Source organism: Megalobrama amblycephala, linkage group LG9, assembly GCF_018812025.1.
Source record: "Megalobrama amblycephala isolate DHTTF-2021 linkage group LG9, ASM1881202v1, whole genome shotgun sequence".
Classification (NCBI taxonomy): domain Eukaryota; kingdom Metazoa; phylum Chordata; class Actinopteri; order Cypriniformes; family Xenocyprididae; genus Megalobrama; species Megalobrama amblycephala.
In genome coordinates, this window is record NC_063052.1 from 5,408,780 (window position 1) to 5,697,137 (window position 288,358).

The following is a 288,358-nucleotide window of genomic DNA, read 5'->3' on the forward strand; positions in this document are numbered from 1 at the left end:
AAGAAAGGCACTGGGGTGGGGGACTGAGAACCAGCCCTTGCCACCCCGAGAAACCAATCGTCCAACCGCGAGGGCTCGGGACACGGTGGAGGATTCCACACGAGCCCGACCCTGTTGGCGGCCCGGGAAAGCATAGCCATCATTTCCGGGTCTGAATCGGGCACAGATGTCACTCCCGAAGGAGGCAGCTGCGCCGAATCGTCATCCCCGAAAGTATCAGGCTCACCCTCCGATGCAGCGATCGACATCTGGTCGTCATGGGGAGCTCCGAAGGATACGGATGGTACACACCTCTGGGGTGGTCCACCGCGTTCCCCCGGCAGCTCTACTGGCTGCGGAGTGCACGAGGGATGAGGGTTCCTAGGGGGTTGGTTCCCCGAAGGAAGCGCGCTCACCGTGACCCTCAAGTCACCAGTCCCAGCGCCCGAAGCAACCCTCTGAGGAGGATTGGAACGAGGCGCCGGGACCGGGACTCCACCCCTTTGCAGGAAGTGGAGTCTCGACCGCAACTCCGCGACGGTCATCATCCCACAATGGGTGCATGACTCGTCCACAAACGCCGCCTCAGCGTGCCTTAAGCCCAAGCACGTGATACAGCGCTGGTGACCATCCCGAGGCGCCAGGTAACGACCGCATCCAGAAACACACAAGTAGAACGACATCTTTAAAAAGACGCGAACTACTCGTGTAAGCTCTTTCAGGAACTGCTCTTTCAAGTGCCGAAGCACGCAGGGGAAAGCCGCTGCAGCACAGACAGGGAAATGTGCAGCCTGTCGTGTGCACTCTCCTTGGAGATGCCGCTCTTACCAGCCGTGAAAACAGCTTTTCAGCGCTCTTTAAAGCGCACCGTACCAGCCGTAAGAACGGCTTTCACAGCTGACACACAGCTTTTTTGCTCAGTGGCAAAAAAAAGAAAATAAACAAAAGGAGAGAATCGGCCCCGCTGCTGTGCTGTTCCACCTGCACCAGACGAGAGAGCAGTAGAGAGAGCTGGCTCGTTCCTTTCACACTCGCTCGTAGATACTACCATGTGTAGTTCGGCTCCGAAGCGAAAAGCTGAAGATGCAACGCACCTGCTGCTCATTATATACCCGCGCTGCGAGGCGAGCAGCTGATGCATATGATTGCATGCCAATGTGCATTGGCTCGTTTAGTTACACTCGAAGTAGATTGGCCTCTCTAGCGAGATTCCTATTCGTCGGTCATCCGACGTACGTCGAAGTGACCGACTGAATGGGAACTGTGTCTACCGAATTTCATATCTGTACATGAAACATAGCACAAAGGGCGCTTAATTGAAATTTTATAGGTGGCGCTATCGAGCCATTTTGCCACACCTAATTATGAAACCCATATCAGATTGACTGAGCAATTAAAATACGGCAGAGACCTGCACAGGTCTTGTTTGATAAACCCGTACACACCCGTCTCTTCTGAAACTAAGCAGTGTTTACCTGGCCGCTGTCCTCTTTGTAGCACAACTTTTATTCAAATTGTAAATAGCCTTTATTAAATACATAAAGCGAGCAAAGCGTGCTCCCTAATAATCACTTTAGCTTTCAATCAGATGCAGTGCGATTGGCTACAATGCTCAACGCTGTAAAAACTGCTGTAATTAGAAGCCTTTAACGGTCTTTCCATTTGAAAGCAGCTGTCAAATGCACCAAATTGAGTTGGAATAGTCTTGGCTATGCAGTCTACCTGTGCCTACCGCGCATCCGACCCGCACCACACCCAACACGTTCAAATTTTGCTTCCAGGGACTTGTTTGTAGGTATTGGGCTGTTAGATGTGTCTACCGAATTTCATACCTGTACGTGAAATGTAGAGCGAAAGGTGCTTAATTGAAATTTTGTAGGTGGTGCCATTGAACCATTTTGCCACAACTAATTCTGAAACCCATATCAGACGTAAATTTTCACCACTTCTGACACGTTTTTGAGCATGTTTAGGCCCGCAAAAATGCAATTTATTTCGGCTAAGAAGAAGAATTGACCGTGCAATTACAATACCCAGACCCTAATAACGACTTTATTCATCAAATTGGTCTGTCCTCTGTCATACTGCTACGCTATTTTTGTTGCAGAGCTTCAGTGGTTACTGCAGTAAAATGCAGTATCACACGATGTTGCAACCCTTTTATTGCATTTCCTGTTTTTCAAAATGAGTTGAAGTTTCACGTTGTTTCCTCTGTTTGTTTACTTTGACTAAATCTTGCTAAAAATAATTAAACTTGTCCAATAAGTTATTGCTGATAAACAATTGGATATGTTGCTCTCCACGGAAACCTGGCAGTTACCAAATGACTACCTTCATCTAAACCTTCTTACTCCCTCTGGATATAAATATATGTCTAAGCCACGTCTCTATGGTAGAGGTGGTGGCCTTGTCAGAATGGTGTAAAAGTTGTCATGACTGAATTTCATAATGTGAAATCTTTTGCTTTCAAAGTGCTTTCTTATACCACTGTCTGTCTCTAATGTCTCTGGCTCTGGCTCACAAACTGATATCTATATGATCATAAACAAACTGATAACATTTAGATTTGATTTTGCTTTTCCGGAACCTGCTGTCAAATCTACTCTTAATTATCGTAATGTTAAAACTGTTGATGCTTTATGTTTCTCAAACTTCATTAATGCATCTTTTCTGTCTACTTTGATTTTTCTTGTCCTTCTGCTGTTCTCTCTACTTACAACTCTATCTCTGAAACCTAAAACCAACAACAAGTCCATTTAAACAAATAATAGTTTGTTGAACAAACTTAATCACTTGGTTCTTGTGTCAGAAAAATAATTTGTTGAGTCAACTTAAAGGGTTAGTTCACCCAAAAATGAAAATCCTGTCATTAATTACTCACCCTATTGTCGTTCTACACCCGTTAGACCTTCATTCATCTTTGGAATACAAATTACAATATTTTTGATAAAATCCAATGGCTCAGTGAGGCCTGCATTGACAGCAAGATAATTTACACTTTCAATGCCCAGAAAGGTACTAAAGACCTAAAACCATTCATGTGACTACAGTGGTTCAACCTTAATGTAACGAAGCAACAAGAATACTTTTTGTGTGCCAAAAAAAACAAAATAATGACTTTATTCAACAATATCTAGTGATGGGCGATTTCAAAACACTGCTTCATGAAGCTTCGACGCTTTACAAATCTTTTGTTTTGAATCAGTGGTTTGGAGCGTGTATCAAACTGCCAAAGTCATGCGATTTCAGTAAAACAGGCTTCATTACGTCATGTGTGTTTCAAAACATTTCGAAATTTCAATGATTCACCACTTGGTGGCATTTGATACACGCTCCAAACAACAGGTTCGAAACAAAAGATTCGTAAAACTTCGAAACTTCACGAAGCAGTGTTTTGAAATCGCCCATCACTAGATATTGTTGAATAAAGTCGTTTTTTTGGGGGGGCTTTGTTGGCACACAAAAAGTATATTCGTCGCTTCATAACATTAAGGTTGAACCACTGTAGTTGATATATATTTTTTCCAACAAAAAATAATTCATTTGGACTGATTTATTGTATTCTTGTTGTATGAAGTTAAATTCATCAAGTTGCTGTAGTTACCAGTGAGGTGAAGAATGAAGCTTATACTTAGGTTGTGGGTAGCTGTTGTGAACATGAGATTTCCATGATTGTCTGATGGGGGGCGGAGCCATAGACCATATGCACTGATGACTTAATCTGCGTATGAAGAAGAGCAGCACTGTAATCAAGTCAAGAAGTCTGAACACATTAGCCCTTTTGATCTATAATCTCAAGTGGTTTCCTGTTTGCACGCAGTATAAAATTCTCCTGTTAACTTTTAAATGCCTTCATGATCTTGCTTCCCATTATCTGTCTGAACTGTTGCACTATTATACACCCCCTCACTCTTTCTTGACATCTGACTTAAGTATGCTTACTGTATCATGCTTTCATCTCTCATCAATGGGTGGTAGATCATTCAGTGATATGGCACCAAAATCTTTTTTTCAAAATACTTTACCTCCATTTAGTGTTTTATTGTTTCATTTTTGTGTGTATATGTATGTACATATTGTATGCATGCTTCATTATCTCCCTGAACAGCAACACCCAGTTTGGGAAAGGAGCTTTATAAATAAAACATATTATTATTAAAGTGCAGGTCCAGTAAAAAGATGATGTTAAATGTGTTGGCACTGAAACAGATAACCACAAAGGAACTCAACCCTGTGCACATAAACTAAGTACTGAGTGCTTTAATATAGAATTAATGTACCTGAAACATAAAATAACTTTATTACAGCAATTTTAAAATAAAGAAAATGCATTTACACACCCTCAAACATAATAAACATATTCTTTTTCTCACATACATTAATAGAAACAAAGGACAAGCGACTCAAAACATGTTTATTTCATGGAAACTAGTAGGGGTCATGTTATTTCAGTGTATCTCTTAAGCAGTCCAAACCACTTTTTTCAAAAATGACAAGTGCTACATACAAACATGTACATCAAGCAGTCAGTTGTTATGAAATGCATAAATGCCAAATCATGTTAGCAGCCACTTCTATTACAGAGGCAAAAGATCATCTTTAAGCATATAATCTTTTAAGCTTTTTTACAAACATAATTAAAATGTTTACAAATGTAAATTTCTATATAGTCCATTTTGTTAAAAATGTTATCAAACTTCTCTCAATCTAAACGTAATATCTAGTTTTAATGAGCAAACATCTACACTTCTATATGAAATGCCTTTAAATACTGAACAATAAGAAATCTGAGGGAATTATCATCTCCTGATATCCTCCATTATGTAAGCAGCCAGATGCTCTCAGGTCCCAGTGATTGTTGTTCTACGTAATTAGTGCTTTACCAACTTGCATTTGGAGGCAATTTCTCATGGAGATTGACAGCTTATAAACTCTGACAATGAGAAACTTTGCTATCAAAGAGCAAACAAAATAAATAGATTGAAGCATTTTACTTTCACCAACTTTTGTGCTATCTACAATAACATTCCCTCAGTGGTCACATGATGCATGAAATACAGTAGCTGAAAGCTATCTGAAATATGCACCCCCACTCCCCCTCAGAAGACAGCATCATGTATTGCCATCTGTGAGCATGAACCAACTCTGTGGAACTGGAATGAGTGTGTTTGGGTTAAGATTGATCTCGTCGTTGGAACTGTAATGAATATCAGGTTCAAAGCGATAAAAATAATAACCCAAAATACCATCAAATACATAGGTAGTGCTTGAAAACAAGAGAACTTTGTCAAAAGGTAACTTGTACCTCCACACTAATGAACTACTGTGTTTGGCAAAGTGAACCAGAATGAGAACTACGCAGACTTCTCAATGTTCATATTGCTTGGATAAAATGAAAAATAAAGTGCATTTTTCGTGAATTGCGAACACCCTGACATCTGGTGGTTAACTGGCAGAAGTGCAGTAATCCCTCGACCAGATTTGCCAAAACAATGACACATGGAATGAATGGAGAGGTGAGGGACAGGGTGATGTATTAGACTATCAGGATCAGCTCTAGCCTGCCCAAGGAGTATTCAGACTATATTCATGCAGAGCCGTAGTGTTTCCTCCGCAATCCACATACTGGTACATCTCCTGAGACACCTGCTCAGCATGGCCAAAATACACTGTAGTGACGGTTATCCTGCAAAGCAACATGCAAAGTTAATAACAAATAAAGCAAGCAAATTTACCTGACGGCACTACAATTACCTCAAACCTGCTTTACCTGTGTGGCTGCTGAACATGTAACAATGTGTTCTAAGTGCTGCACCACAGCTCCAAAGTTTGTTTTTTTAATTTAAAATAAGTGTTTGACATGCTGTATACTGTACTAATTTACTTACTGCGACACGATGACTTTCTGTGTGGAGTTTGCATGTTCTCCCCGTGTCTGCGTGGGTTTCGTGGGTAGTGAGTGATTTGTAAACTTATTTAAACTTATAATCAAGAGATACATACTGCTATGTATCTTAATCTTAATTTCTCATTTGTCTGTATTACTAATGTCAAATAAAATTTTGACAAAAAAGTATTTCGAAAAAATGCTCAATTTTGCTGCAGCCTTGGATCCGGAAGTATTTTTTTCCAATTAATTTTTCCCACAGGCATTTTTAAAATGTTTTCATTAAAGTGTTATAAGCTTTGAAGCAAACCAACCTGCTACGATGTGAATCACAACATTACAAACTTTGATTTGAATCAAAAACATATTTATAAATCAAACAAAAAGAAAAAGGTACAAGTCTATGTACTGTATGTAATGTAGTTTTCATCAGGAATTCTGCTGTTAAATTCTATTATTTAAAAAATAAGTTGCAGAAATAATGCAGATCGGTGGCATCAACTAAACCATGTACCGCCAAACTCACAGTAGGTCTGTCTTTTAAAGTTTATAAATTATCATTAAAAATCTATCAAAACAATATATGTGTTTTGCACAATACTTACTGCATCATAACCACAATGTTGTGCACCTTGATGCTCTGCAGAGTACAGTAGTCACTGTAAAACAGATGGAAAAGGTCTGTTAGGAAAAATATAAACTCAGCAAAAAAAGTACTAAACTTAGTACAAAAAATATACTTACTACATATAGCTCATTTCATCTGCTATGGTGGTGGGCACCATGTAGTCAATCTGACAAGAAAAAAAAAAGTATAATAAAAATATGATCAAAGTTTATATATGCTGAAGCACACCAACTTTAACAGCTATTTAAAGTAAAGCTCTACCTGCTTCATATCCAGGGGGCCAATAGTGGTTATGTTGCTAACGCGAGTCTTTCCAATCACAGTCTTGGAAAACTGCACCTGGGCTGTGATGTTGGCCACGTCCACCGAGTAATAGTTGTTGTTAGTAATATTCAATGAGTTCTTTAAATGGAAATAAAGACAATTAAATGGGATGAACAGGCATCTAAAAAAAATCTGTCTTCAAACCTGCATCAACCTGCTAAGCATCTGTCTGTTGAAAAAAAATGATAAGGTTTGGATTGAAGCATATTGGGATTGATTGGATTGATCCCATATTTATATAAAGGATTAGTTCACTTTAAAATGAAAATTACCCCAAGCTTTACTCACCCTCAAGTCATCCTAGGTGTATATGACTTTCTTCTTTCTGATGAACACAATCAGAGTTATATTAATAAATATCCTGACGCGTCCGAGCTTTATAATGGCAGTGAACAGGACCAATGAGTATGAAGCTGAAGAAAGTGCATTCATCCATCATAAACGTACTCCACACAGCTCCGAGGGTTTAATAAAGGACTTCTGAAGCGAAGCAATGAATTTGTGTAAGAAAAATATCCATATTTAACACATTATAAAGTAAAATATCTAGCTTCTGCCAGACCGCCTTCCGTATTCAACTTACAAAAATAGTACGGTTTTTCGTGAGTTGAATACGGAAGGCGTAGGATGTAGCGTAAGCATTTTGAACTGCGAGAGGCATTACTCTTTCTTCCTAGGCTGAATACGGAAGGCGCTCTGGTGGAAGCTAGATATTTTACTTTATAACTTGTTAAATATGGATATTTTTCTTACAAAAAAGCTCCGTTTCAGAAGGACTTTCTTGAGCTTTATACTCGTTGCCCCCGTTCACTGCCATTATAAAGCTTAAATGCGTCAGGATATTTATTAATATAACTCCGATTGTGTTCATCAGAAAGAAGTCATATACACCTAGGATGGCTTGGGGGGGGGGTTTCATTTTAAAGAGAACTAATCCTTTAAATTTATTCCTGAAGCAGATACACCATTGAACACTTTTAAACTCACTTGTGTAGAGTGATAACTGTTCTGGAGGAACTTACTGTGACATTGAGATAGACAATGCGTTTGCTCTGGTCATAGGACACGTAGACAGACTTCACTCCCACATAGTTCACATCAATGGAACGTGGGAAAAGGAAGAAAACAGCCAGGCTGGAGAGCAGCAGGCACACAGTGACTGAAGCAGTCACATACAGCTTGCTGAAAGACACACAACAGATTTAGAGCTAAATCAGTAAAACTAACACAACATAAATATCTTCATAAATACAACATAATCAAGATTTTTTAACCCTTGTGCGGTCTTCGTTTGGGAAGTACACTCAGGGTCTTCGGGGTCTCCACAGACCCCAGGCAACAAAATGCAATTTTGTAACAAAATGCTTGTTTTTTTTAAACAAATGTAATTTTACTCTGTTTATTAATGTTTTTACTCCATGTTTGTGCAGTTTTTGGAGTATTTATCTTATTTTTTAAATTTATATAAATAAATTAAAAAATATTTTTTTTAAATAGATTTTTATACAAAAACAGCTTTTTATGTAAAATTCACTTTATAAAAGACCCACATTTCTAAATTTCATTCATGGGGATAACATGGATAATTTGACATGGTTTAGTGTATGATTTTTGCCCATCTTTTGGAAAATGCAGTTATAAAAGTAAAAAAAAACTATCATTTTTACCAGTAAATGCTGCAGAGCTCTACTATTTGCTATGTGCTATTTGACTGACTGAAAGACATCTTTTCACAAGTATTTTTCAGTTGGATTCATATCTAAATATTCTGAAATCACAATTATAACAATAAAGGCTACTTTTTGTCAAAGTTTAGTATTTTTTGTAATGAAAAAAATCAATTTTTCAATATTGTTACATTATGATGAGACCCCGCTTAGAAATTGGACAAAATTCATCCTCAAAATCAACATTTTTGAAAAACTTTTTTTTTTTCCCAGTACAAAAAAATGCTAAACTTTGACAAAAAGTAATTTTTATTGTCTTTTATTGTCATAATTGTGATTTCATAATATTTAGATATAAATCCAACTGAAAAATGCTTGTGAAAAGATGTCTTTCAGTCAGTCAAATAACACATAGCAAATAGTGGAGCTCTGCAGCCATCTGGTAAAAGTGATATTTTTTTACTTTTAAAACTGCATTTTCCAAAAAATTACACTAAACCATGTCACATTATCCATGTTATCCCCATGAATGAAAGTTAGAAATGTGGGTCTTTTATAAGTGAATTTTACATAATAAGCTGTTTTTGTATAAAAAAAAAAAATTTATTTATTTATTTTTATAAATTTAAAAGATATGACAAATCCTCCAAAAACTGCACAAATATGAGGTAAAAACATTAATAAACAGAGGAAAATTACATTTGTTTTTTAAAAAACAATTATTTTGTTACAAAATTACATTTTGTTGCCTGGGGTCTGTGGAGACCCCGAAGACCCTGAAGAAGACTGAACTGAACATGTAATATATTACTTATACAGATTTATTTAGGGATACAAACAGTAATAAAACAAGAGGAATATATTTCTATTTTAATTCACTTTTATGCGTTAGACCGATTTTACAATTTCAAAAAGCAACGAACGAAAATTAAATCTAAATCTTTACTGCTTTGTCAGTTTGGTTGTATTTTTAAGACATTTTTATTGTTAATTAAGCCCTATATTACATGAAGACATTTTAGGGATCCGCAGACACCCTGATTTCTAAAAATCTCTTACGTTCTCCTTGGTCTCAGCCTCTGGTCACTGTATGGGATCAGGGCCACCAGCTGATTTTCTTGGCCTGCATAAACATGTCACAGTGTGTCACATAATGTACATTTTTAGTGAGAGATGGCATTTCAGATAGGGTTCCTTTAAAAACATTTCAATCAACATGAACTTTCTAGATGAAGTGTTCTAAAGTTAGTTTACCTCGCGGGATCCTTCCAGTGCCTTGGCATGTGGGGCAGGTGACGCTGTCTCGGCCAGTGAACTCCACGTAAGGGAACTGAGACACGTCTCCCCCGCTCTTACTGTCCTCCGTCTGCATGGCACTGTACCCGGGGGACGTGGTTAGGCTGTCCTGACAGTCATCATGAGAGGTATGCTTAGGCAGGTGGGAAAGAGCCTTCCCCATTTTGTACACCTGTGATAAAAGCAAAGATTTCACTTTTGCTTCAGTTTTCTGTTATTATATACCAATGTTTCTATTTATTTTACTTCCTGAACTTTTTTGGACACATCTACATTGTCAATTGTAAATTTAAAAAAAACACCAATTTTCACGGAAAAGCGCCTATAATAACGTTGTAATAAATGGCTATAACTTGCTTAGAGATTGTTACATGTAGACAAAATCTGGAAGTCTAAAACATCCAAGTATAACTTTCTAAAAGGAAAAAAATCGAAACTTTCAGAGTTTCTGTCTGAGTTCACAGTTAAAAAAACACATTTTGCTGCCGTTTTTTTAAATTCTGGAAAATGCATCTACCCTCAGTCTCAGACAAAAATGTGAAATTGGAAATTTAAATGAGCTAGATTGAAACTTCAAGCTCTCTTGTATAAAATGATATGGCACTTGATACTGACCTCTAGAATGGGTTAGAAAAATTAAGAAAAGTACAAACAAGTCAGGTGCCCCAAAAATATTCTAGGTCTTTATGGGTTAAGGGTTAATATGGGTGAAAAAAACACAAATTATACTATAAAACTAAGGTTAAAAACAAAACTGAACATCACTAGCATGTCTAGAAAAGAATTGCATATCAAAGACCACCAAAACCATTTGGAACAGAATATTTATGGAAAATCAAAAAGAATATAAACTTTTAACTGAGAATGTAACATAACAGAATTATGATTAGAGAATCTTTACTAATAGAATCTTTAATAAAGGATTGAATAGAATAGAACAGAATCTCTTTGAGAATCAAATACACAGAAACTTTAAGAGAGAACTGAACAGAATATAAATAAATTGAACAGAATCTTTAATAGAGAATCAAATAGAATAGAATCTTTAGTAGACAATCAAATATAAATCAAATATCTTGAATAGAGAATCAGAATTAAATATCTAATAGATAAACGAATGTAAGAGAATCTTTATTGGAAATTCAAATACAAAAAACTTTTAACGGAGAACTGAACAGAATAAAACAACCTTCAATAAAAAAAAAAATCAAACACAAAAAAAATCTTAAAGAATCAGAATAGAATCTTTAACAATCACATAAATAGAATATAATCTTTAATTGAGAACCTAAGAAAACAAAATATATAATAGTGAATCAAATAGAATGGAATCAAATACAATAGAATCTTGAATAGAAAAAGAGAACGGAATCGCTTTGAGAATAAAATACAACGGAACTTTTAACGGAGAATCAGTTAGAACCTTCAACAAGTAATTTAACATAATAACATATTAAATAGAGAATTAGAATATAATCTTTAATAGAGAAGTCAATCGAACAGAATCTTTAAGTGAGAACAGAACAGATCAAAATATAGAGAATCAAATAGGACAGAACCTTAACTATTAAGTTACACCAAACAAAGCCTTTAGCGGAGAATTGGATAGAATAACAAACAAGATAAAATCGAAGACAGAGAGATAAAATCAGATATGAACCCTAGTAGCAATATTTCACATCGGTCTACGGATTACTGTATCTTATATAACACTGACTGAGACAGTCATGCCGACAAGAAAGAGTATACGATGCCAAGTCCCTGACCAGACATCCATATCCAGCATTTTATTCGCCGAAACAACAACCGATTAGAGATTGATGACAGCTGATGAAAGTCATGCGTCGTGTTTATGTTTAAGAAAAAAATATGAAACAAGGCCATAGGCCCTGACACATCGGCTCGTACATGAGCATCGCTACTAAACTGGTTGGCTAAAAACAAAGCTAAGTTAAAAACGTAGCGGGATAGCTTGCTCTGAACCCGTTGATAAATGCAGCGCCTAAGTTTAAAATAGACTTGTCTCATTTCAAATTTGTATATTTATGTAAAAGATGTTGTTCTTACCTAAATGAATCGGTTTAGGTGAGCGCTTCAGTAGACATGCAGTTGTCGTTTATCTTTTGTACTGACATGCGCAGTGCGTCGTTTCTCAGAATAGGCACAAAATACTTCAGCTCATTAATATTAATTAACCTTCATGGAGCATCCAATTACGCAGTACATTAATTCGTCATCAGCTAATCGGACTGAAGGGCGGAGATACCAGAGCCATAGAGAGACCGAAGAACGTAATTAATATTAATGAGCAAATCCTTCACCTTGGCCAAAGAGTATAGAAGCCAATACAAGTTCTGTGAAATTAAGTAAAATTAACATGTAGGCTAATGCACAACACGTATATGACTGGTCATTGATCGATGATGCTTGAAATAAAATAAAAAAAAAATAAATAAAAAAATTAATGTTAGTTTAAAACTAATGGCTTTGCAAACTAACGAACCCACAACAACATATGTAAAATACAACTTTACAATAAGGTTCATTAGTTAAACATTAGTTAGTGTATTAACTAACATGAACTAACCATGAGCAATACATTTGTTACTGTATTTACTAATCTTTGTTAACGTTAGTTAATGAAAATACAGTTGTTCATTGTTTGTTCATGTTAGTTCACAGTGCATTAGCTAATGTTAACAAGATTTTAATAATCTGTATTAGTAAATGTTGAAATTAACATTAACAAAGATTAATAAATGCTGTAGAAGTGCAATTCATTATTAGTTAATGTTAACTAATGTAGTTAACTAATGGACCTTATTGTAAAGTCTTACCAATACATTGATATGATATAAAGACCTATTATAGATCCTATTATAGACCTATTATATATCCTCATTTTTCATATATATATATATATATATATATATATATATATATATATATATATATATATATAAATATGTAACAATAATCCATCTCTCTCCACCACAGGATCCTTGGCCTGAATAACTTTGAAGACCCCTCATGAGAAACAGACATCCTTTAAAAAATGGCATCGTACTGAAAATCGAAAATGACGAAGTTAAAAGTGAGCTGTGATTAATTGCATTATATATTTATATTTATTTATTTATTTAAGGAAAGATTGATCAAATTAGATTTTATTGGATTATGTTCTGGTCCTAGTTATTGGTTTTGTATTATTCACACTAGTGCCTATGCAGACACCTAGTGACCTGGCTGAAGCTGTTCAGTTTAGTTCTTAAAGGGATAGTTCACCCAAAAATTAAAATTATCCATGATTTACTCACCCTCAACCCATCCTAGGAGTATATGACTTTCTTCATTCACACGAACACAATCAGAGATATATTTAAAAATATCTTTAGTCCTCCAAGGTTTATAATGATTGTGAATGGGGGGCCACATTTTGAAGCCCAGCCCTATTTGTTTGAACCGCGAGAGGCGTCTAAGCTTACAATACTGCAGTCAGAGGATTACTTATTTGGCGCAAGTTGACTTGTGCATTCTGCGCACGGTCGTCCTCCGGAAGCAAGTTATTTGAATTTATAAAGTTTTAAATATGGATATTTTTCTTACATAAATGCATCACTTCGCTTCAGAAGGCCTTTATTAACCTACTGGAGTCATGTGGATTACTTTTTTTTTATGGATGGATGCATTATTTTTGACGTCAAAACGTGGACCCCATTCACAACCTTTATAAACCTTGGAAAATTAAGTACACTGCCCTCCAAAAGTTTGGAAACGCCTTTGAAAAGTGAGGTTTTGGACAATATTGGCATGAATCCTTTTTAATTCGTGATAATTTTGCACTGATAAGGGACAACACAAACTACGAAAACATATTTTATTATATAAACAGTTTATATAGGCTATAGAAAAAAACTTACTTTTTCGATTCATCAAAATATCCACCATTAGCAGCTATCTGACCTAAACTGGGTTCTAATTGGTTCATTGTATTCTAAACTTAATTGGCAATCAATTGTTGAAGCTATTAAGGTGTGCTGACCCAAAAATCTTTTACAAACCTGGGCCAAGTTTAAACCAGTAACCAGGCATCACAGCTGCGGGGCATGTCTGACTTTGACATGTATATATTGCCATTATTATGTAATCAAAATGAAAATTATTATTGCTGGTCTTCAATGATAATGTAAAGTTACTGTAATGTATTTGGACCAAAAAAATGATAAGGATTTATGCTGATATCATCCAAAACCACCACTTTGCCAGGGGTGTTTCCAAACTTTTGGAGGGCAGTGTAGCTATATTTTTAAATATGTCTCCGATTGTGTTCGTCTAAAGGAAGATAGTCATATACACCCAGGATGGCTGAGTAAATCATGGGATAATTTTCATTTTTGGGTGAACTATCCCTTTAAGTGATGTGAACTAGAACTAGATCAGCTCTGGAACTACTGAACATGAACACTCCCTGGATGGACAATGCTACTTTTCCTCCTTTGCTGGCTTCTGTCCAGTATAAAGGAGTGTATTTTAGGACAGAAAACAAATATTTCCTCTTGAGGATGAGCAAATACATCTTGCAAGGTCAAATGAATAGACTAGCGCGCAATATTGACAGTGTATACAGGAGGAGGGGAGAACCCCCGTCCGTCCAGCAGTGATTTCTCATCCTCCCCGCTTACGTGCTTTGACTCCGCCTCTCCACTGTCCCTGCCTCGCGCTCACAGTCTCACTGCCCCTCTCCAGAGCAGCGGACGGAGCCCACCACCATTCGTCGCTGCTGCTGCTGCTGCTGTTGTTTTCCTGTGCTGATCTACTGATATAATGGCTTCCGATGGTATGGATGAACGATCCCCATTGTTGTCAGCACCGAACTCGGGGAATGTCACGCCCACCGCACCCCCGTACCTGCAGGACTCGAACCCGAGAGGTAAATGTGGGTTGTGATTTACGTAGGAGTGCTGAATCATTTAGGGCGGATAGTAGTGAGCACTGATATGTAGCAGACTGCAGCCCATTTAATGTGATACATTGTCAGTAGACGACAAGGAATAACAGCTCAGAGGATCGTGCCTGAAGAACGGGCCTCAATCTTTCAGATATTGCCATCGCAGCCTCATGTGATGGGTACATAATGTTGTATTCCTGGAAAGGGGCACATTTTGTCGAATTTAAAGCTAGTTAGTAAACAAACTGCTTTATAGGTCATTAATCTATACACATTTGTCGGTCGACTGATACCGGTTCAGCCGGCTGCACATTTGTATGGATATTTCGAGGTCGCTGCATTTAAGATGAGGCAATTGACATTTAGCTTGCAAGAGATGTTTTGCTTCATTCATAGACCTCTATCAGTACCATTTCTCATTGTCTTATAGGCCCAGACCAAATTATATGTGGTCTATAAACATATAAAACATTATAAGTGATAAAAATACTTATTTACTCTCTATCCATAAGACGCAATGCTAAAAGTAAACAAAAAATGGACGAGGAAAGATGCCATTTCACGATTTGGTTTGCAGATAGACTGTAAAGAGTGCTGTTTTTGTTTTTGAACTGATGTTTTTATACAGCCTACATATTTATACTGGTAACACTTTCTTGTACAATGTCCTTGTTACACGTTACATGTACTTACTATGAAAATAACAGTAAATAATTGCAGGCAATCCTAAACCTAACCCTAAACATACACCTTTAAAAATAAAGGTTCCTAAAGGAAGTTTTTGCAATGATGACATTGAAGAACTAGTTTGGTTCCCCAAATAATCTTTTATTAAAAGAACCACTTTTTCTTAGTGTGAAGAATATAATCTAAATTTTTTTTTTTTTTTTTTTCCACTATCAAGAACCTTTTGTGAAATGGAAAGTTTGAAATGGATGTTCTTCATGGAAACATAGATGCCAATAAAGCCCCTATTTTAAGTGTTAATTAATATTACTCAGTACTTATTTGTGTAATTACACTGTAACAAAGCCACCTTAAAAAATGTAACCGTAATGCTTTGGTGTATAGACATGCAGGCATGTCCGCCCAAGTGTAGGGTTTCCAATAAGTGATATTCCTATAGACTTTTACCCTTGCTTCCTCTAATGATGAATAATTAGTTGTGTATATGATTGTGAGGCTGTAATGAGAAATCAAATCAAAGTTAAACAGACAGGTCCACCTTTTGCAAGTCTGAATAATCTTTTAGGAAGCCAAGCACATGTGATGGTATATTTTACATACTATAAACATTTCTTTAAATATTTAATAGTAAAACAAGTTTTGTGTGGTGGGCTGAAAAAATGAGGGCCCTGTGAACAGAAGTTCTCTCCGGTTTCTAAACAACTGATAAATAAGACCCCAAAGACACATTCATGAGGAAATATGGGTGTCAGATTTCCAAATGGACCCCTTAAAAAGGATTTTACATGATTATATGATTTTTTTAATAACTGACAACTTGAAGATACTAACTAATGAACTAGCTGATATAATGCTGACATATAGGCCTAGCCTATGTGTTATAATCAAATACAAATTACTTGTTGGCATGGTTATTGGCCCATTACTCATGATCTCAAAATGAACAAACGCCTCATTACTAAACAGTCAAATCTGTCAACTTTGATCTTTTGTAAATCTACCCATACTGCACTTCCTGATTAGCAGAACAAGATTTACATTTTTACTGTAATGATCCTCTTACACTTCGTCTCATTATTCATAATGCCTTTATTACCGTACCATGATCAGGTGATGTGGAGGGCATAAACTATGCGTGCTAATGTACTCCAGCATTATTATCTGCCCTAGTATTTCAGACCCCTGGATTACAGTTTCTTTCACTGCTTTTGACCACAGCATTCACTCACGGAGTCCATGAGAGGGATTAACTTGGCCTGTTGAGGGAGGGACTGCTGAGTCTGTGCACAACATTGCTTAGTGTGCTGAGATTGTTGTTTATTCTGCAGTTGCATTCGGAAGCCAAGCCAAAGATACATTTATTGGAAACAAACACCTGTATGCATCAAACACTATAAGTATAGAACTGTGTTAGTTACAGTCTGCAAGCTCTAAAGGGTTAGTTCACGCAAAATTTAAAATTCTGCCATTAATTACTCATGTCGTTCCACACCCGTAAGACCTTTGTTCATCTTCAGAAGACAAATTAAAATATTTTAGATAAAATCCGATGGCTCAGTGAGGCCTGCATTTCTAGCAAGACAATTAACACTTTTACATGCCCAGAAAGCTACTAAAGATGTATTTAAAACAGTTCATGTGACTACAGTGGTTCAACAAGTGTATCAAACTGCCAAAGTCATGTGATTTCAGTAAACCAGGCTTCGTCATGTCATAAGTGTTTCGAAATTTCAATGGTTCACCACTGGGGGGTGTGACTTTGGCAGTTCGATACACGCTCCGAACCACTGATTCGAAACAAAAGATTCATAAAGCTTCGAAGCTTCATGAAGCAGTGTTTTGAAATCGCCCATCACTAGATATTGTTGGATAAAGTCGCTATTTTGTGTTTTTGGCACACAAAAAAAGTATTCTCGTTGCTTCATAACAATAAGTTTGAACCACTGTAGTCACATGAACTGTTTTAAATACATCTTTAGTAGCTTTCTGGGCATGTAAAAGTGTTAATTGTCTTGCTAGAAATGCAGGCCTCACTGAGCCATCGGATTTTATCTAAAATATTTTAATTTGTCTTCTGAAGATGAACAAAGGTCTTACGGGTGTGGAACGACATGAGAGTGAGTAATTAATGACAGAATTTTCATTTTTGGGTGAACTAACCCTTTAATAATGATCTATGTTCTTAGAAATCTGAGTAAGGGTAGAACAAAGGATAAGAAAGAGCGCTGACCTTGTCTGAATGACTTTCACTGAATGAGTTTTGTTTTAGTGATATGTGATCAGTCCTCTGAGGCGAAAACCAGACCAATTATTGCTATCTGCTCTAGTAGTGATGTCATGTCATTTCTGCTAGGACCTCGCAAGATAAGCAAAAATTAGCTAAGTGAAACTCTTGAAGGTCTAGGGATGGGCAGGAAGAGAGTTTTCTGAGTCTAATTTGAGATGGATCTACCTCTAAACGTCAGATTCTTTCTGTGATTGGTTACGTTACCTGTCAATCAGATAGTGTGCCTTTGTAAGTGGGTGATTGATCAAATTTTATTGTCAGTTATCATTTTGGCTTTCATCATTTATCAGGATAAAATAATTCCGCATTCCTTTTCACAATGATGCTCTCATTTTGTTATAAATCCAGTGCACCCCTTTCCTTTACAACAGTGTACTTGTTCCGCCCTAAAAGCACAAGCTTACTCCCTGCCCTGCCAAGTTCAACAAATGTGCATAATGTTTCCAGAGCCAGTCATGTTAAACAACTGTGATCTCCAAATACATTATCCGTTGCTAACGTTGGCAAGGAAGACCATTATGATTAAATTGGTTGGCATTGGATTTACAAAATGATATCTTTAGTAAAAATTTGATTCTATCTCTAACTCAAGCTATTTAATAACATGTGGAAAGAAACTTTGAAGTCTCTTGGGATTTGTGAAGATCTCAGCTCGTAGCATTAATGTTGACGACTGGAAAATAAGATCACACACCCCTTTTTATTTGAATATATATATTAGTTATTATATATATATATATATATATATATATATATATATATATATATATATATATATATATATATATATATATATGATAGTGTTATAATGAACATATTGCACATTTGTATTTTAATTTTTAATTCTTTTTAAAATTTTATCTATGGTATGTACAATGCCAGCCACAATTTTAATTGCTGTAGAAATTGTTAAAATACCAATAAAAAAGGTGGGGGGAAAAACAAAACAAATTTGTGATCTTAATATTGACCAAAATAATCATGATTACAATTTTTTGCCATAATCGAGCAATGCTACTTGGCCTAATTGATTAGTAAGGACAGCTAGTTTTTCTGAATGTTTTTCTTTTTAATTTTGTAATACCTTTATCAGTGATGCTTTAAAGAAGATGAATTAACGATGCAGCTCTGTGGACAGAATTGGAGTGTACTGTTCTTAAAGTCACAATGACATCAAACTTGACCATTATTGTTTTTTTAATAGAATATTGCAGTATTTAATATAAATGAGTTATCTGTGCACATCATTATATATATTTTTTAAATATGCCCTCGTAATCTTTAATCAAAATAACTTCCCCTTCCCACTCCCTCTTGCAGCGACATCTCTTCTCTGATGATGTGTTAACTGGCGTGAGGGCGGGACAACCTGTCACTCACATGACATCACAGCAATAGCAAACCACAATGATCCAATCGATTCCTGATGGACAAAATCAAGCCCCGCCCTGCATTTTTTCTTTTTTGAGAAGCCGTTTCACTTGGATATACAGCACAATATAGAAGAAAAGACTAAACTTAAGTTCCTTTTCATGCTGACTTGAAGCATACTAAATGTTCTACTGATATTTTTTAATGTATCAGTCTTTATTGGATATTTAATTGTTCATGTTCATTTTCTTCTGTTTTTATATTTTGTTTTTAGAATTTACCATTATTTAACATTCACTTAAAGTTATTTTTAAAATCACTAATAATTTAATAACACTGTTAAATGTAATCTTTAGCAAATCCCAAAATAAATATCCATTTTTCATAACTGTACATTGTAATGTTGTGATGACTAAATTCACTTTTAAATTCACATTTAAAATTATTTTTAATTGAATCAAACAATAGTACCATACAGAATATCGGCTATTTATCAGTATTGGGCAGAATTGTAATATCAGTGCATCCCTAAAATAATGTCGTTTTGCACATTATTAATACAGCCACATGTTTAGATGATTAGAGTAAAAACTAGAACAAGTTTACTTGCTTATGGATTTTCTCTTTCAGTTAACATATTCACTATTGTCAATGCATGCTAATCTCCCCTGCACATGGGACGCTCAACGTCTCTCTGATTTTTTAACATGATAGGAGACAGAGAGGGAGCTGCAACAACAGCTGGCCGCAGGCTGCAGGGTTGGGAAAAGGCCTCTCAGTTTACAAACAGTACAGGCTGGTGTCAGAAAAATGAGACCTGTGCTTCTGCCTGCCCCTGGAGAGATGGTATATGCTATATTAGTGCGAGGATATGTGCTAAAGGATATGTGCTAAAAGTCACCATGAAATTAAAATTGACAATTCTTGTTTTTAAAGCTGCTGTCCGCGATTTTTGTCCCTCTTGCGAGTAATAAACAGAACTGCACGCATCTTGCGGAGGAACATTTTTAGCCGGAGCTACTTTTCTCCGTGTATGTCTATGGCGAGTCACGCAGTTACTGTGATACTCTGCGGCGGGTCCTACCAGTCCGGTCTGAAATAGTCAGAATATAAACACTTATTATAAGTGTACCATAATGATTCAGGATAAGACAAAAACACGGTTTGGAAAATTGATTCATGTTGTATATTCTCATTATATAATTTTTGTAAATTTTTAACACAAAAAAATTTGCAGACTGCAGCTTTAATGAAATATTGCAGTATTTATTATAAATGCACAGCATTTTTTTCTAATTCATGTGCCCTCGTAAACTTTAACTCTTTCCCTGCCATTGATGAGTTTTTCCGGCAATCTGTGTTTTCACTGTTATACGATACAGGCGCTTTTACAGATATTTTGAAATAGTACAGCATTCAGATCTAAAAACAAGCGAAGAAGAAGATTTGCGTAAACCACAAGGAGTGGATAGAAGTTGTTTATGCATAAGTAAGCTAACTTGATCACCAAACATTCAACAGCATATAAATCAAAACTGCCTAACATTACGGAGAACTTAATATTATTACGGAGAACCAAATGTTATGAACCCATGAAGAGGTATACTTTTTGTTCAAATAGTTTTTTTGATGAACTTGCATTCAAGTGTTGATAAAATAAGAATGAATGAAGCTAGATTTTTTATTATTATTATTTAAAGGTGCCCTAGAACTTTTTTTAAAAGATGTAATATAAGTCTAAGGTGTCCCCTGAATGTGTCTGTGAAGTTTCAGCTCAAAATACCCCATAGATTTTTTTAATTCATTTTTTTAACTGCCTATTTTGGGGCATAATTAGAAATGAGCTGATTCAGGGTGTGTGGCCCTTTAATTGCTTGCCTTAAACAACATAAAAAAAGTTCAAACAGCTAATATAACCCTCAAAATGGATCTTTACAAAGTGTTCGTCATGCAGCATGTCTAATCGCGTAAGTACAGTGTTTATTTTGATTGAGTTTGAGGCTGTGCTCCGTGGCTAACGGCTAATGCTACACTGTTGGAGAGATTTATAAAGAATGAAGTTGTGTTTATGCATTATACAGACTGCAAGTGTTTAAAAATGAAAATAGCGACGGCTCTTGTCTCCGTGAATACAGTAAGAAACGATGGTAACTTTAACCACATTTAACAGTACATTAGCAACATGCTAACGAAACAATTAGAAAGACAATTTACAAATATCACTAAAAATATCATGTTATCATGGATCATGTCAGTTATTATTGCTCCATCTGCCATTTTTCGCTATTGTCCTTGCTTGCTTACCTAGTCTGATGATTCAGCTGTGCACATCCAGACGTTAATACTGGCTGCCCTTGTGTAATGCCTCTATCATGGGTTGGCATATGCAAATATTGGGGGCGTACATATTAATGATCCCGACTGTTACGTAACAGTCGGTGTTATGCTGAGATTTGCCTGTTCTTCGGAGGTCTTTTAAACAAATGAGATTTATATAAGGAGGAAACAATGGAGTTTGAGACTCACTGTATGTCTTTTCCATGTACTGAACTCTTGTTATTTAACTATGCCGAGGTAAATTCAATTTTTGAATCTAGGGCACCTTTAAAAGCAGAGGTTCCAACGCTATCTCACGACCAGTTAGTGCGTATTTTACGAGGTGGCTAATTCGTACGAAGTCACTGGTACAAACTCATACGATTTGTCTAAACCCCAGTGACGGGTAGGTTTAGGGGCGGGGTTAGGGGTAGGTAATTCGTACGAATTCATACGAATTGGGCAACTCCTAAAATGCGTACGATTTAGCAAAAAACGTACAAATTCGTACAAGTGAGGTCATGAAAGTTTTGCCAGGCCTAAAAATGCAAACTTAGTAATAATATTACCAATTTTAGTGTATTTTTGATCGAACAAATCTTAGCAACAATTTACAAAATTGCAATTTAAAACAGAATAAATAACTTTTAGATTTTTCTACTCAATTAATGATATTTGGAATAATATCATATAATAATAATAATACAACCTGAACTGATTAGGACAAATTTTTAACTTTTTACATATGATAAGATCACACTTCTTGGACACACTATGTGTTTTTGGTATCCTGTAGCAGCACGTAAAGAGATTGATGATCCCGACAGCTGAATGAGGTCATTGGGGCAGAGCTGCTGTCAGTTGTTTTTGCTGTGGTGTCACATGTTCAATATGGCTGCAGTATGACTGTGTTTTTGCCGGTGTGATCTCAGAATGAAAAGTGACAGACAGCAGGACGAACATGTCTTAATTTCACCCAGAATAAGCAGCAGGGAATGTCATGGCTGAACCCTGGATTTCGGTAATACTAAATACAAGGGTAGACTGAGTGCAGGGTTTGGCTGATCGCCCAGATATTTTACAGTGGATGTGAGAGAGTAATTGAAAGTGTGAGTAGGATGCACTTACTGCTGAACACAATGAATCTGCATTTCTGCGTCCTTTAGATGGGATTTCAAATGAGGCACATTTATAATAGAAATTTTACAGATTATATCTCAGCGCCGACCAGAAAGACAAGAATGCCTTGATTCATTTTTACGGTTCTGTTACTCAGCAAAATAATTATCACTGCTTATTACACTGGAATACTTGATTCTGATTGGTCAGTCATGGCATTTCACAGTCAAATGTTGTATAATGTAATTTCATGCCCATTTATTTACACATTTGGTAAATAGCCAAATAATAATGAGGAATAATACATGGAATAATGGATCTGAGGTCATTATGGCAAAATAAACCTCTTAAGGGTGATGCAACACCTGATCACCCTGTCTGGGTTTATTTTGCAATAATGACTGGCTACATTACCAAACCAATAGTACAGCATTTAGTCTTTGCAGTATCTTGCACTACTCAAGTTAAAAACTGTCACAAGTTGGTAGGGTCAGTTATGCAGACTAACTAATATTAAGTGACTAAGTGAACCAACAGATTTAACATACAGTACCATCAACTTAGTAGTCATGCAACACTGAGCGACTAGTTTTAAAGACTGCGTGCTGGTTTCTCTTCCTCTGCAGCCGAATTACCTCCACCCTACACAGCCATTGCCAGTCCAGATGCAGGGGGAGTGCCTGTCATTAATTGTCGAGTGTGCCAGTCTCTTATCACTCTGGATGGCAAACTCCATCAGCATGTGGTGAAGTGCACCGTCTGCAATGAAGCTACGGTAAGAGAACGCCAAATGCAGCTTGAGCTTAGTCATGCACAGCTTTAGTCCTTTATACTTTTTTGTTTTTAGCTGTACTAGGGGTGGGAAGTGTGATTAAAAGCCTGTATCTCAACTTAATGAGTACTTTTATGGTAACATTTTATGGTATTATAGTATATACTGGAAATTCAATAAAGAAAAATGCTGTGTATATTAAAGAACCAGGTGGTAGTGCCTATTTCTGAATAATCCAGTAAATTAAATATTTTACTAATGGAATGTATGTCAGGGTTCTGCTTTGGTTTTGTTTAGTTTTAGTGTGTTTTGGTTTCGTTTGGTTCCTGCTCAATATTTTCCGTAGTTTCTAATTAATCCAGCACCTGTTTCTGTTTTAGTTCATTAGCTTTCCCTGGTATTTAAGCCCTTAGTTTCCCTCCATTCTTTGTTCAGTCTTGTGTATGTTAATGTATATTTGCTGTATCTTTCTCCTAGCATATCTCTTTGTTTAATAAATAGCATTTTGATTCATCTTTGATTTGTGCGTGTATATACAGTACACATTACAATGTACACTGCTTTTCAAAAGTTTGGGGTCAGTACGTTTTTTCAAAGAAATTAATACTTTTATTTTTCAAGAATGCACAATTTTTGTCAAATATATAAAAAATAAAATCACCACAAAATATTAAGCAGCATTGATAATAATAAATGATTTTTGAGTTGCAAATCAGCATATTAGAATGATTTCTGAAGGATCATGTGACACTGAAGACTAAAGTAATGATGATGAAAATTCAGCTGTGCCATCATAGGAATAAATTACACTTTAAAATATATTAAAATAGAGAACAGTTATTTTGAATTGTAATAATATTTCACAATATTACTGTTTTACTGTATTTTTTGGTGATCAAAAGAGTAAATTTTTACAGACTCCAAACTTTTGAATGGTAGTGTTGATAGATGTAAAATGACAAATGAATGTTAATATCACATTATAATACACTTAATTTAAAAACAAAAGACTCAAAACAGACATTCTAAAATGGATTGTCTTAGCACAAGCTGACTTAGTAGCTGATTTATGCACATGTGACCACACATCAGTTAATTATGGCATAATTTGACAGATACAAACTAAACTCTGCTTCCTGTTATACCTATCAACCATAATAAGTTCTTTCTCATCTTTTTGACATGTCTCTCAGGCAGACCTGATGTCTGGGCTGCTTTCATATCCACATCAAAAAAGTTACAGTTTTGGCAGTATTTTTGCCACTGTTTGTGTTGATAAAATAAGTTTTGAGTCTGGGCATGAATCCAGACTAGACACAAGCTTTAGTGGAGGTGAAGTTTATCAGTGAATAATGATTTCATTTCAGCATGTTCCTTACGCAAAGTAGTTATCACTATCCTTTTGACTGCTTATCCAGCCAAAGTCAATATCAGATACACAATATAGTCCTCACTCACAGAGCTTAAGGTGATTGTATTTGGATGAAAGATCCACGTTCATAGCCATAAGTGTTGTGTGCTCAAGAGGGCTGAATTGCAGTGTAATTGAATTGTCTGCATGAGAAACACTTTGCTGTGGATTCTTAATCTGAACTGCAGAGTCACATGATTAACATGTTTTAAGGCCTGTTCTTAAAGTGTCATCCGCCACTTTAAGGGGTGGTTTTGTTATCTTGGAGGGGGAGGGGGGGGAGCTATGCCCATATTCATTATATAACTGTCACTTGAAAATGTGGACCTAATTATACATGTTGCATTACATTAAACCTTTAGCTTGTTTGGTTCAGAATCCGATGTTTCATAAATTCCTATGCAGACCTGACCTTACTAAGAGGTATCAGTAAAAGGTTGCTCTGTCTAGATACATTAGGGCATCCTTTGGCTAGTCCCTATAATAATAGAATTATTCAATATATAAAGACTTGTTGGTTTCTTGCAAAACATGCTTAAACAAGAGGGTATGTAAGGTGAAATACAGGTTTTAGCAAGGCTAAGATTTATTATAGTAAAGCATTATATTAGAATTATATTACATTTGATTGTTATCTTGCATATTGCGTGATCCCTTTTGAAACATGATGTATCTGTTTTTTAACAGCCTATAAAAAATCCACCAACAGGAAAGAAGTATGTTAGATGTCCTTGCAACTGCCTGCTAATCTGTAAAGACACGTCTAGGAGGATAGGATGCCCTCGGCCCAACTGGTAAGTGTTAAAGACACACTTCAGAGGGTTGTTTAGTAGGTATGTGTTATGGGATCTGCAACAGTATATTACCGCAGACATGTATTACCATAAACGCTCAAACAAGTAGTGCTTGTTTTGAGTTTGAATGTCTAGGGGATTTTACTTGGTAATGTCAAAACATTTCTCATGCTTTTGCAAATCGGTCTGAACATTTATAGAATTATTGTAGTGAAAGCCAGACATACTAAATAATAGTCAGATTTTTATTTTTTTTTTAAAAGAAACTGTTTAACCTTTAGACAATATATAAAATATATGTTTTTTACTGAAGTATCATATTTTTCTAGTAGAAATTTTTTTCTAGAGTTTTTTTTATTTCTCTAGTGAACTAACATGCTGTGGACACTAAATGACTTGCCTGAGGTAAATGTAATGCTATGTGTGATATTATTCTCAAGCTGTTTGGTCCCACTTTATATTAAGTGGCCTTAACTACTATGTACTTAGATCAAAAAATAAGTACAATGTACTTATTGGGTTCATATTGAATTGCAAAACACTTTTGCTGATATTGAGGTGGATACGGGTAAGGTTAGGGAAAGCTTTGGTGGTATGGGTAGGTTTAAGGGTAGGGGTAAGGGTTAAGGGATGGGTCAACAGTGTAATTATGAATGTAATTACAGAAATTAATTACAGATGTAATTACATGCAGGTGTTTTTAAAATATAAGTACAATGTAAAAACATTGTATGTACACAATAAGTGCATTGTATCAAATGATTAATTAAAATGTAAGTACATAGTAGTTAAGGCCACTTAATATAAAGTGGGTCCAGCTGTTTTATTCATGTACTTCCGCAGTTGGAACACTGGTTTCTAATTATATCTATCCATAGATCGTCTTCTTCTGCTCTTTTTCCTGTTGTGGCGGTTAGCAAACAGCATTGCATTACCGCGCACTCCCGTTTGGGATTAGAGTGTGGATCGCCTGTGACCGTCTATATTTGTCGTCTATCTGCATGCACCGAACCGTAACGATCATACCGTGACGGTTCGGCACGAATACGTGTACGAATACATTACACCTCTACTAAAAAGCTTTTTACTTGCTAAAAAAGTATAAACTATCGATCAGACAACAGAAAGCATGTACAACAGGTTTTTCAGGTTTGATCATGTTGATCGTTTTGAGGCCTTAAAATGTGCAAATCATATATGATACAGTAGGCTTTATTGGGTTAATATTAACAAACACTTTGTTACAAATATGTAGAAAGTGAAAAACTGACATTGTCTCTGTGGGCCCCCAGCAGACGGATCATCAACCTGAGCCCTGTGATGGTGATCCCAGAGGAGCAGCCCGCCCAGCCAGCTCTACCAGTCCAGCCTGAGGGCATGCGTGTGGTCTGCGGCCACTGTGGCAACACATTCCTTGTACGGTCTCACATCTTTATGTTAATATTTAATTTCTGACCTACAATAATGTTGCTTGAAAGCAGAGATCTGTTAATGCATTTATTCTACTATTCAAAAGTTCGGGGGTCAGTAAGACTTTTCTTATGTTCACCAAGGCTGCATTTACACAGTTCAAAATCCATGATAAAACATTGACATTAACTGTCTTCTATTTTAATATATTTTAAAATGTATTTTATTCCTGTTATGGCAAAGCTTTTCAGCAACCATTACTCTAGTCTTCAGTGTCACATGATCCTTCAGAAATCATTCTAATATGCTGATTTGCTTAATATATTTTGCTTAATATTTTTAAGGAAACCATGGTCATTTTTTTTTTCAGGAGTCTTTGATGAATAAAAAGATTTTTTAATGTCATTTTCAATTTATTGCATCCTTGCTGAATACAAGTATTAATTTCTTTCAAAAAAATCGTACTGACCCCAAACGTTTGAATGGTAGTGTATATGTAGAGTTTTTTAGTGCACATGTTCTTAGTGTCCTGTGATGCCCCTGCTGTATAGGGCAGCGATGATGAGTGGTCCCAGTCTGCCTCAGGCCTGGCTATTCGCGGCCCCTCTGATCTTTTCAAGGTCCTAATACACTGCCACCTTTTTAGTCGGTGGAACCGACAAAATGACAAACTAATTAAAAATAATAATAATAATAATAATAATAATAATAATGATAATAATTCACATGGTTCCAGGGCTCCAGACTGAAATTAAAATGCTTGCAAATGTGACTAAAAATTTAACTGTAATTTATAATATTTTTTTTTTTATGCAACAATAAATAAAAAAAATAGGAAACTTCATCCTTATGCAGTTTTTTCAGCTATTATCACGTTAGAGTCAACCCAGCAAAAAGCACAGCGCAAGACATGATGTTTATGTACAAATTAATCATTCATATGACCTTTGCTATTTAAAGGTGCCATAGAATGGAAAATTGAATTTACCTTGGCATAGTTGAATAACAAGAGTTCAGTACATGGAAATGACATACAGAGTCTCAAACACCATTGTTTCCTCCTTCTTATGTAAATCTCATTTGTTTAAAAGACCTCCGAAGAACAGGCGAATCTCAACATAACACCGACTGTTACGTAACAGTCGGGATCATTAATATGTACGCCTCCAATATTTGCATATGCCAGCCCATGTTCAAGGCATTACACAAGGGCAGCCAGTATTAACGTCTGGATCTGTGCACAGCTGAATCATCAGACTAGGTAAGCAAGCAAGGACAATAGCGAAAAATGGCAGATGGAGCGATAATAACTGACATGATCCATGATATCATGATATTTTTAGTGATATTTGTAAATTGTCTTTCTAAATGTTTCGTTAGCATGTTGTTAACGTACTGTTAAATGTGGTTAAAGTTACCATCGGTTATTACTGTATTCACGGAGACAAGAGATCCATCGCTATTTTCATTTTTAAACACTTGTAGTCTGTATAATTCATAAACACAACTTCATTCTTTATAAATCTCTCTTATAGTGTGTAATGTTAGCTTTAGCCAGGAAGCACTATCAAACTCATTCAGAATCAAATGTAAACATCCAAATAAATACTATACTCACATGATCCGATGTATGCATGCAGCATGCATGATGAACGTTTTGTAAAGATCCATTTGAGGGTTATATTAGCTGTGTGAACTTTGTTTATGCTGTTTAAGCCAGTCGCGAGCTCGGGGAGCAGGGAGCGCGAGGAATTAAAGGGGCCGCAGCCTGAATCGGTGCATTTATAATTATGCCCCAAAATAGGCAGTTAAAAAAATTAATTAAAAAAAAATCTATGGGGTATTTTGAGCTGAAACTTCCCAGACACATTCAGGGGACACCTTAGACTTATATTACATCTTGTGAAAAAACGTTCTAGGGCACCTTTAAACTAATTCACAATCGTATCAGATTGGAATATATTATACTAAATACAACACCTCATTTATCTAACACAAAGGGATAGTTCACCCAAAAATGAAAATTCTGTCATCATTTACTCACCCTCAAGTTATTCCAAACCTGTTTAAATTTCTTTCTTTCCACACAAAATAATATATTTTGAAGAATGTCGATAACCAAACATTTGATGGGCCCCATTAACTTCCATAGTATTTTTTTTCCATACTATGGAAGTCAGTGGTGCCCATGAACTGTTTGGTTACCCATATACTTCAAAATATCTTCTTTTGTGTTCAGCAGAAGAAAGAAATTTAAACAGGTTTGGAACAACTTGAGGGTGAGTAAATGATGACAGAATTTTCATTTTTTCACTTTCAAATGAAAATTAGCCCAAGCTTTACTCACCCTCAAGCCATCCTAGGTGTATATGACTTTCTTCTCAACGTATTCAACGTACGAAGAAAGTGTAAAACTATTGCAGTTCAAAAATCTTACGCCTTCCCTATTCAACTTACGGAAAAGGTGTAACTGACTCAACGCAAGTTTTCACTTTCTTCATAACTTGAATATGGAAGGTGGTCTGGCGGAAGCTAGATATTTTACTTCATAACTCGTTAAATATGGATATTGTTTTTACACAAATGCATTGCTTCATAAGGCCTTTATTAACCCTCCGGAGCCATGTGGAGTACATGTTTATGTGGATGGATGTACTTTCTTCAGCTCATACTCATTGATCCCGTTCACTGCCATTATAAAGCTCGGATGCATCAGGATATTTATTAATATCGCTCCGATTATGTTCATCAGAAAGGAGAAAGTCATATACACCTAGGATGGCTTGAGGGTGAGAAAAGCTTTGGCTAATTTTCATTTGAAAGTGAACTAATCCTTTAAATAGTCATAGTCTATACTGAATCTTCCTTTCATCCACTGACTGTTAAAAACTAAAGTAAGAATCTATGTACTCAATGAACTTAACTTCTTAACTTCTGATTAAATTAAATTCTGTAATTTGTCAACTAAAAAAAAGTCATTAGGTGCTAAATGTTTCATTTTAGTCATTTTTTGTCTGGAGCTTTGTGACTCAAATGAACATAACTCCTTTTGGCCTATAGAGGCAAGATGCAGGAACTGTTATAATCTTAAAGAATTCTTGCTTTTTTCAGGATTCAACTGCGTTTTGCCTTTGTACAGGGTTAAATCCACTAATTATCCTAATTAATTCCAGTATACATGTAAATTTATTCATTGAAATCACATCTAAAAGATTTTCTAGTAATTTGAATCATTTGTCAATAGCCATTTGAACTAATATTTGAATATCATGCACTGACCCCTTGAATCAAGTTTGGTGTCGATTATAAAATGAATTGATTTGTGCTGCTTTGCCATGCTGTGTTTGCTTACTCCAGAAATAACTTTCTTCTTATCTTCTCGTTTTTGCAGTGGATGGAGCTCCGATTCAATACGCTGGCCAAGTGCCCACATTGCAAAAAAATGTGAGTTGCCATCATTTGTCATATTCTTTGTACGTCAAAAATGCAATGTCTGTGGCAAAACTCCACCGACGATGTGCCGTTCTCAGGAGAAATGTCATAAATCTCAATATGCCATGTGTGTTACTAGCCGGAGGTCAGGATTGAGTTTGTACTGGGCAGTTTGTAGAAACTGAAAGTAAATAAACCCTGGTGAGTTCCAGTTAGAGAGGGAGGCGATGTGATGCCAGTCTGCCAGTCACTTGAGAGAGCGAACACATCATGCTGACATACTGAAACATGAGCCCTGCACGCTAGTGACGCTGCAAGGGAGAGTTATGACAACAGATGTCGCGGCACACGTGAATGGAGCCGTGTCCACAGTCTCCCAAAGCAAATCGTAGATTTCCACTTGAATGCAGAGCATTTGAAGAGCCAGAGAAGGAGATACAAGCAGCAGAAGGAGAGAAATTAAGTACCTTAAGCTATCTGGTTCGTTGTGATTCCAGAAGAATGTTTGAAAATCCCATCACATGAGAGGCATGTGAAGGGTCATGGTAAGACTTAATGGGAGTCAAACAGGAAAAAGAGCAGACCATGTGACTCAGTGACGCAGTTCTTTTTTGACTACAAGCGTTTGTTGGGCTGCTTAACCAAGTGAGATCTTACATCTGAAAGGCCGTGCATGCTGAAGACCAACTAATTTGTTATAGCCTAATTTATCAGTTTTTCTCAAATTATATTTATGGTTTGGTTCAACCCTCAATTTATTATTAATTCAAATATTTATTTTCCCAAAGACAAAACATTTATACAAAGTAAGAAGATTATTTATTATATAATAAGACCATATCATATTTACATATTCTTTCTTTAGATATAAGCCAAAATGTTACTCAATGTAGGTCAGTATATAATTTTTTGGTGACACTTTAGCTTAGTTCCAATTCTCACTATTAAAGGGTTAGTTCACCAAAAAATGAAAATTCTGTCATTTATTACTTACCCTCATGCCGTTCCACACCTGTAAGACCTTTGTTCATCTTCTGAACACAAATTAAGATATTTTAGTTGAAATCCGATGGCTCTGTGAGGCCTCCATAGGGAGCAATGACATTTCCTCTCTCAAGATCCATAAAGGTACTAAAAACATATTTAAATCGGTTCATGTGAGTACAGTGGTTCAATATTAATATTATAAAGCGACCAAAAAAACAAAATAACAACTTATTTAGTGATGGCTGATTTCAAAACACTGCTTCATGAAGCATCAGAGCATAAATGAATCAGTGTATTGAATAATGATTCAGATCGCATGGCTGAAATCACGTGACTTTGGCGCTCCGAACAGCAGATTCGACACGCTGATTCATTTATGCTCCGATGCTTCCTGAAGCAGTGTTTTGAAATCGGCCATCACTAAATAAGTCGTTATTTTGTTTTTTTGGTCGCTTTATAATATTAATATTGAACCACTGTACTCACATGAACTGATTTAAATATGTTTTTAGTACCTTTATGGATCTTGAGAGAGGAAATGTCATTGCTCCCTATGGAGGCCTCACGGAGCTATCGGATTTCAACTAAAATATCTTAATTTGTGTTCAGAAGATGAACAAAGGTCTTACGGGTGTGGAACGGCATGAGGGTGAGTAATAAATGACAGAATTTTCATTTTTGGGTGAACTAACCCTTTAACTAGTTGCTTATTAGCATGCATATTACTAGGATATTGGCTGTGTTCTGCATGACCATATCCCTTAATCCTTCCCCAACTACCTTACTAACTATTAATAAGCAGTAATTAGGAGTTTGAGGCAAAAGTCGTAGTTAATAGTTAATAGTCAATAGTCAGAATTGCACCTTAATTTCGCAAAAACTAAATTAGCTATAATATGAAAGTAGAATTTTCACTTAAGATAAAACTAAAGCATTTTGTTATTCAGTGTTAGTTTAGTTTGCTTTCTATAAATAAAGACAACTTAACCTTAAAGGGTTAGTTCACCCAAAAATGAAAATACTGTCATTAAGTACTCACCCTCATCAGTGTTGCCAAGTCTGCGGTTTTCCCGCGGAATTGGGCTACTTTTACACTGTTGCCGTGGGTTGAAGCGACTCCAAATAACATGATATTTAGCCCCTGAAATGTGAATTTTACAAGGGGTCTTACGGGTTCATCCAAACCCGTAAGACCTTCGTTCTTCTTCTGAACACAAATTAGTCACTTATGGACTTATGGACTAGTGTTGTGAAAAGTACCGACTTCGGTACCTATCGGTACTGAAATTTTAAAAATGTGACGCTTTGAGCGCTGTTGAGCGGATTCGTAAACATCTCTGATTGGCCATTGTGTTGACGCGCTCATCGGATATGCCTGTGATTGGCTACAATGATCAACGCGTGGGAGCATTTGAAAGCACACGGAAGTGTTTGAATTTGAAAGCATTTTGAAAGTGGGAGCGCGAGCGATTGAAAGCAGGTGTCTAACAGTGGACCGATCCGCGATAGACGCCTGCTTTCAAACGCTCCCGTGTGTATCTGTGTAAGCGCTTTAGTAAAGAGATTAATTGATGACTATTTACGTTTTTACAGCGTTGATCATTGAAGCCTATCACAGACATATCCGATGAGCCGTGAAAACAACGGCCAATCAGAGATGTTTACGAATCCACTCAACAGCGCTCAAAGCGTCACATTTTTTAAATTTCAGTACCGACTAGGTACCAAAGTCGGTACTTTTGACAACACTATTATGGACTATTTTAACGATGTCTTTAGTACCTTTCTGGGCCTTGAAAGTGGTGGTTAAATTGCTTTCAATGGAGTCAGACAGCTCTTGGATTTCATCAAAAATATCTTAATTTGTGTTCCGAAGATGTGTCATAGACTTTAAATAAATGGTTTCACTTTTTCAGTGTAATTTTCAGACTAGTTTGGATGTTGGCTTTCCTGTGTAGTACCCATTGAATACCTCCTTCCATCCGTCTGTTTTCCAAACTGCTTTTCAGGGTCGCAGGCATTTAATAATTCCTGTGTACAGAGCCTGATACAGTCCAATAAAACAGCCGCTTTAGGTTTGTGGTCTGTTTAAAGCAGCACTGGTACTAAGCATTTGTGCTATCTTTGTCTTTAGATCTTCTGTAGGCAGTGCTCTACCCAGAAGGCGCTGCTGTGCCTACATTACAGTAGGAATGATCTGCATTTTCATTGGTATCGGTTTAACGGTGAGTATTGTTCATTTTGTTTTTGTTGCTTTAATTTCTGATGCATTCTCTACCGTTCAAAGGTTTGGGGTCAGTATTTTTTTTTAAAGAAATGTATACCTTTATTCAGCAAAGATGCATTAAATTGATCAAAAGTGACAGTAAAGATTTTTATGTAACAAAATATTTCTATTTCGAACAAATGCTGTTCATTAAAGGACCCTGAAAAATTGTATCATAGTGTCCACAAAAATATTAAGCACATGTTTTCAGCATTGATAACAGGAACAAATGTCATTGTAAAATATAATAAAATAGAAAACAGTTATTTTAAATTTTAATAATGTTTCATAATATTACTGTTTTTACTGTATTTTTGATCAAATAAATGCAGCTTCTTTCAAAAACAATAAAAAATCTTAGATAGATAGATAGATAGATAGATAGATAGATAGATAGATAGATAGATAGATAGATAGATCTTTTTCTCTCTTTTTTATTTCAACTTATCTCTTCCATCCATATTTTAATGATGCAAAAATGATAAAAAAAGAAAAGTATTATGAAGAAACAACAAATGAAAACATATAATAAAACACATTTTGATGCAAAAATATGCAATATATTTGTTTTATAAAGTCAAAGAATATAAATATTTTATTCATATTAGCACACTGCATAATAATAAACTGCACCTGTCATGTGATTTTGTTCCCAAAAAATGTGTTTTGGTGGTTTAATGTGAGGAGTTCTCCACTGTAGTTTCATCACATGACAGTATAATAATAAATACAAAATAATAAACATAATAAAACCTTCCTGGATACACTTACTTCCACTCAGTCCATTTTCCCCGTACGTTTTCTTTAGTAACAGTTTTATTTAAATCACACTTGTAAATGACATCATGGTCAGATGATCATTCTCAGAGTTTGATTTAAACCACATATTATATTGCAGTTCCTAAAAGAAGTTACCAGCCACTCGAATTAGCACTTGGCAAGCGTCCATTTTGGACTCTGGATATGAACCATTAAACTATGTTTGTTTGCTCATCACAAATTCCTGGTGTTTTTCCTCTCAGGTGGGCACTCAGGACTTTGCCAGGCGTTACCACGCTACTTACGTGTCCTGGGCCTTCGCATATCTCCTGGGTCTCATCTGTCTGGTACGAGCCTGCTATTGGGGAATGATTAAAGTCAGCTATCCAGAGAACACCTTTGCATAGACAAGACAAAGCGTCCATCCTTCAAGTCCTTTAGTGTTTGTTTTTCTCTTGATCTGAACAGGTTAACCGTTGGATGCTTAGTCCTGTTACAAGAGTTTAAGAATCCAGGGGATTTAGGTACCTTCAAATGTTTTCAGATTGAGTTATTGATTAGCTCTTATATTTCTCTTACTGATTTGAACCCGCAATATGATTACTTGAGGAATTAAAGTGAAATCAGTGATTCTTAAACTAGAAAAATAATATGAATAATCCATTTGTGGTACGCCTCTTGGATTTGTCACGGTGAGTGGATATCGAACATATTTTACGTACTGCATTTTGTTACCAACTTGACCAAAAGAGATGATCTTTTATGAACAATTTGCCCATTGCACTACAATTTTATGCAATTCTTCTGTTGGTTTGCTGCTAGTTACCACACCTGTTGTGAGCTGAGAGATGTTATGTTTAGAAAGCCTGCCGGCACCCACAGTGGCACTATCCGTTATTTGAAATGTTCAGATATATTTAACTGTTCTTAAAATCCTGTGCCAACATTTTTTGTTGTTTAGTATCTGTTAGGGGATCTCCCTCTGATGAAATTTTGCAGTATTTCCAAACCCATTTTGGCCGCTCAAACTCACTGTGAGCAATAGTCATGCATTTTTTGTGGCTTTAAAAGAAAAACAGCATGTACACAGTTACTGGACCTCTAAAACGAATATTCCGGGTTCGATACAAGTTAAGCTTATTCAACAACACTTGTGGCATAAGACTGATTGATTAGCAGGGTTGAGGAAAGTTCATTTTAAAAGTAATGCATTACAATATTGCGTTACTCCCTAAAAAAGTAACTAATTGTGTTAATTGCTTTTTATGGAAAGTAATTGTGTTGCATTACTTTCCCATTACTTTTTCTCATCTGGGCTGAGCTGTTTGTTTGTTTGTTTGTTTGTTTGTTTGTTTGTTTGTTTGTTTGTTTCTCTCAACATGTGGACAGGAGAGCTGTCAGTCAATAAATGGGAGAACAAAGGAATTTGCGTTATTTATTTGAAAAAGTAACTCAGATATTTTGTTGTAAATTTCAAAGTAATGCGTTACTTCATTAGTAATCTGGTAAAAAAAAGTAATCTGATTACGTAACTCGTGTTACTTATGTTACTAAGCCATAATTATGAGGTCAAAAGTCAAAATTATGACATACCAAGTCATTATGAGATAAAAAAAAAATTGAATTGACATACCAAGTCATAATCATGAGATATAAAGTTAAAATTATGACATACTAAGCCATAATTATGAGATCAAAAGTCAAAATTATGATATACCCAGTCACTGAGATAAAAAAAAAGTCAAAATTGACATACTAAGTCATAATTATGAGATCAAAAGTCAAAATTGACATACTAAGTCATAATTATGAGATCAAAAGTCAAAATTATGATATACCCAGTCATTGAGATAAAAAAGTCAAAATTGACATACTAAGTCATAATTATGAGATAAGTTAAAAAATGTCATTCTAAGCCATAATTATGAAACAAAATGTCAAAATTATGACATAATGTCATAATGACTGTCATTATAAGAAAAAAAGTTGAAACTGACACTTTTTATGTCATAATTTTGACTTGGTATGTGATCATTTCGACTTGGGGTATCAAAATTTTACTTTTTATGCCAAAATTATAACTTTCAAGTTCAAAAGAATAACATTCATTTAAAAGTTTTTTTTTTTTTTTTTTTTGTAATAATGTAAAAGACTTCACTGTCACTATTGGTCAATTTAATACATCCTTGCCAAATAACAATATTTAAAAAATCGAAATGACCCCAAACTTACTGTACTACTCTTTCTGTGTTCAATTTTACAACTTCATTGCCATGACAATGTAACACCTAAAACTCTTTAATATGCTTTAAAAATGCTTTAAAAAGCTCAAATAATACACAATTTTTAACTTAAGAATTAATGAATTAATTGGCCCCATTGACTTCCATTATAAGTGCCTCACTATAACCTTGATTTTTGCTGTTTTTCTTTTTAAGAAATCAAGGGAAGAGTCAAAAATCTATATTTTTGTGGTAATCAACATTACGCCACAAATGCTGTGGATTGACCTTAACTTGTATTGAACCCAAAATATTCCTTTAATTTCACTCATTGATCGGTAATAATGACACTTGGTGAATGGGAAATGACGTGCATGATTTAATTTGATTCTTTTGTACTCGGAAGCAGTGTTTTATTAGTCTGTTACTGACGGGCACAGTGGAAGTGTTACGCCACGTGTCTAGTGCTCTTTCCTGTGTGTAGAATGTAAACGCCCCACTGCTACCCGCCTAATTCCACAACTCACTACATCCTTGCTAGTATTGCTGTAGCTTACATTTACAGTAGTTCTGTATTTTGTCAAGACAAATGGAGATAACTATACTATCTAAACTTGTTCTGAATGTGACAAGCCAGTGAAGTCCTTGTACATAGGAAACTGAGCACATAAAGTCTGTAGATCAAGTTGGAATATGGCTTGGGTCTTTTTAAAACAATAATTTCTCAATAAAACAGAAAAATATTCCAGTGTGATGCTTTGTACCAGCTTGATTTAAATTGTAATTTTATTTTTGGTGTATAATCTCAAATATGATATTTTTTCATTTCACAATAGTCTTCTGATTTCTATGGAAGCCACAAGAAAAAAAATTATGCTTTGGTAAATCATAATTATGATTAATTTATGACACGTCATTATGAGATTTAAAAAAGTTGAAATTGATATATGAAGTCATAATTATGAAAAAAGTTAAAAAGTTACAATTATGACATTCTAAGCTAATTAGTAGATAAAAATGTAAATTATGACATACTAAGCCATAATTATGAGATAAAAATGCAAAATTATGACATACTAACTCATAATCATGAGATATAAAATCAAAATTATGATATACCAAGTCATTATTAGATTAAAAAAAGTCTCATAATGAGACTAAGTCATAATTATGAGATAAGTTAAAAATGACATTCTAAGCCATAATTGTGACACAAAATGTCAAAATTATGACATACCAAGTTATTATGAGCTAAAAAGTTGAAATTGAAATACTAAATCATAATGATTTTTATGTAATAATTTTGACTTAGCATGTGATCATTTCGACTTAGGGTATCATACATTTTACTTATGTTACGACTTTCTCATAATTAGTTAAAAAATAATAAAAAGTTAAAAATATGACATTCTAAGCCATAATTATGAGACAAAAAGTAAAAATTATGACATACCAAGTCATTATTAAATAAAATTGACATACTAAATCATAATGATTAAGTCATAATTATGACTATGTCATATGTTTAACTTAGTATGTGATAATTTTGACTTAAAGGGTTAGTTCACCCAAAAAAGAAAATTCTGTCATTTATTACTTACCATCATGCTGTTCCACACCTGTAAGACCTTCATTAATCTTCGGAACACAAAATAAGATATTTTAGTTGAAATCCAATGGCTCCATGAGGCCTTCATAGGGAGCAATGGACATTTCCTCTCAAAAGATCCATAAAGGTACTAAAAACTAAATTTTTTTTCATGTGAGTACAGTGGTTCAATATTAATATTATAAAGCAACGAGAATATTTTTGGAGCGCCAAAACAAACAAAATAACGACTTATTTAGTGATGGACGATTTCAAAACACTGCTTCAGGAAGATTCGGAGCACAAATGAATCAGTGTATCGAATCATGATTCAGATCGCGTGTCAAACTGCCAACGGCTGAAATCACGTGACTTTGGTGCTCCGAACCGCTGATTCGATACACTGATTCATTATGCTCCGATGCTTCCTGAAGCAGTGTTTTGAAATCGGCCATCACTAAATAAGTCATTATTTATTTATTTTTTGGCGCTCCAAAAATATTCTCGTAACTTTATAATATTAATATTGAACCACTGTACTCACATGAACTGATTTAAATATGTTTTTAGTACATTAATGGATCTTGAGAGAGGAAATGTCATTGCTCCCTATGGAGGCCTCATGGAACCATTGGATTTCAACTAAAATATCTTATTTTGTGTTCTGAAGATTAATGAAGGTCTTACGGGTGTGGAACGGCATGAGGGTGAGTAATAAATGACAGAATTTTCATTTTTGGGTGAACTAACCCTTTAAGTGTCCAAATTTTTACTTTTTATGCCAAAATTATGACTTTCTCATAATTATGACACTTTGTATGTCATAATTGTGTCTTTTACCCCCGGTTTCACAGACACGGCTTAAGCTAGTCCCAGACTAAAATGCATGTTTGAGGTGTTTTACCTGAAAGTAACTTGCACCGACATATCTTAAAATATGTCACCGCCATTGTTTTGTCTCAAGATTCACACATGTAATGTTTTTTTCTAAGGCACATTTATAAAAGCTACTTAAATGTCCTAATTGAACTAAGACCTAATCCTGGCTTAATCTAAGCCCTGTCTGTGAAACCAGGCCTTCATCTCATAATTATGACTTAGTATATTCAAATTTCAACTTTTTATGTCATGATTATGATTTACAAAAGCATAATTTTTTTCTTATGTGGCAGTAATGACCTTCCTTAGATTTCCTTTCATTCAGCACAATCTGTCATTTGGACAAATAAGGCACTCTTTGCTTTGTAGCAATTGGCATCATTAATATTTTTGATAAGAGAATTCTTGTCTCCACTGTCACACAGGCTTGTTAATTAAAGATCCGGGTGTGTACTGTGTGTCTATATAACACAGGCACATGACATAATTCAGTAAGAACCCAACAGCACACTGTCTCTCAAAGGTCAGGCTGTCATTAGAGTGAACATTGCCTCCTATAGCAGCCGCAGGTCGTCTTGTTATTCCAACATGCACTGATTGGACTCTCTGTTCTGGTGAATCACATTTCACCCCAAAATAAGACATTTACAAGAACAAGGAGCTTGTTTCAAGATGATTTTGGCATTATGTCATTATTTTCAGGACAATTAAACTCAATTCCTTCCATATTCTCATTAATGTAATGCAAAAATCAACTCATTTTTATTACTGTAAAACAGTAATTGAAATTTTTAATGAAAATTACAATAGATTTAATTCAGAACATTAAATATTTTGACAATGTATGAATACTTAAAGGTGCTAAAGAGGATGTTTTGTTTTATACATTTTTGCAATATTACTTGAAACTGTCTTTACTTACTGATAAAAGACTATTTATTAGGTGCACTGAAAGGAATAATATTAATATACATCATCTGTGCATGAGGTAGGGCCTTAAAAACATCAGCCAATCGTTTTGGCCCTCTGGCTTGTCAGTCACTGCCATGACGTTCCTTGTGAGAGACGAGCGCGGCTGCGCGCTCCAGTAACTTTCCACACTCCACAGGCGCCGCATGCGATGTTTTTGTCCGGAGACAGGAGTAACAACTGCAGATTATGAGTTACCTGCGGTGAGTCCAACATAATGAATCCACTAACACGACACAGCGAATGCCGGTGGTAAACACTCGTTTTCCAATACTCGTGCACGAGTTTTGGGAGGCGTTCCCTCGAAAAGAGGGGGGGGGGTTGTTCTTACGCATGTGCTCATTTCAAAAACTCAGTAACAGTCTTTGGTTTCTCAGTCGACGAAAAGATCCTCTTTATCACCTTTAATTTAAATAGCCTTTTGTTTTCTACACTACAATTATAAGAATTGGCATGCAAATAATGTCAATGCAATTAATATTAATGGACCTAAATGGACCTGAACATTATAGTTAAATTATAATATTTATTATTTTTCTTTTAGGTTTAGGGCAGTGTTATTTTAGTATAATATGCTGTTATCGTTTTTATTAATATATTGTATTAGATTTTATTTTATATATTTTCTGTTTTCATTTAAATTTTAGTCAAAGTTTTAGTAACTGTTTTTGTAATTTTTATTAGTTTTTTTTTTTTTTTTTTTTATATTTATACATTTTTTATTAAGTTTTAGCTTTTAGTTTATTTAGTTTTAGTTATTTTAGTACTTCAACCAACTAACTTCAACTTAACTAACTTCAACGAAAATGATAAGTTAAATACTTGGCAAGTAATAAGTTCTTGTCAATAAAATGTCATATAAGTACAAGTATTTTAGTTAATTTTAGTATGGTGTGCAAAATAAATTTTAGTATGGTATGCAAAATAAAATTTAAACTAGATAATAAAGTTTGACAATTTTGAAAATAACAATAACAAGTCAAATGTAAAATTTAGGAATTCACAATTTCTACACAACTAAAGTTAACAAATTTGTGAACTCCTTTGAACAAAATGACTAATTTTGGAGCATGCGCTCATGAAATCCTGACCCTTTCCATCCACTGGATGGCAGTGTTGCTTCTTGAGAGATGGATGTAATGAGTCATAAAAGGACTCAGTGAGTCATCTGGCTCTGGGAAATAGTCAAGCACAATCAGTGCTCTCTCTCAGTGGACCAAAAAGAGCTTTAATATGCTGTCGCCATCTCGAAACTCCATATGATTACATGTAGAAAAATCCCAATAAAGATTAAATAAAATACAAGCCAGTACATCATCTTAGAAACTTTATTAACCACTTAAAACTACCTTCACTTGGCAAAATTTAAGACGAAAATTGTGGTTGGTCACATTGATTTTTATTCAGAGCTGACAAACTACATAAGGAACGGTCGTGTCAGGGACTCTGATGTGTTCGGGAACAATGACATCACAAGAACTGCTACGTGAAGAGACAGACCGACAGCACACATCACTGTACTGTCACGTCACAGATGGACACATAGCTTATGCAACTCTGATGGGATTGGAGTGCTATCATCAGTACAAAGATCTCATTGCTTTATTTGATATTGTCTACAGTTTACAGTACACTACTCGTATAGAGCTAATAATGTAACAACATGGAAAACAAGTGCTAGTCACTATGACTATACAGCAAATATGAACTCAAGTGCTCACTTCCTGATGACAGGGATCCAGATGTCAGTCTTTGTGGCTTGTGAGGTCCTCATTTATGTCTGGTGTCACCTAATGCGAGTCGACAAATCTTAGTTGTTGTTGAGGACCCACCATGATGCTGTAGAAAAAACACATTATATTATATTATATTATATTATATTATATTTTATTATATTATAATTTATGAGAGATAATTTATATGTAATTCACCTGGAACCAGCATAGTCGTCATAATCTCTGGTGTCTCTAAGAAATCCACATTACCTCTCTGGAAGGTTTTGCTGTAATTGGTTTGCAGATGACTATAAATAGAAACACACTTTTCAGTTATATTATATATTACAATTTGAATTTTTTTTTTTTTTTTACTATTGATTGCAATAAGAAGTGGTTTGAATCAATGAAAATGAGGGAGTGACTTACTTCTTCCACACGTTGCTTTGCTCCCAGAACTCGTACAGTATGAAGCGGGATTCATTGGCAAGCCGCTGAACTGCAATGCTGCCGAGAGAGCAGAGCCAGTGCAGGATTACTATTAAACTGGTTCTTTTGAATTTGAAATGGCTCTTATGAGAGCATTTACATGTGGATGAAGCTCTAATTCTGTGTAATGTTTAAAGGGTTTCAAAAATTGAAGGAATGGTTTACCTAAAATTTAAAATGTTCTATATGACTTTCTTTGTTTTTGTGGAAATGGATACTTGAATGTATGTATGAGATTTGAAAGCTCATAGAGGATTTGCAGCACATAATGATTAAATGAAAAATGTATTAGCTTAAATATTAAATGCAATTAGCTGAACTTTGGAGGTTTTTTTTTTTTTAACCCACTTAAAGGGATAGTTCACCCAAAAATGAAAATTACCCCATGATTTACTCACCCTCAAGCCATCCTAGGTGTATATGACTTTATTCTTTCAAACGAAAACAATTGGAGTTACATTAAATAATATCCTGGCTCTTCCAAGCTTTATAATGGCAGTGAATAGAGGATGAGATTTTGAAGCTTGAAAAAAATGCAACCATCCAACATAAAAGATATCCACAAAGCTCCAGGGGGTTAAAGGGTTAGTTCACCCAAAAATGAAAATTCTGTCATTAACGACTCACCCTCATGTCGTTCCAAACCCGTAAGACCTCTGTTCATCTTCAGAACACAGTTTAAGATATTTTAGATTTAGTCCGAGAGCTTTCTGTCCCTCCATTGAAAATGTATGTACGGTATACTGTCCATGTCCAGAAAGGTAATAAAAACATCATCAAAGTAGTCCATGTGACATCAGTGGGTTAGTTAGAAGTTTTTGAAGCATCGAAAATACATTTTGGTCCACAAATAACAAAAACTACGACTTTATTCAGCATTGTCTTCTCTTCCGGGTCTGTTGTATATCTGCTTTCACTCCACAGTGACGCTGCTGCTTGTTCTTTCCTTTTTTACGGCGGTTGGCATCCAGCTTATTGGTGCATTACCGCCCCCTTCTGCTCCGGACAGTGACGCTGATGACGTATTATCCGGTGCGCCCGAGGTTCATTTACAGTCTGAGGGAGACGCATGCTGTATTCAAGCTATTCTACATTGTTTGTATTTTGGTAATGCTATATTTTTTAAAATGGTGCGTAGGTGTGCATGTGGCGGATGTCCTAATCGCATCACTGTCCGGAGCAGAAGGGGGCGGTAATGCACCAATAAGCTGGATGCCAACCGCCGTAAAACAGGAAAGAAGAAGCAGCAGCAGCGTCACTGTGGAGTGAAAGCGGATATACAACAGACCCGGAAGAGAAGACAATGCTGAATAAAGTCATAGTTTTTGTTATTTTTGGACCAAAATGTATTTTCGATGCTTCAAAAAAATTCTAACTAACCCACTGATGTCACATGGACTACTTTGATGATGTTTTTATTACCTTTCTGGACATGGACAGTATACCGTACATACACTTTCAATGGAGGGACAGAAAGCTCTCGGACTAAATCTAAAATATCTTAAACTGTGTTCTGAAGATGAACGAAGGTCTTACGGGTTTGGAACGACATGAGGGTGAGTCATTAATGACATAATTTTCATTTTTGGGTGAACTAACCCTTTAATAAAGGCCTTCTGAAGTGAAACGAATAATAAGTATTCTTGTCGCTTCATAAAATTAAGGTTGAACCACTGCAGTCACGTGGACTTATTTATCGATGTCTTTAGTACCTTTCTGGACCTTGAAAGTGGTGGCTAAATTGCTGTCTATGGACGAGTCAGATACCTCTCGGATTTCATCAAAAATATCTTAATATGTGTTCTGAAGATGAACGAAGGTCTTACGGGTGTGGAACGACATGAGAGTGAGTAATTAATTTGGGTAAACTAACACTTTAAAAGCCCTAGCCCACATTTACTTTCACTGAATGGAAAAAAAACAGCTTGAACATTCTACACAACATCTCATTTTGTGTTCCACAAAAGGAAAAAGGTCATACAGGTTTGGAACAAAATGAGGTAACAGAATTATCATGACAGAATTATCATTTTTGGATGAACCATTCCCTTCATTAAAAATAATGAGAATATTGGAAACTCATCAAATCCTTCATTCAATGTTCTTGGCGTGAAAGGTTGTCAGTGAGTCATTTGAACTGACGAGCTTGAAGCAAGTCAATTATCTAATAAGCTAAAGTAGAACTCTTCATCTAAGCCATTCCCACTGTTAATTAGCCAATTAGTAAAAAGCTCATGATTAAACCAGACAAGGGGTTCACCTTTATTGGACAATGTTCCAGAGAAATCTACTGCTACCTGACGTGATCACTGACATTTTTGTTATGTCTCAGTTAAAAGTCAAACCTGGACTGAGGGCTTATAAACACACGGCCACATGATCACAGCATGCTGAAATTTATTCACGGACTGTAAGCTTGCTGATGTTAACACAGGCTATGCCATCTGAGCAACTGGATGTTGTAGCTTAAATATTTCAAGGTTTAATTAAATTTTAATGGAAATAAATAGTTCAGTCATGAAACTTTTCCGAGCAGTAGATTGGTTGTCCTAAAGCCGGATGCGTGGCCAGCCGATCTTTTTGTTCAATGTACATAATGTCCAGAATTGGCTCAACTAGGTGCAGTGCACCATAGGAATTTTCCTAGCCCTCCTCCTTCCCCAGCACCACCTGCTTGGGGGTTCTCCCTACTGTCCTTGCAGTAGCTTGTATCCTATTCCCTGTATTTATGTGCATGTTACGGCAACAGCCATCACTCATGCCAGCAGCAGCGTAAAAGATCTAGTCCACCAAAACAAAGCCTATGTACATTCCATTATTATCAATAAAATGTCTTCAGTTCTCCAAAACTCTGAAAAGACTGAAACATCTGATTCATCGACTTTAAACATATGGATATAAATACTGATTGTTTTATTTGCCTAATGTGGAGAGCTAGCCTAGACTGACTCACAAATAAAGCTGTATATATGCAACAGACATTAACCCAGAATGCAGTGGCAGTGTGAACTCACTGGAGGCAGCCAGTCTGGGTGCTGGCACAGTCAATGTACTGCCTGAGAGCCAGACGAAACTCCTCCACTTCCTCCTCCAGCACGGACAGCTGTCTCTGCACGATCAGGATGTGCTGGGAGGGAGGTCACAGAAGAGAGCAGCCCATCAGAGAACAGCAGTCAGAAAAGATGCCTCATATAAGATTCAGACCATGGGTTATTTATAAAAGTGTGCAAAACTGTTCCTGGATCAGTTTTCTCTTGCAGTACATGAAGACCTGATTTAAGAAGTTATTCTGACATTATGTCTTATTATTTATGATACATTCCCTTTTAAAGATACAGTATAGATAATATATGAGTCCAAAAAGACAAGGTAAGAGGGCTGAGAAGCACGGGAAGAAAAATAAATTATTAGTAAGGATGGTAAGATTTTTATTGTTTTTGAAAGAAGTCTTTTATGCTCAGCTGCATTTACTTGATTAAAAGCAATAAAAACAGTAATATTATGAAATATGATTACAGTTTAAAATAATGTTTTCACATTTATTTCACGTTTTTCAAACATTTATTATTATTAATGTTGAAAACAGTTGTTTTTTTTGTTGTTGTTTTGTGGAAATCGTGATATACATGGCTTTTTGAGTTCCAGATCCATAGCCGCTTCTTCCACCGAAATTACCTGGAACAATCTGTTCCAGGAACTTTTTTCCCCCAAACCTGGTGCTGTCTGCAGCTGCGTCTCATTTTGAAGGCTGCGTCCTCCGGAGGTTGCATTTGAAGGCTGCATACATCATTGAGGCGGTCTCATTTCAGAAAAGTAACCTCACAAGGAATAACAGTCAATTTTATTACAGTTACTTTTCTTATCCTTGATGACTTATGCAGCCTTCAAGTACGACCTCCGGAGGATACAACCTCCGAAATAAGACGTAGCATGCACTTTCATCGCGGTTTAAAATACAGTGAACATTATGTCTGGTGGTGTAGGACTGTGCAAAACTTTTCCAGTTCCTGCTGGATTTTGTCCTCCACATATAAGCTTAATAAAGCACCTCATTGTCGGTCCATCAATTTTTTAAACTCGATTGTTGATTTGAATAGCAAACAACTCTTTCTGCACGCACCGCAATCAACTTTTAAAAATGGTGGTAGAAATAAAATGCTACATGGAGTCAACCAATCAAAATACTGCTGGGAAATTTTTATCCGGAACTTCATTTAGACCCTGGTTTCTGTGGTCGAATCACACTTAGTAGTACCACTCCAAAGTTCCTAGTTCCTGGGGAAAGTTCCTGCAGTGGAAACACGGCTTATATTCCAGAATTAAGGGGGTCCAAAAACTGAATCCAGGAAGATCAAACAATCCAGGAAGAACTAAACTGAGCTGGACGATGACATTTTTTTTTTTTTTTTTTTTTTCAGAACTGCTTAATAGATGAAGTGAACTAATTTAATAATTGATGATCTTAAAGGATTAGTCCACTTTTAAATAAACTTTTCCTGATAATTTACTCACCCCCATATCATCCAAGATGTCCATGTCTTTCTTTCTTCAGTTGAAAAGAAATTAAGGTTTTTGATGAAAACATTCCAGGAATTTTTTCCATATAGTGGACTTCAATAGGCACCAAACAGTTGAAGGTCAAAATTAGTTTCATTGCAGCGTCAAATTGTTCTACACGATCCCAGACGAGAAATAATGGTCTTATCTAGAGAAACCACTTATTTTCTAAAAAAAAATTACAATTTTATACATATTAACCATAAATGCTCATCTTGAACTAGCTCTCTTCTTCTCTATTTGAATTCCAGCAGTGTAGACACTGCTAAGTGTATTACTGCCCTCCTCAGGTCAAAGTTTGAACTAAATTGTCATATACAATATGCTAGTTCAATAGTATATAACAATTTAGTTCAAACTTTGACCTGTGGAGGGCAGTAATACGCTTAGCAGTGTCTACACTGCCGGAGAAGAAGAAGAGAGCTAGTCCAAGATGAGCATTTATGGTTAAAACGTATATAATTTAAAAAAAATTTCAGAAAATGAGTGATGGTTTCTCTAGATAGGACCCTTATTTCTCGTCTGGGATCGTGTAGAACGCTTTGAATCTGCAATGAAACTGTAATTTTGACCTTCAACCGGTTGGTGTCCATTGAAGTCCAATAAATAGAGAAAAATCCTGGAATGTTTTCATCAAATACCTTAATTTCTTTTCGACTGAAGATAGAAGGACATGGACATCTTGGATGACATGGGGGTGAGTAAATTATCAGGAAAATTTTGTTTAAAAGTGGACTAATCCTTTAACAACCCTCAGGTCTTGAGCGTCAGGTAAAGCCATGAAGTCATGCATCATAATAGCTAGTTTTTATAAAATAGGTTGTTGACAGGTGGCTGAAGGGAACAGTAAGTGAGAGTTCACACCCTGTGGCAAATGGTGACCTCTTCACATGCTCTGTGCTACTGCCATTTCCAATCTTTCACAAACTATCTTTATCTACAAATACACACAAATTGGGGAAATTGCATTTTGTTTTGTGCAATGTGTCCCAAACTATTCCCATATTTATCTGCTACAAATGAATGTAATGTCAAGTACAAAGAGTGACCTTTATATGTATCCTCAAATCAAGGAGATCTTTGAACATAATCAGTCACATGAACACAAAAAAGTAAGACTTGAATGCTAAATGAACATGAAGCGATGAAGCGATGAAATGATACAGATGCATTAGCAATGTTGAAATTGTTATTCCATGCATACGGTTTGTGCTAGTGAATGTCACAGTCTGTTTAGATGACTGACAAATGACAAATTGATGAGAGACTATTTAACTTCAACCATGAAATAGAGTTTCATAGACCACAGAGAGATAAATGATTTCTCATTTGGATGTGTGAGAACGTGCATACATACAGATGCAATGAATCAGACTTGAAATATCGCTTATTATAAAACGACTGCTTTCAATCCCAGAAAGATCACCCATTTGCTTGTTCAAAGGATGTCTGCGAGTTGCTCTTGAAAGACGTGAAATAGGATGGGAGTGTTATTTGCAAAAGGAACTACTCATTTGTGTGTAATTTTATGCTTCAGCATGTCCAATATAATGTTGTATTGTGCCTCTATCGGCAGTCACGCATTACTGTGTTTACAGCCAGTCTCCACAGGGGTCCGGGTGCCACTCTTTTCACAAGCACAGAATCACAGACACACAACCCACCTATTTTAATGTCAACAACATCTTGTAAGCCTGAGAGAAAAGCGCTCTGAAAGTACTGTGCAAAAAGATGGCAGAGCCAAATGAGAGAGGAAGAGTGATAGACGGGGAAAAAAAGGAAATAAAAAAGGAGTAACTTGGAACTAGTTTTCAGATCCCCACTGTTTCCTAGACGACAGGTGTCTGTGGTCGGTCACTGTGTGAATGATTTTCGGAGAATACAGTGATAGATAGGGTGACCGTAAATTACTTACTGATTTGGTGGTGCTTTCCAACACCTCCTCTTCCACAGGCTCCAAACGCAGTTCCTGTGAAAGAAACACAAGCTAGTTTTTCACATCTCCCTTTGAATCTCATGACAACATGTTAAGATGACATTTCAAACCAAAGTCAAAAGAAATTATATTTTGCATAAAAAAAAAGAAAAAATATTTTTATGCATGACAATTAAGGACATTTTCCCCCGAAATTCTTGTTATTGTAATGCAAAAAAGTGTGATACAAAAGTGTGTAATACAAAAAAAAAGCTGTTTTAAATTCCAATTCTCATATTCATTACCATAATACATGGGTATTTTTATTTTATTGTTGCAATTCCCATTATTTTCAATTGTATATATATTTTTATACATATATATACACCACTGTACCCACTTCCGTACGAAAAGTATTCAGACCCCCTTAAATTTTTCACTCTTTGTTATATTGCAGCCATTTGCTAAAATCATTTAAGTTCATTTTTTTTCCTCATTAATGTACACACAGCACCCCATATTGACAGAAAAACACAGAATTGTTGACATTTTTGCAGATTTATTAAAAAAGAAAAACTGAAATATAACATGGTCCTAAGTATTCAGACCCTTTGCTCAGTATTTAGTAGAAGCACCCTTTTGATCTAATACAGCCATGAGTCTTGGGAAAGATGCAACAAGTTTTTCACACCTGGATTTGGGGATCCTCTGCCATTCCTCCTTGCAGATCCTCTCCAGTTCTGTAGCAGTGCCTGGTTTTCTCCACACATACAGCTTAGAATTAAGGCCAAAAAGTTCTATCTTGGTCTCATCAGACCAGAGAATCTTATTTCTCACCATCTTGGCAAACTCCATGCGGGCTTTCATGTGTCTTGCACTGAGGAAAGGCTTCCGTCGGGCCACTCTGCCATAAAGCCCCGACTGGTGGAGGGCTGCAGTGATGGTTGACTTTCTACAACTTTATCCCATCTCCCGACTGCATCTCTGGAGCTCAGCCTCAGTGATCTTTGGGTTCTTCTTTACCACTCTCACCAAGGCTCTTCTCCCCCGATAGCTCAGTTTGGCCGGACAGCCAGCTCTAGGAAGGGTTCTGGTCGTCCCAAACATCTTTCATTTAAGGATTATGGAGGCCACTGTGTTCTTAGGAACCTTAAGTGCAGCAGAATTTTTTTGTAACCTTGGCCAGATCTGTGCCTTGCCACAATTCTGTCTCTGAGCTCTTCAGGCAGTTCCTTTGACCTCATGATTCTCATTTGCTCTGACATGCACTGTGAGCTGTAAGGTCTTATATAGACAGGTGTGTGGCTTTCCTAATCAAGTTCAATCAGTATAATCAAACACAGCTGGACTCAAATGAAGGTGTAGAACCATCTCAAGGATGATCAGAAGAAATGGACAGCACCTGAGTTAAATATATGTGTCACAGCAAAGGGTCTGAATACTTAGGACCATGTGATATTTCAGTTTTTCTTTTTTAATAAATCTGCAAAAATGTCAACAATTCTGTGTTTTCCTGTCAATATGGGGTGCTGTGTGTACATTAATGAGGAAAAAATGAACTTAAATGATTTTAGCAAATGGCTGCAATATAACAGAGTGAAAAATTTAAGGGGGTCTGAATACTTTCCGTACCCACTGTATATATATATATATATATATATATATATATATATATATATATATATATATATATATATATATATATATATATATATATATATATATATATATTATAGTCCTTATAGCAATTCTATCTCTTGAATTTTGGGTGAAATATGAGACATGTTCTTGACAGGTTTTGTGAAATTTAGCCTCAAATTTTGGTGTTGGAAGAAAGAGTGATGACAGACAGCATTATAATGAGAGATCATGTGTGTAGCCTGTTGCCTTTTTCTCAAGACGGTCGATCAGTTTTTGCAGTCTGTTGATCTGAGTCATCCACTGATTGTCCTCTTCATACAGACCTGCAGAAACACACATTTCAGCACACAAATACAGCAGCTCTCTCTCTTGCTTTTGCTTTTTTACTGCCATATGTCTCTAGGAGGCATTTGCTCTGACTGAATGTAACTGAATTGGAATCAAATATCTCCTTATTAAAAATTTCTATCAGGAATGAGCACAATCAAAGATGATTTTCATCTGATATAATCTTCTGAGTTGTGTATTTGTCAAAATTAAAACTAGAAGACCTAACAAATAAATGGGGGGGATCCATAAAATATCCATATTACTAAAAAAATTTGCTTTCCAATAAAAGGTCCTAGACTGTCTCCCAACTACATGTATTCTTTCTCTTTGGTTTCACGGATAGTCTTTCCTCACACTCCCTCCTACCTAAACTTCCTTCCAGATCAGCTCTCAGCTGTATGCCTGCTGGGTGTGTGTATGTGCCCTTTTCTTCCTCCAGAGCACTGAGGCTGAGAATAATCACCTGAATTGACAAGGTTCAGAAGTGGGTTATTTGGAGACAAGCTGTTATTCCTTTGAAGTCTTCGATTAGATCTCCTTCCTGACCACTGAATGGGCAGAACCTCTGGCTTCACAGGACCCTGTCTGTGATCGAGACAGCACACACAGACAGACACACAATGAATTTGTGTAACTTTTTTTTTTCTCACTTGCTCATTATTAGCTTCTGATTATTCCTCGCATGGCATGGGAGTTCAAAAATAACTAACATCAATATCACATATGGTCAAGTTCAACACACACGATTTCACGAGAAAACGTAACTATTTTACGAGGTGGCCATTGCGTATGAATTTGCGTATGATATTGAGTTGGGCCGACTGATAAATATCTTTTGGGTTTTTAACACCCCTCAGAAACAGTCATTTTCAACATGCAGCAGGACTGAGGGTTTTTAATTCAAAATCTGAACAGAAACTAACAGATCCCATAACAAAAATGCTGAAATGGTAATGGTTAAAATGGTTTTCTGAGTGTATGCTTAATAGTTTAAGCCCAAAGAAGGTTTGCATTCCTCCTTAATAGTAAGCCTATGGGTTTATTTCACTTGTTTTATTGTCCATAATAGCACACCTCCCTCCAGCAAGCTGCATGATTTGAGGTATCATCCATGTCCATAGCATAAATAGTGTGGGATAAGTTACATGCCTAAATGTAATATACTTTATGAGTTCCTTGAAATCCCTAACTAGTCAGCAATAATAATAGTGATTCTTGCCTTTAAAAATTGTGTAATAATTCTACATTATCTAGGGCTTTTCAGTGCAGTAAAAGCTAAATGCCTATGCTAATATCATTCATACATTGCATCTAATTGAATTGCAATGGCAGAAACACAGTGTATTCACATGCAAATGATGCTTCAACATTTTCATCCATCATCAAAATGCAGTTCTTAAACATTACGACTACACTGATGCCTCTTTGATTGCACAAGACCTTTCTGCTCTGCTCCTCATGCTACCAATTAAAATGTGCAAAATAAATCAGTGGGATTCTTCCATGGTTGCTTCAGGAAAGGGTTGCTTTGTAGATGGTTTATGCTAGTAGTATTTTCAGTATTTCATTTCTTTTCAGAAATGGTGGTTAAATGTTTTTCTGTATTACAAAGGTCTCCAGACTAATTGATTTATGAGGTGTTTGTATAATGAACAATAAAGTGTACACTTGACGTCTATCCATGGCAACTTGTCTAATGCTACCTTCACATCTCTCATATCCACCTCAACGCAAGTTAAGCCCTAAGCACTATAATTGCAGAATTTTGTGAGTTCTTGCAAGCATAAATAGACTTCATTACTAATTTTATGGTGAGCATAAACCTTTTGTTAGATGGCTAGTAGCTAAAAAAAAAGCCTTCAAAAAAAAAACTTAAAGCAGTAACACACCAAACCGACGCCGACGAACTAGTGGCGATGAAAGTAGACAGCGTCTGAGTCCAAAGTTGCCCTGACATACCAAACCGACGCTCGACAGCCAACAGCCAAGTAGCACGTCCATTCTGCACCTGCGTAAGATGAAATGCCTTTCCGTACAAGCAGGTGGCAGTAGCTGAAGTGCAAATCAGAACGATCAGATGGCCCGACGGACCGACGAGCTCCGACGCGGATTCAACACGTCGAATCAGCCGAAAAAAGCCAACAAGGAGCAATTTAAAGGATTAGTCCACTTTTAAATAAATTTTTCCTGATAATTTACTCACCCCCATGTCATCCACGATGTTCATGTCTTTCTTTCGTCAGTCGAAAAGAAATTAAGGTTTTTGATGAAAACATTCCACACTCTAAAAAATGCTGGGTCGTTTCAACCCAATTTTGGGTCAAATATGGACAAACCCAACCATTGGGTTAAATCTGTAAATTAATTTTTTTAACCCAACAGTTGGGTTTGTCCATATTTGACCCAAAATTGGGTTGCATTTTTTAGAGTGCAGGATTATTCTCCTTATAGTGGACTTCAATGGCCTCCAGACGGTCATTTTTGAAAAAAATACAACTGTATATGCTTTATAAACACAAAATATCGCCTTGAACTTACTTCCGTTTTCCGTATTCTGCAAAATGCTTATGCTATATGTCCTACGCCTTCTCTATTCTACTTACGGAAAAAAACGAAACTGGCATTCGTTATGTAAGTATAATAGGAAAGGCGTAGGACATACAGCGTAAGCGTTTGGAAGAATCTGGAAAGTACGTTCAAGGCGATATTTTGTGTTTATAAAGCATATACAGATGTATTTTTTTTCAAAAATGACAGATCGTTTCGCTAGATAAGACCCTTATTCCTCGTCTGGTATCGTTTAAAGCCCTTTGAAGCTGCACTGAAACTGTAATTTTGACCTTCAACCGTTTGGAGGCCACTATAAGGAGAATAACCCCGCGAATGTTTTCATCAAAAACCTTAATTTCTTTATGACTGAAGAAAGAAGGACATGAACATCTTGGATGACATGGGGGTGAGTAAATTATCAGTAAAAGTTTATTTAAGTGGACTGATCCTTTAAGCTGACTGTGCGGAACACACTGAAAAAACTTAGTCAACAAAACTAAAAGCTTAGACGAACAAAAACTGCCCGACGGCTGACTTTCACCTTGGTGTGTTCCTGCCTTAAAAGCAAGAAAATGTTGCTCTGAAAAACAAGGATCCGTAAGAGACACTAAAAATTACACTCAAACAATTTGATGAATATTTTAGCTAACTAGTACATAGAAAAAAATAACATTCATCCATCCAGTAAGTATGGTGGAATGAGTAGTCAAAATAAACCCTTTTGGCTGATACAAGACTTGACCCTGACAATCTGGTTAAGGTTTATTATGCAATGACGACCACCTGGTTGTACATTACCCCTTACTTTTATGATAAAGTAATCATGTGCCATCAACCGCTCAAAAAGACGACATGTTTTCTAACAATGCCATTTTACTACGTAGTTGTGAGAGTGAAAAATTATAATACAAAATCTAATTATATCTATTGTTCAGCTGTTCTTGAGCAGCAAAGGAATGCTGTGCCTATTTTAACTCTGAGACAATGAAATAAACAGAGGTAGGCAGGTGTCAAAATTAAGGCTCGGTTGGTTGCTCATTATCCCTAAAGACACTGTTGCACAACGCACATCCTGAGGGGCGCTTACTCTCCGTGGTTAAAAATGGCTCATAACTGCATCAGCACACCAAAATCAGCAGCAAATGAATCAGAGCCACACAGGTGATTAAACTCAGCTGGAGTCACATCCACAGACCTGCATGAACCAACTGAAAAATGCATGGAATCGTTCTCTAGAGATCAGTCAACTCTTATACACTCATGCATATATGCATACACTCCTAAAAAATAAAAGTTCTTTACTGGCATCTATGATTCCATACAGAACCTTTAACATCCATGGAACAAGGTCCTTCAGATTATTAAAATGTTCTTTGCAGAACCAAATATATATATATATATATATATATATAAAAGCGTAATATGAAATGATGCCCTGTGAAAAACAAAAATGAAGCTATATCAGCAGTAGTGCTGCTTCCTAATAGCTGATAATGGTCTTCTTTGCACAAAGATGAAACCAGTGCTGTGAATGTGGTGAGCTCTCCTGTGAGGTTCATATTTGAGCTCATCTCCCTCGTTTCATCCCTGTGTGCGGTGCTGCTCCTCAGAGAGGAGTACGCTCTGACTCGACGCTTCAGACAGAATAGAGAATGGACCACGCTATTTCAATTTGTTGTGGCCACCAGCCACTTTGAGCATATCTAACGCAGTGGGAATCAATCCCCCCTGACCAGCACACAATGAGCTGGTCGTGTAACACCAGAAAGCCTTCAGGCTCAAAATGTCTATACACTAAACACTAATGTTATGAAACTTAACACTGTCATCTGTGACACAAAAGCACGGTGACATAAGAGGTTACACGTGTGTAGCCATGTGATGACATGCACAGGTTTGCTCTGTCCTCGTAAAAATGATTAAGAAGCCCCTTAAAGGGATAGTTCACTCAAAAATTGAAATTTTGTCAACATTTATTCACACTCATATCATTCCCAACCTGTATGACTTTCTTTCGTCCATGGAATTTAAAAGGAGAATCCCGACGCTTCTCTTTTCCATATAATGAAATTAAATGCTTGCTACTTCCTTATGAAAAAGGAGAGTGCTTAATTGTACTGAATGTGTAATTTGTAGTGTACTTTTAAAGTACAACTTAAAAGTATTAAAAAGAGCCTTAAATGTATATGTATAAAAAAAAAAAATGTACTTGCATGGTATCAGGGACGTGCACAGGGGGGTTGCTCAGGTTGCCCGGGCAACTGCCAATATGCCCTTCTCGACTCACGTTGCCCTTCCGAGGTGGAAAAAATAAATAAAAAATCGTACAATGGATGCAGAATTTCACGTAGGCCTAGATAAAAAAAAAAAAAATTAAAAAAAAAAAAAAATCGCAAAGCCTCATTCACTTCCATATTCGGGCACCCGTCCGAAAGTGAAAGTCAGTAGGGGAAGGACAAACTCTGTTTACGTGGCTGCAGCGCTGCACGCGACCGGCACCTGAGCTGAGCCTGCATGAGCGGCACTAGAAGGAGATTGTCGCGGTTGTCGGGTGAGACGATTTAACGTTGTCGGAAGGTTATAATCGTTAACGAAAACGAACGAAAAAACGAAAACTAGGTGGGAAAAAAAAAATAATAAAATAAAAATAAAAATAAAAACGAAGCATTACAAAAAAAAAAAACGATAACTAACCAAAACTCTAATTTGTGTTTGGCAAAACTAACTAAAATAAAATAAAATTATAGATTAAATGTCCTTAGTTTTCGTCTTTGTCAGTGTATTTCATAGAGCAAACGTTCAGCTGCATTTCATTTCCCTGCGTCTCTCACTCACGCGTCTCTCTCACATACTCGCGCGCGCACAGCCCCTCCCCTCCGTGCACACCGCGCGCGCCTCCATGAGAACGAGTGTTGGAAGCAAGTTCACGAAAGGTTGGTATCTCGTGAAAACCTTTACACAATCACACATTAAAACATTAATTCTGAATATAATTTTGTCAGTGTTAATGTCGACCCGAGAAGCGAATGCTACTTTAGAAAGTTAACTAGACGCAAGTTTGAGGTAAAATGCACTTGGGTTGGCGATGTCAAAACACTATTTAAGCTGTGATTCAAGTAAGGAATAATTGACGACGGGCCGTTGAATTATTAGAAAAATAATGCACACCTGAGGCGGTCATTCGGTCACGACTCGAAGCGGAGTCAATTATTCCGCTTATACCACGGTTATTCTCAGTCCTTCCGGGTTGTGTAGGGGAGTGCCCTTTTTTTTTAGGTCAGAGCAACTGCCCCTCAAAATTCCTGTGCACGTCCCTGCATGGTATATACCAATAATTAAATAAAAAACCACTTAAGTGTAATTAAAGAGTGACAGGGGGACTTTAAAGTACATTTTAAATCATTATGTTTTAATCTTTTATCATGATTTAAAGAAAAACACTTATTTTGATGTGTTTATTAACATACTAAAGCACATGTAAGTTTCAATACAAATTAAATTGGTAAAGTGTTTAAGTTTACCATAAATGCATGTCAGTACGTTCGGCAGTACACTTTAACCATATTTCAAAGACAATAGAGTTAATTATGAAATTACTTAAGTGAGTCAAAAAGAAAAAAAATCAGCCTGTATTTCTTTAATAAGGTCTCTTTTTAAAAGTATGTTAAAGTGTACTTCTTTTGCACAAGGTTTATGGTGTCTTTTTGGATCTTGCCAGCCCCTAGTCACTTTCATTGTAAGGAAAAGAGCATTCTGGCAAGGCAAGGCAATTTTATTTGTATAGCATATTTCATACACAATGGTAATTCAAAGTGCTTTACATAAAGAAGAAGAATAAAAATAAAACATAAGGAATAGAAATAACAGTAAAAACAGAGAATTTTGCTATCTGGATAGAAGAGATCTAGCGTATCGTCAGTTCTGGCAGGTCACGTCAGTCAAGCTTGCATCAGCTGACTCCCAGGTGACTTGCGTCTACCTATAGGAATACGACGCCTATTACGGCATCTATATATAAGCTCCTCCGTATTATCAGCAGCTATTGCATTTCTCAGGAGCAAATTACCCTCCTCCATCCCCAGCTCCTCCTCTCTTCAGTCAGGATTGGCCTTATTATTTCCCCTGAATCAGACTAATTCTCGAGAAATGTGTATGTTAAATCATGACATTTAATGATATCTGCATGTTGGTCCTGTTCTGTTTACCCTGGGGGGTTTATTGCTGCTCTCCCTGCTCTTATCCATGCTAGGCTGCATGGATGCGCAGGGAGTTCTTGCCCAGAACAGAACCATACCGCCAATACAAACTCTATGCATTATCTATCATATTTGACGATAGTGGTCCTGACAGAACTAGGAAGTCTCAGGGAGTTTTTTTGTTGTTGTTGTTGTTGTTGTTGTTGTTTGTTGTCCGTCAGAGTGGATCTAAACCTCACACGACAGGACTGCTCTCTAGCAACCTGTTAAGGCACTTCAAACTGATAAACAAAGTTTCAATCTCCCCTTTTGCCAAGACACCTTAAACTGCGTCACATAGCCCTAATCCCCCTTCCGGAGATATCTTATCTATGCAACACAGTTCAAATTTCCCCTCTGGAAAGTGTCCTGACTGTAATCCAGAGATATCTTAACCATGCACCACAGCTCAAATTTCCCCATGGTTTGTCCCCTTATCCAAATTTACCAAATTTTAACCTAATCACATTCTGCCTAACATCTCCTTTTTTGTTCTAAGGAAGAAAGATAAAAAATATGTTGATGACATGAGGGTGATAACCATTTTCATTTTGGGTGAACTATCCCTTTAAATGCCTAAATATGGGCTCTGTCAAAAATCATCCAGCCAAAAGAAAGTTCAGAGGGGACTTGGCATGGCAGTGGAGCGGAGATATTTTGAGTTTGCCCATGGGATTGTGAGTGAAGCTCTAGACTTTGTACAGCTGTAGTAGCATCGTCAAGATCTGTGATAGGCTGACTGAAAATGACTTGTGAAGATTGAGAGATGGAGAGATCCAGCCAAAGTGAGTTGTTCTTTAGCTCAGAGATTGGCATTGCCAATGTCAATGTGATATTACAAAGACAGTGTTTCCAAAATGAAATAATTGACCTTTAAATTGTCATTGTACTAAAGCCAAAGTAGAGTAAATGTATGTCACAAAGGAGATAAACATTTAGAAATAACTTTGGTAACACTTTAAAGCCTAGTGTATTTATTGCATTTAATTATGTCTTGTAATGCTCCTATAATGCATTGTATGGCATCATGAATAATTGTAACCACAGTTATAACTAGATGAAAAAAGTTTGTCAAGACAAACTTTAAGTTGGCGTGAAAAAGCTGGTCCAGAAAGTTTGAAGCAATTTTAAAAGTTTTCAGTTTTAAAGTTTTAGTTTAGTAGTTTAGATAGATAGAGGTCAGGGTATTCAAGGTGGTTGCTAAGGTACTTGGGGTGGTTGCTAGGGTGTTGCTATGCAGTTGCTAAGGTATTCTGGGTGGTTGTTAGAGTGTTGCTGTGCGGTTGCTAAGGTATTTGGGGTGGTTGCTGGGGTGGTTGCTAGGGTGTTGCTATACAGTTGCTAGGGTACTTGGGGTGGTTACTAAGGTGTTGTTATGGTATTCGGGGTGGTTGCTAGGGTGTTGCTATACAGTTGCTAGGGTACTCGGGGTGGTTGCTAAGGTGTTGCTATGAGGTTGGTAGGGTACTCGGGGTGGTGGCTAAGGTGTTGCTATGAAGTTGCTAGGGTACTCAGGGTGGTTGCTAGGGTGTTGCTATGCAGTTGCTAAGGTATTCTGGGTGGTTGCTAAGGTGTTGCTATGAGGTTGCTAGGGTACTCAGGGTGGTTGCTAGGGTGTTGCTATGCAGTTGCTAAGGTATTCTGGGTGGTTGCTAGGGTGTTGCTATGCGGTTGCTAAGGTATTCTGGGTGGTTGCTAGGGTGTTGCTATGCAGTTGCTAGGGTACTCGGACTGGTTTCTATGATGTTGCCAGGGTGATGTGTAGTTGCTAGGTGGTTTCCATGGTGTTCTGGGTGGTTGCTAGGTTGTTCTGGGTGGTTGCTATGAGATAGATAGATAGATAGATAGATAGATAGATAGAGTTTATGAGTTTGAATGAGTTTCAATGGATTAGAAGTAGTACATAGAATGGCAGCTTTATTGAGTCTTGATAGTTGGAGTTTGAAAGTCTTGGTTCATTTGAACATTCCGTCAATTAAAGTCAATGGGATTTTTCCGAGCTTTAATAGTCATTTTTAGAAAAAACGTAAGTTGGATCAGTTAGAAAAGATATAGCACACTAAGTCAGAACAGTTTGAAGGTCTGAGCCGAGTTTGGAGTTTGTAGAGTTAAAGCTCTAGGAGGAGTTAGAGTCAGAAATTTTAGTCTCAGAAGAAAATAGCATAACAGTAAGTTGGCTTTTTCAAGCCAACTTAATAATACTTATCTATTCATTGAACACACCTTTATATGTATAATGCATTAAAACATGACAAACAACCAGTTTCAATGAATCTGTGAATATTACAATGTATTTTATAGGGGTGGTTGATTATGATTTCACTTTTTCAACTTTAGTTAGTGTGTTATGTTGCTGTTTGAGCATAAACAACTTCTGCAAAGTTACGACGCTCAAAGTTCAATGCAAAGAGATATTTACTTTTAAAGAATTCGCTGTTTAAGGACTACAACAAATGGCTGGTAAGGACTTTTTTTATTATCATTTTTTTACTATGCAACAATAACAAAGACATAATCTGGTAGGGACTACAACAAGCTTCTTCCCGGGTTAGTGACAGCACCAATGCTGCGTTCACGTCACCTTGTATTTACCGGTATCTTGAGATGACAACACGTGACGTTATATTCGGAGCTGTTCACGTCCTTTTGGTCCTTGGACTAGGAATTATGCGTTTCCATGGCACCACTATCAACACCTAAATTAATCTACAGCAGTCAGGTGGTATAGTGGCCACATGGTACATCTGGGAGCTTTCAGAAAACTCCCAGCTTACAAGCTGTAACTACGATCTCTACGAGGACGTGAACGCTTTTTACAAGCTAGAATCTCGTAACTACAGGAATTACAAGGCCGCGTGAACGCACCTTAACTCTAAAATGTACATAAACTCTGCCCCGGGAACACACAACAAAGAAGACTAGGCCATGTTGGGCTGCTTTTGAGAAGAGGAAGAGTTGTTGTAGTAGAGTGTTGTTGCCATGCCAGACTGTTTCACAAACGAGGATCAATTGCTGGATTTGCACAGCATATTAACATGACGGCACATGCCAGTCGATGAGTTGAATTAACTCGACAGCAACTATACAAATTTATCCACTAACCATTCAGAAACGTCCAGTTGCATTCTAAAAGTTGTAACTTCTTCCTGAGTCTCTCCATCAGCTCTCTTCAACTCCGAGTTGAACAATGTAAGGCTGAACACCGTTACTGACAATCATCATTGAGATTCATCGTGAGATTCTCCAGCTTTATTACTGTAGAGCAGTCGAAGCGTGAGCTGTTAAAGCTCCACCCTTTTTTGGAAAGCAGGCCAGGAGCAGCAGCTCATTTGCATTTAAAGGGATAATTCACCCAAAAATGAAAATTTGATGTTTATCTGCTTACCCCCAGAGCATCCAAGATGTAGGTGTCTTTGTTTCTTCAGTAGAACACAAATGATGATTTTTAACTGCAACTGCAACCGCTGCCGTCTGTCAGTGGTACAATGCAAGTCAGCGGGAACTTGGACTATAAGAGTAAATAAAACACGACAGACAAATCCAAATTAAACCCTGCGGCTCGTGACGACACATTGATGTCTTAAGACACGAAACGATCGGTTTGTGCGAGAAACCAAACAGTATTTACGCGAGACATCACTGCCGTTGTCAGACCTCACGAATCGAGTGATGAATGCTGTTGGACATAGTGGTGTATTAGAGGTAAAAAATTATGTAAATACTGTTCGGTTTCTCGCACAAACCGAAAGTTTCATGTCTTAAGACATCAATGTGTCGTCACGAGCCGCAGGGTTTAATTTGGATTTGTCTGTCGTGTTTTATTTACTCTTATAGTCCAAGTTCCGGCTGACTTGCATTGTACCACTGACAGACGGCAGCGGTTGCAGTTAAAAATCATCATTTGTGTTCTACTGAAGAAACAAAGACACCTACATCTTGGATGCACTGGGGGTTAGCAGATAAACATCAAATTTTCATTTTTGGGTGAACTATCCCTTTAAAGGTACACACACAAAAACTGTGTGTTTTTACTCACACCCAAATTTGACAAGCTATAATAAATGATTTGTGGTGTATTTTGAGCTGAAACTTCACAGACACATTCTGGGGACACCAGAGACTGATATTACATCTTGTAAAAGGGGCATTATATGTCCCCTTTAACTTTGGTTATAATTATTTATGAAAAGACATAACGCATTATAAGTTTTATAACATACATTATGAATACCTTTATAATGCATTATACATAAAGGCTTTTTGTTATCTTTTTTACTTACTGTTAAAAACTATGGCTGTTAAAATCATGAGTAATTTCATAATTGTCTGATTAAACAATTAATATGATGATTTAAAGTTAAAAAAATTATATACAATGTGGTAAATGAATGTCCATGGTAAATGAAATTAAACATATTTTGGTAACACTTTACAATAATTTACAATAATATTAATGCATACAAAGAGAACTTAATTTCACAGATAGAACTTTGGATTTTAAAAATAACATTAAATAAGATTAATAAATGCTATAGAAGTATTGTTATTTACTAGTTAGATTAACCAATGTAGTTAACTAATCCTAACAAATGAGGCCTTGTTGTAAAGTGTTACCCATATTTCATGTTAACTTTGCAGTTAAATAACTAAATAAATAAATAAATCATGACACAGTCCGCCACTGAAAAGGAGGAAAATAATACATTACATAACAAACGTTCGTAAATCCATCCGTCCATCCATCCATTCTCCAAACCGCCTATCCTTTTAGGGTTGTGGCAGGGCTGGAGAGAGTATCCCAGCATCTCTGACCACAGGTGGGGGAAACACCCTGGGCATATGGCCAGTCCATCACAACTTTTATAACTTTTATAAGTTTTATAAAAAAAAAAAAAATAGGATATAGGTTTACCCTAAAAACCCACTGTGTTCAGTAACCATGATGAACAATTAAAACTAAAATAAATAAATAAATAAATAAGATTTATAAATACAATTTGTGTAGAAGCTAAAATTAAACACAAGAGGGGTTGAAGCAACCCCTAAACAAGGTCTATAATTGTTTTACTAATAACTGCAATAAAATCTGTTTATTTCAGTGGCGCATAGTTATTAAGTTAGACACACTGTATCGCCTGCAGAGGCGATAATGAGGTAATTTAAATTTACCAATTACTTAGGATGCAACTGGCTATATCAGACCCAGAGTGTTTTTAAGAACAGACAGAAAAAGAAAAGGAAGCACTTCCTTTTAAAAGCCAACCTCAGGATTCATCATTTCTTTATGCCAGCTGCTCCAGCTAATTTTCTTGAGATCGTAAGGTGAGTGGAACAACACAGCTGCTGCACACTGAGAGGGAGGAGAGATAGTGGGCACGTTGTGACACACACACACACACAGTCTCAGGCACGCAGCTCTGTAGCATGCAATCATCCAGGTGCTGGAACAAAACAGCTCATTTTGCATTCTAAATTCTGCGGTCTATAAGGAGCTGACCCCTACGGTGGGCCATGCAGCAGACCCTCCTCTGCAGTGAGTCAGAGACGCTGTAAGCTTAAAATGAGCTGCTAATCAACCGCAACACACATGCACACACACATACAGGTTCTGTTGATTCGGTGATGGTTTAAACTGGCATTCCTCCCCTTTCTCCACAAAAACAAAGGCCTGGGTCATCGGTCTGCTGCTCACCTGGTCTATTAACAATTAATGCCACTGATGCACTATATAAATATTCAGTACCAAGAATGGCTGTGGACAGAATCCTTTTTGCTTGAGTCAGTGCACAAGGGCTGTCTACATGCATGATGAAAAGTGAAACGGTGTTTAGATCTGAGGGGACTCTGCATGTCCAGTGGTGCAGAAGAAATCCACTCAATACCACTAAAAATGCTAGGGTCTGATGATTTGGGAGTGCGTGATTGCTTTCAGTATGGTCAATAAAGTCATATGTGTACTTTCATTAATCCTGTCACAGTTTAGCCACAAAAAAGCACTCATATTACATTTAAAATCGGAATAAAATACTATAATATGTGATTTGCATAAATTTGAACATTTCTCAGTGTTATAATGCTTGTTCCACTCTGCTGTCACAGACAATTCTCTCTGCAAACATGTTCAGCTTCTAAAGAATGATTGAAAATGTCCACTCAACTCCTTCTCACTCCACATGTTTGGTAGATATTGTGTTTAACAAAATGTAAAAGTGTGATCTGGATCACTTGCCTCTCCTGCCGGGTCTGCTCAGCTGTGGTCTCCATGGCACACTCCAGAGAGCTCTGGAGAGACTGCAGCTGACTGGTGGTCTCCTTCAACAGGAAACGTGTCACAAACTGCTCCAGATGCGTGGCTTCCTGGTAGTCCTGCAGATTAAAGACAGAGTTTCCATTGTAACTGCTGCTGCAGAATGGGCTTTGAAGATACACTGGCCTTTTAGCCTAAATGTTCAATTTATATTATATATTATATTTATAAATATATTTATTAAAATATCATATATTAATTATAATAATAACAACATAAAATAATAATAGATAATTAGTACCATTCAAAAAGTCACTTATGTTCACCTGCATTTATTTATAAAAATACAAAACAGTGATATTCTGAAATATTATTACAATTTCAAATAACTGTTTTCTATTTTAATATATTTTAAAATGTAATTTATTCCTGTGATGCAAAGTTAAATTCTCAGCATGTTTACTCCAGTCTTCAGTGTCACATGATCCTTCAGAAATCATTCTAATATGCTGATTTGCTGCTCAAGAAACATTTCTTATTATTATCAATGCTGAAAACAGTTGTGATGCTTAATATTTTTGTGGAAACCATGGCTATGTAAACAGCGAATGAATGAAATGAATGTCACAATGAAACAGCATTTATTTAAAAAATTGAATTTTTTTGTAACATTATACATATCTGTACTGTCACTTTTGATTAATTTAATGCATCCTTGCTGACTAAAAGTATTATCTTTGAATGGACATAATGCATTATTCATATATAAATCTTATTATCACATTTAGAGTGGCAGACCCAAAGAAATTAAAAAGGATAAAAACAAAAAGCTCAGTGTATAGGTTTTTGCATGAATTAATTCATATGAGCCGAGCTGATACAACTACCTAAACCAGAACATTTCACGCTATGTTAAGTTCTTTGCAGATACTTGCAATCAGGTACATGAATGAAACAGTTCATGCATCATCTTTTCAAAAGGTACACAATGTAACTTTTTTGTTCAAAATTAACTCATTTAAATGGGTCAATACATCATCAATATATTGTAAGTGTTTATATTTTAGATCTGTCGGGATGGTTTTCACGGGAAATTGCATATACGTCACTAGCCCGTGTGTGTCTTATCATATAAAGCATTATCTATTGCGAAGGTTCATATTCATCTGCACAATCACTCAGAGCCAAAGCACAACCAAACAATGTTCTTCTGCAAAATGCATGTAGTTTTGTTTTTTAACCTCTGGAGGGTCAAAAGTTACCTTTAAAAATATAACTATACCTCAAACCGAATTTCCAGAAAGCCTCTTCATCTTTTTGGATGTCATTTTGTGCTTCAAAGGCAGTGCTGCATGGGTATGTTATTTGCGGGTGGTACATCAGTTATTCAAAGTTAGGAATCAACAGCCGCCTGTATAATTATGTTGCACGCCAAAGCAACCGTGTTCTGTCACTAAAAGAAAAGCCATTATTAAAGCTGAGAACATCCCTCAGCTAACAGGACACATAATTCTTCTGAGCTTCCAGTAATGAAACAGGTGCTGCACGTCTAATATGAACATGAAGATGTTGACATTCACAAGATAGGGAAATCCAACACATCCACCACCAACGCACATGTATTTACAAAGCCGGTTAAATGGACAGACCTTCACAATAACCCTCAGCATGAGTCACAGAAACTAAGACCTCTATAACCTGTAGATGTTTAACAAGCAGCGCATAATAAATCTTTCCTTCCAGTGCCAGTGGCCGACATTTTCACCCTTAGTCCAATAATTAAGGTAAGCAAACCATGTTAAAAAAAAGATGAAAACGTCATCTGGTAATAAAATCATAAGTATAAAAACAATATAATTTTATATTTGAGCTATTAATCTGTCATAACTCTACCTGAAAACTGAAGGCAAGAGAACGAGCACCAGTATGACATTCAGAAGTGCGGTTGCTGTTTATAGAGGCGGCCTGAGGGCAGAGACAACACGCATCACAGCAGCTGGTTTGCGCACCCACTCACATGGCCCTATGTAATAAACACAACGCTATCCATTGCCATATACAACATAACTATCTGTTGTTGGATGTGACTAATGGAGCTCATGCAATAGCGACGTACACATTATCAAGTGGTCTGAAGAGAAAGATCAAAGAAATGTGGCTCCTGATGGTTTCTTATTACATAATTTTTCTCAGTCCTTTGTTAATGCCTTGTTTTTTTCTCTATAACAAGTTTGAGTTACTGTAGATTAGCATGATTTGGCCACTTAAAATGTTATCAGCCTTGAGCTTGCCCTAACTATTTGTTGGTCTGAGATATATATATATATATATATATATATATATATATATATATATATATATATATATATAAAACATCCATTTTCCCTAAGGAGAGAACTTTTTTTTTTTTTTTTTCCCTTTATTTAACCAGATAAAACTTTCTGAGATTAAAAATCTACAGAAGTGACCTGGCCAAGATGAGCAGCACAGCATTCTTTAAAAAAAAAACACTTCAAACACAGTAAAGACACATCATCAGTACAAATCAAAAACATTTACTAATCATTTTTTCCTTTAACAGCTCGCTAATAAAAGAATTAAAAGTGTTCATCGACACCAGGGTCTGTAATTTCAAGTCATTTTGTAAGAAGTTCCAATCATTGGGTGCCGTGTACCGAAAGGCTTGTTTTCCAAATTCAGTTTGTATAGATGGAACTGAAAGGATGTACAAATCTTGTGACCGCAAAGAATAAGCTCCAAAATATTTATGTTGGGTAAGGGAGCAAAGATATGGAGGCAACTGGCCCAAGATTGATTTATAAATAAAAAGGTACCAGAGCTTACGTCTGCGTGTTGATAATGACGACCAACCAACTCTATTATACAGCTCACAATGGTGAGTGCTATAGACACAATTTAATACAAACTTAAATGCACCATGATATAAAATATCCAAAGAATTTAAAAGTTTGGAAGTTGCTGATTTATACAAAATAATCAAGGACAGGCATAAAAGTGGCGGAAACTAATCTTCTTTTTGCTTTAAAAGAGAAGCAGGATTTGTTTCTAAAATAAAACCCCAGTTTTATTTTTAATTTAGTCCTTAACTGATCAATATGAGATTTAAAAAATCATCCAGCATAAAACCGAGATACTTATATTCTGTCACTACCTCTATTATAGTGCCCTGTAGGGTTTTAAGAGATGGTTGATTTGCCACTTGCTTCTTTGATCTTGAGAAGAAGATTGCTTTAGTTTTTAACTTGGGGGGTGGTTATGTAAGATTTTTTTTAAAGGTGCCCTAGATTATGTTTTTAAAAGATGTAATATAAGTCTAAGGTGTCCCCTGAATGTGTCTGTGAAGTTTCAGATCAAAATACCCCATAGATTTTTTTTATTAATTTTTTTAACTGCCTATTTTGGGGCATCATTATAAACGCGCCGATTTTATGCTGCGGCCCCTTTAAATCCCGTGGTCCACGCCCACAGAGCTCGCGCTTGCCTTGAACAGTGCCTTAACAAAGTTTACACAGCTAATATAACCCTCAAAATGGATCTTTACAAAGTGTTCGTCATGCATGCGGCATGCATGCATCGGATTATGTGAGTATTGTATACTGTTATATTGTTTACTTCTGATTTTGAATGAGTTTGATAGTGCTCCGTGGCTAACGGCTAATGCTACACTGTTGGAGAGATTTATAAAGAATGAAGGTCTGTTTATGAATTATACAGACTGCAAGTGTTTAAAAATGAAAATAGCGACGGCTCTCTTGTCTCCGTGAATACAGTAATAACCGATGGTAACTTTAACCACATTTAACAGTACATTAGCAACATGCTAACGAAACATTTAGAAAGACAGTTTACAAATATCACTAAAAATATCATGTTATCATGGATCATGTCAGTTATTATTGCTCCATCTGCCATTTTTCACTATTGTTCTTGCTTGCTTACCTAGTGTGATGATTTGGTTGTGCACATCCAGACGTTAATACTGGCTGCCCTTGTCTAATGCCTTTTATAATGTTGGAAACGTGGGCTGGCATATGCAAATATTGGGGGCGTACACCCCGACTGTTACGTAACAGTCGGTGTTATGTTGAGATTCGTCTGTTCTTCGGAGGTCTTTTAAACAAATGAGATTTATATAAGGGGGAGGAAACAATGGAGTTTGAGACTCACTGTATGTCATTTCCATGTACTGAACTCTTGTTATTTAACAATGCCAAGATAAATTAAATTTTTCATTCGAGGGCACCTTTAAAGAAACTTTTAATTACTGTATTTCTGTCATGACAATTCTTGGCATGGTTATGGGTATGACAATTGCTGCTTCTGCTGTAGGTTATTGCTGCTGCTGCAGAGCAAGTACGGGACTTGCTACTGCCAATACATACACGACACGCCGCTGTGAGCAAGTAATACATGCTGCTGCTGCACAATATAGCGTACATGAATTACCCGTAGCAGATCTATACAGGTGGAGCTGGGGAAGGTGGAGGGTTTCTGAAAGCGCGCTGCACTGCTAAGGCAAATGTTACCCAAGAATTTTGAACGTTGGGCACGCAAGCTCATTGGCTCATTGGCTACAGGAACCAATCAGCTGTGCCCTATAGATAACAATGTGATTACGACCAGGTTGAGTTAAAGGTGCCATAGAATTGAAAATTGAATTTACCTTGGCATAGTTGAATAACAAAAGTTCAGTACATGGAAATGACATACAGTGATTCTAAATGATTCGTTAGCATGTTGCTAATGTACTGTTAAATGTGGTTAAAGTTACCATTGTTTATTACTGTATTCACGGAGACAAGACTGTCGTTATTTTCATTATTAAACACTTGTAGTCTGTATAATTCATAAACACAACTTCATTCTTTATAAATCTCTCCAACAGTGTAGCATTAGCCGTTAGCCACGGAGCACTATCAAACTCATTCAGAATCAAATGTAAACATCCAAATAAATACTTACATGATCTGAGGCTGCATGACGAACATTTTGTGAAGATCCATTTTGAGGGTTATATTAGCTGTGTGAACTTTGTTTATGCAATGTATTAGAGTCGCGAGCTCGGGGCGGGGAGCGCGAGGATTTAAAGGGGAAGCAGCCTGAATCGGCGCATATTTAATGATGCCCCAAAATAGGCAGTTACAAAAATTAATTAAAAAAAAAAATCTATGGGGTATTTTGAGCTGAAACTTCACAGACACATTCAGGGGACACCTTAGAATTATATTACATCTTGTGAAAAAGCATTCTATGGCACCTTTAAAGGACCTATTAGCCTGTGCCATCTAGAGTTTCATGACAGAACTTTGTATTTATGATCAAATAAATGCAGCACATAAGATACTTCTTTAAAAAATATATCTTAGCTTCAAAGCTATTACACACTTTTGATTTAACAGGATCTTCAAGTGTTTTTATTGTTATAATGTTAACATTATATAATGTTATTAATTTAATGTTAACATGACATCATTCATTTTCACTGTTTTCCTTAATTGTGTTTTTCCAGTAGATAAATATATTTTTCCTTTTACATTTATTTTGTATTTTAATGCCCAGAAATGCATTTTCGTTCAAGTACACAACTGTTTAAATTTTTTAAGCACAGCAAGCGGAGACATTCAAATGATCTTATCTCACAATTTGTTTCTCTGAGGTTTAATACTGGGAATTTGGCTTTTGCCTCTAAATGATAAGTGTGTTATTTCTCATGCTTTTTGAACATTGTAAAACATCAATCAACAAATCGAAATGAAATTCTGGCTGCACAATGCAGCACCTGTCATCGTGCCTAAAATCTTTAAACCATGCAGTGAAAAACAATCAGTCTCAATTTGCACCTCTCTCTGATCATCTTCAGCAGACGGCCATTTCTCATTGTGAGATTTTGTTTTACTGCTGTTTTGCTCAGACAAATGATGGTTTAAAGATGTACAACATGGAAGCAAATGCCAGTAGTCTCTCACAAAAAAGTCCCATTGAACTCATTAATCGTGCTTCACTTCCTCTGTCTGCCTCACTAATCAAGGGGGCATGATGAAATGACACAGCACTGCCCTTCATGCCGACGACTCTCTCTGAGACACTCACATGCATTAAGTTGCATGTCTGCTGGGCCTGGAGTCAGTGCTTGGCTAATTCATTATCTGTACAAGCCGAGGCAGCAGACACTCTCCGTTAAATGGCTCAGCGGCAACTGAAGCACAAAGCTCATACCTGCGCATTCCTCTAACGGTCAGTGTGGACTGTGCTGATTACTGACATCAGACGCTAGGGAAGATAAACACTGCGAACCAGACCAGAATGTCAGTGCTGATAACCACTGACAATACTGAACATCTATATGAGCAAGACAGCAGCCAATAACTCAATCAAATCATCTGTGAGTGGACCATCATGCATGTCACATGCAGTATTTTAAAATATGGAGTTCAGCTAAGTCTAATGTACAAATTGTTTTGAATGTAATAATTTATGATGTGGTGCAATAACCAAGCTCATTATTAGGACTGGGACAATACATTGATTCTCGATTTGCGATACAATGATAATTCTGATATTTTCTCTTTCGAAACATTTCTGAGCTTAGTTTTAACAGCAGATGGCACTCTATGCTAGTTTTTAACCGCACACTCAAAAGCTCATGAAGAAGAGTGCTGGACAGCGATTGTGTGTTCGGTCATGTAGGTGGTTAAATACACTCGCACCTCGGCTCAGAATGCTTTTATGACGCAAGATTAATGTAAACAGCCCACTGCGAACACCCTTGTAATTCGCTTCAACCTTTTCGAACTTTATGAATGATTATTTTAGGTTTAAGTGTTGTCTGTAAAGGAACTGGAAGCAAGCAAGCAGAGTATGGGTGTTTCAAAAGCACGTAGTGCCATCTGCTGTTAAAAACTAAGCTCAGAATCGATTCGAGAGAGAATCACAATACATTGAAAAATATCAGAATCGCTCCAGATTCTTTGTATCGTGAATCGAGAATCAATGTATTGTCCCAGACCTACTCATTATAGTAATTTATTGAGGTTAATTACTGTGACAATCAAGTATTAATAAGTATTAAGTAATTATTGTCCATAAATCATAGCTTAAAAAAACAAGAATTTTATTAAATCTTTGTTTATGAACATTTGATGGAAATTGAGGCCAGTGTTGGAAAGTTCCAACCCTAAACTATTGACATTACTAACCTTACTACATTTTTCAGTATTTCAGTACACTACAGCAATGTAGTGTGAAAAAAATGTTTTTCACTTTGTATCCACCGTAGTTTTAGATGTGGAAGCAAGCTATTTCCTATGAATGGACAAGACTTCCGATTCAGTAGCCGCTATGGGTAAATAACTAGAAGAATAAAGTGCAGTAAACTATTGCCCTACTACGGAAGAGGATTAGGGCCAAGCATTAAATAAAAAAATAAAACCATCTCGAGATTAAAGTTGTTAAATTTCATGAAAAAAGTCGAGATAAAATGTTGAGAATAAACTCGTTAAATTACGAGAAAAAACTCGTTAAATTTCGAGAAAAAAGTCGAGATAAAATGTTGAGAATAAACTCGTTAAATTACGAGAAAAAACTCGTTCAATTTCGAGAAAAAAGTCGAGATAAAATGTTGAGAATAAAGTCATTAAATTACGAGAAAAAAGTCGAGATAAAATGTTGAGAATAAACTCGTTAAATTACGAGAATAAACTTGTTAAATTACGAGAAAAAACTCATTAAATTTCGAGAAAAAAGTCAAGATGAAATGTTGAGAATAAACTCGTTAAATTACGAGAAAAAACTCGTTAAATTTCGAGAAAAAGTCGAGATAAACTGTTGAGAATAAAGTCATTGAATTACAAGAAAAAAGTCATTAAATTACGAGAAAAAAGTCGTTAAATTATGAGAACAAATTCGTAATTTAACGAATTTGTTCTCGTAATTTAATGACTTTTTTCTCATAATTTAATGACTTTATTCTCAACATTTTATCTCGACTTTTTTCTCATAATTTAACAAATTTGTTCTCGTAATTTAATGACTTTTTTCTCGTAATTTAATGACTTTATTCTCAACATTTTATCTCGACTTTTTTCTCAAAATTTAACAAGTTTTTTCTCGTAATTTAATGAGTTTATTCTCAACATTTTATTTTGACTTTTTTCTCGAAATTTAACAACATTTTTCTCATAATTTAACGAATTTGTTCTCGTAATTTAACGACTTGTTTCTCGTAATTTAATGACTTTATTCTCAACATTTTATCTCAACTTTTTTCTCGAAATTTAACGAGTTTTTTCTCATAATTTAACGAATTTGTTCTCGTAATTTAACGACTTTTTTCTAGTAATTTAATGACTTTATTCTCAACATTTTATCTCGACTTTTTCCTCGAAATTTAACGAGTTTTTTCTAGAAATTTAACAACTTTAATCTCGAGATGGTTTTATTTTTTTATTATTGTTTGTCCCTAATCCTCTTCCGTACACTACAAACCAGTGTGTTTATGATAATAATAATAAATTAAAATATGATAATAAATACCAGTTTGCAACATCAAGCAGCATAACATTATCTTTTCATAAATAGTTAATAGCTGTTAATTCTTGGTTGTTTTTTATTACTTTAGTTTTAGTTACAATAATCCTATAATTAAAATCTTTGTTGTTTTTGTTCCAAATAAATGTAAAGATGTTCAAATGTTTGCAAACAGCATACCGTTGCTCAGCTATTTCAAACTTCTTTGTACAAAGACCTTCACCAAGGGTACTATTTTATAAGTTTCTCAAAGAACAGACACATAATTGTTTGATTTTGAGATTTTAGTCAGATTTTTGGTTAGATTTATTAAATATTATCTTGACAAATAAGACTCAATTTAGTTGGTACATCCCCTGTATTTAAAAACGGAAATTAATAACGAAAAATTAATAAGGCACTTTATCTGATTGAGATCAAACACCATCTCTCCTGCATCATGTTGAGCAGCACATTTTTCTGTGTCAGACAGATGTGAGTCTGTGCTAGTGCAGATCCATCTTCATCCACTCTAAGAGTTCCCAGAGAAAATTACACATCTAATGGCAGCATTAGGGGCCAGGTAACATGCTGTGAGTGATTAAGATAAGACATGAAAGCCTCCAGGATTCAGAATACTAATTTTAGTGCTTACAGGTATCACGACTATCTGCTGCACTACTCTACACTGAGAGATAAATCAAGTGACAGCACCCACGTAAATACACAAAGGCTGTCGCGTCGATAGCCTAGTGGTTAGTGCGCCGACATATGCCGCAAATGCGTTCATGGTGACCCGAGTTCGACTCCCTTCTTAAGGTCCTTTGCCGATCCTGCTCCCCTCTCTCTGCTCAATGCTTTCCTGTCTGCTCTCTATTGTCCTCTCCAAATAAAGGCACAAAAAGCCCATAAAAAAAATACACAAAGGCTATGTTCAAGTACACTTAACTAATACCATTTTCAATCAGAGGAAGGTGAGACATACATCAGACAAGAAATAGAACATAGAAGTAGTATCCATCAACTATGTAACTAAGATCATGTCCATTTGTTGAATATATGCAAACCCAAGGAGGTAAGAAGGCTACCAACCTTCTTGGTTTTGTCCATGGCTTTCAGTATGGATACGTTCAGGTCTTCCAAGGCAGCAAGGACATTTTCATATTCCCCAAGATGCTGAGAGAAGTATTCTAAGAGAAAAGTAAACCATTTAAAATATTAAAATACATATGACAATGGTTTCATAAAAGCATCTGAAGAGTTAATTTGCAAAAAAAACTCAATTTTTATTAATTCTCACAAATCATGTTTTTTTTTATTGTGCATTCCAAGTAATATCAATCAAACTGCAGTTGGGTTGTTTTGATTAAGTAATAATAACTCTAATTAATACATGTAAATTAAAAAAAATTAAATTTCATTGAAAGTATGTTTTTTATTAAAAGTTTGTTTTTTAGCAAAAGCAGATAACTCCTACAGTCGTTTTTTGGCAAAAGCAGATAACTCCTCATTTCATGTTTCAGAGTTAATCGACACACACACACACACACACACACACCCAAGCACGCGCACACAGACACACGCATCCACGCACGTGCGCGCACACACACACATACGCAAAAGAACAACCAAGGTTTAAGCATGTAAGTCGTGTATGGTGTACAAGGACTTACAGGGGTCAAAATTATAAATCCTCAATCACTTTTAGTCAGCTTTGACATAACTTCCCTCAGCTAGCGCGTCTTTTTGAAGTGACAAGAAGCCTTGTCACCTGACCTGAATACTGCGCGCTGATTCGCTAAAATGGACTTATCGGTTTCTGTACACAAACAACAAGAGCGCTTGTCGGCTTCTGCTGTAAAACGTGAACTTGCGATGCCTGAAAGTGGACAATACCGGCTTTTCTGACAAAATGGATTTAGGGTACAGTCAGAACGTGCTATATATGGAGAATAATGCACACCACTTAGTTCATTTTTTTTTTTAAATGGCGTTTATCGGTTTTTTGCAAATGAACTCTTCATCTGCAAAAACATCCACAAATTTCAGAACACCATTTGATATAATATCATATTTTGTTATTGTGTGTAATTACATTTATGCATAGCATAGAATTTGAATTTCTCTAGAAAATATTCTCACTGTTCAAAGCAAATTAGCATTTGAGACTTACTAATATGTGTGTATACATTGCATATACCTAATGCAAAATATACATTTAAAGCTAATGTGTACACATTGTAATACTTTACTTCATTGGGTACTCTCTACAGTTAATTTAAAAAAAAATTATTAGACACCACCGTTCAAAAGTTTGAGGTAAAATGTTTTAGAAAGAAGTCTAAATGTCAGTTATTTTTATTGTCTTTATGTCCATGTGTCTATGTTTCTTCTCAGTTTCCTTGTTTTTTGATTAGTTACACATTAGTCTCAAGAAATATCTCTTAGAATTATCAATGTTAAAAACAATTGTGCTGGTTCATATTTTTGTGGTAACCATGATACATTTTTTTCAGGATTCTTTGATGAATAGAATTGTTAAAATCTTTTGTAACATTACAAATGTCATAAGTGTTATTTTTGATCAATTTAATGCCTTGCAGAATAAAAGTACTAATTTTTTATTAAAAAAAATCTTACTGACCCCAAACTTTTTATATATATAAATTAATATATACAAATTATATTAGACATATTTATAAAATATGAAAAGATACCCGAGGCAGAACTCTATGGATAGGCAGTCTATAAATGTGCCTCAAATATCCTATTGTTATCTTCAGTATTTGTGAGTGCTTCAAAACCATTTCCTTTATAGCAGGGTTACTGAAAAAAACTGTTGACAAAATGGTGCCTTGAGTATCTTTTCTTTACAGTGAGCATAAAACCTCCCAGTAATATTGTCAATAAAAACTGTTAACTCTTACCACACAGCTCATCTGTCTCCACATTCCTGTAAGCAGACCATAAACAGACATGTTAATTGCATTTCCTGTTAAAAATACATGTGAGTTGTGTCTAATATCCTAATCTAATATCCTGTGCTGATTTCAAGCTATGCAGACAGCATCTTTCTCAAAGGCAGGTCCTTTGGGAGTGCGATGTTTGCCTAATGAGAACGGGTCATCTTTAGACAACTAGACATAACCCTGCATAACACCCACCAGGCAAACAATGAGGCCCCTGACAACTCCATATCTCAACCCTGCTCTGATTAGAGGCTCAATGCCGTAAGGTAAAGTCATCATCTTACAGATGAGAATATAAACTGTCAGAATTAATGTGTCCCAATGCATAGAATGAATTTTCCTACAGTGATTTTTCAGTCTTGAAGCCAGTAAGGGTCACTTACACTAAACAGTGCATGTATCTAAAAATAACATTTTTATATAATATTTTTAAATGAATATTTTTATTTTTGTAAAAAAAAAAAAAAAAAAAAAAAAATCTCTATGTTTTTTAAGAATCTAAAATATACAGTGCCCTCTACAAATATTGGCACCCTTAGTAAATATGAGCAAAGGTGGCTGTGAAAAAAAATCTGCATTGTTTATCTTTTTGATCTTTCATTCAAAAAATTCACAAAATTCTAACCTTTCATTGAAGGAAAAGAATTGAAAATGGGGGAAAAAGCTCATTATGAAATAAATGTTTTTCTCCAGTACATGTTTGAGACAATTATTGGCATCCCTAGAAATTCTTCTGAGTAAAATATCTTTGAAGTATATTCCCATTCACATTTACATTTTTTAGCACACCAGGGTGACTAGGAGCATGAAATTGTGCAGCCATGACTTCCTGTTCCACAGGAGTACAAATATGTGTAAACACAAAGGCCAAATCCCCTTAATCATTCATCACAATGAGAAAAAAATAAAATAATATAGTTCTGATGTGCAGCAAAAGATCATTGAGCTTCACAAAATAGAAAATGGGTATAAGAAAAAAGCTAACACATTGAAAATCCCCATTTCCACCATCAGGGGAATAATTAAGTTTCAATCAACTAAAGATGTTACAAATCTGCCTGGAAGAGGACGTGTGTCTAAATTGTCCTAATGTGCGGTGAGGAGGAAAGTTTGAGTGGCCAAAGACTCTTCAAGGATCACAGCTGGAAAATTGCAGAAATTAGTTGAGCCTTGAGTCTCAGAAAGCCTAAAAAAAATTACCAAACAGCACCTATATCCCCACAAGTTGTTCGGGAGGGTTTCAAGAAAAATCCTTCTTTGCACATCCAAAAAAAACTCCAGCATATTCAGTTGTCAGACAAGACTGGAACTTCAAATGAGACCGGCTTCTGTGGTAAGATGAAACTAAAAAATTGCTTTTTGGCAGCAAACCCACCAGATGGGTTTGGTGCACACATGGATAAAAAGTACCCCATGCCCACGGTTAAATATGCTGCGAGCCTATTTTTCTGCTGGAGGTCCTGGACGTTTTGTTCAGATACATGGCATCATGGATTCTATCAAATACTAACAGATAAAAAATCAAAACCTGACCACTTCTGAAATCCAATAATGGGCAGTGGTTGGATCGTCCATCAGGACAATGATCCAAAACAAACATCAAAACCAACACAAAAATGTGTCACTGAGCACAAAATGAAGCTTCTGCCATGGCCATCCCAGTTCCCTGACCTGAAACCTAAAGAAAATGAGTGGAGTGAACTGAAGAGAAGAAGCACCAATGTGGAGCTGGAATCTGAAGGATCTGGAGAGATTCTGTATGGAGGAATTGTCTCTGATCTCTCCTCAGGTGTTCTCCAAACTCATCAGGCATTATAGAAGAAGACTCAGAGCTGTTATCTTGGGAAAAGGACATTGCAATTATTGGGTGCCAATAATTGTGGCCAACATGAACTAGAGAAAAACATTTTTTTCACAATGAGCTTTTCCACCCATTTTCAATTGTTTACTTAAATGAAAGGTTAGAATTTTGTTAATTTTTTTAATGAAAGATCAAAAAGATAAACAATGCAGATTTATTTTCACAGCCGCCTTTGCTCATATTTACTAAGGGTGCCAATATTTGTGGAGGACACTGTAGGTAGCCAAAATGTAGTGATGAATGGGACCGTGCAAATTGGCTGAAAGGTAAAATTCTGGTTTTATTTTACTTTGGGACTAAACATCAAACAGCAATTTCCATTAGCTTCACAAAGAGACAGTGATTAGAGTTTTTAATCCTTTTTCCAGCACAGAGGGTGGAAGATTTTCAGCATTTGGCAGTTGTAGAAGCAATGACTGGATTCTTTAGGTTTCTACAGTATAGAGCAGTGGTTTTCTGACCTTTTTTTTTTCCAGGAGACCTCTATTTTAACAATCAAAATTCTTAAAACTGCTCTAAAGGATGCAAAAAATAACTATTGCTAGACTTGCTGGATAAAGCATAGAGGGACTGGCATCACAGCTGAACTGTTAACTGACTGAGCTAGACCTCGTAGCAGGAGGTAAAGCCTTCGATAAACATACAGAGACAACACATCAATAAGGCCTTAAGTAGCACCAGCTGTACACTGTCAACAATTTTCATATCTCATCTCATATCTACTCTCTCCCCAAGACATTATACCATAACACGAGAGACAGCAAAAAGCATTATGGGCTACATGGATTGAAATTGTCATTAAAATGGAATAAAATCACTCTCATTTAGTTTTAGTGGGGTTGAAATCTTTAGTGTAGACATAAAAACCGTGAGCTCTTATCATATTCAATACTGAATAATAATTAATTCTGCTGAGAAAATGTTTTCAAGGTATTCTCCTTCCAGGTTCCTCTGACTATGACCAATGAATTGTGATAATCCATATCCACGAGAGTGTAAATGCAGGACCCCTAATCTTACAAGATTGCATGTCACTTTCCTGAAAAAAAAAAAGAATTAGGTTTATACTATATACTTATCACTATCTATAATGAGTAATTGATGCTTGACCGCAAAACAATTGTGCTAAGGGGAAGAGCCAACAATTATGTTGGCACAGGAAAGTGATTTTTCCTTTGAAATACTACATCAAACCAAATCTGCCCTGGCCACACAATGAATGGAAAATAAAATCAGAAGCACATTCTCATCAAACACCTACTACAAAGGGAGCATGTACCAGCCAGGAGAGCTGCTGCTATGGAAACCAAGATGACTTTAAGTGACATGGAATCATTCCGTGAGGAGGTGAAAGCATGATAAAAATCTGCTCCTTATAACATATGCTACACAGACGAGCTATATTAATCACTACATAGACATAACTGTAAATAATGGGCTAAATACACAGTTTTTATTTTTGGGGGGAACTAATCCTTTAAATGTAGATTTGTTATTTCAAAAAAAAAAAAAATACTTGAATTTTTTCCTTTGAAATGTCAAGCATAATAAATGCACAATTTAAAACCCTTTCATTTTCATCCAAGAAAATATTCAAGTATTCATCCAAGAGGAAACCAAACTGCTTTATCTCTCTCACACAAACACACACATTACCATGGACCATTGACATGGCTGTGTCTAACAAGCCAGAAGCATGATACGCATCAGTTTGACAAGAGTCTGTCGTGTTTGAGAGACAGCGCACCCTCGCCCTCAGTGAATGTTACTTGCAGCAGACGCTGTAATGACATCATCAGGACTATGGTTGTTGGTCTATGGCTCTTGTATGGTTGCTAATGTATAGTCACGACTGTTTTTTGTGACAAAATCATACAGCAAGAAAAATGGCAAGAATGCTGTAAAAATGAAACTCTAAAAAGAAGCTCTAATCTCTATAGTATTTGCCATTTTTATATGTATAGCTGGGAGTTGATTCCAAAAAGAATCAATTCTTTGACTCAGGGGCATCAAGTGGACTCTTATGCTTTGAATCAGTTTCTTTTAGGTAAATCGACTCATTCAAAGGGCATTCAACCTGACTGTGTCTATTACTCGGATTATAAAATAACTGATGAGCCATAACAGCAAGTACTGAGAATTCTGATTCAGCCCAGTGAGTCAAATTTTACAATTCTGCTCAGTTAACAATCAGTTGAAATGAGTGAGTCTTTGAATCATTCATTGATTTGAACACATTATTTTTTCTTACCATTCAAGAAAAGTAGTCCGGAATCAAGTCTTGAATTTGATTCTGAAAACTAGGAATCAAGAGACCACCCCTATTCATATGTAACTACTCTGTTCATATGTAAAAGCGTAGATCTAGCTAGTGTTGTAGTACTCTTGAGTCCAAGTCTAAGACTATATTTTTGTGGCACTCGGTTTCAACTCAGACTCACTCGTTCCTCTTCAGGGTAGTGTTTCAACAGACATTCATAAGTTCTTACGTAAACTGGAATGTAAAGTCCAAACTAGAGGCTTAGAATCTACTAGCTATCTACAGCTAGCTTGGTTGCACCATTAGTTTGTAAGGCATAGTGTATCTAGTAGTTGCATAATATGACATTTACTTTCAATAAGCCAATAGCAGCCTTCAAAATCATGAGCAGAAGATATGTAGAAACAGCATGAATTTGTAACGTCCGAACAGGCAAGAAGATAAGGTGAGGCAAAGTGGATCTATATGCAGCATTTTACTTTAATGAATAAATCAAAGCACAAATACAACAAGGTGATAATCCATTGAATACGAAAAACAGTGTGCGTTAATCACAAGCAACAGTGAACAAAGAATAGAACAAACAGAGGGCAATATATACAGCGAAAGTGATAGCAGGTGCTACAAACAATGAGTAACTATGACAACAAACAAAAACATGACAGTAAGAGTCCCTAGAGCAACCCACATAGGAGCCAGGAGGAGGACGACCCATGGCGGAACCAATGGAGAGAGAAGCCAGGGCAATGCCCAGAGTCCACCTGACAAAAGTGAAGCTGGGAGTGGTGGAGACCCAGGTGAAGTCCAAGGGATGGAGAGACCAGGCAACACCGGAGGACAAGGAGGCCACGGCGGAGCGAGTGGCCAAGGTGGAACCAGGATGCTGGAGAACTGAGGAGGAGCCAGAGGGCAGGAGAAGCCCGACCTGAGGGGCGAGAAGTCAGGAGGCAGAGCGATGACTGACAAAGGCCGAGGGAGTGATGAGCCAAGGTGGAGCCGATATGTCGACGGGCTAAGGTGGTGTAATGGGCTTAGAGGCTCAAGACGGAGCTGGGGCTGGGAAGTCCCAGGCAGAGCCATATTGCTGGGCATGACCAGCAGAGGAGGGGTAGCCAAGAAGCTGGAGGGAACCAGCGGAGACAAGGAGACCTGAAATGGGACTGGCGTAGATGAGGACGACTTGGGACTGGGCTAAGCCAGCAAAGATGAAGGTGACTTGGGACTGGGCTGAACCAGTGGAGATGAAGGTGACTTGAGACTGGGCTAAACCAGTGGAGCGATTGGGAGCAGGCTGAACTACCGGAGACAAAGGCAACTTGGGACTGGGCTGAACCAGCAGAGATGAAGGCAACTTGGGACTGGGCTGAACCAGCAGAGATGAAGGCAACTTGGGACTGGGCTAAACCAGTGGAGCGATTTGGGACTGGGCTGAACCAGCAGAGAGGAAGGCAACTTGGGACTGGGCTGAGCCAGAGGAGACAAAGGCGACTTGGGATTGGGCTGAACCAGCAGAGACGAAGGTAACTTTGGACTGGGCTGAGCCAGAGGAGACAAAGGTGACTTGGGACTGGGCTGAATCAGCAGAGGCGAAGGCAACTTGGGACTGGGCTGAGCCAGAGGAGACAAAGGTGACTTGGGACTGGGCTGAATCAGCAGAGGCGAAGGCAACTTGGGACTGGGCTGAACTAGCGGAGACAAAGGCAACTTGGGTGGAGCGATTTGGGACTGGGCTGAACCAGCAGAGACAAAGGCAACTTGGGACTGGGCTGAACCAGAGGAGACAAAGGCTACTTGGGACTGGGCTGAACCAGCAGAGACGAAGGTAACTTGCGACTGGGCTTAACCAGTGGAGCAATTTGGGAGTGGGTTGAACTAGCGGAGACGAAGGCAACTTGGGACTGGGCTGAACCAGCGGAGCAATTTGGGAGCGGGCTGAACCAGCGGAGACGAAGGCGATTTGATACTAAATATCAACATCATCACACATGTCTAAAGAATTGACGTTTGTAAAACAAGAGCTTATTGATGCAATTCACTCAATCTACTGTTTTATTCCAAATTCCTGGTCAGAGGCATTTTTAAACATTTAGTTTACACGTAGAGTTACATTTCAACTAAGTTTAATGGCGCAACGCAAACATTTAGTAGTGCACAAGCTTTAACTTGGTAAACCAGCCCCAAATGAGCTGGTCTCGACTACATCACCGGTCCTAGTGCACATGTATTTTGATAGTCAAAACAATTAGATTCCTGCTATATGATTGTGTCTGACACATGTGGCAATACCCTCACAACAGTTCCAGTAATTTGATTTCTTGTCAATAGTATGTGTATGTGAAAGATAAACAGCAATACTTACTCTGTGTTATGAGTGTCAATTGTATGGAAAAGCTCCTTTAATTCATCTCCTGACAGAACACCATCTGAGAAATAAGCCTTGAACTCATCAAAGGACAGCTTCCCATCATCTTTTGAGAGGAAAATGTGGTTAAAAATTCGCCTTGAAAAACAAAATTGAACTCATAAAAGTATTTCAACATTAATAAAGACAGTGGTGATCTATAAATGAGAAAGAAAGTAAAGTTCATCATCCTTCAGACTATGACTATTCAGCTCATGCACATCAGATGATCAGATCTCAGGTGTTTGGGAAAAACATGCACACAGACACCACAAGATAATGTTTGCGACAGAGCTGAGGGCTTGTGTTAGTTGGTGCAGACACACAGAGGTTTTTAAACAAACAGTGACAGGTGAGTCACGCCGAGCTATACTCAAAATAGAATAGATGTACTGCTGCACATGCAGAGTGCTGTACACCTATATACAATATGAAATAAAATGCAGTAAAGGAACCTTAAAATGAACACAATATGAGGAAGAGGGAAAGAGATCTACAAATATCCTTGTGACTGACTACATAAGCCTATATTGTGCATTACTATTGCATTGACTGACATGATAGAATCCAATTTGTTGTTAGAGCCAGAACTTATTATCCATTCTTCAAAATGTAGTTTACATACTGTATATAATAGTAATTTTATAATTTATATTTAGTTTCAATACACACGATTTCTCAGACATAACTTACAATTCTCACCCTTCAGATACATAAACTTACAATAATGTTTTCTTTAAAATAATTTTAATCGTATGCAATTATCTGTAAATGAATGAACATAATATTAGTTGGATCACCAAACTTTGTGTTTCAATGAACTGAAAATGTTAAGTCAACCAGATTACTTAAGTTAAACCAGCAAATAATTTTTTTTACAGTGTATGCTAAAGCAAAGTAACTGAGTTTGAATTCCGATGCCTAAACTCATCTTCTAAATCAATGGAATTTTTTAAAATTCTGAACTATAAGAGGGAGTGTTGGGGAGGAGCACAGTGACATTTGTTTGTTATCACTCTACTAAAATATTGACTAACATTAGGAAACGTATGGACAGTCTAGTGTTTCCATGACAACAGAGCAACAGCATAGGCTGGGAATGGACAACCATTCAAACATATGGAGGCATCAAGTAATGACCACTAGTCTATAACAAACAGTTTATTATGCAGGTGAACAACAAGTGCACTTTAAAAGACAGAAAGGCAATGCCTTACCATTTTTGTCAGCTCTTCTCAGTATCTGAAAGCAAACAGGACAACATCAGTTCATAGTCAGGAGAAGTCATGCTGCGTTGATCATGTAAAGGGACTCTAGCACTGTAAATTATTTAGGTCGAGTCCTAAAAAGAGCAGTGATGAAAGAAAAAGTGATGATGGCTATGTTGACTTTGAACACCCAGGCGCACTGTAGCAGTCTGTTAAATAAAGTCCCAATTCACAGCAAGAATGCTCACACTCTAAATATGGTCTTCTGCTATAGGCATGCCAAGACTATGCTGAATTTAGCTTCCTCCTTAGAGGAGTGAAAAACTATGCCACCAATCTGTCAGGGCCCGGTGGTTCCTTATTCCAGTATGATAATTAACAATACACACCTCATGTCCCGGGGGAAGCTCTTTAGACAGCATACTACAATTTAATTAGCAATTCAAACTGCACTCCATGTCTTTGCGGTTAAAGAAGATCTGCATATATTATAGAGCAGAAAAGAGACTATTTAATAACTAAACGTTCATGTGAATAAACTAATTAACAATATGCTAATTAACAATACGCATAATAACTGCAAACATAAAAATGCAATGAGTAATAATGAGTGCTCTGAGCACAGTGCATTACATAAGCCTATGAATATCTATGAAGGATGCCAGTCTCACATGACCTGAACACTTCAAGATCAAGACCTGAGATCAGTATAATAACTAAATGCAGACATCCCAAAGGTGCTCTATTGGATTGAGATCTGGTGATGGTGAAGGCCATTTGAGTATAGTGAACTTATTGTTATGTTCAAGAAACCAGTTTTAGATGATTTGAGCTTTGTGACATGGTGTGTTATCCAGCTGGAAGTAGCTATAAGAAGATGGGTACACTGTGGTCATAAAGGGTTGGACATGGTCAGCAACAATACTCAGGTAGGCTGTGCCGTTTAAAGGTGCCCTTGAATGAAAAATTGAATTTATCTTGGCATAGTCAAATAACAAGAGTTCAGTACATGGAAATGACATACAGTGAGTCTCAAACTCCATTGTTTCCTCCTTCTTACATAAATCTCATTTGTTTAAAAGACCTCCGAAGAACAGGCGAATCTCAACATAACGCCGACTGTTACGTAACAGTTGGGGTGTACGCCCCAATATTTGCATATGCCAGCCCATGTTTCCAACATTATGAAAGGCATTAGACAAGGGCAGCCAGTATTAACGTCTGGATCTGCACAGGTGAATCAACAGACTAGGTAAGCAAGCAAGAACAATAGCGAAAAATGGCAGATGGAGCAATAATAACTGACATGATCCATGATATCATGATATTTTTAGTGATATTTGTAAATTGTCTTTCTAAATGTTTCGTTAGCATGTTGCTAATCTACTGTTAAATGTGGTTAAAGTTACCATCGTTTCTTACTGTATTCGCGGAGACAAGAGCCGTCGCTATTTTCATTATTAAACACTTGTAGTCTGTATAATTCATAAACACAACTTCATTCTTTATAAATCTCTCCAACAGTGTAGCATTAGCCGTTAGCCACGGAGCACAGCCTCAAATTCATTCAGAATCAATGTTAACAATATAACAGTATACAATACTCACATAATCCGACGCATGCATGCCGCATGCATGACGAACACTTTGTAAAGATCCATTTGAGGGTTATATTAGCTGTGTAAACTTTGTTTATGCACTGTTCAAGGCAAGCGCGAGCTCCGTGGGCGTGGAGCGCGCCATTTAAAGGGCCAGTAGCCCTGAATCGGCTCATTTATAATGATGCCCCAAAATAGGCAGTTAAAAAAATTAATTAAAAAAAAAATAATCTATGGGGTATTTTGAGCTGAAACTTCACAGACACATTCAGGGGACACCTTAGACTTATATTACATCTTTTTTTTAAAAGTTCTAGGGCACCTTTCAAGAATACTCAGTTGGTACTAAGGTGCCCAAAGGGTGCCAAGAAAATATCCCCCACACCATTACACCACCACCACCACCAGCCTGAACCATTGATACAAGGAAGGATGGATCCATGCTTTCATGTTGTTTACACCAAATTCTGACCCTACCATCTGATTGCTGCAGCAGAAATCAAGACTCAGCAAACCAGGCAAAATTTTTCCAATTTTGGTGAGCCCGTGTGAATTGTAGCCTCAGTTTCCTGTTCTTAGCTAACAGGAGTGCAGTAGCCCATCTGCTTCAAGGTTCGATGTGTTGAGCATTCGGAGATGCTCTCCTGCATACCTCAGTTGTAACGAGTGGTTATTTGAGTTACTGTTCCCTTCCATCAGCTCGAACCAGTCTGGCCATTCTCTCCTGACCTCTGACATCAACAAGGCATTTTCGCCCATAGAACTGCCGCTCACTGGATATTTTATCTTTTTCTGACCATTTTCTGTAAACCCTGTGGTTGTGCATGAAAATCCCTGTATCAGCAGTTTCTGAAATACTCAGACCAGCTCGTCTGGCACCAACAACCATGCCACATTCAAAGTCATTTAAATCACCTTTCTTCCCCATTTCTGTACTCAGTTTGAACTTCAGCATATCGTCTTTTCTAATGCTGCCTTCATGTGCTATCGGAAACTTGATAATTCGAAATTTGAGGGCGTTCATGTGCAATTTTTAAGTAGGAAACTCATATTTAAGATAATTCCGAGAGCACGTGAAGGCAGCATTTATGCATCGAGTTGCTGCCATGTGATTGGCTGATTAGATATAGACAAAACGGAAAAATTTAGACACTGAAGAAAATGTAACTGCATCTATGTAACTCGAAAAAAATAAAACAATAAATAAATACGTTAAATGTTAATAACTATTAAGCAGATTAATAAAACTTGGGGAGCCTTGAAGTAAATTTAATTTACTAAAATGAAAGGTCAATCAATCTGCAAGTGGACTCAATACAAACCCCTATACAGCACTGTGGAACAGGTTCTTTTACGTTTCCACTTTCCCTTTATCGTTCAGCACATTAATTCAGTATTACAATCAGATAAGATTTTTTAAAATACTCACATCCAGAAATATTGACATTCCTTTCTTTAACTCGATGGGAGTGCTGGCTTCATCTGAAAGTGAATGCACCTCTTCAGAGCAATCCATAGTGATTCCTCGTGATAAATAAATATCTAACTTTCCTTTCAGCTATAATAACGTTTAATTCATCCACACAAGTGCGCGTGCAGAGAGAACGAGTGCGCGTTCTGCAGTGTGTAGCTGTAATGCGCGTGAAAGGAATCTCCCGCTGTACTCCAGTGATGAGCCACAGGTCTCCTGATGCTGCGCAGCGCACCAATGACATTCGCTTTGTGGTGTGCAATCACGCTAGTTATTACTTCCTACCTGTCTCAGCGGGGATAAACAATTTTGTTACTCTCTCACCATGAAGATAGTTTTTACAATGCGTTTCTTAATGTTTGTTGTGTTACAAATGACAGAATAATGGAAAACTAGGCTATATACGCCATTAAGTTCATATAGCCTAGTGTTACAGGAGAATTACATTTTAAGGCATTGTTCCTACACCAACAATGAAAATGTTGTCATAATTCTCATGTTTCAAATCTGTATGACTTTCTTTCCTCTGGAATGCAAATGGAGAAGAATGTCCTAGTTGTTCTTTTCCATGGAAAGAAATTGAATAGTGCACAAAAATGTAACAAAAATAAGAAACTTTATTACTCAGCTGTTTGGAACAACATGATGAGTACATAATGATATAATAATGATCATGCACGCACACACACACACACACACACACACACACACACACACACACACACACACACACACACTATTTACTTTTAATCACGTAAAAACGATTTCTGTGAGATCAAGTAACTGTAAAAATCACTTTTAGCTTAGATGACAGATGGCAATTCCTTGCCATGAAGCACAAATTTAGTACATTGAAGGTGAAACAGCAGCGACATCTTGTGGTAAAACATGCCAACATCAGAAACATCATGTTAAAAGTTTATTAAACAAAAATAAACCGATTCTTGAGACTTTGGTCAAATCATGTCGCACGCTTCCGCCAGAGATTTTTTTTTTTTTTAATGTTCAAATGAATCAGAGATGATCACTTATTACATTATTTAAAATAAAAGGTCCCAATACTAGGTTTTTCACAGCTTTGCTATAGAAGAACCATTTTTTTCCACTATAAATTTTTCCACTATAAAGTACAATTCTATTTAAAGAATTCCATGAATATTAAATAAAGAACCTTTTTTTTTTTCTTTTTTGGTTAAAAATGATCCAAAATCATTTTTTGAGCAAGTACATAACCAGCCAGTGTTCAAAACTATCACCTTACCTTAGCCTGATTCACAACGGTAAGCTTGTAATAATGTTTTCTAAAAAAATCAGTACTGGTGGGTTTCCGTGGGAAATTTGAGCATGCAGCCATTGGTCTTTGCGTCTTTACATCACGTCTGTTTACATGAAGAAGGAGTACTAGCTAGTTAGGCTACATGGCATGTGAGGACGCTGCTGGTAGCAGATCATTTATAGCCTTTTCTCACAGCAGCTGGAATAATTATCATTTTGATGGCAAATTGTAAACCAGAAAGGTCCAAATGACAATCATCAGTGAGAACTGGATATTCAGCCATGGTCAAAAGCAAAAGACAGAAATTGAAACCTACAGGTAACACTTATATGCACTAAATACATAGTCATGCAATGCTGATGTTCTTAACTAACATTTTGAGATCAAATTATAACAATAATAATTTGCATGGTTTGACGTTATCCGAGCTAAGCGATCGTTAGATTTAATCACCATTGTTAGCGCGATTTATTGTAATGCTTTTTTTCCTCAGTAGGTCAGAACAAAAGTGGCAGACATGTTACTTACTTGTTCACATGGCATTTTATGGCGAAAATTCTTATTTTAGACATACTTCCAAGACATAGAATCTGTGATTCCGAAGTACAGTATCCACGCCGATTCATCTGCGCTCAGAAGCCGTGCCAATGCACAATCCACGTAAAGATGATAATTCCACAAATAACTGCAATTGCAGGTTTCAAACAGAGATGGCGACAAAGAGGCAAAACTTACGGACTGCAGCTTTAAAAGTGTTTTAAAAAAATACAGTAGGCATAAATTGTAGGCCTAAATGTTAAGTTACATTTTAGCAATTACTAGTTGAAGCTCACTAATGGGACAGTTGCTAAATCCCACAAAAAAAATAAAAATAACACAGAATTAAATAAGCAACTCTGTGACCCATGCAGCTACACTAAAATACTACAAGGTTTATGATTAAGCTGCCATTCAAAAACCCCTTGACAAAGGTCAATGCACCAATGATCTTTTGTAAAGAGAACAAAAACATTACCCTTGAACAGAGCGCATGAATGTAGTGTGGTTGGATAAGTCAGTTTTACAACATTTATCTGTTTACTTATGGACAAAGCCAAATGTTGCGTTCAGCCCACAATGTCTAAAATCAAAGATGATCCATAATGACGTAACCGACAGGTCTGATGATTGCTCAATGTGGTATTATCTAAATGAATGGCTATGATGCAAAGCCGGTACTCTCAAGTCATTCCAATATTCCAATCTGATAATATTCCCATAAATACTGATAAAATAGTTCAAAAGTGATTTCATGAAAACCAGTGTAAAGTCCAATGCCTCCATAACCTTCCACTCACAAAATCTATTAGTCTTTGAACTATGATGGTCCATTCTGGTATGCAGAGTACAAAACAGACACCACTTTCATCTGGCAAACAACCAGATGCTTATCGTCATCAGCAATTGTGAAGTATACAAACTACTATACAGTTAAGGGCTTGTGTGACAGAATTCCGAGAAGAAGAGGATCTGTTGGTGAAGGGTGTCAGATATCAAAATGATCAGCATTGCTAAGACTGGAGGCTTTTGACTAGCCATTATAGGGGCAATTATTACTTTTTACTTTTATCTTTTAAATAAAACCCCTGTTTTTGTTAAAGCAGTTTTATTTTCTTACTATTTGAACTGAGTGCATTTACATGAATCCCTATTTGAAACACAATGAGAGGACTTTAAACACACACACACACTCAAAACAATGGAAGAATTGGGATTTGTCAACCTATCAGTGTGCTTCAGTAGATTTACAAAGCAAACAAGATTTGTATTTGCTAAAGGAAAAGTAGTGACTGCTAGGCAGCATTGAATTTTAAAGTAACCCCTGACTTTGATTCTATCCAAATTAAATTCTATATCAGAGCAGCTTTGCTGTTGTCATGAGAATCGTTGTGCATGAGAGTATTGTTGCTTTTTGAAGGCTGAATATTCCATCAGTGAAAGTCAACAGAAGATTCTCAAACTTTAATCTTCAATTTCTTATAAAACTTAGAAATTAATTATGCCAACATACCAAAACAAATGCTGACATTATCTGCAAAATAAAGTTTGAGTCTATACATTAAGCCGGTTTAGACCGAATTAATTGGACTGAACCTGCACTCTAAAAAATAAAACATTGGTTTAACAAAAAAAAAAATATATATATATGTTAACGTTTTTCACTAGAATTTTTAACTTAAGCCAATTGGGAGAATTACATTAATTCAAAGCAATATTTTGAGTTGATCCAACATAATGTTTTAAGTAAGGTGAAGATGTTTTTTTGCCACAATAAAAACACATTTCTAAGTAACATGAACTTAAAAATTGTCAACATGAATGCAACTATTTAAGTTGATCCAACGTAATGTTTTAAGTAAGGTGAAGACGCTTTTTGGACACAATAAAACACATTTCTAAGTAACATGAACTTAAAAATTGTCAACATGAATGCAACTATTTAAGTTGATCCAACATAATGTTTTAAGTAAGGTGAAGACGCTTTTTGGACACAATAAAACACATTTCTAAGTAACATGAACTTACCAAGCACCACTTGTCACCATGATGGTAAATCTCCAAAAACCCACATTAACAGAAACTCTTCTAAATTAGCATAACAAAACACTAATTACTGCTAAATCTCCCTTACCATTAATCTTGTGAAACAAAACAAACATTATATAACACTTAATTTTAGCATTTACTCTCCCTTTCAAGTGCCATGGGCAAAGCATGATGGGAAATATAAATCCCAGCCCAGTTTCACTTAACTTAAGTTCGTCTAAATTAAAAGAAGTGTTCATACTGCTCAAAACAATGAAACACGTTTACACGTCATCAGATTGTATTTTACGTCAACAGAACTTAAAATTAAATACATTTTTGATTAACTGAAAATGTTAAACTATGACAAGTCATGATAGTATATTGAATCAATAGGCATAATTTGTGTGTCATCCAAGCTCAATAAAATAACAATTACAAGTAAAAAGTCTAACAGCATTTCAGAACTTGATTTTTTATTTCACAACAGTATATATATTTAAGTAATGACTAAAGGTCCCCTGAATTAGTTTTTAGAGTGTGTATTTTAACTATGATATGATCAAATGAATCAATTAAATAAAATAGTATATTTTCCAACCTCTTAAAAATGATCAGTGAAATATTCCCATTAGTAAATGTACTTTCTTAAAGTATATACACAATCAGTCAAATATTTGGAAACATTAATATTTTTAATGTTTTTGAACGAAGTCTGGAAGGATGCATTTATTTCATAATAAATACAGAAAAAACAATAATATTGTGAAATATTATTACAATATAAAAATTATGATTTTGTATTTTAATATACTTTAAAATATAATTTATTTCTGTGATGCAAAGCTGAATTTTCAGCATCATTTCTCCAGTCTTTAGTGTCACATGATCCTTCAGAAATCATTCTAATATGCTGATTTGATACTCAGTTATTATCAATATTGAAAACAGTTGTGTTGCTTAATATTTTTTTGGAACCTGTGATACTTTTTTCAGGATTCACTGATGAATAAAAGGTTCAAAAGAACAGCATTTATTGAAAATATAAATCTTTTCTAACAATATAAATCTTAACTATCACTTTTTATCCATTTAATAGATCCGTGCTGAATAAAAGTAATAATTTCTTTCAAAAAAAAAGAAAGAAAAAAATTGCTGAACCCAAACTTTTAAACGGTAGTGTATATTGTTATAAAAGATTTCTTAAAATAAATGCTGATATTTTCTAATTTTTTATTCATCAAAGAATCCTGAAAAGGTATCACAGGTTATAAAATAATATTAAGCAGCACAACTGTTTTGGAATGATTTCTTAAGGATCATGTGACACTGAAGACTGGAGTAATGATGCTGAATTCAGCTTTGCATCACAGAAATAAATTACATTTTAAAGTATATTAAAATAGAAAACAATAATTTTAAATTGTAATAATATTTCACAATATTATTACTTTTTCTGTATTTATTATTAAATAAATGCAGCCTTAATGAGCATAAGAGACTTCGTTCAAAAACATTAAAAATAGTAATGTTTCCAAACTTTTGACTGGTAGTGTACATTATATATATATATATATATATATATATATATATATATATATCCTATAAAGACAGCACGAGAGAGAGAGAGAGAGAGAGAGAGAGAGAGAGAGAGAGATATTGTTGGCACATATCATTGGTAAATCATAATTATGACATACAAAGTCGTACTTTGAAATGAAAAGTCACAATTATAACACTCATTTTGAGATAAAAAGTATAAATGATGACAAGTTAAAATTAGATATCACAGTATGTCATATTTTTACATTTTATGTCATAATTTAGAATTTTCTTTAATAATTATGACTTTTTATCTCGTATTTATGATTTACCATTTCTTATGTGGCAGAAATAGGATTCCACACAGGTGGGAGGGGGAAGGGAAAGGTTGGACCAACCCATAAAATAAACATTTGTCCGGGGCTCTGAGAACAATAATATACAACAGAATAGTTATTAAACCAGAAGAAAAACAAAGACAACAGAACAGGACAGAAACTGTCCAATGTGTGTTTTTACTCATCAACCCCCAAAAGCAGTGCTTTTACTAGTACATTTATATTTACGTACACTGGATATAACTATTATCTCACCTCTGTATTGCCATTAGTAAAAGTACACTGATTTTCAGTGCAATCGGAGATCTGTTGTGTGTTATCGCGATACTCACAGTGACGGCCAGATGAGATCACGTGATGACCGCGCACGGAATACTGGGAAACAAACAGTGGTATGAATAACGCTCGGCGTAAACATCCCTTGCTGAGGTGGGCAAGAGCTCGCGGAGCACAAGTGAACAACTCGTCCAGCAAACGCAACGACCGTCTATCCGCGACTTTTATAATCGGTGTTATTTGGGCCAAGAGATGTGACATGTTGAGTTGGGTGAGCGACGGGACTTTGGACCGGAGCCTGGACGGGAGTGCTGCAGTGAGCTGTGCCTGGAGTCGGGAAAGTTGAGCGTGTGTGTGATTTATCCGTCAGACGCAATGACAGCAGCGATATGAACACGCCTGGAGGGAAGGAGAGTATGGCTTTCATAAGTGAACGACAGCTGACACGGTTGCATCTCGAGTCCTTGAAGTGGTACGACTCCACATCCGTTTTTCCGAGATAAATTACTAGATTATACATTACTGGACTGTTCGGGACAATTCCTCACTTTCCAGGGAATTGGTTGCTGGTCGCTTTTGTCAAAGGTTTGGCAACGTGTAAATTCAAGGGTCAACATTTTTGGACTGGACGTCCAATCAATCAATCTAGTGAAGTCATATGAAGAAGGGATGAATATGTGGAGCTCAGGGTCGGTGCAGGGTGTGCTGAAAGCCCTGAAGCACGCTGCGGGTAAAGGACACATCCAGATCAGCCGCTGGCTGACACGGACCCCTGACTCACTGGACTGCGACAAGATCGACATCTTGATCTGTAACGTCTTTGACGAGAGAGCCAACGGCGGCAAATCGGAGACAGAGCCCGCGGGTCTCACCGAGACCGGCGCGTCCTTCACCCCCGAATTCAGGCATCCGTGTTGCATTACAACCTGTTGCTTTAAAAGTGCCCTGTTGGCGTGCATCCTGACAGCCGTGTGCTTCTCATCGGTGGCTCTCGTGCGCCAGTACCTGAAGGATGTCTTGCTGTGGGTGGAAAGTTTGGACAGTTTTGTGGGAGCCTTGCTTTTTATAGTCGGCTTGATCACGGTGTCTTTTCCCTGCGGCTGGGGTTATATCGTGCTGAACGTGGCCGCAGGGTATTTATATGGGTTTGTGTTGGGCATGGGACTGGTGATGGTTGGGGTTTTGATTGGGACTTTCATAGCTCATGTGGTGTGCAAGCGGTTACTGACGAACTGGGTTCTGAGTAAGATCGGGAGCAGTGAACAGCTGAGTGCTGTTATTCGGGTGGTGGAGGGAGGAAGTGGACTCAAAGTTGTGGCCTTAGCGAGACTCACTCCGATTCCGTTCGGTCTCCAGAACGCGGTCTTCTCGGTAAGTCTGCTTTTGCCATTCATGCTAATAATGTTTTTATGCTCATTTTTTAACAATGTTTTCATTTGAGCAATATCTCACCAGTGTTATTTATTTTAGTATCGGTGATATTCTACTAGAGTAATTTTAAAGTTTTAGTAATTTTGTTGGGTGGTTGTCATTTTTATTGGTTTTATGTCTGTATAGTTTTTATTTTTTTGTTTATTAGTTGTAACGTTAGTTATTTTAGTACAAGTTAAACTAAATGAAAATGAGATGTTGACTAGCTGGAATAAAATAAATTTAAAGGGTTAGTTCACCCAAAAATAAAAATTGTCATTAATTACTCACCCTCATGTCGTTCCAAACCTGTAAGACCTTCGTTCATCTTTGGAACACAAATTAAAATATTTTTGATGAAATTTGAGCCACAGCAAATTAATAACACTGTCAAGGTCTAGAAAGTGCAAAAATTTTATGTAGTGAGGAGAGAACTTTGTGTGCGCAAAAACAAAACAAAAATAACAACTTTATTCAACAATCCGTGTCATTCTCCTTACTGTTTTTTTTCTTTCTTTTTTCATTTTTTTTAAATTAGTGAACAATAACAAAACAGAAAAAATAAAATATAAATTATAAAAATACAAAAAATATAAAAAGTATATAAAAAAACAATATCAATCAAATGAGAAAGTAAAATTAATAATAGGCTATATGCCTCATTTTCCAGCCTCTTTTCATAATTGGAAAAAAAAACAAATATTACATGTTCATATAATAAATGAAAATTGCATATTTAATTATATTTATTTAAATCTAAATAAATGCATATTTATTAGCAAATTGCATTTAGCACAGTGCAGGCTTCCGTGTTTATATCCGAACGGCAGCTCAGTATTGGCCAAAGCTGAACACGTGAGCAGCACGACACATGCGTGTGACGCTGACGCAGGAGACGCCGTTCTGACGTAGAACACGGAAGCCTTCGCTGTGCTAACTGCGTCAACTGCGTAAGGAGAATGAGAAGAGATATAAAATAAAAGTCGTTATTTATGTTGAATATTGAATAAACGTCGTTATTTATGTTTTGTTTTGCGCACAAGTATTCTCGTCATGTTGGAATGAGGGTGAGTAATTAATGACAGTTTTCATTTTTTGGGTGAACTAACCCTTTAAGTTTTCGTATTTTATTTCAGTTAATGTTTATTTTGTTTCAAGTAAAAAAAAAATATGGTTTTAGTTAATGATAAAAACCCTGTATTGCATGAGTGTACGAGGGTGCAGGTAAATTGCAAGTGTGATATTGCTTTTATACAGTTCTATAAACACATAATTAATATTGAGTAATTTGGGTTTCAGACAAAATAAATCGGCAGTTGCTTCATATATTTATTCTCCGCCAATAATAATGGCTCCAACCCAAGCAAAATGGTCTTGCTTTATCCAAAAAAAAAAAAAAAAAAAAAAGTCTGATATAAAAAAAAAAAAAAATTGTTTTTCATTAAAAAGCTGGTCTGTATCATCATATATGAGTGGAGTGTGATAGATTTCCCCTCTCCACTCAAAGAATTCCATAATCATTCTGCTTCAAATCCATTCCTGGTTTTGCATTTTTTCACTGGTGAGAGAAACCCTGCTTTGAGCAAACATGAAGCAATAAAGATGAAAACCCAGACTTTCAGGCCTTCACAAAACCACTTTTCCCTGGAGCAAAACACCACTTTCTGAACAGCAGTGCACACAAAATCTGTATGCCGTGAGCACAGACAAGACAAAAGACAAAGAGTGAAATTATATTCATATCATTCTCTGAATGGTCAATCAATATTGAGGAAAGAACCGTTGTATACAATTGTTTTAGTACTTAACATTTTTATTGTGTTATGATGAGGTTTTTATTTGTAAAATAAGTTATAGCATATAGAGTTCTCTGATTAATTGCATTGAGGTGGCTGTTAATCTTTAAGGGGCATCCAGGTGGCTTTATCCAGCTTTGCTGGAATGAAACAATTAAGATCTCCTGCTCAGAGCCAGATTAAATTAAACATAACTGATCTTCACACAGGATCAAGAGTTAAAACAGGTCTCTGTGTACGTTGAAATATATTGGCCTACCTTTAGATGCTCTGCACTACCAATATAATACATTTTAATTATCTTACATGAGGAGAAAGAAACTGCAACCTTTAACAATGACGGAGGACAGTAAAGAACAGTGATGTATAACGTCCGCAGTGTCTAGCATAATCTTTAAGCCTTACTCAGATTTGAATTATTACTAACCCACAAAAATACTCTCATGAGTCAGCATTTAAATAAATAATTTAGAAAAAATAAAATTACACTGGCTCCTAAATGTGATTTTAATGACAATTGTGTTTTATGTAATGTATTTAAATCATATTTAGTGTAGTTGCTTAAAATATGCTCATGCTTGTTGGACTTTTCAAAGAGATGTATCTTATTCTGTGTCCAGAAGTTTCATTTTAAAACAAACAAAGATTACATTTGCTCATATTAAATTAGAGGCTTTCTCAGGTGTTAAGGCTGGTTTGGTTTGTGATATGAACGTGGACCTGTAGCCTGCTGCCATTGTGGAACAAATTTGTACTATTTGCATAATTTATTCACTGAATGATTCATAGGTTAATGTATTGGTCCTTTTGAAGGCTTTTTTATGATTATGAGCAGATGTCTTTATACAAGTTTGATTTGCACCACTTCCACTTGAAAGAGTGTTAGTTTGACTGACAGTGATTGACTGATTATATGTTGGTTTCTGGAGCACTGGAAATGAACATAAAACGCTTGCTTACAGTTTGAGTTTGCGTCATTTACTGGGATAACAAGCAGCTTTAATGTTAAACAGAGCACTTTTTTTCTTATTTTTTCATTTACAAGTAGGGCTGCACAATTAATTGAAAATCAAAATCGCGTACATTTACAGCTGCTGTGATTAAATGTAAATATTGTCTGTTACAAAATTCAGTTTATGTCTGCTCTTTTTGCAGCAGCTGCAGTTGAACATTATAACATTTTGTGCATGAATGCAGCAACAAATTAGTGTTTTAACATTTTTATATTAGACCTATTAATAAAGACAACTCGTAAAAATTTGAAGACACCATCGCCTGGAAAAGACAAAAAAATAAATGTTAAAGCCAAAGTAGAAACCTTTGTATTGTATTCACTAAATATTGCTCTGCTCACAGTGTAAATGGTGAAACACCCAATATACACTGTAAACACTCCCATTATAATCAGCAAGCTGTAAACCTTCCATAATAAAAGATTTATTCTGTTACGTAGCTTCGGAGTCCAAAGCTATGTGTGCTAACAGTCTGGACTCAATCTGTGTGAAATTTATGTAAACTAACAATGAACAGGAATGGGAGTGCACTAGCATTGTGTCATTTCCTTACTGTGTATATTTAAATGAACGGTGAAAGTCACAGATTACAGCACATAACTTCTCAGACATTCTAACTCCTATTCAGTATGTTCAATCGGTGAAAAATAAGCTCCAGTTGACACCAACAGACTCTGACACTGGTAACACACTGATCCAACAAAACCCAATGAAGTGTCTGTTGCCGTCTGTCGGCGCGGTGTGAATTGGCCTATAAAAATAATGGTTCCAAAAGGGGGTTATAGAAGAGCTATTATTGGTTCCCCAAAGAACATTTCAGTAATCAGTTCTTAAAAGAACCATTTTTTCTTAGTGTGAAGAACATTTTAATAATCTGAAGAACTTTTTCTACTATAAGGTACCTTTTATGCAATAGAAATGTTCCATGGATGTTTAAGGTTCTTCAACCATCAATGCCAATAAAGAACTGTTATTTTTAAGAGTGTAAGAGGACAAGTAAAAAGTTGACCATTTATGTACAGACTTGATTTACAGATATATAAATCCATAATAAATTCATAAACACACTTCTCAGTTTGTTTTAGATCAGGGATAGGGTTAAGGCCCCGGTATACTTCAAACGAAGTTCTTTTTCGTTCTTTGTTTAGGGGTAAAACGAAGTTCGAAATACGAGACCAGCGATATACTGTAAACGAACATCTGACGCCACCCACACTGCTGAGAGCGACGATTAGATGAATATGTAAATGTGTGCCATGCACTTTCTTCTCAGTAACAAAATAAACACAACAAAAATGAGAAAACGGCAAGCATTTATTATAGAAAGCATAAGAAAAGCATCTGATCATAACAGCATGGGAATGTTAGCACGTCTTCATATAGCACTTTATTCAATAGATTGCTTAAATTCAAGCAGTTTACAGTATCAAACATGAAAAACAGTGTTAGTGCCTCATTTCTTTACAAGCACAACTTCGTTTTGTGCTATAAAGCGGCTATCCAGTGTATTCATGTTTTCACCCGCGGAGATCTTACCTCGACAAACTCTACAGACGAAATGAGTCAAGGACGCGCTCCACGCGAGTGAAGGCGGAGCCTCGGCGCACACCTCCTGTTACGTTATCATCACTGACCAATGGAAGTACGAAGGTGTTTTGCAGCTGGAGCGAACTTTTCCTGAAAGTTCGCTTTGGCAAGCCGTTTCAAACTTCCAAAAAGAACACAAAACGAACTTCGTTTTGGCCTGATTTTGTTCGAAATGACGTCTCATCAGTTCGTTCTTCGATTTCGTTTGAAGTATACTTTATTATTTTTAACTAAAACATAAAACAATTTCGTTACTTGAAATAAAATAAGTTAACTTTAATTTAATGTGTTAATTAGATTAATTAATTATGGGAAAAAGTAACACGTTACATTTTTTTTTTACGCATTTGTTACACTTGCCCCGCCCCCAGACCTGCATGGGTCACGTGACATTTCATACAGTTGACTGATGATGAATATGATGCATGTCCTGTATGTCCAACATGTTAGTATGTCCATAAAATTCAAGATATGAAACGCAAAAGCGGTTGATTTAAAGTATTATATTGATGCGCACTCGACATGCGTCATTAAAAAAATGCCATAGTAACTTCAAGTGAACTATAAAAATAAAGTCTGAAAGCTGCAGTAATTTTTTTTTTATTGGTTAAAATAAATGGAGAACGATAGGCTACAGTTAACAAGTTTGAATATTTTGAATAAAAAAGGAAAAGCAAAATAAGTGATACATCTGTCATACAGCACTATTGTGCCTGCGTGACGCATCAGCCCCCACATTAATAATAAATGTGCACATATTGTGAATTAATTTTAATAAACTTTGTTACCTAGTAGGGCTGGGCGATATATCGCATGCGATTGTCACGCGCATTTCGTCAGTAAAGCCGGTTCCCTGATTACCGCTAAATTGCCATCACCTGCTTTCAAATGGAGCGCATTTAATAGACAGAGCCGTAGATCACTGACAAGCTACGCAATATCGCGTTCATTATCGAAGGCGATTCATCTGCGATAATGAACGCGATATTGCGTAGCTTGTCAGTGAACTACGGCTCTGTCTATTAAATGCCGCCCAGCCTTATTACCTAGCTTTCTTGGTAGCCTTCAGTAAATTAACTTCTCTAAGAAAATTATTCATGAAGCATCAGTTGACCATATGTTTACTTTCAATTTCATGTTTCCATATTGATTTAAAAAAGAAAAATTAAGGATATAGTTCACCTAAAAATTTAAAATTCATTCATTTACTTAACCTTGTGGTCAAAAAGTTTGTGGAATCAAATAAAATATTTCTTTCTGAATCTACTTTTTGTAATGTATATTTGATGCTTTACACAATAATGACTTCAAATTATTTTTGGGGGGATAATTTCTCAGCCAAATTTGATGTATGATAAATGAAACTTAAACATATTTTATTTCAGCTAGTTGCAACATTTCTCGTTTTTAAATATTAATAAAAAAGTATTTCAGTGATACTAAAATAGCATTGTTTTACAAGCATACATAGAGAATATAACATGAAGTTGCCATGTATAAAATGAAAAAGGAAGAAAAAAAAATAGCAGCCCTATTTAGACATTACGTTTGAGTCTAAAGTAACCTTACACTAGTACAGTGTCATTGCTCTTGAAGCAAACATAAGTCTCTGTTCTTTTTGAAGGACGCTGTGGTGATCAAGCACTAGGGCATCTCAATAGCTGTTCAGTTCTGGGTTTGCATTTACCTGGAATTGAACCTGATACCATTGATTCAGTACTTATGCTCCATAGTCAGATAATATTCAGTTTGCACCAGTCTTTTACAGTTAGAACGTGAGTGAACATCAGGTTCTCTATAAGTGCCAGTGACTCTAATTGTGTTATAGGCTAATTGGTTTTATTTCGCCTTTCTTTTTTACTTAACCGAGGGATCACAGGGTAAGATGCATGTCGGCACTAAACGGGTCATGCTGGAATTATGTTTCGCAAACACTCAGTAAGCACGTCCTATAGAAGGGGCTGTATTTCAGTGTGCCCTGTGTTTTTTGCTGAAGCAGAATGTGATGTGTTATGTAGGTAACCCAACACAATGCATGCGTCTGCATAGTGGATACTTAAAATATTGCTTCACGGCCATTTATAATGAAGTCACTTCTAAGAACAAGAATGCATCATTTTACCTCATTCATAAATATTTATAGGTTGACGCAACCCAAATCCAACAATGCTTACATCTTCTGCCATCTATTAATGAACAACTATGGATGGGTTTGACATCGTGTTTTATAGTTTAGCACTTTGAGATACAGGTCCATGCCTTATTTTAGAACTCGCACACGAAGGTGATTACACAAACCTTTATTTTGTTTATGTACAATGTGTTTACATGGAGACTATCAGACTTGGTACAGGACAGAAGTGATAAAGCTTTAGAGCAATGTAGTACAACCAGTAGAACATCCTTCTGGTGTTGCTGTGGAAATCTGTGCATTCCTTTGTTTACACAGAAAAAACTGAGTTTAAAAGGGATGTCAAATGAAATCAGTGTTTAAAAAGTTTAAAATTGAATGAATAATCGCTATCAACATATTATATAGAAAACAATATTTATTTTTAAAAAGTGATCTAAAGAACAGAAAAACATTTTTATTGCATTAGATATTGCTGAAAAAGTCCAGTTAACATGTGAAGGACAGTGATGGAGCTAAATGAGGCTGATGACACATTCTTGCAGGCAATGAAAACACTCTGTGATTAATCTTGACCAACACTATGACCAAATATAGTTGTCGCTCTTTTTGACAGATCACAGATGTGTCCTTGCCAAATTATTTAGTGGCTTCCTCAGTGGGACTTCTCCCAACACAACTCCTTAACTCCTATCTGGGCACCACCCTGCGCACAATGGAGGATGTGATCGCAGAACAGAGCGTCAGTGGATACTTTGTGTTCAGCCTACAGGTAAGCCTACAAAAACAACAGTTTGTAATGAAATCAGCAAGAACCCTGTATGTACAGTTGGCCTCATAAGTTTACATGCTACTTGCAGAATATTCAGCATATTATTAAAGGTTATATTAGAAGTAAAATATTTTTTTGTACTGCCCCAGTTTATTCCACATGACAAAACAATAACCAAATCATTTTTATTAAAGGATTAGTTCAGAATGTCATGACCCCCATGTCTTCCAAGATGTTTATGTCTTTCTTTAGTCGAAAAGAAATTAAGGTTTTTGAGGAAAACATTCCAGGATTTTTCTCCATATAGTGGACTGCAACAGCTACCAATGGGTTGAAGGTCCAAATTGCAGTTTCAATGCAGCTTCAAAGTGCTCTACACGATCCCAGCAGAGGAATAAGTGTCTTATCTAGAGAAACGATCTGTCATTTTCTTAAAAAATAAAAAAAATATTGCACTGCTCTGCGATGCGCCACGCATTACGTAATCATGTTGGAAAGGTCATGTGTGGCGTAGGTGGAAGTACAGAGCAAGTGTTTACAAAGCAAACATGCAAAGACTATGTCAAATGCCCTTTACAAAAAAAAAAGTTAAAACAACAATGTCAAGTTGGAGGAGAAAATGAGATAGAGTTTTTCGCCCTACCGCATTTCTTTCGCCTACGCCCTATAATTAAAAAATACATACATTTTAACCACAAATGCTTTACGTACTGACATTTGAAAGGTAAGGTGTGATGTAACTTTTTATTTTTTTTAGAAAACAACAGATCCTTTCGCTAGATAAGACCCTTATTCCTCGGCTGGGATCATGTAGAACCCTTTGAAGCTGCATTTAAACTGCAGTTTAGACCTTCAAACCTTTGGTAGCCGTTGAAGTCCACTATATGGAGAAAAATCCTGGAATGTTTTCATCAAAAACCATAATTTATTTTCGACTGAAGAAAGACAGACATAAACATCTAGGATGACATGGGGGTGAGTAAATTATTAGGAAATTAATTCTGAAGTGAACTAATCCTTTTAAAGGATTAGTCCACTTTTAAATACACTTTTCCTGATAAATTTACTCACCCCCATGTCATCCAAGCTGTTTATGTCTGTCTTTCTTCAGTCGAAAATAAATTATGTTTTTTTTCCCTATTCTACTTACGGAACGGAACGAACTTACGGAACGAACACGGCGCCAGTTTCGTTTTTTTCCGTAAGTAGAATAGGGAAGGCGTAGGACATTCAGCGTAAGCGTTATGAAGAATGCGGAAGCGGAAAGTACGTCCAAGGCGATATTTTGTTTATAAAGCATAAACAGTTGTATTTTTTTTCGAAAATGACCCATCGTTTCGCTAGATAAGACCCTTATTACTCATCTGGTATCGTTTAAAGCCCTTGAAGCTGCACTGAAACTATAATTTGGACCTTCAATCTGTTGGTAGACATTGAAAATGAAATCCACTATAAGGAGAATAATCCTGGAATGTTTTTATCAAATCCTTCATTTCTTTTCGACTGACGAAAGAAAGACATGAACATCTTGGATGACATGGGGGGTGAGTAAATTTATCAAGAAAAGTGTATTTAAAAGTGGACTAATCCTTTAATTATTTTTATCCATTTCAAAAGATTACATAGCCTTACACTGTCTACACTGGTGCGACACTGCAAAGGATAATAGAATCCATTATTATCAGTGATTCACACTGGGTGCAGATTCTTATTTACATTTATTTATTTTAGCAGGCACTTTTATCCAAATCAGCTTGCAAATGAAGAGCATCACAAGCGATTTGTCAGTCACGTTTATTTTTTTTAAGTCACATTTATTTATAATAACACTTACAATACAGATTGCGACACTGACATTGTTCCTTTTTATTACTGTAAAAGAGTCAACAAGACCTGTAGTACTCAGCAATATATGTTGCCCCCCTCGACGCGGCCCATGTTTTGTAAAGTTCTTTAGTTTCCCATCATGGTTTGCATATTGTAAATCTCAGAATTCCTTGAAATGATCAGTGAGGTTTAGTTTCAGATTTTCCATCAGTTGAGGGACTAATAGGCAACTATTACAAAAGACCACAAACAGTCATTGATGCTTGAGATTGTGACTCAATATTAGGATTCAAGGGTGTGGACGTACTTTTAAACCAGATCATTTGTATCATATCAGATATTTTGTGTTGTAGAACATACTTGTTGTCTATGTCTTCTCCTAAACGAAAAATATAACTTTTTACTATTTTAATAAATTTAAAAACATTTTTTAAATGTTAACGTTTTGCAGATTCTGCAATGGATATGTAAACTTATAAGCAAATGAAATATTTATGTCTAGTCTAGATTGTAGGGATCATTCTTGTGGATCCTGTAGTAAACCATAATTATAGATGGTCGTTGGCAGAGCTTTAGCCAAAAATGTTCACTTTTTTTGCATTTGCTCTTGTGTGTAGTAAAGTTAGATGCCAGTAATGGATTCTTGGCTAAAACCGGTTGTTCCGATATATCAGCCAAGGACATTTTGCTTAAGTTTACAACCGCATTGTATAAGTCACATCATCCGGACCTTTGTATCAACCGTCGTCCAGCTCAGTCAGCAGATCCACCCGGTGACTCACTCTCTCTGTTCCTCTCATCAGATCTTCATCAGCATAGGCCTGATGTTCTACGTTGTACATCGAGCACAAGTGGAACTGAACGCCGCCATTGCCGCCTGCCAGATGGAGCTGAAGACGTCGTACATGAACGGCGGAGCGGCCAACCACAGCGGCTCGACCTACTGCAGCAAACGGGCTGTGGCGGGAGGGGGGATAAATGTGGTCTGATAAACTTTATTTCTTGATGATGAACGTATTTCAACCCTCCATCCAGTTGCACTGTCCTGACTGGACGGGAGGAGACCTGTCAGAGGGGAATGCCTTGGCTGCGCCAGGGAGTCTTGGGAGCTGCTACAGTCCCAGCCAGCTGTTCTAGTTATGATGGAGGTCTGACGGCGGAGCGGCACTGGACTATCAAAGCTGAAGAGCCGCCCATCAGACTTGATGGAAATGTTGCCCAAAGATTGGGACCCCGGGCCAGTATTATATGAGATTGACTTGAGATATGTTTTTGAGGTACGTTTTTCTTTTTAAAGTTCTTTTTTTATGACACTAATATAAATTATAACTTTATAGGAGGTCTAAAGCATGAATTGGGTAAATTTAATTCAAGAGAATGTAATAGAATTGTAGTTAGATATTACAGAGGGCCCAACTAATATATCAGGTTAATATGCTTCAGATGTTTGCTTTTTTTGTTATATAAATATATACTGTTATTTGGTAAAAATTAAGAATTGTTTTATATACTTTTCTGAATTCATCTAAAGGTATTGCTTAATGGATCGTTTCTTTTCATGTTATGTCTAGAGTAATTAAAAAAAAAAATAGTCTGTTAGTACCACCTGGGTAAAATTGTGGCTTTTGCCAAACTGGGAACACTTTTGCTACTCGGCAGTTTTGTAAGGAACAGATGGAAGGGAAGGAAATTTTCTTAGCTGGATATTTAAGGCTGTCCTGCCAAGAACCTTTAGTACAGCATGATTAGCTCAGCAGTATGTGTTCGATTTCTCATTCTCATATTGAGAGGACTGGAATTCTTTGCCTTCTTTCTTGTATGATTTAACCAAATGCTTTATTATAGGGCTGTTGGCATTTTATGACATCACTTTTGTTAATTTATTCAATGTTAGAATCATCAATTCCGAAAGTTTGCACATATGGGAATGAATATGTAAGATAAAGACGAAATGCTGAAAAGCGTATATATATTGAATATATATGTATTTGTTTAATTATATAAATGTTTTTATATATTTATATAATTATTTCCCCAAATTAGGATATAGATATATATATAAAGGGATGCATTTTCATATGTTAGTGCATTATTATTATTCTTATTCTTATGTAATGAATGCTGTAGTTCAACATGGGTCAAATTGCTCTAATGGGTTTTTGGCACTGTGCTAAAATGGCTCACAGTTGCCTACAATGCATGTTTTCGCCGTTTTTCTTGTTTCACAAAAACGCACACCAGTGAAAATTCAGCTCAAACCCTCTGTGGCACAGTTACTCATTGTGAGTGCAAGGTAAACGGCTACAAATATAATTGACAAAAGTTGCAGACTACAACCAAAATGTTATTACGTGACTCTGGTCATGGTGATGTCTGTCGTTCGCTCCTTAGAGGTTCACCTAATTAGAAACAAAAGCCTCCTGAGCATTGACTGACGTATTTGGGTCCCGGCTATATAATTTAGCACAGGCTTCTGTTAACGAGCTCAGTGAACTCGCAGCTTCCACACCGGGAACACGAAATCCCTCAATGCAGGGAATTTCGCGGAATCCCGGTGCTTAGTTTGTTTGTCTCCTCACTACTACATTCGCCCATACTCGATGGTCTGCAATGCTGTATAAAATGAAATTATACTGTAAATACAGTCATTCATGCTGTAAACCAGTATAGAAATGGAAAAGACTGCCTGATTTTTGTCATTGTGGGCTTTTATTTGTGTTGAAGGAAGCATGCGCTCAATGATGGATTTCTTAGTAACTGAAATTTACACTCAGTTGGTAGTGACTTCATTCTCAGTGTCATTTGAGACTCACCGTTTGGTTTACAGCATCAACACTAGAGCGTCACCATAATCTGACAATCAGTGGAACACTGGCGCGCCGCTCATTCTGAAGGCTGATCTCATCTTGTTACTCTGTATTTATGTCTCCAGTCATAGTTTTGCTGCTACTTAGACTGTAGGGTCTGAGTGAAATGCTGACAAGGGCTCGAATTAATATCGCAATTTTATTACAATGTGATCAACAACATCTTGGTTTTTTCTTACATAGAGAGTGTGCAAATGAATAGATTTTCTAAGAAGTTGTTACATTTATTTTGAAAAGTGCAGGTATAATGATGCACAAATGGACACATTCCTTAACTTAAAAATGGGTTGGATGGGTTTTTTTATGTTTTGAGGAAACTGAATAGCCCCTCTGTTTCTGAAATTAGCAATAAATAAAAACTGAACATGCTGACTCACCATCTGAGTTACATTGTAGAGATCCAACAATCCTGGTCTTGTGTTACGATGTCAACCTGCCTTGTACCTCTTGCTGCCTAAGACATTGAAACAGGACACTTGCCTGCAGTGTTTTCAGACTCTAATTTGTGCGGGCATGGGATTGCGATAACTCAAAAACTGAAGACCCTTGGGATGTCAAATGCAAAAATGTAAAATCCAACAAACACAAATAAATGACAATTTGAGGATACGTATCAGAGCTTTGTCTTATTTTTTCCAGTTTAAATGACATATGGGATATGCAACATTGCGTATAATAGTGAAGGGGTCTTGTGTGGTTCTTGGCAAACTTTAATCTGAGATTACAGCACTTTTTTTTTTTTTTTTTTTTTTTTTTTTTTTTAAAGGTACAAATGTAATTTCAGATTAGGGCACATCAGGTACTATATTGAAACCTCTTGACCCCTTTGACAAGTGCATTTTACATACACTGTATTTTGTAATACAGAGAATTTTGCAATGTAAATGGATATTTATCGCTGTACCATGCTTGTTCAGTGTTATTTATGAAATAAAACTGTTGAAAAAATCACACAAGCGTGCATGTTGTGCAGTCTGCATCAGTACCCTATTGTTTCTTCATTTAATTCAGTGTATCAGTGTAGGAGATACGTCTTGGAATGGATTCCTAACAGAAGACAGTTTGTTTGCTGATAATTCAATTTAGTTACACATTGACAGTGCTGTATTGTATGATTACGTAAGATTTTGTCCCTCACATGGTTCCCTCCTCTTTCATTATCTGTTATCTTTGAGTTGCAGTGACATGGTACAAACTACACCATTATCTAACCTAAAGCTTAGGCTATGATTTTTAGTGAAGTAGTAACCATAAACCTTAAACTTAAGCAAGCCAATCTCACCGAAAATCTTAACTATTTTATGAGTTGATTTCGGATGAAATTGTAATGTGAATCGTACAAACAATTATGATTTTTATAAAGAAAAAAATAAGCATGAAGGTTGACCTCTAAACAAACCCACTCTCACGGGAAAACGTAACTATTTTACGAGTTAGTGATTTTGTATGAATTTGTGTGACCAAAAACGTAGGCTATGATTTTTAGTAAAGTAGTAACCATAATGCTTAAACAACCAACCAAATCTCACGGTGGGAAAACGCAAAGTGGCGATTTCGTATGAATTTGAATGATGTCATTTTTATACAAAAAGTATGATTTTTAGAAAGAGTAAGCATGACGGACCACCCCTAAACATAGCCAATCCAGCTAACACACAACCAGTGTTGGCTGTAACGCGTTACTGTAATTAAATTACTTATCCACTGAAAAAGTAAAGTAGGGGATTACTGTTCATTTTTAGGTAATAATTAGTTACTTATGTACTCCGTTACATACTGTAAATTAGTTCAACAGTTCTGTTTAAATCAATAATGAATTTAAAATTTAAATTTGGTAAAAGTGAACTCTGCCTCTTTAAAAACGTTAGCTGTATTGCGCGTGAGTTCGCAACTTCGCGCCAGTTGGCTGTCTGAAGATTTCGGCAGAAACGAGTGGCTGTTTTGCTGAATGGAAATATTCTAATCACTTCACTTTTTTGACACCGGTAGGCAAGAACATTACGGTAAAATGTAAGCTATGTAGGCATACTAACTAGAGAGAAAAAACTGCGCGCTCTCTGAGAGACGGTCTTCAGTCAGTGCGCTCTCAACCAAAGCGCGCACACATAGCCGCCTCTCGCGAGTGTCAAATTTTCGCGGTTTATTACACATAAACGTTCAAATACACACACAGTTATGTCAAAATGCCAGTGAACAGCATAACAGCATATTGTCTCCGTCCGTTAGGTCTTAGTGATAGCAGCCTTTAAAACATGCTACTGTCTACTATCGGCTGTCTGTATTATAAATGATAATCAAACAACAAAAGAAAAGCTTTAATAAGGATTAATCTATATTTAATTTATACAGTTATGACTATGCAAAGTTATTTTATATTTGATTATTCAATTTCTGTGGTATTTTTACTTAGTACTATTAGACCTACCTGACAAAAATATAGCATTGTTTTATTTGTATTTTTATTGTGCACTTTTGGTGGTATCAGTACCGACTACTAGATTTTTTGGCATAGTGACATCCCTATTTGTTACTAAAAAAAAAAATTAAGTATTATAAAGTAAATAAAAGTATTATAGTATGTTTTAATACAGTTAAAATGTTTTAAAAAGCTATAAAAGGCTAAACTATTCCATATTTGACTCATACTTAAAGGTGCCGTAGAAAGTCTTTTCAAAAGATGTAATATAAGTCTAAGGTGTCCCCTGAATGTGTCCGTGAAGTTTCAGCTCAAAATACCCCATAGATTTTTTTTTTATTCATTTTTTTACCTGCCTATTTTGGGGCATCAATAAATATGCGCCGATTCAGGCTGCGGCCCCTTTAAATCCTAATGCTCCCCGCCCCCAGAGCTCGCGCTTGCCTTAAACAGCATAAACAAAGTTCACACAGCTAATATAACCCTCAAAATGGATCTTTACAAAGTGTTCATCATGCAACATGTCTAATCGCGTAAGTATAGTATTTATTTGGATGTTTACATTTGATTCTGAATGAGTTTGATGGTGCTCCGTGGCTAAAGCTAACATTACACACTGTTGGAGAGATTTATAAAGAATGAAGTTGTGTTTATGAATTATACAGACTGCAAGTGTTTAATAATGAAAATAACAACAGTCTTGTCTCCGTGAATACAGTAAGAAACGATGGTAACTTTAACCACATTTAACAGTACATTAGCAACATGCTAACGAAACATTTAGAAAGACAATTTACAAATATCAATATATGCTTGCTTACCTAGTCTGTTGATTCAGCTGTGCACATCCAGACGTTAATACTGCCTGCCCTTGTCTAATGCCTTGAACATGAGGTTGCATATGCAAATATTGGGGGCGTACATATTAATGATCCCGACTGTTACGTAACAGTCATGTTATGTTGAGATTCGCCTGTTCTTCGGAGGTCTTTTAAACAAATGAGATTTATATAAGAAGGAGGAAACAATGGTGTTTGAGACTCACTGTATGTCATTTCCATGTAATGAACTCTTGTTACTGAATTATGCTGAGGAAAATTCAATTTTTTATTCTAGGGCACCTTTAAATTATTAAAAGAGTGTCCTTTCTATTATCTATCCGGTCAAGGTTTAAAGGGATTTTAAGAAGTAATAAGTTACTTTTCAGACAGAGTAATTAGAAAAGTATTTTAAATACAACATTGATGTAATTAGTAATTAATTACTTTTTTTGAAGTAACCCAACACTGCACACAACGTAGGCTACCAGTTATGTAATTTATTGGCACTTTTTGGTGATTTCATGACTCTAATTGACAACGTAACAATGATGTTGCATGCCCGGAATTTCATTACCATCACAACGTCAGATATCATAAGGTTATAATAAGATAACCAAAAACGTTCCTTTTACATAATATATATTCGTAATACTTATTTAATTTCATGACTTTGGCAACGTAACTGCAACGTTTATAGGTGGGGATTTATGGGAATGAATAAAAGTTTTTGGCTTTTCCCTCAATTTATTGTCCACTCTATTTTTGGCTCCGTTCCCTTCTAATGAAAGTTGGAAATATTAAATTACATCATATTATAAAGCAGTCATCCCTTCTTTGGAGGGAAAAAACTAGGGAAAGTGAGTGAGATTCACTGTTATTGTAGTAGTCTTATTTTATCGAATTTGATGTGGTCAGCTCACTCTGTTGAGGGACATATGAAAAAAGGTAGTAGAAAAATCATATTTTAAAATTACAATTTTAAAAAACAATTCTTTATTTGATAAACTTTCTATGTTAGCTTGTTTTTGCTCAGACAAGATGAATGGCTTATTTTTGGGTCAAAATCAGAAGACCTAACAAAGTGGACTCTGAGAGCAGACATAGTGATTGTGAAAGTAATTTATGTTTAAAGTTGAAGTATTTAAAGTTCTTTGGTAATGTTTTACATATCGTTTCCTATCAAAATCCAGTTCAAACAAAAGTAATATTGTAACTGCTGTATGTGAGAGATAGTAAATCATCCATCCATCGTTTATACCACTTGTCCACCCTGTTAAGCACCTTTTTTTCTTTTTTTACAATAATTCCATAAAATCCTACTTTAAAAGGCCTACTTTAAAAAAGTTAATGCTGTTAAGGCATTTGAATCTGAAAATGAAAAATGGAGTGATTGTGAGAAATACAGTTCATACATTATGTATGTGTATAATATATATATATTTATATATATATATACACACACACAGATCATTTATCTGTCTCTAAACATAACCATCAACTATTTTACTAAATGTTAAATAGTTATGAATTGCCTCTAGATGGTGTGGGAAGATCCCTGCTGGAGTTGCTCCATGACTGTAACCTTCACTGTGTCCTTGATAAGGGAAACCCCTCCAGGAAACGTGCTGACCAAACAAACACATTGTGTTCTCCACGTTATCATTGATTGCATGTGGTGCGATATACTGACATTTCTGTCTTTAACGGTTGGAGTAGGACTGATGTGAAGGTCCCACTATTCCCCACTCACTGAAATAGCATGTGCTCCTGGCCATGTGTCAAAACAATTCAATGTGCTACAGTGATGCCTATTGAGGGGAATAGCATTGAGATTCACTAATATGTCTCACTGGAGGAGATTAGGAGGACAGAGCGATCGCTAAAACTATCTCCTCCTGTTCTTTTGTCAGTTATAAGTAAGCATAAGCTCAGCAGAGTGTTCAAACAAAACCAGTTACAGGACTGGCCCTTTAAGTGGCAGTGGATGTTATCCCGGTGAAAAGGCCAAGGAGAGTGTGTTTGCGCTCCAAGCCAACTTCTGTAAGCCAGTCATACAGACCCCGAGGGCAGATCCGTGGCAGTCTGACCTGTTTTAGATTTAATATTTACTCATCTAACCAAGCAAAAGGTCTATTAGCCTTGGCAGGGTGTCTTTCAAGGTTGTCTGGAGTCACGTGTCCACCCTGCTTGAGACAGCTGCTGCCTTGACACTTGCTTAGCGTTCGCTAATTTAGGACAGTAATGAAGAGACCTCACACTTTTCTCTCAAACTGCAACAGGAATAAAAAACATTTATCTAAACCTTTTTTTTTCCAGAGGCATTTATCCTGACCCTGACAGTTTAAGCATCAAAACATGTATTTGTTTAATGGCATTCTGTGATGGAAATGTCAGAAATTACATTTTTTGGAACAAAACGGCAGACTTGTTTGTCTTGCTTACCAATTTCCTGTATTTAAAATACACAGTAGTATTTTCACACTTTTTGCACAAAGTTATAGTTTGATTGGTAATAATGCCCAATAACAATATTGTTTGCAAGTGAGTTTATATATGAGATTTACCATATATACATAACTTGTATATAGTTAGTAAATTTTATATAAATAATATATATATATATATATATATATATATATATATATATATATATATATATAAAAATAAATTTACTAACTATATACAAGTTTGGCAAGCTTTCATTTATTTGATAAAAAAACAGAAAAAAAAACTAATATTGTGAAATATATTTTATAATATAATTTAAATATTTTCTATTTGAATATACTTTAAAATATAGTTTATTTCTGTAATGTCACATGATCCTTCAGAAATCATTGTAATATGCTGATTTGATATTTGATAGTTATTATTATGGAAGAGGATTAGAGCCAAGCAATAATAAACAAATAAAACCATCTCGAGATTAAAGTTGTTAAATTTCGAGAAAAAACTAGTTAAATTTCGAGAAAAAAGTCGAAATAAAATGTTGAGAATAAACTCATTAAATTTTGAGAAAAGTCGAGATAAAATGTTGAAAATAAAGTCATTAAATTACGAGAAAAAAGTCGTTAAATTACGAGAACAAATTCGTTAAATTATGAGAACAAATTCGTAACTTAACGAAATTTAACAACTTTAATCTCGAGATGGTTTTATTTTTTTATTATTGCTTGGCCCTAATCCTCTTCCGTATACTATAAATGTTGGAAACAGTTTTTTTTTTTTTTTACATTACTTTTTTTTACATTAAACATTTTTTTGGAAACATTTTTTGTTCAGGAGTCATTGATGAAAAAAAAAAAAAACATTTAAAATAAATGAATATATAAATATATAATACACACACACACACATATACAGTGTAGTTTCATAAGTAATAAGTACTACTCATAAGTAATAGTACACAGTGCCTCTGTTCTAATGACTTTCAAAAGCTTATTTATGCAAAGGGCCATAATGTTTGAGAAATACTGACCACTTGTGGTAAAATATAGGATGCACAACATGTACCACAATTACCAAAATAAATCAAGGCCTTATTTATTTAAATATTTTTTCACAATGATCTTCAATCTAAATTTGTAGACACTCTTCAAAACATTCTTTAGTTTTAGTACAAACACTCTTTAAAACCACACATCTGGTCTTTTTGGCATTTAAAGATCATGTGTTGAAAGTGCAGTAAATTCCCCAGTGATCACTGGTATAACGGCCACAGTCTAGTTTCTCCATTCCAACCAAGACCATGTGGTCAGGAGTGACTCCTGGGCCAGTTTTAGCAGACCTAAGGAAGATGCGGTCGAAGCGACATCTGCTGATGTAAGGCACAGTCTTATTGCTGTTTGCTTTGGTGTCCCAAGTGTATCGGCAGTGTTCCTGTTTGCCCAGCTGTTCCCACACGTCGCACACACCTGGAGGCAAACCTCCAACCTGTACCACCTACACGGACAGAAACATTCTTCAGATGCTGCATCGCACTAGTGACTTTCACTGCACTTTTATTCCTCCATCATATTTGGAGCTACAGTGATTGTTAGTCCACTGTTTGCCAAACCTTTTCTCCAATTCACAGGCCTAACAGTAAAACTCAAGTGACTTTCATCAACACCAAAGCAAAACTATGAGTTCATTTTGACTTGATTTATTATAGGGATAGTTCACCCCAAAATTTTAATTATTCCATGATTTACTCACCCTCAATCCATCCTAGGTGTATATGACCATCTTCTTTCAGATGAACACAATCGGAGATATATTTAAAAATATCCTGGCAAGCTTTTTAATGGGGCGAGATTTTGAAGCCCCACCCCAAAAAAATGCATCCATCCATCATAAAAATAATCCATATGGCTCCAGGGGGGTTAATAAAGGCCTTCTGAAGTGAAGTGTTTGGTTTTTGTAAGAAAAATATCAGTATTTAAAACTTTATTAAATCTAATAACTAGCTTCCGGCAGACGGCCGTACGCATCGATTTGCGGCGGAGGTGTGACCTCTGACCCGACGCATGATGCAATGATGAATGCGGAAGCTCAGAGGAGAAAGCAAAACAAATCACCGGTCACAAATTAGAAGTCTAAAACGAGAATTTTTAAAGAGAAATGCTGGAGGATTTCGACATAAGAGAAGAGGAGCTTGAGTTTGTTGCCCAGCCATATTAGTTTAAATCGCGACATCGCGTCAGGGGTTACTCTCGTGGTGCGAGTCGACTTGCGCAGTATGCGTACTGTCGTCAGACGGAAGCTAGTAATTTTAGTTTATAAAGTTTTAAATATTGATATTTTTTAACAAAACCCATCGCTTCGCTTCAGAAGGCCTTTATTAAAGGTGCGATATGTAATATTTTCTGTCCGCTAGAGGTCGCTAGAGGCCTATTCAAAACAAAGGCGTAGCTTGATGATGGCAAGTTTGAGCGCGGAATCTTGGGACATGTGGTCTTTACCTCAACGGCCGGTGGAAAAGAATTGAGATAGGACTCGGGAAGAAATCATGTTTCATGGATGCGATTATTAACATTACTGTAGTATGAAGCAGAGCAGGACCGAGTGTTGTAGGAGCTGAACGAGGCCGCTGGAGCGATTGCGCAACACACTGCGAGCAGCGGAACTTTTATTATGCCACAGTCGCCACTCGCCAGTTCCGCTTCTGCTTTTTTTACATTTGAGTGTGTTGAAAATGTTATAACGTTACTCTGTGCGATCATCGATTTTAGAATATATTAAATGCTGGATGGCTTGTGTTGATAAATGGCATGCAATTCATTTTAAAACATATTGTATGATGGAGAAAATTCTGTATTACTGTTACTAAAAATAAAGCTGCATCTGATTATGTTATGTTAGCTACTTGACAAAATAGTGTTTTTCTCTGAGGCATGGTAAAGCATGGTACTCGAAAATAAAAAAAAAAAATCAAGAAAATTAGATTTAAACAATATATTTAAGACGTTTTCTGTCTATAAATATATCAAAACAGTTGTTCCCTTATCTATTAAAACATGTAATATATTAAAGCATCTTTGGTGTTTCCATGGTTTCTACAAAATAAAACCGGAAACAGAGGGTAACGCGGGTATGACACAATTGACAGGCGACTCCTCACACGTCCCGAAGCCTTCGTTAAAATTGCAATTTTCTCACGATTTACAAATAGTTGGAAACATTTGGGATATTGTAAGTACTTAACTGAACAAAATATATAACACTGGCCTAGTGGTTTTTGGATATTTTACTGCAAAATTCTTACATATTGCACCTTTAACCTGGAGCCATATGGATTATTTTTTGGATGGATGGATGGATGGATGGATGGATTTTTTGGGCTTCAAATTCACACTCCCCATTCATTGGTACTATTATACCATTAAAAAGCTTTTAAGAGCCAGGACATTTTTAAATAGCCTATTTCTCTGATTATGTTAATCTGAAAGAAGAAAGTCATATACACCTAGGATGGCTTGAGGGTGAGAAAATCATGAGGTAATTTTCATTTTAGTGTGAACTAACACTTTAATACAATACATAATTTCAATAAAAAAAATATATATATATATATATATATATATATATAATTACATATACAGCACATATACAGTACAGTCCAAAAGTTTGGAACCACTAAGATTTTTAATGTTTTTAAAAGAAGTTTCGTCTGCTCACCAAGGCTACATTTCTTTAATTAAAAATACAGTAAAAAACAGTAATATTGTGAAATATTATTACAATTTAAAATAACTGTTTTCTATTTGAATATATTTCACAAAGTAATTTATTCCTGTGATGGCAAAGCTGAATTTTCAGCATCGTTACTCCAGTCTTCAGTGTCACATGATCCTTCAGAAATCATTCTAATATGCTGATCTGCTGCTCAAGAAACATTTAATGTGTACAATTGTACAAAATATTTGTGTACAATATTTTTTTTCAGGATTATTTGATGAATAGAAAGTTCAAAAGAACAGTGTTTATCTGAAATCTAATCTTTTGTAACATTATAAATGTCTTTACTGCCACTTTTGATTGATTTAATGCATCCTTGCTGAATAAAAGTATTAATTTCTTTAATTTCTTTTCAAAAAAATAAAAAAAATTCTTACTGACCCCAAACTTTTGAATGGTAGTGTATAATGCTACAGAAGCTTTGTATTTCAGATAAATGCTGTTCTTTTGAACTTTCTATTCATCAAGGAATTCTGAAAAAAAAAAGTACACAACTGTTTTCAACATTGAAAATAATCATAAATGTTTATTGAGCAGCAAATCAGCATATTAGAATGATTTCTGAAGGATCATGTGACACTGAAGACTGGAGTAATGATGCTGAAAATTCAGCTTTGCCAAATATATTTAAATAGTACACAGTTATTTTAAATTGTAATAATATTTCACAATATTACTGTTTTTTTACTGTATTTTTAAGTAAATAAATGTAGCCTTGGTGAGCAGACGAAACTTCTTTTAAAAACATTAAAAATCTTAGTGGTTCCAAACTTTTGGACTGTACTGTATATATATATATATATATATATATATATATATATATATATATATTTATTTATTTATTTATTTATTTTAAAGCTGCAGTCTGCCATTTTTCCTCTTTGTCGCCATCTCTGTTTGAAACATGCGATGGCAGTCATATGCGGAACAGTTATCGTTACGTGCGTTGTGCATTGGCACAGCTCAGCGTGGATGAATCTAATGTTTGCCGTCAATCACTACACCAGTGTGGATGCTGTACTTCAGAATCACAGATTCTACGTCTTGAAAGTATGACCAATATAAGAATTTTCACTGGAAATATCAGTTGAACAAGTAAGTAACATTTCTACCACTTTTGTTCTGACCAACTGAGGAAAAAAGCATTAGGCCTACAATAAATCGTGCTACTAATGATGATTAAATCTAACGATCGCTTAGCTCGGATCACGCCAAACCGTGCAAATTATTATTACTGTTATACTTTGTTCTCAAATTGTTAATGTTAACAACTTCAGCATTGCGTGACTATCTCTGCATCTCAATCAGCTCCCTAGGTCGTGAATCAGTATATCATGTAAATGAATGTGGCCGATTCCCTGATCAGTGCCCTGACTACTGAACTAAGGAGCTGATTGAGACGCACGCTATGTGTATTTAGTGTATATTAGTGTTACCTGTAGATTTCAATTCCTGTAGCCACTCCAAAGTCCAAAGTCTTTTGCTTTTTGACTACGGGTGAATCTCCAGTTGTCACTGATGATTGTCAGTGTCAGACTGACATTTAATTATTTCAGCTGCTGTGAGAACAGATTATAAATGATCCGCTACAAGCAGCATCCTCACATGATAAAACCGACTTGTCTGGACTCCTTTTTTCTGTTTACTGACGTGACGTAATGACGCAAAGACATACTGCTGCATGCTCAAATTTCCCGTGGAAATCCACCAGGTCGCTCTTATTATAAAACATTATTACAAGCTTACCGTTGTGAATTGGGCTAAGATAAGGAGATTTTAAACACTGGCTGGTTATGAACTTGCTCAAAAATTGATTTTGGATAATTTTTAACCAAAAAAAGTTACGGACAGCAGCTTTAATTTATTAACTGCCCTCATATTTAAATGTACAGGTTTTTACAGGTTTAACCAAGCAAATTCAAAATCTATCCAAGTATACCAAAGTTACATCATAATAAATTAACAGTTAAATTTATGTTTTCTTTGGGTTAAACAAACTCTGTGTAGCACTGGTTGGGAATCACTGATCTAGTCCATGTGGTGATTTTAAAGACATTAATTTACCTCAGTGTCTCTGAGATTGGTGTCTCCGGCAAAAATGACAGTGGAATCTTCTGGTGCTTCCTTCATCTTTTGAAATATGACCCGCAGTTGTTTCATTCTCTCCTCTGATTGGTTCTTACAGCTCTCTAAATGTGATGTCATCAAGTACAGCTTTTGACCTGAGAAAGTCACCTTAATAAGAAACAAAAAAGTCAAAAAAAGAAATGAATACGTGTATAAATGATGAGAACCAAATTAATTATAAAAAAGACAACTTAGAAAAGGAAACATTAATGTATACATTCACTACCGTTCAAATTTTTGAATTTAAATAAATCAAAAGTGACTTTAATAATTGTAATTATTTAGTACAGTAATTGTAATACCATTTCACAATACTACAGTCAATATTTTTGATCAAATTAATGCAGCCTTGGTGAGCACAAGCGACTTCTTTCAAAAACATTATAAAATCTCAACAACCCCCATTTTTTTAATAGGAGAGTATCTCTGATTCCTTTCAGAAATATACCTGTGCTATTAATTATACCCCTCAAAAAACAATCATTATAAACCACAAACTCACCTGAGCAACTAACAGATTTCTCAACATTTGTGTCGTAGGATAACAGATGATCTCACTTTCCAAAAGTTTTATTCTTGATTTCTTCAACATTATTGCCGTGAAGTAACCATCATCGCTCCCTTTAATGACAGGAGAACTTCATGAATCAGCAAATAACCCTTAAATAACTTAACTGAGATCATTCTCTTACCTTCAACAAACAGGTAGCTGACAGCACGTTTCTTAAGATACTGAATATAAGATGGAATGAGTTCTTGAAGAAAAACCACATCTGGTGTATATCTACAACAGATAAAAGGAAACTAAGAGTAAAACAAAAACTCCCTTATTATCACATAATACATGAAATCAAGGACATCAGGAGTCTCTAAACAACTCACAGAACTAGATATGAGCACAAGCCCCTGGCACGCTCTGCAAGACTTAATGTGTCCAAACCATCCACATTCCAGCTGATGATTGAGAACTTGCCGTCCTCTGCATCAGATTCGGTTACGGCACTTTCAGCCTGACTGTTCTTCACATTCACAGTCACGCTGCTGGAGCAAGTGGGTTCCTCTGCTGTCAAGTCAATGCTGCGCAAAAAACAATTTGTGAGGAAAAAAGAGACAAAGTAAGCATGAAACAGAAGTTGCGATAGTATTTTCTTCCCCGTTGTGATGTATAACCAAGTGAAATGACTTCTACAACAAGAAAAAACAGTGCAGGGCTTGATTTTGTCCATCGGGAATTGATTGGATCATTGTAGTTTGCTATTGCTGTGATGTCATGTGAATGACAGGTTGATCCCCGCCTTCACGCCCATAAACACGTCATCAGAGAAGGGAAGAGATGTCATTGCAAGAGGGAGGGGAAGTTATTTTAATTAAAAGTTATGAAGGCACATGATAAAAAAAAAAAATGTACACAGATAAATAATTTATAATAAATACTGCAATATTCCATAAAAATGACAAGAAAAAAATGGTCAATTTTGATTTCATGGTGACTTTGTTTGGAATATTGTTAATTAAAGGTTTACAGTAAATGAAGTTTCCAGTTTTTAATAAATAGTATAGAGAAGAGAACATTACCAATCCACCTTGTCCGTCTTAAATTTCTTCTTTGTTCCTGAAGTATCAGCAGTGTCAGAAGAGTTCATCCCCTTTCTCTTATTCCCAGACACATCTTTAGTTTCCTCTGCGTCTTCAACATCAAAGACTGAGTCCATATGAGCTTCAAAGAAAGAGTTCAATGCTCTCTGGTAGGAACAAATAAATAATAAATAAAAGCAGCTTTTTACAAGGACGGCAATAATTTTAAATAATGGAAAATAAACATCTCTCAATAAAAGGGATTCGATCGAAACTTTACCCATACAGTGCAGTAATAGTGACATACCTCCATGTCCCATTCATTTTCTGCTAAATAATACTGGGCCACGGCACTGTCCGATCCAGAGATAGAGGCAAACTCGTCGCAAAGACTCGTCCTCGTTTCCTCTAAAGCAGACATTTGTTGATCCTCGTGGTTCCCTGACATAACAGTGCTGGACATGTTCGCAGTTGAATATAACGGCGGGACATGAATGTGTACAACTACAAAAACATTCCGGGTGGAACCCGCGAAAACACGGAGAAAATATTAATAAACTTACTTAATAAACTCTATACTATAAATCACGACCTCAAAGTATTATAAACTGAAATTTTACCGTAAACGTTGCACCTGTTTAACTGAAGAATTTGTAGTGTTCAAATAGAGGGTTTCCGGAAGAATTTAACGGTAGTACTGAAAGAATCGATTCTTTCGAACAGTGTTTTGTTTCAAAAACGATTCAGCAATTCTGTTAACCTTCCATGCAGGAATAATGTATATTGACCAAATATGTAGGAACGTGTATGCAAGTATATAGAACCCAAGTATAATTAGCACTGACGTTAAACAATACTAAAATTAATTATGTTGCCTGAAAAGTTGAACGAATCGTTCAGAATGTTTTGTAAACAGTTTCAGCAGATTCATTGAAAAGACTCGATCCATTATTTCATAATAAAAGTCCTCACAGCCGAATGGTCTTGTCTTAGCTTCTAAAAGTATTCATTGATTAAATAGTTACGTTTTGTTTACATATTTAGAAAAATGTAGTGCGCATTTTTATCAGTTATCTACACTTCTTCTCGCCAGTAGCGAGAGGCATTTTTAGACGAAGGACTCCAAAAATGTATTTACCTATTAAAATAATAATACTCTTATTTTGTATAACATTTTACAGGCAACCTTTCAAAGAGTCTTCAAGAGTGAACTTAGGTTGCCAACCGCCAATAAACACCAAAGAAGAAGAAGAAGAAGAAGAGTGAACTTGTCCTTTACTGTGTTTTTGGTATTTGCAATAGAAGCAATGGTTTCGTTGTCGCTAAATTCACTAAAACAGATCATGAAAGCGGTGGTGGATAGTCCTGGATTTGATCGGGTTTTAAGTAAGGTAGGTGTCTGTTAAATTCAGCGTTTCTCCTTGACGAACCACACATTGATATACAAACCAGCCAGGGCAGCGTTTCCCAAAAGCATCGTAAGCCTAAGATGATCGTAGCTCCATTGGTTTCAATGGAGCCGAGCTACGATCAACTTAAGCTTACGATGCTTTTGGGAAACGCAGCCCAGACCAGTTCACACTGAAGTAAACATAATGAGCCGTTCATATTGTGATCAGGTTGAAATACTGTCTGCATCCCCTGGGAAAGTGGTGTGCGAGATGAAGGTGGAGGAGGAACACACTAACAGAGTAGGCAATCTTCACGGAGGACTGACAGCCACGCTGGTGGATATGATCTCCACTACTGCCATCATGTACAGTGAGAGAGGAGCTCCTGGGGTCAGCGTGGACATGAACATAACGTGAGCTCCTAGGTGTATGTTTGTCACTGTACAGGGCCATAATAGCATGTGCTACACTGTCATGTATAGGGAAGACTGGGGTTATATCTCAGCAGTGATGTTAATGTTTACTAAAACTAATTGTTTTAGGTAATTGAAATAAAGCTAAAAAATTTTTTTTTAAATATAAGCATTGGGTGATTTTTTTTTAAAGTAATGTAAAAGATAAGTTTAAGAACTAACATTACTAAATCTGAAATAAAAATAAAGTTATACTTAAATATAAAAAAACAATAAAAATGACAAAAGCACATAAATTTACTAAAACAAACTAAAATTTTGAAAAATGGAAATATAAAAAGATTTTTAAATATGAATAAATATAACGGTGTATTATAGTCACGTAAATGCAGTGGTTTGAATGTTGGGTTCAGATACTTAGCTCAAAACCATCTTTAAATTATAATTATTTTTTTAAATTCTGTTTGCCAAACTATAATTTCAATATCATAATTTTGTAACGACTGTAGGATAAACAAGTGAACACAATAAAACCACAATGGCATGCTATGTAATGCAAATGTACATTTTAGCTGAAAAGTTTAACTATTTGCTCTGGACATGGGTATTTTTCAAAAATGTCTGGTTATAAATTTCTACAATTCATTTATAACATTTATTGGCCAAAATGGTTTGATGAATTGTTCAAATTTATCTGAAAATTCTCATATTAGGCTGTTAAATGGCAGGTTCCCACTGTGACGTTTATAGGGGCTTGTTGTCACAAAAGGTCAACATGTATTTTATTCCCTTGCTATTAAGTGTGATTAATTACTCACCCTCATGTCGTTCCACACCCGTCTTCGGAACACAAATTAAGATATTTTTGATGAAATCCGAGAGGTACATGACTCGTCAATATAACCACCACTTTCAAGGTCCAGAAAGGTACTAAAGACATCGTTAAAATAGTCCACGTGACTGCAGTGGTTCAACCTTTATTTTATGAAGTGATGAGAATACGTTTTGTGCGCAAAAACAAATAAAAAATAACTACTTTATTCAACAATATCCTCTCGTGTGTCATTCTCTTACGCTGTTAGTATTCTCATCGCTTCCTAAAAGTAAGATTGAACCACTGCAGTCACATGGACTATTTAACGATGTCTTTAGTACCTTTCTGGACCTTGAAAGCGGTGGTTAAATTGCTGTCTACGGACGAGTCATATACCTCTCGGACTTCATCAAAAATGTCTTAATTTGTGTTCTGAAGATGAACTACGGGTGTGGAACAACATGAGGGTGAGTAATTAATGACAGAATTTTCATTTTTGGGTGAACTAACCCTTAGGTTAGGAGTAAAGCGAAAAATAGGAAAAATTAGATAAAAAGTGTGACAAGTAGCCCCAGTGTCCATTAAAATCTAAACTTCCATTCATCATCTAGGACATACTCTTAACACATTTGTTTGCTTTCTAATGAACAGATACATGAATGCAGCTAAAATTGGAGAAGACATCCTGATCACTGCGCAGGTTTTAAAACAAGGAAGGACTCTGGCATTTGCAACAGTGGATCTCACCAACAAGGCAAACGGAAAACTCATCGCTCAAGGAAGACACACTAAACACCTTGGTAGCTAATCATGTACATGCTCTGTAAATTATGTAGTTCTTTATGATATATAATAAAAGTCCAGCATAAAAATATTTTGCACTGTGTTAAGATATGTTCAACAGTGTTTATTTCAACAGAATTATTCAAACAATGGGTACATCAAAATAAAGACAAAGACCCAACTTCCCCTTAAACGTTGTGAACTTAATTTCAAAAGGGGGAAAAAGTAATTTATGCCATATGAACTGACAAAGATGGCTTACAGATACCAAGTCCCAAGCACTGTAATATTTAGTACTCTAAGAACAGGGTGGTCTATGAAAGAAAAACAAATCCATAATGATCAATTTCAAGTTACTCCATGAAATTTCTCATTAGGTACATAAGCTTGAACATCGGTCTCCCATCACATTCCCACCACCAATGATTACATCTGGTATCAGTAGCTTGTATGTATATAGTGCAGGAATTGCTTGATTGGTGACAATTACCATCCCAAGAAAAAAAACAGAATCAGAATTCTTCCGACAGACAGTTTATGTCAACCATCTCGGATATACATTACACACCGCACCTCCGTCCCCATCAGGCACCACTCCTCCAGAAATGATAAAAACAAACAAGGTTTGTCATAGTATAGGCAAGGAATGACACTCAAATTAAAATGTCCAGCAAAAACTAAGGCAGTAACTGAATGAGAAGCAATCCCTACACCAAATGAGTTAAGTATTGTTCACCTTGCAATAGAAGCCTTTTGAGGAAGACTACCCAGGCTCTTTTGTCCTCGGTCACTGATTGTCGTTACTCATGAAATCCCTACTCAATATAACAGACGTGTTAACTATCCCTCACGACACTGATGTTACAGCCAGTCCAACACTAGAAGATCACATGTGAGAGACCTCTGTCATTGGTTTCCTTTTTTTTCCTCTCTCATTTTTTTGGTTTTTGTTTTGTTGCCTTAACGTAAAGAGTTCCTTCGGTGACTGGTATTGTTGACGGTGCAGCTCCAAGAGAACAACCACTCAAAATCAATGTTCATGCAGGTTCAAATAAAAACTGATCACAGAGAGGGGAGATGGGATGAACCAAACCAAGATTGGTCGAGGGAGGGATTAAACAAAAAAAAAAAAGGAGCTAAATTAATCTCAAGATGAAAATGAGTGGTTAACAAAAAGGAGAGTTCCAAGCACAAGTTCAATTCTATTCAACTGAGGGATGTGTAGATAAGGACAACTTGCTTCGAGGCCTTGATGGGCGTCTTCCGTGCTTTTCTCCTAGTCAGGCATGTATGGACGGAGGTGGTCCTCGATGTCTCCAACCCCCCAACAGGTAAGCTGATCCTGTGGCAGGTAGAGACAGAGGCTGCACAACTTGAAAACTGTGAGCTTGGCTTTTGGAGTCTGAAGGAAAGAACAGGAAAAAAAATAGGTTATTAATAAATACTATATTATTCAGGCCAATACTGATAAACCAATAAGTTACACCTTTAAACATATTATACAGTAAATATTAGGTATAATTATTAAGGATTAACTTACACTAAAATTCTGGCCAATACTGACAAGTCAATGTATTATTTTGTTATTGCCAATAACCAATAAAGAACTGATTTTAAAATTATAAAAAGTAGGATATCAATTACACAGTAAATATTAGGCTATTATACGGTATGAAATTATTAGGGATTCACTGATATTAAAACCAACCAATATTTATGACCAAGAAATTACTTTATATTATTACACAGCTCTGTGGAATACTTGATTCTGATTGGTCAATGGCGCAATCCAGCGGTATAACAACTACTGAAAACAGTTACCATAGGCACATCTGGGCTACTGAAGTCTGCAGCGCTATATGCTTGCTAGGACCGGTTTTTCCTCATGGGAGTTTTGCCTTTGGTGAGCTAATAAAATATTAAAAAGCAGTCAAATTTTGTGTAGTTATTTAGTTAGGTCATCCAGTATCGCGGACTCGCTCTCTCGTTTCATACAAATGCAGCTGCTGCCATTTTGCGACTATTTTTTTGTTTACTCTAATGGATTAAGATAACAAACAGGTACAATTTTAAATCAGTTTAATCTTAGATCAATATCTTATCCCCATAATTATTTATGTGGCGAAATGCAGTGTAATATGCTGTATGACTATACCGTATCTCTTAAATGTGTTTCTGTCTAGTTTGAACTTGCCGCGTGAGCAACTGCTCTCTCCGTGGAAGCGGACTCAGATCAATATTTCGTGTCTAATTATTTACTTATGTGGCAAGTAGCCGTGTAATCAGGTGTCCTGATCACCCTGTCGGGGTTTATAACCGGAGATAACAACCGGCTGGATGTACATTATCCCTTACTTATTGTCTAAAATAAAATATTATACTGTAAATATTAGGTTATTACAAAATGTATAATTAGAGATTCACTGAAATTAAAATTCTGGTCAACAGCAACAACCAATCATTTGTTTATATGTCGTCAAGAACCAATCAAATGGCCGATGTTAGAATTCTATAATATTTTATCTTATTTTTTCTTTCCTTTAATGCTTCTATGGCTATATTCATGGTGTAGTTATTCAAAAATAAAACAAAAGACGTTAAGGATTCATTTTTTCTAAAAACCTTAAGACTAAATTTGGATTTAATTGGTTAAACACCTTTTTAAAAGTATCAACAGAAAAAGAAGTATTACAGTCCAGCAAAATGTTTAAAGAACAGTGGATTCTGACAAGATAAACACTATGGTGAATTTTCTCATAATAATAAAAATTTTTATTCTTGAGTGTCCTATCCAGCATAGTGTGTAAATGACTTATATTATATTGTCTATCAAAAAAAAAAAATGAAAATTTCCCCAAGCTTTACTCACCCTCAATCCATCCTAGGTGTATATGACTTTCTTCTTTCTGATGAACACAGTCAGAGTTATATTAATAATATAACTGACGCATCCAAGCTTTATAATGGCAGTGAACGTGACCAACGAGTATGAAGTGCATCTATCCATTATAAACATCTATCCATTATAAACATCCATTATAAACATAAGAAAAATATCCATATTTAACAAGTTATAGAGTAAAATATGTAGCTTCCGCCAATAACTGGCGTCACGTCAGTTGCGCTTTTTTTTCGTAATTTGAAAACAGAAGGCATACAATGTAGCGTAAGCATTTTGAACTGTGAGAGGCATTACAATTTCTTCTTAAGTTGTATATGGAAGACGGTCTGGTGGAAGCCAGTGTTAATTTTGACAGCAAATTTTGATTTAGTTTTAGTCATAGTCTTTTGACTAAAATGCCATTTAGTTTTAGTCATATTTTAGTCATCGGAAATTGTTTTAGCTTTAGTCTAGTTTTAGTCGACTAAATATCATAAGATTTTAGTCGACTAAAATCTAATTTAGTTAAATTGTAATGCATAAAGCATTTCTCTAACAATACACAGATCCTATACACTGATATATGTACATCTGATATCCCCAAACTGTTTATGTTCACCCAACTGTACTTTGCTTGCCAAAGTGGACGGTTTTTGACCGTTCAAGTGCGAAAAGACACGAAAGAGCAAAATTCAGCATATTTCAGGGATTGACACACTTATCATTGAGGTACTATAGTTTTTGTTTAAAATTTTATTAGATTTGATTTTTATTTTTAGATTTAGATTAATTTTTTTGTGTTTATGTCTTTTAGTTTTCGCTTTTAAATGTCTAAGTTTTTATTTCTGTTATTTTAATACCTCAGGTTAAGGTAAAGCTTAGAAACTAGATGAAATAAAATAAGTTTACATTTTTTATATATATTTATTTTTTATTTCAGTTAGTTTACTTCAAATAATGAAGATTTCTTTGGTTTTAGGGTTAGGTAACTATAATAACCCTTATACTTGTAAAATATATTGAATAATATATCAAATAATGTTCTTAGTCTTTCCTTCCTGTGACAGAAGATACAGTAGTTTACTATGAATTAAATAGAAATTAAATTAAATACAGTTTATTGTGTAAACAAAATAACAATAATGACCAGGAAAAAAATAATAATTATAAACCATCCCGAAATACACCGTGACTCTTATTCTGAAATGTCTGCAGCCTGCGTTGTAGCCTATTGTAGTAGCAGGCTACTAATGAGGGAGATAAATATGCATTCTTACAACCTACAACACATTACCATATAAACATAGTGTAGTAAACATTGTCGTAATTCATCAATATTAGTTTATAAGCAATCTCTTGGCATAAATGTGCGCTATTCATTAATTACTAAGCAGTCTGAAGTGCTGCTGCGCGAGCCTGTAGAGCGTGCAACAGCGCCGCGTTTCCTGTGGTTAGATCAGCACGTTACACTTCAAATGTGCGCATCTTCCACACAGGACAGCGTTCCTGACTGGATATCTTCCCAAATCGTCCCTCTCTTTCATTTTCGTCTCGTTTTTATTCGTTGACGAATATTAGAGTAGATTTTAGTCATAGTTTTAGTCATTCAAAACACATTTTTATTTAGTCATCGTCTCGTTTTCGTCCGTGAAAAAATGTTGTTGACGAAAATTATGACGAAAATTATTCGTCAACGAAATTAACACTGGTGGAAGCTAGATATTTTACTTTATAACTTGTTAAATATGGATATTTTTCTTCATCACTTCGCTTCAGAAGGCCATTATTAACCCCCCAGAGTCGTGTGGAGTATGTTTATAATGGATGGATACACTTTCTTGAGCTTCATACTCGTTGGTCCCACTCACTGCCATTATAAAGCTCGGATGCATCAGGATATTTATTAATATAACTCCGATTGTGTTCATCAGAAAGAAGAAAGTAATATACACCTAGGATGGTTTGAGGGCGAGTAAATCTTGGAGTAATTTTCATTTTCATGTGAACTAATCCTTTAAATGCTGCAAGCAAATTTAGGGATCACAATATTTTGAAATGGTATAAAAATGCATCTTAATATTGAGATTTGCTAAAGATTACATTTAACAGTGTTACTAAAGTTAATCTTAAACACACTAATAACAGCTGGTTTTCGATTTGCTACCAATGTTCTCAATCATTATCCATGGACCTTTATACTAAATGTTTTATTGAACCAACCTGTAAGTGCTGTCTGTCCATGAAGAGAAAGACAGACTGATTGGGGTTGTTCATAACCATCCCAGCCTTGTCCTTCCGACCAACAGCATGCAAAAACTGCTTTTCATAGTCTCCATGATGAAACTCGAACTTGGCCTGTGAACGATCAAATGTAAGTATAACTACAAAATTTATAAATGGTTTTTACACATTTCCCCAACAAGACTCAAGGTTTTATGTACCATATTGATGATTGAATACTTGATGTCAAGGGTTTAATCAAGCATCTAACCCAAAGTACAAGCAATAATAAGCAAGCTCCAGGAAAGAAAGTTATACCTGAACAGGCCTGAATGGTTCATGTTCAGCCCCTTTCCATCTGGAGAACAGGAGACAGACAATCTTCTCAATATCATTGCGGGGCCAAAGGATAAAGTCCATCTCCTGGGTACAACCTATCACATCCTGTACAGATTTAGAAAGATCAGTGAGTTGCAAAACAAAGTGACCTCGAACAACATGACACAAGGCTTTTTAGACGAGACAAACCATTACGATCGCAATGCAGCTGACAGCAACAGATTCTTCAACCGTCACTGTCGAAAAAAGCACCATGTTGCGTGTCAATACTTACTCTACGCATCGACTGGTAGCGAGGCGCGTGTAACTGCACCACATCTTTCTGGAGAAGTTCTAAAGAACTCTCTAAGGAGTAACTCGAATCCTTCACGCCTTTAAGGATATTTTCCTCATAGTTGTTGGTCATCACAGGAACCACCTCAGCTACTTCGAAGAGTGCGGACTTCTTTTTCTGTAAAAGTGGTATGAGGACATATTAGAACAATCGCAGTCCATTCCCAAACCGTTTCTCGATTTCATAGAGAATCAGTCAACTTACCTTTTCCTTAAATACAAAGGCAATGTAGATCTTGAAGTCGAACTGATCGGCCAAAGATTCTCGTTTCTTCCGTAGCTGGGCACGGAGTCGGTTTCTAGTTTGATTCCGGCGAGAATTTGGGTCTCCCATTGTTACGGGCAGTACGATTTTCCTAGCGCAGACTTTTTTGCTTTTTTTATTCTTGACCGTAGCCTATATGGTTTTTTTTAAACCCTTTTAAAAACTAAAGAAGCTATAACCAAGCACTACCTGCAGTACATACTCATTTGAATTAAATAAAGTTAGTGAAATCAAATCAAGTCATTTTTAATCAATATGGGTAGTGCACTTGGGCCAAGTAAGTTTACACTTGTCTAAGTTTTGATGAGTTACACCATTTTTAAAACAAACAATCAAGCCAAGGCTAAGTGTAAACTAAAAGAAACCACTCATATAATACGACCTGATCAATTAAATTTGTTTTTTTTTGTTTTTTTGAGTAACTGTGTTGTATTACTGAATAAAGGACAGAAAACACAAATGTCTGCTACACTGAAAACCCATACCGACAGTTTTGTGTGTGTCCGTGTGTGAGGGGACAGATCCCTGGCTTTAGATAAATAAACCTTGCTTAAAGTTATCTAAAAAGCTGACCAAGAGATTTGACTTTGGAAAGTCTCTTCCTGGATTGACTCTTGCTTGTATCCATGTCTTTGTATAAACGGTCTCATAAAAGCACACTTGAATGACAGGTGAGAAAGACAACCATGGCAGAGAAATGCAGATGCCATGAGATCTTGGCACTGAGTAAGAACACGGAGTTTGCTAGACATCTTGGGGTTTAAGGGCATAAAATGGGCCCACGAGCTCTCCTGCCACGGTTGAGTTTCATTGTGAGGCTTTTATTTTGTGGCTGGCTAGCAAACTAATGCTAGCTAAGCTGAATACACACACGCCACCGACTGATAACCTGGTTTAAGGGAGCTACATCTCTTTTATAATCAGTATGAGATCTACGAGAGCATTCAAAGCTAGTAATCATCAATAAATCGACTGTTACATTTTGTGTTTGCCTGTTTTTTTTTTTTTTTTTTTTGTTATCGCGATGCTAGCAGAGACTGGCTTCGATGCGTGGCTGGCTAACTGGCTAACTATTGTTTCTCGTCATTTTTTTTTCTCGAGTTGTCTTTCAAGCCCGTTTTGATTCGAGCAAGTACTGCAAAAAATCCTAACACGTCTTAATACACCGATCTCAGTACAAAAGCCCGCCCCGGATGGATCGATCCTCGGCGGAGGTTTAGCTTGATGGTCTCCGTTTGTTTTCGAGCTTTTCCACAGTCGTCACACACCCGTATATGCCATGTCAAGATAAACTGACAAACCGACCGAAATCCTCCGTTCTCTCAGGTAACAGACGGCGAGATCTGCATCGCGGTGGACCCATAATGATGGAAGGAAAGGGTGAAATGTCTTTCGAGCGATTCTTTCGACTGTTTCGGCCCTTTGATCTGCGTTTGTCTGGAAAATAACAAGCGATCCTCGCTGAACAAACAACTCAAAATGGCCGATGCGCGTCACGCAGCTGTGCACATGTGACAGAGGAGGAGCGCGCTCCTGTCAGCTGGATTTATGTAGACGACAGTTTTTGTTTTTTTTTGCGTAATATGTTTCACACTTCTATATAATACTATAAATTATATAATATTTACTATATAATATAATATAATATACTATATAATATATAATATTTGTCTGTTACAAATCAATTATAACTTACCATTAATACTGAAAATATGCTGTTACAACCTACAAAGTACTTGAGTGAAAACAGTAGGTAAATTGCTTAAAGTGTCAAAACGTGGAGGATAGATAAGTTAGCTGAATGTAGATATGGACATAGTAATGAATTCAATAAATCATAATTTCGTAAAATCATAAAATCGTAATTCCATATTGTAATAAAGAGTTACTATATATACAATTGTGAATAGTACTAATTTCAATTTTGAGAAATGGTTAGTAATTATAACATTGTGTTATTGAAGGAAAATAACGTAACTGTTAAATATCCCTTGAATCTGTTTACGTCTCTCTATCCGCGCGAAATCCCGGAGTCACGTGACGGTACAAAGGCAGTACTTAAGCCAGTGGCGCGCTCTTTACACACAAGCTGTTGTGAAGGCGTGTACTCTTGCTAGCTTTACGTGGTTTTTGTGCAAATTCAGTGAGTATTCTGCTTTAGTTTGAGTGATTTATGTTGGCTTTTGATCAGTTAAGTTGTTTAAGGTTTTAAATCGATTTTAAGAAGTGTCAGTGTGTGTTTAAGTGAAACATTTGTACGAGTGTGGCTCGGTTTCATTCAGCGTGTTTGGGCACAGACAGAATCCCGCTCATCTTTTAATATAGGCTTGTGGTTTTTAGACAGTTCATTCGTTATCTGTATAACCTTTAAAGACAATGCCAGATTTGTTAATCCATAATTAGGGTTTTAGTTCACTAAAATACATGGTCATTAACTATTATCACGCTAGCTGTTTCACTAGTAGTCGACTATTAGGCCTGTATGAAGTTTTATATGATCAAATATTTGAAGTTTCAGCTATTCTGTGTCATGTGAAATAATTAATCTCAAATGTCCTGGTAATCTAAAGTGGTCAATTTAATGTGTTACTAAATAAAATGTACGCTTTATCAATATACACTTCACTTAATTTGTATTTATTTTTCATCTTGTTCACTTTTACTTTTTTAATTATGGGTATGTCAACTACATATCACCATGTTTTGTCTCGTTTTAAACTGATGAATTTGTCATGGGATTCCTGTACTGTGTTCTAGGTGAAAACATGAGCTCCATCAGAAGACCCAAACATGCTGAGAATCCCTCCGAAAACATCAAGGTAATGTTATTTGTGAACCTCTCACTTAAGCTCAGTAGACATGAATTTAATTAATTTACTATAAGATGAGTGCCTGATGACTGATCCACTGTTCTGTTAAGTGATTTAATTAGCCTAGTTGATGTTTAAAAAAATCTTGCAACATCGCCATAAGTTAATGTCCCTTTAAGTTGGCATGAAATGGAAGTGGTGGTATTTTCTTCCCTATTGTGATGTTCAATTGAAACAGCTTCTTGAGCAAGAAAATGTAGGGTGGTACTTTACTTTGCCTTTTGAGAATTGATTAGATTTGTTTTTGTTGTTGCTGTGATCTCATGTGAGTGACGGGTTGTCCTGCCCTCAGTAAATGTGTCCTCAGAAAAGATGTCACTGCAAGAGGGAGGAAAAGTTGTTTTGATTAAATTTCAAGGGCATATGAATCTTAAAATATGCATGGGTGAACCAATTATAATATTGTAATTCCTTGACTTCATGGTGATTTTGGATGTGGTTTATTGTGGGCATGTAATGGTGACCTCTAATTATTAATTTGTCTTACTAAAGGTCAGCTCAGTTTTGTAAAAGGGAAAGAATGATGTCAACTTGATCAAGTTAGGACAAACTGAACTGAGACCTTGCTCTGTCTCTAAATTAATAATTGTCAGTGTGTCGAGATCCAGTAACTGAGCATCCGTCTGCCACTGTATTGTTAAAGTGAAAACATTAACCAACTCCAAACTTGCAGTTGATCATAAGGAGACTTCTGTGGCGAGTTCCCACGGTAATTACAGGTTAAAGAATGTTGCAGTAAGATAATAATGCAGCAGTCCAATAGCTGCCCGTGGGAATTGGAGGTGTCTACGGCATGCAGCTGATGTGTGTCCTGCCCCTTTCCCACGCTTGTTAGAACGGCCGATATGTGCTGTTGCTCCGATACCTTGCTTGTTGCCATCTTGTACGGACAGCTTAACAAGTGTAAGAGGAGAAGCATGACTGTTGAGGCAGGTGAATGGAGCCTGTTACTGTGTGCATGGATAGAGTTGCTTAGTTTTCCTTCTCACCAAAATGAGCTTTTATTCTCAGATTCTTGTTTTATTACTGATGACATCTGAGGACCCTGAGATTAAATGTTTTTTTTATTTTCTCAGAAATTCCTTGTAGCACCAACATCAGGATCAGGAAGGAGGATGCTCCAGGTCCTTCAGCCGTCTGCTGTAAATAAGAACCTTGGTCGTATAATTGAGGTATGTGCCATTTTGGACTTTATAGAGTTTTTAACCTCTTTAGTTGGAGCAAAACTGTCCATGTTAAAGCCAATCCCATCCTGTTTAGAATGGCAAATCGGTTCCTAAAAGGAAGATGTGGAGCGCGGAGCAGGTGAAAGGCTCAAAGAGGGTGAAAGCAGAGGTGGCTGTAAAATCCACAAGTCCAGAAAGTGAGAACCTGCCTGAGGGTGTCACGCAAGAGGCCTATGAGCTCATGATCAAAGGTAAATTATCACATGGATGGTTCAGAGATGCTGATTGGATTATTTACATTCTTGCCAAAGCTCTTCCTGTTAATGCTGCCATGCAGAGACGAGTTGCTTAAAGGTGAACTACATAAGATTTGTTAATGCATTCTCTTAACCCAGGTTATTGTTCATTGACTGCTATTAAAGTGGAAATGAAGCTGTCAGTCAACAAGTAAATGGATTTCCACTCTAATCTAATTCTAACAAACTTGATAAATGTAAACATTTAAACATTTTGTAAGGCTGCCATCTTGCAGTACTACAACCTGTGACCTCACTGGGTTTGTCTTGCCTGAGTTAAACGGATACAATGTTAGAGGAACGGTTTAAATACCGTGAAGGACAGATGGTGAAAGATGGAAACTAGAAAGCCACAGGGCATCAGAAGACAAAATGAAGGCAACTATTGCATTGCTCTTGGTTAACTACTTGGTGACCGGTATGAGTATTACTAGCAACGATTATAGCAACCAAGCAGAAAAATCAAAGACCACAATTGAAACCATAGTCTTCGTTAATCCGACCGAGCCAAAATAGTGTCACAAGCCTCTATCATGTTTAATTTGACTAGAGTGGGAGTCCATTTACTAAATGTTAACTTGACTGACTGCTTGCAGTGTAGCATCAATTCTCCAAACTGGGTAAACCGTAAACTGGGTGCTGGTGTGGTGAGACGTACATACTCGGCCAGATTTGCCTCCCATTCATGCATCTTTGGACGCAGAGCCGCATGGAAAGTTACAAAATTTGCCGTGTACACCACGAAGTGAAATGGGTTTGCATTCACTCGACGTGTACTTCCGCCAACGCCGTGATGACATTTTGTCGCATGCACCCAAGCAAATGCGTAAAGTATAAATCGGGCTTCACCAGTGTCGGTGCTTTTGCTTCACTGCCATTCACAAATCCCCTCCTGTGGCCTTATGGGATGTTAAAGTGTACATTGTATGCACCCTTCAGAAGTAGTAGGTCATCTAGGTACTTTTTGCCTTCTCTTAAGTACTGTTAATTCCAACCTGGTATTATCACCTAATATTTTTTTTTTTTTTTTTTTTTTTTTTTTTGCCAACTGTATAGTAAGGAAGTGAGGCTTTTGGATGCAGCCATGGTATTTGTGTTTCTGTCTCTCTCTAGAAACTCCTGGGTCTTCCTACTGGAAGGAGGTGGCAGAAGAGAGGCGGAAAGCCCTATTCAGTGTTCTCCAAGAAAACGAAAAGGTGAGTTAATTGTTGAAAGGTGATTTGCTAATGTTTAGCCACCTTGCTCCATTTATCTTTATAGGGCTGCTGAATCAGTTATTCATGACACTTGTTTAGCGTGACCATAGGTAGCTGTAATTAGTACATTGCCTGGGGAGAGAAAGTCTCTTGACTTAGCCTCCCTGGAAGGTTGTAGTTTTATTAATTGTTTGATAGAAATGTTATGCCTGCGTTCATTTTGTTCCTTAATTTTGTTTGAAAACTAGTTGCATAAAGACATTGAAGCCAAAGATGAACAGATTGCTCAACTGAAGAGTGAGAACGAGGAGTTACAAGAGCTGGCACAGCACGTACAACACATGGCTGACATGATAGAAGTGAGTTCTTCGTTCTGTATGGTGTCTGCCAAGAACCAAGGATTTGGTCACCTTTATGGTGGGACCAAAGAATAAAATTTTTGCTTTAACTTTTTCAGAGATTAACCGGCAAGAGTCCAGACAATCTAGAGGAGCTGCGTGAGATAGCCTTCGATGCTGAAGATGACGACGAGAAGGAATACGATGAGGATCAAGAACATGAAGACGAGAGTGACTTTGAAAGCCAGAACAGTGTTGATCCAGACACAGAACAATCACATGACCGTGATGTGCCGCATAAGGATGATTCCACAACAGAAGAATGCTGAAATCATGCTCTTGAGAAAATTGAACTAAAAAGAACTGTGATGGATCAGTTGTTTGGTCTTAAGTGAATGTTTATCTTTTGCCTTTCAGAACACATGTGCACCTTTTTTAATACTTTTATCTTTGCTGTAAATGAGCCTTTATTTTCAGTAGCTGTAGTTAATGTGCATGTTCACTGCCAGTGTACATATGTAAACTTGAATGCATACGATGGAAATAAACTCATATTTTGTACATGTGCTTTTTTCTCATGAATTTGTCACTTTCTGGTGTAAGTGCAACCATACAGCTCATCTTCCTTGAGCAGAGCATTGTTCTTCAAGCTGTTGGAATCCTATAACCTTGGAGTGCCTTAGGGTAGTTTAAAGGCCAGCTGTCCCAGTCCAGACTTGCCAGTTTTTCCAGACTGGACTGCAGAGTCTTGGTGTGTTTTGAGGTGGAGGATGATTGGGATGTTGAGTAGATGGCAGCTCCAGTGCTGTAGTGGAGTTTTCTGGCTGGAGAAATGGTCCTTGGTAGGTTGTAGAGCCCAAATTCTTGACATCTACTTAATGCCTTTTCAAAAGTTCAGCAGAAAGCTTTTCTACACTTTCCTACTTCTAAGCATGTCTGAAGACTAATCCACACAATGCTGAAGTTCATTTGCTTCAGACACACTTGTCCTTTTAATAGTGTTTTTTGTTTTTTACTGCTTGTTCAAGTTGTGTAATTAAAGTTACACATGTAATGTTTGGTGCACTAGCAGTTCATAAACAACACTGGGTGTGTCTTGAACATTGTAGTCGGATGCTCTGCAGTGGTTGTCATCCTGCCAGGCCTAGTGTGAAAATTAAATGCTTATTTTGGGTGTACCAAACATGGTTTGGAAAATTAATCTCATACTAGATCTTTAATTTCATACAAAAAGTTACATGGCAAAAAGCAACACCCTTCTTGAACATTGTCATTACACAATTGGTACAAACTTAAAATAACTGGACAGAAATTCTAATTCCCAGCATGCTTTACATGGGACTGGATCATCTAAAATGTTGAAATTAAGTGTTTTTGTTATAAGCAACCTGTATTTGGTGAATTCAGGTTGATTGGGATACTTTTTCCCCAAGTCATCTCGATGGCAAAAACTGTCCCAACCACACTGAATTCACCCTATATGTATATTTTTGTTAATCTTGGTGTAAAGCGTACATAATTGTACTGAATTTTCTAATTCGGAGTAATAGATACTTTTGTCTGATCATTTCTTAATCTGTGTTAAAGGTCCCGTTTTTCGTGTTTTTTTGAAGCTTTGTGTTTATAGTGTGCAATATAACATGTGTTGATGTTTCGCGTGTAAAAAAACACAGTATTTTTCACATAATTTACTTATCTGTATACCGCTGTTTCCACTGTCATAAAAACGGGCTGATGACTTCCTTGTTCTATGAAGTCCCTCCTTCAGAAATACGTAACGAGTTCTGATTGTGCCAGCGGTTCCTGTGTTGTGATTCGACAGCAGCTTAGCGGAAAGGTCACGCCTCTTACCATAACGTGGAGATGCACGCGCTCAGTGTTATTGTAAACATGTCTTTAATTTTACCCTATCAATTTGAGCCGGAATCAGACCCGGTGATTGGACTGCGGGATGAAAATAACAGCATTTCGACGACATGGCGACAAACACACTCTACAAACGCAACTCTTGTGTATTCCTGTGGGCGGAGGTTAGTCAAAAAACCGTTTTAGTGACGTCATTAAAGAAGGAAGTAGAGGGATGTAGTCCAAACTGGCCGTTCGATGTAGGCGACTTCTGTTAAATAAAATATCTCGCTTGGCATTGAACTTTGAGCTTTAAAATTTTACAGATTTTATTTATACTCTAACAACAACATTACACACTAACTAAAGTTTGAAACATGGGATCACGAAGAACGGGACCTTCTAAATCAAAACAAATGCTGATTTCATCTTTTCTCTTTTTTGTTGAAAAGCATTAATAAAAAGTTAAACTAAAATACAGTAAACAGCAATACTGTAAAATATTACAATTTAAAATAACCGTTTTATATATTTTAGCAACTTTTTAAAAGTAATTTTAAGCATTACTATGCCAGTCGTCAGTGTCACATGATCATTCAGAAATCATTCTCTGCTGATTTGCAGCTCATGAAACATTTTTTATCAATATTAAAAACAATTGTGCTGCTTAATATTTTTGTGGAAACTGACTTTTTTAAAGGTTCTTTGATGAATGGAAAGTGCAAATGAACAGAATTTATTTGAAATAGACATTTATGTAACAAAGTATTTTCATTTTTGATTAATGTATCCCTCACTGAATTATTCAAAATGGTAGCATATGATTAAAAAAAAAGTCATATCTGATAATTATGCAAAAATAAATTTTATTGCCACTTTCAGCAGAGGAAATACAGTAAACTCAAAAAACAATGAAACAATGAGGGAACATTAGCATTGTGACATCAAGTGAAATCTGCTTTCATTCAAACAGTAGTAGCTAGCTAAAGCTATTGCAACGGCAAGCTGTGCGCTTAAGCCCTCGAAACGTACAGTCGCACGCTCACAAAACCATGACAACAGCTTTCCTATCAAGAAGGACATTAATTTAATGAGGTTTGAACAATAAAATGCAGTTCACTGAGCTTCTGTCTGAGATGAATACAAGGCAATAAAAGTTAATTCAACCTTTTCACTTGAAATCTCTGTGCAAAGAAAGAAATTCTCAAGGAGTGATCACCAATGCCCAGGGTCAAATACTGTAATGGTGGCCATTACTCGCAAAGCAAGAGGAAAACAGCCATTAATTTCTGTGAATACAGAAAACGGGAAAAACAAAAGGATATTTTTTTTAATATCTGTTATAGATAATTCCGATAAATAGAAACCACAAAACTGCCTTAAATATATTGACTACTGTATCATTATGGCTTTAGGAGATTGTGCAGTAGATGCCAAATAACATGTTAAGAAAAAGTCTTACCGAAACATTTCAGTTGTGCTTTTGAGGCATAACTTACAGTAACCTTTCCATACTCGGTACATTCCTCGAAATGTGCTCTTTTGATGGATTTAATTAAGCCCCTACTTTCATACAATTCTCAATGTCATAGAAAAATGTGTAAAAATAAGTAGGGTGATCTACAAAACTGTGTTTTAATTGCCATAAGCGTAAATTCACATTTAAGAGACCAACGCTGGGTGTGATAACGTCACAAAGCGAGGCAAGCGTTCGGTTAGCGAAGAGCGTTTTTTCAGGTCATGTGCATAATAAGCATACTGAAAAGACGTTCAGGAAATGTTTCCTTGAGCACAAATACTGTATATAACTCAGTGAATAAACTGTTAAAAGATGGTGCTGATCAATAAAACATCTTTCTATATGTAAAATGCCAACTATATATAAAAAAATTTATTCATAGTGTATAGCCCCTCAATAATACCAAATCCTGACTGTACCTAATCATTTTGTGAACAGATGTTTAGTACAATGTTAATGCAATCTGTTCTCGGTATTTTTATTTTTTTTAAAGAGGGTAAAATCTTACCATTTATAGTGAAGAGAAATTAAAAAATAAATACAATGATATTACAGTCACATGACTCAGTAGTACAGTAACAATAGGCACAGAAGCAAGTTCGGATCACAGAGCAAATAAACTTCCAGTTTTCATTTATGCATAAACCAAAATTCACAGTAATGCATCACGTTTCTCTGACTGAATAAAAGTGCATTTTCAGATACTCCGATGGGCTCCAAACAGCCCTTGTTGCAAGATCCCATGTGCCCAGACATTAGTACCACGTTAATGCAATTGTTCACTACAGGCTCCGTCCAAAGAAATATTTACTCCTGACCAGTGAAGGCAAGCGAGCGATCTGTAAATCAGCAGGCCATCGTCCACGCCTGTTTTTTTAGTAGTCCATATGCCCGGCTGGGTTGGAACAACCTTTCCCAGCAGTTACAGAAATTTCACTTTATCCAGATCAAAAAAAAAAAAACTCAAACTTGAGCATATTTGTAATCCCTGAAACGGAACGGCACGTACAGAGATAAAAAATTCCCAGGGCAAAATTAAAATAAGATTCGCTGTGCTATTTACACGCCTCTGACAGTGCAAATAACTAACTGCCAATAATAAATACTCTTATCGTTCATTCAGCAACAATGACTCATGACCACTGCGACACGAGTAGTATGAATGAAAACATCCTGTAGAAAAGGAGACCTTGTGATGAAGATCTCAAGACATGGGCCTGAATCGAAGGGGAAGCCTCACTGTTCTACTTGCAAGCAGGTCGTGAGTATTTCCCGTCAGGCGTGTGCAGGGTCACGAGGATGATAACGAGATGATTTTTCTAAAATGAAGTGGTAACGGCATTACCACGGCGAGTCCCCAGCCTCACAATCTCCCTCGGCACTGTGTCCAACTGCTCGTATGCCAGACGCCCATCTTCACCTGAGAACAGAAACACACAAAAACAAGCTCTGTAAGACAAAAGAAGGCTGGAGTTGTTGTTTATAAGCATTGAGACCATGTACAGTGGCATGGAAAAGTATGTGAACCCCTTGCAGAATCTGTGAAAATTAGAATTATTTTAATAAAATAAGAGGGATAATAAAAAATTCATGTTATTTTTTGTTTAGTACTGTCCTGAGTAAAATATTTTACATAAAAGATGTTTGCATTTAGACAAAACAATAGCTGAATTTATTAAAATAACCCCATTCATGAGTATGTGAACCATTGATTCTCAATACTGTGTGTGGTTACCTGATGATCTACGACTGTTTTTATGTTTTGTGATGGTTGTTCATGAGACTCTTGTTTGTCCTGAGCAGTTAAACTGAGCTCTGTTCTTCAGAAAAATCCTCCAGCTCCTGCAGATTCATCAGTTTTCAAGCATTTTTGCATATTTGAACCCTTTCCAGCAGTGACTGAATGATTTTGAGATCTGTGTTTTCATACTGAGGGACTCAAACACAACTATTAAAAAAGGTTCAAACATTCACTGATGCTCCAGAAGGAAACACGATGCATTAAGAGTCGGGGTGTGAAAACTTTTGAACAGGATGAAGATGTCACAATTTTTCTTATTTTGTTTAAATATCATTGTTTTTCATTTAGTACTGCCCTTCGGAACCAACAGAAGATACTTGCATGTTTGCCGGCAGAAAAATTAAGTACAATTTACCTTGATATTTGAATTCAAAAGTTTTCACCCCTCGGCTCTTAATGCATCGTGTTTCCTTCTGGAGCATCAGTGAATGTTTGAACCTTTTTTAACAGTTGAGTTTGAGTCCCTCAGTTGTCCTCAGTGTGAAAAGATGAATCTCAAAATCATACAGTCACTGCTGGAAAGGGTTCAAATATGCAAAAATGCTTGAAAACTGATGAATCTGTAGGATACAGAAGATTTTTCTGAAGAACAGAGCTCAGTTTAACTACTCAGGACAAACAAGAGTCTCATGAACATGGATCGTGGATCATCAGGTAACCACACACATTATTGAGAATCAATGGTTCACATACTTATGAATGGGGTTATTTTAATAAATTCAGCTATGTTTTGTCTTGTGAAATAAATGCAAACATCTTTTATGTAAAATATCTTACTCAGGACAGTACTAAACAAAAAATAACATGCATTTTTTTATTATCCCTCTTATTTTTTTATAATAATTCTCATTTTCACAGATTCTGCAAGGGGTTCACATACTTTTCCATGCCACTGTATGTGCTATAGAGTATCTGCAATGACTTAAGACTTTAAGACTTTTAAAGGGATTAGTTCACCCAAAAAATGAAAATTCTATCATCTCACCCTGAAGTTTTTCCAAACCTGTATGAATTTCTTTGTTCTGCTGAACACAAAAGAAGATATTTAGAAGAATGTCAGTTTGACTACCATAGTATTGATTTTTCCTACTATAGTAGTAAATGGGGGGGGGATCTGTTTGGTTACTGACATTCTTCCAAATATCTTCTTTTGTGTTCAGCAGAACAAAGAAATTCATACAGGCTTGGAAAAACGTCAGGGTGAGTAAATGATGACAGAACTTTCATTTTTGGGTGAACTGTCCCTTTAAGGGAGATAAATTATACACTTGTAAAACCATCTACAACATATTACAATTTAAACACCATCACCATTCATCAGATCATGAGCAATCATTTGACATAAATATGCTAAATTAATTGATCGCGAACTGCTCTCAAACCACAAGCCAGTAGAACAGCACTACACTTTGATTTGAACATGCAGTGCACATATTTATTAAATTAAATCATTTTATTTTGAAGTTTAAGGATCAACAGGGACTCTGGTGCTAGCATATTCCCAAAAGTTGATCGCACAAAAATTTTTTTCTAGGAAAACAGACCAAAAATCCACATATACATATTTTTGTCTAATAAAATGGTGTCTAGAATGGGTCAGATTTACACTAATTTGCAGAAAGAGCAAAAACAAGAAGTATCATTGAATTGACTAATTGTGCAGCTGGTGTGTCATTTGTATGACTGGATGTTTTACCAAAAGTGAGGAGGGTTTCTATGGCAATCTGGCGGAGATCTTCGTCTGCTGAGTCACACAGTAACACCACGGCGTCAATGCTCTCCACAGCCTGAAAATAACCCGAGACGGACAGAGAGGCTTTAAGTCAGTCTTGTAACCAACCACAGACATGATTTGCGATTCAATCAAACATTCAAACTGACCTGCAGGCAGCTCAGAGCGGCACATGCAGCTCTTGGTGTGTGTAACCCTACTTCTGATAAGGCTTGTGTGTAACAATCAACCGCCTGTTGAAGACAAACACACACAGACAAGATGAACTACTCGATCACCTCCTGATGTCCTCAAACAGCTGTACATTCATTTTGTGCTGCCACAGTACCATGATTACTCAAATTTGTACATTTCATTTATGAATATTTATCATCTTATCATATTGATCTTATCAAGGATCATGTGACACTGAAGACTGGAGTAATGATGCTGAAAATTCAGCTTTGTCATCACAGGAATAAATTACATTTTAAAATATATTCAAATAGAAAACAGTTATTTTAAGTTATTTTTTTAATAATACTTAATATTACTGTTATTACTGTATTTTTGATTATATAAATGCAGTCTTGCTAGACATAAGAGACATTTCAAAAGCAAAAATCTTACAGACCCAAAACTTTTGAATGTTAGTTTATGTTGATATACACCTGGCTATAGACCGAACCATTAAAGGATTAGTTCACTTTCAAATAAAATTTTCCTGACAATTTACTCACCCCCATGTCATCCAAGATGTCCATGTCTTTCTTTCTTCAGTCAAAAGAAATTAAGGTTTTTGATGAAAACATTCCAGGATTTTTCTTCTTATAGTGGACTTCAATGGCCTCCAAACGGTTGAAGGTCAAAAGTTTCAGTGCAAAAAAATGTAAATGTATATGCTTTATATAAACAAATGATCGCCTTCCAAGTGCTTCCGCCAAAACCACACTTTCGTATTCTTCAAAAAGTTTACGCTGTATGTCCTATGCCTTCCCTATTCTACTTGCGGAAAAAATGGAACTGCCGCTACGTTTGTTCCGTAAGAAGCTGCACTGAAACTATAATTTTGACCTTCAACCATTTGGAGGCCATTGAAGTCCACTATAAGGAGAAAAATCCTGGAATGTTTTCATCAAAAACCTTAATTTCTTTTCGACTGAAGAAAGAAAGACATGAACATCTTGGATGACATGGGGGTGAGTGAATTATCAGGAATTTTATTTGAAAGTGAACTAATCCTTTAATCAATTACATCAATAGCCAAACAAGGTAAACGACTGACCTTTGACCTGAAGGGCTTGTGTGAGGCAGCAGAGGAGAGGAAGGCTGTTGCGGCCTTCATCACATCAGGGTCATCAGAGGCCAGCAGCCTTGCCACGGCCCACAGGGTTTGAGTGCGCGGCTGAAGACACATGACAGACACTTCCTGTAGTTCCTTCATAGAACGTTCTGTGTCCCCACAGCTCAGGGCTTCTTCAAGCATGACTGGTTAGGACACAAAAGTGAAAGATTACACTATGCTAAAATTGTGCTAATAATCTATTAAAGCTATTCAAAAAAGTACTATTCTTACCCTCTTTGGCTAAATCCAGCAGGTGTCGCTCCATGTCCGTGACATCGTGTTCAACAGAGTAGTGGTGGAACTGAAACACGGTGAGGACATCCTGTGCCAGAGAGGACGGTGACGGACATGAAGATGAGGCCAGCTCGTTCCTGTCCACCATTTCATTCACCACCATCCTGATCACTGGAACACAGGCAGATGAACGCTGATGTTACATTCATAATAATTCAGCTGATGTCTCCTTCTGCAGATTATTATTGTGCCGTTACTGTCTCTACCTGAGTCAGGAGAGTGAGGTAGAATCTGTTGCAGTGGCAAGGCAAAGCTGAGATGCATGTGCTTTAACACTCGGTCCAGTGTAGTATGGAACAGACCACCACTGCATTCGGACCACAGAGACATCAGTGTCGGCCGCTCCACCAGCCCAGGCAGCACTGTTTAGGAAACAAAGAGAGGGGAGTGAGTTAACAGCAAGGTTCAAACTCAGCTTTTCGCCACACCTGCCAATGATGGTTGAATTTTTTAAAAAAACATAACTATTTCTTAGGTGCCATGACTTTCTGAATTATTTTTTATTATACACACACACAGATTTTTTTATTTTTTATTTAATTTATAAAAGAAAAAAAAAAAAAAAACGGGGGTGGTTGCAGTGATGCCATATAACAACCATTCCTTAAAGGGTTAGTTCACCCAAAAATGAAAATTCTGTCATTAATTACTTACCCTCATTTTGTTCCAAACCTGTAAGACCTTTGTTCATCTTTGGAACACAAATTAAGATATTTTTTGATGAAATCCAAGAGCTTTCTGTTCCCCCATAGACAGCAACACAATTACCACTTTAAAGGTGCCGTAGAACATCTTTTTAAAAGATGTAATATAAGTCTAAGGTGTCCCCTGAATGTGTCTGTGAAGTTTCAGCTGAAAATACCCCATAGATTTTTAATTCATTTTTTTAACTGCCTATTTTGGGGCATCATTAAATATGAGCCGATTTAGGCTGCGGCCCCTTTAAATGCTCACGCTCCCCGGCCACGGAGCTCGCGCTTGCCTTTAACAGCATAAACAAAGTCCACACAGCAAATATAACCCTCAAAATGGATCTTTACAAAGTGTTCATCATGCTGCATGTCTAATCGCATAAGTATGGTATTTATTTGGATGTTTACATTTGATTCTGAATGAGTTTGATGGTGCTCCGTGGCTAAAGCTAACATTACACACTGTTGGAGAGATTTATAAAGAATGAAGTTGTGTTTAAGTATTATACAGACTGCAAGTGTTTAAAAAATGAAAATAGCGACGACTCTTGTCTCCGTGAATACAGTAAGAAACGATGGTAACTTGAACCACATTTAACAGTACATTAGCAACATGCTAACGAAACATTTAGAAAGACAATTTACAAATATCACTAAAAATATCATGATATCATGGATCATGTCAGTTATTATTGCTCCATCTGCCATTTTTCGCTGTTGTCCTTGCTTGCTTACCTAGTCTGATGATTCAGCTGTGCACATCCAGACGTCCTGCCCTTGTCTAATGTTTGAACATGAGCTGGCATATGCAAATATTGGGGGCGTACACCCCGACTGTTACGTAACAATGTTGTTATGTTGAGATTCGCCTGTTCGTCGGAGGTCTTTTAAACAAATGAGATTTACATAAGGAGGAGGAAACAATGGTGTTTGAGACTCACTGTATGTCATTTCCATGTACTGAACTCTTGTTATTTAACTATGCCAAGATAAATTCAATTTTTAATTCTAGGGCACCTTTAAGGCCCAGAAAGGTAGTAAAGACATCATTAAAATAATACATGTGACTACAGTGTCATGTGAGCACCACAACGCATGCGACTTAGCCAACGTTCTGACGTAGAACCTGGAAGCGCTGCACTGTGTTTACAACATGAAAAGCATCAGAGACTGACACAGAAGAGAAGAAATTACTGAATAAAGTTATTTTTGTTTTTGCTCACAAAAAGTATTCTCGTCGCTTCATAAAATTAAGTAGTCATATGGACTATTTTAACGTCTTTACTACTTTTCTGGGCCTTGAAAGTGGTAATTGTGTTGCTTTCTATGGGGGATCGGAAAGCTCTCGGATTTCATCAAAAATGTCTTAATTTGTGTTCCGAAGATGAACGAAGGTCTTACGGGTGTGGAACGACATGAAGGTGAATAATTAATGACAGAAATTTCATTTTTGGGTGAACTAACTTTTTAAAGAAACTTTATTTTTAAGAGTGTATGAGAAGTCAAAATGGACAATGCTGTTGAAAGATAAAATAAAATTTTCCCACAAGGAACGAACACTTTACATAAAAAAACATTTAAGATATATTCACCATCCGACACTGAAGTGCAGCTGCCCGGTCTGTCAAAGTTTTTCTCACTGAGCTCTTCCAACAGGAGAGTTTGAGTTGCTAGTTTGTGCAGGTATGTCTTGTGCTGCGAATGGTTTCCTCCTGAGGTCAACAACTACATCCCATACATAGAGAAACAGCACTTTAGATCAACAAAACACCTTGATATGCTTTAATCTGTTCTGTTTGGGTGCTGTTGCGTGACTATGTTTGGTATAACAGTCAAAGAAAATCACACTATTGTACTGAGTCTGAGAAGGAGGAAAGAAAGTTGGAAACACAGAATCACCTGAATGAGATGACTGCAGTATTGTAGATGAATAACGATGGCCACGTCTAGGTTCTCATTTCCCGTGGTGAGAGGCAACGGGCTGCCGGCCACACTGTTCCCTACACCAGTGTCCTCTGTGAGGGCTTCACTCAGATGTCCTCTTGCTTCTGGATGTTGGCTTAACCTGTTGGACGTGTAAGACATACTGTCACCACAAGGCGGCGCTGCATAATCACAACTACTGAGGCCATGTAGTCAAGTTACCGAGAGAAACCAGGTCACCAAAGGGTGTGATGTCCAACTCACCCGATTCTCTCTGACTCCATGTCAATGAAGACAGAGCGTGAGAGGGTGCCCGCATCATCTCCTGTGTCATCGTCATCGAAGTCAGAGGTGTTGAGAAAGTCGAAGCTTTCCAGAGCGCTCTCCACAGTCAAACTGAGGCTTGATGAGCGGCTCCTATGGGCAGGTACCCGGCACTGAGGAGAGACAACGACCTTCACAGACTGTACATTCAGAACCTGCATTTAATTGTAAGCTTCCCTTTGTTTTTGTTTTTTTTTTGTTTGTTTTTTTACCAAGGTTATATTACATTGATCAAAAGATACACTAAAGACATTATAATGTTAAAGGATACATAATATATCTGTTAGTTATACCAATATTGTATATCTAATTGTTCATGCTTATTTTCTCTATTTTTACATTTAGATTATCTATCATCAAACACTCAAAGTTAATCTTTAAAAGCAAATAATTGAATAACACTGTTAAATGTAATCTTTAGCAAATCTGAATATTAATTTTCATACTACACACTATAATTATCACTTTTTCTACATTTAGTTTTTAGTGTTTTTTATATTTAGACAAAATCGAATTACATTATCAGCCATAGCATAAAATATTCAATATCAGACTTTTCAATATCAGCCAGATTTTTATTATAGGTGGATCCCTAATAATAGCTTAACTACCATTTTTATTTCATATAAACACTGAATGCATCAAATTATGCAATGGCAGCTTTTTATTAAGCAAATTATATCCATTCAGTCGTTATCCTTTAGATGCAGACTTACAAATCAGTTTTTTTTTTTTTTGTTTTTAACGAAAAAATTATTTCTACAACACTTTACTTCAAGATGAACCATGAACCATCTATACAATCCAACAATCTGATGACAATCTGAACATCCTTTTTAAACCAGGGTCAGAAATGACCCCCTGGAATTGATTTCCAGGGGCACATTTTATAATGACCTTATTAAATGTAGCCGTGTTGTCTTTCATGACAAACACTTATATTTAAACAATTCATTCAATCAATAATACTAGACTCTTGACAATAAAATTTTGTCAACATCAAAAGGTGGAACAGAAACTACATATGAATAAGTTTATTGCTTTTTACACATTAGAAAATCAAGACTTCACATTGCTTATTTTAGAATTAAAAACAAAACGGTTATTCAAATTGGGATTGAATTACATTCAGAAAGCTATCAAAAAACATTTCCCATCACTGAAGCAGTTCATGACTTCAAATTAATAGATGAGTTCTGCACTCTTGCAAAAACTCCTGTTATAATCACTGAAGCTGGCTACACTGCATAATAAATCTAGTTTACATTGTCTCTGCACTTTGTCATTTACAAAGAGAGATTTAGTCAGTGAGAGTGCACACTGAACAAAGCTTCAGAGGATTTCTTCATCACTGGTTACTAATCTAAATGGCTCTGATTGGCCATGAGTGAAAAGAAATCCTTGATGCAACATGAGCATATCCAAATGATCCAAATAATTCAGAAATCTGTACTATCATTCATTTTCACATCTCACTTTAATTGTGACAGTCGAAATGAATTTAGTTCAGTTGTAAAAGGGCATCTTTTGCCCCCTTATCTTGAATTTTGGTGGCACTCTTGCTCCAAGCCTTTGTTAATTTCTGACCCTGTTTCAAACCGACTGTGGTTCCTGAGTTCAGAAGATGGCTTTCTTGCTAATAAAATGTATCAAACTTCATGATCAATCAAACTTGAGTCTGCACCAAAACATCTAAAGTGGGTTTCGAAGACCACAAACGGAGAACTCATTCACCTTGAGCAGGTCTTCAAGTCTCATGACCTCCTGCTCCAAGTCCTGCAGCTCCCCGCAGCGCTGGCCTAAGCTCTCCAGCCGCAGGAGCAGAGACTGAATGGCCTCTTCCAGGCTGCTCTCCAGGAAAGTCCTGCTGCCCTCTCCAGACCAGCTCAGAGAGCTGGCCTCTGGCAGCATGTCAGAGGAGGTGAGCCTCCTCACCAGCTGCCTGGTCAAACTGCCTTCCTCCCCATCCAGCTCCACTGGCTTCAGCTCCAGGGCTTCATCAGGTATGTTGGACTCCAGGAACACCACATCCTCTGGTCCCACTGCAGACAGCTGACTCTCAGAGCACAGCGAGAGGGCAGCGGAGCCTGTGCCGGGCCCCTGGCTCTCAACCTGGTCCCACTCCAGGTCTGGATCGCTGGCGCTGACACTGCCGCAGTCTTCCTCAACGCACTCCTCCTCAACTGGCCTGTCCTCCTCAGGGACGGGAGCTGGTTCAGAGGGAGGGTCCGTCTCAGGGGGTGTGACGGTGATCTCGGGGTTTGACTGGATGGGGGCAGAGCTTGAGGTTGACACGTCAGAAAAGTTGAAGGACAGACGCTTGCATTCGGCCACACCACAACCTCCATTCTCAAAGACGTCGTCTGGTAAAGTGGACTGTGTGATGGAAAGAGAAAGAAAATATGGTAAATATGGCTTGCTTATGCCATTTAGTCTTTTTAGTACTATCTATGTAGTTTTAGTGATCTAAAGATGCGAACAATAATTCTGGTCTATAAGTTCCAACACACTAAAGAGCAGTAGAAGAATTAAAGACCCCTATGAAATGTTTTAACACAGGAATTCCCAAATGTTTTTGTAGGTTTGGCGAAAGCAAATTGTCTTTCCTGTGTTAACACTAATCCAACAGAAACAAGAAGTTGGGTGGGACATTCTAAATTAAATAGCCAACCAAACCATGATTAGCCACTTGCTACTGCTAGTCAGAGGCTAGTGTCAAACAGCATGAAGACCGCCCCCAGTTTGTTTGTTTGTTGACCATCTGATACATACTTCACACAAAACTGGAATGCAACTGTAAATACTGCAATTACCTATGTTTAAAATGTACTAAGTTGATATTTTGTGTACTTGTGATTTGTCAAATATTACATGTTTGCGTGGCTTAAACATATAAATTCACATGCCAATCCTGATTCGATACGGTGATTCATTATGCTCCGAAGCTTCCTGAAGAAGTGTTTTGAAATCGGCCATCACTATATAAGTCATTATTTATTAATTTTTTTTGGCGCTCCAAAAATATTCTCGTCGCTTTATAATGTTAATATTGAACCACTGTACTCACATGAACTGATTTAAATATGTTTTTAGTACCTTTATGGATCTTGAGAGAGGTGTCATTGCTCCCTATGGAGGCCTCACGGAGCCACCGGATTTCAACTAAAATATCTTAATTTGTGTTCCGAAGATTAACAAAGGTTTTACGGGTGTGGAACGGCATGAGGGTGAGTAATAAATTACAGATTTTTCATTTTTGGGTGAACTAACCCTTTAACTATAGCTGCGTTTCCACCGCAGGAACTTTCCCCAGGAACTAGGGATTTAGGGGTGGTACTCAGTGTGTTTCGCCGGCAGGAACCAGGGTCTAACTGAAGTTCCGGGTAAAAACTTCCCCCTCAGAAAGTACCTGCTCACGAGGTAGTACTTTGTCAAAGTTCAGGAACTTTCAGGGGGTGGTAATTCAGTGCTGAACATGCTGATTGGTTGAGTTCACGCAGCATTTTGATTGGTTGACTACGAGTTCAGAGAGTGTGAGGAGACGGGGTGGTGGAGGGATTCTGGAAACTGTCGAGGATCCTTGGGTGAGTTTTGACTGTGATTATATACAGGCCTGAACTCATGCCGATTGGGTAGATACGTTGATTACAGATTGTTGACAGCTGGTTGAGATGACGTAATCATTAAGATGACGTAATGATTGGGTAGCTTATTTGACTTGTTCCTCCTGAACTACGTTAATAAAACAATTTAATTTCAACCACCATTTTTAAAAGTATGTTGCGGTGTGTGCAGTGAGAGTTGTTTGCTATTCAAAGTTACAACTGATGGACTGACGATGAGATTCAGGCTCTATTAAGCTTATATGCGGAGGACAAAATCCAGCAGGAACTGGGAAGTCATGAGCAGGTCTACGTCACCGGACTAATCTTCACGGTACCGTAGACTGCGATGGAAACGTAGACAGACAGGGGGGGGGGGGGGGGGGGGAGTTCCTGGGACAAATTGTTCCAGGTAAATTTGATGGAAACAGGGCTTATTTTAGTTTAAGTGGGTGATTCATGGTCAGACTGTAATTTAATTGAACAAAAGTTCTGTATGACCCTGTGGATAAGATTTGACAATATTTTAGGTCCATCTTCCTGGAAGTTAGAGATTTAAAATATTAATGCATCTGCTAAATGTTTGTTTTGTGAAATGTGCATACAATAGGCCTCAAAGCTAACAGACATGAACTAAAAGCCACAATTTTGTTTTCTTGGGGTCTTTGAACAGTAATGTTATAGTGTACACAGTAAAGTGTATATGTGAATGTGAGTGTGAAGAAACGCGTGTATGAGAAATGTGAAGTTAAAGCAGAAAATGCAAGCAAAGAAAAGAGACACACGCAGAAGTTCACTCAGAACGGCAGGGCACACAGTGACCTGACTCACGTAGACTTCCAGACTGGACCTTGAGCGAGGTCTCAGTGCGGTCAGATCGCCAAAAGAGCGACTGCGTCTGAGTTTCTCTAAGAGCGTCTCTCTGAGCGTGTGCAAGAACGAAAGACGCTGACCCTCCCACCGCCGGGGCTGCCACTTCTTTGCCATCGACATACAAGTACAGACAAAACAGCGATGCACACGGTGCCACAGGGTAGATACAATTCATTAAACACAACATCGCAGACTACACAAGAAGAACATTCACATACAAGCTGCAAGTGCTATCATATTTAATAATACACACAAAATAATAAAAACTGAACCCAGAACAGCTAGACTGGACTCAGTAGCGTTAATATTTAGGTTAGTACTGGGGTGTTAAGGTGAGAAAGTTGACAGTGTGATCTAACACCTGATTTCAAAACCTCAATATCCTGTATGAAATGTGCACCCTTGTGAAAAAGAAGTGCACTTAATTGTATTGAATGTGCAGTAGTAGTTTACTTCAAATCTCAAAAGTATTTTTAAAACTGTACTTGCAAATAATATAACATCAATTAAATAAAAGGCCACTTAAGTCTAAAGGGAGTGCACTTTCATGACTGTTTCTTAAAAAAAAAAAAAAATGCTTGTCAGTACGTTTTACAGTACATTAACCATATTTCAAAGACAATAGAAGTAATTATGAAATTACATATAAAGATGTACTTAAATCCTACTTAAGTGGGTCTTAAGTTCAGCTAAATTTAACATTTTAATACATTTAATAATATAATACATTTTTATTTAATTGTAAATAACATGCAATTAAATGTCCAAAAACATAACATTCATTTCACACCTTAGTATATTCTTTTAAAGTATATCATTTCTTTTTAAAGGTATGCTGAAGTGGACTTGTTTTTCATGGTGATAGAAGCAGACTCTAAAAAGAACCGAGAAGAGTTTCGCAACTGCACTCACAAAGAAGGACGTGTCCTGGAAAGTGGGCGTCTCGGGTGTGCCTTGGCTGTACACTGAAACTCGTCTCTGAAGGGCGGTGGTTTTACTCACATTTCCTGAGGACAGGGTCAGATCCTCTACATCAAACGGACTGTAAAAACAAGGCAGATATACGTTCATGTACAACAATCCAATATCACACAAAAGTAGTAAAAGAAAAGGAAACACCAAAATGACAGAAGCATATATATATAAGTCCCATTAATGGTTAGACAGAATTAATTCAGTGGCACTTCCATGATTGTCCTGAAGAAGGCAGTGTGCATCAACACTTTCATCTACTGCGGCTAAATGGACTGAAACACCACACTTCTTATCTTGTTTTATTAGATAACGTCACTTACAACCAGGCAACCTCCAGGTTAAGTTTAATGGTTCCCAGGTCGTTGACGTCAACAGCTACCACCTGAGGCATAGCGGTGAACAGGTCCTTGGTTTCACAGATCACGCTACCCACTAAGATGTGAGTGGCCAACCCCTTTAACTCTGTCACCTAGTAGAAAAAAGGTCATGCATTGAGAAATGTCAGCAATGTTTAATTCTAGAAAAACTCACAGCTTTCTTCATAGGAATACATTTTGTTGCAATCAAGGATGTAACCATATATTCAAGACTGAATATTTCAAGACTGATATGTTCTCTTGAAATGTCAATGTTGGTTACAGCCTAGTTTGTCAATAGCCTCTTTCACACATACAGTCCTTACTGGTCAATTGGCAGTAAATTACCGTTAAGGGATCACGTGTGAATGGGACCTTTTCAAAAATACCAGTAAATCGGTATGAGAAGTTGTAACATTACCAGTAAATTACTGGTATGATGCTGTGTGTGAAAAAAGAATGAAGATTACCGGCATGAGCATGTATGAGGTCTTAACGTGCTGACGTAAGTAGTCTACTTTGGGACAATCATTAAGTTTGTATGCACATGACGTGATTACTCTGCTGCTTTTTAATAGTATTTTTATGCAAATATGTGCTAGATGGACATATTTGACCGTTGCACCACGTCGCACAGATTTTCAGCCTGTCGCGCTCGAGACCCTGCCTTCTTTTCCATTCATGCAGTTGGATACTATTATGTGCGTCTTGTGTTTTTAAGAGCAAAAACGTGTCCTGTGTGATCCTCCCCTTATACATGTCACACAGAAGTAAAAAAAAATGTCAAATTGAACAGATAGTGAAACTACAGTGTGAATGAAGACAACAGAGCAGCATTTAAAGATCATTTCCAGTGACTGATATAACAGAATTTACCAGTATTTTGGTGCTGATGTGGGAATGGTCTTTTAATGGTAAAAAGCCAGGCGTTGCTTATGTGAATGGCATATTTGTGTATTTACCGGTAAAGTAATTCTGGTAATTTTATGGTAATATACTGGGATTACTGTGTGAAAGAGGTGATTGTCAAAATGAGCCACATTGGGACTCTTTCATGGAAGACCGTATGGACTGCAGCCCACCTTGATGTTGATGAGGTCTGTAATGAGGGGCATGAAGACTATCTCCTCTCCATCCCAACTCTGCTTGGAGTTTGCTTCAATCTTCCCCTTCAGTTTCCACCTCTGTCGGCCGTATCTCATGAAAATCTGACAGAAAGAGAAAGAGAGAGGCAAAAATAAATGAAAAATGGCAGCAGTAGGAAAAAAAGCTACCAACACACGTTCACTTGATAGTTAATAGAGCAATAAAGCAAAGGGAGTTTTCAGTATTTAGTTTTATACAGCCTTAAAAAAAAATCTAATTGGGTTTAGTGGGTGTACTTGTGGATCAGAAGAGAAAACGTTGCTAGGAGAGCCGTGATTAAAAATGAACTGGATGTACTTGGCAGAACAGCAGGCAATTACTACAAGCGTTTAGTAATTTGATAGAAGACAGATGCATCTGGCTTTATTACAAAACAAACGGCATGAAACTCAGTATGTTCTGAAATAATTTATTTTTTCGATTTTCCAAGCTACCCACCTCATACTGATCACCCGGACAAAGCCTGGCAAAACCGGCCAATCCTGAGACAGGAGGCAAAGGTGTTCAAAAATTTTGTTATTGAAATCCAACAAAAATATTATAGGTATTTCCATTTTTTTGTGCAAAAGTCCTATACCTTTCATTTTGATATGAAACTCCCCCAACAGGTTCTCCAGCTCGCCCTCAAAGGTGCACATATTCTGAAAAGAAGGGAACACATGATAATACGAATTGCAGGTGATCTGAGAAATTTTATTGGCCATAGATATTTCTTACTTGAACTATTCTTACTAAAAAATAAGTGTTATTAAATAAATGAAAATGTTTATATTATATATTTATTACTCAGTGCTGTCAATCAATTAAAAAAAGTAACTAGTTAATAACATTTTTCAGTAACATTCACAATAAATCGCGCCTAACATTAAAATTTGTAATATATTTTTATATTGTAATACATAATTTCACACTGAATCTCCAAATTAATGTAGAAACATAAAGACAATTTATTTTAAATATTTGTTTAACAGCATCTTTTTACTAAGTACTATGAATGAAGGCCAGTATCATAGATAACAATACTGCTACTAACAAATGTCTCTATTAAATCTATTTTTTTCTGAAAATATCTCTGAAAGGTTGCGTCTATAACTAGTATCCCCTTTAAAGCACCGTCACTACATATACACATCTCATACATACCCAGACAATCATTTTTGCTGTGGCATCATGACTTTTTCTGATACAAGTGTTGCATTTCTAAGCTGCTTTCAAAAATAGTTCTTCTAAAAGTGTGTCTCAAATCCCCTGAAAATGTCCTCTCAGAGACACATCTGATTGGGATCAGGTGAACCCAAAACCAGCCTAATTATACGGACCAATTAGTCGATTAGTTATTCAAACAACCCACAGACTAGTCGATTTAAAAAAAAAAAAACACATGCTGTGTGAACATAGACAAATGGTCAGAGAAACAAGCAAACATTTATAATGTACCTCTGTATATTCTTTGTATCTGCGGTTGACCTCTGCCAGGCTCTCACGTGTGCCTTTAGTGGAGGGTGAAGCAGTGAAGGCCTGTTTCATCTTACTGGCGCCATCACGCAACCTTCTCTGAATACAAAAGCCCTCGTACAGCTCATCGACCTGTAAAAACACACACACAGCATTGGTGCACAGAATTATATTACACAAAAGCAGCACTGCACACGCTCGCACATGGCAACCCTCACTAAAGATTGCGTAAACACAAGCTTTGATGTCTAAATTGCTAGCACACATCATTACAGAGCCCTGGGGGTCCCCATTCAGCATAGAAACGTGGCTTTTACAATCTACTGTAACGTTCTGTTTGCACAATGGAGCGGCGTACTGTACCGAGCGGTGAAAAATGAATTTGAACACTTCAAAAGCAAACACAAAATGATGCGGCTCAACAGCCCTTGGGACAACAGTAATGCCATACTTCTGTGACAGACGAGCAGCTCGGAGCCACAACCTTTATCATGGAAATGCACATTTAGCACATTCACAACTCAGTGAACACTGGCCGGCTCAAATTAGCTATGCTAATCCTACCAATGCTGAAGATAGAGTGATTTTGGGGGATGGAGAGAGAGCAAGAGGGGCGAATGAGAGTGAGGAGATGGACCGCAAGTGACAGAAACAAGTGAGCCGAAAGGGGCAGCAGGAACAGAGAATGATGCGAGAGAGAAAATAGAGTAGACAGGAAAAGGGATGGACACTGCAGAGATCCAGCAGTGACTTCCAGTGTTTCCTGCACTGCTGTTCAGGAGCGATGATCCGCTGCTGTTGAATCTGCAGTGCCATGGCAAAATTACACATATGTCAGGGTTGTTTATGCATGCAGTTCATTAAATGTTTTTTTACGCTGTTAAAGCTGACTGGAACTGATTATCCATGGTGTACTGCCTGTTTGTGAGTAAATTAATATGTTAATTTATTTATGAACAAAATTTAAAAGGATTGTTTTCTATTTGAACGCATTTTAAAATATAATTAATTCCTGTGATGGCAAAGCTGAATTTTCAGCATCATTACTCCAGTCTTTAGTGTCACATGATCCTTGCACTGGCACTGCCTGGCCAAAAAAAGAAAGTCGCTGTTTTCTGCCGTAGAACGTTTTTTCAAAAGATGTAATACAAGTCTAAGGTGTCCCCTGAATGTGTCTGTGAAGTTTCAGCTCAAAATACCCCATAGATTTTTTTTTTATTCATTATTATTACACTCTACAAAGCGCGCTTATTTTTTATTTAACTGCCTATTTTGGGGCATCATTAAATATGCGCTGATTCAGGCTGTGGCCCCTTTAAATTCTCGCGCTCCACGCCCCCGGAGCTCGCGCTTGCCTTAAACAGCATAAACAAAGTTCACACAGCTAATATAACCCTCAAAATGGATCTTTACAAAGTGTTCATCATGCAGCATGTCTAATCGCATAAGTATGGTATTTATTTGGATGTTTACATTTGATTCTGAATGAGTTTGATAGTGCTCCGTGGCTAAAGCTAACATTACATACTGTTGGAGAGATTTATAAAGAATAAAGTTGTGTTTATGAATTATACAGACTGCAAGTGTTTAAAAAATGAAAATAATGACAGTCTTGTCTCTGTGAATACAGTAAAAAACGATGGTAACTTTAACCACATTTAACAGTACATTAGCAACAAGCTAACGAAACATTTAGAAAGACAATTTACAAATATCACTAAAAATATCATGATATCATGGATCATGTCAGTTATTATTGCTCCATCTGCCATTTTTCGCTATTGTTCTTGCTTGCTTACCTAGTCTGATGATTCAGCTGTGCACAGATCCAGACGTTAATACTGGCTGCCCTTGTCTAATGCCTTGAACATGGACTGGCATATGCAAATATTGGGGGCGTACATATTAATGATCCCGACTGTTACGTAACAGTCGGTGTTATGTTGAGATTCGCCTGTTCTTCGGAGGTCTTTTAAACAAATGAGATATATATAAGAAGGAGGAAACAATGGAGTTTGAGACTCACTGTATGTCATTTCGATGTAATGAACTCTTGTTATTCAACTATGCCAAGGTAAATTCAATTTTTAATTCTAGGGCACCTTTAAAGATGGAGTGTATAACTTTTCATTTGTTAAACAACCATGTAGGAAGACATATCATGGCCAAATTCCAGGATGACAATGTCAAGATTCACCAGGGTTAAAATTGTGAAAGAATGGCTCAGAGAGCACACACACACACACACACACACACACACACACACACACACTACGTATGTATACACATACACACAATATCTGTTACTGTGTTGCTGCATTCGTCACTGACCTGAAAACTGGAGTACAAAAAAAAATAAATAAATAAATAAAACAATGCAATGTGTTATCCAATTCGCTAACAAATTGCTCGTCTGGTGAATCAGATTCAATCAGAGGAGTCATTGGTCTGAATCACGGACTGAATCAAACTGACATCTTACTGAATCGGCTCTGATGACTCGCTCGCTCACTAAAAGACACATTATTATTGACTCAGCACAAGCAGTTACTGTGTTACAAAGAGTAATGTTCCACATATGTACGCTGTAAGATTAGCGAAACTTAAATTAGTTTATAATAAGTAAAGTAGCAGAATGGAGTTTCAGAGTTTTGTTATAATGGTATTTTAATCAAAAACAATTATATGTTGGAAAAAATAGAATTGTTAAAGTTTAGCAAGATGTTGGCACCGGTTTCGGGTTTGAGGGGGGATGCCCCCCACTGGAAAAACAAAATCTTGTAGGAAACCCTGCTGTGATGCCACGGATGTGCCCTACTGAGCTCCGCTCTGCGAGGAAATCTGTATGAAGATTTCCTCCATAACGTAGAGAAAACAAAACAAGACACTAAATCAAAAAGAAATATTCAAACACATGCAGTGAAGGGATGTGAAATGCAGGGCTTTTTGATGTCTCTCATTAGGGGAAGAGGGTGAGAAACGAGACAATCTAACCCAATTTGTGTGTGCGGATGGGGTATATTATCTGTGTATGATGGATGTGCATGTGTGTGCCATGATGTGTGGGGGTTGTTCATTATAAATGACATATGTTAGAAAAACAGTTAGCTGTGTGCAAGTGGGGATAGAGTGTCTGGACGGTGGTCCTGTGGGTTTAATTACAGTGGGAGGAAAGACCCCACCCAAGTCTGGAGAAATGCACCACGTATTATAATCCCCCTGTACCACACACATACATGCGTGCACCATAGCCAATCACAGCCCTGCTGTGGCACACAGCTGCCTGTTTATTTGGCTCCATAAAATACCCTGGTCTGACTCCTCTCATCTGCCATAGCAGCTAAGCAACATGGGAAATGAATCACCATAACGCCCCCAGCCCGGTCGGTTCTGTCCGACGGGTGGGGTCTGGTGGGTGAATTTTTATGAGCTGCATTTTGACAATAAACAAGGCTTTGGAAAAACAGTTTTCCTTAACTCTAGCTATCAGCCCATTGTCTAATTTGAAGAAAATTTCCATACAATGAAAACATACTCCAACCAGGGACTCTGAAGCTCCAACAAAAACATAAAGCACTGTAAAAGTACCATAAAAGAGTCCATACAACACATTTTATACATTGTGGCAGGATCAAAACCCCAATCTTAGCATTTTTAGTGCCCTGATGGTGAACTAGATTCAAGGGATTCTGAAGCCATATTAAATCTTTCTCTGAGAAACCCAAAATTTAAAGGCAAAGTTCACCCAAAAATGAAGATTCTGTCATCATTTACTCACCCTCATGTCATTTCAAAACCATAAAACACAAATGAAGATTTTTTTTTATGAAGCCTGAGATCTTTGTCCCTCCACTGAAAGTCCATTCCACCAAAACATTCATGCTTCAAAAAGTTTATAAAGACATCTTAAAGGTAATCCATTTAAATCAAGCAACTTTTTGAAGCGTGAAAGTTTTGGCAGAATGGACTTACAATAGACAGACAGAAATCTCTTAGATTACATTTAGAATCTTAATTTGTGTTCCGGAGATGAATGAAGATTTGGAACGACATGAGTGTGAGTTATTGATCACAGAATTTATGTTTTTGGGTGAACTTACCTTTTTTTTTTTTTACTAAAAACATTTCTCTCCTTATTAAATCTCATTTGCACTTCAGCATATTCAATCATGCCGCAACACAAATGCTCATGTGACAACATACAAGCAAGACGAACCAATCTCATTATTGTCATAATGAGTGCATATTTGAAGACACCTTGTGAATATGCGAACGCAAATGAGATTTGAGAGCTCATGTGTCATGTGATCCACAGGACACACACAACAATGTCCTCCAACGAATCCTAAACTGCTTACCAAATTTACCAAAGGCATCTGTGGAATGGGTCTAAACAAGAGTGACTCGTGACTAACAGGACGGTGTGCTGCTCAGGTTAGCTGTTGGTGCTCAGAGCTTTGTGTTTGTTTGATACGGACACAGCAGAAAAGAAGCACTGAGCCATTGCAATTGGCTGATACTCTGCCAGATTGATATTGTCTCAGTTAAATATTCATGTCCACTCAATGACCGCTTTCTATCTCATTTGCTGTGCCCACAGCATTTGTTCTCACAGGCAGCGCCCGTAGCGACACAAACAGACAGCTCTGTATGCAGTATGCGCCTGTGCACATGTCTGAACATTGTCCAAGATACAGTGGCCTCAAAAAATATTTGGACACTTATGCCACACTTAAAAATGTATGAATTTCATGATATAGATAGGTCATTGACAAAAAAAGGTGTAAAGGTAAAGAAAAGGAATCTTTTAAAAATCTAGTTTAAAACGTGTGCCAACATTTAATTAATGTCAAATTAAAAGCTCAAATTCAAATTACTTTAAAGTGTTTTAATAATCTTTTGTCATGCTTTAAAGTACATTTAGGGTCTAGCTAGCCTCTGTTTTGTTTGACAACACTTCGAACGTCAACAGGAAGTTACTCCACCCAGGATCACTTAGAGCACCTTTAAATGTTTTTTTTTTTTTTTTCCTGTGAAAAAAAAATTCATGCCTTAAAATAGTTTGAATGTAACTCTACACCCTTGCTTCATTTAGTTTACATGGAACCATAAATATAAAAATTTAGCCCCGCCTCCACTCACTCGCACAAGCTCAGAATACCTGATCCACTTGGTCAACTTTACTGTAGTAAATGCTTCACAATGGCAAGGTGGAAATACTGGTTTAATTCAGCCATATATGTTTGAACTAGAAACTGATTTAGAAGAAGTGGTCATTGACGGGATTGGTTACAACTTATTTGTGACGTAGAGAACAAGGGTGATTTTAAACTGCGTTTTTGCGTCTTTGGTTCACTGCAGTTTTAAGGGAAAATAATAATTTAGTAATGGTGCTGACTGATGAATTTGCACAAGGTTTGTCTTAAGGCATATTAACACCACATAGACATATAAACAACATTAAAAGCATGATTTCACCACAGGGGGTCTTTAACTAACATATTAAAGCTTACTTTTAGTTTACCATAAATGCGTATTACATTTGGCAGCACACTTAACCATAACCATATTTCAAAGACAACAGAAGTGATTGTGATAAGTAGAAATATTTACTTAAGTCATGCTCAAAGTCAAAAGCACTCTCAAGGTCAACAAAGTGAATTTAATATCAATTGAAACTAGAATACATAATAATTTTTGATTCCAATTAACATGCAATTGTGTGAAAACATTACACTGAGTTCGCACATAAGTATATTCTTTTAAAGGTGCAATGTGTAAAATTTGGGAGAATCTACTGACAGAAATGCAATATAATATATATAACTATGCTTTTCAGTGGTACATAAAGACCTTACATAATGAACTGTTATGTTTTTATTACCTTAGAATAAGTCATTTCTATCTCATACACCACGGGTCCCCCCTCCATGTCAAGTCGCCATTATGCGCCGGCATGTTTCTACAGCAGCCCTAAATGGACAAACAATCTACAAAGTGCGCTTCACCACTATGTTGTTCTTCTTCAAGTGTTTTTAGAGGCAGCTTGCATTGTCACTACGTTGAATACGCACAAAGTAGTAGTAGTCATCTGGTTTATTAGAAGCACGAGAACGTTCTTTGTTAGAAGTAAGAAGAAACCTCATTGATTCACACAAGCTACTCGCTGTTCTCTCAGACGACGACATGTCGGCCAGACAGCCACCGTAGTTTCTTATATAATATAATATAATATAACACTGTATTAGTTATGCGGTGTGTAGGAGTGTTTTGGTGTGTGGAAGATGATGTATCTAGGGCAAACTGAGTGACACACCCAGATATGCATTTCTGCAAACAGTCGTTCCCACTGGGAGCGCTTTTGATCTACTTGGGCACGACTACTTTTTGGTTGAAAGGCAGAGGTCCAAGGCGCGACTCAACCCAGCCATGCGTGCTTGTGAGCAGCTGTTTGTCAGTCCTCTGTCCATCGCAAGTGTGGGGTTTCGGATTAGGCCTACTGAGTCAAATAACGAGCCAAGAGTACACAGCTGGTCCACACACACCACAAAAACAACAGAAGGAACAAGACCAAGAGTGCACACTTACAAGGCATATTAATATGCATAACTGTACAATGAGGAAATGGAGGAAGCAGAAAAATCCTCTTAAGTTACAAGCATCTATCGGCTGTGATCAGAGGATTTAGACTGTCTACTCTGGGGGGATGCCAGCCCGATTAAACAGAGATTAAACCTACAATAAATTCACCCACATCAAACATCTTTGGGGTTCAAAGCCAGATCATAAAGCACCTCCAGCTCTGATATCTGACTGCAAGCTGAGGCCTTTTGAAACTTCCTGTTGATGTTGCTTAACTTCCTATGGGCAAATGGGATGATTTTTAAAAGCACAAACCATTGAGTTATCAATGTCCTTTCTGTAAATGACACATCCAGTGATCTAGTATCTATTGATAAAAAAATATAACTATAGAAATTGGTTTTCCTATAGACATCACTGGCCTTTTTACTCTTTTTAGCACACAGAGATCATTGTGCTGGATATGATTCTGCTGATGTCTTTCAACAGGGCTATGGAACTTAAACAACAGTATTAGGGAGTCACAGCCATTAGCTGCTTTAAAGGGAAAGGAATAAAAGCATTAGAATTTGACTTCTTAGAAATGGTTTCTGTGCTCCAGCATGCTAAGAGACTAAAAGTAATTGTTGACTGTCAGCATATTTAAACCCTTTCTGAGAAGCTGGGCATCTGAATTCATCCCCCTTAATGTGCCGCCTCTACAGGCATCAAAGCCCTGTCTCTGTTACAAATCCTCCTCTTTCAAACAACAAATAACAAGACTATTACTGCCAGACCTTAAATTAATGTGGATAGAAACATGGCCCAGATAATTTGGTCTCAGAACAATTTGATGAAAATTTTTCATTGATAAATTGAAAGTTCATATTGAAATCTCTTAATTCTGATTGCAGGTATCTTGTAGTGATGGGATTCTTGTAGCGATACTGTAAAAATAAAAATAAAATAAAATAAAATAAAATAAAATAAAATAAAATAAAATAAAATAAAATAAAATAAAATAAAATAAAATAAAATAAAATAAAACCAGTTCACTAAAAAGAAAGATTCGTTTAAAAGAATGATTCGTTCCCTAATTTTAAACACAACTGACACCTTAGGCGATTAGAGTGAAAATAAAATAAAATAAAATAAAATAAAATAAAATAAAATAAAAAATATTAAATTAAAATAAAATGTAACCAGTTCACTAAAAAGAAAGATTTGTTTAAAAGAATGATTCGTTCATGAGCCGGACATCTCTAGTACCTTGGCAAATCTGAGAACAAAGCAAGACGTTGTTGATATCTCTTCTGAAAATTCAGAGAACACACATTTGAGATTACATAGAGATCTTCTTTCCTATGGGGTGTCAAGACTGCTGATCCAAGTGATATAAATAGGGCAGCACAGATCCAATCAGATTTGAACATAAACTTGAAATCATAAAAAAAGGCTTCTCCCACTATTTAGACTTGCACACACTCATTAACACCCTGGATTGAGCCATCAGAGGTTTGTTCATCACTCAAGGGAATTGCATTGACCTAGATCCAGTTCCAACCATGAACAGCATAAAACACAGGGGAAAACAAAACACTTCTGCAAATGAACAAACAAAATTTTCTCTTTATAGGGCCAAAAACATAAAAATAATGATTGAATTGTTTCTTTGAGATCTGTATACGACCACACGGTTCAGAATGTTCCTGTGGGGAAGCTGAATGCGAGGCTAATTTCAAGTGTGTAGGGCTAATTTGAGATATGAATTGCTCTTCAACAGCCTCAAAGCACCCATCGTCATGTTGCCATGGCTACTTCTGGACTAGACGTGCTGCTGAGTTGCCAATCAGCACTGTAGTTTACTGCAGACACCCACCTGTAATGTCACTAAAACACACTGCAAGAGGAAGGGGACACAGCAGGACTCCTGACACTAGAGAATGCCAAATCAGGGAACTCAAAATGAGTCAGGACATTTATTGGAAACACAAAGCACTCCAAGAAAAAAAATGTATTTTCACTTGTTGTACTGACTTCACCTTTTCTATTCTATAAAACAGCCAACGAAAGCACACACAAACATATATATATATATATATATATATATATACATATATATATATATATATATATATATATATATATATATATATATATATATATATATATATATATATATATATATATATATATATAAAGTAAACTTTACCTTACTCATGTGGAACTCCAGTCGTCGCATGTATCGCTCTATGGTCTTGATTTGCTGCGAAGCAATAAAATAAAAGTTACTCACTGAAAAAGAAAATGCAAAAGATTTTTTTTTTTTTCACAGAGATCAATCTAAGTTCAAAGTCCCTAATTTTAAACACAGCTGACACCTTAGGCGATTAGAGTGTCGCAATAACGAATCACTGCTGCAGGAATGCAGCACATCATTTATGCAAAGCGGCTTATTTTTCCTGCTGCATGTTTCTAACTTCTTAAAAAGGTTAACACAGGTCAACTTAGAGAGGTTAAGAAGCATTAGTGTGTTTAGGGACCCTACCTTATCCAGATCATACAGCACACCCTGAGGAAGAAAAAAAGATATGTATCAGTGAAAATAAATGGAAAAATCAACCTATTATAACTATAAAAAAAAAAAAAAATAACCTTCAGAAAAGACCATATTAGGCCAGCATGAAATTCATGATGGTCTAGGCTGGTTTATGCTGTTTAATGCTGGTCAAGCTGGTGGATCAGTATAACCATGCTGTTAGGCAGCAAAATATAACTGGTGATGGTGACCAGGGTTTTCTTGCTGGTTTTGCTAGAAAAGTCGTCTAACACCAGTACACCAGCATCCAACTAAAACATATGCTGCACTGCAATTAATGACTTCTTAATGAGTTTTTAATTTATTTTTTTGTATATTTTCACTTGTTTTTCATTTGTTTATACTAAAAAAAAAAAAAAAAAAAAAAAAGCCAAAATATCTCATATTAAAAATACATTCTTTAAAAACAATTCTTAACATCTTGTGCAGTGTTGATTCTCAAGTAAATGTTTCTTATTTAAAGGTTTTTCTATTTATGTGACCCTGGACCACAAAACTAGACATAAGGTTCTGTACATCATCTGAAAGCTGAATAAATAAGCTTTCCATTGATGTGTGGAAATAGGACAATTGTTCCTAACCAAACCTATTGTTAGGATAGAGCAATATGTGGTCGAGATACAACTATTTAATATATCTGGAATCTGAGGGTGCAAAAAAAAAAAAAAAAAATCAAAATATTGAGAAAATCGCCTTTAAAGTTGTCCAAATGAAGTCCTTAGCTATGCATAATATCCACTCACAAAAATCATTTTTTGATATATTTTACAGCAGGAAATTTACAAAATATCTTCATGGTACATAATCTTTACTTAATGATTTAATGATTTTTGGCATAAAAGAAAAATTGATCATTTTGACCCATACAATATATTGTTGGCTATTGCTACAAATATACCATGCGACTTATGACTGGTTTTGTGGTCCAGGATCACATATTTTAATACATTATTTTATTATAATAGATATGTTTTTGAAAGAAGTCTCTCGTAATTAATATTTTTGAGGAAACCGTGATCCATAAATATACAATTTTAGGATAGTTGCCTATTGAAATCAATAGATTAGCAGCATTCTGATTCAGCATAAACTATAGTGTGTAACCCTGATGATGTCATATCCTGTCTCACCAGTCTGGAGTTCCTCTTCATGTCTTTCATGAGGGAAGTGAGTTTATCAAGCTCTGTTTGGTGCACCTCTAGATATTCACTGACAGAAAGAGAAAATGAAAAAGGCTTCAGTACTCTGTAGAACTGCATGAACAATGACTGTACACTGTACAAAAATTTCATCACAGGCATTCTGAGCAGAAGTGATTCATGCAGTCAATGTGCATACAGTATGACTGTAGAGAGCTGAGAGAGAAGATCTACAGTATGTGACAGGACATATGTGAGTCAGAGGAGACATCTGAGCAGCACTCACTCCAGGCCTTGTTTGAGGGCTCTGTAAACTTCTTCCACTCTTTTGGGCTGCGGCTCTCGTGAGCTGCTGCTGCTGCTGGACTTGTGCCCGGACAGATGGGGCTTCCTGGGCTTTGAGATGGGCTTCTTCTGCACCGCTGAGTTCCCCATGAAAGAGTTACACCTGAAAAACACACAAACAGATGTGGATGAATCTCAAGAAACCTGTCAAGAACATGTGGCGGCCATTTTCACCACAAAATCAAAAGAAAGAAATAAGATATTATATTTTTCTTAAAGTAAACGAAACTACAATCAAGGAAAATCCCTCTAGGTTGCCAAATCTCTTGTGTTGCTAGTTGCTTGTCAAGACATATTTATTTGTATAGCACATCATTTCAAAGCAGCTTTATAGAAAGTCATACTAATGACTTGGCGCTGTACCGTAGAGGAGTTTTAAAGGGGACCTATTGTGCCCTTGATTTTGTTTTTGGGGTCTACAAGAATAGGTTTTCATTGTTGAATGTTCAAAAAGCATATTTCACTTTGTCGCAGCACCTCTCTTCCCAGCCTGGCAGCAACACTCTGTTTAGTTCCAAAGGGTCCCAGAGGACTGAGGCACAGCCGGTGGGACTGAGGACCAAGGCAGAGTCTGAGGGAAGGCGTAGCCAAAGGGTTGGAGGGACAAAGTGCAGCTAAAGGCTCAAAAGTCTGTGCCGCAGGCAGAGTGATGACTGACCAAGGCAGAGCCGGAGGGACAAGGAAGTCTGGTGGAGCCATAAGGATGATTATGAGGGAGGGAGGAGCCAAGGTGGAGCCGACTGGTTGACTTGGAGTGACAGGGTCAGCGGCACAAGCCAGAGAAAGGGAATCCTTTTGCCAAGGTGGAGCTGGAGACAGGAAGACCAGAGGCAGATCAGAGTTGCTGGTTGGAGCCAAATGAGGAGAAGCCAAGGGACTGAAGGGAACCAGCAGAGGCAGGACCAGAGGACTGGCTCGCTTTAGTAGAGGAGGTGGGATAAGGAGGCTGGGTGGATCATCAGAAACGCAGGAGACTTGGAGATGGGTGGGACCAGCAGAGACAGGAGACTCCATCCAAATCCTCATATTTCCCAGAGGCCAGATGTCCTCGAACTTCACGAGCATGCGCACTGAGACGGACGGTGTTGCCAGCTCACGTACTTGGTCAGACTCTTCATTGGGCGCAGGGTCCAGGGCAATGTTGTGCTCAGGCATCAGCTCTGACGCTGGCATCGCAGTGGGCTCAGGCATCTTATCCTTGGGGAGCTTGGTTGGTTGCTTACTGGGCTCTGGATCCAGAGTGGGACTGGTGACGTCTTCATCTACAGCGCAGACAGTGAATGAAGATCCACAATTCACCAGCACCCACTGCACATAGGCGTTGAAATTACCCAAGACCATCCACGGGCAGGCATAATTAAAATAAATAAATTCTTATTCTTTATTCTTTGAGGTGAAACATGATCTGGAAATATTCACCCATGTAATTTCTTCACTTTAAAATCCATGGAATATCTATGAATCTTTTTCTGCTGGAGCTCCCTAATGTAACACCAGTAAGTTTAGTGCAGACTTGGAGTCTGTAGTCTAGTGTTGGCATTTTAGCATACTTCACACTCATCTGTGCAATATCCTTGCAAATAACCACCCTCTTCTCTTTTCAGAGGTTTCAAGGATTCATGTCATAACGTCAGTTAAACCCCAAAAAGTCACGAGGATAAAGCTTGCAGTGCTGTACATCTAATGCCACTCTTCCTCAATGCTTCCTGACATTTAAGACTTCCGTCAAAAGGCAGGGTGCTTATTAGCCTACTTCTGATGTCACAGTCCCCCACATCTAATAATATTCATGTATCATAATAACACAATGGCAGTTGGTTGTTTGACATATCTGAACATGTCACACGCACACACAGTCAAAAAAAGCACTAGAAATAGTGCTACAGTAAATCTAGGCCATTGTGTAGAATGAGCACATGCTGTTGCCTAAGGGGTCATCCACTCACGATTCACTCCGTCATACTAAGATAAGGCAGCATGCACACTCTTTAATGTGGTTACTGCATCAATTGTTTCAGAAAAATATAATTTGCAGTTCTTTTGCCATTTTTGTTTTTATAGTGGAAAGTCTTCCCCGAAAAGTGGAAACTGTTATTGCAGAAATTGATGGAATTCATGATTTTGCAAATATTAGTGTGGTGTTGGAGTGTCAACATACTTTCGGTCATGTACTTTAGCTCTTTATAGAAACTCCCTTAAAAACCTATGTGAGGGATAATAAGATATGAGATAATAAGAAGTTTTGCCCAATGCCCACTTGTCACTAAAGTTGGCTGGTGCAAATTCTGAGTAAACATCCAGAAATGGCACATGGCATGAATTAAACATTATTACATGGTATTTTTTCCAACAATTTGTCAAAAGCTCTTGCTATACTTTGTCTACCTCTACGTCAGTATATATACACAATTTTAAAATATCTGCCTGCAAATGCTTTAAAAAATATGTTTAATAGTCTTATATAAAGTGTTAAAAAATACAAATGTTCCTTCTGCAGTGGCAAAACTGATGTTTTGTATACATCCAGTGAATCAAGTAGCTCATCTAGAGAGGGCTGAGGGTTTTAGCTTCTGACAGGGCACATGACCTCACCGTGAGCGTCTCTCCTGTAGGGTGCTGAAGCCGGCGAACGATTGGCTCCTGATGATGCCGTTGGGCCCTCCAGGAGAGTGAGTGCCAGCAGCCATGATGTCTGGGAAGCGTGAGGACACTCCTGTAAGGGGGCAGAGAGGATTCTGGGTAAGAAAGAAGTCAGTGGTACAGATGGGGGAAGAGTTGCGTGTGTAGGATGATGGTGTCAGAAACAACCAAATGCAAATTTTAAACCAGTAGTCGATTTTAATGACAAAGGAAATAATTTCAAATAAATAAATAGTGGTTACATTAATGCACACACTACAGAAGTAAACAAGATCATGCATTGAGGGTTAAACTGCAGAAATGTACAGTTAGTCCTTTTTTAAAAACAACATGAAATTTGTATTATATGTATGTGTATTATTTGAACTGTAGATATATTTTAAATGGTCAATTTTAACTGTTCTAGGCAGATGAACTTCTGATTTTTTGGTTTAAACTCCAGATGTGTTAAAATCAAACTGCAAATCAGCTGCAAATCAAAATGATTTCATTTGGTTATTGATATTATGGCACAAATTCTGTTTATTAACTTGTACTAAACCTGACACATTCAGTTCTGTTGACCAGGGTAGGGCTGCACCATCAATTCATAAGTTTTTACTTAAATTGGAATGTAAAATCCACACTTGAAGATTAGTAACTAACTAACTTAATTTGGTAGTAGAATTTGAAGCAGAACATAGGTAAGTACATAAGTAAGGTGATGAACTGGTTATTGCTCTGTTGCATGTGTAAGAGAAATGAATAAATATTGATTTACATGAGTTGGAAAGCCTATTTGCCAATACGTTGGATGATAACATGTTTTAGTGACTGGGACTCCATTTTCCCAGGTTCAAGTGATATAATGTAATTTACTCTATAGGACTTATTCAGTCAGCTAAATATAATGAACTGAGTACCAGACTAGAAGATAAAAATCACATTTTATACTAAAATAGTATGTGTCTAGATGAAATCCTGGCTGGTATAGCTGTATTTAATGACTTTGATTTATTCAGCAGAAAAATCTCTGTCTATGCTTGCATTGGTTGATTATTTTCCCTGCTCTAGCTAGAAAATGATGGCTGCACAAATGGATTTTTAAATGCTAGCCCCATTTTTTATGATCAGTTGTAAGCTCTCTGTAAAGTAATGTGTAGTTGCATATCAATAATTCAATAGCAGCCTTTAAATTTGTGAGCAGAAGTTGCTGAAATACGATAAGTATTTTATATAAATAACATTCAGAAACTGTATTTGAAATTAATAGCAATAAATAAATAGGCCTACTACAAAAAAAACATGAAATCTGCCATTTTACTCCAACCACTACTCCTGGTTGAAGGCTTCCATAAATATCTAGTTTATATGTACAAGTTTAATGGTGCAATGCAAAAATATTTAGTAGTGTGTAAATTGTAATACAGAGCCCCTTTAAGTCACAACTAAGTTTTAACTTGCTGGCTTACTGGACCTCTAATGAAAAGATATCCTGACAACCTTGACTGTGAATGCAAATACATAAAGCCAGCTGAAAATCACACAGAAAAGCAAGCAATGAGTCATTTAATCTCCTGTGTATATGGTTACCGAAAATAGCACTGCAGGGTGAGAAGACCCCATACGGTGCACATTCAGAGGTTTTTATAAACCGCACGAAGCCACCTGAGCCCACCGCAGATGAAGACGCAGAAAAGGCACTTCGAAACAGGAGGTGGTCTAATGGAGCCTTGAAAGACCAACGTCATCACTCATTTCTATCAAATGCAATGATCCAGGGAGGGTGTAGAAATCTCCCGCCTACAAAAAAGCCTTTAAGATCATCTCTGATCTCCTTATACCTCATCTCCAACCTCCCATATTTCATCAGAGCAAAGCGGGATGATGACAGCAGCGGCAAACTCCCGATTTGAGGGTAATGAGGCTATGAGCTCTGTGATTATCGATGAGAGAGAACTCATTACTGACCTAAAATGACCCCAAATTAGCACATAGCCCTCATAACCCTGCCAGGCACTGACATCTACACCAAAAAACAGGGAAAAATCTGGGTTTTGCAAGCTGAGATTCTCCCCATAGTTGAGGTTACATATTATGTCCAGGGGCCATGTGTTGGAGGTAATTATACACCTGTGGGTTTATGCCCAGTGCAATAGACACAGCATTGCTTAGACGGAGCTACACAAAAGCAATACGGCTCTGGGATAGATGTTTTGCACAGGAAAAACAAAATAGCCTTGTATAACGTGTGCCAGGCTATTTATAGGCACTGTGGAACATGAACTTATGTACTGTGTATTTTGATCATATGCCAATCACATAATTCAGATAAAAGGCAGAAATAATTAAAGAACACACAGTAGCATATTCTTGGAGCCTAAAATAACATAATATATTTTTAATATAAAATATAAAATTTTAAAATATATCATTTTATTTTAATTATTTACTTTTTTTATTATTTATACTATGTTATTAATTTACTAAATTATTTTTAATTGAATATTCATTGTGTAACACAACTTGAGCAAAAGTTGACCCTGCTCCTGTATTATTTCAATCATTTTTTTCATGTCACATATTTTATATCAACTTAATAATTCATGCATAAAGGGGTGAAATCTAACAAAATGCAAAACAAACACATGCAAAATGAACACAACCTATACAACCAACAGCTTATTTCAACAAACAAAGGTTCCACTTCAGTTTTAAAAAACACAAAGCGACACTGTGCCACCCAGTGCATGCTGGGATTGTTCCACTCATTCTATTCAGGCCTAGCCGTCTCGGTTCACAGGCACTTGTGAAGTGCTGTTGATGTGGGCTACGTCATCCCCGTCCCTCCGGGCACGACTGCTCATAAGTATTCTGAGTACAGCTGCCTGGCACCCAATTCTGAACTCTTCACTGTGAGAGACGGATGACGAGGACAAAAGAACCAAGGAGGGGGGCTTCATTAATTTGTCACCTCCAGCAGGGACCATGTTTATCTGGCCCGTTGAGAGTGTGAGGGGGTCTTGATGCTGGGCAGGAGAAGTACTGAATGAGAAGTGTGTGCGTGTGTGTGTGAGGCGGAGGAGGTCCCTTGTTTCCTCCCAAAAGCCCACATTATAAATTCTAACTAGTGTTTTTTGTTGTTGTTGTTTGAGCATAAATCTGAACAAGTAAAAATTGCCAGTGGGTTAAGAAAAATAAACAAGTCAAGCTATATTCTCTGAGAACAAGTAGTGATCTTACACGCAATAAAAAACTTGTTTTTAATAAGGATGCATAATATATTAGTACCATCTGTTCGGTTAACGGTATGGGTAGATATTGGATATTTAATTATTCCTGCTCATTTCCCCAATTTTTATATTTAGATTACCTTTGTTTGCTGTCATCTTTACAAACACTTAGAATTTAAACTTTTAAATGTATTCCTTAGCAAATCTCAAAATACATTTTTCATACTGTGCATTATAATTTTATGATGGCTAAATTCACTTGCATCATTTAAAAAGACTGATTTTATATATTTATTTTGAATTTTACTTAATTTATTTAGATAAATCACCCATTTATTGGTTATTACCATAACATGACAATAATTATCGACAGATACATCACTAGTTTCAAGGGTATCACATATAGAATAAGGTATTTTTACTGAAAAACAAGAAAATGGACGTGATAATGTCAAACAAATGACATCAGGATTTTGTAGAATCCAGTTTTTCTGCACTTCAGTCCCTAGAAAAGTCATTTCATTTCCCATGAAAGCCACATACACACACACGCACAAGCGGACACTAGCTACACGCGTGAATATTATCAAACTCAACCCACACTGCAACTTAACAGCAGCACGATTCCTAACGCCTGTATAAATTATAGTTTCTATAGTAACAGCAGACAATACACAATGTGTCCAGCAAAAGAACAATGCTATTATGGATCCCCCGCAGCAGGCCTCCTCCTGTCCTTCTGCTCTGAGGACCCGTTGTCTTCCTCTGTGTGGTCTTTTGCTCTAAGGTAGGAGTTCATCCCGCCCAGTTTCAATCCCAGCAGCTGTGATGCTCAGCTGGTCTTGTTCCACACTGACACTCTGCCTTGGAATAGCAATGACCTCACTTCAAACATCCATGCCAGGTCAGAAAACTAATGTCAGCCATGTGGCAGTGACCGACTGACCCTGTTCTACCCATGCTCTAGTAGTAATGTGTGCTTTTTGGCAGTGTCTCCAGTTGGGCCAGGAGAATAGAGACAGTGGATGTGAGGATGTGCAAAACCACATACACTCACAATTAACTAGTCGGTGTATTGTCTGTATGTCTTAAAGAGGACCTATTATGCTTTTTTTTTACATTTTCAACTTTCTTTAGTGTGTAATGTTGCTGTTTGAGCAAGAAAAATGTCTGCAAAGTTTCAAAGCACAAAATCCACACCAAAGGGAGTTATTCTCTATATCAGTAAGCACCGTTTCTGAACTGAAACGCCTTGATTGCAATCTTGAGCTTCTTTCTGATAAAGAGTACCCCTCATTTAAATAATTCCTGCCCAAGGCATTTGCAAAAAAGGGGCAAGGCCTGGTTGCGTTAATAGTGTTTAACGTGCCGTGACATTTCCGAAAAACACTCAAAGAGTTTGACCAATCACAACACATTAGTTCAGCTGACCAATCAGAGAACACTGTGCTTTTCAGAAGGAGGGACTTCATAGAGACAGGAACTAAACAGAGCGTTACTGAGAGACTGGGAAGAGAGGTGCTGCAACAATGTTTTTTGAACATTCAAGCATGAAAACCTATTCTAGCAGACACAAAAACAAAATCAAGACTTTGTAAAAGCGCATAATAGGTCCTCTTTAAGAGACCTGACTTGCATCCCTGCACAGGAAAGCACTCTTTATCATGAGCACAAAGATTATAAACACAGTGAAACATGATTCTAAAGCAGGCACATCAAGACTGAATGGATGCTCTTGTGTTGTGACCGAAAGATCATGTGTTCATGACAGTGGCTGCTATTGTTTATCAAGGTCCAAAAAAATGTAACATTTTTTTCTTGACACTAGGAGGTATTTTAAGTCTATCAATGGAAGAACATCCATTTGGCTGACTTAATAGTAGGTATTATATTGAAATAAATGGATGCAAGCATTAAAAAATAAAGTTTTTTTTTTTTTTTTTTTTAAATGTATCGAAGCATTAATAATTTGATGTGGGCTTCAGCAGCCTGTACAAAAATATCAAAATAAGGGTTAGCTGTAATCTCACCTGTTGATTATATCTCCGAAATGCAAATAGAGGATAAAAATTTTTTGACAAGAGCAAGAACAAACATGTACAGCATCCTCTGTGTGACTTCATAATCAAATACGACACAGACATGCCCAAGAAGAGAACTCACTCTCACTTGGGTCAGTAATGTTTTGTCAGAAACGTCCAACTTAGAAGAACATCACTTCTAACTTTGTAACTCTTGATTGTTCTAAAAATTGTAGGTATTATTTGATGGTATCTTTAGTCAAGCTAAAAAAATAATAGTATAATGAACGAAAAGTAAACAGAGACCCAAACTGAAGTGCCTTGGAAAAAAGTGAATTGGTCAGAATGTTTGCCACAATTTAAAAAGATTTTAGTTGAACTTATATAAATATATATACTTGTTTTTGAGTGTCATGCCTCATATTTCCTTCCTTTCTTTCTTCTTAAAGGTCAAAAGCCTATGTAGTTTGTCAAACGTAAAGGGTGGAGGTTTCAAAAGATGGTGATAGATGAAGCTGACACTTTAACACATCCAGTAGAGGTGCTATAAATTCAATATCCCTTAAAACTAATATGTAGAGCTGTGGTAGAACAGAAACAGTGACATATGCATCTTAAATCATTTTGTTTCATTCAAATGTTGGAACTGAGATTCATGGACATGAATCTCAAATGATTAGAAACATTTCAGTTAATATATTACTAAAAGGGCCAATATTTGAACAATAATCTGTGTTCAGCAGGGTTCATTTGGTTTAACTTTGGCATTAATGGATGATTTATTTCATATTTAATCCATAGGCTTCAGAATGCGGGTACTTGAATGTTATCTAAGAGAAAATACTAAAATGTCAAGCTATTTTCATCTTCATTGTGACTGAAGACAGAGAGAAACAGTCTGAATTACACTTGACCACTGATAACCTCTTAACGGCACATGAGGGATTTGTAATCTCAAACTCATACCCAGCATGCTGGAAATGTCATTGTGTGAAATGTCTGTCCATTACTGCTATTAAATAAAAATGATAATAACTGTTCTTTAAGAAAACTATCACTCTAGCACTTTCACAACAGTGGAGAAAGCTAAAATAGAGAAAAAAACTTTTTGTAGCTTTACATGCACAGGGTTATGCAAAATGTAGATTTAAGACTATGCTTTTATATATACATCTGTATATTGAGTTATGTTAATTTCTGTTAATGTTTGGGGAAAAAATAGCCTCTTTCTCACTCTGAAAATGTGTTTATTCTAAATAAGACATGACAATCAGGCTTTATTATTTATAATTGTGATATTAATCGAATTTTACATGTGCATGTAAACTCAGTTCACAGGCAGAGCAGAGACTGGTTTAATCCAGCTTAAAGACAGCTACAAGGAAAATGCACATAAAAAGTCTGAGAAGGAAACAAGTTTAGAAATGGGCTTGACTAGAGGGACAATTCTGAGTGATATGTGGATGTTTTGCACTAGACACAGCCATATTTATAAAGCACAGAGCAAAGAGAGGACAGAGACAGAACGAAGAACATCCTTATGTGGAGACAGAAGCTTGGGAAAAAACCTGTGTGAGCGTATCTGGGGATAACAGAGCACAGCTGGCTAAAAACCAACTCAAACAAATGTCAAATATGATATGATGTGAAGCAAAGAAATAAATAAATAAAATCTCTTCCTCTTCCCTTTGCCAGATCAGCTTAAAAATGCAGTACCTTTCAGTTCCTGTTAATGGAAACGAGGACACATTTACTTAGTGGCTTTCAAATGCAGGAAACTTGTTAAGGGAGGGGCATTGTGTAATATTTTGCTGTCATACTTCTAAAGAAGACAATACTTTACTTAACATCATGTTGTTTCTTCAGTGGAAGTCAAAACAATGACATTTTGGAAAATGTATTGGAAATTTAACTATTTTATAGTCATGGGCATTGGCAATTCCAATTTATATGGCATATGAATTTGTACACTGCTTACAATTTTTAGGTAAAAACTAATCATAAAGGTCTACCCTTAGCAGTGAGGTAAAAGCAGAGTGTGCAAAAATGTACGAATGAGATTGCAAGAGTAAGGGCTGTGCGATATTTAATAAATGAGACAAAAAAATTAGACGATATTTGCAGGCACCATATCTTTGCAGAAATTATACGTGACGGCATCGGTTATTTCTTTATGCCGTTTTGAACTCGTTTCATATGTTGTGCAGTTTGCAAATGCCTGTATTAACGATTTTTTCACATTGCAATTTTAATATGATTTTGAATAATCGCACAGCCCTAGTATGAATTAGAATGAATTTGTCACCAATTCTCGAAAGACTCAAAAAAGTAGCCCTATAGACTTCAGATGCGAAAGCCTCTAAGTGCCGTCTGATATTTTCTTCTAAAATGAGCATTTTTATCAAGCTCGCATGTTTAGGTTCAGTAATTTCACTTTAATGGCAATTAATAGGTCCTTTTCATTGCCATTAAAGTGAAATAACTGAACATAAACAAGCTTGATAAAAATGCTCATTTTATAAGAAAATTTCAGATGGCACTTAGAGCCTTTTGCATCTGAAGTCTTCATATACATACATATATATATATATATACACACACACATACACACACACACATTTTCCCCCCATCAGATAGCCTCAGAATACTTGGAATATAGCAGAAAATTATTTTTATAAACTAAAAATATCACTGTACGTAAATGAGCAGCTTAGACATTCTACAAAATATCTTATTTTAGTATTTTAAGAAGGAAACAAAATAAAATGGTTTTGGAATGGCTCGAGTTTGAGTAAATGACAGATTTTTCATTTTTTGGTGAACTATCCCTTTAAGCAAATGTCCTCCAAGGAACAGCTGTCCTAAAATCATGTGCATATTTCTAACTTCACCACTAAATGTGGATTGTGACTGATGGGCTATGCCAGTCCCGTACATTTGTTAAGCCACTGAACTAAGTTTCACTTGATTTGGTCTCTCTTTATTCAGACAGTGCTGAACAGTGTCACACAAATAAGACATGGCCATAGCTCAAGCTGAAAGCAATGCTTTTAGCTTTGGAGAATGGGAACTGAACTGAATTAATTATGCCAGCAACGACACATGCTAGCACGTCACGGGATGCAGACACTTGCAGGTGAATCTCTAGAATGATTCAGCATTTCTGCCACAGACCGTTTGTGTTTGTCTATGCAAGATGCATGAGATAGACAAGAACAGAGACAGACAGTAGCCTCTTCATTTCTGTCTCTCCTGCACTCTGCCAACTTGACTAGAACACTTCTAAAAAAAATTAAAAAAAAAAGAGAGAGAGATGCCAAAAAAAAAAAAGATGACTTCTGTCAGGCAGGCATACACAGATTAAACATTAAAACAGGTTTTTATTGTTGTTGGTTTTTGTTGTTGTTGTTTTGAAGACTGAAAAGACATTTTAAATTAAAGATAATTTGTCACTTTCAGCTTCAAAGCATCTAAGAAAGAAAGTACACACTCTTGATGCACAACCCTTAAAGACTGGAGTTGAAACGGTGTTCTAAAAATACAAAAACAAAAAAATAAATAACACGATGAAAAAATATGACAAAAAGAGGTTTGATGTGGTGAATTTAGGTCAGGCGATAGGCCAAAACCCAAATTAGTGGAGCTCACCAAGCCAAGTATGACACATATACATACTTAGCATGAAGAATCAAAACTATCTCCTAACCCTAAGTATTAGCCTAAACTTAAGCAAATTATTCAACAAACTCATTCGTTTGTGCTATGGACATAAATTATACCTTAAATTTCCCAAAAGCATCATAAGCCTAAGAAGATCGTCGAACCATTGTCAACAATGGTCTCTATGATCAACTTAGCTCACAATGGTTTTGGGAAACACAGCCCTGAACATCAGAGAAACTTGTAGGTAGGCTCTTTCGACTTGGACCAGTAAACATTCACCTAGTAACTGCATAGCAACATGCTAATAAACACACAGAACACCTTGGCAACAGCATAGCAACACCCTGGCAGCCACCCAGAACACTAGGATTGTGGCGGCAGGTTTCAGAGGCATTTTCAATTATAAAATGTAAAAAAAATATATAGGTGGCTTTTGAAAACAGTGGTAGTTTATGAGGGTGCTTTCCTGTTATGTGTATTGCTTCTGGGTTTGACAAGAGGGAGTTGACTTCATCTTCTGCTAAAGCACAGCTGTATGTCAGACAGACCCCGAGGAGGACAGCACCCTTTAAAAGGCATAAGGATTTGGCTTTTCAAAGCAGATTACATGTCAGAGCTGACAAAATGTAAAAAACAACCATCATCTGAGGGAGAATATGACATACATAACATGACAAGGACCTCAATTCAATCAGCCAATAACATTTCAGACAGAATCCACCACAACCAATCATATTCCACACACCTTCTAACTGCTATGCAAACAGACAAGGAAAAACAAAAACATTCAGTTCATCAGCTTATGTTTGAAGGATAAGCCACCATAATACTAATCACAGGGCTGAGAGATTGTGATTTTGTTGCTATGCATGCAATGACTGACCCGCAAAACGGATGTATGAGGGGTTTCAGTGCAGTTGATTTCAAATAGACTGTTAATCAGAGGGATTATGGGATAGCACCCCCACTGATAAGAGCTAAAAGCACATGTCATCTGTTCAGGAAGAGAGAGAGTGAACAAGAGAAAGATTCTCTACACAAGATGCCAAGTCATTCACTTCAGCTTGCCAGAAAATGAACAAAACCCAAGCTCCGTTCCAATACATAGTCAGCTGCCTACCTAGACAGCATTTTTAAAGCAGCAAAGAAAAACCCCTGATGGAAAATGTAAGCTGCAAAACTACACTGCCTTTAAAATATCTAATTTTGGAAATTGTGAAGGTAGAACAATCCAGAATGCATGGCATCCAAGATGGAGGACGAGTCAAGAGAAATACTGATTACAACATAAAATTCAATCAGTAGGCCTACCAAACAGTTCTCATTAACAAACACAGTTTTCCTAAATTTTGTTTGCGCTGCAAATTAGGGCTCCATGATTTATCAAATTGCGATACACGTATCGAAACAGCTTGCATTTTGTATAATTGATTTAAAAAAAGACATTATCATATCACATGTAGCAAGTTATCGCATATTGCATTTTTCTTCAATATTGTGCAGTCTTGCTGCATATTTTATGCTTATTGTCTCATTAGCTTAGCCTTGGCAACATGCGAACATCAAAAAAACATGCTAAATCAACAATTGTTGAATCAATTGTGAACAAGGCTACAGTGTGATTCACACCAGGAGCGCTATTTGCATAGTATTGCTACCTGAACATTCCAAATAAGTCAGCTTAGAAGCAGGTGCATATGTAGGTGATATACAGCAAGACAGTTCACTAGAATTTGGAACAGATAAACTACAGTCGTGCAGGATTACACTTTAAATCATCAGGAAAATCAGGCCCTTCCTGTCAGAGCAATGCAACTTCTTGTCCAAACTTATTACACTTAAAGGTGCCGTAGAACGTGTTTTCAAATCATGTAATATAAGTCTAAGGTTTCCCCTGAATGTGTCTGTGAAGTTTCAGCTCAAAACACCCCATAGATTTTTTTTTATTCATTTTTTTAACTGCCTATTTTGGGGCATCATTAAATATGCGCCGATTCAGGCTGCGGCCCCTTTAAATTCTCATGCTCCACGCCCCTGAGCTCTCGACTGCCTTAAACAGCATAAACAAAGTTCACACAGCTAATATAAGCCTCAAAATGGATCTTTACAAAGTGTTCGTCATGCAGCATGTCTAATTGCATAAGTATGGTATTTATTTGGATGTTTACATTTGATTCTGAATGAGTTTGATAGTGGCTAAAGCTAACATTACACACTGTTGGAGAGATTTATAAAGAATGAAGTTGTGTTTATGCATTATACAGACTGCAAGTGTTTAAAAATGAAAATAGCGACGGCTCTTGTCTCCATGAATACAGTAAGAAACGATGGTAACTTTAACCACATTTAACAGTACATTAGCAACATGCTAACGAAACATTTAGAAAGACAGTTTACAAATATCACTAAAAATATCATGGATCATGTCAGTTATTATTGCTCCATCTGCCATTTTTCGCTATTGTCCTTGCTTGCTTACCTAGTCTGATGATTCAGCTGTGCACAGATCCAGATGTTAATACTGCCTGCCCTTGTCTAATGCCTTGAACATGAGCTGGCATATGCAAATATTGTGGTCATACATATTAATGATCCCGACTGTTGCGTAACGTAAGAAGTTTGTTCTCACGCATCAAGCAGGTCCGTTGAGCTTCTGTTTATGTTCCCTGATCAATATTTATATGTGTATAAAAGCCTAAATTAAATCCATTAATCATAAAAAGCAATCATGTCCCTTCAGAAAATTTGCTAAACAGCTCAATTCATATGGATTTGTATTACGTTCTCTTTATGAACTTTTTGAAGCGTCAAAGTGATAGTTGAGTAGCTGTCTATGGAGCGACAGAAAACTCTCAGATTTCATCAAAAAGATCTTAATTTGTGTTCCGAAGATGAATGAAAGTCTTACGGGTTTGGAACAAAATGAGGGTGAGTAATTTATGAGAGACTTTTTGGGTGAACTAACCCTTTAAGGTTTTGACGCTGGCTTTCAGGACTGCCACTGGAGCAGCACACTCCCTACCTCAATTCACTCCTATAAGTGTACGCTCGTCCTGCCAGCTAAGCTCACTGAATTAGTGATGTCCTGTTGTTTCTCCACAACGAAGCAAAAAGTCACTCTCCAAAACTTTTTACTTTCATTTCTGTTCCTCTCTAGTGGAATGAGCTGCCAACCTCCACCCAAACTGCTGAGACCATCACATCTTTCAAGAAACAGCTCTTCTGCAAGCACTCCACACCCATAAAACAATGCACTTACACAAAAAACATTTTCTTCTCTGCATTTCTCCTCTTCTCTAGCTTGCTTGCTTACTTCCTAACCTAGTTGTCAAATAAACCTGCCATTGCATATTACGAATATTGTTGGCTTCTTGACAAATTGCTTTTGGTCCTCTCTTGTAAGTCGCTTTGCCTGCGTAAATGTAAATGTACCCACTCAGAACATCCAAAACACAAATCAATAAATAATAAAAAAAATATATATATTAAAAGTAAAGATATTGTATAAACCTGATTATCAACCTCAGGTAAATTCAAATGCAGTATCAGCAACACAAACCTACTTTCCCCTTGATTCACTTCTCATGGCCACATGTACTTGTTAACGTCAGAAGAAGCATTCAGTTGTAATATATTCATTGAGAGTACTGTTGTTGGATGGAGTTAGCTGACAACAGAGAGCATATCTCATTCTATAGTAACACTGACACTCTGGCGGCCTTTTGCTGACCGCACTGATTTGATTTAGCCCTTTTTACGGCCGTGACGTAAGCCAAAACCTCTCACTGTTCCTTGTCATAAGAACAGAGTGACAGCAGATAAAACCCAGACTGCTTTCATCCTGCTTTCTCCACCAACTAAAAAGATTCTAAGATAGGATATATCCGTCTCTCTTTCATCAACAACTTCTTTTCTACCTCCTCTATTTCTTAAAATACCCCTCCACAGACCCTAGGGGTCAGACTATATGATGGGGATTTGTCTGTACATGATCACTGGAAAGAGAGCGACTTTCCAACACACATAAAACTCATAAGCTTGATCATATCTCTGTCAGGAGATACCTCAATGATGCATCATCTCAATATGCTTCAAGATACATCTCCATGAAGTCGAATGAAATATACACAGTAAAATCCCCAGAGTTACATCAACTCTGCTCAGAGTACATATGGTCCCTCTCTAAATAGTGTTAAAGTAACACTGAAGCAGAGTTAAAGTTAATGAGATAATTAAGCAATTAATAAGACTGTGACTGAAGTCAGTTGTAGTTCTTGTGTTTCTCTTTTCTTCAGTGATTCTGCTTGTTAACAGCAGGTGTTCATCACTAATGCACAATCATTACTTAATTAATTGCTTAATTATCTCATTAACTTTAACTCTGCTTTAGTGTTATTTTAACACTATTTAGAGAGGGACCATATGTACTCTGAGCAGAGTTGATTTAACTCTGGAGATTTTGCTGTGTATATATAAGAATAGATATAATACAGATTTCAGAAAAACCAGTTGACATCTTTACAAAAATCAAGTCGGCTCCTGAGACGACAGGCATTCTGAGTAGGATTATACACTGATGACCACCAAGAGAGGAGCATTCAATGATTATCAGCTGTGAAAATGCAAACCACTAAAGCCTAAGGAAAAACAGTAGGGGTAAACATTATTGTAAACAGCTTAACATCAACTCACAAAGCTGATGTGCTCATCGCCTTTCCAGAGAACTAGGATTGAATGTTTTTGAAGAGCCTGCAGTAAAGCGGCCTCATCTTACTGAACGCCTGCCAAGTTTCACTGAGCTTTTCCTTATCCAGCGAAATTCACGAATAAGAAATAACATGCACTGCTGAAGATACACACTTTGCCCTGAAGTACACTCAAAATCCAAACATCCCCTTTCTTTGCTATAGAAAATAGATAATGAATTAATGTAAATAACATCACCACTCATTATTCTCACTGTTGAGAGTTTAAACAGACCTCAAGGACTGTCTGGATTGTCATAATGGCCCATTGTGTCAAATAATAAGCCATAATGCATTGAATTCAAACAAACAATGTTCAAATAATTGCCTCAGCAGATCAAGATAAAACTGATTAACCACTGAATCTTTGCTTTGACATGTCAAACAGAAAACAGAGAGCAGAATGCGATCTAAAATGCAATACATTACATTTTTGAGAGGCTGAGATTAAAGAGATAAGAGTATAAAAGGGGAATGGGTGGGAGCTTGAGTTAGAAGGAAGGGAAAGGTGGGTTTTAATCAGAGAAAGATCTTCAGATATGAAGTTCTGAGAAATGCTCATTTGTCATCGGTTTGGCAGCTCTCGACTCTAGAAGCCCCCTCCAATAGAGCGTAACAGTGACCACCCACTTTTTCGTAAGTATTTTTCTCATTCATTTTCTCTGGAGGAATATCAATAACAGCCAGCGGCGAGATAAATCACAACATACCAACAACAACAACAAAAGAAATTATATGAAAATTTAAAAAAAACATACATGAAAAGCATGAAAGCATTTTATGTAATCAATATATTTTAGGTTTATCGCAAAATATTCAGATATAAACAAATATCTTAAATCATGTCATATTCGCTTTTATATAGAAAGTAGCCTAACCTCCAAGAGAAGTATTTCACTTTCTGAAAGTAAACAAATGCCACTGTGTCATGCATATGAGCTCATGAAATACTGAACTGACAGCTGCCAAAGTACACTACAACTACAGCAGGTTCAAACAGATATAATCAGGTGTTCTGTTGGCAGTTTGCATTATCTCATCTCACAATCATTTAAATCACACCCGCATGAACCAACAAAGTGCAGCTTCTTGAAGCCTGACAACTGAACGAAACGGTTTTGTGAACCGGTTCACCCGATTCATTAAAAAAGATCCGACTCAAAAGAACGATTCGTTCGAGAAGCGAACTGAAGTCCATTCAATTAAAAGCGGGGGATATATTACATTGAGTTTATTAAATGAAACAGAAGAAACATCGCTTTTTAAAACACAGGCCAGCGTCTGCAAATGTCAATTACGTGCTTCTCGCGTTGTACTACAAATGAACAAAACTTCAGTCTGTTTATATAATGGATTTATCTAAACTGAATATCAACGGAGGATATAAATCTTTGACTCGGATGCTGAGTTAAAAATGGTAGTTCATCACATGCACAATGCATCAAAACAAAAGGCAACTGATGGTCAACAACAATTATTCCTTAATATTGTCATTTGAGAATGAACTCTAGCAAACCCACGCTGCAAAATTCACATGTCGCTACAGTGAGCAAAAATATCAAGATTAAAATGCGTAGTAGTGTCAAGTATACAGACCGTACTTACCGCACGAGAGAGAAAACTTATTCCCAGTGAATGTTATTTACTCGAGTTGGGCACTTCCATCCATGAAAGCAAAATATCACTTCTCCTTTCTGCGGCTCGTGTGCTAAATAAAACTAGTAACGTTACAGCAAAACGTGCAGACTTTGCTGAGCGAAACCATCCGGAACGACAGCAACGGATCAAAAATCATATGTAGTACACTCGTGCAGATTTGTAGCGCTCCCTCACAGCCGCCAAGGACCAATCAGCAGGCAGCGCTGTGGAAGTGGGCGGGGTCTTCTCGTTTTGTCACTACAGTATTCACCACCCTTGACTGACTCGAGGCTTCAGGCTTGTCTAAAAACACATTGTAGTGTACAGGGGCTGGCATTAATAGTGTATGTGCTCAGCTGTCAGGGTGAATTTTAGGCTGCTTAAACTATGTGTCTGTAGGTGTTTTACATATTTAAAATAGATCAGTGTCCCTGTAAGCTATATGAAACCTGCACACTATAGAAAATAGTACAAGCTGCAAACTGCTGACCTGTGTATATGCTGGAATACCAATGTTAAAGTCTGGTCTGGATATCTGTGCTAAAGGGATAGTTCACCCAAAAATTTAATTTCTGTCATTAATTACTCACCCTCATGTTGTTCCAAACCTGAAAGACCTTTGCTCATCTTCAGGAACACAAATTAAGATATTTTTGATGAAATCCGAGAGGTTTTTTATCTCCCATATAAGAATACATAACAATACTTTTTGTGCACAAAAACAAAACAAAAATAATTACTTTATTCAACAATTTCTTCTCTACCCTGTCATTCCCCTATGTAGTTTACATTTAAAGGGTTAGTTCACCCAAAAATGAAAATTCTGTCATTTATTACTTACCCTCATGCCGTTCCACACCCGTAAGACCTTCGCTAATCTTCACAAATTAAGATATTTTAGTTGAAATCCGATGGCTCTGTGAGGCCTGCGTAGGGAGCAATAACATTTTCTCTCCTTTAAGATCCATAAAGGTACTAAAAACACATCTAAATCAGTTCATGTGAGTACAGTGGTTCAATTTTAATATTATAAAGCAACAAGAATATTTTTGGTGTGCCAAAAAAAAACAAAATAACGACTTATTTAGTGATGGCCGATTTCAAAACACTGCTTCAGGAAGCTTCGGAGCACAATGAATCAGCGTATCGAATCATGATTCGGATCGCGTGTCAAACAGCCAAACTGCTGAAATCATGTGACTTTGGCGCTCCGAACAGCAGATTTGACACGTTGATTCATTATGCTCCGAAGCTTCCTGAAGCAGTGTTTTGAAATCGGCCATCAAGTCGTTATTTTGTTTTTTTTTGGTGCACCAAAATATTCTAGTCGCTTTATAATATTAATATTGAGCCACTGTACTCACATGAACTGATTTAAATATGTTTTTAGTACCTTTATGGATCTTGAGAGGAAATGTCATTGCTCCCTATGCAGGCCTCATGGAGCCACCGGATTTCAACTAAAATATCTTAATTTGTGTTCTGAAGATTAACGAAGGTCTTACGGGTGTGGAACGGCATGAGGGTGAGTAATTGATGACAGAATTTTCATTTTTGGGTGAACTAACCCTTTAAGACACATTGCTGAGCTTCCAGTCGTTATTTTTATTTTGTTTTGGCGCACAAAAAGTATTCTCGTTGCTTCATAACATTAAGGTTGAACCACTGTAGTCACGTTGACTATTTTAACAATGTCTTTACTACTTTTCTGAACCTTGAATGTGGCAATTTCGTTGTTTTCGATAAAAAAAACCTCTCGGATTTCATCAAAAATATCTTAATTTGTGTTCCGAAGATGAACAAATGTCTTACAGTTTTGGAACGACATGAGGGTGAGTAATTAATGACAGAAATTTAAGCGACTATTATTATGAATGATTATGTTCATAATGTGCCATATCCAATTTTGCTTTCTGTTTTAATGTTAGTGATAATTATGATAGGCCTATATGTACTACTACTATTTTTTTTAATAAACAACATATACAACAATTTCAAGAACAGTTACAAGGAAAATACCCAAAAATATGGCAAAACAAAACATTTCTGCTAGTTGAATGGAAGCAATACAAATGGGACTATACTGAGTGTCACTGTATTAGTATGTTATTTTTTTTTTAGACAATGTGGGCAGATAAGAGATCAATTAGAAGGATTAATTATGCAAGAAATATCTCTATCTTTTCATCTGCAAAACAAAGACTGAAGTCTTTGCTGTAGGTTGAAGAAATGTACCTTCCAGGCACTGCACTTTATAGCAGAATCAGCATGACCACATTAAAGTTTGAGCACCTGATTTAGGTACAGTTACTGTGAAAGCTACCTTACATCACGTCTCACTCTTTAAGTCCCAGTCTTCCTGCTGAGCTCATTGTGGTTAAACCTGACCTTGGTGGTTCATCACTCCTGTGCCTTGCAATGTATTGTATAATAGTCGGAGAGACTGAGTGCATCCAGACAGGCTTGGACAGTGTAGCACAGACACCTCCACATGCATCCTCTCTCTCTCAGCTGCTGCTCGCCTCATCCTGTAATTATGGCTGTCATCAGCAGCCCCCGATGAGAAGCTATATTTACTGGAGCCTTGTACAAACAGTTCTCAGGCTTAAAGGAGCCTGATACAAAAGCAAAAGCTCTCTCCATTCACTTGCAACTGATCTTAAACAGGTTAGCCGGTGAAATGCAAATGCAAACAGCAGGTTCTATGTGTTCAATCAATAAGCAATGAAGGAATGTGACAACACTCACATACAAAGACATCTTATTTGTATCATCACTGGCATTTATAGAGGCTGGACATGCACTTATACAAGTTAAAATAAAAAAACACTGATCATGTCCAATCAATCTGTCTTAGTATCTTATGCTGCTGTCTTCCTGTGCATTGTAGATATAAACTGAGCAGGAATCATCCACACACGTTTGTACAATTCTGTTTAACAAATATGTCTCAAGAATTTGCGAACACTTCCATTCAGAGAGACAAACAGAAATTGGTTACGGCATGCCACTGAGGTCAAGAGGTTACAAAAAGCAGCCAGATGAGCGCAGCTGAAGATCAGTATGTGCGAAGCTGTCGACAGAATGATCACTTTAACAAGATGAAAATATTCTATTACTACCTCTGTAAATGAGAATTTATGCAGAAAAAATTGCAACCTTTGCCAAGATTATAGCAACATTTATTTATCATTTTAACATTTATTTATCATTATAACATTTATCATTTATTTTTATTTTTTTACATTTCTCCATGTTGGTCACAACACGACTTGATTTGGTTAAAATATTCATCTTAATAATATTTATGATATTTTAACAAAATGCCTTAATGCCTTTTTTTCTAAGAAATAAAAATGAAATATTATGCCAATCTAACAAACAAGGTTGTCTTTTCAAGAAGTTTTTTTTTAATTAAAGTGTTAGTTCACCCAAAAATGAAAATTTTGTCATTAATTACTCACCCTCATGTCGTTCCTTCGTTCATCTTCAGAACACAAATTAAGACATTTTTGATAAAATCTGATGGCTAAGTGAGGCCTTCATTGCCAGCAAGACAATTAACACTTTCAGATGCCCAGAAAGCTACTAACGATGTATTTAAAATAGTTCATGTGACTACAGTGGTTCAACCTTAATGTTACTTTTTGTGCCAAAAAAAACAAAATGATTTCAGTAAACAAGGCTTTGTTACATCTAGAGTGTTTCGAAATTTCAATGGTTCACCAGTGGGGGCCGTGACTTTGGCAGTTTGATACGCGCTCCGAACCACTGATTCGAAACAAAAGATTTGTAAAGCTTCATGAAGCAGTGTTTTGAAATCGCCCATCACTAGATATTTTTGTTTTTTGGCACACAAAAAGTATTCTCATCACTTCATAACATTAAGGTTGAACCACTGTAGTCACATGAACTGTTTTAAAAATGTCTTTAGTAGCTTTCTAGGTATCTGAAAGTGTTAATTATCTTGTTGGCAATGCAGGCCTCACCGAGCCATTGGAATTCTTCAAAAATATCTTAATTTGTGTTCTGAAGATGAACGAAGGTCTTGCACGTGTGGAATCACACTCATGTTTAACTTTATGCCCCCAAAAATATCAAAATGATTTGTAATTGAAAAAAAACTCTATATAAAAACATAAAAGATCTTAATTTGTGTTCTGAAGATGAACGAAGGTCTTACGGGTGTGGAACGACATGAGGGTGAGTAATTAATGACAGAATTTTAATTTTTGGGTGAACTAACCCGGTAATTATATAATTTGTATTGCACTCATGTTTAACTTTATGCCCCTAAAAATATCAAAATGATTTGGAATTCAAATAAAACACTATATAAAAACATAGAAGCGGTTTATTCAAGTAATTGTATGCAGTTTTACGTTTATCTATCTGTACAATTATTCATTTAGCATAGTGGTTCTCAACCAGGGGACTGGAGCTCACTATAGGGGCCTCAGCAAACTTCCAACAAAGCCGTAGAATCTCACGCAGCCAAAATGACGATTGTCAGTAATAGTGTTCAGCCTTACATTGTTCAAACCAGAGTCGGACACTGATGAGAGACTCGGAAAGAAGTTACAACTTTTAGAATGCATCAGGACGTTTCTGAATGGTTAGTGGATAAATTTATGTAGTTGCTGTGGAGTTGATTCAACTCCTCGACTAGCATGTGCCGTCATGTTAATCTTTTGTGCAAATCCAGCGTTGAATTGACCCTCATTTGTGAAGCAATCCAGCGTAAAATGACAGCATGCCAACAACACTCTACTACAACAACTCTTCCACTTCTCTAAAGCAGCACAACATCACCTCACCCAGGGTTTATGTACATTTTAGTGTTAGTGTTGTCACTAAAAGCTTGTTCCTACCAGCTGAATGTTGTAGTCCTTAAACAGTGACTTCTTTAAAAGAAAATATCGTAGTGTCATAACTTTTCAGTTGTTGTGTATGCAACATTACACACTAACTAAAGTTAAAAAAGTGAAATCATAATCAGTCACCGCTTTAAAAATCACCCCACACCCCCACACTTTTTCTTAAAAAAAAGAAAATCCTGGAAAAAGGAGGTAGCCTAATTTTAAAAATCTGATTTCTAGACCTGGAAATGTCATGTAAATTAATACAATCTCAAAACTCCTTGGGCATTTTTATAATGAATATACATTTTTCTAGTCATGCCAAACTCTAAGCATTTTATGATTGTGAGTTAAAAAAAAATATTTTTTTAATCCTTATCCAGTAAATCACAAACAACTTGAAAAGTCATGTAAATTCATTGGTTAAAAAGAGTGCAAGTTCTGAAATCCTGAAACTGAATTTACAGAAACTGTCGGGCCTTTGAATATTGTTGGAGTCACAAAGGTTGCGAACTGTGCACTGGTTTAGCAGAAAGCACCCTATTGTGAGTTTTGCATGGAGTAGGAACCACTCACATTTCCTTGTAAAATGTATAAATCTAGCTCTAAGTAAATTGTCAGGTGGCCATAAATTTTCCCTTGAACCCTTTGAAACTGCAGCACCGCAAAACTGTGTATATTTCATGGTGTTTGAAAGCAGTCAGTAAGCCTGACTTTTTAGATTATAGGCTGCCATGCCCTGTGGCTGATCTCCTGCCTTTGGTCCTAATGACAGGCTCTGAGCAGGTATCAGCCCTCGGTGCCAACCCACACAGCTGTCTGTAGACAGCCGGCCTCCAGGTGTTCAGTACAATATCAGTATAATAGGTTTATGGTAAGATTGAGATCAGTTATGACATTGCAAATGACATAAAGCTAAAGAATCAGCTGGGGAATGCTGGCTCCAGATCAGTAGATCACGTTTTCTAACAGAATGGTGGATCAGCGCAAACCAGGAAGTGTCTTTGCTCATCTGTCAATGGCCTCGTCAGTGTTTCACCTCTCCACATTGTGCATTTTCACCCACCGTATACATAAGAATACAGTCATAGTAGCCTCATGTTTGTGTAAGCTCGCTTGTTTGGTCTAAAGTAGGTCAATGGAGGCCTTCGTAATGTGGTGGTGAGGAAAAACAACATCGTAATGTACAACAATCATTGTGCACGTGACACCTGAAACACTTGTCTTTTAAAAAACACCACTCTGGCTGCTCAAAGAAAGAACAGTAATTCCATGTTCTTTTCCTCTCACACTGAAGGTGCACAGTTTGTTCTGTGTGCTCAAGGGCATGTGTCCTGAGTCGCTATGACCAGGTCATGGCTGCTTCCTTCTGACACACTTGCCCAGAGCATCACACGCTACTTTGGATGGATAAACCTCATGCACGCAAGCTGCAGTGAGAGGGACTAAAGCCTCCAGTCGGCATAAGCCTGAACCTACCAACAAGCAAAAGATGACACACTTATGAAAATATGGCTGTATATCTGAGAAAAAACGCGAGTGCACGGTGTCAGTGTGTTCACGCAATGTCCTACATCCCACTCCCGCTTTCACTCTCCAATAATTTCAAGTTACTTTTCTTCTATTTCGACCAATAAAAGAGGCAAAAGCCCAGATATAAAATTAAAAAGAAAAGATATATAAAATATTTTCTTATAGTCTTATCATTCAATACATCCTTAAAAGAAATAAGATATTAATCATCTCAAATTGTTATTTTTGTCATCATTTTTGAAGCACAATCTAACAAAAGCAGATGAGCGTCTATCAAACTGCCAAAGTCATGTGAACCATTGAAATTTCTAAACGTTTCGAAACACTTATGACACAACGAAACCTTGTTTACTGAAATCACGTGACTTTGGCAGTTTGAAACCGAACCACTGAATTCGTAAAGCTTCGAAACTTCCTAAAGCAGTGTTTTGAAATCGCCCATCACTAGATATTGTTGAATAGACGTTATTTTGTTTTTTTGTGCACAAAAAGTATTCTCGTCACTTCATAACATTAAGGTTGAACCACTTTAGTCACGTGAACTCTTTTAAAGGTGCCGTTGAACATCTTTTCAAAAGATGTAATATAAGTCTAAGGTGTCCCCTGAATGTGTCTGTGAAGTTTCAGCTCAAAATACCCCATAGATTTTTTTTATTCATTTTTTTAACCGTCTATTTTGGGGCATCATTAAATATGCACCAATTCAGGCTGCGCGGCCCCTTTAAATCTCTCGCTCCCCTCCCACGGAGCTCGCGCTTGCCTTAAACAGTGCATAAACAAAGTTCACACAGCTAATATAACCCTCAAAATGGATCTTTACAAAGTGTTCGTCATGCAGCATGTCTTATCACGTAAGTATGGTATTTATTTGGATGTTTACATTTGATTCTGAATGAGTTTGATAGTGCTCCGTGGCTAAAGCTAACATTACACACTGTTGGAGAGATTTATAAAGAATGAAGTTGTGTTTATGAATTATACAGACTGCAAGTGTTTAAAAAATGAAAATAACGACAGTCTTGTCTCCGTGAATACAGTAATAAATGATGGTAACTTTAACCACATTTAACAGTACATTAGCAACATGCTAACGAAACATTTAGAAAGACAATTTACAAATATCACTAAAATATAATGTAATTATGGATCATGTCAGTTATTATCGCTCCATCTGCCATTTTTCGCTGTTGTCCTTGCTTGCTTAACTAGTCTGATGATTCAGCTGTGCACAGATCCAGACGTTAATACTGGCTGCCCTTGTCTAATGCTTGAACATGGGCTGGCATATGCAAATGTTGGGGGCGTACATATTAATGATCCCGACTGTTACGTAACGTTACGAGGTCTTTTAAACAAATGGAATTTATACAAGAAAGAGGAAACAATGGTGTTTGAGACTCACTGTATGTCATTTCCATGTACTGAACTATGGCATTTAACTATGCCAAGGTAAATTCAATTTTTAATTCTAGGGCACCTTTAAATATGTCTTTAGTAGCTTTCTGGGAATTTGAAAGTGTTAATTGTGTTGCTGTCAATGGAGGCCTCACTGAGCCATCGAATTTTATCAAAAATATCTTAATTTGTGTTCCGAAGATGAACGAAGGTCTTACGGGTGTAGAACAACATGAGGATGAGTAATTAATGACATAATTTTCATTTTTGGGTGAACTAACACTTTAAAGTAGCTTATTGATTTTATAAAACGATAGCAAAAGAAATATTATACAATTTTAATATATTATAATATTATATTATTAATAATAATAATAATAATAATAATACACAACTGTTTTTCTTAACTGTAGGTGATTTGTAGCTATACAGAAGTGGCACATTTATATGGAACTCAATACAACTTTGAACAAGGCTCATCCAGTCAGATTTCAGACAGAACAGTCTTATAATCAGTGTAATCTGTGGTAACTATAGTTAAAAAAAAAGTATACTTTGATCTTGTTACCTTTAAAAGTGTTTATTGTGGTGAATCAAACAGCTGTGTGAAATGATCAGTGCTACATCACTTTCTGACTCCTACACTAAATCAGCTTCTGATAACAATGAGCCATAGGTTGATGGGTGCACGTCATACGCCATTTAGAGCTACAATACAATTGTCCTGCTTTGCTGACATAGACACTGACATCATTCATTGGCAGCCTTAGACATGTGTTGCAGAGTGATGATGAGTGAGCACATTGTATAAAGCAAGTTCTGATCCACAGGCCTACAGATAACATCTCAGTTAAAGCCAGACTACACCCGTAAATCTCTCCTAGCAGCACCACCATCCTGCAGGAATCAATACATGGAGCAGCTCAGTGTTGAAATCTAATGCCACCACAGTAAGCTTTGCTGAAGCCCCTGAGGGGATACAGTTTCCCTGGCCTGAGTGCGATAGATCAGGGGGTGTACAAATGGCTTGAAATCCGACACTGATTTTTGCATGGGCACTTGATTTGATTGACAGAAAACATCATTAAATCCAGCTTAAATGCTGTTCTTAGTAATACAGCAGCTTTTTGCCACCTCGCAGACTCACTGCAGCAATATCATATGAGGACTCACCCAATCAAAAGTTGCAAAGACCTTTAAATTAAAATACATAAACATGTCACAAAGTCTCAACTAATTAATTTTATGCTTTGCAAACAATATAGGAGAAAATTACATTTAATACTGCAAAATCAATAGTTGTAATATCAACTCTAATTGTATATATTGATGAAAACAAGGATGAAATATTATAAAACAACCTGGCTCATGAATATTAATTAGGTAATATTAAAGTTGCCATGAAACGTCTTTTCTTCCCTTTTCTTCTCAAACAAGAAAAAAATTTAAGACGGGACTTGATTTTGTCCAGTGAGAATTGATTGGATGATTGGATCGGTTGGATGGTTTGCTCTGGAGTGCTGCAGAACCCGGAAGTCTGGTTCCTTCAAGATTTTCCTATGGGGTTTATAATGGAGTTTTTCCATTTATGAGTAAAATAAAGCCTGTGGTAAACATAACTCTGATGATACTTTGATGTTTTGTTCTATACTGCACACACTCACACCCCAAGCTGTCTTATCTAGTTGCATATTAAAAATGTAAATTTTCAAAAATGAACATAACTGCTTTAAAATTCGCATTTTCGCTATGTGTAATTTAAGTTGTAGAACAAAACGTCAAAGTATAGTCAAGTTATGTTTACCACAGGCTTTATTTTACACATAAATAGAAAAACCCCATAGGAAAATCTCAAAGTAACCAGAGGTGAATTAGTCTTCCTGGTTCTGATGTCACTTTATTGCTGTGATCTCATGTGAGTGACAGGTTGCCCCGCCCTCTCGCCAGTAAACGCATCATCAAAGAAGAGAAGAGATTTCGCTGCAAGTGGGAGGGGAAGTAATTTTGATTAAAGACTATGAGGTCACATGAATTAAAACATAAATAAATAATTAATAATATGCAGGGATAAATAATTTATAATAAAATAGAAATGTATCAATTTTGATATCATGGTGACTTTAATAAGTATGTGCCCAGTAGTAGTAGTTGTAACTGCTTGTTTAAGTAGCACTCATTTTGATTAGTCATTATGGCTGACATGGTATATACTGGGGACTAACATAAATTAATTTTATTTACCAAGACTCTAATAGTCACCATGACCCAGGTCTTCTCAGCAGTGCTCATACTTCATTGCTTCAGGGCCAGAGAACAGGCTTCACTCTCTACCCAAGGAGCTGCAGGCGGCCACATGAAAACCCTCTTTGAATAACTCATGAAGCACATGCAAAAAACACAAGTATGTGTTTTGTTTCCATAAAGTTGCCCTTACTCAAACACTTTTTTGATTGAATTAGGTTAAAGAAGAAAAAAAATAAAGTTTTCAGGGAAGTTTAAACTAGGTTGCAAGCTAGATGGCCTTAGTGCAGTGTACTGGAAAAGATATGAGCGACTCCCATGAGCTGGTTTTATTGGATGGAAATTAAATATTGGAAGAATAATGGATTTTGAACTTCCAAAAGAAAAAAAGAAACAATACAGAGGTTGCATGATTATTGAAAAAAACGATCAAGTCACAGCTTTCCCATAATGCCGTCATTATCATACAAAAGGAGATATGTGACCCTTGACCACAAAAGGTCCAGGTAAGGGTCAATTTTTTAAATTGAGATTTATATATCACCTGAAAGCTGAATAAATAAGCTTTCCACTGATGTATAGTTTGTTAGGATATTTTGCCGAGATACAACTATTTGAAAATCTGGAATCTGAGAGTGCAAAAAAGTCAAAATATTGAGAAAATTGTCTTTAAAGTTCAAATTAAGTCCTTAGCAATGCGTATCCAAAAAAAATTAAACAAAAATAAATTTTTGATGTATTTACTGTAGGAAATGTACAACTCTGCCTTTCATTTTGACTATTGTTTATTATTATTTTCAATTTAGCTGGTTTATTAAAAATGAATTTGAATTTAGGTCCCCTTGCATGCTACACAAAAGTTAAATAAAAATAAAATAATAATAAAATAAAATACATTTTTTAGTCATGTTTTATCTCGCATATAAGACACCATGTCAGGAATGTCCCATAAAAAAAAGTGCATGACGCCCATGTGAAGGACATACTACAAATCTTTTTGGTTCAATTCATGTGTAACTTTACAACATCTCAAATATCAATAATGTATGTCTTCTGATATTACTTGCTGCAACACAATAATGCACTATGGTGATACCATAATAGCATATATCTATGTAATGTATATTATCTATACTGTATATTCCTTATTTCTTATTCCTATTATCTATCACATGCTTCTGCATTTGATAGATGCATTTGCTTCTGCATTTGTATATTCCTTATTTCTTATTCCTATTATATATATTACATGCTTCTGCATTTGATAAACACTAATCTCTATGTAGTATGTGAAAGAGATAGGTAATGTCCAACACATTCACATAATCACAGTCTATAAATAGATACATAGCAACATTTCCACCCAATCCAAACTCAGCCATGCTGTTTCTACAGTTCAAACCCTTCAGGGAAAAGACAAAGACCTAATCATAATTTACAGTCAGGGATTGAGTGAAATAAATCACCTTCATGCTATATTCTTTCTCTCTCTATTCTCATGCACAGACGTTCCTGCTCTTTCTCATACTGAGGCAGCAGGGTTTCTGCAGAAACAGCAGTTAAATCAGAGATTAGATCATTCAGTTCTTCAGAACTTAGATGGAGATAACATGTCTAAGACAGCATATCACAGACAAATCACTTGACATCTGCTAGAAACAGGCTTTAAAAGGACAACTTTACCAGTGAAGTGATGTTTATATAGGATGTTCAATGAGGTAACGAGTTAGGTATTTCACACCCACTGATGCCAATTTAAACTCCTTATACACAGAATAAGCAACAAAATGGGAATGATCTTGGGAATGGGAATTATGTATTATGTTTATTCCTCCAAAAGTGACTTGAGTGTCCATAATGAACTTTTGAAAAATACATCTGGAGAGTGAATCATTCAGTCCACTAACGGTGTCCCAAAACCCAAATTATTTAAGTTCTCCCACTACACAATACCTTTCAAAAGTTTGGGATCAGTAAGATTAAGTAAGAAAGGATGCATTAAACTGATTAATAGTGACAATAAGGCCGTGTGTCCACCGAAGTGTTTTTTTCCAGCGGCTAGCGTACTTTTCCAATTGTTTTTCAAACGCCAGGAGCGTAATGAGGTGCTGAGCGTTTGTCGTTTTTTACCGGTCGCCTCGAGTTGAAGAATGTTCAACTTTGGGTAAAATGCTGCACTCACTTAGATTGGGTAAACCCAGCCTGATCTGCCGGCGATTTGATTTCGCCCGGCAACTCAATCTGGAAACCCGTACATTCATTTCTACTGCTTCTGTTACACTTTTGCGGGAACCAATCACAGACTGGCTTATCCACCTTGCTCGCTATTGGCGGGTATAACACGATGACGATAGAGAAGCGACGGCAAGCACGACCATCAATCCAATTCCTTTTAACCTTTCGACGATGCTGAATGACTTCTTTAGTTTAGCAAACAAATCGCTCGAGTGGGTGTAAATACCACTCACTTTCTTTTTTTTTTTTTTTTGCACAACCTGCAAAAATCGCTCGATGCCATTGCTGCTTCTGCAAACCGCTGATCAATGCTACAAACCAATACAAACTAAACCTGTCTGGAGTTTTCGCGTCGCTCTGCAAAGCATGTCACCCGGATCGTTGATCTGATTGGTTGAAAGACTATCCAATTGCGTGAATAATGCTCGTTGATCACGCCTCTTGTGTAGTAGAAAATACATACAGACTCCCCAGACCAGTGTTCAATTTTAAATTGAGCTCACTGTCACTTTTTAGCCAACCGTCCAATCAGAATGGAGGAGAGGCGGGACAAATAGAACACCGCAACATTCTTGTTGTACAACGACATCAACAAGCAAAGAGTGCAACAAAATGGATGAGAAATTAATATTGCTGGTCTCCAAACAAACATACAGTAGCAAATACTCTACACTGTGTCGATATTTTTAGTCTGAAACAAATTATTTGCGAAATCAGTAACAAATAACAGTGCTGTGGATATTCCGTAACATAGCAACAAAGTATCTCAACTGAAAAAAAAAACGCTGCGCTGCTGAAGCGCTCTCAAGCGCTCAAAGATAGGCGTTTTCAGCAGAGCACCATAGCGTTTTCAGCTGGCTAAAAACTCTTTAGTGGACACGCAGCCTAAAAGCATTTATAATGTTACTGTAACGAAGCGGGACTCAGGCAGGGATCCAATTGCAAGCTTTTATTATAAAAGAGCGTGGTCGTACAGGCAGGGTCAAACAGGAGCAGACAGGTATAACAAGGGACAGGCAGAATCATGGTCAGGATACAGGCAGTAGATCGGGGCAGGCAGATATCACTCACAGTGCAGGTAACAATAAACAGTCCAAAGGCAGGTGGCAGAGAATCGTAAACGGGTAACAGACAGGTTAATAACGCTCGGAATTGCAACACAGGTAAACAACGATGTGTGGTGAATGAGAGTCTTTTATAGTCCGGTTAACGTGCTATAGCTGGGTGTGGTGATTAGTGTGGAGTGTGTGCAGGTGACTGGCAGGGAAGATTATGGGAATTGGAGTCCAGGAAGTGACAGGAATCGTGACAGTTACTAAAGATTTATATATTAAATAAATGCTGTTCCTTTAAATTTCTGTTTGTCAGAGAATCCTGAAAAAAATGTATCACATTTCCACAAAAATATTAAGCAGCACAACAGCTTTCAGCATAGATATTAATCAGAAATGTTTCTTGAACAGCAAATCAGCATATTAGAATGATTCTGAAGGATCATGTGACACTGACGACTGGAATAATGATGCTGAAAATTCAGCTTTGTCATTGCATGATAAAATTGCATTTCAAAATATATTTAAATAGAAAAAGGTTATTTAAAATTGTAGTATTTTACTTTATTTATGATCAAATAAATGCAGCCCTAGTGAGCAAAGAGACCTTGTACACAAATCATAGCAGTTGTATGCCTTTTTATCAACATTACATTCTCAAATCATTACATTTTGTTTGTGCTGCTCCAAAGAGTCATCTAGGAGTAACCATGCAGTAAATTCTCTTCAGAATATTTTTTAAATTCTTATAGTATGTTAATTTATGCAAATTTCACAAACAGGGGAAATGTATGCCTTCCAGAACATTGAACAGCATCCTGTTCCTCTGCTCAAACAGCAGATATCACTCACATGAACATGTTTGATCATGCACTACCCTCTAAAATGCCAAAAGGCTGCAATGTTTCAGTTTTACAGGCGCAGCTGTACAGCGACATGCTCAAATCATAATATATCCGAGTTATCAAACAGATCTACTAATGTACTTCAACACAACCAGGAGTTACACAAGAACGCCCACTCAACACATTCTGTATTATGTTGAGATATGACACATAAAAACTACATCTCCACAAGATTCACTCACAACCACGGCCTAAACTTCCCACCCTGTCCCAGCATGACCCTACCGTCATCATCAAAGACGTCCTCTGCCTCCTCACGCATCACTTCTTTTATGTCATTCTCCGTGATGTCAGGAAAGGCCATTCCGTCTTATCCTCTCTTGCTCTTCTCTTTCGCTTAAGCGTCTGAGCAGTAACTATACTGTAAAATTAAATCAACGTTCAGACTGTCTTCCCCCCAGGCGAACGTAAAGCCCACTGTCAGCTTGAGCCTGAGCAGAGAGGCGAGAGGCAGTGGACCGCTCTGAGCTTCTACTCACTGCACCAAGTCGAGTGTGAGTGTGTGTGGGAGCCCACACCATCCAGGCCAAGTTTCATCAACAGGATGATTTCATAATCTCCTGTGTGAGTGTCAGAATGAGCGAGATAATGTGTGTGGTAAATATTGTGTTTCGAGTGGCGGTCAGGCTGAAGCATCTTGAGACCCAAACCTTAGCGATTTAGGAGATAAAATTGGGGTTGTGTTCACAGGTTCTGCCTCAACATACAGCCGTTAAAGGTCAAGAAAAAGTTGAAAAAGTTCAATTTTATTGAACCTTTAGAGTGTGCATATGTGTTTTTTGTAGAGTATCATATCACATCAGCCATTTATGGTATAGTATGATATAGGAGAATATTGAGCTCATACTCCAGGAGCAAAAAAATCCCAAATGAGCATAAATATGCAATATGACAATGGCCAAAAAGTAAGATGAAACTCTGATAGCTTGTAATGAAAATCAATAAGATCTTTATAACAGCATAGCAGACTACCTACAGTACATAACTGCATAGAAATATCAGTTGTTACTTTATATCTCACAATAATATGTCTCAGTATGATGATATTTGTTTTAAAAAAGTAAAAAAAAAAAAAAAAAAAAAAGCTCTGTAGTTTTTTATTGTGGGGGGCAAAACATATAATGAAATGGATAATCAAATAAATGTTCAACTTGAAATTGCCTATTACTAACCATATGAAAGTTATTCTTACGAAAACTTTATAAAAATAATAAAAGATTTCACAGCACAAAGACACGTGTACCACAATCTGAAGGCGGGCCATTCTAAAAGCCATTTCAATTGCTAGAAAAGTATAAACTATCAATCAGATGACTGTAGATTTTGTACAACAGGTTTTTCAGCAACGTTTTGATAATGTTAATCAGTTAAAGGTGGTCTATCAAACATGAATCACCTTATTTAGTAACACATAAAGACTTTTAACTACACAATTTGATGTGTGTTTGAAAGTTAATATCATGTTCTTCACATCTAAAGTCTTTCTGAAATAGTAACTAGGCTGCAGTGAATTTAAGTCTTTCTGCATGCCTCCTATGAAAGCTCTGTGGAATAGACCTAATGACAATCTCATTAACGGAGGGGTCAGCTCACACACTCGCAGTCTTATAACAGCAATCATTCACTTCTGGATTCGTTTAAAAACATGTCCTATATAGGGGGACCAAAATAGATCCACCCACACTCGTCACGTTTCCAGGAAACATTTTGATGTGATTGCGTCATCCTTTAACATTAAGCGGTGTTTGCTTAAGCAAGAATCACTAAATTATTGCTTAAACGTAGAGTGTGGGATTTAAACAGTGTTAAACTGCGACATGTAACTCACCCAGAACAGTTTGTGCAATGGACATAAGGGTCTCCTCAAATAATGTTTTTCCAAACAACCAGACTTATGATGGAACTTTCTCAGAACTTTGGCTAATAAGGTTCTCTCAAAGTTATGAACTTGAGTTCATCCAATAATGTTAAAAGAACGTTCTTTCAGAGTTATCTGGTCTTTAATAATGTTCTCAAAACGTTAGCACAAAAATGTTCACAATCATGGAACATTTTTTTTCTGAAACATTTTACCCTTGGACATTCTTCTAATGTTTTTTAAATGTCAGAAGTGTTTGTTTCAGAAGATTCACAAAACATTCAAAAGTAACATTTCCATGATGTTTGCAAAATGATAAAATGGAATGTTTTGGTACACATGTATGGGCCTTATACTGCCTTCACATGCTCTCGGAATTATTGTAAATACGAGTTTCCTTGGTAAAAATTGCACATGAATGCCCTCACATTTCGAATGCGATAAGCTCGTAATCACAACTTCAGAATTGGGAATTATCACATTTCCGATAGCACGTGAAGGCAGCATTATTTATTAATAACTTCGTACAATTTACGCATTTACATGCGTGAAAAATGTTCTTACGCAGCCGTCTGATTATCCACAGGTATGCAGGCCTACGCTACTGATCTATAGCCTAATAAAAATCAATGGAGTACGTAGTACATACTGTACATACTTGTTCTTACCTTTGTTTGTAAAGTTGATTAATCCGAATTATAAGTCTTTTCTCATTCTCCTGTTCGTTAGCGTTCTCATCACGCGCTTTCATTGCGATTCCTAATTTTACGCACAAAATACGTGATTTGTATGGAAGCTCCACCACGGAATACAAAAGGTAATTGCGGATTTTATCTTACAATTAGACTTTTTTTCTCACAATTGCGAGTCGATATCTCGCATTCTTACTTTAATTCTTGCGGTTCCGATTTTATAACTAGCCTTTCTGACTTTTTAATCTCAATTGTGAGATAAAAAATCCGCAAAATTTTAGCCTTTTTTATTTTTTTTTCGTGGCGGAAACAACCTTCCATAGATTAGTGAATGAGACCTATTGTTCGGTAAAACGCTTCAAAGAAAGCACTATATGGTTGTAAAACATAAGGTTCTTATAATAATGATTCTTAATAAGATGGGTCAGTTCTAGTTTTCTTCATATTGTAAGTGTGTTTTTGTAAACAGGTTAAAACCTGGGGCTAGCATCTGATAATCCCACAAGTCTCTCTGATTCTACAGCTATGCAAGCAAAATGAACAAAATGTGAGTATTGTGTTTGGTTTGAGATGGATTGATTCGCCCCTGGCCTACAGTCTCCTGGTGGTGCATTTCAGGTCTGTACGCATGAATAATGAAGGGCAAGAGAGTAATAAGACCCCTGAGGTCGCCTGGAGGAACCGTTCTCTAGAACAGAGACCATCCACAATATAAACCTGGCTATAACGTCAGTGTGAACCTTAAAGCTAAATCAAAATCTCTATGAAAAATTCCTTCTTAGGTCGTTTAGCATTGGAATACAAGTACTGGATAGTAGTAACATAAAACAAGTCTTTTGTTATAAGAACAAACATGTTTTAAATCAGCTGAGCAGTGATTACTGATGCTCTTTTAAACCTTTAAAGCATATCTCAGCAACTGTACATAATATACATTTCACAATAAAACCGTTATGGCCTTGTATTTGATTTGTTTGTCTGTGTTAAAGATATAAAATTCTTTTACGGCAGTACAGGCTCGTCAACAGTCTGTCCTGTAATTATGTTAGCTGTTAGTCATGTTACTGAAAATGAGCAGCTATCATACCAACACACACACGCACACACACACACCTGCTGTTATCAGCACATCCCACGCATCACAGGCTGCCCTAGGTAAAAACAAGAAACGCACTGTATGAAAAATATCAAACAAAAGCATTTGGGAATTTAGGACACTAATCTGCACAAATACTGATAGTTTGTTAAACAGCTCGCTGAAATCCACTGAGTCTCCGTGTTTATTTTATGGGAAAATCTTAGTGCCTGTATTGCCATTAGGTTGTTCGCATTTAAAGGTGCCCTAGATTATGTTTTTAAAAGATGTAATATAAGTCTAAGGTGTCCCCTGAATATGTCTGTGAAGTTTCAGATCAAAATACCCCATAGGTTTTTTTTTTATTAATTTTTTTAACTGCCTATTTTGGGGCATCATTATAAACGCGCCGATTTTATGCTGCGGCCCCTTTAAATCCCGTGGTCCACGCCCACAGAGCTCGCGCTTGCCTTGAACAGTGCCTTAACAAAGTTTACACAGCTAATATAACCCTCAAAATGGATCTTTACAAAGTGTTCGTCATGCATGCGGCATGCATGCGTCGGATTATGTCAGTATTGTATACTGTTATATTGTTTACTTCTGATTTTGAATGAGTTTGATAGTGCTCCGTGGCTAACGGCTAATGCTACTCTGTTGGAGAGATTTATAAAGAATGAAGTTGTGTAATGCATTATACAGACTGCAAGTGTTTCAAAATGAAAATAGCGACGGCTCTCTTGTCTCCGTGAATACAGTAATAACCGATGGTAACTTTAACCACATTTAACAGTACATTAGCAACATGCTAACGAAATATTTAGAAAGACAGTTTACAAATATCACTAAAAATATCATGTTATCATGGATCATGCCAGTTATTATTGCTCCATCTGCCATTTTTCGCTATTGTTCTTGCTTGCTTACCTAGTGTGATGATTTGGTTGTGCACATCCAGACGTTAATACTGGCTGCCCTTGTCTAATGCCTTTTATAATGTTGGAAACGTGGGCTGGCAATGCAAATATTGGGGGCGTACACCCCGACTGTTACGTAACAGTCTGTGTTATGTTGAGATTCGCCTGTTCTTCGGAGGTCTTTTAAACAAATGAGATTTATATAAGAAGGAGGAAACAATGGAATTTGAGACTCACTGTATGTCATTTCCATGTACTGAACTCTTGTTATTTAACAATGCCAAGATAAATTCAATTTTTCATTCGAGGGCACCTTTAAAGGTGCTAAAGAGGATGTTTTGTTTTATACATTTTTGCAATATTACTTGAAACTGTCTTTACTAACTGATAAAAGACTATTTATTAGGTGCACTGAAAGGAATAATATTAATATACATCATCTGTGCACGAGGTAGGGCCTTAAAAACATCAGCCAATCGTTTACGCGATCATAGCGTAAACGATTGGCTCTCTGGCTTGTCAATCACTGCCATGACGTTCCTTGTGAGAGACGAGCGCGGCTGCGCGCTCCAGTAACTTTCCACACTCCACAGGCGCCGCATGCGATGTTTTTGTCAGGAGACAGGAGTAACAACTGCAGATTATGAGTTACCTGCGGTGAGTCCGACATAATGAATCCACTAACACAACACAGCGAATGCTGGTGGTAAACACTCGTGTTCCAATACGAGTGTTTATGAGTTTTGGGAGGCGTTCCTTCGAAGGAGGGGGGTTGATCTTACGCATTCGCTCATTTAAAAAACTCAGTAACAGTCTTTGGTTTCTCAGTCGACGAAAAGATCCTCTTTAGCACCTTTAATTACTTTAAATTAAAGTACTCACAGCACCTTTAACTTTCATAGCACAACTCTTTTAAACAATGTTTCTTCTTAAGAGTTCATCCATATGTCTCTTAAGTGAGTCAGATAAAAGGATCCTGGGCCTTGTTCTGTTAGTTCAAAGTACTGCATAAGGGCTGATATGAATAATCTTAATTCACGCCAATCAAAGCTTAAAAATGTGCTTTACTTATGCAAGAATGCATAACCTATTTTAGATAGCACAGGTTGTGCTAAGACTTAAAGAGATGGTACAACAAAGAAGCATGTTGAAGTAAGCTGAGGAAATTCTCATATGGTGCCAATTTCTTTTCTCCAATAATGCCAACATATATCATAATATAAGCATCTGCTAAGAACTGCTGCTTTGCCAGAGAGACAATAAGAAACATACTGCAACAAAAGATGACATAAACATAAACATTTTACAATGCAGGTTGAGTCTCTCACTAATGCTGATTCAAGGTTTAAGATCTTTGATGCTTGATGAGTCTGTTAGCAGATTTATCTTGAATGGATGTTGGAGGAAGCTCAGTGAACGTAAATGATAAATGAGTCAATATTGAGCACTCCCATGAACAAGAGCATCTAGTCTAAAATAAACAGTAGATAACAAATATTTTTTTCTTTTTCAAAAGCTTCAAGACTGTATACCAGGCTAGTGTCACCAATGCAACCATAAAGGGAGGAGTGTTGTTTTATTTCTGATTTTAAACTTTCAGTGACCCAAAGACATTTTGCTTTTCCCATGCTTACTGAAGGCATGTGAAAGAGGGCACAACCAATGTGACAAACAGTTTTACTGAACCACACCCTATGCCAGTTCCAGTATAACTTCTGTTTTTACCACTAAAATATTTTTCATATCCCCAAAGGCTTTTAAATTGCGAATGCAAAGAGTGTGAGTCAAAAAATACTTATTTTTTTTCATTTTTGAAAGTTACTTGTAATGATGTAGTGTTTTCTTTGAAGTGTCATGAAAGTGATGGTAAATGTTAATGCATGTTTCTATATGCTATGGTGCTGAATGATTACCAGTGTTGGGGGTAATGCATTACAAGTAACGTGCATTATGTAATCAGATTACTTTTTTGATGTAACGAGTAAAATAATGCATTACTTTATAAATTTACACATTAATATTTGAGTAATGCACATTTGAATTAATTTGCTTTTTTAACTACTGAATTAACTACTCTCTCTTCTCCATAACGCAGTCACTTAGACATGCGCACTCATTTGTGCGCAGGAACAGAGTACAAAAGTAACAAAACACATTACTTTCAGCTTTCAATAAAAATAGTACAGTATAGGTATATAACATGTAATGTTAAGAGATTTTTTGTATGGCATAGTTCTACGTGTCAGGAAATATTCTAAGTGCTCAGAATATAATAATATTCTAATGTGTTTAAAAGAAAATGAAGGTATATGTTGTATAGGCTATGCTGTTGAAAGTATTACTGCTTTAAAGACTTGTGGAAAACAAAAGTAATGCAACAGATTACTTTCCATAAAAAGTAACTAAGTAATGTAATTAGTTACTTTTTAAAGGAGTAACACAATATTGTAACGCAGTATTTTTAAAAGTAACTTTCCCCAACACTAATGATTACCTACAAAAAATGTTAATACCAGCACTTTTTGTTAGTCTAAGGGTACTTTACACGACAACAATGTAATTAAAAAAAGGAAAACGTATAGGGGACAATGTTGTCAAAACGATCCCCATTCTCACGGATCCGCGAAAACGACTAAAAATGCTGTATTATGCTGCCAGGCCAGTACCTGGCGAGATCAGAATTAGAATTAGTTGGCAATGTTAGAATTTGTCCAACACTATCTCACGACCAATTCGAGTGAGGTCGTATGAATTAGCCACCTCGTAAAATTTGTCTAAACCTCAGTGACGGGTAGGTTTAGGGGCGGGGTTAGGGGTAGGTCATTCGTACGAATTCATACGAATTTGGCAACTAATAAAATACGTACGATTTAGCAAAAAACGTATAAATTTGTACGAGTGAGTTCATACGAATTCGTATGAATTAGCCACCTTGTAAAATACATACGAATTGCCGTGAGATCAGGTTGAATTTGGCATATGTAAATAATGCGTCTCTTTTGGTCGTAGTAGTGGTGCAGAATTAAACGCTTTGCTGGAGAAGCATTAATAAACTCAATATCTTGAGCAGCAAAAACGCAGTCCTATAGTTGTTGTTTTGGTTGTCAAGTACTTACGCATGCCTATATACTCAATACGCAATATGCATGCACATTATGTCACCATTTTCATAAATTAGCTTTTGAAACCTGTTTTCAGAAGTTAGCATTTTCAGGTTCCCAAAATGCCACTGTCGTGTAAATAAACAACCCCTAAGTAACTAACAAAAACGCTTCTAAACAACTTTACGCAGATGAACTCCTACTAAGTATGCAAGTGTGATATTGTAAATAAATAATCAGGTGTTAATCTGCCAACATAACTTTCCCATCACAATTTGGTATTCCCTCAAGATGCAATTTATACCATTTAAACCACTTTGTGGTGAGAAAATCAGCAATTTGTTGCACTTTAATTAATTACTGCTAAACATTATGGTAAGAGGATAATTAAAGGAACATTTAAACAACAATATAACATTATCTTTATAAGCAGGACATGCTATGGGTGGAGAAGCTTCTGTGGTTTGCATCACATCCGTTCCCACACAAACAGGTGACCAGAGAGAAGGGATGCGTTTGCAACAGAGGGTAGAGAGAGACAAAAAAGGGAAGGAAAAGAGCCACACCTCCCACATAACTCAAAGCATGTTGTTAGTTGAGAGCAATATTGGTCATGCCTCAGTTGTGCCACATCACATGTTTACCACTTCCTGCAAACAAGCAATACAAGGACAGCCCTAAAAAAGTGAAATGGTACACATAGTAGAATTACCGCAAAACTGAAGCAATGATGGTCAAACCAATAAGATCTCAATTGGACACATGATCCATTAGAGATGTGTTTGTTTATTGTTCTGTTTTGTTGGGGTTTACAGGGGTTTCTGTTATGTTGAAGTTTTGTAGGGTTAGGCTGTGGTGAAGACCTGCTAGGTCGAGGATGGGCTGCAAAATTTCAAGGCTATATATTGATTAACTATGTACATGCAAGTATATATAGTGATAGTCTCTTTAGTAGGTGCAATAATTATTAATTTAGATGCTATAGTGATTTTGACGTACTAAATAAAAGTATTTATGTCTTATATATATATGAAAAATAATTCATTTAATTTGAAAAATTAAATGCTATTTACCCATGAACATGCTGAGAACTGCTGGTACTCGGCTTTTAGTTTTCCATCCTGTTGAGTGTGAGATTCCCATATGGAGTTCCAGAACTCCAGACAAGGAGCTTTTTTCCAGTTTATCTGCATGAGAATGTTCTTTCCCAGCATGCCTGGCGAGGCTGTCACCCTCTGCTCATTCAGCCTAGCCAACCCAGGGATCTTGGCATTCCTCTGTGGGCCCACATCCGGCTTTTAAAACAACGATGAGCCATGGTAACATCCCAGAATCCATCAACAGGAATCGCATGCCCCCAAAACCCCCAAGCCTCACAGACTAGAGAGCTCTTGAAAACCCATGGGACCCCTTATTTAGGATTGCACAATGTTGTTGTCCCTTCTGTTCCTGTTATGTATACCTGTCGGGAAGCTAATTTTGCAATACAACATAATGTTAAATGAGGCATTGTCACCCTATTGGTGCATGATTTATGGGCTTCAGATGTGTCAGAGATGTTTTGTACTAATTCCCATGGGCTGCTGGTTTCTTTAGGACTGGGTTTATTAGAATGACTCATTTGTGACTGTCTGCTTTTTGGAGACAAGATGAAACTGGTAAAGACAGCATTCTGCCATCTGTTGTCTGGCTAATAAGGTTACTAATGGTAAATATTCATCAGAATTGAAAAACAAAATGTTACATTTAACATTGTTATTGTTATAACTACAACTATTAAATCGATTCATTAATTGAAATAAAGTTGAAATAAAATAAAAATATTAGATTAAAATATAATTTAAAAAACTAAAATTTGAAAATTTGCTGTGGCAACTGTGAAATAAGTTTAAGTACTAAAATTACTAAATATTTACTAAAAACTTAAATATATAAATGACAACTAAATAGAAATATAACAAATAATCTAATAAAAATTACAAAAACATAAATACTAAAGCTTAAATAAAAAAATAATAAAATTAAATTAATTAAAATTAAATTAAAAATAAAATAATATAAAATATAAGCTAATTAAAGATATTAATAAATACATTATATAATAATATTAAAATAACTTACTTTTAAATTTATTTTTTATTATTGTAACCTTAATCCAATCTCATGAAAAAGTAAGAGCACATCTTTCATCAACAAGCCACACAAATGATATTAAGGACATTAATAAGATACACAAAGTGAGTTACATGTCAAAGTTTAATACTTTAGGGTTTGTTTGAATCATTAACCCCAAGCATGCACCATTAATTAACTCAGTCTTACTCAACCGACTCCCTATTCATCTTGTTTACAAGAACTCTGCAGCATATCTGCTGTTTCATTTCTCTTATTTCCACTGATTCTTGTGACTTAGCATCTAACAACACACTGGGGAAAACAACTTAAAAACCCTGAATCATTCTAAAGATGTTCATGTATTAATTGAAACTAGAATATTTCATCATACACAAAGGACACAAAAATGCAATAACAAAAATGAGTGAGCAAGCAGGTAAAGGACCCATTTTTTTTTATCCTGCCGTGTTTCTTAAATGTTGTTGAACCTAGTGCACTCATGCTGTAAGCAAGCACATAAATTCCTTTCCAGCAGGGGCCATTCAGGATTACTTACATTGTGATCAAAGACTGTGAGTTTGTTGAATCCTGAGAGGGCCGCTATGGTTGATGGTACTTGCTGTGACCGTGTTTGAGCATTCTTACCTGCATCAGCATGCTTGAATAGCCCCTATTGTTTTATAATATCATGGCCATGTTGTCATCATGGTTTTCTGTAACTATCAGTTACATTACTGTGGATGTCTAAATAATCCATGTTATTTGAGAAGAACCGAATTAGAGCCAAACAGCAAGAGGGTGGAAGTTGGTTCAAATGAAGAGAGGGAAATGAAACAGCAAGAGGAGTGTGTATGAATCATATCTCTGTAACCTAAACCTCTCTGAGGTGCTTAACCTCCATATTAAGGATCCTGTATTAGCTCCAGAGAGGCGTGTTGCCATGGAGTGGGAGGATGCTGTTGTGCTTCCAAAGCACATAGTAAAACAATAAATGTTGAAAAAGAAAGGAAGCCAAAAGCAGAAAATAAAACTAAACCAAACACAAAGGTCAAATACTCAAAACAAAATGAGACTTAGTTTGTTTAATGATACTTCCCTCAGAAGTGAGTCCTCAAGATAAAGCATCATCTTCAACTTAATGAAAACTGTTTTTTCATAATTACTTAGTTCTGGCATGAATCTCTAGATGGCACAGTCTGATAGGTCTTTAACTCATTTGGTAAACGATCTCAACAATATCTATAGCACAGCTGATTGGTTGCTGTTGCATCAGCGGCCTTTGAGCTGCGGCTCAACATTCAAACAAATACTGGTAGTGTTACCAGTTCAGAAACTCTCCACCTTCCCCAGCTCCACCTGTATAGATCTGCAACAGGGTTAATTCATGTATGTTACATGTACAGCAGCAGCAGCATGTCTTACATGCTCAGCAATGTTTGTGAATGTATTGGCAGTACAAGTCTTAGTACTTTTATAACCCTTTAAGTTATACAAGGGTTTGACAATGAAACTGAAAAACTGGCAAATGTAGTGTTGAAGGTTTCATTCCTATATTTGCGTGGTCTGGTGGCCAGTCTTCACTAATTTTACATTCCATCAGCAAGAGCAGAATGTGAAGGTTGAATTAGCAGAGCAGTATACCACAGCTGTACATAAAATATTGTAATCCACACAACATAATGGGAGACATTTCAAAGTTCAAAAGAGGACAAACTGCTGGTGCATTTCTTGCTGGTCTTTGGTCACCAAGTCTTTGTGGTGTATCTAGAGCTATGGTTTCCAGGATAATGTCAGCATACCTCCATGTAGGACGAACCACAATGTTACCAAAAGGAGTAACCGACGATGCAAGAGGAAGCTGCCTGAAAGGAATGTCCAGGTACTGAACCGGATTGTATCCAAAAAACATAAATCCACAGCTACCCAACTCAATGCAGAATTAAACACGTACATCGACTCTCCTGTTTCAACCAAAACATTTTGTTGGGAGCTCCACAGAGTCAGTATTCATGGTCGGGCTGCTATAGCCAAACCTTTGGTCACTCGTGCCAATGCCAAATGTCAGTTTCATTGGTGCCAACAGTGCAAATCTTGGGCTATGGACAATGTAAAACATGTATTGTTCTATGATGAGTCCACCTTCATTGTCTTTCCCACATACGTGGGAGTTACGGTGTGGAGAAGCCCCAGAGAGGCTTAACGTCAGGACTGTTGCTGCCCAGAGTGAAGCACGTGGTGGATCAGAGATGGTTTGGGCTGCAATATCATGGCATTTTTTACTGTGCTTGATAGGTGTGTCATTGCCAAGGACTACCAAACCATTCTGGAGGACCATGTGCACCTAATGGTTCAAACACTGTACCCTGAAGGGGATGCTATGTATCAGCATGATAACGCACCAATACACACAACAAGACTTGTGACAGAATGGTTGATGAAAATGAAAGTGAAGATGAACATCTCCCATGGCCTGCACAGTCTCCAGAGCCACTTTGGGGTATTTTGGAGGTGCAAATCAGAAAATGTTTTCATCCACCAGCATCACAGAGTGACCTGGCCATTGTTCTGGAATAGGAATGGCTTAAAATGTCCACTCTGAAGGACTTGAATCTGCCATTTCCAAGACAAATTGATGCTGTTTTGCTGCAAAAGGAGCACTACACCATACTAATAAAGTATTGTGGTCTAAAACCAGGTGATTCAGTTTCACTGTCCAACCCCTGTAAGCTCAATACTGCAAGAACCAATTACCATAGACACAGGTAACCACATCATTGCTGATATTCAGGCCAACAGCATGGCGCAACTGTGATATTAATTTTATACAACCGTTCGACAAACAAGAGGTTAATATTGAACAACTTGAACATTTTTGATACAATATTGCCAGTTAATTTGTTTATTTTTTGCTCTGCCGGCAAAATACTTTCAAATACTTAATTACTTAATGGTTACAAAGCCACAGAATAATCGTTCCAGTCTCCAAGCAACACACAGTAGTGTTTTTGAACAAATCATTTGAGTGAATGATTATACGACTCACCTGAAAAACATTTGTATTTGAAATAGCAAACTACTTTTACTATTTCTGCCATATCTTTGGGCTTGCACTTGAGCACTTATGTACTTGCATGACGGATTTCCCGGTATTTAGCCCAAGTGTTCAAGTGGGCACAAAGAACACGTGTGTGGAACTTTACAGCTAACAAAAATATGTTCTAAGAACGTTCCCATTAAGTTATGAAAATTTTATTTCTGAATGTTCTCTGGATGTTTAAAATGTCCAGTTTTTAAAATGTTAAGGAAATATTTCACTGGTTCACTAGAATAAGCAAAACACTGTAAACTGCAGAAAGAGTCACTAAAAATCCCCACCATTGCGTAGAATGAAACAGTGATACGAACAGTGAAAGGTTGTAATGGTGTTGCAATGTATACCATCACTCTTGGAACGTTGCTCTGCCAATCAAATTTGAGGACCGGAACTAACTGTTGTATAATACTATTTAGTGCTTCCGTTTCCGTTGCACTCAAAATTGCTTATACCAAAAAATGTTCCCTTTACAGTAAAAGGAAAAAGGAAAGTTTCTTCACTTCCTCAATGAACACTAAGATTTTGAAGGGCAACATGTGCAATCTTCACATTGCAAAATGTTGTTTTCTCTAAAAGTGACAGGCTTTAATCTATCATAAGTGCAGTCCCATGTAACAGGGAACGTTCTCAGAAGTTTAGCTAACGTTTAGTGTGAATTGGCCTTGTTTTAGAATGTTCAGAGAACATTCAAAAGTAACATTGTGTGCAAAATGGAATGTTCCTTCAATATTCACATATCCAAGAAATCATTTTGGGATTGTTACCAGAGAACATTCAGAAGTAACGTTTTCATAACTTAATGGCAACGTTAGCAAAACGTTCTTATATTTTTGTTAGCTGGGGGTTCTGACAGTGTGGAGACCGCATGTTATATTCAAACCTGACACTTTGAATATTGACAACAATGACACTTAGCAACAACACAGACTCCTTTTCAGCATGTTTAATGTTCACCGCCCTCCCTCTGGGGGGTTCTTATGTCTCATTGTCAGGGCTCTCAGATGACAATATTAAGTAACAGTCATTGTTGGCGAGTTAGTGTTAAACAGTCAGCTGCCGTGTGGCAATACGCTAGGTGCTTGAATAGACCTTTCTGAAATAGGTGTATTGTGTGTGTGTGTGTGTTGTTATAAGGGGATTGGTTGTGTCTCCTAAAGACAATTTTAAATTATCATCAGACACTATGAATCTCCCATCTGGTCACAAACAGATACAGTCTTCTCTCAAAACGTATATACTGGACCCTAATCGTGCAAAGCATTATCAAAACATAAAATGTAATTCTTGTCCAGCAGTTAGGGATTTACTACAAGAATAATCTATTGTCCACTATCATGCAACCATGGCAAGAGCTCCAGTGGGTGGACACACTGCAGTCACTGGAGGGTTTCTGTGGGTGGAAATGCTGTTCAGGCACTGATCAGAGTGCTAATCTTTCAGATTGCAGACAGTGTCAAATGGGACTCTAAGAATAACGCTCTCTGTTGCAGACACTTCAGAAGGGAACCGGGTTATCGAAGGAGAAAGAGGAGTATTTTTGGCATCTAACTTTCTTCAGTGATTTGTCACAGCCCCTCTGATGAAACAGATGTCACTGCTGAAAGATTCAGAGCAATGAGTTCATTGTGAAGGGATGAAGATTATAAAGAAGCACAGTTTGTCACTGTGAATTTTTCAGGGTTAAATAATGTTGACCACAGAAAATAATTCTGAGTTGTCCCTTAGTATACAGTCAAACCAAAAATTATTCAGACATTTTTGATATATTCTACTAGTGGGTGCAGGACACTATAGTTCATTTATGTAAGTGAGGATAGCAAAATAAGGTAAACTGCGACATTTTATACCAAAAAATACTTCATACAGTGGACTACTAGTAAAATTGATACAAAATTTGGAACCAAACATTATTCACACACTTTGACCTGACCATTTTTTTTTTGCTTAAGATATTGTCATATTTTATTACTATTTTGTTTTTAAACTATAATGAATAAACTGTATTAATGAATGAAATGTTCAAGGTGTGAATACATTTTGGTTTGACTGTATATATATATATATATATAATTAATGTAATACTTTAATTCAGCATGGATGCATTAAATTTATCAAAAGTGACAGTAAAAACTTTTATTATGTAACAAAAGATTTCTTTTTCAAATAAATGCTGTTCTTTTGAAATTTTTCTGGTTTCCACAGAATATTAAGCAGGATATTAAGCAACATTTTTCAACATTGATAATAATAAGAAATGTTTTTTTGAGCAGAAAATCAGCATATTAGAATGATTTCTGAAGGATCATGTGACACTGAAGATGGGAGTAATGATGCTTAAAATTTAGCTTAGTCATAACAGGAATAAATTACATTTTAAAATAGTATATTAAAATAGAAAATGATTTTAATTGATAAAAAAAAAAAAAGATTTCAAAGGGTCATGTTCCTTTGTTTTTGACAAAATGAAGGACAAGCCAAAATTATTTTCCATGGTAAACTTCATAATGCCACAGATGCCGTTAATACAGCTTTTTTCCCTTTAATTTATTGTCCATTAGCTTATACTGTAACTGCCTCTACTAGACTAACATATTGACACTAGAGGAAGTCATCACTAAGCATGTCTATCTTACTTATCTTAAAGACTGATCAAGACCTTAAAAAGTCTCAGGGGTCAACCAGGCTGAAAATCAATGTTGAGCAGATCCAATAAATCACCATAATCAGGCATCTCTTTGAGGATGTGCATGGGGTGTCTTGTCAGATGGCTTTACACCTCACAAAGGCCTGTCTTTCCCTCAAGCATGGATCAATACTCCACCTTTATCCAAATCTTCAGCAAGGGCCTTGGAGGAAATTCAAGGGAACCAACCATCATTTTAACTCTACCAACAATAGACCCCATATAGTCAGATGCTCTGCTGGTGTTTCATCCATTATCCTTCTCCACTATATTTTTTGTTCTCTTCAAAGACCGTCTCTGCAGGTAAAGTCAGACAGCAGACAGCTCTTGTCCCAGAGACACCACAGGCTGTGATACAGCCTAGAGCTCTGGGGTCCTTCACCACCCCTCAGACACCTTCAAACCCCTCATGTGGAGAGGATCGAGTCCTCACTCCCCACACCGTGCTCCCTTTTGTCTCGCTGGTACAAACACCTCTACAACATGTCTATATGTGAGTCTGGAAATAATGGTCCAGACTACCCAGATCCACTCTTCACAGAGATGAAAGGAGTCTTTGAAATGAAATAAGCCCCCCGAAAGCTCTGCGTTTGTGTGTTTCATCCTTCACAAAAAACGGTGGGGCGTTCCTAACAATTAGTTTTAATACGGGTGGAGTGGGGTTCAATTCACACAGATTATCTTTTTATCTACAGTCCATGGCGGGCCTTCAGCTTCTTCTCAGACACAAAGGGAATACAGACACACTGCAGTGGCACAGTGGAATCGCCAATTATTTTAAGACTTGTTGTAGAGCTTCCATCCATCAGTTTTGGACAAGCACTTCAATATCACCAAAACTTTTAGGCCCATATCATTCTACTGAAGTATGCGAAAGCACATGCTACACAAACTCGGTTTTATGTGTCATTGTCTATGTTTCCATCCACCTAATTTTATTAAAATTTGGGATATCGCATGGATAGAAACACCAAGAGGAGCATAAATTCTAAAAATGTTCATTAAAAACATATGCTATTAAGATTGCATTTTGTCTGCTCAAGTAATTTATGATGCACAAAAAAAGAGCCACAGTGGATTCCCAAATTGAATTCCCAGATTTTTGTTCTGGGATGGATCCAATTTTGCATGCAAGTTACATTTGCAACTTTAGAAGGGAACATAACTAAATAGTAAACTAGTCAATCAGAAACCTGCCTGACACATGCACACTAGGAAGTTTCATTCTTGTCCAGTGTCTGCGCAATTTCTTTCAAAATTATGACCAATAAAAATGTCTTTGTACTCAAGGGAGTGACAAAGTTAGCTTGAAATGCTGAAATCTGAGAGGTATATGAGCAATTTAATCACCACTTTCAAGGTCCAGAAAAGTACTAAAGACATCTTTAAAACAGTCAATGTGACTACAGTGATTCAACCTTAATTTTATGAAGCAACGAGAAAACTTTTTGTGCGCAAAAACAAAACAAAAATAACGACTTTATTCAACAATCTCTTTTGCTCCCCATCATTATCGTTATAGTTGCGTCAGTAAGCACAGTGAAGGCTTCTGTGTTTACGTCCGAATGCCAGGTCAGTATTGGCCAAAGCTGCACACGTAAGCAGCACGACACATGCGCGTGATGCTGATGCAGGAGCCGGCCAATAATGATTCGGCGTTCTGACGCATAACCTGGAGGCGCTGGATGTAAACAATGTATGAGAATGACAGAAGAGAAGATATTGTTTAATAAAATCACTATTTTTGTTTTGTTTTTGCGCACAAAAATTATTCTTGTTGCTTCATGAAATTAAGGTTGAACTACGGAAGAGGATTAGGGCCAAGCAATAATAAAAAAATAAAACCATCTCGAGATTAAAGTTGTTAAATTTCGAGAAAAAACTTGTTCAATTTCGAGAAAAAAGTCGAAATAAAATGTTGAGAATAAACTCGTTAAATTACGAGAAAAAACTCGTTAAATTTCAAGAAAAAAGTCGAGATAAAATGTTGAGAATAAACTCGTTAAATTACGAGAAAAAACGTGTTAAATTTCGAGAAAAAAGTCGAAATAAAATGTTGAGAATAAACTTGTTAAATTACGAGAAAAAACTTGTTAAATTTCAAGAAAAAAGTTGAGATAAAATGTCGAGAATAAATTTGTTAAATTACGAGAAAAAACTTGTTAAATTTCAAGAAAAACGTTGAGATAAAATGTCGAGAATAAATTTGTTAAATTACGAGAAAAAACTTGTTAAATTTCGAGAAAAAAGTCGAGATAAAATGTTGAGAATAAAGTCATTAAATTACGAGAAAAAAGTTGTTAAATTACGAGAACAAATTTGTTAAATTATGAGAAAAATGTTCTTAAATTTCGAGAAAAAAGTCGAGATAAAATGTTGAGAATAAAGTCATTAAATTATGAGAATAAAGTCATTAAATTACGAGAAAAAAGTTCGTACAAATTCGTAATTTACGAATTTACGAAGCTAATAGCATCTGCATTCACATATGCTATTTGAGTACTGTGTAGAATGTTTAAGGCCTAAATAACTTCAGAACTCAAACATTCAAACACTCTGAGCAGTGAATGCACCCTATAACTCCCATTTTTTGAGACAACATCTGTGAAATAGGTGGCCAACTCTTATAGCATGACTGAGATAAATAGCATTTCACAGATCAGACTCTCCCCAAATGAGAAACAGGTGGAAATTAATACCAATCTGGGAGTGACTGAGGCAGAATTCATGGCACATGGTCAACATTCTCAGAGCAGCAGCAGCAGCAGCAGCTGTATCTGTTATGTTTAGGTTTGTAGAGGAATGATTTGCACATTAGCTGCAATGCTAAAACATGGCTGTTGTTAATTAGCTATGCAAAGGATTCTGAGGCCACGGGTTCTCTCTGTTGTCACAGGGTATTCGGCTGATGAGCCTGAACTAAATCTTTTCTGTCACACGTGAAACAGGATTTCTCTCTGTTTCTCCCTCTCTCTCCTTTCCTTGGCTGTGATGCAAACATTAGTTAGCTCTGTACTCATTTTGACATGGGGGTGTTGAGATCCAGACAAAAGTACCAGCGAATCAGCATCATGTCCTATTTAATAAACATCTGATTAATTTTACAGGATTATGCTTCTCTGAGCCAAACCAAGACTTGGTTCAGTATCTGCAAAACAGAAGAGAAGAGGAGAGCATCCCCTGCAGTTAAATCAGAGTAACACAGGTCAGGACGCACAATTATGCTATAATTATCAACCTTGAGCTTAAATGTCACTATAAAACACATTAAGCTATTTCTAAATTGGCCATATTTGCATATTATGTACTTGGCTGTGTACATAAGCACTTTCACAGTGACTTAGGGCAAAGTAAACCGCATCAGTTTTCTGCTCTTTTCAAATCCTCTGTAGTCCACTCCACATAATGCACACATGTGCTGCCTAGTGCTCAGCTATCTTTAGCTATCACATGTCTCCGGCTCTCTCTCTCAGGCACGGACAAGACTGCTGAGGAGCACAACACACAGACACCAAATAACTCTCAATTAACTGGGGCTATAGCCCCTATTTCTATATATAAAAACAGTGAACATCAGACTAAATTTAAACTCATCTATGCTTGCAACCAAAAACTATCTATAATATAATATGTAATACAAAATATCCCTGAGGCACTGAAATCTTCCAAACTGCAAAGGATAAATACAGCTTGGTAAATAAAGATTTGATTCTTCTTCTTCTTTAGATATTTAAAGATACACCAATCAAGTCTGCAAGATGACCTAAAATTATTTAAATTATAGTTATATTAAAATAACTTCTAACTAATCTAATTAAATAACATAAAATAAGGTGTTAAAATACAGTTTTAATGAATCACTAAAATAATTGTAGTTAGTTAATTTATTATATTAAATTATATTTAATTACATTTTAACAAAGTCCCTTTAAGACATTATTACAAATTATTCTATAGTCTTTGATTTTATACAACAGTTCTTTCTGGTTCTCTAATCGGATTGGCTGAGAGCCGTGCGATATTCTAGTGATAACAGCACTCCTACCTTTTCACCGTTTGTATCACTCCGCTGTCATGGCGGCTGAGCAAATCCACCGTATTTTTTTTACAAATACTACACTTGTTGTACCACAAGTTTTTTTAGGTGAGAATGTAGTTGTTTAGACCTGAGACTCATATTTAATCATAGCGCCTATATTTTACAGTTTGTTTAGAGGTTTTCAGAGATGCGAGCTCCATGCCGTCAGCGGCCGTTCAGTGCTCGTGTACCCGCCGAGAACAGCTTCAATTCCCCCTAAAATGTATTTTTATAATGAATATAATATTATGGATATCGACATTGAATGTTATATCAGACACAGGCTTCTCTTCCTTTCTCAATAATACTGTACAAAATACAATGAGTTTCAATGGAGGGACTCAACATTCAACATTCCTTCGTTACTAGTTCGTTACTAGTTCTAATTGTTACTAGTGACATTTTAGACTTAGTAACAGATGCTTGGTAAAACTGTCAGCTTGAGATTTGAATCCATGGCGGAAGGAAGTAGTTCTGCACAAAAAAGGGTTTTAAAGACACTCCATTGTTATTTCTTGTTTATTTACACACGTGCCGTTGAACTGTTGTATAAATGCAATATCACACTCATAGCCATGCAATATGGCTGTATATCAGCACGCTGTGAGTGATTACCTGCGTCCTTGTGCCTACAGCTGAATTACAGCCGTGCTGATATACAGCCATATCTGATGGCTATCAGTGTGATATTGCTCATATATAATATAATATAATATAATATAATATAATATAATATATCCCTTTTTAAGTTCCAGTTTTTAAGAGCCCTCCAAATATGCTTTTTGCCAAGCCTTTATCCCCTTGTAGGCAAAGATCTGTAAGCTTTTAATTAGGTGGCCATTGGCTAGTTTTGTAACTCAACACTATGGATTAGAACTAAAACTAAGACATGTTAAACTCCTTGTTATTTCACATCTGAGTGAACCGCTGGCTGAACAGGTCAGCGATTAATCTGAAAAACACATCACCAATCAGCAGTGCTGGCCTTCAGCCAATCAGAGCCCAGTGTGAGTCAGAGCGTGACCAACACTCGATCCAGGACACCCATGGTGTTTATCTTCAAGCAGAAAGGGAGTAGAAGAGGAGCCATTGTGGACACTTCACCTTCACACTCATTTCATGCTCTCCCTCCATTTCTTCACACATAAAAGTAAACACAGACACACCCATACAAAACGCGAATGTAGGAGGAAATTTCAGACACATTTGAATGTGTTATCAGTCACAGTATGATATGGATACCATCAGTACATCGTATAATAGAACAGTTTCAGCAGTCATTTACACTTTCAAAAATAAAGGTTCCGCAGTGATGCCATATGAGAACCATTTTTGGCGAACCTTTCAGTGAACAGTTCTTAAAAGAACCATTCTTAGAGTGAAGAACATTTTAATAATCTAAAGAACTTATTTCCACTATAAAATCCAATGGAAAGATTCCTTAAATGTTAAAGGTTCTTCATGGAACCATCAGTGCCAGTAAAGAACCTTTATTTTTAAGAGTGTATAGACCGTTTACACTGAGATAAAATGTATTCATCAACCCTTCCAGCATGTTCTTTCACACACACATGCACATATCACACTCACTGTTGAACTTCCTGTGACGGGCCCGGGCCTTCCAGGGCCGGTTGCGAATCCAGTGCAGCTTTCGCGACAGTTCCATGGCTGTGCGCCAGACGGTGCCCACAGGACGTCATTGATCGGCGTCAGCCCAAACTTCTCCTTTTGTCCCCCAACCATGAGCTTATATCCAAAGCAAACATTGGACCCTTTGAAGGTCTTCGTCCAGTTCTCAAAGAACACTTTGAGTTTCCTCTCTCTCTGGCTGTGTACCTGTCGCCTCAACAAGTCTGTTTGCGTTGCATGAGATCTATGTTTTATGCATGAGTCAGGGGAACCCAACTCCCTCTGCTGCTCTGACACACAGACGCCACTCAGCTTCTTCATCCAGGGAGCACCACCAATCCATGGCTGACATCTGGGCACACATACACACACAGAACTGAAACATGACTCTAGTCGTCTCCTGGACAAAAGAAGGGATTGGATACCAGACAGTGAACATGCACTATATCTTTGACTGAAAGGTGTATTTCGCTAATGTATTTCATTAGTGTCTGTGTGATCTTATGAGTATCCCCTACCTGAGTCTTCACTCACTCTCAACCAGTGTTGTAACTGTTAACTAAAAATTAAAACTATTTATGAACTGAAAATTATTTAAATAAAGTATAAATAAAATAAAATATAATTAGATGAAAAACTCAAGAGAGAAAAAAAAAAAGTGAAAATGATAAATATTGCCTGGACAAATAACTGAAATAAATAAGTTTAAATAAGTTCTAAAATTATTAAACAAAAGTAAAAATAAATTAAATTATATTTAAATATAAAAAACTTAAAATCAAATTAAAATGAAAACTGAAAATATAATTTAAAATTAAAGCAAAATCAAAATAATAATAATAATAATAATAATAAATTATATAGTAGTATATAAATAATAGGCTGGTAAAATATCACTTCTCTCAACAGTTTAACACTATCCCCCATTTCACAGACAAGGCTTAAACTAGTCCTAGACTAAAATGCATGATTGAGCTGTTTTAACTGAAAGTAACTTGTACTGACATGTATGTACAAATATGTCACTGCCATTGTTTTGTCTCAAGATGCACAGCAGTAATGATAATTTTTAGTGTACATTTATAAAAGAAACTTAAATATCTTAATTGAACTAAGGTCTAATCCTGGTTTAGGCTAAGCCCTGTCTGTGAAACCGGGCCTATGTTAGAAGACAACGAGCCTGAGATCATATTTCAGTAAGATAGGAGATCAATTCGCTTCAAACACTAATTAAAGCCACTCCATTTTTAAATAACTATAAATCAATGAATGCAGTAAGTGAAACATGGTAAACTGAAACATGATAGGCTTTCATGTAAACACATTAATCTAAACAAAATCATTCGTTGATTTCTTCTGATCATAACATGATACTGCAGGAATAAAGTAGTTGCATTCCTATAACGCCCTCTGGTGGTTTTCTCCAATCCATCACTCTGTATTTGCCTGTTCAAACGTCACCAACTGGGGTGTAGTAAGGCGTTCTGGGGGTTTATAAAGGGTTAGTTCACCCAAAAATGAAAATAATGTAATTTATTACTCACCTTCATGTCGTTCTGCAGCCGTAAGACCTTCGTTCATATTCGGAACACAAATTAAGATGTTTTGATTAAATCCGATGGCTCAGTGAGGCCTCAATGCCATCCATAAAAGTACTAAAAAGATATTTAAAACAGTTCATTTGAGTTCAGTGTTTCTACCTTAATATTATAAAGCGACGAGAATACTTTTTGTGCGCCAAAAAAACGAAATAACGACTTTTCAACAATATAGTGGTGGGCCGAATTCAAAACACTGCTTCAGAGTTTTACGAATCGAATCAGTGATTCGGATCTCCTATCAAACGGCTAAACTGCTGAAATCACGTGATTTTGGTGCTCCGAATCTCCGATTCGATTCGTAAAACTCTGAAGCAGTGTTTTGAATTCGGCCCATCACTATATTGTTAAAAAGTCGTTATTTTGTTTTTTTGGGGCACAAAAAGTATTCTTGTCGCTTTATAATATTAAGGTAGAACCACTGAACTCAAATGAACTGTTTTAAATGTCTTTTTAGTACCTTTATGGATGTTGAGAATTTCAATGGCATTGCTGTCTATGCAGGCCTCACTGAGCCATCGGATTTAATCAAAATACCTTAATTTGTTTCCCAAAGGTGAACGAAGGTCTTACGGCTGTAGAACGACATGAGGGTGAGTAATTAATGACATTATTTTAATTTTTGGGTGAACTAACACTTTAATGTGTCGATTCGTATGCAGTTGCTAACGGTTTTTTTTTTAGGCGGTTGATTTTATGATATTCTGGTCCCTTCTAGTTTTTTTTACAATGCAAATAAGTCTAATCGCATATAATAATTACTGTGCACTTCTATTGAACAAGTCACATGATTTGAGGTGTCAGCCATGTCTGTAGCACGAATTTAATGGAGAAGTTATATGCAAAAAATCTGTAACCCCAAGTACGAGCAATAGTAAGAGTGATACTTGCGTTTTAATTAAAAAAAAAAAATAAATAATAATAAGGAAAACGACCAAAGGTTTCTTTCTGTCTTATGTTTATTGTCATTTAATGTGTACAATTCTACATCTGTGGAATAAATAAAGGAAACCAATGAACAGGACCACACAGTCTCACATGAACATAAAAACATAATGGAATGTAATGAAAGAACATTTAGAAGAGCATAGGTTTATAACATCGACACCCAAAAGACTCCAAGTAGAATATTTGAATGCTCTTCACAAAATATTGATCATCTGGCCATATAAACCACAACTGCTTAAGGCACATATAATAACCATACAGTACTTAAGACAATCAACATTTAAACAGTTTGTTTTGGTGACCAGCAAACAACCCTTTGCAAAACAATGCGAGTTTGTGGGTCAAAATTATATGTAATGAACAACATCAGGGCAGGACATATTCTGGATGGATTAAAATATGACTTTGGTCACTGTATCAGACAGAAGGATGAACAGTTAGAATATAAAAGAGCAATGGCAAGATGTACTGTTATATAACAGCTTTAAGACATAAAGCTCTACTACCAAGAGCATCCATCATAAGGCTTCATAATTGCTGGTATTCCTATAACCAATTCTTTGGTTTATTATCCTAAAAAGTCCATCTGATGAGGAACTGATGGACACATCTAGAAATCCTAGAAAATGTCACCTCTGACCGGCAGTTATTAAAGTGTTATCTGTGCGTGTCAACAAACATACAAAATAAAACCATTTAGAAACATCTGAATCTGAGATTGACCAAAACTGGCGAACATGTTAAGTCACCGTCTCCCCTCTCGTAAACTCAAATGCTGCTGCTTTATATGAGTGTGTACGGTAAACCTAACACATTTCCGCTGTAGTATCTGCACACAATGACAGTGCTCCCGTTAAACAGTGCTTTCCACAACATTAATGCAGATACAGACTGTATCTTCACATTACTTTTTGGGGACAAAGAAAATAATCCAGCATAAAACAGCATGTAAATGACAGACAAAACGGAAAGACATTATTCAAACGCCAGTCACTAAAAATAAAAGCAAATTCTAAAACCCAAAAGTCTACATTTATCTGGTCTGGACTAAATGAGACTTTCTGTGTATTGGACTAAAAGGTCACACTTGATATGAGAAAGAAATCTTTATATAAAGTAGGCCCAAAATTAGTAAATTAAACTTAAGTAACATCTTTAAAAGTCATTTTCCCAACCAGAGCTACGAGAATAAAAAGTATATGGCTTTGAAGTCTGGAGTACCAATAAAACAATCCTTCATGTCAGTAAACAAAATTCATTATCTAGCAAATGCAACATGAACGTCTGTACCGATTTCAATTAACTGGCCTAACAAAAGTGGAGCCTCATATACGTAAAACTGATGCGAGGCTCACAAAAGGAGAAACAATCTAAAAGTTTAAGAATAAAAAGGCGGTGAATCTGATTTCAAGAAAACACCATATTACGGTCACATTGACAAGTCTTTAACTGAATTGTGTCCACTGGACTGAACTTAGTGTTTAAAACACAGTCAGAGGTCTGAGGGATCAGAGGCACAGGGTGTGCTTGTGTGTGTATGTTCAGGTGTTTACTCAGAAAAATATTTCAATCCTAATCTCCATTGGTCCATTCCGTGCACGCTCAGACTGGAAGGTGCAGACATGCAGTTCTGGCTGGAATTTTGGCTTATTCTCAAAGAAGTCTGGGTAATCCAGGTTTATTGGTTTAGCTTCCTTTAAAGCTGGTGTTTATTCTTTTTTGTGATCCTCAGGCAGATTGTCCAGGTCCAAACCGGGTTCTGCCACACAACAATAACACATCTTCTGTGTTTGCAATGAAAGCGTATCTGAAAAAACAAAGAGATCAAAGATCAGTATGTGAAAATCATCCAGAATATTAAATAAACCTGCGTACAAGACTAATGGTGTGCAAAAGAGTCAGATAAGCCTATGTTTACTTAAAAACCTCTTAACTAGTCTGTATGTCTAAGATCAAAATGGTATTAATTTGCCTGCTCTAAAAATCATACTCATTATAAACAAAGCATTTAAAGGGTTAGTTCACCCAAAAAATAAAATTCTGTCATTAATTACTCACCCTCATGTCATTTCAAACCCGTAAGACTTTCGTTCATCTTCAGAACACAAATGAAGATCTTTTTGATGAAATCTGAAAGCTTTCTGTCCCTCCATAGACAGCAATGCAACTGAAACTTTGACGCCTCAAAAAGTTCATAAAGAGATCGTAAAACGAATCCATATGATTAGAGTGGTTTAGTCCAAATTTTCTAAAGATTATATAATTGCTTTATATAATGAGATACAATTTAATTTAGGCTTTTATTCACATATAAACATTGTTCAACTCACACATCAGTTGTGGTAAACCAACGGAAGCTCAAGTGTTTGACGTGTGAGAACCAATGAGGTTCATTCTCATTTGAGCTTCAGAAAGAGGCTTGTTCTCGCACGTCAAGTAGGTTTGGTTAAACTTCTGTTTATGTTCACTGATCAAAGTTTTTATGTGCATAAAAGCCTAAATTCATTCTGTTCATCTTATAAAGCGATCAAGTCTCTTCAGAAAATTTGGATATGGATTAGTTTTATGATCTCTTTATGAACTTTTTGAAGTGTCAAAGTTTCAGTTGTGTAGCTCTCAGATTTCATCAAAAAGATCTTCATTTGTGTTTCGAAGATGAACGAAAGTCTTACGGGTTTGAAACGACATGAGGGTGAGTAATTAATGACAGAATTTTCCTTTTTGGGTGAACTAACCCTTTAATCAATCTCCAAAAAGGCTCTTTTGATATTGCAGGATCTGTGACATCACATGGGCAAACACATTTGCATATGACTACCTCCAGAGCAAGACTTTCAACAAATAGTTATACATCACACCAAAGGCCAAGGCCCCGGCCAAAGCCGTTCAATCGCTTAATGGCTGACATTTGCGTACACTGGATGCGAGCGTCACGTCGCGTCAAAACAAATGAAACCCATTATAATCACTGATGCTGTCTACACTGGATACAGTATACAGATGCGTGTTCAACATTCTCCACACACTTGAGTCTGTCAACAACAGGACAGATGGAAGAGTGAAAGAACGTTCGCTATTTGCGTCTCTGTACAGACTTCAGAAGGATCCCAGTGTTGGAAACAAGTGGATGGTTTATATTAATGGTGTCCCGAATCGTGTCGGAGGATTGTGTGTTTGTTCTGAGTATTTTATTTTTATTTTAAGAAACTTTTGACGATAGATGAAGCAGCCAGAACTGCAATGGATCTGACAGCAGCTGCATCACAAACCGTAAGTAAAAAAATTCATAATGCTGTGTCTTTAAATGACGGTTTTATATGGATAGCATTTTCAAAACACTTACTCACGCACAATAGCGAGTGGGCGTTGATACCGTTTTCTATGCAATGACATAACAATGGACATATACTGACCAGCCTTAAAGGGTTAGTTTACCCCAAAATGAAAATTCTGTCATTAATTAAAAGATCTTAATTTGTGTTCCTAAGATGAACGAAAGTCTTGTGGGTTTGGAACAAAATGAGGGTGAGTAATTAATGAAGGAATTTTCATTTTGGGGTAACTAACCCTCTAAAGAAGGTGCACCTTAAAAACAGATCATTTGAGACAGAGGGTCAGAATGAGGGTTGAAAATAATCATTTTCCCACATATTATTTGTTTTGGGGTTTTTTTGTGCAAAAAACCCCCCAAAAACAACAACAACCTCCTTTAACAACATTATTGTTTTAATATATTCCTTGAGGTTCACTTATAAAGAAATATCCATGTCATGATCTCCTTAAAAACTTATTAACAGCCTTAATAATTAAAGCAATGCTTGCCCATGGAAATTTTAAGAGTAGGGTGTTGTAAGTAGTTGCCAAGCATAGTTACACCTTATGGTTGCCTTATGGGCTCAAGCCAAAGAACCCACACCCAAGTCTCTAGGACTGGTAATTAATTAATGACTGGTAAGTCTGTATTAAGCACATTAGCTGAGGTTTATTATTCTATACAACTGCGTCATGAATGTTGCAACGTAAAGTGTGACCAAAAATGAATTGAAAATGACTGATATCCCATTTTTTTCTCAGTAATGCACTCCGGATTCATTGAAGCCTATCTCTAGGCTAAGAACAGCAGTCTTAGACAGATGAAAACAGTACAGTCATTGTTCATAGTAAAACGATTTGCAGTACATACAGATTATTATATGGTCAAAACACTCCTGTTTCAAAACGGCGCATTTATCTTGGGTTCAAATTCATTATACAACACCACATTTATGTATTTATGCAACAGAAACTCCCATAAGGCAAACTGAACCTGGTTGTAACATGTATGTAGGTTAAAAAATATAAACACTTCGTACTGCTTGCAGCAGAAATCAGAGATATGCAGGTGCCCAGCTGAACTAATAAAAATGAGACAAGAGAATCTAGAGGTTCTTGCGTGTTTGTGCGCTCACTCACCGAGCATGTGTCCCAGAAAGGCGGGTCTGGAGCTGGGCGGGAGGTGCACACATATGTAATACACAGGAGCGCCGGAGAGCGCAACAATGATTCCCACCAGAGAGTTTATGGTGTCACTGTAGAGCGGTACAATCACCAGAAACACGCTGCACATACAGTACACTATAGGGAAGAACAGACTCAGCTACATGGAAACAAAAACACACAGAGTCAATTAAGCACTTCATAAACCAGGGCAATAAAGAAATAAAAATGTCAACTGTTTTGAAAGCATTAAATATAACGATTATCTAAGTAATTTAAGGCGTCATAAATGTGCTCCTGATACACAAACTGCCCACACTCCTGAATGATGTAGCCATCTGATGCATATGGCACAAAAAACTGGAAACACTTTCACAAAGGCAAAAGTCTAAATCTGATTGGTCTTGATCTTGACCAAAAATTGATGCACCTCTTAATGGAAATAAATGTTGTTGTGATGTTATTTCCATCAAGAGGTGCATCAATTTTTGGTCAAGATCTTGTATTGACAATGCAAGAGGTGAGCACTCTGTAAAGTCTCCTCCAGCACAACCCAAAGACTTTCAATGAATTTAAGGTCTGGACTCAGAGGTGCCAATTCATGTGTGAAAATGATTCTTCATGCTCCCTCCCAACCATTTTTTCACAATTTGAGCCTGATGAATCTTGACATTTTCATCCCGGAATATGGCCATGACGTGTCATCCTACATGGTTGTTTAAGAGATGAAAAGCTACACACTCCATCTTTAAGGGTTAAAAGAACTGTTCCCAAACATGGAACATGCTAGAAACATAATAATCACAGCAATAATTATACAGTCACAGACTCTTCAGTATTTGCCTATTTAAATCCAAACAGCGACTTTCTTTGCCAGTCAGTGTATATCCAGGAAAACAGATTCTTGAACAAGAAAAAAAAAAAATGTAGGCCTGGACTTGATTTTGTCCATCAGGAATTGATTGATCTTTGATCGTTTTGGTTTAGTTTTGCTGCAATCTCATTCATGATCTCATGAGTGATCGGTTGTTCCGCCCTTGCACCGAAAAACATATAATCAGATAAGAGATGTCTTTGCAAGTAGGAGGGGAAGTTATTTAGATTAAAGATTATAAGGGAACATAAATCTTAATTGTTTAAAAAATGTATTAAACAATGTTAACTACAGGAAACCGACTGTTGCACTTTATTGAAATCAATTGTGAGTTAAAGGGTTAGTTCACCCAAAAATGAAAATTCTGTCATTAATTACTCACTCTCATCTCGTTCCACACCCGTAAGACCTTAGTTCATCTTCGGAACACAAATAAAGATATTTTTATGAAATCCGAGAGCTGTCTGACTCCTCAATAGACAGCAATTTAATTACCACTGTCAAGGTCTAGAAAGGTACTAAAGACTTTGTTAAAATAGTCAAAGTGACTACAGTGGTTCAACCTTAATTTTATGAAGCGACAAGAATACTTTTTGTACGCAAAAACAAAACAAAAATAACAACTTTATTCAACACTGTGCTTACTGCGACAACTGCATAAGGAGGATGACAGGGAAGTGAAGAGATTGTTGAATAAAGTCATTATTTTTGTTTTGTTTTTGGGCACAAAAAGTATTCTCGTCACTACATAAAATTAACTTTGAACCACTGTAGTCACGTTGACTATTTTAATGATGTCTTTAGTACCTTTCTGGACCTTGACAGTGGTAATTAAATTGCTGTCTATGGAGGAGTCAGACAGCTCTCGGATTTCATAAAAATATCTTAATTTGTGTTCCGAAGATGAACGAAGGTCTTACGGGTTGAGGGTGAGTAATTAATGACAGAATTTTCATTTTTGGGTGAACTAACCCTTTAAGGCTCTCCCTCACATGAGTAGCACTACTTGTGTACATGGGAGTTACTGCAGATGAAGACAGTTCAGAAGCTGTCACTTATAATGGTTAGGATTGGTTAGGACTACATAGGTAGAGGGTAGCTAGGTAGATCACTAGGTTTTGGATCACAGCTGTTGACTTACCTTAACAGGACGGTGCAGGTCAGGTGATTTAATACGCAGGTAGATTTGACTGCCTATGGAAAGGCCGATGAACAGCCAGTAATTAAAACTGAAGTAATTAATTAGCTGGAACACATCTTTCACACAGAGGAATATGAGTGACATGCCACCCTGTAGGGGGAGGAAGAAAAGCAGGTTATACTGATAAGATCCTCTTTTTTTAGAATGCAGATATTCTGGATTTTATACATAGTACAGGCATGTCTGAGCCTGACAGCTCACATTAAACAGCAGGGCTGGAATTGGTGTGTAGCGCTTGACATGAATCATGCAGAGGACATTGGGTAAATGACCCTCACGTGAGCCCACAAAGAATAACCTAGAGGAAAAAAAATTTGGCTAAGAAAGTGAATTCCTGTCACTAGACATCGACTCAAATGACAAGACTATTAGAACAAAACTTTTACCTGGAGGCAGCAATGATAGAGGAGTTTAAGCCTCCATAACAGGAGATGGCCACAGATATAGGGATGAGCCAGCTAGCATATCCCAGTACATAGTCAGCAAACGTCTGGATTAGATACAAAAGCAAAAGTGTTAATTAGTTATAAATGGCTGACATTGTATACTAGTTTGTCTAAATAAATAACACTATAAATAAAACACTAAAATCAGCAGATGTAAATGCTAGTGAATTTAGGCATCACAACATTATAATGTACAGTATGAAAATGGATATTAATTTTGAGATTTGCTAAAGATTAGATTTAACAGTGTTATTAAATTATTAGTGTTTTTAAAGATTAACTGAGCGTTAGATGATGGCAAAGGTAATCTAAATATAAAAACAGAAGAAATGAGCATGAACAATTACACTGTGTTCCAAATTATTATGCAAGTTACATATCAGTGGGATTTTAGTATAATAAACATTCAGATTTTAGTTTTTCAAAGAAAGTGTTTGTTTTATTTCTCCATATTTTTTTGATAACTATATAGCTGTCCTTTTTACAGGTGCTGGTCATATAATTAGAATATTGTGAAAAAGTTAATTTTTATTGTAAATTATTTGTAAAAAAAAAAAAATGAAACTTTCATTTATACTAGATTCCCTACATGTAAAGTAAAACATTTCAAAAGTTTTTTTTTTTTTTTTAATTTGTTTATTAGAGCGTACAGCTCATGAAAGTCCAAAATCCAGTATCTCAAAATATTAGAATATTTACATTTGAGTTTCATTAAATGACCATCCCTACAGTATAAATTCCAGGTATCTCTTGTTCTTTGAAACCACACTAATGGGGAAGACTGCTGACTTGGCAATGGTCCAGGAGACAATCATTGACACCCTCCACAAAGAGAGTAAGTCACAGAAGGTCATTACTGAATGGGGTGGCTGTTTACAGAGTGATGTATCAAAGCATATTAAATGCAAAGTTGACTAGAAGGAAGAAATTGGGTAGGCAAAGGTGCACAAGCAACAGGGATGACCACAAGCTTGAGAATACTGTCAAATAAAGCCGATTCAAACACTTGGGAGAGCTTCACAATGAGTCAAATGAAGCCAGAGTCAGCGCATCAAGAGTCACCACACTCGGACATCTTCAGGAAAAGGACTACCAAGCCACTTCTGAAACAGAAAAAACGTCAGCAGCATCTTACCTGGGCTAAGGAGAAAAAGAACTGGACAGTGAACAGTGGTTGAAAGTCCTCTTTTCAGATAAAAGTAATTTTTGCATTTCATGTTGAAATCATGGTCCCAGAGTCTGAAGGAAGACTGGAGAGGCACAGAATCCAAGCTGCTTGAAGTCTAGTGTGAAGTTTCTGGAGTCAGTAATGATTTGGGGGGGCCGTGACATCTGCTGGTGTTGATCCATTGTGTTTTATCAAGTGCAAAGTCAATGCAGCCATCTTCCAGGAGATTTGGGAGCACTTTATGCTTCCATCTGCTGACAAGCTTTATGGAGATGCTGATTTCCTTTTCCAGCTGGACTTTAGCAACTGCCCACAGTGCAAAAACCACTTCCAAGTGGTTTGCTGACCATGATATTACTGTGCTTTATTGGCTATGGGATATTTTCAAGAGAAAGATGAGAAACAGTCGATCCAACAATATACAGATGATCTGAAGGCTCAATAGTGCCTCAGCAGTGCCACAGGCTGATCACTTCCATGCCACACTTCACTGATGCTGTAATTTGTGCTAGGAGCAAGTCATTTGCTGTAATATGTGCTGCCGACCAAGTATTGAGTGCACAAATGAACATACTTTAAAGAACTTGAACTTTTCTGTTTTGAAAATCCATTTTTTGATTGATCTTAGGAAATATTCTAATATTTTGAGATACTGGATTTTGGACTTTCATGAGCTGTACGCTCTAATCATCAATTTAAAAAAAAAAAAAATTAAAAAAAAACTTTTGAAATGTTTTACTTTACATGTAGGGAATCTAGAATATGAAAGTTTAATTTTTAAAAATAATTTACAATAAAAAAAAATGAACTTTTTCACGATATTCTAATTATATGACCAGCACCTGTATAATTCTAGCCTGACGTGGTCATACTCAATTCTAGTTCGAATATGAGTCTGATACTGCTCCATTGGGCTTTGATTATGGGGGCGTATTTCAACCGATCCAGGAAAGACCTCAATTGGATAGACCTACAACCAATCAGAGCTACAGAGTAAGTGACGTATGTTGAACGACGCATAGTTGTCAACAGAACTCTTCTTAGCGACCATCGGGGCCAGCTGATAAATCAAACTTTTGCCGAATCCCGTAGGAAGGACGGCAAAGACATCTCTCCCATCGACAAATGCCTTGATCGCGGTCCTCTGTTCTAATTAATGCGCTGTCGATATCTTCTATAACAGACGCGATGGCGGAATCTAAGTAACACATCTCAGTTCTTCAACAGTCATCATTGTTGTAAACTAATTGACCTTTCGCAAAGACCCGCCCCCCTTACTGTTGCTTTGTCCGACAAGCCGTGGCGCTGTCACGCCACACAGAGTGGAAAATACATCGCGGAGCAAAGAGGAAACTGACAACACATCGACAGACGAGACAGAGCAGGTTACTTATGATATTAAACAAAGTCCCAGCTTTCAAACTGTAGTTATTAAAAAAAAAAAATCAAATAATAAAAACCGTTTTGTGGCTCTTTAATGTGTTGTGACCATGATCGTGACCGATTGCTGTAGCGCCTCAGCTCAAGAGGCTCGTGAACCGATAGTATAATCAAATAAACATGAATGAACATGAGAATGAATGTTGTTTCAAACGCGGAAAGACGTCAATATGCACAATTTTTCAAGTTTAACTCCACCGAGTTTAATCTTCTAACTCCTGACTGCTTTGTCGGACAAAACGGCGGATGCGGCGTTCTGATTGGTTAGATCGCTTGTCAATCAAACTCCCCAAGCGCTCTTTGATGACGTAGACGATTACGTTTCTGGTGATAATCTGTCAATCATCGCCCTGACAATGTGATTGGTCCGAACAGTTTCTGTTCGGGCATAATTACTCCTCTACGGATCGAGTCCAGACCGAACTCCCCGACCTCAAAATGTTGTGGGCGGGTCTAAGTTCGGCTGGCATCCAGGCTAGTATAATTCTAAATTTCTCAAAAATCTTACGATAGTTCAATAATCTCCATTCACAGTTTTCACACAATATTAGTTGTTTTCATGCCTTTTGAAAGACAGTGCACCATTTTTATGCTTTTAATCTTCAGAAAGATCTTTCTTCCTCCCCATACTGCATGAGAACTGTGAATTGCTTAATAATGTGGAACAAACTCTTTAAGACCTGGCAAACTACTTAATAAACCTGTCTGAGATTGATACCAGTTATTTAAAAAAAGATATGAGAAATAAAACAAACACTTTCTTTGAAAAACTAAAATCTGAATGTTTATTGTACTGAAATCCCACTGATAAGTCACTTGTTGGAACTCAGTGTAAATATACAATTTCAACTGATACATAGAATTTTTTTTTATTATCGATAACTGATATGCAGACCAAAGGTTGAGCTAATGTTGTGCGTGGAGATGCTCAAACAGAACCGAGCACTGAAGAAAGCTATGGGCTTTAAATGGTCTGCTCTCTGGTCTGTTTTAAAACACTTTGCACTTTTCACATGCAAAAGTAAAAATTAAAGATATATTTTTGATAAAACCTTTTTTGGTCTGAATACTTTTTTCGGTCTGCGGACAACTTCTGCTGATTGGAAACAAACAGAAAACATGTTTTTTTACAACTTATTGTAGCTAATCTCTGCGTATTAAAATTGGACAGGACCGCAGAAACAAAACAGTATATCAGACACAATAAACAGTTTGTGGGGCAGAAATGATGGATATAAAAACTTTCCACAGAGCAGCATACTAGCATAATTATAGGCAGAGAGCGTCTGTGGCTGTGGACTAATGTCATCGAGAATCTCCAGAGAGAGGACTCTGCCTCAAGCTGCTCTCCTTAACTAGATCAGTGTAACAGGAGATGAAAACATGATCAAATCTGGAGCAAATAAACTAAACAGACGCTGTCAATTAACTTGCATGTGACATCTAGGATCATGTGGGTTAAAAATTAGTTTCGCTATAATAGCTTTAGCTATTCAGATGTGATGATAAAACACAAAGTAGATTCTTTTTTATCATATTTGGCTCCAAGATAGTTTTACTCACCACAGCCACAGCTTCACTCGATAGCAACGTTTCCATGTCCAGCACTGCATAGTAGGCAATATTGGTCAGGATGTAGATTACTGTGACAATGGGCATGGAGATCGCTATTGACAATGGCAGGTTTCTGTAGCGGAGGAAAAAAGATTTAGCTTGCAACAAAACTGCTGGACATTAATTCAAGCTGAAATGTGTTATTTCTGTGCCATAGGGGATTACAAAAATAAACAGGTTTTCCAGATACACCAAATCTATCTGTCATTGGTCAGTAAAATAGTCCTGCCTCAAACTTATGGCATTGGTTGAGCCAATTGTTCTGTGTCAGCCAGTATATGAGAAATTATAATTGATACTAACTCGCAATGAGTGGAACATATAATTGTAGGAGATCATCTTTATTCTAAGTGAAATGTCATGAATATTCATACCTCTCTGGGTTTTTAATCTCCTCTGTGATGAAGTTGAGGGTGTCCCAGCCTGAGTAAGAGTACAAAGCGGCGTACAGAGCCAGAGCCATGTTTCCTGGATCCAGCTTAGAATTCTCAAATGAATCCTTAAAGTTGTTTGTTTTTCCTGTGGCACAGCAAAGCAAATGCAGTCAAACATTAGAAATAAACAGTAATGACTCACAAAAATATACATGTGTGGTCTCATGCTCACCAAGGCTGCATTTAGTTGATCAAAAATATATTATAAAGAGTATTATTGTGAAATAGTATATAATTGTTCATATTTTAAAATGTAGTTTATTCCTGTGATGGCAAAGCTGAATTTTCAGAAACCATTACTTCAGTGCCACAAGATCCTTCAGAAATCATTCTAATATTTGGTTCTCAATAAACATTTCTTTTTGTTATCAGTGTAGAAAACAATTGAGCTGCTTAATATTTTTGTGGAAACTTTTGTAAAATTATAAATGTATTTACTCTCAAATTTGATCAATTTAATGTGTCCTTGCTGAATAAAAGTATTAATTTCTTTCAAAAACAGTAGTACTTTTGAACAGTAGTGTATTTAGTAAACCATATGGGTGTCAGTATGTTCACACCTTGGGCCAGCACAACCATTCCAGCGATGATAATGACAATGAGAGCCAGAACTTTAGCCACAGTAGAGATGACCTGAAGAATGGCCCCCCACTTCACCTTCATGCAGTTCACAAAGGTCAGAAGACCTGCAGAGGAAAGAGAAATAGGCATGTCCATATAAATGCCTAACAATATATACAGCAAAATTGCTGGTTTAAAATTGCTGGATTAAAACTGCTGGTATTTCTCAGTGTCACTTTTGATCATTTGGGTTACAGTTAAAGGATTAGTCCACTTTTAAATACACTTTTCCTGATAAATTTACTCACCCCCATGTCATCCAAGATGTTCATGTCTTTCTTTCGTCAGTCGAAAAGAAATGCAGGTTTTTGAGGAAAACATTCCAGGATGTTTCTCCTTAGAGTGGATTTCAATGGCTACCAACAGATTGAAGGTCAAAATTACAGTTTCAGTGCAGCTTCAAGGGCTTTAAACGATACCAGATGATTATACTTACGGAAAGAACGCGGCGCCAGTTTCGTTTTTTTCCGTAACTTGAATAGGGAAGGCGTAGGACATTCAGCGTAAGCATTATGAAGAATGCGGAAGCGGAAAGTACGTTCAAGGCGATATTTTGTTTATAAAGCATAAACGGTTGTATTTTTTTCGAAAATGACCGATCGATTCGCTAGATAAGACCCTTATTACTCATCTGGTATCGTTTAAAGCCCTTGAAGCTGCACTGAAACTGTAATTTTGACCTTCAACCTGTTGGTAGCCATTGAAATCCACTCTAAGGAGAAAAATCCTGGAATGTTTTCCTCAAAAACCTTCATTTCTTTTCGACTGACGAAAGAAAGACATGAACATCTTGGATGACATGGGGGTGAGTAAATTTATCAGGAAAAGTGTATTTAAAAGTGGACTAATCCTTTAATGTTTAGCAATTACTAGATTTCCTTGTTAATCAAGATGAATGTCAAATGTCCATTGTGTCAAAAGTTCCCTTTTATAAGTATTTTGGTTCACTGGCAGGTTGTCTAGGGCTATAAAATTAGGCTGTGTGTGTTTTTTCAGAACAGAGTAAACCCTCAGCTCCTGCTTCTGTAATTTTACTGACTGGTAATACAAGTTCCTCCGTTCACTAGATACTGCAGTAAACACTAGGAACTCCTGGCATCTAATTTCACCAACACAGTAATTCACTCATTGACAACAGTCTCTGGCTCTGAAATGTTATTGCTACATAACTGCAGATGTTGTCACGACTGGACATCCTGCCGCCGTGATACCCAGGAGATTAATTGAGGTACTTGTGTATCTGATTTAATCCCAGCCCAAAATGGCACCTCATTCTGATGAAATTGTACAGATCAAGCCCAAATAAAGTGCTGTTTGTCACAAAAAGGAAAATAAACCCTGTAAAATAGAATTACACTGTTACATAAGCCTGTAGCTTTGTGATTTAGGCCGACTGTTTGTCAAATACTTCAGTGAGTGGACTTTGCCGCAGTAAGTAGCAAAACATGCCACAGGGTGACAAATAGCCAAGAATTCCTTTGAACTCAAACAAACTGCACATGGTCTGTGGCAACCATCACCAATGAATTCTTAAAGGTTCCATGGTAGTCTTGGCAGTGTTAAAGTATTTGTTTGGTATAAATAAAATGCCAACCAACACTGACATGAATGGAGAGAGCAGCCTGGCAGCCGCAGTGGAATTAACAGCTGAACTAACAGAAACATGCTTCAAGATTTGCAGAGACATTACTCACTCCATTTAGACAAAATAAACAAAGCACATTTATGCAAAAACGTATGAGCATGTACTTTAGCCAAATGAAAATTATGACATCATTTATTCACCCTCATGTTGACGCAATCGAGACTCACCTGTTGGATTGTGCGATTTTAACTTGTTAATACTGAAATTCAATACTGAAATACACAATTCAACAGTCCACGAAGGAAGTTCACACAAAAGAGAAAAATTCTAAGTAAATTTGCACTTTCCGATAAAGGAAAAAACAGGATCCTGGATTTAAAGGTGCCCTAGAACTTCTTTTTAAAAGATGTAATATAAGTCTAAGGTGTCCCCTGAATGTGTCTGTTAAGTTTCAGCTCAAAATACCCCATAGATTTTTTTTTAACTGCCTATTTTGGGGCATCATTAACTATGCACCGATATATAGGTTGCGGCCCCTTTAATTCTCGTGCACCCCCTCCCCTGGAGCTTGCGCTTGCCTTGAACAGCATAAACACAGTTTACACAGCTAATATAACCCTCAAAATGGATCTTTACAAGATATTCGTTATGCATGCTGCTTGCATACATCGGATCATGTAAGTATAGTATTTATTTGGATGTTTACATTTGATTCTGAATGAGTTTGAGGCTATGCTGCGTGGCTAAAGCTAACATTACGCACTGTTGGAGAGATTTATAAAGAATGAAGTTGTGTTTATGAATTATACTGACTGCAAGTGTTTAAAAATGAAAATAGCGACGGCTCTCTTGTCTCTGTGAATACAGTAATAAACGATGGTAACTTTAACCACATTTAACAGTACATTAGCAACATACTAACGAAACATTTAGAAAGACAATTCACAAATATCACTAAAAATATCATGATATCATGGATCATGTCAGTTATTATTGCTCCATCTGCCATTTTTCGCTGTTGTCCTTGCTTGCTTACCTAGTCTGATGATTCAGCTGTGCACATCCAGACGTTCTGCCCTTGTCTAATGGCTTGATCATGGGCTGGCATTAGGGGTGTGACGAGACAGGTATCTCACGAGACGAGACGAGACTCGAGATTGAGTTCACGAGACGAGACGAGACAAGATTTTTACACACTATTTTTAAGAAATCCTCAATGGCGAAATACATGACTAGAAAAAATATTCTGCAGGTGTATCTGAAATGTTTTAACTAATCATCTCGTAATGAATGTCATTTCAGTTCTACTTTCTGAGTATGAATTATCATATGCAGTAAAAGACAACAATACTCAAGTACTGTAAAAGGTTTTGCTACTAACTCAACTGACTGACTTCTCTTCTGTATGATTTCAGTCTCTTCAGACCTTATTGTACATGATTTATGAGCTTCTACAACTTTTGACCTCCTAACTGAACTCCTTTCCACAAACTGATCATAGAAATAAAAACAGTGTAAATAAAAATGGTAACACTTTACAATAAGGTCTCATTTATTAACATTAACATATTAACCAACATCAACTAACAATGAGCAATATCTTTGCTACAGTATTTATTAATCTTTGTTTATGTTAGTTAATAAAAATAGTCATTCATTGTTAGTTCATGATAGTTCACAGTGCATTAACTAATGTTAACAAATGAAACCTTACTGTTTGTGCTTAATAAGATTAAGAGAAAACTGTTATTCATTTTTTATGGTAACAGTTTACAATAAGTGCAACCAAAGTGCAAATAAGACCAAATTTTTCTTTGATACAGAGCTAAGAGATGGTTACATCTACACTGCCCAGCCTAAAATAGCTTTCATATTGAGAGAGATTTGCATTCATCAGGGAGCCGCTTTCAAAATGCGGGGTATTGAAATCGCGTTTGAATGCGCGCTCGCGTTTACTTTCAATTTTAGCGATCGCGCGTAACTCTGTAAATATGGAGCGGTGGCAACCGTTATCCAACTGAGTTAAATGTTTTTTATTTAAATACAAAGCAAAACGACAGTGGAGGCATAATGTAAACGAATCGGTGGCATATTCTTTCCTAATCATCCTAACACTATGTCATGGCAACAACATCACGAGACTACTTTTCGCCTCAACGAGAAATCTCGTCACATATTAGTCTCGCGAGATCTCGTGCCACGAGATCTCATCACACCCCTAGCTGGCATATGCAAATATTGGGGGGCGTACACCCCGACTGTTACGTAACAGTCGGTGTTATGTTGAGATTCGCCTGTTCTTCGGAGGTCTTTTAAACAAATGAGATTTATATAAGAAGGAGGAAACAATGGAGTATGAAACTCAGTGTATGTCTTTTCCATGTACTGAACTCTTGTTATTCAACTTTGCCAATATAAATTCAATATTTAATTCTAGGGCACCTTTAACTTACTAGAAGTGACAGACACAATTGTGTGTGTGTGTGTGTGTGCGTGTGTGTTGCAATTTCTTTATTAATTCACATTTTGAAGAAATGTATGAAGAAAATTAAAGCGAAAAGAAAATGAATTACTGCCAATATTAAAAGGGGTTGAAAGAACAAAAACTCTCCATATTACTTTAGTATTTATTCATATTTTGAACTTGCTTTTATTTTTATATTTTTCCTTTTAATTTTAGTTTAATTTTGAGAAACTTTGTTAAGTGCTTGTAATTTTTTTAGGTTTTAGTGCTGTAAAACCTTAATGTTACGAGACGAGAATACTTTTTGTGCGCCCAAAAAACAAAAAAATTACTTTATTCAACTATATCTAATGATGGGCGATTTCAAAAAAACACTTCATGAAGCTGCGAAGCTTTGCAAATCTTTTGTTTCGAATCAGTGGATCGGAGCATGTATCGAACTGCCAAAGTCACGCCCCCAGTGGCAAACCACTGAAATTTCTAAACACTTATGGCGTAACGAAGCCTCGTTTACTGAAATCACGTGACTTTGGCAGTTGGATACATGCTCTGAACCACAGATTCAAAACAAAAGATTTGTAAAGCTTTGTGCACAAAAAGTATTTTTGTCACTTCATAACATTAAGGTTGAACCACTGTAGTCACATGAACTGTTTTAAATATGTCTTTAGTAGCTTTCTGGGCATCTGAAAGTGTTAAATATATTGCTGGCAATGGACAATCGAATTTTATCAAAAATATCTTAATTTGTGTTCTGAAGATCGACGATGGTCTTACGGATTTGGACCGACATGAGGGTGAGTAATTAATGACAGAATTTTCATTTTTGGGTGAACTAACACTTTAAGAATAACAACACTGATTCAGAGATGTTGTGCATCTTATGAAGTCAGTATATTCCAATATATGTATTTATATTTTGCATGTAAATAAATAAAGGGACTGTAAGGCAGGCAACCATACAAACTAAAAGAATTATCTAAATAAAAAGTATGCAGATTTGTACTATGCTCTGCTACAACCCCCAGGTAGCGGCATAAATTGGTATAGTTTATTTTTAACATGTTGACGCTCTATTCACAGTAATCTCACACACACTGAGCTGTGCGTACAGTAAACAGCAGTGAATCTCTGGGAAAGCTTGCCTTTATTGTGCCACTATGTACACTGTGTAAGTGCTGTTACATTTGTCTTTATCAAAGCAATCTCTCCATGCATACATGAGCAGAGGAGCACTTACCTATAATGAGAGCTGCAATAAGCCGTACTGCATCATATGGTGCCGGGCAGGTGGGGAAGAATGGTTTCACTAGATAATTAGCAAAAGTAAGAGCAATCACTGCCTGGCAGGCCGGCTCCACGATCATCAGTGAGGTCCACAGACGGATAAAGGCCAGGAAGCCCCCAAAGGTCTCCAGGATGTAGGCATAACTGGCTCCTGATTTACGAATGGTGGTGCCTAGCTCGGCGTAGCACAGGGCACCAAAAACAGAGAAGATTCCTCCAATAACCCAAACCACCAGTGACAGACCATAAGATCCTGTATTCTCAAGAACACCAACGGGGGAAACGAAGATGCCCGAGCCAATCATGTTCCCCACGATGAGGCAAACGCCGTGCAGTAACGAGATCTCTTGCTTCAGACGCATAGAGCTGGTGGAGTCAGCGTCCCCCATGATGAACTGGGAAGACTGAACTCAAGAGGCAAGGGTACTACAAAAATCAGGAATAAGGAATGTTGGACCATCAAGCACACAAGGATCCGTTCACCTCAAGCCTGGAGTTTCCGCATTATCGCATTTTTCTTTCTGCATCAAATCTAGAAGGTGATAAATGAGATAAAATTCAGTTAAAGGCTAAATACAACTACTACGGTACATTGTTGACAACACAAAACATTTTTTACTCCTTTTAACACGCCCTCTTGGAGAAACAGTTTTTTAATTGAGCCTCAATCATTTCACCCACACCTGCTGCCCAGGGAGTCATAAAGCGACTGCAGTGGCATCAGTAGGGAACCAGAGAGAAAAGTGAGAAAGAAAAGACAAGTGAGAGAGAGAACCAGGCAACGCTCCGGTGGGTGCGGTCATCGATAACAACGTGCAACTGTTTTTAAGAGATAAATCTACTAGGGATAATGTCTTTCATTTGACACTAAAACATGTGAGCAAGCTCATTTGAAAGATATGCAACAAATATAAAAGTATTCAATTTGTAAAAGTCATATATTTTTAAGTAGGGCTGCACGATTAATCGCATGCTATTCTCACGCGCATTTCGTCAGTAAAGCCGGTTCCCTGATTACCGCTAAATCGCCATCAACTGCTTTCAAATGAAGCGGCATTTAATAGACAGAGCCGTAGGTCACTGAAAAGCCACGCAATATCGCGTTCATATCGCAGATGAATCGCCTGCGATAATGAACGCGATATTGCGTGGCTTGTCCGTGAACTACAGCTCCGTCTATTAAAAGGCGCTCCGTTTAAAAACAGGTGATGGCGATTTAGCGGTAATCAGGGAACCGGCTTTACTGACGAAATGCGCGTGAGAATAGCATGCGATTAATCGTGCAGCCCTATTTTTAAGTATGGCTTAAGCACTTAAAATACTTGAGGCCATTGAACAGCATGTTCTGAATGTTGACTCAAAGGGATAGTTCACCCAAAAATTAAAATGTAGTCATCAATTACTCAGCCTCATGTCATTTCCAAACCCATAAATTAAACTGGTTAATCCTGTAAGGGGTTTGGAACAACATGAGGGTGAGTACATTCAGTTATCATTTTCATTTTTGGGTGAATTATCCCTTTAAATTATTTAACTTTGACAAAAGGCCAATTCTGCAAATTCAGATGTCACAGCCACTTTGACAACTGAAAATGAACGTCAGTGTTTAATAAATCAAACCTCAATTGTTTCATCAACTGAGTTTAAAGGCATAAGGGACAGTTCACTCAGAATGTGTTTTAGCATTCCAATGTGCTGCTTTCCAGTGTTTTTTCTATGTATACTTGCGTTGGATGGACGAGTTTGACCGTTGTGCATTAAAACATTACATTAAAAATTAAACTTAAAAAAAAAAAAAACATCTCTAGACCTGTTTTCATTCCACTGGCCTGAATCTCATGGTTTTTAGCCAAAAAATTAAGGGTTATTTCACCCAAAAATTAAAATGTCATTTATTACTCGGTCTCATGCCATTCCACACCTGTAAGACCTTCGTTAATCTTCGGAACACAAATTAAGATATTTTTGTTGAAATCCGATGGCTCAGCGAGGCCTGCATAGCCAGCAATGACACTTCCTCTCTCAACATCCATATATGTACTAAAAACAAAGTCACGTGATTTCAGCAGTTTAGAGGTTTGACACGCGATCCGAATCATGATTCGACACGCTGATTCATTAGGCTCCGAAGCTTCCTGAAGCAGTGTTTTGAAATCGGCCATCACTATATGTCATTATTTTGTTTTTTTCTGGTGCACAAAAAATATTCGCGTCGCTTTATAATATTAATATTGAACCTCTGTACTCACATGAACTGATTTAAATATGTTTTTAGTACATTAATGGATCTTGAGAGAGGAAATGTCATTGCTGTGAATACAGGCCTCACTGAGCCATCGGATTTCAACAAAAATATCTTAATTTACATTCCAAAGATTAACAAAGGTCTTACAGGTGTGGAACAGCATGAGGGAAAGTAATAAATGAGATTATTTTAATTATTGGGCGAACTAACCCTTTAATTTATATGTATCTGCACATAAACAATTGGGTTATATAACATTAGGAAAATACACTTGGGAAATACAAGGCTACAGAAGAAACTTCAGTAAAACTTACAAACATCTCGTGTCTTGTATTGTACAATTTGTTGCACTCATGTATGCCATTGTTAAGAACATAAATGACAATTGTTTAGAGGCTGCTCACTGCAGAGCCATGGGTGAAGCGTGAAGTCCTGCTCCCCCTCTCTGGATGTAATTTGGGCGTAATGGTTGGAGATAGAAGGTACAAACACACCCTCACCCTACTCATAACTCTATCCCTCCACCCATTAGATCCACAGAGGTGGAGCTGGATGTCACTTGATTTATTATACTGCATCTCCAGTGAGAATGACAGGAACAAAATGTGCACGTCAAAGCTGTTCTGAAAGTATACAGGAGTATTAAAACAGCTGTGAAGCATGTACACCTTTTCAGAATATAGATTATGAAACTTAATCTGAAAGTGATAAAGAACAATAAAGTGATGTGAACATGATCATACAAAGGCTACCGGCGCTTAAATACACCCGGAAGATCTACTAACATCGTGTTGGTTGTAAAAATATAAAATCATTTCCTCATTTATGTCTCACTTGTGCATTTATATTTAAAGCTTCCGTAGAATCCGCGCGCTCCAACATTCTGGCAAAGACGTGCCCGAGTTTAAATGTTCGCTTCGCGCCAACTCAAAACGGCTTCCTTCACTTTATAACAGCATAAAAAAAATTACATTACAAAAATATATATATATATTTGCTATAGTTTTATGAGTGCTTCATCTCTATATATGGTCAATAAAACACGTCTCTTCATCAATCCGTTTGTTTCCCGCACGAGCGACACGTTAAAGGAAGTTAACAACACGTTGTTCAGGTTTAGTCTTAAAATTTTCTGAATACCAATCTCACAATTTCCCGTCAAACTTCATAATTTAAATGTTACTCAACCTCTGAGCTAAAAATACGTTTCCCCCCGTAGGATAAACGATAAAGACGACATCTCTGACTCCCATCCACATCTGTTAGCTAGTGTAGTATTAGCTGTTTCACGCAGACACACACGGCTCTGCTACAGCACTCACACTGCTAACACTACTAGCAGCAGATGCGGATGGAGTTTAAGTGTTAAATATCAAGTATAATTGATCTACTCATCAGACCTCACCTGTTCTCTGTGAAGAAAGCGTGAACCATGTGCGTGGATGTCTGAGCGGACGTGGAGCTGAGAGAGGAGGAGGAGACTCATGACATTATCCAGCAGTGCCAGTAATACTACAGCTTTAAACTCACTGAAACATTAGGCCATCCTCCTTCTCCTCCTTCACCTTCAGCTCCAGGAGGCCAGCGCTGTTGACTGCTATATGACTGGAGTGTTTGTGTTAGATGAAGTAAAGGTTATTGCACATCATTTAACTGTTTTTCAGGTGCGTTATTTGAATAAGTATTAAAGTCTTACAATCTCACAGCATAATCTCTTGAAAAAGTTTGATACAACCCGAATTCTGGAAATGTTGGGACGTTTTTTAAATTTGAATAAAATGAAAACTAAAAGACTTTCCAATCACATGAGCCAATATTTTATTCACAATAGAACATAGATAACATAAATGTTTAAACTGAGAAATTTTACAATTTTGAGCACAAAATGAGCTCATTTCAAATTTGATGCCTGCTACATGTCTCAAAAAAGTTGGGACTGGGGCATGTTTACCATGGTGTAGCATCTCCTCTTCTTTTCAAAACAGTGTGAAGACGTCTGGGCATCGAGGTTATTAGTTTCTGGAGTTTTGGTGTTGAAATTTGGTCACATTCTTGCCTAATATAGGTTTCCAGCTGCTGAAGAGTTTGTGGTCGTCTTTGACGTATCTCTACAGGTGAAGGATCTGCACTGTAGGCAGGCCAATTCAGCACCCGGACTCTTCTACGACGAAGTCATGCTGTTGTAATAACTGCAGTATGTGGTTTTGCATTGTCCTGCTGAAATGCACAAGGCCTTCCCTGAAATAGACGTGCATCTGGAGGGGAGCATATTTTGCTCGAAAACGTTTATATACCTTTCAGCATTCATAGTGCCTTCCAAAACATGCAAGCTGCCCATACCGTATGCACTTATGCACCCCCATACCATCAGAGTTGCTGGCTTTTGAACTGAACGCTGATAACACGCTAGAAGGTCTCCCTCCTCTTTAACCCGGAGGACACGGCATCTGTGATTTCCAACAAGAATGTCACATTTGGACTCATCTGACCATAGAACACTTTTCCACTTTGAAACAGTCCATTTTAAATGAGCCTTGGCCCACAGGACTCGACGGTGCTTCTGGACCATGTTCACATATGGCTTCCTTTTTGCATGATAGAGCTTTAGTTGGCATCTGCAGATGGCACTGCGGAATTGTGTTTACCAACAGTAGTTTCTGGGCCCATTTAGTAATGTCATTGACACAATCATGCAAATGAGTGATGCAGTGTTGTCTGAGGGCCCGAAGACGGGCATCTAATAAAGGCCTTCGGCCATGTCCCTTATGCACAGAGATTTCTCCAGTTTCTCTGAATCTTTAGATGATGTTATGCACTATAGATGATGAGATTTGCAAAGCCTTTGCAATTTGATGTTGAGGAACATTGTTTTTTAAAGTATTACAAAATATTTTTACACACTCTTTTAGAGACTATGCCTCTCTAAGACATCCCTTTTATAGCTAATCATGTTACTGTCACAGTTCCCTTGTCTCCCGGACTCCATTTCCCAAGATCCTCCTGTCTCCACACCTGCACTCACTTCCTCGTCATCTCCCCATCATCACAGATTACCTTCACCTGTTCCTGATCATCTGCACTCCCTATATAATGGACTCACTCCCTTCACTCCTTGTCTGTCCTATTGTTAGTATAGTGTGTATTGTGTGTATGTCTCGCCTTCATGTTATTAAATACCTAGTTTTGTGGATTTCCGTGTATGCCTCATCTCTACCACACCAGCACCGTAACAGTTACAGACCTGGGGCCGTATTCACAAAACATCTTAAGGCTAAAAGTAGCTCCTAACTTGCCGATTTAGGAGAAACCCTTAAAAATAATGGGTGTGTCAGTCTTAATTTTAGGAGTACTAAATTTTTGCTCTAAGAGTATTTCACAAAGCATTTTAGCGCTAAAACTAGCTCCTAAGTCTGTGAAACGTTAGAAGTAGTCATGAGGACTCCTAAATCACTAAGACCAAATCACAAACAGTCCTAATCCACCCAAAGACACTGAACACCATTGAGGCAATAGTGATAGAGCCTTGGGTGCTGAACCTTTTCTTCATAAATGCAATACATTTTGATTTATAGGTTTGAATCTACAATGAGGCGGCAAAAAAAATCTTTAACAAATAAATAAATATTGTCTGATTACCTGTGCCAGTGGTTTTCATGAGTTCACACATACAAATGATTGAATAGAATAATATATATATATATATATATATATATATATATATATATATATATATATATATATATATATATATATATATAACTGTATATACTAGTTAACTGTATATACTAGTTTAATTAGTGACACTAAGACTACATTTTAAAACCTTTATGGCAACAATATGGCAACATTTTATTTTGGCTATGGCAACATTTTTATTACAAAATATTTATATGAATAGGGCAATATTTGTATTTTAAAACCTATATTTTAATGTGGAAACATGACACCTCATTCTACAATATTTCTATGATTAAATCACTGACTCCTCCCCCATCAGCCAATCACTGTGTGTATACTCCAGAGCAACGAGGTCAACCCCGCCCTTAATCTTAGTTTAAGACTTCAGTCTATTCCTTAGTAAAAGTTTGTCTCAGCAGCTTTGTGAATAGGTTTTAAGAGAAAACTCTTAGCTAAAAACTTTTACTGCTATTTAGGAGAACTCTTAGTGGTAAGATAAAATGTTTTGTGAATACGGCCCCAGATATCGATTAACTTAATTACTTGCTAGATGTTCATCCAGCTGAATCTTTTCAAAATTTCTTGCTTTTTCTGTAGCAGGCATCAAATTTGAAATTCCCTCATTTAGTGGATAAAAGTGTAAAATGTCTCCCTTTAAACAGTTTTGTTATCTATGTTCTATTGTGAATAAAATATTGTCTCATGTGATTTGAAAGTCTTTTAGTTTTCATTTTATTCAAATGTAAAAAAAAATGTCCCAACATTTTCGGAATTTGGGTTGTAGATGCAAATTAAGTAATTTAGCTGTCAATATTTAACTGAATTAATTATTCAGCTTAAGCAGTAATAAAGCAATGTCATGTGCAATATAGTGTGAAAATGTCCTGAAGGCCACTGGTTTAAAAAGATTTGTGTGGAATTTATTTATGCAGAGCTGTCGCCTCTTTCACTGAGCACAGTGCATTCTTAAACCATTGCTATGCTGGAAACATAACAGACCCCCAGTTTGGCTCAGTTCTATTTTAGTTAATGCATAACCATGAATTTTAATTAAACTATTTCTCACATTTAGGCTACAACAATACTCTCACTGCTCTTGAAATCAAATTTTCCTACTGACCATATCTGAAAACTATGCAAGTGTCATTCAAGCATAACCAAAACTCATTTTAAATTCATTAAGGACATTATTTTGATTAATAAATGACTTCAGATATCTGGTTCATTGACTATGTCCTTTTAATGTTTAGGTAATTCAACATAGCCAGCAGCAGCTTTAAGATTAGTGCTGCACTGATAAACCAACTTGCTCTCTTAACATGCTTGCAGTTCTGTCTTATCTTGGGACATTTCTCCTGTTTAAATGTTGTAAATGAAGCCTTGCACTTATGGCAAGCCGTTTTGACTTTTATTCACATCTCAGGATATGAATTCTTGATATCAACAATTCAGTTCTTGATATCAGGAATTACATTTCCACTAGTAACAATGTTACTTCTTGATATCAACAATTTAATTCTTGATATCAACAATTCAGTTGTTGATATCAGGAGTTACATTTCCACTAGTAACAATGTTCATTCTTGATATCAACTTTTGAATTTCCACTAGTAAAAACTAGAATTCTTGATATCTGTAATTGTATTTTCACTAGTGAAATGTCACCATAGGCTGCCATTCAAATTCAATTGTTGATATCAAAAATTGAGTTCTTACTAGTTGAAATTCCAATTTCTCATATCAGAAATGCAGTTCTTACTAGTAAAAATAGTAATTTTTGATATCAATAATTACATTGCTACTAGTAAAATGCGAATTTTTGATATCAAGAACTCAATTGTCACTAGTTGAAATGTCAGTCCTTGATATCAACAATTGAATTGCTACTAGTAAAAATGTTCGTTTTTGATATCTGAAAATGTATTTCTGATATCAACATAATTTCAGATATGTAAAATTACTTTCTTACTAGTAACAATCACATTCATGATATCAGAAACTAACATTGTCACTAGTGACAATCAAATTATTGATATCAAAAATGAACATTGTTACTAGTAGCAATTCAATTGTTGATATCAAGAATAGATTTTGCACTAGTAACAAAGTAATTAATGATATCAAAAATTAGCATTTTTACTAGTAAGAATTTATTTCTGATATGTGAAATTGGAATTTCAACTAGTAAGAACTCAATTCTTGATATCTGTAATGGTTTTGTCGCCCTTTTAACATTTAAAAACATGAATTGTTGATATCAACAATTCAATTCTTGATATCAGAAATGCAATTTTCACTAGTGGAAATGCTGATTGTTGATATCAGGAATTACGCTTCTTGATATCAACAATGACGTCATCACTCGCAGAAATACATTTATGATATCAAAAATGAAATCACAACTAGTAAAAAACATACTTCTTGTTATCTGTAACTTAATTCTTACATGTTAAAATTTAATTTTCACTAGTAAAAATTCTTATTGCAGATATCATGAATTCCGTTTAGGATATGTGCATAATAATGAATTCCTTTTCGGATATGTGCATAGTAATGACGACTGCTTGTTAATATTCAAATAAGAGCGTGATGTTTTTACGTGCTCAGAACTGTGGTGAACTGTGGACAAACTGGCAATGGCAAAGGAGGTTTTTAGGCAAATTAAACGCTTCACAATTCAGTTTTCAGACCATACAATGCAAATGCAAAACCAAAAAATTGAAACCAGGCGTTTATTTTCCTTGTTTTACGGTTAGGCCTACATCATCGGTAGCAGCCGCGCCATAGAGTTACAGCAGAACAGACCGTTTGTGATGCACTTTTAAAAGGTAAGCCGTTTAAATAAGATTTTATATCATCAGTACATCTGAATCAAATTAACTTGTGTATTAAAGCATGATAGCTGATATTGCTCACTAAATAAATAGTTTCAGGGGAAGTTACAGTATATGATAGTAGATTAGATAATAGATTAAAACAGCTTTATTCATCGTCGTGTAATTAGAGAAAAAGGCTTCTCAACGGGATTATATAACTTTGGGGCTTGTGGTCGGTGAAAGTGGTAAAATGAGAATATCCTTATTCCTTATTAAATGTACAACCCAGGTGTAAAAAAATACTATAGTAAATAGTAGCCTATTGTGTTTTTGAACCATACTATAGTAAATTGTAGAATACTGTCTAGCCTATAGTATTTACAACACTTTGTTAATGAATGCTACAGCATACTGCAGTATAGTGAACTGATACTGTAATAAATACTGTAGTATACTTTCGTTTTTTACTACATTGTGATTCTGTTGACTGTCTATATGTGTCAGCTCGGCTGATTTTTGGATTGATGGGGAGAGGGAAGTTTATAAAAAAAAAAAACAATGCTTAAAAGCAGCACTATATATATATATATATATATATATATATATATATATATATATATATATATATATATATATATATATTACACTAGGCTAAATGGGAAATCATACTAAATACCAAAACTGTATTATATACTACTACTATATTTAATTTGTCCTGTTTTGTCTCCTTTTATCTTACTTTCAATACAAGCACAAAGGGGATTCAGATCCTGAAGACTCCATGCAATCTCGCTGTACCCTCACCGCCAGTCTCTGCTCCATGGATTTTGCAAGCTTTTCCTTGCTCCTTATTTTTAATAAACCTTCAATAAACATAAAAGTTCCCAGTGTTGCTTTTTGTGAAAAAGGGCAGATACACTTGTATATGATTAACACACAACTTGGCACACAATCTTTAGTTCTTTAGATTGCTCCTGCTCACTAGAACATATTTCCTCCTTTCTGTGTAAGTGGGGAAACCATGCATTCATACTCCTTTCTCTGATCAACTGGATCATCCTCGTGCAGCACTGCAAACCATAGCGGAGACTACAAGATCATGTAGGAAAGGACAGACGAAATGCTTGACATGCAGTTTATTACAAATGTATAAATCCACTGCATTAAACCAGTGCAAAAGTCAATGTGTGTGTATGATCATGTTTTGTTTTAGAATTGAATATATTGTGTATGAATCTATATAGTAATAAGTTAATGGGGTGCGTAAGAATTGTAAACATTAAGATTATTTAAATTTCACTTAATTAAATTTTACATTTCACTTGTTTGCAATGTTTTTTTAAGGCAATCACCTGTCAACTGCAGGTCTCCTGTGAAACCACAGTGAACATGACATGATTGCAATTTCACATACCAGAAATACAATTCTTACTAGTAAAAACTTCATTTTTACTAGTAAAAACTTCATTCTTACTAGTAAAAACTTCATTCTTACTAGTAACAACTTCATTCTTACTAGTAAAAACTTCATTCTTACTAGTAAGAATGAAGTTGTTACTAGTAAGAATGTAGTTTTTTACTAGTAAGAATGAAGTTTTTACTAGTGGAAATGTAATTCTTGATATCAACAATTCAGTTGTTGATATCAGGAATTACATTTCCACTAGTAACAATGTTAATTCTTGATATCAACATTTGAATTTCCACTAGTAAAAACTAGAATTATTGATATCTGTAATTGTATTTTCACTAGTGAAATGTCACCATAGGCTGCCATTCAAATTCAATTGTTGATATCAAGAATTGAGTTCTTACTAGTTGAAATTCCAATTTCACATATCAGAAATACAATTCTTACTAGTAAAAACTTCATTTTTACTAGTAAAAACTTCATTCTTACTAGTAACAACTTCATTCTTACTAGTAACAACTTCATTCTTACTAGTAAAAACTTAATTCTTACTAGTAACAACTTCATTCTTACTAGTAAAAACTTCATTCTTACTAGTAACAACTTCATTCTTACTAGTAAAAACTTCATTCTTACTAGTAACAACTTCATTCTTACTAGTAAGAATGAAGTTTTTACTAGTGGAAATGTAATTCCTGATATCAACAATTCAGTTCTTGGTATCAACAATTCAGTTCTTGATATCAACAATTAAGTTCTTGATATCAACAATTGATATCCTGGGAATGAATAAAAGTCAAAACGGCTTGTCGAAGTGTAGGTAAGGCGCGTTAAAAATAGTTTTGACGCAAATTGACAGAGGTTCGAATCCGCCTTTTGCCGAACTCGCTCTTCTTCCTTTTCCCATCCATCAGATTGGAAAGGCATTTATCTTCAATAAAAATGAAGATATAAAAATAAAGATATTCGAAAAGTGTCGAACTTAAGAAATTAAAAAGACTTCCTATTTCTGCGGTTTGTGCATTTTATAAGTCAAACTGCATCGTTGACAAAATGGATGTAAACTACAACGCACTGCACCATGCAGCACCAAAATTCGCAATAATGGAAGTATACCGCTCAATTCATTTAGTGTATTTATGTATATTGATACACCGTTTACTCTTTTATGAAACTATCATAGTTAATGAAGCCCGAGTGCCACCTACAGGCCTATTAGTGTAGGCTGGTGAAATGGTGACATGAAAAGAAAGGACTTTATGTTACCATTTTTGATAATTATGCAGCATTATGAAAAAAGTCTCTTAATAAACTCCTCCTGCATTTATTTGATCAAAAACAGCAATATAGTGAAAGATGATTACAATTTACAGTGATGGTTTTCTATTTTAATATACTTTTAAATATAATTTATTCCTATAATTTATGCTGTTCTTTTCTAACATTTTATTCATCAAAGAATCTTGGAAAAAAAGTATCACAGGTTATAAAAAATATTAAGCAGCACAACTGTTTGTAACATTGATAATAAATCATCATATTAGAATGATTTCTGAAGGACCATGTGACACTGAAGACTGGAGTAATGATGCTAAAAAATTCAGTTTTGCTTCACATAAATCAATATATTTTGAAGTATATTAAAACAGAAAACCATTATTTTAACTGTAAAAATATTTCACAATATTACTGTTTTTTTCAGTATTTTTGATCAAATAAATGCAGCCTAACCTATATAGCCATAACCTATATATATATAGGTTTGCCGCTTTGCCCCTTTTTTTACATTTGAGCCCCTGCCCCTGAGGAACTCTCTGCATGTCCCTATCTGTTATTATTGCATATAGTTTAATGTACAACAACACTAATGTACAAATATTATCTGACACCATTTATAAGTAGCATCTAACTACTATGTGCACTTATTGCAAAGAGAATACTTTTTATAGGGCAAATAGAATATTTAGCTTTTTTCACTTAGTGTAAGTAGCATATAAGAAATGGTGCTGTTTTCACTTAGTGTAATTCTATTGCTATTTTCACTTAGTGCAAATAGATTCTATTGCTATTTCACTTAGTGCAAAATTAAACGTACCCTGGAATATCCAATCTGTGCGCTTAGATTTGTAAACCATATCGGTTTTTCGATCCGCATATACCCACAAATTTGTAAACCATGCCCACGCTTCGTAGTCTGTTCCCACGGATTCTGTATTTAAACTGTACTCGTCCAAGAAGAGAACAGGCTTAAAATATTAATAAAATAATGATATTTTTATATAGGGAAAATAGAATGAATCTTAGGCCAATTACTTTTTGTGTAGGCCTATGTGGAATGCATCAAATTGTCTTAACTGCATGCTTAAAATAATTCTCTGAAGAACTTTTTTTCTAACTCAGAAGACACCGATTTTAGGGTAAGGTCAAGAAGGGATACAGCTACGGACACTGGGAATGCGCTAAATTAATATTTTGTCATTTCATTACTGTATGAGCACGAACAGCCCATTACCAACACATGTATATCAAACTTATAAAAACTTTGTAAACATGGAGAACAATAAATGACCACACATGCTGAGTTTTATGAATTTATGATGCTGGTGGTGAGTGTAAAATCAAATTCAAAACAGCCATTTCACCTGGAAGATTAAGGCTGTGATATTAATGTTGGCCACTAGAGGGGGCCATACGATAAGGAATCTTTTAACCTTAATCTTTTTTTTAAATAATTTTTTTTTCTTTGTTTTTTCACTTTTACATGCCCCAATAAAATATTATTTGTCAAGTTTCCAGACATGATTGCTGTACATTTAAAATGAAGAGACCATTTTATTAATCTCTTTTAACATAACATACACGATTCCGTTCTATTCCGTATCGTTTTGCAGGCAAAAGCTCAGTAAACTACAATCACCAAAACAACACTTTATGATAACAATGTAATGGAACAGTAGAGGCACTTTACCAAAACAGAAAAATAAAGTTTACGAATAAAGCATTCATTAGTTATTTTATGATATACTGTTGTAAGGTTTTAAGTAAACATTATAGTTATAAAGTAAAACAACAATAACAATGACAACAACAATAATAATAACAGGCTGACAACCCGATGGGCAAGATTACATTCTTATTAAATCATTGTCTCTTCCACTCCGAACCCACTACAATTGAGAGACATACATATGAATATTTCATTCAAATATATTATGCAACTGGACTATCAGACGAGTTATCCAGTGTCATATTTAATATGGCCGACAGGAATAGGAAAGTGGTTCAAAAAGACTTTATCATTCATCTTGTCCAATGTGGCCATATACTTCAAGTAAATGGACAACATATTACTGTAAATAAAAATAATACAAGTTATTAGCACATTACAGTGTAGCTATCATGCCATATTTACGCATCCATTGGACAAAGAGTGCAAATATTTCGGCTCATTATTAGGTTATCCCATATGAGAAGGTGTCGGTGTACATAATAATACATCTAAATGTACAGTAAAAATGTTCAGTAGCCAATAACGTGTCATTACACTGTTTTATAATGCACAGGCCTTTAATCAAAGAGAAACACCGGCACGAATTTGGGCACAATGACGACACATTCTGTATTAGAGCCATATGTAAATGTCATGGATGGAACAATAAAAAAATAGTCCATTGATGCATTAGAAAGTGTAATGAAAACAAAAATAAACATGAAAAACGACATGAGGTTATTTTTCTTATGTTCATGTCAATGGTATAATAAATGATACATGAATGCCTTGTTCATTTTTTTCCCTTAATTCTCCGAAGGACCCGGTGGCCAATAAAAACAAACAGGATGAAACTACTTTTTCTAACAATTAACAAAAATAAATAAATAAATGAAATAAAAAAATCAAGCCATAATATAATTTTTATGTTTTATTAACTAAACGAAAAAATAAAGGAGCCATTTCTCTGGACGGATGTTCTTCCTCCATCTTTGGCTTACAGAGGATTATGCGAAAACCACATCTCATTAATATTCATTAGCTCATTACCCTAGCTATTCTTACCTGTAAAAATTGTGTTTCTAGATATCAGTAATTGAATTTTCACTAGTTGCAAGAGCAATTTCAGATATCAACTCTCTTTGTTGATATCAATAATTACATTGTTACTAGTAAAAATGCAAATTTTTGATATCAAGAATTCAATTGTCACTAGTTGAAATGTCAGTTCTTGATATCAACAATTGAATTGCTACTAGTAAAAATGTTCATTTTTGATATCTGAAAATGCATTTCTGATATCAACATAATTTCAGATATGTAAAATGGCTTTCTTACTAGTAACAATCACATTCATGATATCAGAAACTAACATTGTCACTAGTGACAATCAAATTATTGATATCAAAAATGAACATTGTTACTAGTAGCAATTCAATAGTTGATATCAAGATCTGACATTTCAACTAGTGACAAATGAATTATTGATATCAAAAATTCGCATTTTTACTAGTAAGAATTGTATTTCTGATATGTGAAATTGGAATTTCAACTAGTAAGAACTCAATTCTTGATATCAACAATTAAATTTGAATGACAGCCTATGGTGACATTTCACTAGTGAAAATACAATTACAGATATCAATAATTCTAGTTTTTACTAGTGGAAATTCAAATGTTGATATCAAGAATACAAATTTCTGCGAGTAATGACATCATTGTTGATATCAAGCATTAACATTTTTACTAGTGGAAATGTAATTCTTGATATCAACAACTGTCATTGTTACGAGTAGAAATATAATTCCAGATATCAAGAATTAACATTTTAACTAGTGAAAACTGAATTGTTGATATCAAAATTTCATATCCTGGGAATGATTAAAAGTCAAAACGGCTTGCCTATTGCCTTTCCCAGGATATAAATTGCTGATATCAAGAATTCTAGTTTTTACTAGTGGAAAATAATTCTTGATATCAAAAATTAGCATTTTAACTAGTGAAAATTGAATTGTTGATATCAAAAATTAACCTTTTTACTAGTGGAAATGTAATTCTTGATATCAAAAATTGCCATTGTTACTAGTGGAAATGTAATTCCTGATATCAAGAATTAGCATTTTAACTAGTGAAAACTGAATTGTTGATATCAAGAATTCATATCCTGAGAATGAATAAAAGTCAAAACGGCTTGCCATATGCACTTGGCTTTAAACTGCTCTGATGTTTCCTTAATTAAGGATATACTGCCACCTAGTGGTTGAAAATGATAATGCAGTGACTCTTGATCCTGAATATTTAGGCGTGACCCTGAGCTGACATGTCTGATAGTAGCAAATACTGGATCCATAAAGAATTTAGGCTTCAGTTTAGATTAAAAATTAAAAAATAATAATGAAACCATGAAGATAATAATATATTATTTTAAATTAAGAGGTTGCAGGATTGTTTGGCTCTGAAATGCCATTTTGACCTAAGGATTATTTAATCTTGACCACACTGTGAGATACAGGGGTCTCCTCTGTCTAGCAATGCAACCCTTCGCAATCCTTCATTTTCTGCTGTGCAATTTCTAACCCGATTTATTCAGACATCAGAACCTTTATTATTTATTATGCAGACTTTGCTTCCTTCATAATTGATGCTTACATAGCATGCCATGGGCATTTCTAATGGGAGCCGAACTGGATGTGTGCTTGATACATCATGGCTGAATGTGACTATAGCATATTTATTATATATAAAGAAGTATTTCATAATTTTGTATTATTTCAATGCACTTAAATTTGTACTACACCAAACTGTACTGTCAACTAGGCCTACATTTTGTGCTCTTGTTATTTATGTATGCTGTCATTTCATGCCTGGAGCCTGAAAGTAGGCAAAAAACACTGATTAAATATTTCTAAGCATATTTTTATATGCTCTAGAGTCACTGAAATAATTAAATAAATAATGTGTCGATATTTTTGCAATAACTAAAATAATATTGACAAATATCGAGATTCATATGCATAAAGCACCATGCACATCAGCCATTTAATCTGAAGGCACCCTTGATAGTGCTGGGAGGGGCACTGTGTGTCCCAGTGCTGCTTTGGCGGTGCTACTGCCTCCATATCTTCCCAAATATGTAACATATGACATTTATGTAAAATCAGTTCTAAAATAGGCCTACAAGTGCGTAGCATATTGCCTATAATCATGAATACTGTTAATTATGAGGAAGACGGAGCTTCCAGCAGTCAGTGACGACAGAAAACAGCCAGCTATTCAGATAAAATAATCCATACGAGATTATTAGTGCTTCGTATTAGTTTACCGTATGAAACGCCGTAAATGCAACGCTTCCAGTAACCACCGTCTTGATGTATTCTACCATATAAAATGAATAAATCAATGGGCGCTGTACACGAACGGTCTGCACCACTTCTGAAAAAGGGGGGAGACGCAATTAGTCACCTTGTAAGCTCCTCATCGTTGACATCCTCCTGTACATTAGACCGGGCGCGCGACAGCCTTTCACTTCGAGCTGCGCGTGAAGGGACAACAGCAGCCAATCTGATCGAACACACGCACGCTCATAATTCCCGAAGCTGCTCTTGCGCACTCTTTCCCTCAGAGCGCCGTTCTGCTGACTCAGTGCCTTATCAAAGCGAACCGGTTCCTCGCCACCGAACAGAGCTGAGACGCACCAGTCACCGCAACAACTCCAGCCATGGCCAAAACTGCTATCGGTAAGACAAATCTTCCTTCATTTTTGTTCGTCGGTTTATGATGCAGGATGCTGAGAGATGCTGTCACGCGCACAAAAGACCCTGATGCGGGTGAAACAGAAGTCTGTTGGATGGGGAAAAAAATAATTTCTGTTGATGTCTGGGTTATTTCTTAGATAAAAATCTGCTTTCTCTTTACACCCCATGCTGTTTTATTTTCAAATATGGCTGTGGGTTGTGGGTGCACCCAGGCTGCCTACTCACTTTCACAGAGGAAAAAAGGGGGACTTCATAAATGAGAAAAAGCATTAATTTGCGTTAATATAGTGCACACCTCTTTTAAAACATTTTGGAACATGTTTTAAAAGCCATGAAATGATTTTCTCATGGTGACAGTGCACCTGCCGGCTCATGCATCTCCAGCATAATGCAGAAGGACCCCACCCAAGATCCAGCTCTGTGTTTCAGCCTTCAGAAAATCCAATAAAGCCTGACAATTAGTGACTCAGAACAGTTCAAAGCTTTGGACATCCTCTATATATGATATTTCTATCCATTTTTATAAAATGAGCTAGGTGTGGATGATATTTATTGCCAAACAAAGCCGTAATAGTGAAATACGACATGGTAGTTACTGAATTAGGGTGTTCGAAATAGCTTTGTTTTTATCCATGTGGGTATGTTTATTATGCAGTATACACTGAATTCCTTAATTTTTTTTGCCAATTATCACAAATGATAAATTAATTAGTTTAATTTCAGTGGTTTGCACTGATTTGGGGCATGACTCTTAAGCTGATGGGTTTATTATGCATTTTTATATTACATAATTTATAATGGGTAAATCAGAATCTGTTCTCACACCTTTAATATATTCTTGTGACATACAGTCTGCCAGCACATGTAATTATTTATCCCCCCCAAAAAGACATTCTTGATGATTAAACACAAGTTTTTAAGGTGTAATTGTAGATTTATATGTGCATCCTTTCGTTCACACCATTTCTTGCACCATATGAGAGGCAGATTGCAGTATCAGATGATTGATGTTTTAAATGGAAGTGTGTCAGGGCTGAAGTCGTCTCGCCGGTAAGCATGTCTCAGTGCTGTTGTGATTCTGGATTATGTTGTAGACGGCCAAACTGGGGCATACCATAGACAAGGTGTGCGTCGGCATCATTTTGAGACGCCTGCAGGGCAGGGCACTGTTGGACTGAGGGTGAATATCTCCGTTCTAGCTGTCATGTCACTTGAAACGTTAAATGATAACTTGGAGAGACATCTGTTTTGCTGAATACCAGTTATGCGCACTTAATCCTGCCATGCAATGCGATTACATGGGGCAGTGTTTTAAGGATATTTCATTTCACAGAACACAAAAGAAGTGCCCTGATAAATGCCTGTGGGAATCCTCCCACTAATGAGAAAGAACATGTCAATCAATATAATCAATACACTTGGAATATTTATAGGACTTAAAAGAGCCTGCAGAAAGACTTTGGTGCATTTGTCAGCATCTGTAAAGTAAACCAGATGAAAATAAGAAAATTAGTCACTAATCAGCTCTCTCATTAAGACCCTTTTAAAAGCATGGCTTATTTAATACGCATTTTAGATATTCATTTTTACCTATCAGAATTGCATATCATATATCAAAACTGAGCTGTAGGTGCCTGTCTTTGTCTTATGTACTTTAAAGATATCCTCATGTAACCCTCACCAGGCCCATGCACCATAATCATTTAAGATTACTGGATATGTGAAAGCAGTATGACTAATCCAATCAAGCCCCATTAATCAGTAACCTAACAGGAAGCTCAAACATACACATTCAGCAATGCTGCACAGTGGGGTGGGGCCGTTGCATTTTAAGATAATTATTTTTTAGGTTTTAATGTCAAGCATATGATAAATATATTTCATAGCACACACACACACACACATACACACACACACATTGCCATAGTCATTTTTACAACTTTCATATGGTCTCAATTCAGTTTTAGTGATTAAACTGAAGTGGTTTTAGTGTGAACAGATGTAATTATGATCACTATTGAACACTGAAAGCTTAGCTAGATGGGCATTTGTCCAGGTTCAGTGGACAGAGCATATGTGTGAGGGAGGATGAGAGAGGTGGGAGGGGCCATTATTGATTTCTAGGGTGGGCATGCTGATGCATTATCAAACAAACCACACAAAGGACTTTTCGCTTGTCCGCTGGGCCGCAGATCCTGATGGCGAATTTTGAGTAGTGCACATTTTTGTCTATTTCATTTTCAGTGGTTGTTCAAATGAGATGCATCACTGTATAGTGCATGGAATGATATTGGTAAGGACAAGATATTGGCATTACTTAATGTAAAAAGTAATAATATGTAAAAATGTATAACTTTACAGTATAGAATTAGTATCATATTATCTTATACAGTTATATTTAAAACATACTTTTCAACATTATATATACATTTTATATACGCAGTAGTGGCAGAAGGGATGTCTTGAGGGGATATTTATTTTTAATGACCCCACAGGCTTGATTAATCCATCAAAATAGGAGGAAAATATTTTATATTTTTATTTATTTTAAATATGAAGGAAGAACAAAACATTTTGGTTAAGGTATTTATCTGACAAAATTATTTGCCAAAAAAGCAACTACAGCTACACATTTTATTTTACTATGCAAAATAAAAAATAAATAAATAAAAAAATGCATAGAAAAACATATATATATATATATATATATGTATGTATTTCTATATATATATATTATATGTATATATAGGTATCATATATACATATATATGTATATATATATATATATATATATATATATATATATATATATACATGTATATATGATACCTATATATACACATGATTTCTATACAGAACTTCACAGAAAAATTATGCATTTTTACATTTTCAAAAAATTTCACATAGTATAATTTATAAAATGTTTTCCTCATGGGGACCAAAAAATGTCACAAGGATTTCGGATATTGTCATCTTTGTGAGGACATTTTGTTCCCATAACCATAAGTTACCTGAACCACACACACAAAGACATACACACATAAAGACAACTATTTGTATATTTAAAACTACTTACTGTAACACAATTTTGTAACAATTTTGATACAGTTTATTACCCCTTTATCGATAATCAATGTCTTTTTGGACCAGCAGCCACAACAGCTACAGCTCAAGCCAAAGGTGTGGCTACTCTTTTCTAATTACAAGCCCTCTGATATTTTCCAGCAGAATCTCTGAATTAGCTGACAGTATTGCACATACAGATTCATTCGTCTGTGTGAGATCCTTTTCACCTGCACACCAACCGGCTGACCTGAATTACTTGCTTCAGTGAGCTGTCTATCGTCCTTATCTCACTCTGACTAGACAGCAAGAGAAATGCTTACTGAGTTCCACTGCCACCCCCTCAATTTACCGGAAGAAATGGTTTGCTCCAGTAATTACTAATTAAAGCCCCCTACACCAAAAGTAACCTGCCAGAGGGCTTTTAATCCTAGCAGGAGTGAACACAGTGATTCTCTCCCCTCCATCCTCTGTTTGTGACTAATAAGCTCGTGAGGGAGTGTGAGGGAGTTGATCAGATTTTTCTAGCCTCCTCTGGGTGTGAAGAAAGTAGGTTGGTTCTGGAAAGCATGATAGCAGTCTGACATCTGGCTGGAGAAACCCAAGCATGCACAGTTTGATAACATCAACACAGCGCTGCTGTCAAGACATTGAGTTATAACTCGAATGCACTGGCCTTGATAAACGCCGTCTTGTGTGTTCAAGGAAAATCAGATACATTAATATGCCTCATGTAGCATCTGCCATCACTGATGTTTGTATGATTTAGACTTGTTTTCACTGAATGGTGAAAAATAAAAATGATTCTGAATTTGTGGATGAGGAATAATTGCGTTAGGATCAGTGTAGCTGTCATAAACGGCCATCTGGAAGTGTGTCTCGCCTTGTGTCTTCTCTGATCTTGCCGACTCATACGCACCCTCAGTAGTCGGAGTAAAAATGGATTCCAATAAATAATGTAACACTGACGGTTGGGTGGTGGGGGATGGGTGGATCTTGTGCTGAACATTGTCTTGTAGGAAACCAGAGCATATGAGGACACGCTGCTGGTTTGTTCTTAGAAAGCACAAATGAAAACATAGGCAGTGCTAAGAAGTATTTTATGAGGAGTTGTTTTTGGACTTAGGGATCCCCACCCATCCAACCCAGTGACCCTCTACAATGAAAATATTACATTTTAACATAATACATATTTTTAACACACACACACACACATATATATATATATATATATATATATATATATATATATATATATATATATATATATATATAATGCATATACACAGTGTATAATTATATGTAGTATGTACATTAATTGGTTACACTTATTAACTGGTAACACTTTACAATAAGGTTTCATTAGTTAACATGAACTAAGAACAATACTTCTACAGCATTTATTAATCTTAGTTAATGTTCATTTCAACATTTACTATTACATTATTAAAATCAAATGTTGTATTTGTTAACATTAGTTAATGCACTGTGAACTAACATGAACAAACAATGAACGACAGTATTTTTATTAACTAATATTAACAAAAAATAAAAAAAACTGTAACAAATGTATTGCTCATTGTTAGTTCGTGTTAGTTAATAAATTAACAAATGAGACCTTATTGTAAAGTGTTACCAATTAACTTATAATAATAAAATTGTATATACATTTTCTTTTCTTTTATATTTACCATTTTTACACACAATATATACATTTCTGTAGATAGATAGATAGATAGATAGATAGATAGATAGATAGATAGATAGATAGATAGATAGATGATAGATGATTCTACATATCTACTGATCTACAACTACTTATTCTGTTAATATGTCTATTTTATATCAGTCAGTGTACCCTTGATTCAAAACCTAGATGACTTGGGTTATTTTCTGCAACATTAGCGATGCAGTTTCGAATAATCATTCATAAAACAGCGAGAGAGAATCTGGGTCAATACTTTTGTTTGATGTATCTCTCTGCAGCATACAAAGAGAAGATGAAGGAGCTTTCCCTCGTCTCCCTCATCTGCTCCTGTCTCTACCCAGAGGCACGCAAAAACCTCATGGGCGAGTTTGAAGGTAGGAAATGAAAATATAATACCAGTAATGAGAAGTTGTGCAGAAGGAATTTACAATAATGTGCTGTGCTTTATAGACCTCATTCTGTTTGATCTTCGTAATCTAACATTTTATTGGCCTGTATGTGCACCAGCACAGCAGTACTGCACATTTATTATCTTAACAGCTAATATAGATCAATAAATGTCTGATAAATGTTCAGGATGGCTGTATAACAAAGTTATATGAGCTCATTTCATGAGCAGAAGGCAGTTTGTGCATTTTATTGCATGGATCTTGATGTTCAAACCCCACCAATGTGTAGATGAATATTTGCTGCCTTACATCCTCCAGTTTCTAAACAACATCTATTTTACTTTGTGTCTTGCATGCTCAGACATGGAGGTTAAACCCATTAACAAGCGGGCTTCTGGCCAGGCCTTTGAGGTCATCCTGAAGCCACCCTCTCCCACGGCTGATGGGGGCTACAGCATCACTTCACCTCCTAAAAAGAGGGACATGTCTCTGGAGGACATCCAGAAGAAGCTGGAGGCCGCAGAGGACAGGAGGAGAGTATGTGACCCGCTTATTTGTATAATATATCTTTACTATATATCTGTATATGTTTGATGTTTGCCCTTTTATTTCTATTATTTTTTATTCCTATTATTTTATAGATTAATTTATTTATACCTATTTCATTTCACTCTGCCCCATTCTTCCTCTCCAGTCCCAGGAGGCTCAAGTCCTGAGGGCTCTGGCTGAGAAACGTGAACATGAGCGGGATGTCCTGCTGAAAGCCATGGAGGAGAACAGTAACTTCAGCAGGATGGCAGAGGAGAAACTCATCATGAAGATGGAGCAGATCAAGGAGAACCGTGAAGCCCTCCTTGCAGCCATGCTGGAACGGCTGCATGAGAAGGTCAGGACTCAGGCTGAGCTTTAATTATTATAACTTACAGTACCGTTCAAACTTTTGGGGTCGGTACACTTTTTTTAATGTTTTTGAAAAACATTAAAATGCTCAGCAAGGTTATAAAATATTACAATTTGAAATATGTTTTAATATATTTTAAAATGTAATTTATTCCTGTGATGGCAAAGCTAAATTTTCAGCATCATTACTCCAGTCTTCAGTGTCACATGATCCTTCAGAAATCATTCTAATATGCTGATTTGGTGCTCATAAAAACGTTTCTTATTAATATCCAGTGTTGGGAGTAACGCATTACAAGTAACTTGAGTATGTAATCAGATTACTTTTTTTCAAGTAGTAAAGTAACACATTACTTTTAGATTTACAACAAAATGTCTGAGTTACTTTTTCAAAAAAGTAATGCAAGTTACTTTGTTTTCCCATTTATTGACTGACAGCTCTCAGGGAGAGGGTAGGGAGTAAGGTTGCACTTCCTTAAGTCTGAGGCTTAGTGTGAAAGGGTCTTTACATTTGCCAAAAATAGAACTTTTATTTATTTTTATTTTTTTCATTTTGTTAAAAATCAAACAAGCAAGCCCAGCCCAGGTGAGAAAAAGTAAGGCAAAAGTAACGCAATCCAATAAAAAGTAATGCAATTAGTTACTTTTTCAGGGAGTAACACAATTGTAACACATTACTTTTAAAGTTAACTTTTCCCAACACTGCTAATATCAATGTTGAAATCAGTTGTGCTGCTTAATATTTATTTTCTATATTTTGTTTCAGGATTGTTTGATGAAAAGAAAGTTCAATAGAAAAGCATTTATTTGAAAAATATATATTTTATGACATTATAAATGACTTTACCATCACTTTGACAAGTTTAATGCATCCTCGCTGAATAACACTATTAATTTATTTAAAAAAATTACCGACCCAAAACTTTTGAAGAGTAGTGTAATTGTGCTTTTGGTTATTGCTTATATTTAGGTTTAAAAGAACAACTCTGAGTATTAAATGCATAATTTGTCCCACAAAATGAAATGTACATTTCATCTTCAGGAGTGGCATGCTGCAACTGTGAATAATGATCGGACATGACAGAAGATAAAACTAGCAAACAATCCGCAGACTTACATTGAAGGAGGAGCCAGAGTCATATCTAGAGACTAGACTAGAACATCATAGAGACTTGAATGTGGGCTCTTTTGATTGAGGCTAATAAACAACCAACTAGCAACCACCCAAAACCCCCTAGCAACTACTTACCATCCACACAGAACTCTCTAGCACCGTCAAAACTCATATTTTCTTCAGAAAAATTGAAATCTAATCTGATACTCTGTCACAAGAGGGCACTACAGTACAATAAAAAACATAAAGACATTTGGAAACATGAAGGGTATTTTCTTCATTTTCATCAGCATTATATCAACTTTAAGCTATAAACAGCTGATAAATCTTGTATTGTTTCTCTATGTGCTTTCAGGAGAGGCACGCTCAGGAGGTGCGCAGAAACAAAGAGCTGAGGGAAGAGCTGACAGCATGAGCACATCTCTCTACACCCACCGTCCCATCACCCCACCCCCTCTCCCCATACCTGCGCGACCTCCCGTCCCCAGAGAGACCCCCTCTCACCCTGCCACCGCAGCCCCGAGTAGAAAAAATCCTCTGGCGCACCACCCCCTGCCCCGCCCCGCCCAGGCCAAAAGAATCGACCCTGCCCCCCTCACCAACAGCATCCTGCCTGACATAGTCCATAAGACAAAAGGAACACCATTAATCCAAAAAAAATGTTTTTGATCAATTTGAAACCAGTCAAAGTGGGTGTGGTTTTTTTGTAAATACTTCCTATTTGTTTTATATGAGATGATGAAAAGTATTGCGGTGTGCCATTTTATAAGTTTCACTCTCTGTATCTTTATCTTTTAGTGGATGTACTTGTTTCCTCCCTCTCTCTCTCAGATCTGCTACAGTTTCTCTTGTACCAGGCTTTGGTGTTTGTGAGTTTGCTGGCTAGCTGACATTTGCAATGTCTCTTCTAAACGCAATGATCATGTTAGTGTCTCTATGTCCATGTGGAGAGAGTAAAAGCCGCCACGCTACAGTACACACAGCTCTAACCGGTCACTAGCATACATTTACAATGATCTCTAGCTCTTTCTTCATACATTCATCTGGTATATAGTCACAACACACAGACACACACACACACATACTTATATGCCCCCGGTCAGCATGATTTAGTGAAAAATTACATGTTGCTCAAGAGGAGCTGCGGTTTGAGCCACGCCGAAGTCATGTGACGTCTCTTGACCCGTGTTTGACCGTAGTCTGGGTTGCATTTATGCTGACAGCATAACATCAAGTTAACCTTGAGTTCTTAGGAATCACATGTGCTGAAGTTCTCCAATTCTAATTCTTGATTTTCAGGTTTTTAGAGGTCGCGATCTGTTAATAAAATGGACATGATGGTGTGTGTGTGTGTAAGTGTGTGTGTGTGTGTCAAGAGCAGTGTGGGTAGACGGTGTTATAATGTGCCATAGCTATTGTGTAAGTAGCTTTAATGTCACAAACCTGCCCACTTTCATCTTTCTCTTCCAGCTGTGTGTTTTATTCCCTTCACACATGTAACTTTGGGAGCAAGCTGTGGTGAATAAAGGCTTGGGTTTCTTGGAATGAGAATATCTGTCTTTGGCTCCGTTTTTATTTCATACAATATGCATTAACATAAACACAAAATTTGATTTCACATTTAACAGCTATGTTGTAGAGCCCAAAAATGTGATTAGCATAATGCGTGAAATAACAAAGTGTAATACCCTAGTTTTCCAACAGGTGGCAATGAATGACTTTGCAAGAAAACGTGCTGTAACTCGCAATAGCATACCATACTTTTCAAGCTATTGCTCCATAGTGTGGGAATATTCTTTATGCACAAAAAAACAAATTTAGTTCTAACCTTATCACTACCCCTAAACCTAACCCAACCCTCAACTTATCTCTAAAATCAAAAGGAAATGATAGGTGAATAACACTGATGTAGAAGCACCTAACCATGGTTTTATGCCTAAACTTGTCCTTCAAATCTGATTGATAAGAATTTTAACTTCTTTCTTTACTCATTATTGGATCGGGCTGTCAAATGTTGACATTTTTACCCCAAATGGGAATAAACATGAAAAACAAGGGTTTTTATTTCCCAAGGTGTTAACTAGATTCCACTTAACATGCAACGTAATGTGGTCACGTGACAAAGTGGTGATTTGAATTCGGAATTCGGAAACGCAAACTAGCATACTACCAAAGAATATATATTCACTAACATGAAGCGACACTCAATAGAACGTTCCATTGCAACACCGGCGCCCAGCAGCGGCCCTGCGTTTCCGCCATTTTGGGGTGAAAGCGAGTCGGCAGTCCACTAGTTTCTATTGAAATATCAGCTGGTTTGTAAAAAAAAAAAAAAAAAGGTACATTAAAGCTGAAATCCAACCTGAATGATGGCAACACAGAATAAAATACTATCACTAGTGATCATCAAATCCTTTAAACAGTTTATTTTACAGACTTTGTGTAAGCCTTCCACGTTTTTCACAAAACCTTTTTGCACTCTAGAAACCCAGTCAGTTTGGGTTAAAATTCTTTAAAAGATCTAGTATGAGCATTAGGCTGAATTAATACCAATATATGAAATTAAATTAAGGACATAATTTATTAATTATTAATTTACTAATAATAAATGTGTAAAGTTGCATACAATGGAAATACTCAATAAAGTAGGCTAACTACTTTACCTCATGGTTGAATGTTTGGATTCCACAACTGGTAAAATAAAACATATATAAGACAATACAACATTTACTGTAGGAGCCATACAATTTACTGGTGACTTAATTTAAAAAACTGTTCTATTGCGCTTCTGATTTGGCAGTGAAATTCGCCGATTTTAGGTGCGTATGTGAAGGATTCTATGGTCCAGTTAGTATTTTCACCCCAGTTTGGCGGCCGCGCTACCCGAGCGCCATCTAGTGGCTGTTGCCCAAAAAGTATCAGAGTGTCGCCTCTTGGGTTCTATACTCTTTGATACTACTCAAAAATAGTATGTATAGGACTACTCAAAAATGTTGTAGCATTCTAGCTAAAGGGAACGTTGCTATTTTAACATCGTTCATGTAATTTTCCCTGGAACGTTTTATTTATTTATTTATCTATTTAAATGTTATTACTTGTTTCTCAACGTTCAGAGAACATTCAAAAGTAACGTTGCTATAAGGTTTGCAAAATTAGACTAGCTACAAAATGGTATGTTCCCTCAACATTAATGCTAATTAGCATAACCAAAAAAGTTTTTAAAACGTTTAAAAACTGGATGTTTTGATGTGAACGTTAACAAAATGTTATTAGAACAAGTTTTTTTGTTAGCTGGGATAACACTTTAAACATGTATAAACAAATAATTACTTATTTACATATAAAATATAAAAAGGTAGTTATTACCAAAGTCCCTTTAAGACAAGTCATTTCACTCGGCGGCCATCTTTGAAACGGCTCTCGGGCATCCTGGGCATCATGCAGCTCTTTGAATGGGGAAACATAAAATTCTCCAAAACTGTTTAATCTTACGATTAAATTTCATATTTGTAATCACCAATCAAATCTAAAAAAACTGTATTTTTTAGGCTGGATCAAGCTAATGCGCATGCGCAGATGTAAATGCAGATCATTTCAGAGGCGCGCGTCTGACTGTTTCTATAGAAACCAGTGCTTCTAACGGCTGCTGCAGTGACGCGATGACTTTACCAGTCGACGATTGGCTCTTATTTAGAAGGCGGGACTTATTCCGCCATATTGCCCGTTTCACTTTCTCCCATTCAAAACAATACGAGTGACACGTCTTGTGTTATTCTATAGTCTTTGTTATTACTAAGTTTAGTATTCCATTTCAAACATGGCCTTGGTTGTACAGTAGTAGTGATAGGCCTACTAGTGCATGGTTTACTGCATACTGCACAGCATATACTACAGTACTGCCTAATTTTTCTTAAAACATAGTATATGAAACAGTATCCAATATGCAATTATAAGCATACATATGCAATACAGGCATACATTGTCATTGCTTGACCTAATTATGTACATGTATTATTCAGCGAGTGGCATCATCTTGGATATACAATCATTTTGCAACCAATTTTGTGTAAAAACTTTTGGTAATGCAATCAAACAACAAGTCAAGAATGTAAAATGGCAAGAAAAAAAATTGCAAAATAATTATGAATTATTTCTGGTCCATTCATCAAGCATTTCGTGTTTTGGTATAGAGTACTAAACACAGTATGCTCTGCTCTATACTGCATCATAAGTCATCCAGGTATTTTATGCATGTAGGTAAATAATATGGGTAGTATGCTATATTCCAGGCCTAGCAATTACTTCTACAGTATCTACTTAATATTCCAGTTTTGGGGAATCCAACTATCACCTCTAGGGGAAATGAGGGGAAAAACATGCGATAAAAGCCTCTAAAATAGATTTAAAAGCAGCTAGAGAAATAAAGAAGTGTGTTGGCAGTATGCTGTGTGTAGGTGGGAATTCATTTTACGGCTTTGGCTGGCAGCACAGTACCAGTGGTGGCGTGGGAGTGCTCCACACCAGGAGCTCAGTGAGCTGCTGTGATTGCTTTGGGACAAAGCTGCACTGTGCGGCCCTCTCCTCCCACTTTTCCATCTCTCTCGTTCCTTCTCTTCTCGCTCTGTACCTCTCTCTTTCCTCCCTGTGCAGTCCAGGCCAGCCAGGCTGCCATTGTCCAGGATATCCCTTGGCTGTTAATGGCTTCCTGGATACATAGAGAGGCCACAGAGAGGCCCCTGGGCCGTGTTTGATATCAGTTCAAAACACACGCATACAGGCACCGGTTCAACCCTATAGAAATCTGCAGCGCCTCATCTCACTGCCATGAAAGGAGCTATTCTTCTCCAAAACATTAAATCACATGTACGGCTTATTTATGTATATCCACCTGTGTGTGTGTGAGAGAGAGGGGTGACTGGAACATTTCAAACACACCAACAATTCCAGACGATAAAATATATGAATGCAATTTACTGTGACTGTTTACAAAGTTATGAGGCTGCGAGATTTGCCCTAAAAGACGTTTTGATTAAGATGTCAGTAAATATGGTCATTTTGTTACAAAGATATGTCATTATAATTTCTGGCTGATAGCAATAATTTGATGATTATTTTCATATTATGGCCAATATTAAAATTATATTATATTATAATCTTATTAATTATAAAATATTTCTAAATAAATGTAAATAAAAAAAAACACAATCAATTTAAATGCTAAAACTGAATTTAGTCATCACAACATTAAAATATACAGCATGAAAAATGGATAGTTGATAATTTTTTCCTATTATGACCAATATTTAAATTATATAATATTATAATTATATTAATTTTAAAATGTATCTAAATAAATATAAAATTAATAATATTAATATATTAATATAAATAAAAATAAATATAAAATTAATTAAAAATAATAAACATTAAAAAACAGTTTGAAAAATAGCTTATAATTATGCCCATTATATTATATTATTTTAATGTATATATATATATATATATATATATATATATATATATATATATATAAATTAATTAAAAATAATAAACATTAAAAAACAGTTTGAAAAATAGCTTATAATTATGCCCATTATATTATATTATTTTAATATATATATATATATATATATATATATATATATATATATATATATATAAATTAATTAAAAATAATAAACATTAAAAAACAGTTTGAAAAATAGCTTATAATTATGCCCATTATATTATATTATATTATTTTAATTATATATATATATATATATATATAAAATAGAAGAAATGAGCATGCAAAACCAAAAATCCCTAATATGCCATTATGGTACCGATATATTGTGCATTCGCAGTATTGAATGTATCTATTACAATATCAAAAATCATAACATGAGCACACAAATCCAGGGTTATTAGCTACACATATCATTTTATTACAGGAAAGTCACACAGGTTAGTGAGGGACAGGCACAGTACCACATCATCTCTTCCAGTACAATCTATTCCCCTAGTCTTATCTGATTTGCCAGTGCAAATTCCCTATTACCATAAAAATACGATCTGGTTTTCCAAAGTACAGTTAACTAAGAGAGTGAGAGAGAGAGAGATGATTCGGGGCATGAAGGGAGAACGTGCCCATAAGCGCTCAATTCTGCTATTAACAAACCTAACAGTGCCTTTGCTACAATTAAATTAGTGCAGTTCTGAGAGATTGTCTATTTAGATTGTCTCCGTAAAAGGTGAACCAGTGGTCCATCCCTGCAAACAACAAATTCATTACATTTTAAACAAATAAACACACACTGCAGGTCACTGACCAGAATGACTTAAAATCTTTATAAAAAATAAAGTATACTCAGCTGAGGAATACAGGTTCAGTTGCATAGGTTTTGTATATTTGCAGATGGAAAGTTGAAAAACCTCAACTTAATTGCATAGATCCATGGAAATGCTGAACGGTTTTCCCCATAAAAAAAAAAAAAAAAAAAAAAAAAAAAAAATTTAAAAGATCATTCTCTGACAAATCCTGCCTTTTAATCTGGAGGAGATGTAGGATGCAAATATATATCACGTAATCAAATCGTTCTTTATATAATTAAAGGTCCAGTCTGTAATATTTAGGAGGATCTACTGACAGAAATGCAATATAATATACACAACTATGTTTTCAGTGGTGTATAAAGACCTTACATAATGAACCGTTATGTTTTTATTACCTTAGAATGAGCTATTTCTATCTACATCCACCGCGAGTCGCCTTACATCAAATTCGCCGTGTTTGCTTGACTAGCTACTCTCTGCTGTCTCAGACGACGGCATATTTGTCCTGTATCGGCCACCATAGCTTCTCTACATACTTCGAAAGGGAGGGATGAGCGGTGGAGTGAGCCATTGGTTGCAGTTCACAACCTCACCACTAGATGCCGCTAAAATTTACACACTGCACCTTTAAATCTTGCTAGAGTAAAACTCCATTAACAGCCATCTCTCTCTCTCTCTCTCTCTCTCTCTCTCTCTCTATTAGCCTTTCTCCACTGAAGGACAAAAGAACTAGATTTGTTCAGAATTGATATGCGAGAACCCGACCATCTCCAGAACTTATTTCTGCTCAACCTGAGACGGGACAAAAAACAGGGTCGTTCGAATAAGTACATCAGTTCTGTATTCGCTTTGTACAGAGAGGAATTCTGCGGTTATGTCCATCTCTTTGAAATAGTCAGATGTTACAGAGAAAAGTCATTTCTAACTGACTGTCTGTCCACAGCGTTCATGTTTTTGCACAGTTCAGAAGGCCCCTATTTCCATGCTCCAAGGCCTATAGGGCTTCCCCAGGCTGCTGGAGGGAGCCGCGGGGCCCAGCGAACTAGGGGACAGCAGAGGAAATGCGCTCAGCGGGAAGGGAAACGCTGACAGGCTCGAAAGTGACGTCAGGAGGGGCGGAGAAAGCTTGGATGTTGTAGGTGGTGTGAGCCCAGGGGGCAGGGAGGTACTGGGCGGCACCCTCAGCGGTCCCGTCTGCCCTGCCTCGCTAATCACCGCGCCGGTCAGCCTGCTGGGGGCGTGCGGCTCTGTGGAGGGAGCGGATGAAGATGAGGAGGAGGGCGATGAAGAATTAGAGGATGGAGGGCTGCTGGTGCTGCGCGGGAGCGGTGCCCCCTGCTGCTGTTGTTGCAGGAGGAGGTGGTGAGCCAGGTGGCCGGGCGGCGTCCCGAATGCAGAGCCCCATGCCAAGTGGCCCAATCCCGAATGAGCTTCCCTCTGCGAGGCGTAACTGTTCAGGTGCGAAACCAGGCGGATGCGGAGGGGGTCTGTGTTGTCCAGGCCCTCGATGATACTGAGGTAACGCGCCGTCTCTGCCAGACACTCGCGGAAACCCAGCCCACGGTAATCCATGGCCAGCGCGTGAGCATCAAAGTAACCTGTGTGAGAGAGAAAAAGAGCTGTTGAGTGATCTGATAATGATTACAGCTTATGACAGGAAACTCTGTGCTGTTAATAGATCACACTGGGAGGGGCTGAGAGTGAAACTGAAATGACGCTAGATAAACAACAGAGATTAAAAGATACTTCACACATCTAGTTTGTCCTGTTTCAGTCGTGTATGTGTTAGTAATTATTTTCAGTGTGGGAATTTCCTTGAGCAGATTCCCAAACATTGGATGATCATATAATGAAAGACTTTATGATAACTTTCATTATTAATAAATCGTTAGAAAATATTATGAGACCATTGGTTAATGTACATTCAAATAGTTAGAAACATGGTCAAACATAGTGTTATGCATATAAAAAGCATATGCTATATAAATAAATACAAATATGATTATGCTTGCTAATCAAACTTATTTTAAAGTGTTACTCAAAGTGTATTTTCTTTCAAATAAATGCTAATGGAAAAAACCTTACCTTTTCCTCCAGCTGCATGAAGCATCTTTAAATGATCTACGGTCATCTGCAAAATTTCTGCTTTTTCTAGTTTAGCAGAGCCCTGAGAAAAAGAGCAAATTTGTTGATGAGTTAAGTGATAAGATTATAAAGGGGAAGTCCTTTTTTTATTATTAAATCAATTTGAAAACACATGTGTCAAGTTCTTGTTTTGGTTTCATACATTTTGGGAAAACGTATATGTGACCCTGGACCACAAAACCAGTCTTAAGTTGCACGGGTGTATTTGTAGCAATAGCCAAGAATACATTGTATGGGTCAAAATGATCAATTTTTCTTTTATGCCAAAAATCATTAGGATATTTAGTAAAGATCACGTTCCACAAAGATATTTTGTAAATTTCCTACCATAAATATATTAAAAAAATATTTTTTCAATAGTTGTATCTCGGCCAAATATTGTCCTATCCTAACAAATATATAACATACAGTACATCAATGGAAAGCTTATTTATTCAGATTTCAGGTGATGTATAAATCTCAATTTCAAAAAATTGACCCTTATGACTGGTTTTGTGGTCCAGGGTCACATATAGCCTACCAAAAAATGTATTAAAATATAACTCAAAATGTCAAATGGTAAGAGATGAACCCATCAAGCATTAAGTAGTACTCTGATGCTTTCCTTTCACATTTGAATACACATGTATACAACAATTAAATCATGATTTTTAAGATAAATTGATATAAATTAAGATATATATATATATATTATTTTTTGAGATTTCTTGCCCTTTCACAAAAAGGCCAAAAAATGTGAAATTAAAAAACCTTAACGACTTTGATAGCCTATACAAATCTAAAGAGAAATGTTATCTGGCATGTTGGTTATGCCACAGTGAAGTTTTATTAAAACATAAATAATAATATTTAAAAATAAAATTACTTTGCTGTTTTTTTTAAAAGAAATATTAACACAGAACTCAACCAAACCACTCATGCCAACATTTCAGGACATTTTCAGGAATTTAATTCCGTAAAGAGACTTGCAGTGGTCTGAGATGTAAGTCAGGTGCACTCACCTGTTTCTCAAACGCACTGGGCACCAGTCTGCGCAGCTCGGACAGACTGTTATTTATCCGGTCCCTGCGGCGCTTCTCAATTATCTGTGCAAACAGATTGTGAAATCATTATTAACAGCTATTTAAGGACATTAAAGCCATTTATTCAGCTTTACAGATTCAGTATTCGGGATTTTTCCAAGAAAAACGCTCTTACCCCTCTGCGACGTTTTCTCGCTTGCACTTGAGAGGTTGTAGATGGAGACATTGATCCGAGTGGGGAATTCACACCGCTTTAAAAACAAAAACAAAATATGCATAAGAACGTGAACACAATATGAGCACAGTAGGCTACATTATATTTTTTATGAAATATGATCCTAACCAACATCTGAAGGAAACGATTTTCTAGTTAATATTCCACATTTTGTTGACAGACATGGGATTTAAAGTTATTAATCTTAATTTTGTGTGCGATGCAAATTAAATGTGCCCACATTAAGTTGTAAGGTTATTTTCTTATCCAAGTTAAACGTCTCATTAGGCTACTCGAAAATAAGCAAGACGACACAAATAAATGACAGCTAACTTACGCATTTTCGTCAGCACTCTCCTTCTCCACTTCGATATTCTCATCGAGCTCACTGTCCGAGGAGCTAAAATCGTGATTTCTCTTCATTTTTCGATAATATTTCAGAGCGTATCCTCAGCGTGTGTCAGGTGAGACAGAAGTTCATCCGTATGAACCGACAAGCTTTCCCACGGTATCATTTCAACTCCGCAGCTCGCCAAGAGAGGCGTGGCTAAGATCATGGATAGCCAATCAACGAACAAGTCTGGGACTGAGTTGCATGTCGGTTGTCAACGTCCCGGTTTAGCCCCGCCTCTCGTTTTGAATACTCTCGACAAAGAGCCAATAGAATGTTCGTCCGTGACAGCGGAGCTCCGCCCCCGGGTTCCGCCGGTGCTTGTGTTGTCTAGCCCAGCTGAAAGGAGTGGCTGGCCGGCTGTCAGCACGCGCGAGCCGTGGGAAAGTTTCTTAGCAGAACGCTGATAACCAATCAGGGGCGACGGCCGTCTCCGGCGCTGGAATGAATGGGGCAATTGGTTGGGGCGACGGGCGGTCTGCGAGTGAGCGTGTGAACCTGTAATCTAATACTAACTCATCCGAAGGAGTGCAGTGTGTACGAGGAAGCTACCAAGTCTAAATCTAGGCTACTTCATGAAGCTCAAACATGTACCTTCTTTGACAGCATTCCCAAAGGTGCACTGCAGTTAAAACAGACCATGCACAACAAGCACACAGCAATAACCCGAGGGTTTTATACTTGCAATAAGCACGTTAAGTACATATTATTCTACCATTTTAATGCAATAACAATTATATATAGGTCTACTGATACAAATAAGACAAATAAAATAAATACAAATTAACAATATAAATGAATAAAAATACAATAATTTAAATAGTTAATCGTTTTTAATAATTATTTCTATAATTCCATTTATATACGTTTCTATATGTGTTTCTATTTCCATTTATATACACATACACACACACACACACACAAAACAAAAAACAAATTATCACTAAAACAAATTAAAACAAATGATCATAAAAATAGCAACACAAATTAATATTTGATTTACTAAATATTAAATTAATAACAACATACATATTATTAAAATAGAAATCATAATGTAATTTTTCCCCCCAATTATTAATCATTACACATAGCACTTTATAACCTCATTTTCTATTTCCATTTATTTTAACCTATATTATATATACAGTCAACAACATAAATGAGTACACCCCCTCTGAAACTTCTGAAAGTCAGCAATTACTCAGTTATTTAGAAGACATGTTAGGATTCTTTAATGTTCCAGCAAGTCTGCTTAATCAATTACCAAAGAAGCATGTCAAAATTATTCAGGAAAATAAGATTTTCTTATCAAGGTGATAAAACGATGTGTAGCAAAAATGAGTACACCCTCCTAAAAGTTACTAAATAAAATGAAATAAAACATTTCTGGTGTAAGTTTAAGGCAATGTTTGATCAACAGGTAAGTATGTTGAACCAAAATATTTAAATAGAAGCAATTTCTTGACAATTAAAAGTGTTATATAGCTTACTGAATCATTCTCAGACTGACAACAATGGAAGCACTTGGGAGAGAACTGTCAAGAGACTTATTTCTTAGCGCAAAAGAGGACAGAGAGGATTACCAAATCATTGTTTTAAGTGTGAAAATATAGCAAAAGTAACACAGAAATGAAAAAACAATGGACTTGTGACAAGGCCCCTGAAATAATCAGGCCTTCATTTTAAGCTTTCATTTAGTGATGAGGGATTTTTTTTTTTTTTTTTTGCTAGACAAAGAGCAGGAGAAATACCAAACGAGTGTCTCAGAGCCGGCAAAAGCTATGAAAAGAGTGACTGTTTATCTCACAGAGTAAAGGCCAGAACACACCAAGCCGACGCTGACAAACTAGTGGCGACGAAAGCAAACTGCGGGGTTGGCTCACGTCGGCAGCGTCTGTGTCCAAAGTTGCCCTGACACACCAAACCGACGCTAAACAGCCGACGGCCAAGTAGCACGTCAGTTCTGCGCCTGCGTGAGATGAAATGCCTTTCCGAACAGCAGACGGCAGTAGCTGAACAGCCAATCAGAATGATCAGATGGCCCGACGGACCGACGAGCTCCAATGTCGATTCAACATGTCGAATCAGCCGAAAAAAAGCCGACGAGGACCAACTTCAGCTGACGGTGCGGAACACACTGAGAAAACTCGCCCGACGGCCGACCGTCGGCTTGGTGTGTTCCTGCCTTAAGATGCAGCCTGCAGAAAAGACATGCATGGTTGTTGTTGGAACTACCTACTGTAGCCAAAGCACAATAAAGTCAGTTAGCCATTTCCAAAGCCCATATACAAAATAAAGATTCTGGGAATCAATACTCTGGCCTCATGGTCTCTGGCTCCAAGTGTTCTGGTGTTGCTAGAGGAGGAGTACAGTGAGAAGTGCCTGGTTCCCACAATAAAGTTCAGTGGTAGTAAAGGTCTTATATAGGGATGTATGAGTGCTGAAGGTGTGAGGGAGTTGTGCTTTATCAATGCTGTCATGAATTCCCACACCACTGTGTAATTTAATACACAAACTTGAAACAGAAGATGTTACCCTTTCTTCATTCCCTGCATTGTTTGGCATTTTTTCAACATGACAGTGAGGATATTCTCCCAAGGTGAATGCATGTACTGCACTCAATCTTAACACTCTTGAGCACCTGTGGAGGATTCTGTAGAGGCGAGTTGAGCAAAACTCCCCATTAAAGATCAGGGAATTTAAGGAGCTCATCATCCAGGAGTTAAACAGGACAGATGTGACAATTTGTCATGAACTTGAAGGGTCAGAGCAGTATATTCAAAATAATGGAGGGCATACTAAGTACTAGAATATTATACATTTGTCGAATTAAATCTAGGGTGTACTCATTTCTGCAATCCTTAATTTAAACAAAATTGGCTAATTTACTTATTTTATGGCTATTAATGACATATATTTCTCAGTTTTTATTATGTATATGTTTATTACATTTTAGTTTTGCCATCTGTCCATGAATTGCATTAGTGATCCCAGGTTACTAAATAATGTTTCATACATTGAAGCAAACATGAAAACCATCATATATTGACCCCTATTGACTGAGGTTGCAACAGCAACAGAAGAGCTTCTAATCAATAGAAAAAGAACAAGTATGCATTGATGTGTGCTGCTGGCTGATATGCCGCAGCTGGATCCTTATCAGCCCGTGCACATCATGCTTAATTGTCATCGGTTCTGCATACATGAATGAGAGGAAGCTCTTTGGCTGATTTCATGTTGTTATTGCTACCAGCTCCGGCTCGGCGGCATGGATGAACTTCCTCCGAGAGGGGTGGCAGCGGGGTGGATCACGGGCCGCCGTGTTTGTACGCGTATGTGTGTTTTTCTATGTGCTTGGGGATGGGGGTGGCTTTTTTTGTCGCTGTAACTCAAGTTCACAGAGGTTTCCCACGCTGTTATTTTCTACTGACGTTCGTCTTTGTTCTTGTGTCTCATCACATGTTGTGATTAGTGCTCCCTTTTGAAGGTGTGGGCCCACAACACAACAGTATTTCCCCCCACAAAGCATGCCAGAGCCTCTTCTCATTCCAAGCTTGAGGTTTTTGCTCCTCCGAGTGGGTCTCCATGTCGCCATGTTTTCATTTCAGACTCTTTATGTCCATGCCAAGAAGCCTAGTCTACCCACAAGGAGGGCAGACGATGGTTTAAAACGGACACGCTGCTTTTTAGGAGTTATGTCTCAGCCTATTTGGATGATCACAGCTCATTTATCAGCATCCGTGTTTCTAAACAAGCTTGTTTTATCATGTATGTACAGTGCGTTTGAGAAAAGTGGGCAACAGGTCTCTGATCACATCGCTGCAGACTGTCTGGCCACCGCTGCCTCACGCTGTGCCGTGGCGTCGTGCGTTTTGCGCAGACAGATGTTCAGGTCCCCGAAACAATGTGTTAAACAATCCTGTCCTCCTCAGGAGGAGCAGCAGGGGGACATGTTATTGTTTATAAATAGAAATGCATTCAGTCCACTCAGAAGAGGAAGAGCGGCTTTGTTTCTCTCACTGAGAGAGGAAGTGGCGCTTAATTCTCTGAGATACATGTGACACCTTGCATTGTGCCATTTGCGCATGTTTGTGGGAGTGTGTCTGTGTGTATGTACACACATAGAGACGGATTATACTCTCATCCGAGATGCTTTTGAAGTCATCCAACTTTGACCCCTGAGCATTGCAAGACCTTTCCTCTTCCATATCCAGTGAAATTACGCATCTGTGATAAACGCACCGCTGCTTTTACAGAAGAGGAAGTGTAATGATGATCTGATGTCGCCTCTCATATTTGTGTCCTTTTCTCCAATGGCCTTTCATTATCCCAGCTACACCCTGTGACTGCGACATCTGTGTATTCAAACATTAAGTGGTTTCACCCTTATTGTCTTCCCTAAAAGTTGGAACAAGGCTGTTTTGATGGCTTAGCTGTTTTGCTAGGCTGAGATTTAGAGTTATTAATGGCAGTTAAATCCTAAACCACGTCATTTTTAGGTGTGTGATGAAAGATTTTTGATGGATTCTTTGGCCGTTTATATGAGGTTGATATTGGCTCGAGCTGTGATCGCACATGTAAGGCGCAGTTGCTCGTAATTAGGTTTTTTAAGTCGTGGAGGGACTCGAGGTGGGTGGTCATCCACATGAACACATCAGCCACGGGACTGTGGTCTGGGTGGAAAAGGGTCTCTGAACTCTCATGCTTTCATCTCCTGTCTGCATAGTTAGTGGTGTGTGTGTGGAAGTAAGAAATAGCAAAGCTTTGACAGATTGTAAAATGCACCAAAGAACGGTTAAGTAATAATGTTTTTTTTTTTTTTTTTTCCTAAATATTTTTATTTAAACAAAAATACCTTTATTCAGCATGGATGCATTAAATCGATCAAAAGTGACAGTAAAGACATTTATAATGGTACAAAATATTTTTATTTCAGATAAATGCTGCTCTTTTGAACCTGAATGACAGAACCTGAAAAGTATCACGGTTTCCAAGAAAATATTAAACAGCACAACTGTTTTCAACATAATAAGAAATGTTTCTCATCAGCATATTAGAATGATTTCAATGAAATTAATTAAATGAAATGAGTTTGTTTCACTCAAATAATAATGAAAGTTCATTGTACTTAATAGAAAAAAAGTTGTGTGAACTCAAAATTTCATTGTAGTAAGCTGAACTTAATATGATTGAGTTGAGTTGCAGATTTCTAATTACCAGCACGCTTTACATCAGACTGTATAAATAAATGTTGAAATGAAGTGTTATTTTGTGTGTTTTTGCAAAAGATTAATGTCGGGAGATATAATTTAGTGTTTATTGTTGTGTTATGTTGGGATTTACAGGGGGTTCTGTTTTCCCAGGTGAAAAAAAAAGTAAATTTCGATAATACTTAAAGTGCTCTATTTTCGTGCACTAATTTTGTACTTAATATACTAAGATAATCAACTGTGCTATTTTGAGACACCATGAATATGAACTAAAATGTGCTTTTAATATACTAATATACTTTTTTCCAATTCTGAGGGAAAAAAACTGACTATAAACTCACAATTACACGTTATAAACTCACATTTTCGACATATAAACTCGCAATTCTGACTTTTTTCTCACAATTACGAGATACAAACTTGCAATTCTGACTTCTTTTCTCAGAATTGTGAGATATAAACTTGCAATTACGAGTTATAAAGTCCAATTCTGAGGAAAAAAGACTTTATAACATGCAATTGCAACACAATTCTATCACACAATTCTGACTTTATAACTCACAACTCCGACTTTATAACTTGTAATTTTGAGTTTATGTCTTGCAATTCTGACTTTATAACTCACAATTGAATGTTATTATCTCTGTATTTAAAAAATGTATTCAGATACTACTTATAGTACATTTGAACCCATAGTGTACTACAAGTGGTAGCTAAATATATTATTTAAATACAGAGATAGTATATTAAAAGCACATTTTAGTTCACATTTTATGCTGTCTCAGAGTTGAGTACACTTAGATGTTCATAAGATTATCTTAAGTAGTACTAAAGAAGAATTTTTAATATATTAAGTACAAAATTAGTGCATGAAAAAGGAGCACTTTAAGTACATTATAGAAGTGTACTTTTTTTCACCTGGGATGCTAGTTTTGTAGGGTTACCATTGTGGTGAAGAGAGCCTGTGGTTAGGTTGAGGATGGGCTGCAAAACCTTTTAAACTTTTATGATATTAAAATATACCAGTAATTGGTCTATAGAGCTTCTGAAGTGATCTCAACAATATCTTAAACTGTGCTCAGGATACAAAAGTCAATATTATTTCAAGATTTCAGCATGAATTACAACATTTCTTATCATATTCCAAGACCAAATTAAGTTGGCTGTGCCATTCATATTAAATTTATAACTCTAATCCGACTGCATGTGGATTTTAGGAAACGACAAAGTTGATACTTCAAAGAAACTTCAGCATTACTGGTCTGTGTTGGTACAAGAGACAAAAAAAATGCTTGGGAAACACTAGTTTAGATGTCAGGTCTCAACAGACATATTCAGACACATGTGTCCGTGCTGGCAGACACACAAACACACCCACACACACACAGCCAGAGTACTTCTCACTTATGTAGTTTCTAATTTGATAAAGTCACCAGTGATCAAAACATGCGAGTAGTTGACCTTTGGCCTGACAAAATGGCAGCATATTTGCCTTTGTGCGGGCAGCCTGGGAGAGCGCCGCCCCGTGACCTGCGTAATGCAGGGGGTCAGAGGGCAGGCTGTTTGACAGCAGTATGAGTTGGGATCTCTTGGGCCTGCCTGAGCCGTGAAATCAATCTCTCAGGGCCAGCAGCAGGGCAGCAGACGCAACCGGAAAAAGCCCCATGCAGCGGACCGACCCACCACCCGTCTCTGTCTGTCTGGAACTACAGAGGGAGTGAAACCTGACAGGGAAAGTATGAGGAGGAGTAATCGCACACAGGACAGATACAAGTGAAGCTAATAGAAGAATTTCTTGCTTAAAGAAGCCCAGGACTATTCAAATTTTTGTATTATTTTTTAATAATAATTAATAATGCTTTCCATTGTATGAAAAGAAAGAAAAAGAAAAGAAAAAAAAGGTAATTGCCACTTTTTATCTCACAATTCTGACTTTTATTTCTCACAATTGCCGGATAACTCGCAATTATGAGTTATAATGTCAGAATTGTGAGATATAAACTCACAGTCGTGAGAAATAAAGTCTTCTCCCAATTCTGACTTTCTTCTCGCAGTTGCGAGATATAAACTTGCCATTCTGACTTCTTTTCTCAGAATTGTGAGATAAAAACTCACAATTGCGAGTTATAAAGTCCAATTCTGAGGAAAAAAAGACTGACTGAGAAATAAAGTGAGAATTGCGAGTTATAAACTCACAATTACACGTTATAAACTCACATTTTAGACATATAAACTCGCAATTCTGACTTTACTCCCAATTCTGACTTTTTTCTCACAATTACGAGATATAAACTTGCAATTCTGACTTCTTTTCTCAGAATTGTGAGATATAATTGCAATTGCGAGTTATAAAGTCCAATTCTAAGGAAAAAAGACTTTATAACATGCAATTGCAACTTTATATCATGCAATTCTGACTTTTTAACTCACAATTCCGACTTTATAACTTGTAATTTTGAGTTTATATCTTGCAATTCTGACTTTATAACTCACAATTGAATGTTATAATGTCAGAATTTCGAGATATAAACTCGCAATTTTGAGAAAAAAAAATTCAGATATGCGAGATAAACTCTATATCACTCAATTTTGACTTTATAAATCGCAATTGCGAGTTTATGTCACACAATTCTGAGAAAAAAGTCAGAATTGTGAGATTAAAAAGTCACAATTAACTTTTTTATTTTTTATTCAGTGGCAGAAACAAGCTTCATACAATTGAGGGTAACACTTTAGAATACTGATCCTTCATTAATGAATAACTACACAGGAACAAATGAGTAATGCATTATTAACACTCTAGTAACTACTATTAACTAACAAGTAACTCTGATGAATGAATTAGTAAGTAATAGTGCTCAGCTGAAGGTGGTAGTTCACTATTAACTAATCAGTAACTACTGTTTTTTTCATACCTCCCAGAGAACTACTAAGAACTACTATATACAGGTTCGTAATTAATGTGAATAATGAATAATGTATAATTAATTCTATAGTAAAGGCTTTGGTAAACCACTAGTAATGAGTGAAGTATTACCAAATACCTAAGAAGGAATTACTAATTATTTGGATCAGTATTCTAAAGTGAAAAACATGATAACTCTCTAGTAACTACTGAAGTCACTGTAAACTTTTGAGGTTTTTGTAAAGTATTGGATAGTAATAACTCAAGAGTTACTATATAACTCTAAAATAACTACTACTTTTTTGGATCAGTATTCTAAAGTGAAGATCATAGTAACCCACTAGTAATTACTCAAGTGTTACTACATCCTTCTAAAGGAACTACTAATTATTTGGATCAGTATTCTAAAGTGAAGATCATAGTAACTCACTAGTAATTACTTAAGTGTTACCAAATATATCATAAGGAATTACTGTACAAAAACATACAAAAACATCAAAAGTTTACAATGACTTCAGTAGTTACTAGAGAGTTATCATGTTTTTCACTTTAGAATACTGATCCAAATAATTAGTAATTCTTTATTAAGTATTTAGTAATACTTCAGTCATTACTAGTGGTTTACCAAGGCCTTTACTTTAGAATTAATTATACATTATGCATCATTCTTATGAACCTGTATATTATGAACCTGTATATAGTAGTTCTTAGTAGTTCTCTGGGAGGAATGAAAAAAAACAGTAGTTACTGATTAGTTAATAGTGAACTACCACCTACAACTGAGCACTATTACTTACTAATTCATTCATCAGAGTTACTTGTTAGTTAATAGTAGTTACTAGAGTGTTAATAATGCATTATTCATTTGTTCCTGTGTAGTTATTCATTAATGAAGGATCAGTATTCTAAAGTGTTACCCAATTGAGTACATTAACCACATTCCTATCAAACATATTTCAATTACATTTTTGTACAATAACCACTGAACTGTATATTTGAGTGCTGACTCTGGCAATTAATCTCTTGCACTGTTAGTTTCTTTTTGTATCACTTACTTTAGAAGAAGAAGAAGTAGGAGGAGAAGAAGAAAGAAGAAGAGTGAAATATGACTTGGACTTTTTTTTGGTTTGTTTTTTTTGTGAGATTCACCCATACGCCATTTTCTGGCTTTCACCTCTTTAAAGTAACTGGACAGGTGTTGTCAATACAGTCTATGCTTTCTCCAGATTTCTTCAACACACACATACACACACAAGTCTGCTTATTTAACAGTGCAAGTGTTTGACCTGATGGGTGTTTCAGTCTTGCAGAGCTGCGAGTGTGATCACTGACAGCAGCTGCGGGGTCACACTTGTCTCATAAACATCACGGGACTGTCAGTGGTCACAGACTAAGCGCTTGACATCTTAAAGCTCTGAGATTTACCCTATATACTTGAGTTTCTCTATCCCAGGTAATGTGATCTTACTCTGCTAATTGTGGTTTTATTGCATTTGACAGGTATAGACAGGTTTAATGTCTTAGTTTGCAATACAATACATTTCACTCGGCCGTTGGAAATTGAACAAATCAGGTAACTTTCTCGCCTAACTCTACAGAGTGTTGTTTCAGTATAAGATTCAGTTTGTGAAAGTGAGAAACCTTGGCCTAAGTTTACCTTTTGCTGAAACTCACACCCTTTGTTAGGCTAATCGGTTGTGTGAGGAGTTTTGAGTGACGTGTGAGCGTATAGAGGTCGTGAAGGTAAGATTTAGATAGTCTGATTAGTGTTTATGCAGTCATTAACGTGACAGGCTGCTCCACTGCCACTGCTCAGCTCTGACAGTCTGTTTTCTAAAGGTCCCACTGCTTCAGTAACACAAACACTGGGGTTTCACTCTCACCGCTCCCACTAGCCTCTGAAACCTCGGCTCAAAAGTTCCTGTAATACTGAGTATGCAAGATGAAACACTGGCCACTCTCTGCCCTTGTTATGGCTGAAAGTAGAGTTGTGGGAACTCTGAAAATGTGCTATTTTTACATCACGTTGAGTTTTCACATGACACCGGGTACAGATATATGTCATGGGCTGAAATGTTTGAGTTTAAAGGGTTTGTTCATCCAAAAATGAAAATTCTGTCATTATGTACTCGGCCTCATGGCGTTCCAAACCTGTTTGACTTTATTTGTTTCCATGGAAAAATAGAAAGAGAAGTTTAGGAGAATGTTCACGCTGCAGTGTCCCATTCATGCAATGAATGTTAAAAGGATAGTTCACCCAAAAATGAAAATTTGATGTTTATCTGCTTACCCCCAGGGCATCCAAGATGTAGGTGATTTTGTTTCTTCAGTAGAACACAAATGATGATTTTTAACTCCAACAGTTGCCGTCTGTCAGTCTTCTAATGCGAGTGAATGGTAACACAATCTATAAGAGTCAAAAAATATGCATAGACAAATCCAAATTAAACCCTGCGGCTCGTGACGACACATTGATGTCCTAAGACACGAAACGATCGGTTTGTGCAAGAAACCGAACAGTATTTATATAATTTTTTACCTCTAATACACCACTATGTCCAACTGCGTTCAGCACTTGTTTAGTAAGGTCTGATCGCGCTCTGAGAACGGAAGTAATGTCTAGAACTCATTGAAGTATTCGGTTTCTCGCACAAACCGATCGTTTCGTGTCTTAGGACATCAATGTGCCGCCATGAGCCGCAGGATTTAATTTGGATTTGTCTGTGCATATTTTTTGACTCTTATAAATTGTGTTACCATTCACTCGCATTATTTGACTGGCAGACCGCAACGGTTGGAGTTAAAAATCATCATTTGTGTTCTACTGAAGAAACAAAGTCACCTACATTTTGGATGCCCTGGGGGTAAGCAGATAAACATCAAATTTTCATTTTTGGGTGAACTATCCCTTTAAGCTCTGAATCATAAAAGAAGTCCTTAAAGGGTTAGTTCACCCAAAAATGAAAATTCTGTCATTAATTACTCACCCTCATGTTGTTCCAAATCCGTTAACTAACCCTTTAAGACTCATGAGCTATCATTTAAGTGTTGTGATAATGTTGATTCAAGTATTATGATAACGTTTTTGAGAAACAAATGCATCATAAATGGTGCATGAAGAAAAACTGCACAAGGTTTGACGTCAGTGATGCCAAATGCCTTGGTTATTGGCTGTCTCCTAATCAGTTGTGAAACAGTTTGCAGATGTGTGAATCAGGGTCCTGCACTTTTCAGAAAAGAGAATGTCTTTTAAATTCAAATTCAGTTCCTCAATTTTAATCGAGGGAGCAAACATGATGCAGAAATGTAACTTATATTTTAATGTAAGCAAGTAATTAAATTTAATTCAAATAAAAATAAATGGTTACACTTTATTTTGATAGTCCACTTTAGACATTTTACTAAGTAACTTTTCAAGTACATGTCAACTAACTCTCATTAATTTGCAACTACATGTCAAGTATCTCTTGTTAAAGTATTAGTAGACTGTTAGGGTTAGTAGAATAAGTTGACGTAAGTTATACTTATAGTAAGCAGAATGTCTGCTAAGAGACATTTTTGCTTGATATCAGCAAAAAACTCTACTAATATTCTAATGAATGATAGTTGATATGCAGATACAAAGTTACTTATAGTTAATAGAATGTCTAAAGTGGACTATCGAAACAGTGTTATCAAATAAACATATTGAATATATACTGTATTGTACATGATACTGAAATTTGATTGTTGTTTTAAAATAGAAAACCAAAGTTTGTCAAAATAAATAAACCTTTGAATTTTGGCTTTACAAAGCCTTGATTTAGAGTTAGATAGGATAGACATCCCATTAACAGGGAACGATCTCAGAATTTTGCCTAACGTTTTGGCAAGGTCCTCTCCAATTTCTGAACAAACATTATTCCAGTAACGTTAATAGAACATTCATTCAAAGTTATCTGGTCTTTAATAATGCTCTCAAAATATTAGCACAAAAACATTAATTATACATTGTTCATGGAACTTTTTGTCTGAAACGTTTTAGTTGAATGTTAGTCTAACCTTTTTACGACTAGTTTCAGAATGTTTAGCAAACATTCAAAAGTAATGTTTCCATAATGTTTGCAAAAAGATAAAATAGAATATTCCATAAAGTTCGTATAACCAAGAAAAAACTTTTTAAACATTGAAAAAAATGGATGTTTTAAAACGTTCAGAGAACATTCACAAATAACATTTTCGTAACTTACTGGGAACATTAGCAAAACTTTTTTTTTAGCTGAACAGACAGAAAGATAGATAGATAGTAGGGCTGCACGATTTATTGCACAATACAAAAAATAACACAGAACTTAAATGCGGTTATCGTTTAAACACGATTCTTAGTGTGATTATGAAATCGCAAAGGCTGCTATTATTTTTTATGCGCAGCTTGTCAATGAACTATGGCTCCAAATACTAATCCATCTGAAAGCACTGCGAGTTTATAATGTACGTTTGAAAAAGCAACATGTGTCAAACATCTTTCCAGACATAAGAAGCTTTTATTAGCATCTTGTCCAACAAAAGACAACATTTAAAGGTGCCGTAGAACGTCTTTTTAAAAGATGTAATATAAGTCTAAGGTGTAAGGAAGTTTTAGCTCAAAATACCCCATAGATTTTTTTTTTATTAATGTTTTTTTAACTGCCTATTTTGGGGCATCATTAAATATGAGCCGATTTAGGCTGCGGCCCCTTTAAATGCTCACGCTCCCCGCCCACGGAGCTCGCGCTTGCCTTTAACAGCATAAACAAAGTTCACAGCTAATATAACCCTCAAAATGGATCTTTACAAAGTGTTTGTCATGCAGCATGTCTAAATCGCATAAGTATGGTATTTATTTGGATGTTTACATTTGATTCTGAATGAGTTTGATAGTATGCTCCATGGCTAAAGCTAACATTACACACTGTTGGAGAGATTTATAAAGAATGAAGTTGTGTTTATGAATTATACAGACTGCAAGTGTTTAAAAAAATGAAAATAACGACAGTCTTGTCTCCGTGAATACAGTAAGAAACGATGGTAACTTTAACCACATTTAACAGTACATTAGCAACATGCTAACAAAACATTTATAAAGTTTACAAATATCACTAAAAATTTCATGATATCATGGATCATGTCAGTTATTATTGCTCCATCTGCCATTTTTCGCTATTGTTCTTGCTTGCTTACCTAGCCTGATGATTCAGCTGTGCACATCCAGACGTTCTGCCCTTGTCTAATGCTTGAACATGGGCTGGCATATGCAAATATTGGGGGCGTACACCCTGACTGTTACGTAACAGTCGGTGTTATGTTGAGATTCGCCTGTTTTTCGGAGGTCTTTTAAACAAATGAGATTTATATAAGAAGGAGGAAACAACGGTGTTTGAGACTCACTGTATGTCATTTCCATGTACTGAACTCTTGTTATTTAACTATGCCAAGATAAATTCAATTTTTAATTCTAGGGCACATTTAATAGCGTTTTTACTCCAAACTCACTTCATAACGACAGTTGAGCGTCCTTCTGTGAGATGATGTGGCTTGATGTGAGTCGTGTGTTTATTAGTCATGTTTAATCAATCAAAGCCTTTCAATCTTCAGTTTATTCAACTATAGCGATATGACACGTGTTATCTTCTTCTGCGGCAAGGCATATTTGGAGTTTCTGCACAAGAGCGCCCTCTGGCTTTCAGATGGACAAGCATTTACTACTGATCACAGAGCCGTATAGCTCTGACAAGCTGCGCATAAAATAATCGCAGCCTTTGCCAAATCATGTGCGGTTTAATCGCAATAAATCATGCAGCCCTAATAGATAGGTAGATAGATAGATACAAATACACACACACGCACACACACACACACATGCAGTGTGTCGGGAACCCTCCCCCTGTGACCCCCCTCTAGCCTGGTATCTGTTAGACAGCTTGTGTGGCTCAGGCTGAGATTGGCTGTAGACAGGGCTGCAGTAACGGCTGCTTACCGCCAGCCCCGCAGCTGTCTGTGCACGATGACCCCATGTGTGAGACCCCCCCTCTGCTGCTTCCCAGGCCGAGAGAGGGACAGCGGGAGGGGGTCATGGATTACAACCGAGGACGTGTAGCCACCACACTCCCAATCCTGTACTTACAAAACACACACACACAGCCCACCCCCAACCCCTGCCCTGGGGCAGCTCTGATCAGAGGAGGCTGGGATGGGTGTCATGAGTGTAAGTGAGTGTGTGTCTGTGCAACTGTGCATACTGTATATGCTTGCGTGTGCATACCGAGTGTGTGTGAATGTGTATCATGGCACAGTGCTCTAGCCCTAAAAAGTGTTTGCTAAGGCTTATTAATATTGTTAATATGTTGGATTAGATATTTAAACAAAAAAGTATTACATTTTAACGCATAACTTCCCGCACTGTTTGACTACAGACATGAATGATAATTCAAATCAAGTGTCTTGTTGAGGATGTAGGCTACTAAGCACATACTAAGGTTTTATACATGTGTGCTAGAAACCACTGAGAACATGCTAGTAACTACATAGCAATATAGCATTGTGACTTTTTTCACAGGCAGGCATTACACTAAAAATCATATTCTAAACTAGCTAGTAGTTTCTAGTACTGAAGTCAGCACATACCGAGGACGTCTTCTGAATTTGTCACCCGTGGTTTGTTGCTTCAAGCAGAAGTGCTATGCTGCCCTAACAGGAAGTGGGCATCTGCCTTTGTGGTGACCCTTCAACAAGGCTGAGAAAAAGAACCAAGGATAAGCTGACTGGACTTAAGTAATTATACTTCACTTTTTTCTCTCCAAGAAATGTAAGCTCAAGTAAAAAGGAGAAAGCAAACATTTTTCTTTCACAGACAATATTTTTATGCCATTGTGTTGCTTATTTATGGAAAGTATTATATTGGGCTGCTCTGTAATGCCGTGTTAAAACAGCTTTCACAGTTCCTGCACATTCCCTGACTTTGTTTAACCTGCACAGTATGCAGTTTATTTTCTTGAACTGAGGAAAGAACAAGGAAGCACAGTTTCCCTGGCAGACAGAAACCTGTCGACACTGGAGTAAAGCTGGGTGTTATCAACTGCACGACTCTACCAACAAACTGGGGTGGGAGGACAGAGCCCTCTCACATTACAACCATACTGTGGAAATACAGTACAGTGATGGTATCAGATGATATAGAACATCATGGTAATAAATAATGATAATATTCATATACCATGGTATTTATGTGCTACTCCAATGTGCTTTAAAGAAAACTAGTAAAAGTTTAAGATCAGTAAAATTACTTCAATACCACGGAAAATATTTTTGTTTAGCAAGGACGCATTAAACTAAGCAAAAGTGACAGTAAAGACTTTTACATTGTTAACAAAGATTTCTATTTAAATAAACACTGTTCTTTTGACCTTTCTATTCATCAAAGAATTCTGAAAAAAAAAAAAAAAAAAAAAATTCAATATTTTATTTAGAATACAACATAGATGACATATCAAATGTTTAAACTGAGAAAATGTATCATTTTAAGGGTAAAATAAGTTGATTTTAAATTGCATGGCATCAACACATCTCAAAAAAGTTGGGACAAGGCCATGTTTACCACTGTGTGGCATCCCCTCTTCTTTTATAACAGTCTGCAAACGTCTGGGGACTGAGGAGACAAGTTGCTCAAGTTTAGGAACAGGAATGTTGTCCCATTCTTGTCTAATACTAGTTGCTTAACTGTCTTAGGTCTTCTTTGTCTTATCTTCCTCTTTATGATGCGCCAAATGTTTTCTATGGGTGAAAGATCTGGACATGCAGTCTGGCCATTTCAGTACCCGGATCCTTCTTCTACGCAGCCATGATGTTGTAATTGATGCAGTATGTGGTCTGGCATTGTCATGTTGGAAAATGCAAGGTCTTCCCTGAAAGAGACGACATCTGGATGGGAGCATATGTTGTTCTAGAACTTGGATATACCTTTCAGCATTGATGGTGCCTTTCCAGATGTGTAAGCTGCCCATGCCACACGCACTCATGCAACCCCATACCATCAGAGATGCAGGCTTCTGAACTGAGCGCTGATAACAACTTGGATTGTCCTTGTCCTCTTTAGTCCGGATGACATGGTGTCCCAGTTTTCCAAAAAGAACTTCAAATTTTGATTGGTCTGACCACAGAACAGTTTTCCACTTTGCCACAGTCCATTTTAAATGAG

General features: G+C 36.6%; 12 protein-coding genes and 1 long non-coding RNA gene across 22 annotated transcripts; 6 read left to right on the forward strand and 7 right to left on the reverse strand.

Annotated features, from left to right (window-relative positions):
* Positions 1-4,379: 4,379 nt before the first annotated feature.
* tmem106bb (transmembrane protein 106Bb) lies at positions 4,380-11,991 on the reverse strand. Its single transcript, XM_048201309.1, has 8 exons — positions 11,849-11,991; positions 9,740-9,953; positions 9,545-9,608; positions 7,841-8,000; positions 6,756-6,896; positions 6,611-6,660; positions 6,472-6,525; positions 4,380-5,665 (listed from the first exon to the last, which is right to left on the reverse strand). The coding sequence occupies exons 2-8, from the start codon at positions 9,942-9,944 to the stop codon at positions 5,536-5,538; spliced, it is 804 nt and encodes a 267-aa protein (XP_048057266.1). The 5' UTR covers positions 9,945-9,953; positions 11,849-11,991; the 3' UTR covers positions 4,380-5,535.
* A 2,469-nt stretch (positions 11,992-14,460) lies between these two features.
* On the forward strand, positions 14,461-35,043 carry pip4p2 (phosphatidylinositol-4,5-bisphosphate 4-phosphatase 2). 2 transcript variants are annotated; one of them, XM_048201310.1, is made up of 8 exons: positions 14,461-14,711; positions 23,136-23,284; positions 25,380-25,486; positions 26,779-26,902; positions 27,448-27,516; positions 30,288-30,340; positions 33,450-33,540; positions 34,604-35,043. In XM_048201310.1, exons 1-8 carry the CDS (start codon positions 14,606-14,608, stop codon positions 34,745-34,747), a joined length of 843 nt encoding a protein of 280 aa, XP_048057267.1. In that variant the 5' UTR covers positions 14,461-14,605; the 3' UTR covers positions 34,748-35,043. The 2 variants fall into 2 exon arrangements, with proteins under 2 accessions (XP_048057267.1, XP_048057268.1); XM_048201311.1 differs by lacking the exon at positions 27,448-27,516 and having other exon boundaries at positions 14,463-14,711.
* A 5,764-nt stretch (positions 35,044-40,807) lies between these two features.
* necab1 (N-terminal EF-hand calcium binding protein 1) lies at positions 40,808-86,221 on the reverse strand. The gene is made up of 13 exons (XM_048201312.1): positions 85,930-86,221; positions 82,912-82,936; positions 81,653-81,761; positions 75,131-75,156; positions 73,296-73,393; positions 63,660-63,796; positions 51,109-51,230; positions 50,562-50,638; positions 48,675-48,728; positions 45,217-45,329; positions 42,143-42,220; positions 41,930-42,021; positions 40,808-41,837 (listed from the first exon to the last, which is right to left on the reverse strand). The coding sequence occupies exons 1-13, from the start codon at positions 86,014-86,016 to the stop codon at positions 41,809-41,811; spliced, it is 1,047 nt and encodes a 348-aa protein (XP_048057269.1). The 5' UTR covers positions 86,017-86,221; the 3' UTR covers positions 40,808-41,808.
* A 5,827-nt stretch (positions 86,222-92,048) lies between these two features.
* Positions 92,049-106,137, forward strand: tmem64 (transmembrane protein 64). Its single transcript, XM_048201313.1, has 3 exons — positions 92,049-93,339; positions 100,522-100,677; positions 103,308-106,137. The coding sequence occupies exons 1-3, from the start codon at positions 92,638-92,640 to the stop codon at positions 103,491-103,493; spliced, it is 1,044 nt and encodes a 347-aa protein (XP_048057270.1). The 5' UTR covers positions 92,049-92,637; the 3' UTR covers positions 103,494-106,137.
* A 5,998-nt stretch (positions 106,138-112,135) lies between these two features.
* On the reverse strand, positions 112,136-119,466 carry tdp2b (tyrosyl-DNA phosphodiesterase 2b). Its single transcript, XM_048201314.1, has 7 exons — positions 118,837-119,466; positions 118,530-118,696; positions 117,837-118,031; positions 117,647-117,738; positions 117,457-117,575; positions 116,892-117,062; positions 112,136-112,550 (listed from the first exon to the last, which is right to left on the reverse strand). Exons 1-7 carry the CDS (start codon positions 118,990-118,992, stop codon positions 112,275-112,277), a joined length of 1,176 nt encoding a protein of 391 aa, XP_048057271.1. The 5' UTR covers positions 118,993-119,466; the 3' UTR covers positions 112,136-112,274.
* Positions 119,467-119,703: 237 nt separating this feature from the next.
* On the forward strand, positions 119,704-122,021 carry acot13 (acyl-CoA thioesterase 13). Its single transcript, XM_048201317.1, has 3 exons — positions 119,704-119,920; positions 120,149-120,333; positions 121,799-122,021. Exons 1-3 carry the CDS (start codon positions 119,837-119,839, stop codon positions 121,953-121,955), a joined length of 426 nt encoding a protein of 141 aa, XP_048057274.1. The 5' UTR covers positions 119,704-119,836; the 3' UTR covers positions 121,956-122,021.
* A 12-nt stretch (positions 122,022-122,033) lies between these two features.
* Positions 122,034-129,475, reverse strand: lg9h6orf62 (linkage group 9 C6orf62 homolog). Its single transcript, XM_048201316.1, has 5 exons — positions 127,909-129,475; positions 127,645-127,821; positions 127,350-127,475; positions 127,032-127,166; positions 122,034-123,332 (listed from the first exon to the last, which is right to left on the reverse strand). The coding sequence occupies exons 1-5, from the start codon at positions 128,035-128,037 to the stop codon at positions 123,207-123,209; spliced, it is 693 nt and encodes a 230-aa protein (XP_048057273.1). The 5' UTR covers positions 128,038-129,475; the 3' UTR covers positions 122,034-123,206.
* A 506-nt stretch (positions 129,476-129,981) lies between these two features.
* On the forward strand, positions 129,982-134,397 carry gmnn (geminin DNA replication inhibitor). Its single transcript, XM_048201315.1, has 7 exons — positions 129,982-130,111; positions 130,726-130,787; positions 131,915-132,010; positions 132,099-132,255; positions 133,414-133,496; positions 133,745-133,855; positions 133,954-134,397. Exons 2-7 carry the CDS (start codon positions 130,734-130,736, stop codon positions 134,161-134,163), a joined length of 711 nt encoding a protein of 236 aa, XP_048057272.1. The 5' UTR covers positions 129,982-130,111; positions 130,726-130,733; the 3' UTR covers positions 134,164-134,397.
* Positions 134,398-136,528: 2,131 nt separating this feature from the next.
* Positions 136,529-218,072, reverse strand: ripor2 (RHO family interacting cell polarization regulator 2). 5 transcript variants are annotated; one of them, XM_048201319.1, is made up of 23 exons: positions 217,682-218,072; positions 166,932-167,052; positions 164,281-164,442; positions 163,986-164,064; positions 162,805-162,828; positions 162,469-162,522; positions 153,678-153,827; positions 152,818-152,881; positions 152,679-152,722; positions 152,177-152,302; positions 151,059-151,207; positions 150,676-150,805; positions 149,722-149,868; positions 147,023-147,664; positions 145,229-145,401; positions 144,941-145,106; positions 144,634-144,766; positions 142,556-142,711; positions 142,287-142,460; positions 141,996-142,198; positions 140,881-140,964; positions 140,696-140,786; positions 136,529-138,618 (listed from the first exon to the last, which is right to left on the reverse strand). In XM_048201319.1, the coding sequence occupies exons 1-23, from the start codon at positions 217,755-217,757 to the stop codon at positions 138,518-138,520; spliced, it is 3,249 nt and encodes a 1,082-aa protein (XP_048057276.1). In that variant the 5' UTR covers positions 217,758-218,072; the 3' UTR covers positions 136,529-138,517. The 5 variants fall into 5 exon arrangements, with proteins under 5 accessions (XP_048057276.1, XP_048057278.1, XP_048057275.1 ...); XM_048201321.1 differs by lacking the exon at positions 217,682-218,072 and adding an exon at positions 199,005-199,137; XM_048201318.1 differs by lacking the exon at positions 217,682-218,072 and adding an exon at positions 196,704-196,976.
* A 2,187-nt stretch (positions 218,073-220,259) lies between these two features.
* On the reverse strand, positions 220,260-241,711 carry si:dkeyp-120h9.1 (Y+L amino acid transporter 2-like). 5 transcript variants are annotated; one of them, XM_048201323.1, is made up of 10 exons: positions 241,527-241,711; positions 237,830-238,408; positions 232,480-232,605; positions 231,860-232,004; positions 231,435-231,558; positions 227,204-227,307; positions 227,019-227,115; positions 226,758-226,907; positions 224,719-224,902; positions 220,260-222,073 (listed from the first exon to the last, which is right to left on the reverse strand). In XM_048201323.1, exons 2-10 carry the CDS (start codon positions 238,263-238,265, stop codon positions 221,976-221,978), a joined length of 1,464 nt encoding a protein of 487 aa, XP_048057280.1. In that variant the 5' UTR covers positions 238,266-238,408; positions 241,527-241,711; the 3' UTR covers positions 220,260-221,975. The 5 variants fall into 5 exon arrangements, with proteins under 5 accessions (XP_048057280.1, XP_048057281.1, XP_048057283.1 ...); XM_048201324.1 differs by lacking the exon at positions 241,527-241,711 and adding an exon at positions 241,310-241,456; XM_048201326.1 differs by lacking the exon at positions 241,527-241,711 and adding an exon at positions 240,436-240,591.
* Positions 241,712-245,973: 4,262 nt separating this feature from the next.
* LOC125276293 lies at positions 245,974-247,799 on the forward strand. The gene is made up of 2 exons (XR_007186619.1): positions 245,974-246,627; positions 247,367-247,799. It is a non-coding gene; the product is annotated as an uncharacterized LOC125276293 (long non-coding RNA).
* A 6,680-nt stretch (positions 247,800-254,479) lies between these two features.
* Positions 254,480-263,495, forward strand: stmn2b (stathmin 2b). The gene is made up of 5 exons (XM_048201328.1): positions 254,480-254,752; positions 259,820-259,915; positions 260,292-260,467; positions 260,625-260,816; positions 262,300-263,495. The coding sequence occupies exons 1-5, from the start codon at positions 254,734-254,736 to the stop codon at positions 262,357-262,359; spliced, it is 543 nt and encodes a 180-aa protein (XP_048057285.1). The 5' UTR covers positions 254,480-254,733; the 3' UTR covers positions 262,360-263,495.
* A 4,352-nt stretch (positions 263,496-267,847) lies between these two features.
* hey1 (hes-related family bHLH transcription factor with YRPW motif 1) lies at positions 267,848-272,254 on the reverse strand. Its single transcript, XM_048201329.1, has 5 exons — positions 271,978-272,254; positions 271,602-271,677; positions 271,406-271,489; positions 270,345-270,426; positions 267,848-269,857 (listed from the first exon to the last, which is right to left on the reverse strand). Exons 1-5 carry the CDS (start codon positions 272,061-272,063, stop codon positions 269,223-269,225), a joined length of 963 nt encoding a protein of 320 aa, XP_048057286.1. The 5' UTR covers positions 272,064-272,254; the 3' UTR covers positions 267,848-269,222.
* Positions 272,255-288,358: the final 16,104 nt, after the last annotated feature.

Coding starts and splice junctions, on each gene's coding strand:
- tmem106bb (XM_048201309.1), bottom strand. CDS start 9,944: ATGGGGAAGGCTCTTTCCCACCTGCCTAAGCATACCTCTCATGATGAC. Junction 6,526..6,610: donor GATGAAATGAGCTATATGTA/GTAAGTATATTT, acceptor TCTGTTTTACAG/TGACTACTGTACTCTGCAGA. Junction 5,666..6,471: donor AACATTGTGGTTATGATGCA/GTAAGTATTGTG, acceptor GTTGCTTTGCAG/GATAACCGTCACTACAGTGT.
- pip4p2 (XM_048201310.1), top strand. CDS start 14,606: ATGGCTTCCGATGGTATGGATGAACGATCCCCATTGTTGTCAGCACCG. Junction 14,712..23,135: donor GCAGGACTCGAACCCGAGAG/GTAAATGTGGGT, acceptor CTTCCTCTGCAG/CCGAATTACCTCCACCCTAC. Junction 27,517..30,287: donor GCCCCTCTGATCTTTTCAAG/GTCCTAATACAC, acceptor TCGTTTTTGCAG/TGGATGGAGCTCCGATTCAA.
- necab1 (XM_048201312.1), bottom strand. CDS start 86,016: ATGGATTGCTCTGAAGAGGTGCATTCACTTTCAGATGAAGCCAGCACT. Junction 75,157..81,652: donor ATTGACACTCATAACACAGA/GTAAGTATTGCT, acceptor GTCTGCTTACAG/GAATGTGGAGACAGATGAGC. Junction 50,639..51,108: donor TCTGAACCTTGTCAATTCAG/GTGATTATTCTC, acceptor GTGTTTCTGCAG/GTCTGTATGAAGAGGACAAT.
- tmem64 (XM_048201313.1), top strand. CDS start 92,638: ATGAATATGTGGAGCTCAGGGTCGGTGCAGGGTGTGCTGAAAGCCCTG. Junction 93,340..100,521: donor TCCAGAACGCGGTCTTCTCG/GTAAGTCTGCTT, acceptor TCTTTTTGACAG/ATCACAGATGTGTCCTTGCC. Junction 100,678..103,307: donor ACTTTGTGTTCAGCCTACAG/GTAAGCCTACAA, acceptor TCCTCTCATCAG/ATCTTCATCAGCATAGGCCT.
- tdp2b (XM_048201314.1), bottom strand. CDS start 118,992: ATGTCCAGCACTGTTATGTCAGGGAACCACGAGGATCAACAAATGTCT. Junction 117,576..117,646: donor CAGCTACCTGTTTGTTGAAG/GTAAGAGAATGA, acceptor CTGTCATTAAAG/GGAGCGATGATGGTTACTTC. Junction 117,063..117,456: donor GAAATCTGTTAGTTGCTCAG/GTGAGTTTGTGG, acceptor TTTCTTATTAAG/GTGACTTTCTCAGGTCAAAA.
- acot13 (XM_048201317.1), top strand. CDS start 119,837: ATGGTTTCGTTGTCGCTAAATTCACTAAAACAGATCATGAAAGCGGTG. Junction 119,921..120,148: donor TTGATCGGGTTTTAAGTAAG/GTAGGTGTCTGT, acceptor TATTGTGATCAG/GTTGAAATACTGTCTGCATC. Junction 120,334..121,798: donor AGCGTGGACATGAACATAAC/GTGAGCTCCTAG, acceptor TCTAATGAACAG/ATACATGAATGCAGCTAAAA.
- lg9h6orf62 (XM_048201316.1), bottom strand. CDS start 128,037: ATGGGAGACCCAAATTCTCGCCGGAATCAAACTAGAAACCGACTCCGT. Junction 127,822..127,908: donor CCTTTGTATTTAAGGAAAAG/GTAAGTTGACTG, acceptor CCACTTTTACAG/AAAAAGAAGTCCGCACTCTT. Junction 127,476..127,644: donor GCTACCAGTCGATGCGTAGA/GTAAGTATTGAC, acceptor AAATCTGTACAG/GATGTGATAGGTTGTACCCA.
- gmnn (XM_048201315.1), top strand. CDS start 130,734: ATGAGCTCCATCAGAAGACCCAAACATGCTGAGAATCCCTCCGAAAAC. Junction 130,788..131,914: donor ATCCCTCCGAAAACATCAAG/GTAATGTTATTT, acceptor TTATTTTCTCAG/AAATTCCTTGTAGCACCAAC. Junction 133,856..133,953: donor ACATGGCTGACATGATAGAA/GTGAGTTCTTCG, acceptor TAACTTTTTCAG/AGATTAACCGGCAAGAGTCC.
- ripor2 (XM_048201318.1), bottom strand. CDS start 196,782: ATGGCCTTTCCTGACATCACGGAGAATGACATAAAAGAAGTGATGCGT. Junction 142,712..144,633: donor CTGCACTTCAGTGTCGGATG/GTGAATATATCT, acceptor TTTCCTAAACAG/TGCTGCCTGGGCTGGTGGAG. Junction 138,619..140,695: donor AGAAACCCTCCTCACTTTTG/GTAAAACATCCA, acceptor TTCTGTTCTCAG/GTGAAGATGGGCGTCTGGCA.
- si:dkeyp-120h9.1 (XM_048201323.1), bottom strand. CDS start 238,265: ATGGGGGACGCTGACTCCACCAGCTCTATGCGTCTGAAGCAAGAGATC. Junction 231,559..231,859: donor GAGATTAAAAACCCAGAGAG/GTATGAATATTC, acceptor CCTCCGCTACAG/AAACCTGCCATTGTCAATAG. Junction 226,908..227,018: donor TTCCAGCCCTGCTGTTTAAT/GTGAGCTGTCAG, acceptor CTCCCCCTACAG/GGTGGCATGTCACTCATATT.
- stmn2b (XM_048201328.1), top strand. Junction 260,468..260,624: donor CCGCAGAGGACAGGAGGAGA/GTATGTGACCCG, acceptor CTTCCTCTCCAG/TCCCAGGAGGCTCAAGTCCT. Junction 260,817..262,299: donor TGGAACGGCTGCATGAGAAG/GTCAGGACTCAG, acceptor ATGTGCTTTCAG/GAGAGGCACGCTCAGGAGGT.
- hey1 (XM_048201329.1), bottom strand. CDS start 272,063: ATGAAGAGAAATCACGATTTTAGCTCCTCGGACAGTGAGCTCGATGAG. Junction 270,427..271,405: donor CCAGTGCGTTTGAGAAACAG/GTGAGTGCACCT, acceptor TCTTTTTCTCAG/GGCTCTGCTAAACTAGAAAA. Junction 269,858..270,344: donor TCATGCAGCTGGAGGAAAAG/GTAAGGTTTTTT, acceptor TCTCTCACACAG/GTTACTTTGATGCTCACGCG.